At 43.8% G+C, this 240,514-nt stretch overlaps 4 protein-coding genes and 1 non-coding gene across 7 annotated transcripts; 3 read left to right on the top strand and 2 right to left on the bottom strand.

Moving 5' to 3' along the window:
- The first annotated feature begins 14,715 nt into the window (after nucleotides 1–14,715).
- On the top strand, nucleotides 14,716–14,792 carry trnat-ugu (transfer RNA threonine (anticodon UGU)). The gene has a single exon. It is a non-coding gene; the product is annotated as a tRNA-Thr (tRNA).
- A 3,559-nt stretch (nucleotides 14,793–18,351) lies between these two features.
- zgc:113223 (tetraspanin) lies at nucleotides 18,352–23,725 on the bottom strand. Its single transcript, XM_014149399.2, has 8 exons — nucleotides 23,556–23,725; nucleotides 23,169–23,226; nucleotides 22,806–22,930; nucleotides 22,512–22,586; nucleotides 22,244–22,339; nucleotides 21,847–21,975; nucleotides 21,184–21,345; nucleotides 18,352–18,689 (listed from the first exon to the last, which is right to left on the bottom strand). The coding sequence occupies exons 1-8, from the start codon at nucleotides 23,622–23,624 to the stop codon at nucleotides 18,534–18,536; spliced, it is 870 nt and encodes a 289-aa protein (XP_014004874.1). The 5' UTR covers nucleotides 23,625–23,725; the 3' UTR covers nucleotides 18,352–18,533.
- An 895-nt stretch (nucleotides 23,726–24,620) lies between these two features.
- On the top strand, nucleotides 24,621–36,770 carry LOC106573932 (receptor expression-enhancing protein 6). Of its 3 annotated transcripts, XM_014149396.2 has the most exons (7): nucleotides 24,629–25,092; nucleotides 27,324–27,417; nucleotides 27,965–28,103; nucleotides 28,484–28,652; nucleotides 33,956–34,035; nucleotides 35,365–35,408; nucleotides 35,870–36,770. In XM_014149396.2, exons 1-6 carry the CDS (start codon nucleotides 24,960–24,962, stop codon nucleotides 35,404–35,406), a joined length of 657 nt encoding a protein of 218 aa, XP_014004871.1. In that variant the 5' UTR covers nucleotides 24,629–24,959; the 3' UTR covers nucleotides 35,407–35,408; nucleotides 35,870–36,770. The 3 variants fall into 3 exon arrangements, with proteins under 3 accessions (XP_014004873.1, XP_014004872.1, XP_014004871.1); XM_014149397.2 differs by lacking the exon at nucleotides 35,365–35,408 and having other exon boundaries at nucleotides 24,627–25,092; XM_014149398.2 differs by lacking the exons at nucleotides 33,956–34,035; nucleotides 35,365–35,408 and having other exon boundaries at nucleotides 24,621–25,092.
- Nucleotides 36,771–39,210: 2,440 nt separating this feature from the next.
- LOC106573931 (adenomatous polyposis coli protein 2) lies at nucleotides 39,211–91,186 on the bottom strand. The gene is made up of 15 exons (XM_014149395.1): nucleotides 91,065–91,186; nucleotides 66,886–67,047; nucleotides 65,068–65,158; nucleotides 64,601–64,892; nucleotides 64,290–64,398; nucleotides 63,236–63,349; nucleotides 62,884–62,970; nucleotides 54,500–54,586; nucleotides 49,990–50,377; nucleotides 49,781–49,879; nucleotides 49,516–49,655; nucleotides 47,701–47,778; nucleotides 47,426–47,542; nucleotides 47,075–47,289; nucleotides 39,211–46,967 (listed from the first exon to the last, which is right to left on the bottom strand). Exons 2-15 carry the CDS (start codon nucleotides 67,024–67,026, stop codon nucleotides 41,438–41,440), a joined length of 7,488 nt encoding a protein of 2,495 aa, XP_014004870.1. The 5' UTR covers nucleotides 67,027–67,047; nucleotides 91,065–91,186; the 3' UTR covers nucleotides 39,211–41,437.
- Nucleotides 91,187–98,329: 7,143 nt separating this feature from the next.
- On the top strand, nucleotides 98,330–122,607 carry LOC106573976 (GTP-binding protein Di-Ras1). The gene is made up of 2 exons (XM_014149458.2): nucleotides 98,330–98,601; nucleotides 121,224–122,607. The coding sequence occupies exon 2, from the start codon at nucleotides 121,298–121,300 to the stop codon at nucleotides 121,892–121,894; it is 597 nt and encodes a 198-aa protein (XP_014004933.1). The 5' UTR covers nucleotides 98,330–98,601; nucleotides 121,224–121,297; the 3' UTR covers nucleotides 121,895–122,607.
- Nucleotides 122,608–240,514: the final 117,907 nt, after the last annotated feature.

The raw sequence follows: 240,514 nt of genomic DNA, 5'->3' as shown, positions 1-240,514 counted from the left end.
AACTTTTACTTTATAATTATAATCTTAACATATCTCTGCAGATTGAACACTGTCGAGCCACGTCAGAGAAACCATTGAGTATACACTACATGACCAAAAGTATGTGGACACCTGCTCGTCAAACCTCTCATTTGAAATCATGGGCATTAATATGGAGTTGGTCCCCCTTTGCTGCTATAACAGCCTCCACTCTTCTGGAAAGGCTTTACACTAGATGTTGGAACATTGCTGAGGGGACTTGCTTCCATTCAGCCACGAGTATTAGTGAGGTCGGGCACTGATGTTGGGAAATTAGGCCTTGCTCGCAGTCGGCGTTCCAATTCATCCCAAAGGTGTTTGATGGGGTTGAGGTCAGTGCTCTGTACAGGCCAGTCAAGTTCTTCCACACCGCTCTCGACAAACCATTTCTGTATGGACCTCGCTTTATACACAGGGGCATTGTCATGCTGAAACAGGAAAGGGCCTTCCCCAAACCGTTGCCACAATGTTGGAAGCACAGAATCGTCTAGAATGTTATTGTATGCTGTAGCTTTAAGATTTCCCTTCACTGGAACTAAGAGGACTAGCCCGAACCATGAAAAACAGCCCCAGACCATTATTCCTCCACTAAACGTTACAGTTGGCACTATGCATTGGGGAGGTAGCGTTCTATTGGCTTCCGCCAAACCCAGATTTGTCCATCGGACTGCCAGATGGTGAAGTGTGATTCATCACTCCAGACAACGCATTTCCACTGCTCCAGAGTCCAATGGTGGTGAGCTTAACACCACTCCAGCCGATGCTTGGCATTGCGCATGGTGTTCTTGGGCTTGTGTGTGGCTGCTCTGCCATGGAAACCCATTTCATGAAGCTCCCAACGAACCGTTATTGGGCTGGTGTTGCTTCCATAGGCAGTTTTGAACTCGGTAGTGAGCATTGTAACTGAGGACAGACTATTTTTTTGACGTGCTTCAGCACTCGACGCTCCCATTCTGTGAACTTGTGTGGCTTACCACTTTGTGGCTGAGCCGTTGTTGCTTCTATATGTTTCCACTTCACAATAACAGCACTTACAGTTGACCGGGGCAACTCTAGCATGGCAGAAGGTTGACAAACTGACTTGTTGGAAAGGTGGCATCCTATGACGGTGCCACGTTGAACGTCACTGAGCTCTTCAGTATGGGCCATTCTACTGCCAATCAAATCAAATAAAAAAAATTGTCACATGCGCCGGATATGACAGGTGTAGTGAAATGCTTACTTACGAGCCCCTAACCAACAATGCAGTTTAAAAAAAAAAGTGGATAAGAATAAGAGATAAAAGTAACAAGTGATTAAAGAGCAGCAGTAAAATAACAATAGCGAGACTATATACGGGGGGTACCGATACAGAGTCAATGTGCGGGGGCAGCGGTTAGTTGAGGTAGTATGTACATGTAGGTAGAGTTATTAAAGTGACTAGGCATAGATGACAACAGAGAGTAACAGTGGTGTAAGGGGGGGCACTGTAAGTAGTCTGGGTAGCCATTTGACTAGATGTTCAGGAGTCTTATGGCTTGGGGGTAGAAGCTGTTTAGAAGCTTCTTGGACCTAGACTTGGCGCCCCGGGTACCGCTTGCCGTGTGGTAGCAGAGAGAACAGTCTATGACTAGGGTGGCTGGAGTCTTTGACAATTTTTAGTTCCTTCCTCTGACACCGCCTGGTATAGAGGTCCTGGATGGCAGGAAGCTTGGCTCCAGTGATGTGTTGGGCTTTTCACACTACCCTCTCTAGTGCATTGCGGTCAGATGCCGAGCAGTTGCCATACCAGGCAGTGATGCAACCAGTCAGGATGCTCTCGATGTTGCAGCTGTAGAACTTTTTGAGGATCTGAGGACCCATGCCAAATCTTTTCAGTCTCCTGAGGGGGAATAGGTTTTGTTGTGCCCTCTTCACGACTGCCAATGTTTACCTGTGGAGATTGCATGGTTGTGTGCTCGATTTTACACACCTGTCAGCAACGAGTGTGGCTGAAATAGCCGAATCCACTAATTTGAAGGGGTGTCCACATACTTTTGTGTAGTGTGTTTAATTTAGAGACACTACGGCAGTCCTCGTGGTTGTATAGCAGTAGTACATCCCAAGTGAATTATAACCTCATGTTAAAGAGGTTGCAGTCACATATAAAGTTGAATTCGGAAGTTTTACATACGCCTTAGCCAAATACATTTAAACTCAGTTTTTAACAATTTCGGATATTTAATCCTAGTAAAAATTCCCTGTCTTAGGTCAGTTAGGATCACCACTTTATTTTAAGAATGTCAAATGTCAGGATAATAGTAGAGAGAAGTATTTATTTCAGCTTTTATTTCTTTCATCACATTCCCAGCGGGTCAGAAGTTTACATACACTCAATTAGTATTTGATAGCATTGCCTTGAAATTGTTTAACTTGGGTCAAATGATTCGGGTAGCCTTCCACAAGCTTCCCACAATAATTTGGGTGAATTTTGCCCCATTCCTCCTGACAGAGCTGGTGTAACTGAGTCAGGTTTGTAGGCCTCTTTGCTCGCACATGCATTTTCAGTTGTGCCCACAAATTTTCTATGGGATTGAGGTCAGGGCGTTGTTATGGCACCTCCAATACCTTGACTTTGTTGTCCTTAAGCCATTTTGCCACAACTTTTGAAGTATGCTTGGGGTCATTGTCCATTTGGAAGACCCATTTGCGACCAAGCTTTAACTTCTTGACTGATGTCTTGAGATGTTGCTTCATTATATCCACATTATTTTCCTACCTCATGATGCCATCTATTTTGTGAAGTGCACCAGTCCCTCCTGCAGCAAGCACCCCCACAACATGATGCAGCCACCCCCGTGCTTCATGGTTGGGATGGTGTTCTTCGGCTTGCAAGCCTCCCCCTTTTTCCTCCAAACATAACAATGGTCATTATGGCCAAACAGTTCTATTTTTGTTTCATCAGACCAGAGGACATGTCTCCATGTGCAGTTGCAAACCGTAGTCTGGCTTTTTTTATGCCGGTTTTGGAGCAGTGGCTTCTTTCTTGCTGAGCGGCCTTTCAGGTTATGTCGATATAGGACTCGTTTTACTGTGGATATAGATACTTTTGTACCTGTTTCCTCCAGCATCTTCACAAGGTCCTTTGCTGTTGTTCTGGGATTGATTTGCACTTTTGGCAGCAAAGTACTTTCATCTCTAGGAGACAGAACGCTTCTCCTTCCTGAGCGCTATGATGGCTGCGTGGTCCCGTGGTGTTTATACTTGCATACTATTGTTTGTACAGATGAACATGGTACCTTCAGGTGTTTGGAAATTGCTCCCAAGGATAAACCAGACTTGTGGAGGTCTACAATTTATTTTCTGAGGTCTTGGCTGATTTCTTCTGATTTTCCCATGATGTCAAGCAAAGAGGCGCTGAGTTTGAAGGTAGGCCTTGAAAGATCCTTGCGAGCAAGGATCCTACAAACCTGACTCAGTTACACCAGCTCTGTCAGGAGGAATGGGCCAAAATTCACCCAACTTATTGTGGAAGGCTGCCTGAAACGTTTGACCAAAGTTAAACAATTTAAAGGCAATGATACCGAAAAGTAATTGAGTGCATGTAAACTTCTGACCCACTGGGAATGTGATGAAATAAATAAAAGCTGAAATAAATCATTGTAATATACTCAGATTCCAGCCATGCCTCCTTGCCTGTCCAACATTTCCTCATCTCCCACCCCTTCTAATGCAACTATCCCTCATGCTTCTCCCTCTTTTTCCCCTGCCCCACTACAAAGTTTCTCCCTGCAGGCAGATCCGTTAGAAAATCCACCAACAGGTGTGACCAAGGCCGTTGTGGAACGGGTAAGGGATGTAGCTAACCTCTGGGCAGGTGTCTAGGAGCCTTACACTGGGCGCACACCGAGCAGGAGAAAACATAAACCCTCACGTCCCGAGCCAAGGTGGTCCACCAGTACTTCCCAGTCAGACAGCACATCGTCCGGACAGCACACCGTATGACCGATCCTCGGATTACCAGAGGGTGATGTGTGGGCCCAATAGATCAACTGCTCACGGACAGCAGACGGAACGTACTGACGCCCAACGGGACACTGGGGTGGAGCGGGCTCTGTACGCAACGCCTGCTCAATGTCAGCATCCAGCTCCCACACGACCGGTGCTACCAGGCAGGAGGCCGGGAGAATGGGAGTCTGATCCATGGGCCGCTCCTCTGTGTCATACAGCCGGGACAGTGCATCTGCCTTCACATTCTGGGAACCTGGTCTGTAGGACAGGGTAAACACAAAACGGGTAAAGAACATGGCCCACCTTGCCTGACGAGGATTCCATCTCCTAGCTGCCCGGATGTACTCCAGGTTGCGGTGGTCAGTCCAGATGAGGAAAGGGTGTTTAGCCCCCTCAAGCCAATGTCTCCACGCCTTCAAAGGCTTAACCACAGCCAACAGCTCCCGGAACCCCCACATCATAGTTCCGCTCCGCCGGGCTGAGCTTCTTCGAGAAGAAAGCACAGGGGCGGAGCTTCGGTGGCGTGCCCGAGCACTGAGAGAGCACGGCTCCGATCCCAGCCTCGGACGCATCCACCTCCACTATGAATGCCAAAGAGGGATCCGGATGGGCCAGCACGGGAGCCGAGGTAAACGGAGCTCTTAGGTGCCCAAAAGCCCTGTCCACCTCAGCTGACCACTGCAGACGTACAGGACCCCCCTTCAGCAGTGAGGTAATGGGAGCAGCCACCTGGCCAAAACCCCGGATAAATCTCTGGTGGTAATTGGCAAACCCTAAAAATGTGCTGCACCTCCTTTACCGTGGTGGGAGTCGGCCAATTACGCATGGCTGCTATGCGGTCACTCTCCATCTCCACCCCTGATGTGGAAATGCGATACCCTAGGAAGGAGACGGCCTGCTGAAAGAACAGGCATTTCTCAGCCTTGACGTACAGGTCATGCTCCAACAGTCGTCCAAGTACCTTGCGCACCAAGGACACATGCTCGGTGCGTGTAGCGGAGTATATCAGAATGTCATCGATATACACCACTACACCCTTCCCGTGCAGGTCACTGAAAATCTCGTCTACGAAGGATTGGAAGACTGATGGAGCATTCATCAACCCGTACAGCATGACGAGGTACTCATAATGCCCTGAGGTGGTACTAAACACCGTCTCCCACTCGTCTCCCTCCCGGATACGCACCCGATTGTACACACTCCTGAGATCCAGTTCAGTGAAGAAGTGCACCCCGTGCATTGACTCAATTGCCGTGGCGATAAAAAGTAGCAGGTAACTGTACCTCACCGTGATTTGATTGAGACCTCTATAGTTAATGCACGGGCGCAGACCTCCATCCTTCTTCTTCACAAAAAGAAACTCGAGGAGGCGGGTGAAGTGGAGGACCGAATGTACCCCTGACGCAAGGATTCGGAGACATTTGTCTCCATTGCCACCGTCTCTGCTTGCGACGGGATACACGTGACTCCTGGGAAGTGCAGCGTCTACCAGGAGATTTATCGCACAATCCCCCCGTCGATGGGGTGGTAATTGAGTCGCCTTTTTACAGAAGGCGAGAGCCAAATCGGCATATTTTGGGGGAATGCGCACGGTGGAGACCTGGTCTGGACTTTCCACTGTGGTAGCACCAATGGAAACCCCTACACACCTCCCCGAGCACTCTCGCGACCACCCCGTGAGAGCCCTCTGTTGCCAGGAAATGGTGGGGTTATGACGAGCCAACCAGGGAAGACCAAGTACCACGGGAAATGCAGGCGAGTCAATGAGAAAGAGACTGATTCTCTCCTCGTGACCTCCCTGTGTCTCCATGGCCAGGGAGATAGTGGCTTCCCTGATTAGCTCGAACCCTAATGGTCGACTGTCCAGAGCGTTAACCGGGAAAGGTCTATCCACAGGAAGAATGGGGATCCCTAAACTAAGAGCTAACGCTCTGTCGATAAAATTCCTAGCTGCACCTGAATGGACGAGCACCTTATGCTGGGAACTCAGAGAAACAAACAGGTACAAACAGGTGGACAACAGAGGACTCTGGATGAGAGTAGTGCAGACTCACCTGGGGTGACGCCAGAGTACCCTGCCTGCTGCCTCGACTCCCAGAAGGACTAACCCGGCACCGACTAGCAGTGTGCCCTCTGCGGCCACAGATGGTGCACGTGAAGGCCCCTTCTCCAGCCTCCCTATGCGCAGCCCCTCCCAACTCCATGGGCACCGGAGCGGGAGTCCTGGGAGATGGAACCGACAGAGCCCCCTCAGGACGTCCACGGATGACCAGCAGGTTATCCAACCGGATGGACAGATCCACCAGTTGGTCAAAGGTGATGGTGGCATCCCTGCAGGCCAACTCCCATCGGACGTCCTCACGCAGGCTGCATCAATAGTGGTCGATGAGAGGCCTGTGGTTCCATCCTGCTCCGGCGGTCAAGGTCCGGAACTCCAGCGCGAAATCCTGTGCTCTCCTCGTCCCCTGCCTCAAATGGAAGAGTCGTTCCTCGAAGTGGTCCAACGCTGCGTCTTCCTCTCCCCACACGGCTTTTGCCCACTCCAGAGCTCTCCCCGAGAGGCATGAGACGAGGGCGGATACTCTCTCCCTTCCTAAGGGAGCTGGGTGAACAGTGGCCAGGTATAGGTCCAGTTGTAAAAGGAACCCCTGGCACTGTGCGGACGTCCCATCATACTCCCTGGGAAGGGAGAGACGCATCCCACTGGAGCTGGATCCGGAGGGGACGGGTAGAGTTAACCCCGGTTGCGCTGGTCAAGGCGCTGGAAACTTCCTGTCTCTGTTCGTGTTCCTGGATGCGCTCCTCGACGACTCTGACCGGGGTACCTGCTCCTGCTGACTCCATGGTAGGTGAAAGATTCTGTCAGGTGTGTGCGTACTGGTAGCGAAGTCAGGTGCAGGAGAGCAGAGATTTGTGAACAGGCGCACACTTTATTGAGGCAAAAGTGCAAAACGCGCAAAACAGTCACAAGAATTATGTTTAACAATAAACATCTTCGTGAAAAAATACCGCGGAAAAAACAAACCAGTCTGGCGCGTCAACAATAAACACGTAACACAAACAACCTTTCACAAAGACATGATGGGGAACAGAGGAATAAATACATGTAGATTGATTGGGGAATGAAAACCAGGTGTGCAGGGAACAAGACAAAACAAATGGATACATGAAAAATGGAGCGGCGATGGCAAGAAAGCCGGTGACGTCAACCGCCGAACGCCGCCCGAACAAGGAGAGGAGCCGACTTCGGCGGAAGTCGTGACATTCGCATAATAATTTTGTATTTCATTTCATATTTGTTACATGTAATCTTTTGGTTCAACCTTAATGTATAATGAGCATCATCAACAGGGGGAACATATTAGGTGTACGCTAATAAGCTATTAAACGAATATATACATTTATAAGACTTGTTCATAAAGGAAACATTTGTTCATAAGAAGGGCCTGAGATCAAAGTCAATATTCAGACCACTAGGGGTCAATGTTTTAGATAGGATATCCAGTAAGCCTCCCTTTGTAGTAGTAGGATCTTGATGTTACCTCCTCTCCTTGGTAGAGCAACATGCTCAATGCCTGTGTATTTGAGAGAGGAGATTGGATGGTTAGCTTCAACAAAGTGAGCTGCTACTGGATAGTCAATGTTCTTACAGCTGATTGAGCTGCGGTGTTCAGCTATGCGTTGTTTTAATTGTCTTTTCGTTTTTCCTACGTAGGCTTTTCCACATGAACAGGTGATGAGATAGATTACTCCCTTGGTCTTGCATGAGATGATACCTCTAACAGGGATCTTTCGACCTGTATGTGGGTGTCTGAAGAAAGACATTTTTATAGTTCTATTGCACTGCGCATGAGCCACATTTGTAGTTCCCATTTGGGATAGGTGTCAAGGGTGTCGGAGTGGGCTCAGGGGACATGTCAGATCTCACCAAGCTATCTCGAATATTGCGACCACGCTTTTAGACCACCAGTGGGGGTTCCTTGAAGAGGTGTGCGACTATTATAATTTTTTGTCTGATTGCAGAATATGCCAGTGCTTTTTCAGGATTGCTTTCATTTTCTCCGAACCCTTGTAGTACTTAGTGCAAAAGACGGTTGCGTTGTTTTTTTTCTTTGGTTGAGTTTTTAGTAATTCCTCTCTTGGTTTTTGAGATATTTTCATCATTGCAACATCAAGAGTTTTGTCCTTGTAGCCTCTCATTTTGAATTTATCTGTCATTTTTTTAGCATTGCTGTCAATCTGACTGGTGGCCACAGATTTGTTTAATCTTGCATAACTGGCTATATGGTAGACCATTCTTGAGGGGAAGGGGATGCATACTATCAGCACATAGCAAGGTATTGCGATCTGTGGGCTTTGTGTATAAGTCTGTGTGTAATGCATCATTCTCTTTGATAATCCATAAATCCAGGTAGTTTATTTTTCTCTCATCAGTCTGCATGGTGAATTTGAGGTATTCAGAGCTCTCGTTTAGTAGAGTTTGGAATTAATTTAATTCCTGCTGACTTCCTTCCCCAAGCACAAAGACATCATCTATGTATCTCTTCCATATAAGTATTTTAGAAAGTAGGCGATGTGTCTCTGTTTTATAAAGGAGTGCTTCTTCAAATTGTCCCACATACAGGTTTGCATACTTGGGGGGGAAAGGGGATGGCTACACCCCAAATTTGAAGGAAAGAGTCTGACTCAAAGACAAAGTAGTTATGGGATAATACCAGTTCAGTAAGTTGTAAGATGCAATCATTGGATGGAGCAAGGGTGGAGTCTCTCTGCTGAAGGAAGTTTTGCAGCGCCTGCAAGCCTCCAGTGTGTGGGATGTTAGTGTGCAAGCTCTCCACATTAAAAGTGGCCAGCAGGGTGCCCTCTGGTAACCTTCCTAAGCCCTCTATCAATGAGATCATGTGACTGGTGTCTTTGACATAAGATGGGAGATTCTCAATCATCGGTTTAATGTGGTAATCCATACATTTAGAGATGTTCAATGTCACAGAGTCGATTGCTGCTACAATCGGTCTACCTGGAGGAGGAGACACTTGTTTGTGTAATTTAGTGACTGTATAGAAAGTTGGTATCTTGGAAAATTTCACACACAGAAATTCAACTTCTTTTTTAGTGATTTGTCCTGATTCCAAACAGCTTTCCACTGTGGATGAGGTATTATGCTGGAATTCCAGTGTAGGGTCACAATTCAGTTTACGATAGAAGTCACCTTTAGATAGTTGTCAGCAATATTCATTCACATAGTCACATTTCTTTTGTATACAAATTCTTCCTCCTTTGTCAAATTTTTTTATGATAATCGAAGGATCTGACATTAAGTCCTTATTAAGAGCCATTCTCTCGTCTCTACTCAGGTTATCATAGGATTTGTGTTTCTGTTTGTCTTTCAGTAAGTCAGCTACATCATTTTCAACAATCCTACAGAAGGTTTCTATGGACGCATTGCGTTTGGGGGAGGTACAAATTAACTTTTTGCTCTAAATGTTGTTCTCTCAGAGTTCTCAGGTACCTCAGCTGGTCCTTGACTCACGGTAGGACAGGTAAGTCTATTGATTAGCGTGGTAGACCTATGTATACATCTCACTGAGGATGACATTTCAAGTGGAGTCATGTAAGTTTCACTCTTATCAAAGAAATCATGCAATCTCAGATTACGGAAAAACTTGAATAGATCTATCTGGACATCAGTCATCAATGTATGCAGTGGGTACAAATGTTATCCCCTTATTGAGAACACTGAGGTGAGCGGATGTCAGGGTCTTACTTGATCAGTTGAAGACATTTAGCTCCTGTTGGACTGGGGGCCCGTCCTGGATCTCAATTGATAGGTGTCGCCGGGTGGTAGTGGATTTATTTTTTTACTTACCTATTGTTCCCATAATACCTTCTATTTTTTTTCCTTTAAAAAAAAAACGTAGTAATTGCACTGTTGGTTAGAGCCTGTAAGTAAGCATTTCACTGTAAGGTCGACACCTGTTGTATTCAGCATTTCACTGTAAGGTCGACACCTGTTGTATTCAGCATTTCACTGTAAGGTCGACACCTGTTGTATTCAGCATTTCACTGTAAGGTCGACACCTGTTGTATTCCGCATTTCACTGTAAGGTCGACACCTGTTGTATTCAGCATTTCACTGTAAGGTCGACACCTGTTGTATTCCGCATTTCACTGTAAGGTCGACACCTGTTGTATTCGGCGCACGTGACAAATAAACTTTGATTTGATTCAACTCCCTCCTCTCCTTTCCTTGCACTAAGGGACCTCCAGTCCCAGGAAGGCACCATTTGTAAACAGGCCCTGTTCTAATCCTTTGAAAATGCATCCTTCCTCCCACCCTTAATGCAATCACTGAGCTGACGGGGGAAAGATATTTAGAGAAATCTTGGCTTTCACCTACTAGTGTTAGATTAGTAATTACCTCAAGGAAGAGAGGAACATTCAGTTATGTAACTCCATCTAATTTTAGTTTGCAACATAAAGCAATTGGATTGGGAAAGTTGTACAACTGAAATGTGTCTTCCACATTTAACCCAACCCCTCTGAATCAGAGAGGTGCGAGGGAGCCTTAATCAACATCCACATCTTCTGTGCCCGGGGAGCAGTGGGTAAACTGGCTTGCTCAGGGGCATAACAGCAGATTTTTACCTTGTCTGCTCAGGGATTCAATCCAGCAACCTTTTGGTTACTGGCCCAATGCTCTAACCACTAGGCTACCTGCCACCCCATAGTAGTCATCTAAAAACTGTATAACAAGTATTTATTTTTAATTTTAATTTAACTAGGCAGGTCAGTTAAGAACAAATTCTTATTTACAATGATGGCCTACCCCGGCCAAACCCACATGACACTGGGCCAATTGTGCGCTGCCCTATGCGACTCCCAATCACGGCCGGATGTGATACAGCCTGGTATCACATAAGTACATGCCTACAGTCAGAGTAGCTAAGTCTGGTCAGAATGCATATCTGATTACCTCTGGGAGCTGAGAAATCAGTGTGTGTTATGAGATGAGAGGAAGGTTTTAGTCTGGGACAGTGATAGGTGGGGAGGACCACGGCATCACCAAGAGGAGCACTCAGTATGGAGGTGCTCAGAGGTCAGTCAACTGAAGGACTGGAGCTCAGGTCCAACGTGGTCCGAGTCTTCATCAGCTCCACATTTACAGGTAAGTGTATTTTCATAATGGTATGGGTTCAGTATTTTCATAATGGTGTGTGTTCAGTATTTTCATAATGGTATGGGTTCAGTATTTTCATAATGGTGTATGTGTTCAGTATTTTCATAATGGTGTGGGTTCAGTATTTTCATAATGCTGTATGTGTTCAGTATTTTCAAAATGGTATGGGGTCCCGTGTGACTCAGTTGTTAGAGCATGGTGTTTGCAACACCAGCGTTGTGGGTTCGATTCCCACGGGGGACCAGTACGGGGGAAAAAATGTATGAAATGTATGCATTCACTACTGTAAGTCGCTCTGGATAAGAGCGTCTGCTAAATGACTAAAATGTAAATGTATGGGTTCAGTATTTTCATTATAAAACAGACTCAGCCAGGCATTATAACACATAAGACGTATATATCAGAGATGTGATCTTTCTAATCTGGCAGATGTTATCTCATCAGTAAAGTAGCCTTCGTATCTGTTTTGAAACAATCATATCCCTAATTTGTCATCTTTCAGTGAATAGCCTTGCGTTAATTTTGAGGTAACCCTGCAAGTCTAGTGTGTTTTATGACCTGAAGTGAGTGTAGACGGGTTGGTTGTTTAGCAGATATGAGCAGTGAAAGGAATGCCTTATTGGACAAAGCCTATCCTGAACTTCAAACCTTTTGTCAGAGTCTGGGCTTAGTGTTTGAGGTGAGTAGCAGTGCAGTCGTGGCCAAAAGTTTTGAGAATGACACAAATATTAATTTCCAAAGTTTGCTGCTTCAGTGTCTTTAGATATTTTTGTCAGATGTTACTATGGAATACTGAAGTATAATTACAAGCATTTCATAAGTGTCAAAGGCTTTTATTGACAATTACATGAAGTTGATGCAAAGAGTCAATATTTGCAGTGTTGACCCTTTTTTTTCAAGACCTTGCATGCTGTCAATTAACTTCTGGGCCACATCCTGACTGATGGCAGCCCATTCTTGCATAATCAATGCTTGGAGTTTGTCAGAATTTGTGGGTTTTTGTTTGTCCACCCGCCTCTTGAGGATTGACCACAAGAACTCAATGGAATTAAGGTCTGGGGAGTTTCCTGGCCATGGACCCAAAATATCAAATACCAAAAAGCTTAAATTACCAGTAAAAAACAAAAAATAAAGTCTTCATACAACAGCATTAAACATGTTACAAGACCGAGCCACTTAGTTATCACTTTTGCCTTATGGCAAGGTGCTCTATCATGCTGGAAAAGGGCATTGTTCATCACCAAACTGTTCCTGGATGGTTGGGAGAAGTTGCTCTTGGAGGATATGTTGGTACCATTTTTTTATTGTTCTTAGGCAAAATTGTGAGTGAGCCCACTCCATTGGCTGAGAAGCAACCCCACACATGAATGGTCTCAGGATGCTTTACTGTTGGCATAACACAGGACTGATGGTAGCGCTCACCTTGTCTTCTCCGGACAAGCTTTTTTACGGATGCCCCAAACAATCGGAAAGGGGATTCATCAGAGAAAATGACTTTACCCCAGTCCTCAGCAGTCCAATCCCAGTACCTTTTCCAGAATATCAGTCTGTCCCTGATGTTTTTCCTGGAGAGAAGTGGTTTCTTTGCTTCCCTTCTTGACACCAGGCCATTCTCCAAAAGTCTTCGTCTCACTGTGCGTGCAGATGCACTCACACCTGCCTGCTGCCATTCCTGAGCAAGCTCTGTACTGGTGGTTCAGTTCGACCAATTGTCTCACGCCACCCACAGCCAGAACCTCACAGTAAATAAGGACTGAAACTAGCATGAAGCTAACCGGACATGTTTCCATAGTGAAAATGTTCCCATGGGATATTTGTGTGGTGTTGAATCATTAATATACACCTGTCTTCTCCAGGTGCCCCCTCAGCCCCTGTGTTTCGCTAAAGGAGTGGCTAATGTCAAGAATGTCCGTTTGAATTGTTGATGCCCTTACTGTGTATGATGAAGTCATTACAAAGTCTACCTTTAAGCTGAGACTCTTTTGCCCCACAGGCAGTAGTGAGTGGCTGTACCGTAAGTCTCTGACCTGTGGGGTGGCCAATGTCATTGTGGACCTGACCCTCTGCACCGAACTCATGGACTGTCCCCAAACTCAACTGATCCGAGACACTTTCATTCTCCTCAAGCCCACCCTGGACTTCCTAGATGGAGAGATGGGGCTGTCTCTATTTGGTCAGGGGCTGGCATCTTAGTCAAGTGTCACATGTTTGAATGTTCTGTTGGGTTTAAATCTGTCCTGTTTCTGATAAAGTAGATCACTATTTTACATATTTACAAGCCATGCTGTAGGATAGATTATTTGGTTATTGATGGATATGACTGCCTAATACATTCCTCTATGGCTTGGAATCAGAAACATTGACATTATACTTAGGATGGATGAGCTGGGTAGATGGATGGATGGGCTGGATGGATGATATCAGGAGAGCCTGCTCTTCACACTGTCTCACCAACCATCTCACTCCATTCTAATACTATGTTTCCTTTCCAAAGACCCCTCCCTTTTCTACATGGAGGTCTTGGCCAGGCTCCACTCTTTCGCTGAGATGTACCCTTCACTGATAGGACGACTCTGCAACCACTGTCACGACTGGCTCTTGTGCTGTCCCGACCCCATCCTCATCCCCAAGTGCACCTTCCTCCAGTCTCCAGGAGGAGCGCTAAAGACAACGCTCGTTGGTTTCCAGAAAGGTTGGTACACAGTACTGTAGGATTCGCTTATTTAATGCAAATGAGCCCAGGAGTATAGGATGATCTAAGTTCAGTCTGTATTTCACCTCTCCAATCGTTAAGGTTAGGATTTAGTATGGGTACGCTGTCAGGCATATTCAAATTCTGCTTATTCTTGCTCATTCTTTCTCTATGTGTGTGTGTGCGTGCATGCATTTCTAGGGAAAGATATTTGATTGTGTAATAATCTCCTTGCCAGAATCGCTGTCAGTCATATTCAAATTCTGCTTATTCCTGCTCATTCTTTCTCTCTATGTGTGTGCATGCATTCATTTCTTAGGAAAGGTATTTGATTGTGTAATAATCTCCTTGCCAGAATCGCTGTGAGGCATATCCAAATTCTGCTTTTTATTGTGTGTGTGTGTGTGTGTGTGTGTGTGTGTGTGTGTGTGTGTGTGTGTGTGTGTGTGTGTGTGTGTGTGTGTGTGTGTGTGTGTGTGCTCTACAGCTAAAGTGCTATCAATGAGAGTGATTGACAGTGGTGATCACTGTCTCTCATTGGCTGCTGACGGGACTCTGAGGAGGTGGAGCCTGTTGAGTGGCAGGCAGCTGTACTGTACCCTGGAGGCGGTGTCTAGTAACCCCTCGTCTTCCACCTCACACATCCACGTGTCTGAGGAGTGGGCCCTCGTCTTTACCCACTCTGGAGGCCATGTATGACATGGATGTGAAGGGGTTAATTGTCTTATATCAAATATATTTTTTTAATTATGAATTTTCCTTCAAATGCACCTTTTCAATCATTCTGTTTCTAGCTTTTTTTGATACGTACAGTCGGGACTCCCCAAATTATTATCATCAGCCCTTTAAAGGGTAGTTGGGTTCCCGTGTGGCTCAGTTGGTAGAGCATGGTGTTTGTAACGCCAGGGTTGTGGGTTCGATTCCCACGGGGGACCAGTATGGGAATAAAAAAAAAAAAATAACAAAAAAAAAAATTTAAAAAAAATCTATGAAATGTATGCATTCACTACTGTAAGTCGCTCTGGATAAGAGCGTCTGCTAAATAACTAAAATGTAAATGTCTTTAACACTTCTGCATGTGAAGGTATGGCATCTTAACACAGCAGACATACTCTTCCAAGTCAAAGATAACGGTATCTCCATAATTCTTGGAGTATTGAACAGAATGGTCGTCTCCCTCTCAGACGCAGCACATCTTCCCACCCATCCGCCGAGGCCAAGACAGTGCAGACCCGTTTGGAAAACTCTCCACATAGTTTGACCCTTACAACTACCCTTTCACTGCAAAACATGGCAGAGTTTTTATAGCATCCAAGGAGGGCTTTCTCGATCAGGTACAGATTACTGAAACATGTCGAAGTGCATTTATTCCTTGTGTTATTATTTTTCTATTATTTGGAAATGACAGTCCATCATTACTTTAAGACATGAAGGTCAGTCAATACGGAACATTTCAAGATCTTTGAAAGGTTCTTCAAGTGCAGTCGCAAAAACCATCAAGCGCTAGGATGAAACTGACTCTCATGAGGACCGCCACAGGAAAGGAAGACCCAGAGTTACCTCTGCTGCAGAGGATGAGTTCATTAGAGTTAACTGCACCTCAGTTTGCAGCCCAAATAAATGCTTCACTACCTAAGGACACCAATAAGAAGAGACTTGGTTGGGCCAAGAAACACGAGCAGTGGACATTAGACCGGTAGAAATCTGTCCTTTTGTCTGATGAGTCCACATTTGAGATGGTTTGGTTCCAACCGCCGTGTCTTTGTGAGACAGAGTAGGTGAATGGTTTCCACCGTGAAGGATGGAGGAGCAGGTGTGATGGTGCTTTGCTGGTGACACTATGTGATTTATTTAGAATTTTAGGCACACTTATTCTGCAGCGATATGCCATCCCATCTGATTTGCGCTTAGTGGGGATAAGAGAATTATCTAATAAAGGTAAATGAATCAATAATCCATTATTAATTAGTAACTAAAGGGTTTTAAGCATAAGTCTCATGAGATTGAATAGGATAGGAGAGGAATGGAGGTCTTTGTGTTTAAGTAAACATCGAGAACTGTTAAACTGTGGTTGACCTGACCTAGCTTGAACCCTCCAGGTTTCCCTAATCTCAGAGTACTGAAACTGTCAGCTGGGTAAGAATTTACGGTGTTGAGAGTTCTGGGGAAGAACAATTAACTCTCCTTAGTGTTAGTGTGTAATGTGTGTGCGTAAATGAGGAGCCTGGTATATAATAGATGTTTTGTGTATGAACTGGAGAACATTCTCTGAATAAACCGTACGAACCTTTTGCAGAAAGCTGAGTCCTTGCCTAATTATTAACCCATTGTCTTACAAACCTTGGGAATTAGTCAAGGAGTATTGATTGTTAGTTATTATCATTAGGATAGAAAATTATTTTGACAGTGGGACTATCATTTGTTTATCAACAGGACAATGACCCAACACACCTCCAAGCTGTGTAAGGGCTATTTGACCAAGGAGAGTGATGGAGTGCTGCATCAGATGACCTGGCCTCCAGAATCACCCGACCTCAACCCAATTGAGATGGTTTGGGATGAGTTGGATCACAGAGGGAAGGAAAAGCATCCAACAAGTGCTCAGCATAAGTGGGAACTCCTTCAAGACTGTTGGAAAAGCATTCCTCATTGAAGCTGGTTGAGAGAATGCCAAGAGTGTGCAAAGCTGTCATCAAAGCAAAGGGTGGCTACAGTGAAGAATCTAAAATATATTTTGATTTGTTTAAAACCTCTTGGGGCTAGGTGGGACGCTAGCGTGCCACCCGTGGTGCACTCCATCAACAGCAGGTGCATTTCAAGAGCGGCAAATTTGAATCCAAATAAATGTCAAAATTCAAATTTTTCAAAAATACAACTATGTTACACCATTTGAAAGATAAACATCTCCTTAATCTAACCACGTTTTACGATTTCAAAAAGGTTTTACGGCGAAAGCATAAATTTAGAGTATGTTAGGACAGTACATTTACAAGAGTTGTGTGTAATGTTTTGTCAAGTCAAAGACAGGGTCACCAAAACCATAAAACCAGCTAAAATGATGCACTAACCTTTTACAATCTCCATCAGATGACACTCCTAGGACATTATGTTAGACAATGCATGCATTTTTAGTTCTATCAAGTTCATATTTATATCCAAAAACAGCGTTTTACTATGGCATTGATGTTGAGGAAATCGTTTCCCTCCAATAACCGGCAGTCAAGTCAACACCACAAATTAAATAATTAAAATTAGAAAACATTGGTAAAATATTATATTGTCATTTAAAGAATTATAGATTTACATCTCTTGAACGCAATCAACTTGCCAGATTTAAAAATAACCTTACTGGGAAATCACACTTTGCAATAATCTGAGCACTGCGCCCAGAAAAATACGCGTTGCGATACAGACTAGACGTCATGTTGGGGAGATCTAAAATCGAAAATACTATGTAAATAATCCATTACCTTTGATTCTCTTCATCAGATGTCACTTCCAGGTATCACAGGTCCATAACGAATGTAGTTTTGTTCAAAAAAGCTCATCATTTATGTCCAAAAATCTCCGTCTCGTTAGCACATGATGTAAGCCAGCCGGACTTCTCGTCATGAACGAGGGGAAAAAAATATATTTCCGTTCGTTCAAACATGTCAAACGTTGTATAGCATAAATCATTAGGGCCTTTTTAACCAGAACATGAATAATATTCAAGGTGGACAAATGCATACTCTTTTATAACGTATTGGAACGAGGGTACCCAACATGAACTAGCGCGCCAGGTGTCTAATGGGCCATCATCGTTCCATGGCTCTTGTTCGGTCAGATCTCCCTCCAGAAGACTCAAAACACTTTGTAAAGGCTGGTGACATCTAGTGGAAGCAATAGGAAGTGCCAAAATATTCCTAAACCCCTGTGTTTTTCAATGGGATAGGTTTAAAGTCAATACAACACATCAGGTATCCACTTCCTGTCAGAAAATGTCTCAGGGTTTTGCCTGCCAAATGAGTTCTGTTATACTCACAGACACCATTCAAACAGTTTTGGAAACTTTAGAGTGTTTTCTATCCATATATAATAAGTATATGCATATTCTAGTTACTGGGTAGGATTAGTAACCAGATTAAATCGGGTACATTTTTTTTATCCAGACGTGCAAATGCTGCCCCCTAGACCCAACAGGTTAACACTTTGTTGGTTACTACATGATTCCATATGTGTTATTTCATAGTTTTGATGTCTTCACTATTATGCAAATTCTAGTGTATTCAAGGTTTAAAACGGCTTCTAAAGTTTGTCATTTTCATTCACATTTCCTGTTGCTACAGGATTATTTTCCTGATGTGAGAAACTGTTCAAATTAAGATTGAACATCCGTTTCAAAATAACGTTTCTTATATTGATCAAATAATCTGAGACATTTCCTGTGGTTGGAAATCATGTATTTAATAGTTAATGCCTTTGCTTTCCGGCTTGCAATGAAAACCCAGCGACGATCAGAATCACAGTTTTAATAACATACAAAAATCAAGGCCACATCTGTGCACAGTGGACCACACAGTGCTTTCTTGAACAACCTTTTGACATGAAAGTACATAGATTCACAGTGCGTACAGACTACTTCTGTTCAAAGCTGTTGCTCATGTACAACCCTAATGGACCAAGAGGAGGGCCCTTTCATTCCTTATTGAAGTCCCAGGAAGCAGGGTACCAAACATTGCTGTCTAGTCTTTCTCTAGTCAAGGAAGGGTGTTTTCCACCATCTTGTTTTGTCCTCTGTTGAACCGTCTTTATGCGAGACACCTGGCAAGATGCCAAAGTAATCATACACAGCTGCAAGAAAAACAAAAACAAAAAGTTGGTACATGATGAAAAAAGAATGGCCACAACAAACATGCCTACAATCACTCATATTTTCTCAAGTCCCTTTTGAAGCACTGTCTTTGTGTTGATTTAGAAATCACTGTCTTTCTGTTAATTTAGAAATCACTGTCTTTTTGTTTCTGTCTCTGTGACTTGTGTAGCTTTGTGTTTCGGCTTGTTTTCAACTAAACTGACACAGTACATCTTCAAATGTGATTAAACATGTTATTGGACTGGTAATCTGATTGTGGTTTTGTGGCCTCTTTGCGGCTGAGAATTCTCTACAAATATAAACTCAGCAAAAAAAAGAAATGTCCTCTCACTGTCAACTGTGTTTATTTTCAGCAAACTTAACATGTGTAAATATTTGTATGAACATAACAAGATTCAACAACTGAGACATAAACTGAACAAGTTCCACAGACATGTGACTAACAGAAATTGAATAATGTGTCCCTGAACAAAGGGGGGGGGGGGGGGGGTCAAAATAAAAAGTCAGTATCTGGTGTGGCCACCAGCTGGATTAAGTACTGCAGTGCATCTCCTCCTCCTGGACTGCACCAGATTTGCCAGTTCTTGCTGTGAGATGTTACCCCACTCTTCCACCAAGGCACCTGCAAGTTCCCGGACATTTCTGGGGGGAATGGCCCGAGCCCTCATCCTCCCATCCAACAGGTCCCAGACGCTCTTCACTGGCCATGGCAGAACACTGACATTCCTGTCTTGCAGGAAATCACACACAGAACGAGCAGTATGGCTGGTGGCATTGTCATGCTGGAGGGTCATGTCAGGAGGAGCCTGCAGGAAGGGTACCACATGAGGGAGGATGATGTCTTCCCTGTAACGCACAGCGTTGAGATTGCCTGCAATGACAACAAGCTCAGTCCGATGATGCTGTGACACACCGTCCCAGACCATGATGGACCCTCCACCTCCAAATCGATCCCGCTCCAAAGTACAGGCCTCGGTGTAATGCTCATTCCTTCGATGATAAACGCGAATCCGACCATCACCCCTGGTGAGACAAAACCGCGACTTGTCAGTGAAGAGCACCTTTTGCCAGTCCTGTCTGGTCCAGCGACGGTGGGTTTGTGCCCATAGGTGACGTTGTTGCCTTAATTGCCTACCGTCTGTAAGCTGTTACAGACACCTCACAAGTCCTCAACTGGCAGCTTCATTAAATAGTACCTGCAAAACACCAGTCTCAATGTCAACAGTGAAGAGGCGACTCCAGGATGCTGGCATTCTAGTGGGGGGAGGACTTGTGAGGCGTCTGTTTATTAAACTAGACACTCTAATGTACTTGTCCTCTTGCTCAGTTGTGCACCGGGGCCTCCCACTCCTCTTTCTATTCTGGTAAGAGCCAGTTTGCGCTGTTCTGTGAAGGGAGTAGTACACAGCACTGTACGAGATCTTAAGTTTCTTGGCAATTTCTTGCATAGAATAGACTGATGAGTTTCAGAAGGAAGTTCTTTGTTTCTGGCCATTTTGAGCCTGTAATCGAACCCATAAATGCTGATGCTCCAGATTTTTTTTTTTTTTTTTAATCTTTATTTTAACAGGGAAAACAGACTGAGACCTGGATCTCTTTTACGGCTGTGCCCTGTGTAAACATGTTGACATGTACAGTTTTAGGCATACAGACAAGAACATTTCAAACATACAAAACAAAGACACAATTCAACAGAAACAATCACAGACAACATCATATTGATCCTCCATAACATTTTTAAAATGGGCAAGGGACACCAGAGTGTCTAACTTAAGTTGGATCTGCAGTTTGTTCCATAAATAAGGCGCAAAGGAACTAAAGGCAGTCCTACCCAACTCTGTGGAGACCGCAGGAGTCTCTAATGTAATCCACATCTGTGATCTGGTTTTAAAATTTGTATATCTAGTGGAAATTAATGATGATATATATGGAGGTAGATACTCAACTAGTCTAAAGAAGGCCAGTTTTATTGCTTCTTTAATCAGAACAGTTTTCAGCTGTGCTAACATAATTGCAAAAGGGTATTCCAATGAACAATTAGCCTTTTAAAATGCTAAACTTGGATTAGCTAACACAACGTGCCATTGAAACACAGGAATGATGGTTGCTGATAATGGGCCTCTGTACGCCTATTTAGATATTCCATAAAAAAATCTGCCGTTTCCAGCTACAATGTCTACACTGTATTTCTGATCAATTTGATGTTATTTTTATGGACAAAACAATTTGCTTCTCTTTCAAAAACAAGAAAATGTCGAAGTGACCCCAAACTTTTGAACGCTAGTGTATATACATTGTATATTTGTTCATGCCATCTTCTTACTGGTTCTTCATACATTTGATTCCTAATGATTTGAAATAGATTTTTATTGCCAGGTAGATTTCCAGAGCAAGTAATGTACAAATGTACTTCAATTGTAACTGCTGAACTGCACTACATTGGAAAGGGGTTTGTACTGAGCCATGTCTTACCTCTAGGCAGAGCAGAGCCACAGTAATCCCCCCCACTAGGAAGAGGTTCTGCTTCCCCCACCACACAACCTTATCCAGGCAGCCGTTGGTGTACACACTCCTCCCTGCTGAACTCGGCTCCATACTCTGGACCTCATAGCCACACATGGTGTTGAAAACTGTCTGGGGGAATACAGTGGATATAACATTAGTAAGCATGAGTTTTGGGACAGACACTGAAGTCCAGGAATGGCCAACGCTCCTCCTGGAGAGCTACTGGGTGTGCAGGCTTTTGTTGCGGCACTGCTCTAAAACACCTGAATCTTCTGACACCAGGCAAACTGGTTGACTATAGTGAATAAACTTGATTTAAAAATGTTTTCCTGTGGTTTAGATTGAGTTGCTTCACTGCAGTTGCGTCATTCTATTCTAGGATAGTAGGTTGTGTTTCATTGCTCTTGCATGGATTCTGCTAACACAGGAAGTATTTCAGTCGAGTCAGCAGCCTGCTGTCCATTGTTCTGTCGGTATGCAGTGCATAGTGTTGTGGTCTACTTCTTCTCATTTCATAATCATAGCAAAGGTTGTTCCCAGAGGTCATTTATATACTGTAGTGCTTTAATAAAACTGAGTAAAGGAAATATATTATGAATGTGTTGTTTTGAGGTTATTTGTTTGTCTGACCTCATTGTGCAGTCGTAGGCAGCAGGAGAAAGGCACCCCACAGGCTTCCAGACTGGGGTTTTCCGCAGAGCACTGGAAGTAGACGTTATCGGACCAGTCCTCATAGGTGTGAACACCACAGCACTGGAACTGCAATAAGAACCGACAAGTGCATTAGTATCAATAAACCCCTGTACAGCAAAGTGAACAGTGCTGTACTTAAATAGATAATATATTAATAATATTTTCATTTATCAGATTATTTTATCCAAAGACACCAATACACAAATACTCGGTATATGTGATCTATAAAGAAATAAAACCCTAAATTCTAGTAATTCTATTTTAGGACCGGCACCATGCTTCATCCAACTGGACCATCGGAACCACGTTGACTGTGATTATCACTGTAATTCACCTTTTTCTGAACAAAGTCAATAACATTTTCCAAGTCCAAATCCTCCCGATAGCTAACAATTGCATTTCTCATTAACTTCTCCGTCCTCTCCAAAACCTGAAAGAACATCAGAAAGCATCTCATAAGTCAATAGTATCTAATACAACATCATTTGATCATGATGTAAACTTGTATTCTAAATGTTGGCATGCTGAGATTTGCATCCTTCTTGGCTATAAAGGGGATGGAATTCTCAGCATAAAACTGACTTCCTGGGTTCTCACATTACCTTGTCAGTGAACAGGAATCCAAGCACTGCAGCTGTAATCTGTAGGAGAAGGATTACCACCAATATCCCTGAAAACTGGCAACAGAAGGGACATTTCAACCTTGTAGTAGGCCAGGACAGTTGCATTAATTACTCTCTGTAATCATTATAATGATAAACAATGTTTAGATAATTACATGTCTACTATTCACCATCTATCTATGGCTTTCCAATGTACTTAAATCAATATGTTATGTGTGGCTAGCTCATCACAGTGATATTGTAAACTATTGTCTCAAGCAAGGAGCGACTCACTGTCTTCAGTAGGCAGGTTCCATTGCGCAATGCACCGAAGCACCCAAAGAAGGTGATCATAAACATTAGGGAGCCAATGACGATCAGCAAGAGAGCTGGGTCAGTCATCAAAGTGTCCACAACATCTGTGGAAACACACACACACACACACACACACACACACACACACACACACACACACACACACACACACACACACACACACACACACACACACACACACACACACACACACACACACACACACACACACACACACACACACACATCAGTGGCATGTATCGCATTAAATAGGCTATATGTGTCAGTTGAGTCTAGACAAGCACTTGCCATTGAAAATGTGTTTATGACATTTAGACTGACCTTTCTCTTTGGAAACTTTGGCGTAGATTCCTACTGCTATAAGAACAGCACTTGCTACCTGGAGAAAGGAATGTTGAACTAATTGTAATATAGCATGCAGTCGGATTTACAAACTTGTCATTTGTATTTCATAGTAGCCTTTCACTTTGAATATTCTGTGTAGGCAGGCTGTCATTAACTACAAGGAACAATCAATCACTGAACTTTAAAGTAAACACAGCAGGCTTTTTGTGATATTGTGACTGTTAACATCCACTTCTATCGGCAGTCTTATTTTTCTGATGAGAAAATAGATTAGCAGAGCATCCTTTGACAATATTAAAAGGAAAATATATACGGGCTACACAAGGCATGTCTCTGCTAATGATAGAGTTTTTGTTAACTTACCCAAAAAATGTAACAGCAGACGAATAAAGTGTATTTAATGGTTATGTATTTTTTAATTCCTTTCACCATTCTCCTTGTGTATTATGTGAGTTGAGAAGTCGGGTGTGGTGGTTTGAAATCGCCAGACTACAGCAAAGAGTTGTCTTCCCCTTTCCCCTCTCCTGTTTATACTCTCAAGATGTGTCTCAGCTTGTCTAGGGACTGGTTGCAACACTACAAGACGCATTCTTTACACCTGAGAGAGAACTTTGTCTACCTGATGTCGACCCCAAATACGTTCCTCATTATTTATAATGGTCAAGTTCACTTAAAACTGGAATCCTTTAATTGAAACAATAAAAAAGTGGTCACCACGCCTGTGTTTTGGTAAAAAGCTGTAACTACTCTCGAATTCAAAGAGAGACCTATGTATGCAGGACTCACCATCCATGATATCAAAAGTATAGTTTTAGCCATGTTTTAAGGCTATAAGGTGTTTTGTTTAAATGTATTTTGTTTACCAACATTGGAGTATAACAAGCTTATATGTAGGGTTCTGATGGAGTATAACAGTTGAACTAAGCTCATTAGGCATTTATAATACACTTCAAGAATCAATGCATTCATTTATAATACAAAAATGGATGTATCAACTAAGGAACAGGTGTCAACTCATGCCATGGAGGGCCAGTGTCTGTGGGTTTTCGCTCCACCCTTGAACTCCCCTCACCTGGTTGTCTAGGTCTTAATTGAAAGGAAAAACCAAAAACCGCAGACCTCGGTGGATTGAGTTTGACTCCCCTGAACTAAGGATTCTAGCTTTAAAGTTGAAGTTGCCCCATGGCACATATGCAGGATCAGCTTACCTTTCCAAAGGGCTAAACTTCAACATTAGTGTAAAAACGCAAAACTGACCTGAGGTCATTGTCTAGGCCAGGGCAACTTCATTCCAGTCCTGGCGGACCAGCCAGCGGAGGGCTCACAATGAATGCATACACTGACACCTGCTGGGTAACATAATACATTCCACACAGCAACAAATATTATTCCCGTTGGAAATAGAGACAAATTATAGGCACATACCCATGTAATTACAGGTTGTTGACCTGCTGAAATGAATACAGTGTAGTGGATACACCTGTTGGAATTTGGCACTGTACAACTTCAGATAATTATAACCTGCAGCCCATTCCTTCTGGGTTCCTTCTAGCCAGACGTGATCATTGACGATTCCCTCTCCACCGCAAAATGACGCACCCAGGGACTCTCCAGCAAAGCGGATTGAGGAGCCGAAACATGTCCCGTCAGCGGATTTGAACTGCACGGGACTCAGATCTCCACAGGGATTTTTTTTTAATGATATTATTTACATGTTTATTATTATAATTGACCCTTAAGAAACTCCGAAACGTGTAATCCTTCACCATGGGAATCTCAGAACTACTTGACAAACTTCGAGATCGCGCAGATACATTTCTAAATGAGAAAAACATAGTGACAGATTTCCTAGGGAAACTGGAGGAGAAAACGGGGATCAAGAAAAAATGTTTTGCCGTAGGTATGTCATTTCTGTGTAGCCTATTATGATGACACATGTTATGTGCATGAAAAGATGATAGCTGGATACCTAAATCGAAATATGTCTAATTATGTCTATGATGGCAACCTGTGAAGGCTATAATGCATTGTAAACCAATGTTCGTTGAATGCACAACACGTGTCGGTTAATCCTGGCTGTGAACACGAACTACAGCCAGCCAAATGGTAGACCTATACGTAAATTAGGCTGTCGCACACAGTTTGGTATTGACCAATTTACACACTCTCATCAGGGGAAACTCTATCAATGTAACTTGAAATAAATCGAACTACTTAATAATATGTTTTTATGTTTAGGTATGGCAATATTTTAATGGTGCATTATTATAATATAAAATGCTACTGCTATTACTATGTAAACAAAGACAACGCAACTTCATTCAAAGATTTCACTGTCAGAAATCCAACCACAGTGCCAATATCATGCCATGTCATTTATGGGCTCCCGAGTGGCGCAGCGTTCTAAGGCACTGCATCTCAGTGCTAGAGGCGTCACTACAGACCCTGGTTCAATTCCAGGCTGTATCATAACCGGCCGTGATTGGGAGTCCCATAGAGCGTTGCACAATTGGCCAAGCCTCATCTGGGTTAGGGTTTGGCCAGGGTAGCCCGTCATTGCAAATAAGAATGTATTCTTAACCGACTTGCCTAGTTAAATAAAAAATGTCTTTGTTGTTATGTCTATTGCGTCATTGTCAGCCCCCAGAGGACTTAGGCAAGGCATGGGACAGGTGTATTCATGCCAGTGGGTGGTACTGATCACTGGAGTCTGGAGGAGAGGAGGAGCTATAGGACGATGGGCTCATTGTAATGGCTTGAATGGAAGTCATGGAACGGAGTATAATGTGGTTTTCACATCTTTGATATGTTTGATTCCGTTCCATTATTACCATTCCAGCCATTGAGCCCGTTCTCCTATAGCTCCTCCCACCAGCCTCCACCGATACTGATACTGGTATTAGCCCTGGACAGCGCCACCATACTCAGAGCATTTCCTATTATTCTGTACATCAATCCATTGAGTATGATATGTTACGTTTGGTTTTTAGAAATTGTAACAAATGTATTAAAAATAAAAAACCTAAAGTATTTTCAGGTCACTCCAGAGATCTTCAATCAGGTTCAAGCCCGGACTCTGGCTGGGCCACTCAAGGACATTCAGAGACTTGTCCCGAAGCCACTCTTGCTTTGTCTTGGCTGTGTGCTTAGGGTCATTGTCCCGTTGGGAGGTGAACCTTCACCCCAGTCTGAGGTCATGAGCACTCTGGAGCAGGTTTTCATCAAGGATCTCTCTGTACTTTGCTTTGTTCATCTTTCCCTCAATCCTGACTAGTCTCCCTATCCCCCACTAAAAAACATCTCCACAGCATGATGCTGCCACCACCATGCTTCACCGTAGGGATAGTATGGGCCATGTGATGAGCGGTGACTGGTTTCCTCCAGACATGACGCTTGGGATTCAGGCCAAAGAGTTCAGTCTTGGTTTCATCAGACCAGAGGATCTTGTTTCTCATGGTCTGAGAGTCCTTTAGGTGCCTTTTGGCAAACTCCAAGCGTGCTTTCATGAGCCTTTTACTGAGGAGTGGCTTCTGTCTGGCCACTCTACCATAAAGGCCTGATTGGTGGAGTGCTGCAGAGATGGTTATCCTTCTGGAAGGTTCTCCTATCTCCACAGAGGAACTATGGAGCTCTGTCAGAGTGACCATCGGGTTCTTGGTCACCTCCCTGACCAAGGCCCTTCTACAACGATTGCTCAGTTTGGCCAAACGAACAACACTAGGAGGTGTCATGGTGGTTCCAAACTTCTCCATCATTCTTAAATGGAAGGACACTTTTGTTTTTGGGGACCTTCAATGCTGCAGAAATGGTTTTGGTACCCTTCCCCAGATCTGTGCCTCGACACAATCCTGTCTCAAAGCTTTACAGACAATTGCTTTAACCTCATGGCTTGGTATCTCTCTCTCTCTGTCTCTCTCGCTCTTCCTTAATTATGAAGACAGTTATGCATTTTGCGTGGCATTCTACAGTTCTGTAAATCATTTACCATAAGTCAATAACAGCGTTTGAGACTCTTTTCATAATTTCCGTAAGACTACTTATATTCTCATGAAGTAGCAGTGCAATTCTTGATTAAGATATTTGTGCAGTATAAAGTTTGACCTCTTGGTGTGTCTTTTCTGTTATCGACAGGTGCAGTGTCTCTGACAGGACTGTATTTGGTATACGGCTATGGCGCCTCCCTCCTCTGTAACATGATTGGTTTTGTGTATCCTGCATATTACTCGTAAGTACAGTAGCAAACTAGGTTTAAAGTTACATGTATTTAGCATTAACTTAAAACTGTATATCTTTATGTACTGTATATCTACTTCTAATGTACACTACAGCAACTACCTAGAATGATTATAAAGGAACATGTTCAATTGCATTCATGAGCTTTTTCTCTTAATGCCCTGAGTTTAAGACAAGGGTTTAGCAATCTTGGAATTAAGAACATTTCCAATAAATGTATTTTCAAGAGTCTAATTTCTTCTTAACTTGTTGCTTAAGGAGAAACATGAGAAATGGCGTAAGAAAATGTACAATAACCTTTTGGAGGAATAACAACTTTACTTAACTTTGTACTTAAGTCTATAGTTAAGGAAAACATACCAGTTAAGAAGAAATTTCTTCTTAAGAAGGTTTTGTGAATCTGGGCCCAGGACAGTATAAGGGCCTGATAGTATTATTTATTAGCCAGACCGTGTATGCATTGCCATTTTATGTTATGTAGTACCTTGCCTCAAGTAGGCTTATGTAATGCTGGTTACTTTTTCCACTCTTCTATGTAGAATCAAAGCCCTCGAGGGTAAAAACAAAGATGATGACACAAAATGGCTGACCTATTGGGTGGTCTACGGAATCTTCAGTGTGGGGGAATTCTTCTCCGACATCTTCCTTTATTGGTTTCCTTTCTACTATGCTTTCAAGGTAAGGAGAGCATTAGATGTGTATCACACAGAAAGACACTATCTGTGTGCCGTATGTTCTAAGCAAAAACTGATTCAACTCACTCATTGTGACCAACCACTGACCTTAGAATTACACTCTAATTCAAAATCACAATAGGCTACGGAATATGGTATATAACACATTAATAAACAAATAACAAGCCATTATAAGCTAGCTATACATACAATTCATACATTCATGTCAATAAATTCTGGGTATGCTGTGAAATACCTGTCGTCAAACATGTATTTATGGTTTATTATGCTGGAGGAGTCATGCTTTGCTTATGTCGTTCCTTTAGTATGTGCTGCCCTTCAACGTGTCACACTGTTCCTGTTTTTTCCCTCCCTCTTTCCCAGTGCTTGTTCTTGTTGTGGTGCATGGCCCCCGTTACATGGAACGGCTCTCAGATCCTGTACAACCGGGTGGTGCGACCCTTCTTCCTCAAGCACGAGGCCACTGTGGACAGCATGGTCAATGACCTCAGCGGGAAAGCCATGAACGCAGCCGAGTCCGTCACCAGAGAAGGTACAGAGAAACTGCAAGCTCCGAGCCCCATTGCATTTAATGTGTCTCAAAGTGATAGTTCACTCTGTTGAAGTATTAGCTTATTTTCAACTTCCCTAGGGCAAGGGTGTCAAACTAATTTAGTACTTTGTTGAAGCACCTTATGCAGTGATTACAGCTTTGAGTCTTCTTGGGTATGACGCTACAAGCTTGGCACACCTGTATTTGGGGAGTGTCTCCCATTCTTCTGAGAGTCTTTAGGTGCCTTTTGGCAAACTCCAAGCGGGCTGTCATGTGCCTTTTAGTGAGGAGTGGCTTCCGTCTGGTCATAAAGGCCTGATTGGTGGAGTTCTGCAGAGATGGTTGTCCTTCTGGAAGGTTCTCCCATCTCCACAGATAAACTCTGGAGCTCTGTCAGAGTGACTATCGGGTTCTTGGTCACCTCGCTGACCAAGGCCCTTCTCTCTCGATTGCTCAGTTTGGCTGGGCGGCCAGCTCTAGGAAGAGTCTTGGTGGTTCCAAACTTCTTCCATTTAAGAATGATGGAGGCCATTGAATCGTACTACACCGGGTCCAACACCCGTCGGATGCGGCAGGGTTGCAAACTATTGCAGACTACGAAGGGAAGCACATCGCGAGCTGCCAAGTGACACGAGCCTACCAGACGAGCTAAATTACTTCTATGCTCGCTTCGAGACAAGCAACACTGAAGCATGCATGAGACCATCAGCTGTTCGGGATGACTGTGTTATCACGCTCTCCGTAGCCGATGTGAGTAAAACCTTTAAACAGGTCAACATTCACAAGGCCGCAGGGCCAGACGGATTACCAGGACGTGTACTCCGAGCATGCGCTGACCAACTGGCAAGTGTCTTTACTGACATATTCAACCTGTCCCTGACTGAGTCTGTAATACCAACATGTTTCAAGCAGACCACCATAGTCCCTGAGCCCAAGAACACTAAGGTAGCCTGCCTAAATCACTACTGACCCGTAGCACTCACATCTGCCACGCTGATCCTCAACACGGGGGCCCTTCAGCGGTGCGTGCTCAGTCCCCTCCTGTACTCCCTGTTCACTCATGACTGCATGGCCAGGCATGGCTCCAACACCATCATTAAGTTTGCCGACGACACAACAGTGGTAGGCCTGATCACCGACAACGATGAGATAGCCTATAGGGAAGAGGTCAGAGACCTGGCCGTGTGGTGCCAGGATAACAACGTCTCCCTCAACATGATCAAGACAAAAGAGATGATTGTGGACTACAGGAAAAGGAGGACCGAGCACGCCCCCATTCTCGTCGACGGGGCTGTAGTAGAGCAGGTTGAGAGCTTCAAGTTCTTTGGTGTCCACATCACCAACAAACTATCATGGTCCAAACACACCAAGACAGTCGTGAAGAGGGCACGACAAAGCCTATTCCCCCTCAGGCGACAGAAAATATTTGGCATAGGTCCTCAGATCCTCAAAAAGTTCTACAGCTACACCATCAAGAGCATCCTGACTGGTTGCATCACTGCCTGGTATGGCAACTGCTTGGCCTCTGACCGCAAGTCACTACAGAGTGTAGTGCGTACAGCCCAGTACATCACTGGGGCTAAGCTTCCTGCCATCCAGGACCTCTGTACCAGGCGGTGTCAGAGGAAGGTCCTAAAAATTGTCAAAGACTCCAGCCACCAAAGTCATAGACTGTTCTCGCTGCTACCGCACAGCAAGCGGTACCGGAGCGCCAAGTCTAGGTCCAAAAGGCTTCTTAACAGCTTCTACCCCCAAGCCATAAGACTCCTGAACAGGTAATCAAATGGCAACCCAGACTATTTGCATTGCCCCCCCATTACGCTGATACTGCTCGCTGGTTATTATCTATGCATAGTCACTTTAACTCCACCTACATCTACATATTACCTCAATTACCTCGACTAACCGGTGCCCCCGCACATTGACTCTGTACCAGTAGCCCCTGTATATAGTCTCGCTACTGTTATTTTACTGCTGATCTTAAATTATTTTTATTTTTTACTCAAAACTTTTTTTTCTTAAAACTGCATTGTTGGTTAAGGGCTTGTAAGTAAGCATTTCACTGTAAGGTCTACTACACCTGTTGTATTCAGCGCATGTGTCACGGTTGTCGTTGGTAATGGAGGACCAAAACGCAGCAGGTATGTGTAAGCTCATCTTGACGTTTATTAACTTCCAAAATGAACACCAAAATAACAAAACAAGAGAACGAACGAACAACAAACAGTCTGGCAAGGCACAAGGCTAAACACAGAACAATCTCCCACAAATACACAGACAAATACACCCAACTAATATAGGACTTCCAATCAAAGGCAACACCACACAGCTGCCTTCAATTGGAAGTCCACCCCAATTAACTCAACATAGAAATAGATCAACCAGACTACACATAGAAATACATCAACATAGACCATAACTCAAAACCCGGAAATAATAAATCAAACGCCCTCCTAACTAACACACCACCCTGAACCACATAAAACAAATACCCTCTGCCACGTCCTGACCAAACTAAAATGACAATTAACCCTTATACTGGCCAGGACGTGACAGCATGTGACAAATTAAATGAAATGTGATTTGATTTGACTGTGTCCTTGGGGACCTTCAATGCTGTAGCAATGTTTTGATACCCTTCCTCAGATCTGTTACGCGACACAATTCCTTCGACCTCATGGCTTGGTTTTTGTGCTGACATGCACTGTCAACTGTAGGGCCTTATATAGACAGGTGTATGCCTTTCCAAATCATGTCCAATCAATTGAATTTACCACAGGGGACTCCAATCAAGTTGTAGAAACATCTCAAGGATGACCTATGGAAACAGGATGTACCTGAACTCAATTTCGAGTCTCATAGCAAAGGGTCTGAATACTTGTGAAAATAACGTATTTCTGTTTTTCATTTATTATAAATTCGCAAAAACTTCTAAAAGCATGTTTTCACTTTGTCATTATGGGGTATTGTGTGTAGATTGCTGAGGAATTAAAAATAATGTAATCCATTTTATAGAATAAGGCTGTAACGTAACAAAATGTGGAAAAAGTCAAGGGGTCTGAATACCTTCCGAAGGCACTGTACATTGAGTTCCTACCCCCACCAAAAATACATTTTCAAATTCAGTGGCGGCCGGTTTAAGACGGGGGAGGATGATTCTCTTTTTTAATGAGCATGGCCTAATTTCTATTACAGCATGTTGGATGACTGTCATTTATATTCTATTCACCCAGTTCAATGAAACATCAATAGGTTTAGGCTACTACATGATACCCAAATGTTCCCCGTACCCATCATGAGGGTGCTACAACCTAGTCTAGGAATTAAAGTTTACAAAGTAGGTGCACAGGTCGAGAGAATATTGAGTAATCAAGATGTCAGACAGTGACACATTCAATACCGCCTTGCACACTCTTCCTGCATCTAGCTGAACTAGGGTATAATCATTAGTCCAACAGTTGCAAATGAGAGTTTCTATTGGACAAATTCAGGTATGTTTATCCCCATTTCGTTCCGTTTCGTCCCGCTTAAGAAACGTTTTTCAACAGAATCGGCGGAATGAATACACCCTTGATCACACGCAAAAAGTTGACTTTCATAGGAGCCACATAAAAACAGCATGATCACTTTGCTCGTTGTATATACAATTCCTTCTCCAACTGTCTACGTGCTCTCCTCCTCTCACATTTTCCCTTTGCTTGTGGACTTCAGTGCACAACACATCAGCTGTCCATGACCAGGCGAAAAAAACTCTAACCCCTACATAGTTGTCACTTCATTGTCAACTAGAACTACTAGAACTAACGCGTTAGTAAACCCGCTACAATCATGCAATACAGTGTACAGTCAGAAAACAGTTTAGCAGTTACACCGGCAGGCCCCAATGACAATAAATGAATAAAACCAAACGCTTAGCTTGACTTGGAAGAGTTCCAGTGTTGGATAGCCATAGCCAGCTAGCTAACATAGCATCCCTCTCTGTTTGAGCCAGGTGTTTGAATAGACTAAACTAGCTAGCTGCATTTGCTAGCTAGTGAAAGTGAAAAAACATCAAACCAAATATACTGTAGCTAGCGCTCTCTCTCTGCTGCTTCTCCTTAATTTAGGATGACATTAATTTGTTCAAAACTGTTCAACTGTTGTCTTTCTATCTCTTTGAGGCAACTACTCACCATATTTTATGCACTGCAGTGCTAGTTAGCTGTAGTTTATGCTTTCAGTACTATATTAATTCTCTGATGCATTGATTGGTTGGAAAATATGCCAGTTCATGCTGCAAGAGCTCTGATAGGTTGAAGGAAGTCCTCCGGAAGTTTTTTACTGTGTAAGTCTATGGAAGTGTGTGAAAACCATGAACCTCCTAGGTTTTTGTATTGAAGTCAATGTTCCCAGAGGAGGACAGAAGCTAGCTGTCCTCCGGCTACACCGTGGTGCTACCCTACAGAGTGCTGCTAAGGCTTCTGTAGACCTTCATGGCAAAACAGTGTGTTTTAATAAATGATTTGGTGACATGAATATATTTAGTATAGTTTTATCTAAAAAGGATAACTTTTTGAATGTTTCACTATTTTTCTTTTCTTCTGAAATTCACTGAGGAGGATGGTCCTCACCCTTCCTCCTCTGAGGAGCCTCCATTGTTTCAATTATGCATGTTTGGAGAATGTAGCAATGCTAATGAAAACGTATTGTATCGGTTAGCGGTGCATTTAAAAGGATGCCCAACATATTGCACCAGATTCAGCTACATAGCTATTTTCTCTATGCAGTCCCTAAATTACTTGGTATTTCACAGTATAAATCCTATTAGAGACCTGCGTGTAAACAATGAGGATAGAATCAATGTGCTGTAGACTACTGAATGAGGTCACACCAGTGGTGGATTTCATAAACTGCCAAATGGTCTAGCAGGTATTAACATTGTCGGCTGAGGTCATAGACAGCTTACGACAGGTAGATGAAAGGATGGCAGGAACCAGGTCAGCTGATATAAATAGATCTAGAGGTAACCTGTTGAAAGAGGTAACCTGTTGAAAGAATGCATACTTGCTGTAAGAGTAATGCAAAGTATACGGAACAATCTAATTAGCCTAAATATTGAGATCCGTTTAATTTTCAGTAAAAACAGAGCTATTCTGTTGTGTGTGCATGCGTGTGCATGTCTGTGTGTGTTTCAGCCTTAATTATTTGTATACAATTTTTCCAATTACTTTTGCAATATCATGTGCATAGATTGCTTGTTTCTGAAGGAACCTTCATGTCTCTTTGTTTGCATGTCTCTTTCTCTCTTTCCTGTCTGGCCTCAGTCCTTCAAACACTGGTGAAAAACAAGACTATACAACAAGCATCAGAGACCAAAGGCTTACCCAGCACATCAGATTCACCTGTATGTAAAACAAACTGTTTATTTTTAAAAACTCCTTATTACTTTATTTCCTTGGTCCCTAGTTACTCCCTAACAACCCTCCAGCTCAGCTAACATAGTCCCACTATTAGTTAACTTGCACGTTAGCTGTGCCTGCGAGTTGTTTGCCTTAGATCATGAAAATGGCTTACCAAGAAAAACTTCCAAAAGGAAAAATTTGTGGCAGAAAGGAGTTGGAGCACTCAACAAGAGATTAATTTATTATTAGCTCACTTTACTCCATTGTTCAGAATGAGCATACAGATGACTGATCTCATCTTGAACAATGGTTCCTTTTCTCGGCTCATGACACTCCCATTGCTAATGTGAATTGATAAACTTATGTACATATTATGTAAATTGAAAAATCGTCCCAATATCTCCACTCCAAGTCTCTTCAATGAGAATAGGCCCTTAGTCCTTTAGGAAGTTTTTCTTGGCAAGCCCCCTTTTCATGATTTTTGTCATTTTGTTGTAACCTTATGCAAACCACTCCTTCATTCTAGCCGCTTGTCAGTCCCTTAATGAACATAGCCATAGAAAATCAACAATTGTATATCTAATTTTTTTGCTATTATTTGTAAAAAACAGAAGATGAAAACACTCGGTGGGATTGAAAGTCAAAACACTATTGAAAGTGCTTGTCATTGTATGGTGCAAGTGTCAAGCCTCTCAGTCACACGGTGGACCACTATTTTCTCCCCTTCAGCTGGTAAATGTTGTTGGTGTGTCCTGAGCGAGTCCTCTGTAGAGTCATGCTGAAGTTAATGGGGGTGCTAACAAACCAATCCCTCACCTCTGTGGACAATGGGTACTGATAACGCTGCCATGAGTAGCAAAGTTATTTTTCTCTTTCTGCAAGCCTTGAATGTGGGTCTATTGTACATTCAGTTTGTGAGTGCCTTGTTGAAGGAAATGTATTAAAAGTGCAGCCTCAACACAAGTGCAGCCTCAGCTTTCAAATATGGTTCGTCAAAGACTTTATCACAGCAACCACATGGTGAGGTCTGGATTTGAAGGCTGTTTTCTGAAGAAAGAATACAAGGATATAAATCAGCAAATCCCACTTGTGAGAAGAACACATGCCGGGACTAAAGCTTCTCCCAGGCTTCCCTCCTCAGGGTCAGCCATTACCTGAGCTGTGAAAAGAGGTAGTCGACTATCGGCCAATTAGCCTATATTTCCAGGATGCTAAACATATGCTTCCCACTGCTTTGTTTCCCTTTCATACTGTAACATGGTTGTGAAGCTCTTTTGAAAGTAATTCCTCCTCATTGTCTTGTCTGGTCCTATTCCATGTCTGTTCATAAGATGATTCATGAGTTGACCTACACTGAACCCAAAGTAGACTAATGGTAAGTGACACGCAGTGATACTGTGTGTACACAGGATTACTCACTGTATTCACCTGGTCAACCACAAGGGCAGTGGCTGGATCTGGTGGCATAGATAGATTACTAATTGCATTAAGCAAAATACCTAACTTCTTAAAAGCATCGTTCAAATCCAAAAGTTTGTCAGATGTTTTCAGACTTCCAAAGTTGTCTTATGTCGATATGAGTTTATGTCCCATGACATCATTGTGTAGACCCAGCTATGCCTCAATCGCAAATGAATAACAGAGATATAGACATGGTGTACTTTTGACATAAGACTTCCTTTGGGATTTGAAAGTATTTTTCAAAATTAGATTTTGTGAACTATGAGCAACTTTGAGGGAACAATGAGCAACTTTGAGTGAACTATGAGCAACTTTGAGAGAACAATGAGCAACTTTGAGTGAACTATGAGCAAGTGTCTTTCATTATATTTACAGATTCACAGGTAGAGGCATCGTCCCAGTGATGGTACTGAAAACAGCAAACCAAACCATGCCAGATTCACCGGAAGGACTTTGGTTTCCATGTTGACTTGCAAACTGCTGAACCACTTATACTTGATGTCCTATGGTGGGAAAACGATTAAACAAATCTGACAGAGATGGGATACCATTACACAGACAGATAACGGGACAGGAAAAAAACATAGCCAAGTTAAAATACTGCCGCTTCATATCGACCAAAACCATTGCAGCTGAAAATCACTTCACAGCCGCGTGGCCGTGTGTCTGGTCAGTTGAATGCTATGCAATGTCTGATATTTTGACCTTCTCATCACCTGATTAGAGTAACTGAAATTGTCTGATATGTCTTTGCTTTACAATCAATGTCCTTGTCTTCCGATAAGGGAGTGTGTGGGCTCAATGCTTCAACAATAGCCCACAGTGTTCTAGTCTTAGACTTCTTTGTTTTTGTTTTCACATACTTCATTGTGCTGAATGAAATATTTATTCATCGTTGTCTTTTGTTTCTTTTTTTTATTTGAACATGTTTTTTTCTCTTTTTGTCTTGTAAAATTGTATTATAGTCAGATCTAGGCTGTATTAAAATGAAATTGCCGCATACCTCTACTGTAAGTTAGATTTTAATGCAGTGGGTCTTGGAATCCTAGTGAGATCATCTCCCAATGGTAAATACTGCTACTACGTATTTAACCAATCATTTAAATGGAATGAGAAACGGAGTAAGTGCTACTTATTGTAATTGTGAGTTAGAAATGCAATAAGATATTTCAATAACATTCCATTATTATTATTATTATAAATGTTCATATGTTGTACTCTCAAAAGCACATAAAGTTGTACCAATTGTGTATTAATAAAAGTGTTCTCTTATTCAGTGTGTTTTTTACTGTACATGTTGCTTGTCAAGATGATCACAGATTCTTTGGCATGGAGCAACGGAGACAAAGCATTTTAGAGGAGAGTGCCCTCTATTGGTCGTCATCATCGTTGTCTCAACAGCAATGAAAAACGGCTTCTAAATTGCATGTTGGCAACAAAAACATACAATTTGATGTATTATTCAACAGATATATATATATAAAAAAAACATAAGATTAAAAACATAGTGAGGTTAACAAAGAATATAACAAATACGTGCGTAATGATGTGTCTGTCTCACACAAATTACGTCTCAACTTCAGGTCCACGCACGCGCACAATAATGATTTTTTTTGCATATTGATTTTGTTTAAGTTATGTTGTATGCACAGTTCTAAACGTTTGTAAGACAGCTTGGTGAAATTGCACCGTAGAAAGTCTTCAGCTAGCTACCAACAGAGAAGTGGAAAGTTTAGAAGACCCCGTAAAACCATGACTGTCTTACTTTGGAAATGTGACATGTGTAGACAGATACCAGTAGCAAGATAGGACTCTTAGCTATAATAGCTAATTGGACATATAAATTAGCTGGCTATCTAAGACATACTTCTCCACGGTGCCATTATTCCAGATAGTCCGTATTTTGGTTTTGCAGAATGAATATCAGCATTGGTGATAAAATAAGAAGCGAGTGGTGCTTCATAGTCGACCAGATCCGCCCACTGTGGATCACATTCTTGCGGACATCAGAATCTTTCCAAATGATCCAGTCTTCAGCGTCTTGGAGGATGCCAACCAAGGTATGCACCTAGCTACTGTACATCAGTCAAATAGACGACACTATTACTAAGTGAATTCAAGCAGACACCCTTCACTTTATTTTACATGTAATGTTATGAGGGAGAGCATCTAATTTTGAGCTTTCAACAAATTGTCTACTCGATTTGGTGGCCTGTGTTTTAGGAAACCTATTGAACTAAACTGGATTTCCCCCTTCCACAGATGCCAAGAGGGGGTCATCAGACAATGAAGTGGAGACAAAGTACCTTCAGAGCTGCAGGTACTTGGAGATGAATGAGTGGCTTCAAGAGGTCAGCGGTGAACTCATGCAGCAGAGGGAGGAACTGCGGACAGCTGGAGAGCAGTTGGGGATCAGTGTGTATTTCTAGAGCCCTCGAACCAGTCTTCATGAGGCATCACACCTCAGGGTTGGGAGAGCACCTTACCTCAGGGATTGGGGAGCACCTACCTCAGGGATTGGGGAGCACCTTACCTCAGAGCTGAGGGAGCACCTAACCTCAGGGCTGAGGGAGAACCTAACCTCAGGGCTGAGGGAGCACCTAACCTCAGGGCTGAGGGAGAACCTAACCTCAGGGCTGGGGGAGCACCTAACCTCAGGGCTGGGGGAGCACCTAACCTCAGGGCTGGGGGAGAACCTAACCTCAGGGCTGGGGGAGAACCTAAGCTCAGGGCTGGGGGAGAACCTAAGCTCAGGGCTGGGGGAGCACCTAACCTCAGGGCTGGGGGAGAACCTAACCACAGGGCTGGGGGAGAACCTAACCTCAGGGCTGAGGGAGAACCTTACCTCAGGGCTGGGGGAGCACCTAACCACAGGGCTGGGGGAGAACCTAACCTCAGGGCTGGGGGAGAACCTAACCACAGGGCTGGGGGAGAACCTAACCTCAGGGCTGGGGGAGCACCTAACCTCAGGGCTGGGGGAGCACCTTCCCTCAGGGCTGGGGAAGCACCTTACCTCAGCTTGAACAGATTCATCAGGAGAAAACTTGCCGTTCCTCGAGTCACACCATCTCAGTCTCACACAGTAGGGTCTCAGAAATGGAAATGGAACTCAACAGATTGATTGTACATTGTCAGTTGATTGTTGTTCCAAATAATTGTTGACATTAACATTGTCTCCATAAATTGGTGTGACTTTTCACAAATGGTCAAACAAATTAGTTATGTGTATTGTCTATATTTCTAGATTTTATAAAATGAATATGAATATAATATTGATTTGTGAATAAATATAACTTGGTTTTAATGGTCAACCACACTGACTTTATGTGCATGGATCCAGGGTCAGGCAGGAGTTAAGCTACATGGGTCATATGAATATCTAGCCATGTGATAATATCTAGCCATGTGATAATATCTAGCCATGTGATAATATCTAGTCATGTGATAATATCTAGCCATGTGATAATATCTAGTCATGTGATAATATCTAGCCATGTGATAATATCTAGCCATGTGATATTTTTTTTAACTTAAAGTTCATTATGAAATTAATGCCAGGATGAAATGTCAGTGTAGAAGTGCATTTGTTTATATCCCGATTAGCTCATAAAGCTGTCAGTATGTCCACATTTCATTGGCATGAGTGCATGCTAAGTTAATATAATTGAAAGCCCATTTTATTATTTTGATATATTCAAGAAAAATTCAAACGAAGGTTTAAGTCAGCCAGCTAAATGAAATGTGTCCACAATTTATTTGATGAGAACATTTATTATGATGACTTTCATTCCTTGGCCTATATCACATGGTACCATTTGCTGCCTATGGCTCTGTTCACACCTGGCATGAGATTTCTTGTCCCCCATATCTGATCTGTTATAATCCTCCTTCCCTTCACCCAGTGGTCCAACTTCATTTATTCTAGTTGTAGCAAAGTGGGTAATATCAAAATGACAGTTATCTTTATAGGAAACTGCTACAGTATTCCAGTTCCAAGTCATGCCCTATGCAAATCAGCTTTATATTCCAACTTTGAGGTGATTTCATTAGACTCGTTCACAACCAGTTTGCAAATCATTCTGGCGCTTCCAAGCACTGAATATAACTTTAAGTAATGTAATGCCAGGTGTAAACAAAGCATATGACATTCATGGTGGACGACCTTGGACATGTTAATCCGATTCGTAACATAGCATATACAACATTTCAGTTGTAAAGATCTTGACAAAACTTTCAAGAATAATGTCTTCGTCTTTGACAAAACTTTCCTACATACTGCACACTCACTATTTGTCTTTAAGGGCTGTTTATACGTTATCAATGGCCATTATGTGACAATGTTTGTGTGACAAAGAGACTTGGTTCATTGCATTACTGAAAACATGAGTAAAACATGGAAATGTTACTTGTTGACGCAATTCAACACTGCACATTTAATAAGAATAAACAGCCCTTAAATTTCATGGAGATCAAGCCAAATTCGTTTAATTTTTGTCAAGCACTTTTGTCTTGGTTACATCTCTCAGAGAACATATGACCAGAGAACATATGAACAGGTGATGTTACAACTACAGAGAATATACATTTTAATTTCTAATGCTCGAGTTCTTTGACCTATCACTACTGGCAGCAAGACGTTTAAGCAAATATTAACACATTTCTGTAAATAGTTATACAGAATAATTTCTGTAAGAGTACACTTCTGTAAAACCCAACAGTTGTTTCTCTCTTAGTGACCATCAGCCACCTTAACACCATTTTACCTGCCTGTGATTACTTTAAGTATAACTGATTCTAGAGGAAAACACAAATATGTTATAGCATTCAATAGACAAAGGCATTTACAGCTATTAAGTTGAAATACAGTCAAGTCATTCAGCCTGTTCATGTACAACGAGCATCAATGAGCATGACGTTTCCTCATTGCCACTTGATCCAGATTGCAGATGGACTAGAAATGCATGTTTACTGGTTCTTTTTTGTTGAACTTTTTAAATAATGAAGAATACCACTGAGAAGTTGATTTTAGTCCAACATCCACAATATTAAGAGGTGTAATACAGGTGTATTTAACATGCTGTAAGGAGCAACACAGAGTTGTTTTTGCTCACTGGGAAGCTTATAGTTCTACTGTATGCCTGCACGCATTTAAATACTACTTTAAAGACAGAATACAGATAACACAGAGTTCCAGCAGTGCTGATTGTTTAAGGTTAACTATTAGCAATAATAATTCCTGCAGTGGTTCAGAAGTGAAGGCTAACAGTGTTGTATCCTCAGTAGTGAGTAGTGTGGTGAAGGCGAAGCAGTAACATGTGAGTACATAAGAAATACTGTACATGAGATTATGTCCTTATTTTGATGTATTCCAATGGTCTTTTTCAAATTAGTTTGGAGACACAGTAGTACCTTTCCAAAAACACAAAGTCTTCCAGCCGGGTTTTCACTCAATAATTGCATATTGTTTTTCATCAATGGTACTTCCTTCATTTTGATGATGGTACTGTATGTCTTGAAATCCACATACAATTTTCTTTTTTTGTATGTTGTCATGTCCACACTACTTTTCTAACAGGCAATGATTTATATACAAATACAAAAAGTACAAAAATGTTATTTTGTATGAGAATAGGCTATTCCCCGTAACTCCTCTCTAAAGGATAGTGTTAGTCTATCCATTGAAGTCTTGTCTTATGCATACATCCAACTTGTATGAATGGCATGTGGGATCAGATGATTTGACATGACAAGTGTTCTTTTCTGAAGACACATTTCTGATGCAGTGAGGAAAAAAAAGGTTCAATACCCGAGGTAAAATGATTGATATTCACAACTAAGCCACCTGAGTGTTAGTATCAATCAGGAACACAGTAGGCTTTTATTCATCTCAAATGTACAGAAGTACATACGGTACTACGTAGTAGCTACTGTGCTTCAGATTTATCACGACTTCTCATTGATTGTTGTTTCTTGGCTCTGTGCGTCTTGCAGGCAGCAAGCCATGGGGCTGGGTATGTAGTTGAATGGGGTGACCCTAACCGCCATGCTGGGGGAGCTCTGACGGAAATGACCGACGCCACCTGTGTGAGTTTCCACAGAGTGTGAATTTCCAGTAGAGGCTGTGCTGTAGCTCTTTAGGGATCCATCAGAGCCTCCATCTTGGCCGGAGCCAATGCTGATCTTTCTAAGGAGGGCTAGTCTCGCTGCCTCCTCTGAGATGACTGGAGCTGTCTCAACAGTTGGAGAGGTGCTTGAGTTGGTCTTGTTGGACGAGAAATCCTCCGTTTGGACTGTGGCGTCGCTCGTCTTTCTTGACTTAAGTAATATGGTCGGCAGTTTCCCTGGCAGTGCTGGTGGTTTTGGTTTTGGCCCTTCAAGAACAGGCAACAGAGGCAGTGCAGTAGATGGCAGAGTGCTCTTCAAGATTTGAGGAACATCCTCATCCCGAATTCTCCTCCAGGTGACTCTGTCATTGAGACGTGATCCTGTTCTCTGCTGCTTCTTCTTTGTATCGTCCTCACTCTTGGCTCGCCCACTTGAGTCAGAGGACGAGGAACGGAGGGAGGAACGGCTGGTTACTCTGCTCAGTATGTTAATGCTGGGCGATGAGGAATGGCGCTTGATTGTGTCTTTTTCCTGCAGCTTGGTTGCAGAGACGTTCCTCTGAGGCAACCTGCAGGGACTCTCTGAGCTGGTTCTCCTGGCTGGATGCCTGGTTGAGAGGTCTCGGTCACTAGAGCAGGCTCTGGACAGAGTCACATTCTGCCTTTGTAGCCCCTGCCTTGACTCTTGCCTTTGCCCTGGCCCCCTTCCTTGCATCCTCCTTGGTCCCTGAGCAACTGCCTTTAGCTCTTGGCATCGAGATGAGCAGAGGAAGACTGCAGGAGCACCTGGGATTGCTTTTCTGGGCGATGCATGCTGCGAGGTAGGAACAGAGCGTGAGGACGGACTGTCACGTCTCATCATAGTCTTTGATTCCTTGATAAAGGTCAATTGCCTCAGGAACCCATTGCGGTCAGATTCGCTGCAGCTTGAATGGACAGATGTCATGCGATTGGCTGGAGGTATTCTTTTTCCTGCCACCTGACTGTTTTGCCTGCTGATACTTGTGGGTTGGTTGGTTACCAATGGCGATAGAGTTCTGGACTGTCTTGCTGCATTCTGCATGAAGGGTATTCGGACGGGTGACTTCTGTGTTTTGTGTGCTGGAGATTTTGGGGTCGGATTTGAAGGAACAGTGGAACGTCCCTTCCTTTCAGGTGGACTACTTGCTGGTGTGGTATCTTTTTTGGAAACAGATTGACTAGTTTGTGAGGGGAAGGTTATTTTCTTCGGTGACTGTCTCGATGGAGTAGAGCTTTGAGATGATCCAGATGATGAGCTCTTTGGTATCCTCGGAGGTGGGGTTGAGCTTCTTTTCGGCAAACACCACTGTGTGGAGTCATGGGGTTGTCCCAAACGGTGGAGACTCCTTGACCTCTGTTGAGCAAGGTTTGGATTCTTTGGAGCATCTGTCTTAGGTGACATTTTATTAGGAGGAGGTATTTGTGAGAGATTTATCTCTTTCTTAGGGGTGTATGTCACTGTTCTACCTCTGAAGACCACTGGCAGATTTGGAACTGGCTTACGTTGGTTAAAGTCCAGAGGTTTGTTAGCTTTTTTGTCCTTAAAGATCTTCTTTTCTTTAGGAGTAAAACTAGATCCAGACATAAAAGAGAGGACAGATTCAGTCTCTTCGGAGGACGGTTCTTGAGACTTTGATGCTTGTAGCCGTGTGACAACAGAATTAGCCCCTTCTTGTATTTCTCTCCATTCAACACTGTTGAGGTCTGAGTCTTTATCCGAAGCCATATCCTCACTGTCAAATTCTTGTTCTTTGTTCCATCCACTGGCCACATTCTGCATTACGTTTCTTTGTTTCTGCTTCTTCTCTGCTTTCTTTCTTGCAGAAAGCTTCTTCCTCTGCTTGGGCATTGCAGATGTTATGCATTTTTGCAGAAGATCATCCTCTGAATCCATACTGACTGAGCTTGGTGAGCTTTGTTCCTCATACTGATTGTGGATGTGCATTGGTCTTTTTTGTTGGACCTGGTTAGATATCTTGTTGTGTTTGTTTTTCACCCATATTTTCTGGGCTTTTGATTGGTGTTCCTCAAATTCTGCATCAATCAAAGAGCTAAGAGATCCACTAAGAGAGTAACATGGGGGCGTTTCGTCCATTATTAGTTTGTGCTTGATCCTATTAAAACCTTTGGGTCTTGTCTGGGAGTTGTCAATCCGACCAATATTAGTCATACTTCGGGAGAGAGTGTTCTTGCTGGACTCTCTCATCTGTTTTCTCCCTGCTCTTTTAATCACTCCCTCCTCTTTGTCTGTCTGTTCATTGTATAAGCAGTAAATGGCTTCCTCTGTAGGACAGCGGATGGACTGAAAATCCTTGTTCCCCTGGAGTGCTCTCTGATTTTGGTTCCCCTCGGTGTTTGGCTTTATGATAGGCAGATCCAGTTTCCTTGTCAGGACCTGTCCCTGCTTTTGTCTTTGTTGATTGGGTGATTGATCATGGTTTCTCTGGTTAGCCACTCTATCAGCCACCTCTTTGCTCTGCATCAGTACTCTTTGAGTGGGAATGACATGTTTGATTGACCTGTTCATTTGATTGACTTGTATGTCAGGCTGACTGGTCATTTTAGTGGTCTTGTGGAAGTGCGAGAAAACCCGAAGGTCTTCAATTCTCTTTGCCTCTTGATCCAACAATTCCTGTTTGTTCATATTTCTTACCCTCCAATCTTTTGCCCCCTTGTCCCTCACTGGGTACTGAAGTGTTTCGTCACTTAATGATGTCGTGCTGGAAAAGTTTACAGGAGTGCCCTCGGCAGAATCAGTATATGAGGAATCATCAAGATATAAGTCATTTTGTTGCATTACAATCCTTCTCCCTGAGCTCATTTGATTGGCATTGTTAGGAACCATCATATAAACAGGTATAGGTTTTCGGGTTTGTGAGTTTAGAACATGTGTGGGTAAGGTGGAGATCAGGGAGGGCCTTACTTTCCTGAACTTGGAGGGCATTGCTGAATTGATGCATTCTTTGAGAATTTCTATATCATCATCTGAATTGCCCTCACTATATCTTTCCCCTTGGTCCATAAAGGAAGGATGCTCATTGTCATCTGGCTCTCCCTTAGCCTGTGGGAATGTTGGATTGTTGTCCTTTTGCTGGAGTATGGGGGTCAATTTCAGTTCAACATCCTTCTGAATGAAGTGCTCATGAAGAGGTAAAGCACTCAAGCTAGAGGCACATGAAAAGTTCTCTGTCGGCTTTTCCACTGTAAAGTAGATCATGGTGTCTAAATCTGGAGGCAGGTTGAACCTTTCCTTAAAGTCTGCAATGTCCATGAACTTGCGCAAGCTGCTTTCCCACTGCCCTGCTGTCCCAGCGTTTTGGGTTTCTGGACCATGTGATTCAGCAAAGCATGGGGTTTTGCTTCGACTGGGGGGCATGGTTTGCCCTGGACTGTCAGGAAGATCACTTGGACTTATGGTCCCACTGATCATTTCGCTGCATGGATCACTTAGTATGGAGCTGGCAATTGAATGAGATTCAAAGCTACCCAGTGAGCTGACAGAGCTACAACGACTCATCACAAGTGGGGTCTCATGGATGTAGTTCTCTGACGAACTTGAAGGTGATCTGTCCTCAAGTATGCCTGGTGATACATCCCTCAGGAACACCTTTTCATGTTTGGTGGGGCAGGGAATTTCAATTGGATCAGTCCCAAGGCTTTGACAGGTTTTTGAATCAGTGATTAGCAGTTGGCTATCACTAAGATCCTCCAAGGTCTCATTCTCCTCCCTCTTTACCAGATCCTCATCTTCCACTTCAATGATCTCAAGTGATGAGTCACTCTCCAACTCATTTTCACTTTGACTCTGCCCGTCAAGAGCTTCATCACCAGAGGAGAGGGAGGACAGGGAACTGCAACGGGAGAAACAGATTGGTGTGTTCTCCACTGAATACTTCTGCAGTGTCTCCATTGGTCCAATGGTAGGACTTCTAGCAGAGCTCATTGGAGAAAATTTGGTTAAACTCCCCCCAGTCATCACAGTTGGGACCCAGGCTTGTCTCCTCATTGCTTGAGCTGCATGTACATTGATGGCAGTCTTTGCAACACCAAACTTAGCGACACTTTGAATTAGAGGGACATGTTGATAGGAAGGGGACAGCTTTATGGAAGTCATGCTGACATCAGAAGAGAATTTAGTTGATGCACTAGCTGGTGTTTGAGGGGGCAGCGCTTGGCTCTTCTCTGTTTCTGTGCTATTAAGATCAGGCAATTTCACATCTTTGCTGTCCACAGAATCTCTCTCTGGTACGTCGATCTGACTTGTCTCATTGAGGACATGAGCTCCGACATTAAGGTATTCTTGATGGGCCACCTTAAGATCAAGCTTGTTAGGCCGTCTCGCTGAGGGCCTAATCTGGTCCTTGCTACCACAATAGCCATCACTGGTGCTGCCACTATTCAGACTGTCAGTGGACAAACTTGCATGGGTAGTTTTGAGACGTAAGATAGCATGGGCTCTGTTTAGACGTTCTCTGTGTGCAAAGCTGCTGGTATCAGAGAGGCGGCAGGGGGAGCATGACTTGGCCCGGGCCTCATGGAGTTCATCTGATCCATAGGGCAGGTCTGCAAAATGGTCCTCTGAGCTAAGGCTAAAGCTGTCCTCCGAAGATGTATGCATGGTAATGTCCTCCACAAGCTTATCAATCTTAGCCACAGTGTTGGTGATCTTTTTTGCTAATTTTTCTGCTGCAACAGACACCTCATCTTCTAGAGGTGCTGGCTTCTTATCCTCTGTCTGTGGTGGCTCCACATCTCTCTCCGGTTCACTGTCCTTCTTGCGAGGCTGGTTTTGAAGAAAGTTGGAGTTGGTCAGGAACATGGAGAGCATGGAGAAACTCCCTGTGTCCAGACTACTGGAGACATTAGGGGCCTCATCATCATCAAAGCAGCCCGAGTCAGATGCATAATCTTTTGCCAGGCTCTCGATGTGCCGCAGTGGCTTGTTGATGCTTGGATGCTTGGCACAGTTTTTTTTTTCAATAGAATCAAATGTCTCCGCCAGGTGCTTTGCATCTAGCTCAGCCTCTAGTGCTTTCTGCTTCCTCATGTAGAGTGAGGGCATGCAGGAACCAGGGGATATGACCGCGGCATCCTTATACTTGAGGGGCCGGTTCGTGAGCAGGTTCCGTAGAGCTGCGGCACTTCCCATGGCTATCATTTTGTGCTTGGAGTGGATGAGGTTGCGCAGCATGCTGACCGCTCCCAGGTCCCACAGCAGTTCCTGGTCCTTGGGACTGCGAGCAGAGAGATTCCAGAGGGTCCCACAAGCGTTGCTCACAATTGTCAGGCTGTGGGAGCGCAGGTGCTGTAGCAGCGTTTGGAGGCAGTTGTGGTCCCTGAGGATTTGCCTGTGTTGAAAGAATGGGAACATACTAAGTATACAAGTATGTCAGAATGAAATGTGCAGAAATTGATGACAATAATCATTGAACAGTTGCACTGATGTAGGAAATACCTGTAATCATCCCTGGTGGCCACAAGACTGGACACATTACGCAGGATGCCACCTCCACTCTCAATGATTGCCAGTGAGTTGGTCTGACATCTGTAGGTGAGGGTGCTGACCAAGAAGCCCAGAGCCCCATCTACTGAGCAAATGGCCACCTTGTTCTCAGGACTGTGTGCTGACAGGTTCCACAGAGCGCTGAGGAGGCTCTTCAAGGTGGATTCCTAAAATGGGATTTTGCATTAACATTGCATTAGAGATTTTTTTATTTTTATTATATTTTGCAATTATTTCCTTTGATAATTGCTTTGGTTACAATTGACAACATGAATTAATCACATAGCCTAGGTGTGATTTTACCTTTGTAGCTTGAAGAGCACAGGTTATCAATCCTGTTACACTCCCCACGTCTCTAAGGACCCTCTTGCTGTTGATGTCTGCACGCCATGACAGATTTCTAAGAATACTCGACACTACCTGTGAGGGAACAATAGACATAACCTCTTCAGCCATGTGGTATTGAAAACATTTATTTGAAGCACTGAAACTAAAAAGAGTAATGCCTAGTGATCCTGAAAGGGTGACAGAATGAATACACTCTGGAAGTAGTTAGTATAGTAGTAACAACATCGTACCTGATGTAGTTCCTCACTATCAGATGCAAGTTGGGTGACAATGGCCTGCAGGCAGCTTTTCTTTGTGCAGAGAGTGGCCTGGTAAAAGAAAGGTCAGACATATAGTTGAAGTCGGAAGTTTACATACACTTAGGTTGGAGTCATTAAAACTCATTTTTCAACCACTCCACAAATTTCTTGTTAACCAACTATAGTTTTGGCAAGTCGGTTAGGACATCTACTTTGTGCATGACACAAGTAATTTTTCCAACAATTGTTTACAGACAGATTATTTCACTGTATCACAATTCCAGTGGGTCAGAAGTTGACATTCACTAAGTTGACTGTGCCTTAAAACAGCTTGGAAAATTCCAGAAAATTATGTCATGGCTTTAGAAGCTTCTGGTAGGCTAATTGACATCATTTGAGTCAATTGGAGGTGTGCCTGTGGATGTATTTCAAGGCCTACCTTCAAACTCAGTGCCTCTTTGCTTGACATCATGGGAAAATCAAAAGAAATCAGCCAAGACCTCAGAAAACAAATGGTAGACCTCCACAAGTCTGGTTAATCCTTGGGAGCATTTCCAAACGCCTGAAGGTACCACGTTCATCTGTACAAACAATAGCACGCAAGTATAAACACCATGGGACCACGCAGCCGTTATACCGCTCAGGAAAGAGACGCATTCTGTCTCCTAGAACTGAACGTACTTTGGTTCAAAAAGTGCAAATCAATCCCAGAACAACAGCAAAGGACCTTGTGAAGATCCTGAAGGAAACAGGTACAAAATTATCTATATCCACAGTAAAACGAGTCCTATATCGACATAACCTGAAAGGCCGCTCAGCAAGGAAGAAGCCACTGCTCCAAAACCGCCATAAAAAAGCCAGACTACGGTTTGCAACTGCACATGGGGACAAAGATTGTACTCTTTGGAGACATGTCCTCTGGTCTGATGAAACAAAAATAGAACTGTTTGGCCATAATGACCATCGTTATGTTCGGGGGGAAAAGGGGGAGGATTGCAAGCCGAAGAACACCATCCGAACCATGAAGCACGGGGGTGGCAGCATCTTGTTGTGGGGGTGCTTTGCTGCAGGAGGGACTGTGCACTTCACAAAATAGATGACATCATGCGGTAGGAAAATTATGTGAATATATTGAAGCAACATCTCAAAACATCAGTCAGGAAGTGAAAGCTTGGTCGCAAATGGGTCTTCCAAATGGACAATGACCCCAAGCAGACTTCCAAAGTTGTAGAAAAATGGCTTAAGGACAACACAGTCAAGGTATTGGAGTGGCCATCACAAAGCCCTGACCTCAAACCTAGAGAAAATTTGTGGGCAGAACTGAAAAAGCATGTGCGAGCAAGGAGGCCTATAAACCTGACTCAGTTACACCAGCTCTGTCAGGAAGAATGGGCCAAAGTTCACCCAATGTATTGTGGGAAGCTTGTGGAAGGCTACCCAAAACATTTGACCCAAGCTAAACAATTTAAAGGCAATGCTACCAAATACTAATTGAGTGTATGTAAACTTCTGACCCACTGGGAATGTGATGAAATAAATAAAAGCTGAAATAAATCATTCTCTCTACTATTATTCTGACATTTCACATTCTTAAAATAAAGTGGTGATCCTAACTGACCTAAGACAAGGAATTTTTACTAGGATTAAATGTCAGGAATTGTGAAAAACTGAGTTTAAATGTATTTGGTTAAGGTGTATGTAAACTTCAGACTTCAACTGTAAGTCATTTATCTTTATTGAAAAATGCCTTTACAAATCAGATAAATATGTATCCCTCTCAGTGGTTCGATGCTTTTCGGATGATACCTTGTTGACGACATCTCCGAAAGTAAGGTTTGTCAGTGCCATTCCCGCGTAGCGTCGAAGTGCCATATTGATGGGATCGTTCTGCATGCCGTACAGCTCCTGGTCCAAGTGCATCACCTCTGCAACCACCTGCAACCCTCCTAAACAGAAACACCCGCCATGCACATCACAAACTGAATAATAGATTAATTCACATATCATATTTTTCTTTATGGTTATGCTTTATCATCTGTGTATATTTCCCATTGACGTGTTGTTCACTAACCTAGTTCATTCATGGCTCTTCGGTACTCCTCCTCGAAGGAGAGCTTCATGATAGCACACATGGCCTGGCAGATCTGGGGCTCCACTGGCTCAGGGATGTCTGAACGGAACACGGACAAGTACATCTTGAATTACTCTCACATCACTATATAATCCACAGTCTGCTATAGAGATCACATTAATCTCCTAAAATAATCCTCCTCTACTAACCTGTGGTTGTAGTACCTCCAGGGGAGGGAGTACGCACGTGGCTCTCAATCCAGTCCCAGCCGCTGTCACAGTGCGAGCGGATCTGCTCCAGCACGTGCAGCACCCTCATCTCCCGCCGGGCCTGGCCCTCGTCGGGCTGGGAGTACACTATGTTATGCAGGGCAGTGCTGGCTCTGGACTGGGCCTCCCGGCTGCATGCTACACTCCTGGCCGACTCTCCGGCGCCCCCTGGGCCATCGTGCAGGATCTGCACAAGCAGGGGGACGCAGCCGGACTTGCGCATGGCGATGCAGCTGTCTTGGGAGCTGGACATGGCCAGCAGAGTGCGGGACATCTCCTCCCTGTCCCGGTTGGCCAGCATGGAGAGCAGCCAGAACACCATCTCCACCTAATCCAGGTGAAATACATGGCCGTGGAGAGTACATATTTTATTCATTCATTTATTTACCTTTATTTTGACAGATAAGTCGACTGAGAGATACCTCAATATTTTATAGCAATGATTATAAGCATAACTTGCATATTATGTGTAATACCTTTGTTAAAACCAAGCATAGAGGTTATTTGTTATAATTCATTGGTATTAGATTTAAAATGTGATTGAATTGCTCCTGATTTGTTATGTCGTTAATGCATTTCTTTTGAAGCAATGTTTCTTTAATGTACAAGTGAATAGGTTGGTTTACTGTTAAGTTTAAGTTTCCCATTTATCTGGTTAAGTTGTGACTAATGAAGTAGCTTGTTAAGATGTGGCCAATGGGAGAGTTGACCTGGTTAACAGGAGGCCTGGGTTTGAAAAAAAGAGAGAGGGGGACGTTGAAAAAAGAGAGAGGAGAGACGTTATTAGTGTTGGTGAAGAAAAATGACTAAAGGAGACTATAAGGAGGGAACAAAGACATACCTACAGAGATTTGAAGGGAAATATTGATTTTATTTTTACAAGAGAGTATTGTTATTTTGTTAAGAAAGACCTTTTGGAGACTGGAGCTGCCTTCGCATTGTGGATACATTCAACATCCTCAATGTTAGCCTAGCATCTTGCAAGGTCTGGAGAGAATTACTTGTGGACGATCGGCAAATTATGGTTTCCACGGGATGTCGGTTGCTGCTACGGAGTACTGGCTGCATTGAAAACGGTGTTTGCTGTGGATCTTGTGAGGACACCTGCACCAAACTGTTATACGTTGCTAAGGAAATATCTACGATTAGTCAGTAACTGTAAGGACCAACGCTAGAGTAGAGAAACAGGTACGGTGAGTCAAACATTTAATTAGGAACAGACATGAAACAAGACAGGTGTCACGGTCGTCGTTGGTAATGGAGGACCAAAACGCAGCAGGTATGTGTATGCTCATCTTGACATTTATTAACTCAGAATGAACACACCAAAACAACAAAACGAACTTACGAACAACGAAACAGTCTTGAAAGGCTCACTCGGCAAAACAAGAAACAATCTCCCACAAATACACAGACAAACACACCCAACTAATATAGGACTTCCAATCAAAGGCAACACCACACAGCTGCCTTCAATTGGAAGTCCACCCCAATTAACTCAACATAGAAATAGATTACCTAGACTAAACATAGAATTACATAAACAAGGAACAGTGCCCAAAAACCCCGGAATACATAAATCAAATGCCCTTTTTAGAAAAACCACCACCCCGAACCACATACACCAAATACCCTCTGCCACGTCCTGACCAAACTACAATAACAATTAACCCTTATACTGGCCGGGCAGTCTGGCATCGCCGGGCAGTCTGGCATCGCCGGGCAGTCTGGCATCTCCGGGCAGTCTGGCATCTCTGGCATCTCCGGGCAGTCTGGCCACTCTGGCATCTCCGGGCAGTCTGGCCACTCTGGCAGCTCCTGACTAGTGGGTGGCTCTGGCGACTCTTCACTGACGGGCGGCTCTGGCGATTCCTCACTGACGGGCGGCTCTGGCGATTCCTGACTGACGGGCAGTTCGGGCGACTCTTGACTGACGGGCAGTTCGGGCGACTCTTGATTGACGGGCAGTTCGGGCGACTCTTGACTGACGGGCAGTTCGGGCGACTCTTGACTGACGGGTAGTTCTGGCGACTCTTGACTGGGATGACGCACTTGAAGCCTGGGGCGTGGTGTTGGTACTGGACGTACCAGACTGGGAACACGCACCTCCAGGCTAGTGCGGGGAGCGGGAACAGGACAAGTCGGACTGGGCTGACGCACTTCCGGGTCCGCACGAGAGACAGGAGCTGGAAACCCAGGGCTATGGAGGCGCACAGGCGGTCTTGATCTTACCTCCTGCACAACCCGTCCTGGCTGGATGGAACTAGTAGCCCTGTACGAGCGGGGTGCTTGTACAGGGCGGACTGGGCTGTGCAGGGGCCTGATGGTAGCCGTGAGTAGAGCGGGAGTTGGGTAGCCTGGTCCTCTGAGGCGTACCGGCAACCAGATGCGCTGCGCAGGCATCCTCCTACCAGGCTGGATGCCCGCTCTAGCACGGCACCTGTGAGGGGCTGGAATAACGCGCACCGGACTGTGCGTGCGTATGGGTGAGATAGTGCGCTCCTCAGCGAAACATGGCACTCTCCACCTCATACGCTCCTCCATATAACCACGGGTAGCTGGCTTCCGGCTCTTCCTATGCCTAGCCAAACTACCCGTGTGCCCCCCCAAAAAATGTTATTGGGGGTGCCTCTCGTGCTTCAACGCCAGTCGTATTCCTCGGAAACGTTCCCGGTCCATACCAGCCTTTCGCCTTTCCTCTCTCTCTCTTACCACCTGTCCCCATGGAAGGCGATCTTTTCCTGATTGGATCTCCTCCCAAGTGTAGGAGCCTTCTCCTCCCAAGATCTCCTCCCAAGTCCATCTCTCACCATAGTCCAACTCAAAATCCCACTGCTCCTTCCTCTGCTGCTTGGTCCTGGTTTGGTGGGAGATTCTGTCACGGTCGTCGTTGGTAATGGAGGACCAAAACACAGCAGGTATGTGTACGCTCATCTTGACATTTATTAACTCAGAATGAACACACCAAAACAACAAAACGAAACGAACTTACGAACAACGAAACAGTCTTGAAAGGCTCACTCGGCAAAACAAGAAACAATCTCCCACAAATACACAGACAAACACACCCAACTAATATAGGACTTCCAATCAAAGGCAACACCACACAGCTGCCTTCAATTGGAAGTCCACCCCAATTAACTCAACATAGAAATAGATTACCTAGACTAAACATAGAATTACATAAACAAGGAACAGTGCCCAAAAACCCCGGAATACATAAATCAAATGCCCTTTTTAGAAAAACCACCACCCCGAACCACATAAACCAAATACCCTCTGCCACGTCCTGACCAAACTACAACAGGAACAGAGCGGGGGAACAGACAGATATAAGGAAGGTAATGACAGAGGTGATTGAGTCCAGGTGAGTCCAATAATCGATGATGTGCGTGACGGAGGAAGGCAGGTGTGCGTAATGATGGTGGCAGGAGTGCGTAATGCTGGGGAGCCTGGCGCCCTCGAGCGCCAGGGGGAAAGAGCGGGAGCAGGCGTGACAGTACCCCCCCCCCCAGGGGCACCACCCGGCGTCCCACCTGGGCGAGCCTGACGGGCCAGCCGAGGCACGGGCACTGGACAAGCCGGGCTGGGCGTGAAATCCCAATGAACCGGCAGAGGTGTGAGAGCCTGGCGAGCCGGCTGTGGCATAGGAGTCTGATGATCCGGTTGAGGCATGAAGGCCTGTGAATCCCGCTGAGGTGTGGGAGCCCGATGATCCGTCGGAGGCGTAGCAGCCTGACTAGCCGGCTGGGTGTAAAAACCTGACAATCTGGCTGAGGCTTGACGTGGGATGGCCGCCTTCCGAGCCAACCGGCGCAAGAAACCTCTCGAGACAGCAAGGGCGTGACAGCCTGACGAGCTGGCTTAGGCACACCCGGTTCTATCGGGGGCAGCCCCGGGACCCGACGTCACCACCAACCGGAAAGCCAGCACTTCCCGATGCTTCGTTTGTAAAGCCCTTTTTACATTAGCCGATGTCACAAAGTGCTGTACAGAAACCCAGCCTAAAACCCCAAACAGCAAGCAATGCATATGTAGAAGCACGGTGGCTAGGAAAAACTCCCTAGAAAGGTCAGAACCTAGGAAGAAACCTAATAATTTTACCTGAAGTTAATACCCTAGTTTGTAATCACCCTAGTGAGTTTACAATAGGGATTCTTATTGGTGATGTCCTTCTCACCTAATATCCCATGTTGTTCAGAAATCTAAGTAAGGTAATATTGTAAGAGTCAAATTTGAGCCTGGTGAGAGGGTTACATATGTAAAACCATCTAAATACCCCGTCGGAAAATGGTGGTTGAATATTATCATAAGCATGTAAGATCTACTTTCACTACACATGGCTCCATGGGATCTGATTATTGTCCACACACAAATAGTCATCTAAATAATGCAGAGCCACTAATGCAAACTCCATTCATTACTACTAAAGATGTGATGATGGCCTTACTTTGCTTCCATCTCCTTGTGCATCCAGAGCAGAAGCAGTCAACGCATGTTCAGTTTCGGGAATAGGCTGCTTTTCACAGCTTGAGATCTGCAAAGAAAGAGAGGGATCGTAAATGACATGGTTTCAAACTGCTTCATGTCAATAAGGGTCAAGTAACTGACATTACTAATTTCTCATTTTGTAGCATAAAAGTCAATTGCAGGCGGTTTGCTATGAACTTTCTATTAGGGCTGGGAATTGCCTCACAATACGATATTATCACAATACATCGCTGCTGATACGATATGCATTGCGATTGTCACGATTCTATATTTATTGCGATTCTATACTGTGATTCTATTGCAATTTCCCAAGCATATTGCTCACTATATGTCGGCTGCAGAGAGACGAGAGAGCATGAGAAAAATGTTGATCAGTCATGGAAATAAAAGTGCTGAAAAAATCTTGGCTCACAACTTAAAAAGAAAATGGAAAACAGGATGAAAAATACCAGAGTTTTGGTGCAGGTACAGCCGACTAGCGCTAGCTAATGCTATCTAGAAAAAAATCATAATACATATATATATATATGTATATATATATATATATATACAGTACCAGTCAAAAGTTACTCATTCCAGAGTTTTTCTTCATTTTTACTATTTTCTACATTGTAGAATAATAGTGACGACATCACAGAGAGAATGCCAAGAGTGTGCAAAGCTGTCATCAAGGCAAAGGGTGGCTATTTTTAAGAATCTAAAATATATTTTGATTTATTTAACACTTTTTTGGTTACTACATGATTCCATATGTGTTATTTCATAGTTTCGATGTCTTCACTATTATTCTACAATGTAGAAAATAGCAAAAATAAAAAACCCTGGAATGACTAGGTGTGTCCAAACTTTTGACTGTGCTTCTACACCTGCATTGCTTGCTGTTTGGGGTTTTAGGCTGGGTTCCTGTACAGCACTTTGAGATATCAGCTGATGTAAGAAGGGCTATATAAATACATTTGATTTGATTTACTGTATATATTATAAAAATTTTACAAATCGATACTTGGAGTCAAAGTACTGATATAATATCATCCAAAACAAATCAAGACTGACCTTCAAGTGCCCTTGAAAAAATGTATTATGTTATTAATTTCAGTCTAAATTATATTCAATACTGTATGTATACAAATTGGAGTTGGTTAAGTTTATTGGGTTTAACAAACTTATTTTGAAATAATTACATCTGAATGGAAAGATTATGAACATCTAATTTAAAATTATGTTTGTTAATATCCTATTAATTATCATGCAAATATAATTATACCCCATAAATAGGCCAGAATAAATAACAAATGTATCCAGCCTCTGGCATTAGTAGATAATTGGAAAAAATAAATGACCTAAATTTGCTGTCCAAACATAAAAAAGTATTTAGTAGTCAGCATCAGTATCTCCTGAAGTGAACACCAGAGTGAGATGTTATTGTCAGTAGACAACTAACCGATATCAATACATTTAATTTCACCTCCTGCATCTTAATATTGGCCCTGCAGACAGACATTCATGTCTTTTCTCATAAGGTATGAGTTGCACACTCCCAGAATACAGACACAATCCATTTGGATTGGCGCCAGCACAAATCTTCAGAGAGTCATCTATCAACTCTTTCATCCCCCCAGTCGATCACCATGGTAACCAGGCTTGTGCTGATCACACCGAAGACTAGCTTTCAGACAAAGGGGAAGGGCTATTAGACATGCTAGTCTGAATAGCTCCATCATGTTGTAAGTAATAAAGTGTGATCTCGCCGATAACAAGATAAACATGCTAAATGTGTCTGTGTTTGAATGGATTGAATCTGCCGTGGCTTTTACCCCTTCAATTGTCATAGCCACGCAGTTCAAATAAATAATCAAACGCTTACAATGGATTGCATAGGAACCTGCTGTGTGATGCAAGATGGTTGACAATAGCCCAGAAAAACATGGAACAATGTGTCTATTGTTGTCTCTTTTAATTCACATTCTTCCTGCATCCTGGTACTAGAGAACTCATTGCTATTCTCCTACAGAGCCCCAGAGGATAGATACACAGACACCTAAACGGGCCGGTCTGAGACCCACTCAACCGAAACACCCACTCCTGCTGTGCCAAGCTTGCAGTGCCCAAGCAACACTATATTCTTTGGGAGGAGCGACCAATTGGAGCCGAGCTAAAGAGGGGCAAAGCCTGTGTTCTGCATAGCAGCACGGCACCGATAGAGCACAAGGTAAGTGGGATGGAGAAAGAGACAGTGGGGAGATGGAGGGGGATAGAGAGAGATGGAGGGGGATAGAGAGAGCGAGAGAGAGACGGAGGGGGATAGAGAGAGATGGAGGGGGATGGAGAGAGAGGGGGATTGAGAGAGAGAGGGGGGATATAGAGAGACAGAGAAGGATAGAGAGAGAGGTGGGGATAGAGAGATGGATGGGGATAGAGAGAGAGAGCAAGAGAGAGGGGGATAGAGAGAGAGAGAGGGATATAGAAAAAAGAGAAAAGTGGGTTAACTGTATATTACAGGATAGCACAACATTCCACAACCTACAGTATTATAAACTCAGCAAAAAAAGAAACGTCCCTTTTTCAGGACCCTGTCTTTCAAAGATAATTCGTAAAAATCCAAATAATTTCACAGATCTTCATTGTGAAGGGTTTAAACACTGTTTCCCATGCTTGTTCAATGAACCATAAACAATTAATGAACATGCACTTGTGGAAGGGTCGTTAAGACACTAACAGCTTACAGACAGTAGGCAATTAAGGTCACAGTTATGAAAACTTAGGACACTAAAGAGGCCTTTCTACTGACTCTGAAAAACACCAAAAGAAAGATGCCCAGGGTCCCTGCTCATCTGCGTGAACATGCCTTAGGCATGCTGCAAGGAGGCATGAGGACTGCAGATGTGGCCAGGACAATAAATTGCAATGTCGTACTGTGAGACGCCTAAGACAGCGCTACAAGGAGACAGGACGGACAGCTGATCGTACTCACAGTGGCAGACCATGTGTAACAACACCTGCACAGGATCGGTACATCCGAACATAGCACCTGCGGGACTGGTACAAGATGGCAACAACAACAGCCAGAGTTACACCAGGAATGCACAATCCATCCATCAGTGCTCAGACTGTCCACAATAGGCTGAGAAAGGCTGGACTGAGGGCTTGTAGGCCTGTTGTAAGGCAGGTCCTAACCAGACATCACCAGCAACAAATCAAATCAAATTTTTATTTGTCACGTGCGCCGAATACAACAGGTGTAGACCTTACATTGAAATGCTTACTTACAGGCTCTAACCAATAGTGCAAAAAATGTATTAGGTGAACAACAGGTAAGTAAAGAAATAAAAACAACAGTAAAAAGACAGTGAAAAATAACAGTAGCGAGGCTATATACAGTAGCGAGGCTATAAAAGTAGCAAGGCTACATACAAAAACCGGTTAGTTGGGCTGATTGAGGTAGTATGTACATGTAGATATGGTTAAAGTGACTATGCATATATGATGACCAGAGAGTATCAGTAGCGTAAAGGAGGGGTTGGCGGGTGGTGGGTGGCGGGACACAATACAAATAGCCCGGTTAGCCAATGTGGGGGAGCACTGGTTGGTCGGGCCAATTGAGGTAGTATGTACATGACTGTATAGTTAAAGTGACTATGCATATATGATAAACAGAGAGTAGCAGCAGCGTAAAAGAGGGGTTGGGGGGGGTTGGGGGGGGGAGGGGGGGCACACTATGCAAATAGCCCGGGTAGCCGTTTGATTACCTGTTCAGGAGTATTATGGATTGGGGGTAAAAACTGTTGAGAAGCCTTTTTATCCTAGACTTGGCATTCCGGTACCGCTTGCCATGCGGTAGTAGAGAGAACAGTCTATGACTGGGGTGGCTGGGGTCTTTGGGCCTTCCTCTGACACCGCCTGGTGTGGAGGTCCTGGATGGCAGGCAGCGTAGCCCCAGTGATGTACTGGGCCGTACGCACTACCCTCTGTAGTGCCTTGCGGTCGGAGGCCAAGCAATTGCCGTACCAGGCAGTGATGCAACCAGTCAGGATGCTCTCGATGTTGCAGCTGTAAAACATTTTGAGGATCTCAGGACCCATGCCAAATCTTTTTACAATGTCACCTATGGGCACAAACCCACCATCGCTAGACCAGAGAGGACTGGCAAAAAGTGCTCTTCACTGACGAGTCTCGGTTTTGTCTCACCAGGGGTGATGGTTGGATTCGCGTTTATCGTCAAAGGAATGAGCGTTACACCAAGGCCTGTACTCTGGAGTGAGATCGATTTGGAGGTGGAGGGTCCGTCATGGTCTGGGGTGGTGTGTCACAGCATCATAGTACTGAGCTTGTTGTCATTGCAGGCAATCTCAACGCTGTGCGTTACAGGGAAGACATCCTCCTCCCTCATGTGGTACCCTTCCTGCCAGCTCATCCTGACATGACCTTCCAGCATGACAATGCCACCAGCCATACTGCTTGTTCTGTGCGTGATTTCCTGCAAGACAGGAATATCAGTGTTCTGCCATAGCCAGCGAAGAGCCCGGATCTCAATCCCATTGAGCACGTCTGGAACCTGTTGGATCGGAGGGTGAGGGCTAGGGCCATTACCCCCAGAAATGTCCGGGAACTTGGAGGTGCCTTGGTGGAAGAGTGGGGTAACATCTCACAGCAAGAACCGGCAAATCTGGTGCAGTCCATGAGGAGGAGATGCACTGCAGTACTTAATACAGCTGGTGACCACACCAGATACTGACTGTTACTTTTGATTTTGACCCCCACCTTTGTTTTGGGACACATTATTCAATTTCTGTTAGTCACATGTCTGTGGAACTTGTTCAGTTTGTGTCTCAGTTATTGAATCTTGTTATGTTCATACAAATATTTACACATGTTAAGTTTGCTGAAAATAAACGCAGTTGACAGTGAGAGGACATTTATTTTTTTGCTGAGTTTAGATCCTACTGTATGACTTACAGTTACAGTGCACTTTCCGTATAAGAATATACCCCTAATGGAAACCACAGGATGACGTAAATATTATATACAGTAAATAGCCTTCTAATTGAAATCTTCTACTCAGAAAAGGTAATTATACAAATTTTAGACTTGAACTGCATAATGATCAGCTGACTTGAAGGCGATGCATGGTCAATCCGACATCTGCATTGGCCGTGCAGCTTTTACGGTGATACAGCCTCTACAGAAGTCAGAACATTCATAATTCTTGCACTTCGCGGAGCAGCGCAAAGCTGTTAAGCAGAGCAGTTGTGAAGGAAGTTGTCAAGGAAGTGAGTTTGTGTTTATACAGGACCTCCCGCCCCAACCTACAAATTTATGCTTGATCTAAAAATGTGGTCGGAGGCTCCGTATGGAGGGTGTGACGCAATTGCGGAGCCTCCATAGGCACACAGAGGCCAAATTCAGCTCCATACCACATCGCCATGCGCCTCCCAAATGTTGTAACAATGCGGAGGGCTCCATATATTGCATCACACCCTCCATACGGAGCCTCTGACCACATTTTTGGATCAAGCATAAATTAGCTTTAAGAAACTAGTACTGTGGGCCAATCAAGATGTTGTTTGACTAATTAAAAAAAAAAAATCCAAATTTATTTCTGCTTTTCTAGCCCAAAGGTTTGCCCAAGTTCAATCTGACAAATTATCAAATGGCCTCAATCGAATTGTCCAAAATGATTTATTCAAGCTATACTGAACAAAAATATGAACACAACATGTAAAGTGTTGGTCTCATGTTTCATAAGCTGAAATAAAACATCGCAGAAATGTTCCATAAGCACAAAATGCTTAATTTGTTTACATCCCTGTTAGTGAGCATTTATATTTTGCCAAGATAATCCATCCACCTGACAGATGCGGCATATCAAGAATCTGATTAAACAGAACAGTCATTACACAGGTGCATCTTGTGCTGGAGACAAAAGGCCACTCCAAAATGTGAAGTTTTGTCACACAACACAATGCCATATATGTCTGAAGTTTTGAGGAAGCATGCAATTGGCATGCTGACTGCAGGAATGTCCACCAGAGCTGTTGCCAGAGAATTTAATGTTAATTTCTCTACCATAAGCCGCCTCCAACGTCATTTTAGAGAATTTGTCAGTACGTCCAACCGGCCTCACAACCACAGACCACGTGTAACCACGCCAGCCCAGGACCTCCACATCCGGCTTCTTCACCTGCGAGATGGTCTGAGATGAGCCACCCGTAAAGCTGATAAAACTGTGGGTTTGCACAACCAAATAATTTCTGCACAAACTGTCAGAAACCGTCTCAGGGAAGCTCATCTGCATGCTCATCGTCCTCACAAGGGGCTTGACCTGACTGGAGTTCGCCATAATAACTGGGGAAATGCTCACCTTCGATGGCCACTGGCATGCTGGAGAAGTGTGCTCTTCACAGATTAATCTTGGTTTCAAGTGTACCAGGCTGATGGCAGACGTATGGCGTCGTGTGGGCAAGTGGTTTGCTGATGTCAACGTTGTGAACAGAGTGCCCCATGGTGGCAGTGCGGTTATGGTATTGGCAGGCATAAGCTACAAACAATGAACACAATTGCATTTTATCAATGGCAATTTGAATGCACAGAGATACCGTGACGAGATCCTGAGGCCCATCGTCATGCCGTTCATCCGCCGCCATCACCTCATGTTTCAGCATAATGCTCAGCCTCATGTCGCAAGGATCTGTACACATTTCATGGAAGCTGAAAATGTCCCAGCTCTTCCATGGTCTGCATACTCACCAGACATGTCACCCATTGAGCATGTTTGGGATGCTCTGGATCAACGTGTACGACAGCGTGTTCCAGTTCCCGCCAATATCCAGAAACTTCACACAGCCATTGAAGAGAAGTGGGGCCTACCTTCCACAGGCCACAATCAACAGCCAGATCATCTCCATGTGATAGGAGATGTGTCCCGTTGCATGAGGCAAATTGTGATCATACCAGATACTGACTGGTTTTCTGATCCATGTCTTACCTTTTAAAAAAAAAAAGGTATCTGTGACCAACAGATGCAAATCTGTATTCCAAATCATGTGAAATTCATAGATTAGTGCTGAATGAATTTATTTAAACTGACTGATTTCCTTATATGAACCTTAACTCAATAAAATATTAGAAATTGTTTCATGTTGCGTTTATATTTTTGTTCAGTGTAGTTCATAACTCTAAGTGAACTCTAAGTGGAACCCCCTCAAGTAAAATTATGAATATCTTATGACTATATAAAAAAGGACCAATTGAAACATTTCCAAACCTGGTGTTAAATTCACAATTACTGAGTGTTCATTTTCAAATGAAAACAACATTCTAGTCTGTTTCTCATCCATATTAAATGAGCTGGAGAAGCTTGTGGTTTTCCAGGCATAGCATTTAATATGTATTGTAAATCCAATACAGTGGTGTGCCTGTGTGATCAGTAAATATACTTTAGAAGGCACATCAAACATCACAGATTCTGTCACACATGTGTCAGTGTACCACTACATTTTTTTTATTTGACCTTTATTTAACTAGGCAAGTCAGTTAAGAACAAATTCTTATTTTCAATGACGGCCTAGGAACGGGGGTTAACTGCCTTGTTCAGGGGCAGAACAACAGATTTTTACCTTGTCACCTCAGGGATTCAATCTTGCAACCTTTCGGTTACTTGTCCATTGCTCTAACCACTAGGCTACCTGCATCTGTTTGTGAACACCCCACCTAGTAATCACATAGCCTCAATATTTCAAAGTACAAATAAAACATTCAGTGCAGTGCTGACAAGACGCAGGAGAGGAAGTAGTGAGGACGAGGAAAATTGACAATATGATCTAAATTGACTGAAAGCTACTGAGACGGCGGACAATGTGAAATAAATAAATCACCTCTGAGAGAAAATAATCCTTGTCATCTTTCATTTTTACAGTACAAAATCATTTTGTGAAAACAGAACACAGGATTATCTGTCACTGTCACTTGCTTGTCTCAATCTCTGAATACAGTATGTTTACATGCAGACTAATCATTTGATATTAAACTGATTATGGCAGTAAGCCGAGTATGGCATTAGTCATGTAAAAACCTTACTCTGCTTATCTTAAATCGGCGTTAGGTCATAATCGAAGTAAGCATACGCCGATTAAAACACCTGGTTTTATGAGTGATCTTTCAAATTACAAGGACATGTAAACTTCTTAATCATACTTACTGCGGTGTATTTGATCTGCGCATGTGCCAGCAAGAGCAGGACGAGCTTCCTTCTTTTGCGCGACTGAGGTGGGTTCGGGAAAAACTGAAAATATGCATCTAGAAATAGTTTTCAAATACAAACTTTATATGTCCGAACTGTGTTCTCACCTCACACAGGCTCTTCTCCTGGGTGCCTCTGGACTCCTGGGCCTCCTGTAGTTCTTTCTCCAGCTGTTCCAGACGAGCCACACGGATCTGAGGGGAGACAGAGAGAGAGTCTTTAGTCACCACAGTCATTTTGTGGCATGACAAACATTGTCCAAACATTGTACAACACCCTCTGAGAGCAGTTTTAATTTCTTGGTTTTTCATGTAAAATGTGTGTGTTGCATCCAAAACATGTTTCAGAAAGAAGTTCCACACGCAATAATGTAAGTGAAGATATTGAGAACAGTTGCCAAATGTTACTGTGTGTGTTGCCATGACAGAGACAGACATGGCAGAGAGTGCCTCTCCTTACCTGTGTCCTCTGGACCATTTCATCGCTGGTTCCGAAGCGTTCCTCCATGACAGAACGCAACTGCTGTGCCTCGAACTCCAGCTGCTGGCGAATGAGGTCAATCTGTATGGAGAACTGTTAAGATAAGGAAAAAGAGATTAGTTTTGCGCACAACACAAGCCTCCATTTTGGGGCATTCTGAAACAAAATGGATGCTATCTTCTCTGCCAAAGAGTTTAACCAAATATTTAACCCAAGATAGACCAGAGTCTGTTGTTTCCAATGGGACCAAATTAATCATAGTGGGTAGAACCAAGCATGCGCTAGAGAGATCCTACTGGCGCAATCTAGCATTTATTTGCATATTTCTGTTATGGAACGCCTACTCTGTGAAGTGCGCGTGTGCAATAACTGAATTCACCCGTGCACTTCTTCGAAACAACAACAAAAAATGTGAAACTTTGGCAAAGGGTAAAGTCTTTAAGAAGCAGTCCACTCTGTTTGTTACAGATTATAGTTTTGGAAAGAGAAAACTGTATGGAGACCAAATGTTTCATTGATGAAAAAATGTGCAGAATGTCGGCCAAAATCCATCTCGCTCCATCTTCTCCCACCGCCGGCCGCTGGGCCTCCTCTCATCACCATATTTGGTAGTGAGTGGAAACACCAAGTGGATGCTTCACATTTATACATCCTGTGAAATATCTGGCTCATTGTTCTATTTGATGGTTTAACTCTCGCCTGTGCGCCTGTTAAAACAATAGTGAGTTGATTTCATTACAATGAACATGCAAGAAAGCAATGAGCAATAAGACATGTTGTGTCTGTCTATGAAATAATAAAGTAATGGTCTACTCATACTCTAAACTGTTTCCAAAGAGTCATTTTCAAACAAGCACACAATGAAATACGAGGGGGCGACAGTTAAAAAGAAAAGTGCCTACATTTCCTGCAACTGAATGCTGAGTACAAGTATACTTTGTACTGTACTGCTGTCTGTTATGGTCCACTGTGTCTGAGCACCGTGCAGGAGAGAATATTCTGGAGACTCAGTGGTGTTAAAAAGTGCTCTCACCGTGTCGATGCGTGGCAGTTGGTTCAGCCGCTGAGACAGTCCCTGGAGCTGGCTGTAGTACCAGCGACGCTCCCGCTCCTCCTTGTCTATCTCACTTAGCAGCATCGTTCTGGAACACACACAGCTACATTTAACACTTTGACTACCACCCACCACAACATCACTGGGGATTCATAGTACCTCACTTTTTTGTTGTTGAAGGGACTAGTGATTTATAGTGAATTATTATTTTTAAGGTATTATTTAAAAAATGTTTGATTTAGTATTACTAGTAATACATACATCTGATTGAACTATGGGAAAGCGCTAACCTCTCTTTGTAGAGGTCTTCCAGATGCTGGGCCGTGATGCGTCCGTCTCCCAGCATGGCTTTGGCCAAGGCTCCAGGGTGCACAGCTGTGCCCTCCCCAGACAGAGAGGAGCTCTGGTGGGATGAAGGCCGCAGGGGGCTCCTGGCTCTGGAGGAGGAGGGAGGCAAGCAGGCCAGACAATCGTCCATGTCACCCGACTGAGCTGCCAGACTGGCTAGACTGTCTGGGAGAATGTGCATGTTTTGCGGCTGGTACTTCAGCTCATAGTAGTTGGTCAAGTCCATGTGCAACTCTGAGAGAGAAATGTCATTAATATTTGGAAAAATAAATATGATTTTATTTTCTAAAAATGAACGATTGAAATGGCTGATATTGAATTAATTAATGAGTTGTGTACAATATCAGTCTAAACAGACATTAAATGGTGAGAAAATAGACAGAAAAGCACAGGGTTAAGGCACACATACCTTTGAGCTGGTCCAGCACATCAGTCCTCCCGGAGGAGGCCAAAGTGCCAGCCTCCAGCTCCAGTTTGCTTTGCAGCCCCTTCAGAACCCCCTAGAGAAGAGAAAGCAATTCACTATCTGTGTCCAACCAGAAACCCAGTCAAATGAAATTGTTGTGGCCACAGTGAAACCAAAAATGAGTCACAACCTGTTGGGATTACAATGTCCTCCTAGAGATGAAAAAAGCAAAGCAACGACAATCTACTGTATGCCTCCTATTCATGTCCTTTCTTTTTCCTCAGTATGCCGCCTGAAATCACAGCCAAGTCAATGTAAGATCCAAGCCTTTTCCTCAAATCAATCTTCTCCAAGGGATTGTTTTGAGGTTGGAAGGTTAGATCTGTTTGCCACCAGTGTCTGGCTTTGTGAGCTCCCTACAGAGCGTCCTGGTTGTCTACTGATAGCTCAAGCTGCCCTCAGGAATATAAAGGCTTTAGCTGGGGATAATCAGCTGTGTGCCAGAGGAGTGATAGGGTGGACCAGCATGAACTGGGGTTGGCACTTACAATTACATCTTAAAATGGTGACCTATCCAGACTATTATATGGTTGATGTTGCTGTCAATTCAGACTGAAATAATTTTTTATGAAAGAAGGACGAGTGGGACGCTTTTAATAACCAGATTATGATATGTGTTTTGACCTTTCTGCTCATGCCTCAGAATCAGGTAACCAGTGTTTCAGTGGTAGTCCACAGTACACAGCATTTAGGCTAAAGCCACATTAAAGCACATTGGAAACCCTGATTCCACCCCTCTTGGGATGGTCCCTAATTCTGCCAGTAATCCAAACTCCCCACAAGCTGTGATTCTGGCAACGTTTAATGCTAGCCTGGTACAAAACTGTGACCTAGGCTATAATATCACCACAGACCCTGACACAGATATCCTATTATGATGCATGTCTATAAAAGCCAAATGTTTTGTTGACAAACAGACAGATACCTAACAGTAAATCCTAATTGCACATGGTGTGACAGGGAGGAGTGTACAGAAATTTGAAGCAGGTTTAGCCACAGAGAAAAAAAGGACTATATCAAAGAAGAAATATCCTGTCAGACAAGCTGGGATTTCAAGCAGCAAAATAATCGATAATGAGAAAATGTCTTAGCAGGCTATAGGGTGTAATGGTTTCCTTCTTCCTCTGCAGCTTGTCTCAATCCCTGCTGGTATCATTACTGTAACGAGGACAACTGGTTAGATCAGTGCAGAAAGAGGAATGATTTTAAGGGTAGCCTAGTGCCTCATCTATCCAGGCCAGGAATTCTAGCCATGAAGCATTAGTGTCTTCAGTCACTCAGGAGAGAAACCGGGTCACTAGCGAAGGAGTTACATGAAGTCTACAGCGTCCTTCAGAATTGGGGCTGAACTCTGTCGATCTGAGGCAGAACTGAGTGCATTTTGAATGGGGAAATGTCCTATCTGTATCTAAGTCATACTATTAGCCATGGCTTGACAAAATGGAAGGAATGTAGACATAGAGAAAATCCTAAATTAAAAATGTGTCCTTTTAAAAAACAAACGACAATTGCTGCCATCTTTATGAGCTATCATCATAGCAACATATTGTCATCTGTGTCTTTCATATATATTTATATACTTTTTAAATCTTTAAGTCCAGATGCATAGAAATAATAAACATAACAAATGAAGAGGTCAAGGAAATCTGGAAATGCTTGAAAATACACCTTTCTAACCAATCATCAAATCAAAACCCCAATGTTATCCTCCTATTCTTATTTCTCCCTTAGCCCTGGGGTCGTCCCTCTAACCTCTCTCACCTTCATGTCGGTGGTATCGTTCTCCAGCTTGGACAGGTGGTTGGAGTTGTCCTCCAGCTCTCTCCGCAGATGGGAATTCTCCTGGCGGAGAGCTTCCACCTGGTAGACCAGCTGGTCATAGGAAGCCGTGGAGTTTGCCATCTTCAGACAATGTTGTGGTCCCTGCAAGGCAGAAGAACAAGTGGTGCCGGAGGTTAATGAGCGTTGGAGATAAGTTTCATGGCTAACTCCAGCACATTAAGCATTGCTTATTATAATTCCATTGTGTCTTTGCAGCAACAGTTATAGGAAAACAGGCAGTTTATTTCCTAATACAGCGCATTTGGAAAGTATTCAGACCCCTTCACTTTTTCCATATTTTGTTATATTACAGCCTTATTCTAAAATTGTCCTCATCAATCTACACACAATACCCCATAATGACAAAGCAAAAACAGGTTTTAATGTTGGTTTTTTTGTTTGTTTTTTACAAATATAGCATTTACATAAGTATTCAGACCCTTTCCTCAGTACTTTGTTGAAGCACCTTTGGCAGAAATTACAGCCTTGAGGTCTTCTTGGGTATGACGCTACAGGCTTGGCACACCTGTATTTGGGGAGTTTCTCCCATTCTTCTCTGCAGATCCTCTCAAGCTCTGTCAGGTTGGACGAGGAGCGTCGCTGCACAGCTATTTTCAGGTCTCTTCAGAGATGTTCGATCGGTTCAAGTCTGGGCTCTGGTTGGGCCACTCAAGGACATTCAGAGACTTGTCCCGAAGCCACTCCTGCGTTGTCTTGGCTGTGTGCTTAGGGTTGTTGTCCTGTTGGAAGGTGAACCTTTGACCCAGTCTGAGGTTCCGAGCGCTCTGGAGCAGGTGTTTTTGCAGGTTCTCTCTGTACTTTGCTCTGTGCGTTTTCCCTCAAGCCTGACTAATCTCCCAGTCCCTAAATACAAAATAGCTCACCCATCTAAAAACAATACCCCATAATGACAAAGTGAAAACATGTTTTTATAATTTTTTCACATTTAGTGAAAATAAAGTACATAAATATCTGCATAAGTATTCACACCCCTGAGTCAATACTTTGTAGAAGCACATTTGGCGGTGCTTACAGCTGAGAGTCTTTCTAGGTAAGTCTCAAAGAACTTTCCACATCTGGATTGTGCAACATCATCATTTTCATAATTATTCAAGCAACTTTTGCCCATTATTCTTTTATAAATACTTCAAGCTCTGTCATGTTGGTTGTTTATCTTTGCTAGTGTAACATCTGCTTCCAACTCACACTCTCAAACACGTAGATCCCCTGAACCCAGCTCACTTTCCAGCCGACTTTCCAGCTCACACTCTCAAACACATAGATCCCCTGAACGCAGCTCACTCTCCAGATCCCAATCACCTGAATTCTGATCACCTGTTCACACACTGGTGTGTCATTATCACACACTATTTAGTTCAGTTTGTTGCACCCCATTATTGTGAGGTATTGTTTGTTTTCTGACAGACTTCTATTCGGAGCTCTGTTTTTCCCATAATTTAATCCTCCCATGTATGATCGTTTTTGCCTGCCTCACTAACGACGCCTTTTTGCCTAATCCCTGCCTGTACTTTAGCCTATCAGATTTCCTGTTATCAACCTATTGCCTGATCTCCCAGACTACGTTACTAGCCTTTTCCCTGCCTGTACTGTTGTCTTTTTGGACCCCCTGTGTATGACCTTCTGCCTGCCCCTGGTCCCAGCTACCTGCCTCCTCCTGTGTATGACCTTCTGCCTGCCCCTGGACCCAGCTACCTGCCTCCTGCTGTGGTCCTTTACAAATAAACACCTGCTGTGCGCTGCGCTTGAAACCAGCTCTCTGTCTCCCAGCGTGTTCATTACAGCTAGAAAACCATTTTCAGGTCTTGTCATAGATTTTCACGTAGATGTACGTAAAAACTGTAACTCGGCCACTCAGGAACATTCACTGTCTTCTTGGTAAGCAACTCCAGTGTAGATTTAGTGTTTTAGTTATTGTGCTGCTAAAAGGTGAATTCATCTCCCAGTGTCTGGTGGAAAGTAGACTGAATTTTATTTTACACATTTTATTTTATTTCACCTTTATTTAACCAGGTAGGCTAGTTGAGAACAAGTTCTAATTTACAACTGCGACCTGACCAAGATAAATCAAAGCAGTGCGACACAAACAACAACACAGAATTACACATGGAATAAAAAACCAAAATAAGAAACCCCACCTCTTTAAGGAATACCTAGGATAGGATAAAGTAATCCTTCTAACCCCCCCCTTAAAGGATTTAGATGCACTATTGTAAAGTGGTTGTTCCACTGGATATCATAAGGTGAATGCACCAATTTGTAAGTCGCTCTGGATAAGAGCGTCTGCTAAATGACTTAAATGTAAATGTAATGTAAATGAATAAACAAACGTACAGTCAATAACACAATAGAAAAAGTCTATATACAGTGTGTGCAAATGACGTGAGGAGGTAAGGCAATAAATAGGCCATAGTAGCGAAGTAATTACAATTTAGCAAATTAATACTGGAGTGATAGATGTGCAGATGATGATGTGCAAGGAGAAATACTGGTGTGCAAAAGAGCAAAAAAGTTAATAAAAACAATATGGGGATGAGGCAGGTAGATTGGATGGGCTATTTACAGATGGGCTGGGTACAGATGCATCGATCGGTAAGCTGCTCAGATAGCTGATGCTTAAAGTTAGTGAGGGAGATATGTCTCCAACTTCAGCAATTTTTGCAATTCGTTCCAGTCATTGGCAGCAGAGAACTGTAAGGAAAGGCGGCCAAAGAGGTGTTGGCTTTGGGGATGACCAGTAAGAAATACCTGCTGGAGCGCGTGCTACGGGTGGGTGTTGTTATCGTGACCAGTGAGCTGAGATAAGGCAGAGGTTTACCTAGCAAAGACTTATAGATGACCTGGAGCCAGTGGGTCTGGCTACGAATATGTAGCGAGGGCCAGCCGACGAGAGCATACAGGTCGCAGTGGTGGGTGGTATATGGGGCTTTGGTGACAAAATGGATGGCACTGTGATAGACTGCATCCAGTTTTCTGAGTAGAGTGTTGGAGGCTATTTTGTAAATTACATTGCCGAAGTCGAGGATCGGTAGGATAGTTTTACAACGGTATGTTTTGCAACGGTATGTTTTGCAGCGTGAGTGAAGGAGGTTTTGTTGCGAAATAGGAAGCCGATTCTAGATTTCATTTTGGATTGGAGATGTTTAATATGAGTTTGGAAGGAGAGTTTACAGTCTAGCCAGACACCTAGGTATTTGTAGTTGTCCACATATTCTAAGTCAGAACCGTCCAGAGTAGTGATGCTAGTCGGGTGGGTGGGTGAGGGCAGCAATCGGTTGAAAAGCATGCATTTAATTTTACTAGCGTTTAAGAGCAGTTGGAGGCCATGGAATGAGTGTTATATGGCATTGAAGCTCATTTGGAGGTTTGTTAACACAGTGTCCAAAAAGGGCCAGATGTATACAGAATGGTGTCATCTGCGTAGAGGTAGATCAGGAAATCACCCGCAGCAAGAGCGACATCGTTGATATATACAGAAAAAAGAGTCGGCCCGAGAATTGAACCCTGTGGTACCCCGATAGAGACTGCCAGAGGTCCAGACAACAGGCCCTCCGATTTGACACACTGAACTCTATCTGAGAAGTATTTGGTGAACCAGGCGAGGCAGTCATTTGAGAAACCAAGGCAGTTGAGTCTGCCGATAAGAATACGGTGATTGACAAAGTCGAAAGCCTTGGCCAGGTCGATGAAGACGGCTGCACAGTACTGTCTTTTATCGATTGCGGTTATGATATCATTTAGTACCTTGGACGTGGCTGAGGTGAACCCGTGACCAGCTCGGAAACCGGATTGCACAGCGGAGAAGGTACGGTGGGATTCGAAATGGTCAGTGATCTGTTTGTTAACTTGGCTTTCGAAGACTTTAGAAAGGCAGGGCAGGATGGATATAGGTCTATAACAGTTTGGGTCTAGAGTGTTACCCCCTTTGAAGAGGGAGATGACCGCGGCACTTTCCAATCTTTAGGGATCTCGGACGATACGAAAGAGAGGTTGAACAGACTGGTAATAGGGGTTGCAACAATGGCGGTGGATAATTTTAGAAAGAGAAGGTCCAGATTGTCTAGCCCAGCTGATTTGTACGGGTCCAGGTTTTGCAGCTCTTTCAGAACATCTGCTATCTGCTATCAGAACATCTGCTATATTTGGGTGGAGAAGCTGGGGAGGCTGGGGCAAGTAGCTGCGGGGGGTGCAGAGCTGTTGGCCGGGGTTGGGGTAGCCAGGAAAAAAGCATGGCCAGCAGTAGAGAAATGCTTATTGAAATTCTCAATAATCGTAGATTTATCAGTGGTGACAGTGTTTCCTAGCCTCAGTGCAGTGGGCAGCTGGGAGGAGGTGCTCTTATTCTCCATGGACTTTACATTGTCCCAGAACTTTTTGGAGTTAAAGCTACAGGATGCCAATTTCTGTTTGAAAAAGCTAGCCTTTGCTTTCCTAACTGACTGCGTGTATTGGTTCCTGACTTCCCTGAACAGTTGCATATCGGGGGGACTATTCGATGCTAGTGCAATCTGCCACAGGATGTTTCTGTGCTGATAAAGGGCTGTCAGGTCTGGAGTGAAACAAGGGCTATATCTGTTCTTAGTTCTACATTTTTTGAAAGGGGCATGCTTATTTAAGATGGTGAGGAAATTACTTTTACAGAACAACCAGGCATCCTTTACTGACGGGATGAGGTCAATATCCTTCCAAGTCGATTAGAAATGCATTCTCGCAGAAATGTTTTAGGGAGCTTTTGACCGCGAACCCATAGCGGATGCAGGCAATGAGGCAATGATTGCTGAGATCCTGATTGAAAACAGCAGAGGTGTATTTGGAGGGCAAGTTGGTCAGGATAATATCTATGAGGGTGCCCATGTTTACAGATTTAGGGTTGTACCTGGTGGGTTCCTTGATAATTTGTGTGAGATTGGGGGCATCTAGCTTAGAGGGCATCTAGTAACAGAACGAACTCTGAAGATAGATGGGGGCAATCAATTCACATATGGTGTCCAGGGCACAGCTAGGAGCTGAGGGGGTTCTATAACAGTGAGAGACTTATTTCTGGAGAGATTCATTTTTTAAATTAGAAGGTCGAACTGTTTGGGCATAGACCTGGAAAAGTATGACAGAACTTTGCAGGCTATCTCTACAGTAGATTGCAACTCCTCCCGTTTTGGAAGTTATTTCTTGACGGAAAATGTTGTAGTTGGGGATGGAAATCTCAGAATATTTGGTGGCCTTCCTAAGCCAGGATTCAGACACGGCAAGGACATCAGGGTTGGTGGAGTGTGCTAAAGCAGTGAGTAAAACAAACTTAGGGAGGAGGCTTCTGATGTTAACATGCATGAAACCAAGGCTTTTACGGTTACAGAAGTCAACAAATGAGAGCGCCTGGAGACATGCCGGGCCTGGGATAACCTCCACATCACCCGAGGAGCAGAGGAGGAGTAGGATGAGGGTATGGCTAAAGGCTATCAAAACTGGTCTAGTGCGTTGGGGACAGAGAATAAAAGGAGCAGATTTCTAGGCGTGGTAGGATAGATTCAGGGCATAATGTACAGACAGGGGTATGGTTGGGTGCGGGTACAGTGGAGGTAAACCTAGGCATTGAGTGACGATAAGAGAGGCTGCATCTCTGGACGCACTAGTTATGCTGGGTGAGGTCACCACATGTGTGGGAGGTGGGACAAAGGAGGTATCTGAGGCATGTTGAGTGGGACTAGGGCCTCCGCAGTGAACTAAAACAATGATAATAATCCTAAACAACAGTATACAAGCGCTATTTGACATTAGTGAGAGTCATAAAGCGAGGCATAAAGCAATCACAGGTGTTGATTGGGAGAGCTAGCTAAGACAACAACGGGTAAGACAACAACAGCTAATCAGCTAAGACAACAACAACAGGTAAAATGGCGATGATTGGGCAGAGAGGGTCAGTTAACTACACACAGGGCCTGAGTTTGAGGCTGGGGCTGACAGATAAACAAAATAAACAAAATGGAGTACCGTGATTAATGAACAGTCCAGCAGGCATCACCTATGTAGCCAAGTGTTCATAGGGTCCAGTGAACAGCAATAGATTTAAAAAAAAAAAATTATTTCACCTTTATTTAACCAGGTAGGCTAGTTGAGAACAAGTTCTCATTTGCAACTGCGACCTTGCCAAGATAAAGCATAGCAATTCGACACATACAACAACACAGAGTTACACATGGAATAAACAAAACATACAGTCAATAATACAGTAGAACAAAAGAAAACAAAAAGTCTATATACAGTGAGGCAAATGAGGTAAGTTAATTACGGCAATAAATAGGCCATAGTGGCGAAGTAATTACAATATAGCAATTAAACACTGGAATGGTAGATGTGCAGACGATGAATGTGCAAGTAGACATACTGGGGTGCAAAGGAGCAAGATAAATAAATAAATACAGTATGGGGATGAGGTAGGTAGATAGATGGGCTGTTTACAGATGGGCTATGTACAGGTGCAGTAATCTGTGAGCTGCTCTGACAGCTGGTGCTTAAAGCTAGTGAGGAAGGTATGAGTCTCCAGCTTCAGAGATTTTTGCAGTTCGTTCCAGTCATTGGCAGCAGAGAACTGGAAGGAAAGATGAAACAGGGAAGCCGCTAGGTAGTCGTTACTACGTTAGCAAGCAGGAGACACGGCGTTCAAAAAAATTAGCAGGCCGGGGCTGTAGAAGTGTCTGCTCCGACGCTTGCAGCTAACTGGTGCTAGCTTCGGGACAAGGGCGTTAGCCACTATAGCCACTGGGTAGCAGCTAGCTAGCAGCGATGATCCGATGCAAAGGTCCAGAGCTAACGGCAGGAATCCGGTGGTGTAGTGGATTATAGTCGTGTTAGTGAAGAGTCCAGGAGGTATCAGCTGTGTACCGAGTGATTATAGGGTCCACTGAGCAGGCCGGGAGATGGGCCTGGCTCAAGGCTAGCTTCGGGGCTGGGCCACTCGGTGGCAGCAGGCTAGCTGCGATGATCTGGAGTAATGGTCCAGGGCTTACAGCAGAAATCCGGTGTTGTAGTGGAGAAAAACTGTCCGATATGCAGACTGGCAGGCTGGCAAGTATTATCCAGGCTAAAAGTGGCTGGTGTCTGTGCTAAAGGTAAAGGCCCCTAGCAGTGGCTAGCAATGACTAAATAGCTAGTAGCTAATTAGCTGGTTAGCTTCTGATTGCTAGCTTCTGATGAAGGTTCTGGCTATAAGGTCTAAAAATAGCAGATCCGTATCACATTGGGTGAGGCGGGTTGCCGGAAGGTATATTTAATTTAAAAAATCGAAAAAGAGATTGAAAATATATTGAAATATATACAAAAACACGAAAAATACAAAATGTACACGGGAGAACAACAAACAAAGTCTGCACTGCTACGCCATCTTGGAACCAGGTTTTCCTCTATACTTTTGCCGGTGCTTAGCTCCATTCTATTTATTTTTTATCCTGAAAAACAGAACGCCTCAGTCCTTAATGATTACAAGCATACCCATAACATGATGCAGTGACCACTATGCTTGAAAATATGAAGTGGTACTCAGTAACGCGTTGTATTGGATTTGTCCCAAACATAACACTTTGTATTCAGGACAAAAAGTTCATTGCTTTGCCACATTTTTTGCAGTATTACTTTAGTGCCTTTTTGCTAACAGGATGCATGTTTTGGAGTATGTTTATTCTGTACAGGCTTCCTCCTTTTCACTTTGTAAATTAGGTTATTATTGTGGAGTAACTACAATGTTGTTGATCCATCATTAGTTTTCTCCTACCACAGCCATTAAACTGTGTAACTGTTTTACAGTCAACATTGGCCTCATGGTGAAATCCCAGAACGGTTTCCTTCCTCTCCGGCAACTGGGTTAGGAAGGACGCCTGTATCTTTGTAGTGACTGGGTGTATTGATACAACATCCAAAGTGTAATTAATAACTTCACCATGCTCAAAGGGATTACATTTACATTTTAGTCATTTAGCAGACACTCTTATCCAGAGCATCTTACAGTAGTGAATGCATACATTTTCATACATTTCATTTCATGCATTTTTTTTTGTACTGGCCCCCCGTGGGAATCAAACCCACAACCCTGGCGTTGCACACACCATGCTGGCGTTGCAAACACCATGCTCTACCAACTGAGCCACAGGGAGCCTGCTTTTTAAAATGTGTACCCATCTACCAATAGGTGCCCTTCTTTGTGAGGCATTGGAAAACCTCCCTGGTATTCGTGGTTGAATCTGTGTTTGAAATTCACTGCTCGATTGAGGGACCTTACAGATAAGTGTGTTGGATACAGAGATGAGGTAATCATTCAAAAATAATGTTAAGCACTATTATTGCACACAGAGTGAGTCCATGCAACTTATTATGTGACTTGTTAAACACATTTTTACTCCTGAACTTATTTAGGCTTGCCATAACAAAAGGGTTGAATACTTTTTACATTTTTACATTTTAGTTTTTCATTTTTAATACATTTGTACAAATTTCGAAAAAACATATTTCCACTTTGACATCATTGAGTATTGTGTATATATAATTCCACTTTGAATCCATTTTCAATTCAGGCTGTAACACAACAAAATGTGGAAAAGGTCAAGGGGTGTGAATACTTTCTAAATGTACTATATAAACAACATAGACAGAAAGAGCGATGCTTGGGCTCTTCCATACATATAAACAACGGCCACATCGCTCCTCTCTGCAGTGTATGGTTGACAGCAGATGGTACACAGAGAAACGTATCATCTGTCAGATCAAGTTTAGCTCCATTTTGATCAATGTTTGTGCTTGGCCGAGCCTGTATTCACTCTGTGTGTGGCCATTCAATATGCTACAAAACACACAGACAGAGGACTAGAAGGCAGCGAGCGTCTATCCCGTTTTCAAGCCTCATGACACAGATGCTCTGTGTTTTGTTTAAGCATCTTGTTAAGAATCTGTTATTGGTATGGATATTGGATGATATTATGGTACGAGAATTTTTATTTAACCAGGCAAGTCAGTTAAGAACAAATTCTTATTTACAATGACAGCCTACTCTGGCCAAACACCGACAATGCTGGGCCATTTGTGCACCGCCCAATGGGACTCCCAATCACGGCCAGATGTGATACAGCCTGTATTCGAACCAGGTACTATAGTGATTCCTCTTGCACTGAGATGCAGTGCCTTAGACCGCTGCGGCACTCGGGAGCCTTGCTGGTTACATCAGTTGAATACCAAACCATATCAAATTGACATTACAGCATACTTATTATAGTTGCTCATCATTTTAAAACCTCTGTACCCATCAATTATGTATTCATCAAATTCATAGATTTTGTCTGGGCTATGTTCTTTGATGATTTGGACCTCTTTTTACAACATCAGAAATGCTGTCAGTGAGGGAATACATGGCAGCCATTTTGATAAATGACTGCGTGCAGGGAGCCATTGCTGCTTTGCTAATGAGATTTCAAGGATTTGAAAGTGTATCATAAATATATGACGCATGCAAAAAATCGAATATGACTCACTTCTGGTGGCTTTAATGCAATTATATAGAAACAAATCAAATTCACCCCCTAGTCACCTTGACATCAATGAAAACAAATGAAGCCAGTACGCATTTGTGCATAATGCCTGAAGCAGTCAGTCACTCTGCGTTTTATGGAGACTCAGACAACAGTGACAGATGTGCATTATTAACGCCTTCCTGCTCTTCATGACTGGTGATAACAGCACCTGCGACAGTGATTCTCCTGGGCCTGTAATTTCACACATAATTTTCAAGCATAAAGCTTGCATGGCAAGTAGTTTGAAAATGTAAACATTGTTGGCTTTTCAGAGAGAGCAAGCGCAACCGTCTGCCCTACTATTGTTCTGAAGGATCATGCCAGCCCACCTATTCCCTAATTACCTTCTGGCCAACTTTGTTTGGTTAGCATGTTTGTTATACTTTAAAACCTCTCTTGGGCAGGTGGGACGCTACCGTCCCACCCACGGTTCACACTATTCAACAGCCAGTGAAAAATCAGAGCGCCAAATTCAAAACAACAAAATGTCATAATTCAAAGTTCTCAAACATACGACTATTTTACACCATTTTAAAGATACACTTCTCCTTAATGTAACCACATTGTCTGATTTCAAAAAGGCTTTACGGCGAAAGCATAAAGTTAGATTATATTAGGACAGGGACAACACAAGAAAATCCACACAGCCATTTTCCAAGCAGGAGAGGGGTCACAAAAAAACAGAAATTCAGCTAAAATTAAGCACTAACCTTTGACGATCTTCATCAGATGACACTCCTAGGACTCAATGTTAGACAATACATGTATGTTTTGTTCGATAATGTTCATATTTATATCCAAAAACAGCATTTTACATTGGCGCGTGATGTTCAGAAAATATTTTGCCTCCAATACTGCCGGTGAATCAGCACAACAATTTAGAAAAATACTCATCATAAACATTGATAAAATATTAAACTGTTATTCAAAGAATTATAGACAAACATCTCCTTTATGCAACCGCTGTGACAGATTTCAAAAAAGCTTCACAGGGAAAGCACACTTTGCAATAATCTGAGTACGGCGCTCAGAAAAATACATCAGGCAATACAGATACCCGCCATTTTGGAGTCATCTAAAATCATAACTAGCATTATAAATATTCACTTACCTTTGATGGTCTTCATCAGAAGGCACTTCCAGGAATCCCAGGTCCACAATAAATGTTGTTTTGTTCGATAAAGTCCATAATTTATGTCCAAATACCTCGTTGTTGTTAGCGCGTTCAGTAAGCTACTCCAAATGTAGGAAGCACGCCCAAAATTTCACAACGAAAAGTCAAAAAAAGTTATATTTACATTCGTTGAAACATGTCAAACGTTGTATAGCAACACTCTTTAGGGCCTTTTTAACATAAAACTTCAATAATATTTGAACCGGACGATTCCAATGTCTTGAAAAACGTTATGGAACACAGCTACCTCATCACGTAAATGCGCGCCACAAAACTCATGTCATTTTCTGAGTCACCAACTCCCGGCCTTCTTGTTCGCTCTCTGTTCACTGCAAAAGCCTGAAACTAGGTTCTAAAGACTGTTGACATCTAGTGGAAGCCGTAGGAAGTGCAAAATGAACCCTAAGTCACTGTGTGTTAGATAGGCAATGACTTGAAAAGACTACAAGCATCAGATTTCCCACTTCCTGGTTGGATTTTTCTCAGGTTTTTGCCTGCCATATGAGTTTTGTTACTCACAGACATCATTCAAACAGTTTTAGAAACTTCAGAGTGTTATCTATCCAAATCTACTAATAATATGCATATTCTAGTTTCTGGGCCCGAGTAGTAGGCAGTTTAATTTGGGTACGTGTTTCATCTGGCCGTGAAAATACTGCCCCCTACCCAAAAGAGGTTAACATTTCTTCTTAGTTAAGGCACTTTGTCTTCTATGTTAATGTGTTGTATCTACCTTTCAGTGGAGGCTACTGAGGGGAGGACGGCTCAAAATAATGGCTGGAATGTATTTTGATATCATTCCACTGATTCTGCTCCAGCCACTACCACAAGCCCATAACTTGTATCACAAATTAACCTACCTGCTTTAGAAGCCATCAAATCTCCATCCTACTTCTCGTGTCCTTGTGCTGGGTTTAATTGTTAGTTAATAAATACCCTGAACTGGAAACCTTGTCTTCAACAATGATTCCTTCATTCTTACAGATGCACCATAGTGGCAACATCACTCCTTACCTAGCCTCCTTATACAGTCCACCCTAGTCATTTTCTTTAATTATGGACTTACAATGATTTCTATTTTTAACAAAGAAATTAAAGTTAATGCAGCATTCATTTTTGTAAATATTATCTGGAAGTATTTGTTTAAGAATTACTCCTATGAATACACACAGATACACAAAAAAAGGGCTATTATTCAATAGATTTTGACGACACATAATTTCATTTGAACAGACGTTCATTCCTGCACAGTGTAGCCATCTGAATTGCTAAAGGACCTCGGTCAGTTCTTTGTCAGCCTGAGTGATGAGATTTCCTCCCCGCAGCGGCAGTGTTGATGAGGGGGGAGGTGCTTTCCAGACATTGGAGGTATTTCTGCACACACCAGCAGAATTCAGGCCACTTCTATATTACTGGGGAGGGCATCTACGCCTTTGGCGGGTCACAAAGGTCAGGCTATGGACCACTGCTTTCGGGCAGGCAGGCAATGTCAGTGCGGCAAACCCTCCGCTGGAATAGCGCTGCATTTCATTACTGCGTGTCTGTCACCACTTAGGGAATTCACAGTGGAACAAAATAGAGATCAGGCTGATGTAGTATTGTACGTCTTTAAATGTTTTATATTTAAGCAATAAGGCCCGAGGGGGTTGTGGTATATGGCCAAGCTTCACCGTAGGGATGGTGCCAGGTTTCCTCCAGACATGACGCTTGGCATTCAGGCCATCTGGTTTCTTATGGTCTGAGATTCCTTTAGGTGCCTTTTGACAAACTTCAAGCGGTCTGTCAAGAGCCTTTACTGAGGAGTGGCTTCTGTCTGGCCACTCTACCATTTTTTTACATTTTAGTCATTTAGCAGATGCTCTTATCCAGAGCGACTTACAGTAGTGAATACATACATTTAATTTTAATTTCATGCATATTTTTTTTTTGTACTGGCCCCCCGTGGGAATCAAACCCACAACCCTGGCATTGCACACACCATGCTCTACCAACTGAGCCACAGGGAAGGCCAGAGGGTTGGAGCAATGAGAGGTGGTATTTTTCCTACTTTTTTCATCAGTGAGTCGCATTCCTTTACACATTAATCTGTATCCACATATAGAGATAAGCAAGGCAATATGTACTGAAAATAGGCAGGTGCAAGATAATATATGCATCCGGCCTGCACAAAGCAGCCTCAAAATGTCTAGCTAATGGCTGTGGACATATGGAGACACATCATTGCCCATGCCTTGAACACACCACTCTCTTTATCATTTCAAAGTGGGAGACATGAAACACATTTATTATTCTGCTGGACAGCTTTGAAGGCAGTGTGGCAGTGTGTTACTGAAGGCCAGCCACTGATAGTGAGTAGAGACTGAGAGGGGGCATGCTGAATGGTGGTCCTAAGGGAATTCAATACAGTCGGTTGATTTTGCCCATTAGGTTTCTTCCATCAAAGCAATATATTCATGAGCTGGCTTGCGGGCCAATGTTATCGCGACCTTCTTCCATCTTAATTGCTCCGGTGGCAAAAGCATTAATTGCAGTGACATTTGTCAGTTGATGACTATTTCTCTGGTGTTTTTTTCCCTCCCTTTCTCTTTCTTCCCCCCAACATGGCTCTTTATGTTGTGTCCTATTTGCTGCTGGTGGGGCCGCAATGCATGCTGGATAATCTGGAGGAGGAAATCGTCCCCAAGAGGAATATAATTCAGACGGAGCCGTGCGAGTGTTAGCGAGCCTGCCAATGGCGTCCTACAGTTCGAGGCAGTTTCTATGGCAACAGCCAATCCCCTTTTCACAATCAGAAAAGGTGGTAAAAGAGAGGATGAGATGAATAAAGGCGAACTAAGCAGAAGGGGTAATAGGAGGGTATAGGTAATCGATGTCATAGAGCAAAACAACGCCATATCATATCCTCTGTCCTGCAACCATGTTGGACATCACACCACTGCTGTGTGTGGTTAAGTGGGCAACTCATATAGTGTAAGGCTATTGATACCAGCCAAACGAATGCCATTGACATGATGTGCTGCCTACTTCACAACTGGTCTGTGCAGTTTCCATTCAGAACCGCAATCTGACAATGAATGACTGTTTATTTTGATCAGTGAGTGACTAATATATGCAGTAACCAGAGCTTACACAACCCATAACCTGGAAGAAGTCAGCCTTCAGCTGGCACTACTATCTCACCTACTGTGAGTAACACAGTACACACCAACTCTCTATGGAGCAGTGTGGCAAGATGAACCCGAATGGACTTAGTTTAGGATTTTGTAATCTAAACAATCTAAACCAACAAAGCGTAAAACAGAGCCTCATTCCACGCCTATAAGGTCAGACTGAACATCAACCATGCAAGAGCATAGATGCCCCACAGCAGCAGTGGGCTAGGGCCGAGCAGTGCTGTGATTAGCGAGTCAGCTCTGTACAGCAGGCTCTTTCTATCTCCAGTCATGCAAACACAATAGGAGCCAAAGGTCTGAGCCACATCCACTGGATGTAATTGGCGTTTCTGTAGCCAGCGAACCAAGTCAGGCGAAACAGAGGCTAATCAAGAGCACTGTCTCCTGACGGACGATGACTTAAACGCTGCGTGGACATAAAGGGGGATCTGAGTTTGAAAGAACAAGCACACTTGGTTTCTGAGTATTGTCTGTTGTGGTTAAGCAGTCAAGGGCTCAAGTCCAGGGGTCCATGAGTGTTAGTCAGAGCAAAACAAGCTGTTTGTTGCCTCTCCCATCTTGTTTTTCTAATTATGGTAATTTGTTTAAGTAATTAGCCACTAATAGCAGGTTTGTTGTCTGTCAATGGAAGCTTGAACAAAATAATTCATCCCCTAGTCGAATCCGTAAAAACATTCTTACCACAACTTATACTGTAGTAACAATACTGTTATTAGTAATGATTAATAAAAACTCATAATTATTTATAATAAAAATAGTCTACTAATTTTCTATCATTATTGAACTTCTGCATGTATTTCAGTCTTAAAAAAGATAACTAATAGATTTGCATTATCATGATTATCATAGCTATAGGTTTACTTTTATTACGCTATCACTGTTATTATAAAATAAATTACAGTGTGAGTCATATCGCTACAGTAAACGAAGGCCATGAATGTGAGGCCGGAACAAAGAACAGGAGTAGCATACATACTAGGATTCTCCCCCAACCAACAAGCCCGCCCACCACTGCTGCATTTCTTCCTCTATCACTCTTTCACTCAAGACTTTCTGATTACCACGGCAACGGCACCTGCCAGTGAATATGGCGAGCCTGAGAATCTCTCTCCTCAACCAGGCTGTCTTGTCCTTGTGCACTATTGAATGGAATCAATCTTATCATACTGTAGGTGTAGGTTAAGAATCAACAAGGCTCTCACAGTAGGGCAGTACCGCGGGTGCATTCAAGGTGTTGATGAATGTCTAAACCGCTATTAAGTATTTTGCTAGTATAAAATGCAATAGAATAATAGCTATAGGCTACGGATTAACAATGAGGCCGTGCTCAGGTTGTTGGATCCTACCTATTATTATGGTCAATTTGGTCCAAAACATATATAGTCAAACACAGGTGTTTAATGAAAACTAGTTCTTATACGTATGAAGCAGTATAAGGGACATTTTCCATCTTACAAGAAATGCACCACCACAGCCCCATTTTCCAATAATGGAGGAGCCCACTTCCATGGACTGAGCATGGGGTCAGACCAGCCCATACTGACAGAGATGGAGCTTTAGGGGTCAAAAGGCCAGGTAATATACTGTCATTCCAATACACTTCGATTGACCCAAGTAGGAGGAGCATTTACAATTTCATCCAAAATGAAACCCAGAACATGAATTATTCAGATATTGTGAACGGGGGAAGAAGTCCTGCAATCTGATCAAATGTTTATTCTCTAATGGTGAAGTTATGTGAGGTTTCCAGACACAGATGTTTTTCTTCTTTCAAAATGGTGACTGTCATGACAAGTGGACACATCCTAAGCTTACAGAAGGATTGTCCTCGCACGGGGAAATACCATAGAGCAGAGTGTTTTTTTTATTGAGCTAGCACATAGCTTACACAGCATTGCCAGCACATACAATAGCTAGCACAACATAGTTAGTAGGTCTTCTTAGCTAGAACATTGCTAATGTTACAGCTAATGCTAACAGCACAGATCTTTGCTAGCCTGGAACTGATTGGCCATCCCAGCTTAGGGAATGGACTGTAAAAGCTAGACGGTTTCTATCAGTTTGTCACAGCTGGGATTGACTCTTCTGTACATGCTCACTAAGTGAAGAATCAATACGGTGTTATCATCGGAGTTGACTGGAATTCACTTGCCAAAAAGCCTCTCAGCGACAGCCTTCAACTCTGTGCACAAGTTCTTAAATGACCCAGACCCAAAACGATCTATCTCTCTGGGGACACGTCCTTCAAAAGTGACCGCAACATTTTGTTTTCATCAATTACATGGACGTATTACATGTCAGATGTAAAGGGAGATATGCGCATGGTAAAGACAACTAAAGAAGATCGCATAATCTTAGTGACACGCCCTGGGCCTTTTGTTTATACAAGCCTACACCAAGAAGGGGAAGGCTTTTGCTAGCTATAGCTGTCTCTACAGATTCTAAAACCATACATGGGTCCCAATGACAGACATATGATCAAATCAAATGTTATTTGTCACATGCGCCGAATACAACAGGTGTAGACCTTACAGTGAAATGCTTACTTACAAGCCCTTAACCAACAATGCAGTATTAAGAAAATAAGAGACAAGAATAACAAATAATTAGTTAAAGAGCAGCAGTAAATAACAATAGCAGGGCTATATACAGGGGGTACCGGTACAGAGTCAATTTGCGGGGCCACCGGTGTCGAGGTAATTGAGGTAATATGTACATGTAGGTAGAGTTATTAAAGTGACTATGCATAGATAATAACAGAGAGTAGCAGCAGCGTAGAAGAGGGGCATAGCCAGTTGATTACCTGTTCAGGAGTCTTAAAGCTTGGCGGGTAGAAGCTGTTTAGAAGCCTCTTGGACCGAGACTTGGCGCTTCGGTACCGCTAGCCGTGCGGTAGCAGAAAGAACAGTCTATGACTAGGGTGGCTGGAGTCTTGAACAATTTTTAGGGCCTTCCTCTGACACCTCCTGGTATAGAGGTCCTGGATGGCGGGAAGCTTGGTGATGTACTGGGCCATACGCACTACCCTCTGTAGTGACTTGTGGTCGGAGGCCGAGCAGTTGCCATACCAGGCAATGATGCAACCTGTCAGGATGCTCTCGATAGTGCAGCTGTAAAACCTTTTGAGGATCTGAGGACCTATGCCAAATCTTTTCAGTCTCCTGAAGGGGAATAGGTTTGGTCGTGCCCTCTTCACGACTGTCTTGGTGTGCTTGGACCATGTTATTTTGTTGGTGACGCCAAGGAACTTGAAGCTCTCAACCTGCTCAACTACAGCCCCGTCGATGAGAATGGGGGCGTGCTCGGTCCTCCTTTTCCTGTAGTCCACAATCATCGCCTTTGTCTTGATCACGCTGAGGGAGAGGTTGTTGTCCTTGCACCACACGGTCAGGTTTCTACCCTATAGGCTGTCTCATCGTTGTCGGACAACTTAATGATGGTGTTGGAGTCATGCCTGGCCGTGCAGTCATGAGTGAACAGGGAGTACCGGACGGGACTGAGCACGCACCCCTGAGGGGCCCCCGTGTTGAGGATCAGCGTGGTGGATGTGTTGTTACCTACCCTTACCACCTGGGGGCATGCCCATCAGGAGGTCCAGGATTCAGTTGCAAAGGGAGGTGTTTAGTCCCAGGTTCCTTAGCTTAGTGATGAGCTTTGAGGGCACTATGGTGTTGAACGCTGAGCTGTAGTCAATTAATCGCATTCTCACATAGGTGTTCCTTTTGTCCAGGTGGGAAAGGGCAGTGTGGAGTACAATAGAGATTGCATCATCTGTGGATCTGTTGGGGCGGTATGCAAATTGGAGTGGGTCTAGGGTTTCTGGGATAATGGTGTTGATGTGAGCATGTCATGGCTACAGACGTGAGTGCTACGGGTTGGTTGTCATTTAGGCAGGTTACCTTAGTGTTCTTTGGCACAGGGACTATGGTGGTCTGCTTGAAACATTTTGGTATTACAGACGCAGACAGGGAGAGGTTGAAAATGTGAGTGAAGACACTTGCCAGTTGGTCAGCGCATGCTTGGAGTACACGTCCTGGTAATCCGTCTGGCCCTTGTGAATGTTGACCTGTTTAAAAGTCTTACTCACGGCTGCGGAGAGCGTGATCTCACTGTCATTTCATGCATGTTTCAGTGTTACTTGCCTCGAAGCGAGCATAGAAGTTATTTAGCTCATCTGGTTGGCTCGTATCACTTGGCAGCTCTCGGCTGTGCTTCCCTTTGTAGTCTGTAATAGTGTGCAAGCCCTGCCACATCTGACGTGCATCAGAGCCGGTGTAGTACGATTCAATCCTAGTCCTGTATTGACACTTTGCCTGTTTGATGGTTCGTCGGAGGGCATAGCGGGATTTCTTATAAGCTTCCGGGTTAGAGTCGCGCTCCTTGAAAACGGCAGCTCTACCCTTTAGCTCAGTGCGAATTTTGCCTGTAATCCATGGTTTCTGGTTGGGGTACGTACGTACAGTCAGTAGATAGACCAACCCTATGGTATATAATCGAAAGGGGGTCGCATAGCAACAACTACAGTAAGGATGAGTCAAAAGAGGAGGTTAGCATTACACCATCAACTGATGAATTTACAATAGAAAGAGGTGGTAGGCTTCCATAGGTAGAAGGGATGACATTTCCTATAGTTTAGGTGACAGAGGTCAACAATATCCCACTATAGCCTCTATGGATAAGAGATCTTCCATTGCATTCTGAATGACGTAAATTCATTGTGAGCAAGGCAAGCCTTTCTTCACATTGGCTAATTATGTCAATGACTTGGGCTCGGAGTTGAAAGGCACTGCCTCAGAGATCGTATCAGAAGCAGCGTCATCAGCAGCAACATTTCATCATCCATTACAGGAAAGAATGCGTTCAGTGATAATGGAAATAAGGCCCTTAACTGTAGGAGATTTGCGTTCCTTCCTACCAATGTTTGGGAATGTCAATTGCAGTAGGCTATATAGAGAGAAACTGGCAAACTGCTCAAATGTCTAGATGGTTGTTTCCTCAATTTAATAGGCATGCATCTGAGCTGAGGTTCAGTAACCAACTGCCAAAATATTAGGAAAATAGAAATGTATATGACTAGGCGATATACATTTATAATCTGAAGACATTGCTGAACTTGGATAATCCCTTGAGCATGTCTAGAAATACACATCATCCTTAGGAAAAACGAATATATCATAGCTACTGTACTGTAACAAATGCCTCCCTCAAGAACCATGTCTTACAAAGAAATATATAATACCAATTCTTCATACTGATTCTCTGGGTTTGGTTGACCATGTCATTAGACACTCATAAAGTGCTATATCCTACATTTGCTTCAAATATGATGTTAAATGCTTTGGACCATTCGGTAAAATTATGGGAGGCTAGCCAATTAATGGTCTCTTGGTGAGAAGCTAACCTAATTGATTCATCAACCTTGTTGAATCTTAATTCCAGACTTCTCGTTGTCCTTACAAAGAATAAACAGTCCACCACTTTCCAACCACATCAGGGTTCAGTTGTTTACCTTCAGAAAATCTGGCGTGTCAGTTACACTAATCAAATCAAATCAAATTTTGTTTGTCACATACATATGGTTAGCAGATGTTAATGCGAGTGTAGCGAAATGCTTGTGCTTCTAGTTCTGACCATGCAGTAATATCTAGCAAGTAATCTAACCTAACAATTTCACAACAACTACCTTATACAGACAAGTGTAAAGGAATGATTAAGAATATGTACATAAAAATATATGAATGAGCGATGGCCAAAAGGCATAGGCAAGATGCAGTAGATGGTATAGAGTACAGTATATACATATGGGATGAGTAATGTAGGGTATGTAAACATTATATAAAGTGGCATAGTTTAAAGTGGCTAGTGATACATTTATTACATCAATTTTTCATTATTAAAGTGGCTAGAGATGAGCCAGTATGTTGGCAGCAGCCACTCAATGTTAGTGATGGCTGTTTAACAATCTGATGGCCTTGCGATAGAAGCTGTTTTTCAGTCTCTTGGTCCCCGCTTTGCTGCGCCTGTACTGACCTCGCCTTCTGGATGATAGCGGGTTGAACAGGCAGTGGCTCGGGTGGTTGTTGTCCTTGATGATCTTTTTGGCCTTCCTGTGACATCGGGTGGTGTAGGTGTCCTGGAAGGCAGGTAGTTTGCCTCAGTGATGCGTTGTGCAGACCTCACCACCCTCTGGAGAGCCTTACGGTTGTGGGCGGAGCAGTTGCCGTACCAGGTGGTGATACAGCCCGACAGGATGCTCTCGATTGTGCATCTATAAAAGTTTGTGAGTGCCAGGTTTCCTCTAGACGCGATGCTTGGAATTCAGGCCAAAGAATTCAATCTTGGTTTCGTCAGAACAGAGAATCTTGTTTCTCATGGTCTGAAAGTCTTTAGGTGCCTTTTGGTGAACTCCAAGCGAGCTGTCATGCGCCTTTTACTGAGGAGTGCCTTCCGTCTGATTGGTGGAGTGCTGCAGAGATGGTTGTCCTCCTGGAAGGTTCTCCCATCTCCAGAGGAACTGGTTCCAAGCTTCTTCCATTTAAGAATGATGGAGGCCACTGTGTTCTTGGGAACCTTCAATGCTGCAAAATAAATGTGGTACCCTTCCCCAGATCTGTGCCGCGACACATTCCTGTCTTGGAGCTCTAGGGACAATTTCTTCGAACTCATGGCTTGGTTTCTACTCTGACATGGACTGTCAACCTTATATAGACAGGTGTATGCCTTTCCAAATAATGTCCAATCAATGGAATTTACCACAGGTGGACTCCAATCAAGTTGTAGAAACATCTCATGGATAATCAATGGAAACAGGATGGACCTGAGTTCAATTTCGAGTCTCATAGCAAAGGGTCTGAATACTTATGTAAATAAGGTATTTCTGTTGTTTATTTTTAATACATTTACAAAAACATTTAAAAACCTGTTTTCGCTTTGTCATTATGGGGTATTGATTGTAGATTGATGAGGAAAGAAAATTATTTAATCAATTTTAGAATAAGGCCGTAACGTAACAAAATTTGGAAAAGGTCAAGGGGTCTGAATACTTTCCGAATGCACTGTATATACATAAGTATGTGGACACCCCTTCAAATTAGTGTATTAGGCTATTTCAGCCACACCCATTGCTGACAGGTATATAAAATCGAGCACACAGCCATGCAATCTTCATTGACTAACATTGGTAGTAGAATGGCCTTACTGAGGAGCTCAGTGACTTTCAACGTGGCACCGTCATAGGATGCTACCTTTTCAACAAGTCAGTTAGTCAAATTTATGCCCTGCTAGAGCTGCCCCGGTCAACTGTAAGTGCTGTTATTGTGAAGTGGAAACGTCTAGGAGCAACTACTGCTCAGCCGCAAAGTGGTAGGCCACACAAGCTCACAGAACGGGACCGCCGAGTCCATAAGCGCGTAAAAATCGCCTTTCCTCAGTTGCAACACTCCAAACTGCCTCCAGAAGCAACATCAGCACAACAACTGTTCGTCGGGAGCTTAATGAAATGGGTTTCCATGGCCGAGCAGCGCACACAGCCTGAGATCACCATGCGCAATGCCAAACGTCGGCTGGAGTGGTGTAAAGCACTCATCCATTGGACTCTGGAGCAGTGGAAATACGTTCTCTGGAGTAATGAATCACGCTTCACCATTTGGCAGTCCGACAGACAAATCTGGGTTTAGTGGATGCCAGGAAAACATGACCTGCTCCAATGCATAGTGCTAACTGTAAAGTTTGGTGGGGTAGGAATAATGGTCTGGGGCTGTTTTCCAAGCTTCAGGCTAGGCCCCTTAATTCCAGTGAAGGGAAATCTTAACGCTACAGCACACAATGACATTCTTGATGATTCTGTGCTTCCAACTTTGTGGCAACAGTTTGTTAAAGGCCCTTTCCTGTTTCAGCATGGCAATGCCCCCGTGCACAAAGCAAGGTCCATACAGAAATGGTCTGTCGAGATCGGTGTGGAAGAACTTGACTGGCCTGCATAGAGCCCTGACCTCAACCCCATCAAACACCTTTGGGATGAAATGGAACGCCAACTGCGAGCCAGGCCTAATCGCTCATCATCAGTGCCCGACCTCACTAATGCTCTTGTGGCTGAATGGAAGCAAGTCCCCACATAAATGTTCCAACATCTAGTAGGAAGCCTTCCCAGAAGAGTGGAGGCTACTATAGCAGCAAAGGGGGGGAGGGACCAACTCCATATTAATGCTCATAATGGTGGAATGAGACGAGCAAGTGGTCATGTAGTGTAGTAGCCCATCCCTTCCCTAAAAAAATGATCACATTATATAACATTATGTAAGCGCCTTCCATGTTGAAGCCTTTTAAGGCCTGGCGATGGCTTAGTTTCCAGGCCTAAAGGGGCTATGAATCAATGGTCTGTTAAACCTGGCAGTTCTCTCGTGGTCAAGTTCAGTTCCCTAGGGCAGTTTGTGTCCAGACAGCTCAGAACATCATGGCATACAGTTTTGCCACTAGTTAACCAACTTCAGTGGGGAAGTAAAAACTGAGAAAATAAAATTGGATTCCTGGATGTTGTTGTGATGCTTGACATGAGACATATGTAAACGGTGTGAAATGCCTGGCTAGTTAGCGGTGCACACTAGTGGCATTTCAATCGGTGATGTCACTCGCTCTGAGACCTTGAAGTAGTTGTTTCCCTTGCTTTGGTGGAGTGATAGGTAACAACCCTTCATGGGAGGCAGTTGTTGATATGTGCAGAGAGTCCCTGTTTCAAGCCCGGGTTGGGGCAAGGACAGAGACAGAAGCAATACTGTTACACATACACAGATGGCAACAGAACTAACAGGGCACAGCCACACCCTATGATAGAAGCCACTCACAGGATAATCAAAGCCATGGCCACAGTGGGTGGCCAGTCCCTAAGAGACTCATTAGAGTAGGATCTGTACTGATTACCATTGATGTGTGTCTACAGTGAGATCAATGATGCTATAAACCTGATGTAAAAAATAGGTATTATATTTTCTTCTCTACTGCTGGGTTTACACATTATTATTCATGTAGTATTAAGCTGTATGTGGCTACTAATTTCCTTTGCATACAATATCTATTTTTCTAATGAGGTGTGATGTAATTTTACACAAATGTCACAATGTCACAAAAATTATATTTTACACTGATGAGGTTCCGGTAATTGATTCAAGCTGACAAAAATAACCTAATTTTATGATTTATTTTGTGTGTGCATGCATTCTAATGTAAATTCGATACATTTTGTAATCCATAGGCTACAAAATACGGACAGACACACACGCAGCCTCCTGCACATCAGCCAGTACAGCTCTAAATGTCTATCCACAATTCTCAATAATCAAGTGTAGGCCTTATATCTCTGGAATTTACCATATAGGCCTAATAAAAATGTAACTGCTTAACACAGCATGCATTGTTGTTAAACGTTATATTAAACGGCATATCCATATAGCCTTACATTGCTCAGCCAATCAACTTAATAAAAACAACTGCAAATAGGAGTCCATCAATCACACAACAGCGATGGTCTACTGTTTTCTTCCATTGGCGACGTCAAATAGGCCACCACGTAGCTACAAAAATACACGAATCGATTTCAATGCAAAATATGTCCAAATATGTCAATTTTGCATTGAAATCGATTCGTGTATTTTTGTAGCTACGTGGTGGCCTATTTGACGTCGCCAATGGAAGAAAACTGTAGACCATCGCTGTTGTGTGATTGATGGACTCCTATTTGCAGTTGTTTTTATTAAGTTTGACGTCGAGTGGAGAGATGATCAGTTAGAGAAATAGCCTGCACATTGTACCGTTTCGAAACCATCACATTAGGTTACCTGGACAAGCCTTCCTATTTCAATCGACCTTGCAATACAGTTTAAGTACCTGCCTATACATTGGACAATCTGGGCTACAATTACATTTTTGCTGTGAAGATTGAACATAAAATGCATTCAAGGCTAAAAGCGTCATGTGTATCTTGAAAAAAACCACTTCCATGCATCCGCCTGTTTAACATTCTATTCGCATCAGGAATATTCTCCCTCTGCTCTGCTCAGCTCGCAACGTAACCAACCCGACCTCCATTTTCATGCAGCATCGTAAGAAACCGATAAAACAAACAATTCGTAGCTTTTAAATCTACGTTTGGTGATGCATTCGTTGCTGGCATGTAAAATAATTATAAGACATACAATTGTGCTTTATTCTTACCTCATTTCCCGAGCTGTGTTGATTTCAATAGGGTGTGGAATGAGACCTCGGGAATCTGTGGGAGTGATACTGAATTCGCCACTAGCTGCTGCGTGTTACTGTTGTGATGCTAGTCTGTCACACACCACAACCTCTCTCCCTCTCTCGCTCTCTCTCTCTCTCTCTCGCTGTCTCTCAATTTCACTAAAAACGCTATTTATTTTTCTTGGTAGGAAATTTTGAATATAGAAAGTATTATAAATATTTCACTCATATTTGGTTTTACCTTCATCTAGACTCGAAATGTATACACTTATTGTACTAAATATTAAGGACACCTGCTCTTTCCATCCAGGTGCTCTGATCCCTTATTGATGTCACTTGATAAATCCACTTCAATCAGTGTACATGAAGGGGAGGAGACAGGTTAAAGAATTATGTTTTGAGATAATTGAGCTATGGATTGTGTATGTGTGCCATTCAGAAGGTGAATGGGCAAGACTAAATATTTAAGTGCCTTGATTGGGGTATGGTAGTAGGTACCAGGCTAAACGGTTTGTGTCAATAACTGCAACACTGCTGGGGTTTTCGTGCTCCACAGTTTCCCGTGTGTATCAAGAATGGTCCACCACCCAAAGGACATCCAGCCAACTTGACACAACTGTGGGAAGCATTGGAGTCAATTTGGGCAACTATCCCTGTGGAACGCTTTCGACACCTTGTAGAGTCCATGCCCAGATGAATTGAGGCTGTTTTGAGGACAAAATTATTTGCCTTCGGATTTGCTTCATACGTTCGGCGTAAAGACTGGTTAGCAAAATCTAAGCCTAAACTTAAACGTGTATATGGAATTGCAGGAAAGCACACAGATGTCAGATTTTGTTCCCACCTATAATGTGTGCATCTGTGAATCATAATACTGTGCACACTTTGGTCGTATCAAGGCTTAGTTTTGACATGTTCTGCTCAAAGCTTGCCAGGGATTGCTGTCCATGGTGCTGAAAAGGTGAATGGGGCCGCTGCCTTGCCAGGGGTTGCTGTCCATGGAGCTGAACTGGTGAATGACACCGCTGCCTTGCCAGGGGTTGCTGTCCATGGTGCTGAACAGGTGAATGGTGCTGCTGCCTTGCCAGGGGTTGCTGTCCATGGTGCTGAACAGGTGAATGGTGCTGCTGCCTTGCCAGGGGTTGCTGTCCATGGTGCTGAACAGGTGAATGGTGCCGCTGCCTTGACAGAGGTTCCTGACCAGCGCAGTGGGGTGCTGAACGGACAGATCCCCTGAGTACTTTGCCTATCCAGGTATTATTTAGTTATTCATTCACCTGACCCAACTCGTTGATAAATAATGAAGAAAGGCACATGACCCCATTCATAATTGGTTAACCATGCGCCATTGTTTTTGAGGTGGGCGTTGCCTCTTATTCTTGTAATTTCTCAATTTACCACTGGAGGGAGATGATACCTAATCTTTAGTGTCAGCTGCACCAAGAAAGGCTGTCTGGGAAAATCTACAGACATCTCCCTCACATCAGTGATGTTTTCTCAGTACATCGCAGTCAATGGGAAAATATGAGTGTCACAGGGTTGACGTTTTTCTTGTTCATCTCATGTCTGTCTATCTCTCCCTCCACCTTTTTATCCCCACTCCTTTTCTTCTCTCTCCTCCCATTTCTTTCACCCCGCTCCCACCCTCTCTGTCTCTCTCTCCCCTCTCTACCCCTCCCTCACTCTCCCCTTTTCGCTCTCTCCCTCCTCCTTCTTCCATTCTCTCTCCCTCCTCTCTCTCCCATCCCTGCTTCACCCTCTACCTCTCTCTCTCCCCTTCCCTCACTCTCTCCTTTCTCTCTCCCTCCTCCCCCTCCATTCACTCTCCCTCGTTCTTTCCCTGCCTCTCCCTCCTCTCGTCTCTCTCTCCATCGTCTCTCTCCCTCCCCTCTCCTACCTCTGTCTGTTGACTGACTCTCTCTCCCCTCCCTCCTCTTTCCCGCCCTCCCTCCCTCCTTCACCCCGCCCTCTCTCTCTCGCACCCTCCTCCTCCATTCGCTCTCCCTCCTTCTTTCCCTCCTCCCCCTTCTCTAATCTCTCTCTCCTCTCTCTCCCATCTCTCCTTTACCCTCTCCCTCTCTCTCCCCCTTTTCTCTCTCCCTTCGCCCCTCCATTCTCTCTCCTTCTTTCTTTCCCTGCCTTCCTCTCATCTCTCTCTCTCTCCCTCTCCCTACTCTCTCTCCCACCTCTTTCCCACCTCTGTTTGTCTAATGACTCCCTCTCTCCTCCCGTCTCTTTCCCCCCTCTCTCTTCATCTCTCCCCCTCGCTCACTCTCCCCCTCCTCTCTCTCTCTCTCCCTCATCCTCCTCCTCGTCCACTAAGGCTCTTAGTTTCTAGAACGGCAAGACCATTGTTGTCAATGGAGATAAAAAATGCTTTTTGGTTGATTGACTACAAATTTGATGGTCCCCTGGTCCCATAAATGTAACATTTGGAAAGATTAAACCTTTTTAACCATTTGAAACCGCCCATATGACCCCCAATTAAGTCACTTCCTGAAATACAATGTACGGCCTCCTGCCCCGAGTTCCAAGTCTTTACGCTAAGAATTGACCGTTCTACAGAGGATGGAAGACAGTGTTTTTGAGTAACTGCAGGGAGAGAATGAATGACCATATTGAGGATGAATTAAGACACTTCCTGTTGCCACAGGAAGCTGAACCTCAACTCAGGGCAAACTTAGAAGGTCACGACTGGCTGTACGCAAGGACGGTTAGCTAGCTCAATCGCAGTTACTGGGGTTATGGTTATGTGAGGGCTGTAGGTAATGCTTTTCTATGGAAGCCTTGTTCTCTGTGGGACCAAGTTTTCACTGTGAAGAGTTCATTTCACATGGTCAGATGCTGGATTGCGTTCATCGGAAGCGTCTGTTGAACGATCCCATGTGTGAATTTTCTTTCTAGCCTCAACCTTTCTGCCGATGTCACTCAAAAGCACATTAATTCTAGGTCAGTGAGGCCTACCTTTTAGTCGGGGAATTCATCGTTAATTGTATTGTTAGGGTTGAGGCCTGAAGCTTAGCTTCATGTCCACTCCCACCAATAGAGAGAGAAAGAGAGAGAGAGAGCGAGAGAGAGCGAGAGACAGCGAGAGACAGCGAGAGAGAGCGAGAGAGAGAGAAAGAGAGAGAGAGAGAAACCTGGGTGATGTTCCTTCTGCACCATGCCACTCTGGAGCCACTATGCTATTTAACAGGCAGCTAACGGCATCCACTCACTGACACAAATTATGTGGCTTAAAGAACCCCATCTAATCAAATATAATCATACACTAGATACACAGAAGTATGTGGACACCCCTTCAAATTAGTGGATTTGGCTATTTCAGCCACACCCGTTGCTGACAGGTGTATAAAATCGAGCACACAGCCATGCAATCTCCATAGACAAACATTGGCAGTAGAATGGCCTTACTGAAGAGCTCAGTGATTTTCAACGTGGCACCGTCATAGGATACCACCTTTCCAACAAGTCCATTTGTCAAATTTCTGCCCTGCTAGAGCTTTAAAAGTAAGTTCTGTTTTGAAGTGGAAACACAAGCTCACAGAACGGGACCGACGAGTGCTGAAGCGAGTAGTGTCTAAAAATAATCTGTCCTCAGTTGCAACACTCAATACTGAGTTCCAAACTGCTTCTGGAAGCAACGTCAGAACAAGAACTGTTTGTCGGGAGCTTCATGGAATGGTTTGTAATGGAAATTGTCTCTGTGTGTATCAGATCGTATGTTTAGCACAATGCTGCTTTGTAATAACCTGTCTTGGTTGGGTTCATGCGAGTGAGGTTGACTGCACAAAGGAGTAAACCACACTATCACTAATAAGCAATTTGGCAGTATGTGTAAAACATTATCTTGGGACTAGAAGAGTTGTAAAATGTCTGTTTCAAGGTTATATGACTTGTTTGTGTAGCAGTATAAAGGGACTGAAAGGGAACGGCCTTTTTCAGAGTTTCATCAGACTTGTATTGAGTTTGTGAAACTCTCTGTGCGTTAATAAACATTACTTAATTTAGTTTGACTTTGAGTCCTTAGTGGTGAATTTCCACAACAGGGTTTCCATGACCGAGCAGCCGCACACAAGCCTAACTAAGATCACTATGCGCAATGCCAAGCGTCGGCTGGAGTGGTGTAAAGGTCGTCGCCATTGGACTCTGGGTTTGGCGGATGCCAGGAGAACGCTACGTGCCCCAATGCATAGTGCCAATTCTAAAGTTTGGTTGAGGAGGAATAATGGTCTGGGGCTGTTTTTCATGGTTCGGGCTAGGCCCCTTAGTTCCAGTCCTATAGGCAGAAACTCAAACAGGATGTACCCGTGATTAGAACTACTCAACGCTGGTCTGACCAATCGTAATCCACGCTTCAAGATTGTTTTGATCACGCGGACTGGGAAATGTTCCGGGAAGCCTCAGAGAATAACAGTGATTTATATGCTGATTTGGTGAGTGAGTTTATAATGAAGTGCATTGGAGATGTTGTACCCACTGTGACTATTAAAACCTACCCTAACCAGAGACCGTGGATGGATGGCGGCATTAACACAAAACTGAAAGCACGAACCATTGCATTTAACCATGGAAAGATGACTGGGAATATGGCCGAATATAAACAGTGTATTTATTCCTTTCGCAAGGCAGTCAAACAAGCGAAATGTCGGTATAGGGACAAAGTGGAGTCGCAATTCAATGGCTCAGACACGAGGTGTATGTGGCAGGGTCTACAGCCAATTATGGACTACAAAAAGAAAACCAGCCATGTCATGGACACCGACATCTTGCTTCCAGACAAACGAAACACCTCCTTTGCCTGCTTTGAGGATAATACAGGTCCACCAACGCTGCCCTCTACCAAGGACTGCGGGCCCCCCCTCTCCTTCTCCGTGGCCGACGTGAGCAAGACATTTAAACGTGTTAACCCTCGCAGGGCTGCCAGCCCAGAAGGCCTCACTAGCCGCGTCCTCAGAGCATGCGTAGACCAGCTGGCTGGTGTTTTTACGGACATATTCAATCTCTCCATATCCCAGTCTGCTGTCCCCACATGCTTCAAGATGGCCACCATTGTTCCTGTACCCAATAAGGCAAAAACAACAGAACTAAATGACTATTGCCCCATAGCAATCCCTTCTGTCATCATGAAGTGCCTTGAGAGACTAGTCAAGGATCATATCACCTCCACCTTACCTGCCACCCTAGACCCACTTCAATTTACATACCGCCCCAATAGGTCCACAGACGATGCAATCGCCACACTGCCCTATCCCATCTGGACAAAAGGAATACCTATGTAAGAATGCTATTCATCGACTACAGCTCAGCATTCAACACCATAGTACCCTCCAAGCTCATCATTAAGCTTGAGGCCCTGGGTCTCAATCAATTGGGTTTGCAATTGGGTCCTGGATTTTCTGACGGGCCGCCCCCAGGTGGTGAAGGTAGGAAACAACATCTGGGGCCCCACAAAGGTGCGTGCTCAGCCCCCTCCTGTACTCCCTGTTCACCCATGACTGTGTGGCCATGCACGCCTCCAACTCAATCATCAAGTTTGCAGATGACACAACAGTAGTGGGCTTGATTACCAAAAACAACGAGACAGCCTACAGGGAGGAGGTGAGTGCACTCGGAGTGTGGTGTCAGGAAAACAACCTCTCACTCAACATCAACAAAACAAAGGAGGTGATTGTGGACTTCAGGAAACAGCAGAGGGAGCACCCCCCTACTACATCGACGGGACAGCAGTGGAGAAGGTGGAAAGTTTTAAGTTCCTCAGCGTACACATCACGGACAAACTGAAATCATCCACCCACACAGACAGCGTGGTGAAGAAGGCGCAACAGCAACAGCGCCTCTTCAACCTCAGAAGGCTGAAGAAATTTAGCTTGTCACCTAAAACCCTCACAAACTTTTACAGAATCACAATTGAGAGCATCCTGTCGGGCTGTATCACCGCCTGATACGGCAACTGCACCACCCACAACCACAAGGCTCTCCAGAGGGTGGTGTGGTCTGCACAACGCATCACCGGGGGCACTCTACCTGCCCTCCAGGACACCTACAGCACCTGATGTCACAGGAAGGCCAACAAAGATCACCAAGGACAACAACCACCTGAGCCACTGCCTGTTCACCCCGCTATCATCCAGAAGGCGAGGTCAATACAGGTGCATCAAAGCTGGGACCGAGAGACTGAAAAATAGCTTCTATCAAGGCCATCAGACTGTTAAACAGTCACCACTAACACAGAGAGGCTGCTGCCTACATACAGACTCGAAATCATTGGCCACTTTAATAAATGGATCACTAGCCACTTTAATAATGCCGCTGTAATAATGTTTACATATCTTGCATTACTCATCTCATATGTATATATTGTGTTCTATACCATCTATTGCATGTTGCCTGTGCTGCTCGGTCATCGCTCTTCCATATATTTATATGTACATATTCTTATTCCATCCCTTCACTTAGATTTGTGTGTATTAGGTAGTTGTGGGATTGTTCGATTATTTGTTAGATATTACTGCACTGTTGGAACTAGAAGCACAAGCATTTCGCTACAGCTACACTCACATTAACATCTGCTAACCATGTGTATGTGACCAATAACATTTGATTTGAAGGGAAATCTTAGCACTTCAGCATACAATGACATTCTAGACGATTCTGTGCAGTTTGGGCAAGGCCCGTGCACAAAGCAAGGTCCATACAGAAATGGTTTGTCGAGATCGGTGAGGAAGAACTTGAGTGGCCTGCACAGATCCCTGACCTCAACCCCATCGAACACCTTTGGGATGAATGAACGCTGACTGCCCAACCTCACTAATGCTCTTGTGGCTGAATGGAAGCAAGTCCCTGCAGCAATGTTCCAGCATCTAATGGAAAGCCTTCCCAGAAGAGTGGAGGCTGTTATAACAGCAAAGGGGGACCAACTCCATATTAATGGCCATGATTTTGGAATGAGATGTTCGACGAGCAGGTGTCCACATACTTTTGGTCATGTAGTGTATATTGATGTCAGATTGACATTATGCTATTCCAGCTTCTCTAAAAAAATAAACCATTGAGGTTTCACGAATAATAGTCTATAACCTAAAAATAATTATAAAGATTGAATCAGGTAACCATATTAGATATTGAAAAGAAGAAAGACAAAGACAGAGTGGAATGAGAGACATATCTCAGACGCTTAGCTGAATGATGGAGCTTACATCTTCAGCAAAAGCAGGAAGGAGTGTCAAGAGCGCAAGATTGCTGGAATTGATCTGCCCATTCGCTTGCGTCAGTATTCGATGAGAGACGAAATAGAAAGTAAAGCACCTCCTATCTTTGGCATCAGGGGGTTTAAATCAGAAAGAGAGAGAGCGAGAGATGCAGTAAAAAGAGGAGGACCTGGCTAAAGAGCACATCACGCATACTGTAAAATGCTATTAGCCCACTATACAAGGATTCTAGCATCAATGTATTTACTTACAAGTGTTACATGCGGGCATATTTAAATCGGATCTGGGAAAGTAAGCTTAAGGTAAGTTCGATTAATTTCAACTCAACACGTACGTCCATCCATCCATTCACTCACTCTCCATTCCCCCACTAATCTAGCCTACTGACTCATTCAACATTCTAATCTCCATTGTTCAGTATCTGGTGGACATTTTTAATTTGCGTTTGGCTACATGTTACAGTGGTACCATGAGACCAATCCTTTGTTTTCCGTGTGATAATGATACCTGGCCATAGGATGAGACACTGTCGCGGCGTTTTCAAGACAAGTTTATGAATGAAATCAGATGCGTCTGACGGACCGACAACCACCGTTGTGTTCAAATAAGTTTGTGTTATGTAGAGCTCGAAACCCTACATTTCTCTCTCAAAGTTAACCCCACAATAAACTGCTAATATAAGCCTTTTGTCTTAATATGATTTGAATATATATCTAATTTCTGACTTCCCATAGTTTACCATAGGATTCACTGTTATATAGGGCTATCGTAGCTGCTATAATATCATATGGACATGCATATGGAATGTGCTACAATGCGGAGTGTGTGTTTGTGTAGCATAAAAGCGTGTGATGGAGGGCTATCAACGTGTCTTACATTCAACCCACAATGGGGAGGTAGCCGCCAAACATTATGCCATGAATGAGTGATTGATGCTTGGATTTAGTGTAGTTAAATCAGTAGTTTGGCCCGTTAAGTCAAATACCTGGATGATTATCCAAGACGCGTGGTTGAAATTATATCATACATTTCTATGGGGTTTAGGTCACGTCTCAAACACAAGGCCCGCGGGCCGAATCCAGCCCGTGATTTTGGCCCACTTCCATGCAGCCCGCAACGCGCTGCACTACAAGTCACAGCAAGCACTGTCAAAGTGCTGCAAGCCAAACGGCATTGCCTCACACCCACCAACACACGAGCCAGCCTGCGCTCTGTATCATATCATCACTAATGGCACTGGTCTAGTCTTTTACCCGACCTGAAGTTGTAGACGAAATGGCCATGCCAAGTTGCAGTTCCAACGGGTCAATGCTGTAGCCTACAGAAAATGTCATGTTGGTTGTCAAACAGTTACAAGATATAGGATTCACACGCGGGTATAAATTACTACTAATGGGCAATAGCCTAGGCTGGCTACTCAACTACAAAACATTTCGAGTGCACCATATAGCAATGCTGCATTCAACCACACCAATGATCCATGCAGTGCAAAAAAAAATGAAACACTTTTACTTTTAAATGTCACAACAACCTATAGGTACGTTTTTGTTATTTGGAGTAATTAAATACTTTTTTGATTAGGGTCACAGCATATTATGCACATCTGCAAGCATAGCAGAAAGGCTGGAAAAATATTATGTATCTCTTCTTTTGTTTTAATATGTTGAAATGCTATATACAGCATCCTATGTACATAAGAGGATATTATAAAGGGCCATAGTAGTAAATCCTATGTACATAAGAGGATATTATAAAGGGCCATAGTAGTAAATCCTATGTACATAAGAGGATATTATAAAGGGCCATAGTAGTAAATCCTATGTACATAAGAGGATATTATAAAGGGCCATAGTAGTAAAACAATTGCCAGTTTGGGCCAGTTGTATTCCCTTTTTTTCTGTTGTTGAAAAACAAACATAATAGGCTGTTTGTCCCGTGCCCTGATTGAGTTTGACACCCCTGGTTTAGGTTACCTGAGCAAATCCATGCACATAACACAGAGGAAAGAAATACAGCAGGGAGACTGAGGAATGCAACAGTTGTGAAAAATACTAAAGGTCCGATCTGGGGGGGACCATGTAGAATGGACACTAACTAGTAGAGAGCTATTAGGTGCCAATGGATAGATTTCAGCCACCACAGGTCTGTCCGGCAAGAACAAGTCTCGATGTCTTCAGAACAAGTTTATTAGATATTGGGTTCAACCACACCACACAGTCCTCTGTATTGACAGCTCACAGACGTGAAAGTCTATAAGAAGAGGTTCTATGGAGAAAGAATAGAAAGGAATAACCATGAGTACTGGCTTACATTCAATATACACTGAGTATACCAAACATTAGGAACACCTTCCTAATATTGAGTTGCGCCCCCCTTTGCCCTCAGAACAGCCCAAAAAAATTCAGGGCATGGACTCTACAAGGTGTCGAAAGTGTTCCACAGGGATGCTCGCCGATGTTGACTCCATTGCTTCCCACAGTTGTGTCCAGTTGGCTGGATGTCCTTTGGGTGATGGACCGCTCTTGATACACATGGGAAATTGTTGAGGATGAAAAACTCAGCAGCATTGTAGATCTTGACACAAACCGGTGTGCCAGGCACCTACTACCTTACCCTGTTCAAAGGCACTTGCATTATTTGTTTTGCCCATTCACCCTCTGAATGGCACACATACACTACCTGTCAAAAGCTTTAGAACACCTACTCACTCAAGGGTTTTTCTTTATTTTTACTATTTTCTACAGTGTACAATAATAGTGAAGACATCAAAACTATGAAATAACACATATGGAATAATATGGTAACCAAAAAAGTGTTAAACAAATCAAAATATATTTTATATTTGAGATTCTTCAAATAGCCACCATTTCCCTTGATGACAGCTTTGCACACTCTTGGCATTCGCTCAACCAGCATCACCTGGAATGCTTTTCCAACAGTCTTGAAGGAGTTCCCTCAAATGCTGAGCACTTGTTGGCTGATTTTCCTTCACTCTGCGGTCCGACTCCTCCGAAAACAATCTCAATTTGGTTGAGGTCGGGGGATTGTGGAGGCCAGGTCATCTGATGCAGCACTCCATCACTCTCCTTCTTGGTAAAATAGCCCTTACACAGCCTGGAGGTGTGTTGACAATAAGGCTGACATTTTACGTGTCCCCAACCAATTGTGTTTTTTGTTTGTTTATTTGCGTTGTCTGTAACTTACTTTGTAACTTATGTTGTACATAATGCTGCCGCTACCGTCTCTTATGACCGAAAATAACTTCTGGACATCAGGACTGCGATTACTCAACACGGACTGGCAGAATCCTTTTTTTCCTTTAACGAGTCTGACGAGCCCGACGTGAATAATATACTGCTTTCTCGGGAACAGGCCCAGATCCCCGTGATTTGCGTGAAGAGGAGGCAGAGAAAAAGGGGCCAGAGGGCGGGCTGCCTTCTGAGAATTCGTAGGTGATCGAAAAAACCTTCCTTCCATTCTGCTAGCAAACGTGCAATCTTTGAACAATAAAATAGATGACCTAAGCGGGAGACTGAACTACCAACGGGACATTCAAAACTGTAATATCTTATGCTTCACAGAGTCGTGGCTGTACGACAACACTGCCAATATACAGCTGGCTGGTTATACGCTGTACCGGCAGGATAGAACAGCGGCGTATGGTAATACAAGGGGTTGCGGACTATGTATTTTTGTAAATAATAGCTGGTGCACGATATCTAAGGAAGTCTAAAGCTATTGCTCGCCCGAGGTAGAGTATCTCATTATAAGCTGTAGACCACACTAACTACCTAGAGAGTTTTCATCCGTATTTTTCGTAGCTGTTTACATACCACCACAGACTGAGGCTGGCACTAAGACAGCATTGAATGAGCTGTATTCCGCCATAAGCAAACAAGAAAACGCTCACCCAGAGGCGGCACTCTTAGTAGCTGGGGACTTTAATGCAGGGAAACTTAAATCTGTTTTACCAAATTTCTATCAGCATGTTAAATGTGCAACCAGAGGGAAAAAAACTCGGGACCACCTTTACTCCACACACAGAGATGCATACAAAGCTCCCTCTCGCCCTCCATTTGGCAAATCTGACCATAATTCTATCCTTCTGATTCCTGCTTACAAGCAGGTAGCACCTGTGACTAGATCAATAAAAAAGTGGTCAGATGAAGCAGATGCTAAGCTACAGGACTGTTTTGCTAGCACAGACTAGAATAAGTTCCGGGATTCCTCCGATGGCATTGAGGAGTACATCACATCAGTCATTGGCTTCATCAATAAGTGCATCGATGACGTAGTCCCTACAGTGACTGTATGTACATACCCCAACCAGAAACCATGGATTACAGGCAACATCCACACTGAGCTAAAGGCTAGAGCTGCCGCTTTCAAGGAGCGCGACTCTAACCCAGAAGCTTATAAGAAATCCCGCTATGCTCTCCGACGAACCATCAAACAGGCAAAGTGTCAATACAGGGCTAAGATTGACTCGTACTACACCAGCTCTGATGCTCATCTGATGTGGCAGGGCTTACAAACCATTACAAACTACAAAGGGAAGCACAGCCGAGAGCTGCCAAGTGACACGAGCCTACCAGATGAGCTAAACTACTTCTATGCTCACTTCGAGGCAAATAACACTGAAACATGCATGAGAGCACCAGTTGTTCCAGAAGACTGTGTGAACACGTTCTCCGCAGCCGATGTGAGTAAGACCTTTAAACAGGTCAACATTCACAAGGCCGTGGGGCCAGATTACCAGGATGTGTACTGCTAGCATGCTCTGACCAAATGGCAAGTGTCTTCACTGACATTTACAACCTCTCCCTGTCTGAGTGTGTAATACCAACATGTTTTAAGCAGACCACCATAGTCCCTGTGCCCAAGAAAACTAAGGTAACCTGCCTAAATGACTACCGACCCGTAGCACTCACGTCTGTACACTATTATCCCAGAAACACTAGACTCACTCCAATTTGCATTCCGCCCCAACAGATTGACAGATGATGCAATCTCTATTACACTCCACACTGCCATTTTCCACCTGAACAAAAGGAACACCTACGTGAGAATGCTATTCATTGACTGGTGTCCTTTAGTAGTGGTTTCTTTGCAGCAATTCGACCATGATGGCCTGATTCACAAAGATGTCTGTTACTTGAACTCTGTGAAGCATTTATTTGGGCTGCAATTTCTGAGGCTCGTAACTCTAATGAACTTATACTCTGCAGCAGAGGTAACTCTGGGTCTTCCATTCCTATGGCAGTCCTCATGAGAGCCAGTTTCATCATACTGCTTGATGGTTTTTGCGACTGCACTTGAAGAAACTTTCAAAGTGCTTGAAATGTTCAGTTTTGACTGAGCTTCATGTCTTAAAGTAATGATGGACTGTCATTTCTCTTTGCTTATTTATTTATTTTATTTTATTTCACCTTTATTTAGTGTGACAAAAACATTGTGACAAAAACAACACAGAGTTACACATGGGATAAGCAAACATACAGTCAATAACACAATAGAAAAATCTGTATACAGTGTGTGCAAATGAAGTAAGGAGGTAAGGCAATAAATAGGCCAATAGTGGCGAAGTAATTACAATTTAGCAATTTACACTGGAGTGATATATGTGCAGATGAGAATGTGCAAGTAGAAATACTGGTGTGCAAAAGAGCAGAAAAACAAAAACAAATATGGGAATGAGGTAGGTCGTTGGTTGGATGGGCTATTTACAGATGGGCTGTGTACAGCAGCAGCGATCGGTAAGCTGCTCTGACAGCTAACGCTTTAAGTTAGTGAGGGAGATATACGTCTCCAACTTCAGCGATTTTTGCAATTTGTTCCAGTCATTGGCAGCAGAGAACTGGAAGGGAAGGCAGCCAAAGGAGGTGTTGGCTTTGGGGATGACCAGTGAAATATACCTGCTGGAGTGTGTGCTACGGGTGGGTGTTGCTATGGTGACCTGTCAGCTGAGATAAGGCGGAGCTTTACCTAGCAAAGACTTCTAGATGACCTGGAGCCAGTGGGTTTGGTGACGAATATGTAGCAAGGACCAGCCAACAAGAGCATACAGGTCGCAGTGGTGGGTAGTATATGGGGCTTTGGTGACGAAACGGATGGCACTGTGATATATTGCATCCAATTTGCTGAGTGGAGTGTTGGAGGCTATTTTGTAAATTACATCGCCGAAGTCGAGGATCGGTAGAATGGTCAGTTTTACGAGGGTATGTTTGGCAGCATGAGTGAAGGAGGCTTTGTTGCGAAATAGGAAGCCAATTCTAGATTTAGCTTTGGATAGGAGATGCTTAATATGAGTCTGGAAGGAGAGGAGAGCTGTTTGATCTGTTCTTGCAATAATATGGACTTGGTCTTTTACAAAATAGGGTTATCTTCTGTATACCCCCCTACCTTGTCACAACATAACTGATTGGCTCAAACGCATTAAGAAGGAAAGACATTCCACAAATTAACTTTTAACAAGGCACACCTGTTAATTGAAATGCATTCCAGGTGACCACCTCAGGAAGCTGGTTGAGAGAATGCCAAGTGTGCAAAGCTGTCATCAAGGGAAAGGGTGGCAATTTGAAGAATCTCAAATATAAAATATATTTTGATTTGTTTAACACTTTTTTGGTTACTACATGATTCCATATGTGTTATTTCATAGTTTTGATGTCTTCACTGTTATTATACAATGTAGAAAATAGTAAAAATAAAGAAAAACCTTTGAATGAGTAGGTATGTCCAAACTTTTGACCGGTAGTGTACCCAACCCATGTCTCAATTGTCTCAAGGCTTAAAAATCCTTCTTTAACCTGTCTCCTCCCCTTCATCTACACTGATTGAAATGGATTTAACAAGTGACATCAATAAGGGATCCTAGCTTTCCCTTGCATTCACCTGGTCAGTTTATGTCACGGAAAGAGCATAATGTTTTGTACACTCAGTGTATGCAGGCCCATAGTGTAGCCTGTGGAAGTACAGTATACATGCTGCTATCTAGAATACACATCATGACATAGTATACACACTCTCTATACTGCTATGACATGATATATTACATAAGGGACCAAATCAAATACACAGGCTAATACAAAAACACTTGAGGAAACAGTCCAACAAGTCCATTCTCTTCTGACCGCAATCTCACTCTGACGGCAGGAGCGGGGTTGAGTGAGGTGCACGGGGAAAGGCGAAATGTGATTGGCCAATACAAGTGGGGTGACTTGCAGGTACGACTAATAAGAAAATAAGGGGTGTCGGGCAAGTACAACTAACTAATAGTTAAGTGGTGCTGAACCTGCTAAATCAGAGCTGGCCTTTTTATCAGCCACCCCCACATTTACTGTGTAAATGTGAACTCTAAACAAAAGGCTCTATCATAAGATCACTCGTGTGTGTTCATCCACCTGGACAGGGAGGCAGGGCTGTGAAGGAGCCAGACAAGGGAAAGTCCAGTCCTTGAGTGTGTCTGGCTACCCCATCAGAAACATCATAGAGCGTAGGCATTTGGTCAAGCAGGAATAGTTTTTTGGTGCATCTGGCCACCCCTGCAGGTAGGTGCTTGAGGTCACCAAACCTGGCTGTTTGACGAGGCCGATATTAGTGCAGGCTGTGCAGCAGTTGTGGAAGCGGAGCGCCAACCTCTGTCCAGAAACAGGCAACAGAAGGACCTTGGCAGTGAGGGCAGGTGAGGCCCCCAGTGGAGGAACAGGAGTCATCTTGACCCACAGCATGGTGTCAGCTGAGGGCACTTGGACTGGAGACCTCAAGGCCGCAGCGACAGAGCTCAACAAGGAATCTGAGACTGGATACTTGGGTGGCTGGACCCACGGAGCGGCAACGGGCGGTGGCCACCGGACAGGCCAGACCCAGGCTGAGGAACCAGGCGAAGGCCCATCGGATCAGGAGACCAGGGCAAAGTAGAGTGACCAGACGAAGGCCCCGGGTTGTGATGCTAGGCCGCAGCAGGAGAGCTCCGCTGGTCCTCTACTGCGACGACAGGTGAGGGGGCTATAGACTGAGGACCTAGTAGGGCAGAGGGTGAGGTGTCTTTTATGACAGGACACTGAACACCTCAGACAGGAGGGTCCCCCACTTGGACATCAGGAGGGTCCCCCACTGGAACGTCAGGAGGGTCCCCCCCACTATTGTTATCAAATAAATGTCTGCCTCCAATTTTTGTCTGAACCGCACCCTATTCCTGCTGTGTAGACAGTGGTAGATTTTGTGGCAGGATGTCTCATGTGAAGTGCGTGGTCTATTGGCAGCCCGCTGTCTAACTCAACAAGATTATGGTGCGGTTCAGATAAATGTTAGATTCAGACGTTTATTTGATAGCGAGGGTCTCTTTACATTTCACTTTACGTCTGGTAAGTAGAGTTTCTAGAGATTAGAATGCCTTTGTTGAAAGGAAATGTGTTTTCCGACGCCAGCCACCAGAACGAAGCACAGCTCACGGAGTCCAACCAATACACAGACTTCCGATGTTGTGTCCCAAAGCTACTTGAAAGAATGTGAATGCTCGGTTAGATACAGTCTGTAGAGGTGCTATCTTTATCAGCATCATAGAAGCTGATAGCATTTCAGCCACATAAAATATGCATCAAAGCCGAACTGAAATCTTATCAGAAACATGTTGGGTCATTTTCACAGCTTTCTATTTCCTTACAACTGGTCAAACAGATGGACATTTTTTCAGTTTTTGCTTTTTATTATTGCATTTTCTCCCCGGTCCCTAAATGTCTTTGCGCCGTGAAAGAAACAGAGATGATGGAGAACTTTACAGATGTCAACTAGAGTGAAGCATTCATTCTATCGAATGATGACATTATTCTGGTGACCAAGGGTTTATTTAGTCTTCTAGGTCAACATATAATGACAGAAGAGAAGTTGCATGTGTCTAATTATAGACAAGTTGACTAATAAATAGCCTGTGTGTTGGAAATTATAAGCAGAAACATATCTAAATCAGGCCAAAAAAATCATGCACCAGGTGTCAAAAAAATCGTCCTGCAATTTCTGACTATAGACTACAGGGCATGTTCTATAGCAGGTTAGGGTCGGTTGCGGGCCTCAGATTTTCACTTTATCACATATAGTCGGGCGGTTGAGGATGGGTTATAAGCAATGTCAGCTGGTGTAGGAGTAGGGTGCTCTCTCAGGGTGAGCTCTGGCAGCTTCTCCATCCCTGGAGAAGGCTCTGGAACCACTGTGACGGACGCCACAACAGGGGTCAGCTGGAGCATAGTGGTATGGCGCACCCCCAGGGTGAGCTCAAGTTGCTCCTCTGTCCCTGGAGAAGGCTGTAACACCACTGTGAGGGAAACAGTGGTGGTAGGATGCTTCCCCCAGGGTGAACTATGATACAGTAGCTCCAACATCCCAGAAGAAGGCTCTGTGGTCACTGTGTTAGACTCCACAGCAGGTGTTGGTTGGAGCACAGTGGTGGGGTGCTCCTCCACGGTGAGCTCTGGTAGCTCATCTGACCCTGGAGAAGGATGAGGCTCCATGGAGGGAGCGGGTGTAGGAGGTCCCACTACTAACTTGAGCTGCATGGTAGGAGCAGGCTGGATCTGCATGGCTGGGGTCGGCTGAAGCACAGTGGTGGGTTGCTCCCCCCGGGTGAGCTCTGTTAGCGCCTCTGGCCCTGAAGAAGGCTGTAGCACCACTGTGAGGCACTCCACAGCAGGGGTCGGAGCTGAGACTGGGGCTGATGGCGATGCTGATGGTGAGGGTGTCATCAAAGGCTCATGCTGATGGAGGCACTGATGAGCAGCTTTAGTGTGGCGTTAGCTGCAGGGCGTAAATCTGCAGCATCAGATTTACTATGAGCCACAGCAGCTGGCAGTGAACGAGAAGGTGCCTGAGAAAGGGGACGTGAGGACTGGTCAGCCTCCACTTGGTCAGGATGGGCATCCCTTTTGGTGACCAATGGTTGTGATCATCCTTGTCCTGCATCTTCTCACTGGCCCTCCGTGGTGTGCTGGTACGAGCCTGTGGCACTGGAGGTTCAGTTGCTGTAGGCGTGGCTTGGCTAGTGTAGCCATGAGCTGCTCCATCTGTTTGAGCTCCTGCTTGGCCTTTAGTAGCATCAGGTCTGAGATGAGAGGACATAGTGTAGCCTGTGGAGGTACACATGCTGCTATCTAGATACACATCATGACAGTATACACAATCTCTATGCTCCTATGACATGATATAACGTAATGGACAAAACCAAATACACAGGCTAATACAAAAACACTTGAGGAAACAGTCCAACGAGTCCATTCTCTTCTGACCGCAATCTCACTCTGACGGCGGGAGCGGGGTTTAGTGAGGTGCATGGGGAATAACAAACTGTGATTGGCTGATACAAGTGGGGTGACTTGCAGGTACCACTAATAAGAAAGTAAGGAGTGTTGGGCAAGTACAACTAACTAATAGTTCAAGGGTGCTGAAACTGCTAAATCAGAGCTTTTTTCTGCAGAGGACACCTGTGTTGCATTGGGACAGAACACATGCTAGCAAATCAAAAGGTTTCTTCTAAGTATTACTATAATTTGTTATTCTAATTCAAAGAAAGTAACCCAGGTACTGTAGGTCATTTTCTTTGCTTATTAATAGTTTTGAAGCACTGGTAAGGTCTTGTTATTACAGCGTTGGCAAGGTACACTCTTAGAACAAAAAAATTATCTTGAGTTCTTCAAGGGTTCAGCAGGGAAGCTTTTTCATTTGAGAACATTCAGAAGACAGTGTTCTAAAAGGGTTCTTTGTTAAGTGAAAAGGTTCTTACCCAGAACCAAGGGCTCTTCTGCAGGGACAAGCTGAATAACCATTTATGATTCTACACAGAACCTTTTTTTGTTAGAGTGAATATAGGCTACAGCATTATGAAGCACTCCATAAACCTAGCCATGCTGCTAACTACAATCAATTATTTTCAGCATTTGTCCAACTTGTATACCGCAATTAGTTTATTGTGAGAAACGGAAGTGGATTTTCAAGGAAACCATTTCTACATTGCAAGTAGCAATAGTGGCATGGGAGATGTTGTCACGTCTACTTCCGCTCCCGCTCTCTGGCGCTCGAGGTCGCCATGCTGCTTATCTTTACGCACACCTGTCACCATCGTTACATGGATCAGCGCTTCATCGGACTCACCTCGACTCCATCACGTTATTAATTACCTCCCCTATATCTGTCACTTCCTCAGTTTATTTTCTGAGTCAGCATTAATGTCGTTATCCAGACACTGTTCGTGTTTTGTTTCCTGTCTGTTTATTCATTAAATAATCACTCCTTGTACATTTCCTTCTCGTCTCCCAGCGTGTGTCCTTACAGAATGCTGACTCCACAATTAGAAGGATCAGTTTTTTGTTTTTGTTGGTGGCGTCGGGTCTGGGTGCCACTGCCGAAGCAACCGGGGATGCCTCAGTTGGCTCGTCAGGCTCCCACGCCATGCCTCAGCCGGCTCCACGGGCTCCCGCGCCTCGGCCGGCTCATCGGGCTCCCTCGCCTTGGCCGGCTCGTCGGGCTCCCTCCCATCGGCCGGCTCGTCGGGCTCCTTCCCCTCGGACGGCTCGTCGGGCTCCCTCCCCTCGGACGGCTCGTCGGGCTCCCTTGGCCGGCTTGTCGGGCTCCCATGCTTTGGCCGGCTCGTCGGGCTCCCACGCCTCGGCGGACCGTCGGGCATCCCCAGGTGGGATGCCAGGTGACGCCCCTAGAGGGGGGGGTCCTGTCTCGTCTGCTCCCGCTCCCCCTCACTGACGCTCGAGGTCACCAGGCTGCTTATCATTACGCACACCTGTCACCATCGTTACGCGCATCAGCGCTTCATCGGACTCACCTGGACTCATCACGTTAATAGTTACCTCCCTTATATCTGTCACCTCCTCAGTTTCTTTCCCGAGTCGGGATTAATGTCGTAATGTGTCCCTTGTCCAGACGCTGTTCGTGTTTTGTTTCTTGTCTGTTTATTCATTAAATATTCACTCGCTGTACTTGCTTCTCGTCTCCCAGCGTCTGTCCTTACAGATGTATGAAAGATGCATTGTAGGGGTGAGACCCTGATAAATAATAATAATAATAAAAATGTAAATTAGGGGGTGCTTATATAGTCCTTTACTCTGTATGTACAAGTGGGTAGTCTCTACAGGTGTGAAATGGAAATGTGTTTTTTGCATATCTCACTTCCCCTGAGACACCCTCGAAGAGTGGTGTCACAGCCAGGGGATCAGCCATTATTGACTGCGACCCTGGAGCAATTAGGGTTAACTGCCATGCTCAAGGGCGGAACAGATTTTTATATTGTTACTGGCCCAACGCTCCTAACAGCCAGGTTACCTGCCACCCCTGACTCTATAACCACTAACTGTAGCATGTGTTAAGAAAGTAGTGGGGCAGTCATCACAGCTTCATCACTATAGGGAATCATTAATAATTTTACCACCACCAGTCAAACCAGAACGTTATTTCCCAATTGTCATGACATCGAAATCCCTCTCTCTTGACATACTGTTGTGGTCTGTCTACTACCTCCCCCACGCCATTCTGGCAATACTGGTCTGGATGGCACTTAATGTCTATTATAGATTGCTCTCTCTCTGTGTGTGTGTGTGTGTGTGTGTGTGTGGTTTGTGTGTGTGTTGGTAGATAGCTCATCCCCAGGATAGGCTATACACTTAATCACGTGTGGCACCTTGGACTGTTGCAGGCATCAGCACGTTTCGCTCAAACACACATTCTCAGGACAGCGTGCTGCATTCTCCAGGGTGTCGTCCATACAAAGCCCAAGACTACACAGGGGGAGGCAGGCAGGGAAGAGAGGCACTAGGCTGGGCCTAAGGGAGATGGCAGAACAAGGCTACTCCCTTTATCTGGGCTGTTACATGCCTGCCACAGACAATGGCACCATTCATTAGGTGTGTGTGAGGGAGCCATGTTGTTCACTGGACGATTCTCTGGATGAGTTCTCCATCTTGGCTGTTGTTGATGTTGGTGGTGGAGCGATGAGATATGTAGCTTTGGCATTCTTACAATGTGGTGGTTTGTGATTTTAGATAGTTATTACTGTAATATGAAATGCTGGTGTGAATATGGTTACTATAGTAGGTAGGCATCTATGCAGATGGCTAGGCTCTACACAGATAGGATATGAGTTGTATGGAAATGCATGGATGAAACAGACATAGAGAATTTAAATTAGCTTTAGTAAGCCCTAAGATTCTGAAGATTGTCAGGGATTTTGTGCTATCAAATGTGCCAAATGTTTGAATGGTCTTATGGGAGTAACCAGCATAGTGCATATGAATTCAAACTTCAACTTTATTCAAGCCTTCCAGTATAGATACATTCAAACAGAGATGAGGCTTAATGGAGCCCCACATTGGAGGTGTTATAATACCCATAAAACCTAGTGGTCAAACAGGGAAATGGTTCCAATCATTTTTACACCATTCATTTTTCCCATAGGGAATTTTAGAAACACTTAAAATAAGGGCTGTGTTTTGTGTAGGCTTACCCTGGCGTGACATTTTGATAACCGTGTAAATCTTTCTTGTAGTTCTTTATGATAGCCACGTTAGCAGCCAATTAGCCTTTCAATTTTGGGGGGTAAATACAGGCAAATATACTGATAAAAGTGACCTTGTCCTAGAGAGATTTACACAGTTATCAAAACTTCACGCCAGGGTAAGCCTACACAAGATACAGCCTTTATTTTAAGTGTGTCTATAATCCCCCATGGGAAAAATGAATGGTAGAAAAACGATTGGAACCATTTCCCTATTTGACCTCTAGGTTTTATGGGTATTACGGTTCAAACTGTGGTACTCTATATGGCTAGCAAGTTGTCAATTCTCAGTAATGATCAAAACATTTGACAAGGATAGGAATTGCCATACTGTCAATGTCAGAAAGCTACGAGTCTGGGAAAATTTGACGTCAATCCCTGACATTCTCTTGTTGTGTTGTTGACCTCTCTGAAAAAGGATATGGCATAAAAGCGTGTGGGCAGGTAACCATGGCAACCGAGTGATGATAGGGGCGATGACATGTTTATAACCTGTCCCAAAATGTACAAGTCATCACCCCTCTGCTATCTTTGTCTATCTCCTTTTACACACACACACACACACACACACACACACACACACACACACACACACACACACACACACACACACACACACACACACACACACACACACACACACACACACACACACACACACCCTCTCTTCCTCTGTCATAGATTTTCCTCTGGGCCTTGTTACCACAGTAACCAGAGAACTCCCAGAGATCTGTAGAAAACAATACACACAATGGAGAAATACCAGAGCTGCAGAGGGAGGGAACACACACACACACACACACACACACACACACACACACACACACACACACACACACACACACACACACACACACACACACACACACACACACACACACACACACACACACACACACACACACACACAGTTGTTTACGGTTGTCACTGAGGGCGAGCATACATGAACCAAATCATGGGAGTAGATTGATTACCAGACCTTCAAGTCATTCTTCTAAATCTGTCTGTCACTGTGGGTAGAGGATTGACGTCAAACACGAGCGACTAAACAAGCTCCTTCTGGAGATGCCACTGTGTGAAATTACTTATAAACTTTTCATCTTTAAGCTCTGTTCATATGGTAAAAATATAGCGTTAACTATATGTAGAATCACAAACACTCTCCCTTTAAGACCAGAGAGATTGAATTGATTTATTTGTAAGTTATTTATAAAACAAAAACATGAAGCACATGTCATGAAACAATATTAGCTGTCTATTCCACATTTTGTTGTGTCAAGCCTGAATGTAAAATTGATTACATTTATATTTTGTGTCACTGGCTTACACACAATGCCCCATAATGTCAAAGTGGAATTGTGTTTTAAGAAATGTTTACAAATGAATAGAAAATGAAAAGCTGAAATGTCTTAAAGTCAATAAGTATTCAACCCCTTTGTTATGGCAAGCATAAAAAGTTCAGGAGTAAATATTTGCTTACAAGTCACATAATAAGTTGCATGGACTCTGTGTGCAATAATAGTGTTTAACAGGATTTTTGAATGACTACCTCATCTCTGTATCCCACACATACAATTATCTGTAAGATTCCTTAGTTGAGCAGTGCATTTCAAACGGAGATTCAACCACAAAGACCAGGGAGGTTTTCAATTGCCTTGCAAAAAACACACCTAATGGTAGATGGGTAAAAAAAAGCAGATATTGAATATCCCTTTGAGCATGAAGTTATTAATTACACTTTGGATGGTGTATCAATACACCCAGTCACTACAAAGATACAGGTGTCATTCCTAACTCAGTTGCCGGAGAGGAAGGAAACTGCTCGGGGATTTCACCATGAGGCCAATAGTGACTTAAAATCAATTACAGAGTTTAATGTTTGCGATAGGATAACTGAGAATAGATCAACAACATTGTAGTTACTCCACAATACTAACCTAAATGACAGAGTGAAAAGAAGGAAGCCTGTACAGAATAAAAATATTCCAAAACATGTATCTTGTTTGCAATAAGGCACTAAAGTAAAACAGCAAAGAATGTGGCAAAGAAATTAACTTTATGTCCTGAATACAACGCGTTATGTTTGGGGCAAATCCAACACAACACATCACTTTGTACCACTCTACATATTTTTAAGCATGGTGGTAGTTGCATCATGTTATGGGTATGCTTGTCATCTGCAAGGATTAGGGAGTTTTTTGGATAAAAAGAAATGGAATAGAGTTATGCACAGGCAAAATCCTAGAGGAAAACATGGCTCAGTCTGCTTTCCAACAGGTACTGGGAGACAAATTCACCTTTCAGCATGACAATAACCTAAAACACAAGGCCAAATATACACTGGAGTTGCTTACTAAGACAACATTGAATGTTCCCGAGTGGCCTAGTTACAGTTTTGACTTAAATCGGCTTGAATATCTATGGCAAGACTTGAAAATGTCTGTCTAGCAATGATCAACAACCAACTTGATAGATCTTGAAGAATTTTAAAAGAATAATGTTCAAATATTGTACAATCCAGGTGTGCAAAGCTCTTAGAGACTTACCCAGAAAGATTCACAGCTGCCAACGGTGATTCTAACATGTAATGACTCAAGTTTGGACACACGTACTCATTTAAGGGTTTTTCTTTATTTTGACTATTTTCTACATTGTAGAATAATAGTGAAGACATCAAAACTATGAAATTACACATATGGAATCATGTAGGAACCAAAAAAGTGTTAAACAAATCAAAATATATTATATATTTGAGATTCTTCAAAGTAGCCACTGTTTGCCTTGATGACAGCTTTGCACACTCTTGACATTCTCTCAACGAGCTTCATGAGGTAGTCACCTGGAATGCATTTCAATTAACAGGTGTGCCTTGTTAAAAGTTTATTTGTGGAATTTTTTCCTTCTTAATGCATTTGAGTTCAACTAAGCAAAGAGAAACGACAGTCCATCTTACTTTAAGAAATAAAGGTCAGTCAATCTGGAAAATGTCAAGAACTTTGAAAGGTTCTTCAAGTGCAGTCACAAAAACCATCAAGCGCTATGATGGAACTGTCTCTCATGAGGACCGCTACACAAAAGGAAGACCCAGAGTTACCTCTGCTGCAGAGGATACGTTCATAGAGTTACCAGCCTCAGAAATTGTAGCCCAAATAAAAACTTCACAGAGTTCAAGTAACAGACACATCTCAACATCAACTGTTCAGAGGAGACTGCGTGAATCAGGCCTTCGTAGTCGAATTGCTGCAAAGAGTACCACTAAGCGTGGTTTATAATTTGTTTTTCAACAGGACAATGACCCAACACACCTCCAGGCTGTGTAAGGGCTATTTGACCAAGAAGAAGAGTGATGGAGTGCTGCGTCAGATGACCTGGCCTCCACAATCACCCGACCTCAACCCAATCGAGAGGTTTTGGGATGAGTTGGACCACAGAGTGAAGCAAAATCAGCCAACAAGTGCACAGCATATGTGGGAACTCCTTCAAGACTGTTGGAAAAGCATTCCAGGTGAAGCTGGTTTAGAGAATGCCGAGAGTGTGCAAAGCTGTCATCAAGGCAAAGGATGGCTACTTTGAAGAATTGAAAATATAAAATATATTTTGATTTGTTTAACACTTTTATGGTTACTTCACGATTCCATATGTGTTTTTTCATAGTTTTGATGTCTTCACTATTATTCTACAATGTAGAAAATAGTAAAACTAAAGAAAAACCCTTGAGTGAGTAGGTGTGTCCAAACTTTTGACTGGTACTGTAAGTAATTAAGATATATTAGTGTTTTATTTTTCATTTGAGTTTTTTCAAATGTTAGAATTTTTCTTACACTTTGACATATTTTGTGTAGATCGTTGACCAAAAAATGTCAATTAAATCCATTTTGATCATCCCTTGTAACACAACAAAATTAGGAGAAAGTCAAGGAGTGTGAATACTTTCTGAAGGCAATGTAAATCATGGAACAAATGACAATGTAACCGTAGCCGGGAGAGAATTTCCCTGGCTATGGCCTCTTGGTCTAACAGTGACCTCTTGGGCTATATGGTCTGGCCACCAGACATGCAGGCCAGGGGGAGCCCAGAACAGCAGTGTGCAGGCTGTCACTACGCATTGCTATCACAGGCAGATAGATGGGGGTGGAAGTATGGAAACGTCTCTGGCGGGGGACCCTATCTCTCCACTGGTCCACAGAGCCTTCATTACCAACCCAGCAATCTCTCTGGGTGGACACTACAGAACAGCAGGCACTGACAGAGACAGAGCAGTGACTTAAACCCCAGGAGTGACACATCACCATTTCAATATGTAGAAATATGAACAAACCTGACATAAACTAAATCAGAGTTGTTTTTTAAGTTCATCATACAGGATATTAATGTTGTGCTATAAGCAACAACATTAACATTGTGCTGTAAGCAACAACCAGTTATTTTCACTGTTTACTAGCATAAGGACAACCTTGTATGCATTAATCAAAGTCCAGCTATAAGATGTAAATTACATCAGAGGAGACTGGTGGGAGGAGCTATAGGACAACAGGCTCATTGTAATGAGTGGGATGTACTACAAACAGTACTACAAACAGATTACTATGCATGGAGCCGCACAGGAGCCTTCATCCGCAGACGAATGGCGGAGGTCCATCTAGCATCTGTCTGGTCCATGGGAATCATTTGGCAGTAACATACAAGGCTCAGATACCCACACAGGGAAATATGTCTCCTACTGTTCGTTGAGCTGAAAGTATTGAATAGGTAGGAGCAACATTGTGTAGTCTTATAGTACAGTACATTCGAATGATAGTTTGCTTGAAAAATCCAAGTTGCTCAGCTGTTTTCAGACATCAGATGTGGTCCAATGTCGAGATGAGTCTATGATCCACACCTTGTGAGGCTAGAGTGGACTATCCCTTTAACGTACACGATCATGGGTGTGATGATATTGCTTCTACCTGCCCAGGTTTAATGATAAATACTCACAAGACAAGCAAGGCATAGAGGTGGAGTATGCTACCTATTATGTAACCCTTTAACTCTCCATTCACAGTGATTGACTTGTGGCTGTTGATTTGTGACACCTAGATCCTCCATTATCCGAATCCCAATCCTGTCAGTGTCTCTGTACTCAAGCACTCTCCTGCCGTAGACATTAATGGCTGGGGGTATTTCCACCACTGCTCTACTTACTGAAGGAACTCCATTCTTGATCTTAGAGGAATTCTTGGAATCTTGTGTTTTTTGAAAGTCAACAACTAGCAGGTGGAGATGATCGCTGATAGCAGATCCAATATAACGTTTTGTCTCCCCTATGGTCTCTGAGTGGGCATACCATTCGGTTTAAAAAATGCTCCAGCAACCTTCAGAGACCCATGAATCAAGTCCTGGTAGACTGTCTTGTAGATGAGTGTTGTCTTGTCCTATGTACCTTGATATTCCATTTTGATGGTCACCTGGATGGCCTTGGTAAGGCTTTTGATTGCCTGGAATAGTCTGGGTTGACACTCAAACTGCAGTAATATAGTTGAAGTGATATTTTGAGTGTTTTTTATGTCACATAGATAGAGTACATAGATAGAACTGATAGTGATCACTTGATTAACCGACAGAAAGCTGGCAAAACGCTCTTTTTACCATGTCCTTATGTTTGAGCAAATCCCCCAACCAAAACCTTGAATTAGTCATTCTTATCAGGATAAGGTAAGACCCAGATGCAGACCATGTCGAAGTAACAATGTTTATTACAGCAACAGAGGCAAAGGTACAGGACGGCAGGAAGGCTCAGGGTCAGGTCAGGCAGAGGTCTGAAATCCAGAAAGGGGCAAAGGTACAGAACGGCAGGCAGGCTCAGGGTCAGGGGCAGGCAGAGTGGTCAGGCGGCGGGTTCAGGGTCAGGACAGGGAAGGCAAGGGTCAAAAACCAGGAGGGCGAGAAAAAGAGAGGCTAGAAAAAAACAGGAGCTGACAGGACAAACGCTGGTAAGCTTGACAAACAAGACAAACTGGCAACAGACAAACAGAGAACACAGGTACAAATACACAGGGGCTAACGGGGAAGAAGGGCGACACCCGGAGGGGGGTGGAGACAATAACAAAGACAGGTGAAACAGATCAAGGCATGACACATTCTGACGCTAGATCCGGACTGTTCTTCCTCTTAGTCTCTCACTCAGTCATCTTCCCACTCAGAGTGGCAATCTGTCAGCCCTTCCCAAGCTTGGCCCCTTTCCATTCCACCTTGTTTCTCCACCTACACACCCAAAGACTGATAGCCCACTGCTCAGCCACAGCAAGATGAATGACTTCCTAATACACCCTGACTATAGTGCTGATGGCAGCAAACACACAATCTTTCACACACATGCCTGCGCACAGACACATACCTTAACACTCCCACGTGTGTACTTATTTGCATGTCTGAACCTGTGCTCATGTGACTGATTGGGTATTGAACCTGGGTTGTCTCTCACCTCAGGGTTGTGTTAGCCCACTGAGCTAAAGCCTGGGCAAGGTTATTCAAAATGCAAGCATAGCTTACTGAACCACCTCCTTTACACTTATTGTCATGCACATGAGCTCGCATCTGAAAATGCAATAGGCCTACATAACACTCCAACTACGGAGCTACAGTATCGCATTTCCTAACATCCATTTTTATCCATTACCAACTAATGAACATTATGATCAATGATACAGTACAAATAATTATTTTTCAATTACTATTTGGATCACTATTTTGTGTTGATGTTTTCCATACCTTTCTATTCTTTGGCATTATTGCAATGCAGCCCCCATGTAACATTGGATCGCACAAGCACTTGCCTAGTCCGAGATATGTTTTTCAGTCTTGCCAACTCCTATGGTAATTGTCATTCCAAAAACTGTTGGCGTGACAATTCCAAGCAATCTCCATAGGAGGTGGCAAGACAGCACAAACAGATCTGGGATCTGGGATCAAACACACGTTTGATGACAATGTGCTTGGCATCTTCTGCCCATTGTGCTGTGGATAGATCTGAGAACTCATTGATTGGCATAATCTATGAAGACAAGCCTGGCTTTAAAGGGAAAAACCAGCTTATCTCACTGTTTATCTCAGTTCAGGGTCGCTGATATATTGTTCAAGTGCACAACAAGATCTGTGTAAGCGAGGATGCTATTTAGATAAAAACTAGTTTTATGCCATGATTAAGATATTGTGTTGGGTATGGTCTCCAGGACCCATTTTTATGTATACACTACCTACCGTTCAAAAGTTTGGGGTCCCTTAGAAATATTCTTGTTTTTGAAAGAAAAGCAAGTTTTTTGTCCATTAAAATAACATCAAATTGATCAGAAATACAGTGTAGACATTGTTAATGTTGTAAATGACTATTGTAGCTGGAAAAGGCTGATTTTGAATGGAATATCTACATAGGGGTACAGAGGCCCATTATCAGCATCCATCACTCCTGTGTTCCAATGGCACGTTGTGTTAGCTAATCCAAGTTTATCATTTGAAAAGGCTAATTGATCATTAGAAAACCCTTTTGCAATTATGTTAGCACAGCTGAAAACTGTAGTTCTGATTAAAGAAGCAATAAAACTGGCCATCTTTAGACTAGTTGAGTATCTGGAGCATCAGCATTTGTGGGTTTGATTACGGGCTCAAAATGGCCAGAAACAAAGGACTTTCTTCTGAAACTTGTCAGTCTATTCTTATTCTAAGAAATGAAGGCTATTCCATGCTAGAAATTGCCAAGAAACTGAAGCTCTGGTACAACGCTGTGTACTACTCCCTTTACAGAACAGGCCTGAGTAGGTGAACGGATGATCTCCGCATGTATGGTTCCCCCCGTGAAGCATGGAGGAGGTGTGATGGTGCTTTGCTGGTGACACTGTCTGTGATTTATTTAGAATTCAAGGCACACTGAACCAGCATGGCTACCACAGCATTCTGCAGCGATACGCCATCCCATCTGGTTTGGGCTTAGTGGGACTATCATTTGTTTTTCAACAGGATAATGACCCAACACACCTCCAGGCTGTGTAAGGGCTATTTGACCAAGGACAGTGGAGTGCTGCATCAGATGACCTGGCCTCCACAATCACCTGACCTCAAACCCATTTGAGATGGTTTGGGATGAGTTAGACTGCAGATTGAAGAAAAAGCATCCAACAAGTGCACAGCATATGTGGGAACTCCTTCAAGACTGTTGGAAAATCAGTCCTCATGAAGCTGGTTGAGAGAATGCCGAGAGTGTACAAAGCTGTCATCGAGGCAAAGGGTGGCTACTTTGAAAAATCTAAAATATTTTTGGATTTGTTTAACACTTTTTTGGTTACTAAATGATTCCATATGTGTTATTTCATAGTATGATGTCTTCACTATTATTCTACAATATAGAAAATAATAAAAAATAAAGAAAAACCTTTGAATGAGTAGGTGTGTCCAAACTTTTGATTGGTACTGTGTATATATATAACTCAATCGGGGTCTCAACTTAGTGAGTAAGTATAGTGGAATACACCCGGTGCAATTTCGAAATGTGGTTATGCATCAGCAGTTTCTCTCTCAATTAGCATTGTCAGCTAAACATTTTCATGTTGGTACTTTGTCTAGCCAGCTAACCTCCAGGGGGCTCCCATTGATTTTGTTACTAATTCTCACTCAGATATGCTATTAATATGGCATGTCATTACAAAATGTGTAGAATGGCGTAACATTTGCTTTAAACCTGCAAACATTTCTCTCCACCCCATGACAAAGTGGGTAGAATGTCAGGAAATTTGCTTTAAAACTGCTAAAATATTCTCTCTGTCCTATGGCAAAATTTGTAGACTTGCATGAAATATGTTATTAAATTGCAACTTTTTCTTTCTGCACCATGGCAAAATGTGTGTAATTGCAGAAAACTTGTTTTAAAACAGCAACATTTTCTCTACGTCCCATGGTCAAATAATAAAATTGCAGGAAATTAACTTCAAGCTTAAAGTGTTCTCTCCACCATCAAGAGGGGGGCTACTAAAAAGTTTTGCCGAAAGGTGGGGGGCCCCACAACCAAATCTCGCTTTGGGCCCCCAAAAGGCTAAAGCCTGACCAGATGTAATTGTTATGTTGTTGTTGTCCCAACTGGCCAAAGTGGTTCAAATGAAATAATTGGACATCATTTCAATCACTGGAGTAGCTTCAACAACAAGAAAAATAACAATCCCTCCTACAAGCATTTCGCTACACCCACAAGTATTTCGCTTCACCGCAACAACATCTGCTAAACATGTATATGTCACCAATAAAATTAGATTTGATTTGAATCAACATAGAATGGCATACATGTTTTTCCTGATACTGCTTCTGATCCCCTCCATTGATGACCTGATCTTCTCTTTCTTCTCTCTTCCTTAGGTCTTAGGAAACAGGTCTTAGGAAACCTTAGGTCTTAGGAAACAGGTCTTAGGAAACCCCCCAAGAGGCCCAACATGCCGGAGCAGAGCAACGACTACCGTGTGGTGGTGTTTGGGGCCGGCGGCGTGGGCAAGAGCTCCCTGGTTCTCCGCTTCGTCAAGGGCACCTTCCGGGACACCTACATCCCCACTGTGGAGGACACCTACCGCCAGGTGATCAGCTGTGACAAGAGCGTGTGCACCCTCCAGATCACCGACACCACGGGCAGCCACCAGTTTCCCGCCATGCAGCGCCTGTCCATCTCCAAGGGCCACGCCTTCATCCTGGTCTACTCCGTCACCAGCCGCCAGTCCCTGGAGGAGCTCAAGCCCATCTACCAGCAGGTGCTTGCCATCAAGGGCACCGTGGACGCCATCCCTGTCATGCTGGTAGGCAACAAGAGTGACGAAACCCAGCGTGAGGTGGAGACCACGGAGGGTGAGGCGCAGGCGGCAGCATGGAAGTGTGCCTTCATGGAAACCTCTGCCAAGATGAACTACAACGTCAAAGAGCTCTTCCAGGAGCTGCTTACCCTGGAAAAGAAGAGGAACATGAGTCTGAGCATTGATGGCAAGCGCTCTGGCAAGCAGAAGCGTGCCGACAAGCTCAAGGGCAAGTGTAGCATCATGTAGGGAGGGAGAGTTGATGCCTGACCCCTAGAAGGAAAGACTGGGGTTGGGGAGGGTGGTGGTGGTGGTGCAAAGTGTAGATGTTCTTGAAGAGAGTCACTTCGAGGAATGGAGGGAAGGCAGGGGTGGGACGGGGCTCGTCTGAGAGGGGTTATTTTATCCTGAAAGAGATGACCCCCCCTCCCACAAAGAGGCTATTCAAGTTCAAAGAGAAGAGAAGATCAAGCCTTGATGCAATTCTACTCTAATGGGAAAAATGAAAGAATATAGAGCCCTGACAATTGATATCCTCTCAAGTTCAGGGCATTATTACAAACTCAGAGCCCATTTCAATATTATTCACCCCATGTTCGCCCTCTTCTCTTATAGCTGTCTCTCTCCTGCTAATATGAGACACACTGCAAACAATAATGGAATTGTTAAGACGTCCCCAGGACATCACAAAATGGTCGCCTAAAGTCGTCAGGATGTTGTGTCATGGTCCCCTGGAGGTTTTGTCTAGTTCCCGGTTTGTTCCGAGGATGTTTTTAGGACGTTCTTGGGACGTTGTGCCATAGTCCCATGGAGACATCCATAGAAAGAAAAGCACATTTTTTGTCCATTAAAATAACATCAAATTGATCAGAAATACAGTGTAGACATTGTTAATGTTGTAAATGACTATTGTAGCTGGAAACGGCAGATTTTTTTATGGAATATCTACAGCTTCAAGTCCTCAACTGGCAGCTTCATTAAATAGTACCGCCCAAAACACCAGTCTCAACATCAACAGTGAAGGGGCGACTCCGGGATGCTGGCCTTCTAGGCAGAGTTGCAAAGAAAAAGCCATATCTCAGACTGGCCAATAAAAAGAAAAGATTAAGATGGACAAAATAACACAGACACTGGACAGAGGAACTCTGCCTAGAAGGCCAGCATCCCAGAGTTGCCTCTTCACTGTTGACGTTGAGACAGTGTTTTTGGCGGTACTATTTAATGAAGCTGCCAGTTGAGGACTTGTGAGGCGTCTGTTTCTCAAACTCAACACTCTAATGTACTTGTCCTCTTGCTCAGTTGTGCACCAGGGCCTCCCACTCCTCTTTCTATTCTGGTTAGAGCCAGTTTGCGCTGTTCTGTGATGGGAGTAGTACACAGCGCTGTACCAGATCTTCAGTTTCTTGGCAATTTCTTGCATGGAATTCATTTCTCAGAACAAGAATAGACTGACAAGTTTCAGAAGAAAGTCCTTTGTTTCTGGCCATGTTGAGCCTGTAATCGAACCCACAAATGCTGATGCTCCAGATACTCAACTAGTCTAAAGAAGGACAGTTTTATTGCTTCTTTAATCAGAACTACATTTTTCAGCTGTGCTAACATAATGTGCTAACATAATTGCAAAATGGTTTTCTAATGATCAATTAGCCTTTTAAAATGATAAACTTGAATTAGCTAACACAACGTGCCACTGGAACACAGGAGTGATGGTTGCTGATAATGGGCCTCTGTACGCCTATGTAGATATTCCATTCAAAATCAGCCGTTTCCAGTTACAATAGTATTTTACAACATTAACAATGTCTACACTGTATTTCTGATCAATTTGATATTTTTTTAATGGACAAAACATTTGCTTTTCTTTCAAAAACAAGAACATTTCTAAGTGACCACAAACTTTTGAACGGTAGTGTACACTCATGAAAATGATTATATTTATCATAGTGATTCAGGAGTAACATTAATAAAACAGAAAAATATGCCCCACCAAAATTAGACAACTATACTGAAAATCCATACTCAAATTGCTGAAATAGGTAATTGAAATAAATGAGGCAATAGTCAGATTAACTCAGTGACGTCCTGGGAACGTCCAGGGAACTAGACAAAGGTCCCCAGAGAATGTTCCCTTGAGACCATCATGCAATGTTCTTAGAAAGTTCTCAGAACGTCACAAGGATAACGTCAAGCTGAAACCCTTAAGGGACCTAAAGGAACGTCACTGAATGTCCTCAGGATGTCCCCTGTTTGCTGGGCACCACTTGACTCCTATGATTGGATAGGTAATAGGGTGGATTTGCAGGAGATGAGAGCGGTATCAAGTTTAATGTTAGAGTAATGGAAACACGACTTTCATCAATTCAAATGGACGTCCGTAAGTACAAGTTGGGTTTTCGCCTTCAGTATCTCCGTGTCTACCTGTAACCTGGTGAATGGATGGGATTTGAGAACGAGGTATTGCAATCATTAAAGTTGTTCATTGAAAGTTATTAACACATTATACAATATATTATAGGTACAGATTAGGCCTATCAAAGGTTGCTAATTATTGCTAATTAACAGTAGCATGCGACTGTGAGTGTAGATAATTAAAAGATGGAAAAGATAGCTGCAATTGGTTTCTGCATTTTGCTGTACATTTGAAATGCCTTTCCTACCAGTTGACTTGACATTTTGCATAATTTCATAATCAAAGTGAGCTTTAGCTGAACAAAGCACAACCAGAACAAAAGCAACAAGCAGACAAAGCACGTTTGAAATGTAAATGTGTTTGAATACATTTATTTAATATCTATTAGCACAAATGTCTAGACCCTCATACCATCAATTTAGGTGTCTACATCAACGTTGATTTTACCTTCGATAAAAATCTTTGATGGATTTTTTATTTTATTTTTACAATCCACTGTTATTTATATATTGTATGCTTTGTAAATAATATATTTTTACGCTCCAAATGCTCGTAATGCCCCCCATTGAATATTTTTTCCAATCCCAAAATCATACACCGCTGCTTTAGCAATATGACATGACAGCACTTTGAGGATTTGGAGCACAGTGACATTTGATCTTTTGGTAAACCCTTTGATGTTCTCTGGTTGCGTCACACATTCTCCTATCTTATACGTGAACACTTTCACTTGAATCATGTGAAGGAACTGCTAAATAAAGACAACTAAATGTACATATAATTAATTGGTCATTGGTTAATTCACATATTTCTAAAGTATGAGTCGCTGTCTCTAGTGGCAAAATGTATTTCGAGTGAGCATGAACCTGCGGGAGTAGGCTGCATGATAATTGTATTCAGATGTATTATTTACATTTACATTTAAGTCATTTAGCAGACGCTCTTATCCAGAGCGACTTACAAATTGGTGCATTCACCTTATGATATCCAGTGGAACAACCACTTTACAATAGTGCATCTAAATCTTTTAAGGGGGGGGTTAGAAGGATTACTTTATCCTATCCTAGGTATTCCTTAAAGAGGTGGGGTTTCAGGTGTCTCCGGAAGGTGGTGATTGACTCCGCTGTCCTGGCGTCGTGAGGGAGCTTGTTCCACCATTGGGGTGCCAGAGCAGCGAACAGTTTTGACTGGGCTGAGCGGGAACTGTGCTTCCTCAGAGGTAGGGGGGCCAGCAGGCCAGAGGTGGATGAACGCAGTGCCCTTGTTTGGGTGTAGGGCCTGATCAGAGCCTGAAGGTATTATACATGTATAGAAAAAAGACTTGTTCTCAGGTGTGTTATACATGAGAAGGAAGTATTATATGAATTCATATTCAATTCGTGGGGGGCTGGAAGGAGCAGGCTAAAATCAATGGCAGGATTTTCTCAGAGGGATTGAACAGGCCGCAGGCAGACAGTGTTTGATCACCGCTGAGAACGAGCACGAGCTGCCGTCGGGATGCTTAATAAGTAGAAGGCAGGAGGGAGGGAGAGGGAGAGAGATAGAGGTACACTTATTTGTAGTGGGCCAACAGACTGCCATAAGGGGGTTACACAGGGTCACTGGGCCACAGTTGTAGCCTAGCCAGGGGACCAATGTACACTACAGAATACAGGGTTACAGAGTGTCACTGTTTGACTGACAGAAACAGATTCAAGGCTGTTATATCTCATAATTGGCAACACATGACTGACCCCAATGTGCTCTGACTGACTGGGGAAGGGTCAAGAATAATTGTTCCCCATGACAGTTTAAAGTTTCACTTTATATTAATACCATCATCCAGAGATATGTTACCTCCATATCATGCAATTATGAACAACACCTAAATGTAGACAACTCTGTATTTGTTTTGATTTGAGGGTCAAGGGTCAACTTCAATTACCCTAAAACCTGTTTTACTGGGTGGAACTAGACAAAAGTCCCACGCTTGAATCAATGTCATTGTTTCGACGTCATGCCATCAACCTAAATCAAGAGGTATATTTAAATAAAATTAGAAGCCACCATCCTACGATTCCTGCCTGAACAGTGACTTCTACTGATATACACTGAGTGTAAAAAACATTAAGAACACCTGCCCATTACATAGACTGACCAGGTGAATCCAGGAGAAAGCTATGATCCCTTATTGATGTCACTTGTTAAATCCGCTTCAATCAGTGTAGATGAAGGGGAGGAGACAGGTTAAATAAATATTTTTATGCCTTGACAGAATTGAGACATGGATTGTGTATGTTTGCCATTCAGAGGGTGAATGGGCAAGACAAAAGATTTAAGTGCCTTTGAACAAGGATGGGAGAAGGTGCTAGGCGCGCCGGTTTGTGTCAAGAACTGCACCTCTGCTGGGTTTTTCACAGTCAACGGTTTCCCGTGTGTATCAAGAATGGTCAACCACCCAAAGGACATCCGGCCAACATGACAACTGTGGGAAGCATTGGAGTCAACATTGGCCAGCATCCTTGTGGAATGCTTTCGACACCTTGTAGAGTCCATGCCCCGATGAACTGAGGCTGTTCAGAGGGCAAAAAGAGGAGGGTCCATGCCTCATTTGAATAGTTGAAAGTTGAAATGAGATGAAAACAGTACTGGTTGATGACTTTTTGCAAATCCAAAAGTGTTTGCCACATAGATTCACGATAGGTTTAAAAATGTGTGTGCCCAGTAGGAAGTGATGATTTTCTATTTTTTTTTTAATATTCTTGACAGAATTACTGTAATATTCTTCTTCTGATAAAGTTTGCCTGTTATAAATAAAACAATGTTGTAATGTGTACAGTAGGCTACACCAGGTGATTTTAAACAGTTACCTTGAGGCTTTTCCCATAGTTCATGATTTTACCATAGAAATATTGGTCCTGCTTTAAATGACGTTCAGCTTATAAAGCCTTAATAATGCCTTCATGAGCACTACATAAATGTGTTACAAAGCATCTATAACCGAATGTCAGGCTTTATACAGTGTTCATAAAGGTGGAAGGTCTGGTGGACCAATGCATCAAACTTGGCCTTCATTAGTTAGGGTTAGGTTTAAGATCTAATTTCAAGAAGATAAATTGTGCAAATGAGCAGGATTTCGCCATAATTATGACTTTGTGATTGTGTTAACTAGTGACGAGCAGGGCGAATGATGACAAATACTTTACTTCGTAAGGTCACTACCATAGAATTCTATGATCACTCTCACTAAAGCCAACTTTCAATGGTTGATATCCCAGGCTTATATGTGCTGTGTGTGCAATAGCCTGGGGACATTACACCAAGAAACTCTTACCTTGATGAAAGCCCCCAACATAAGGAAATTGAAAGTGGCTTTCTTCTGGAACCAAGTTGCATGTTCCTCACTACACAAACACCTACACAACAATATAACGAACCTTACCATGCGGGGCTGGGACCAGTCAGGTCTTTGACCCATTCACCCACTCCCCAGCTGAAAGATCAGCCAAAATGTTGGAACCATTGTAACAGGTTGTAATCACTCCCTGGTCTCCATGGGAACAGAAGAGGAATACCTGGTGAAGTAGTCTCAGGTTGAATTACTCCAAATCATCTTGGCTCTGACACACACACACACACACACACACACACACACACACACACACACACACACACACACACACACACACACACACACACAAACACACACACACCCAAACACAAGCTTTGCAGGTCTATCAACCAATTTAAGTAGCTCTCATACTCTACAGTAACCTTCGGCTCATGAGAGAACCTTCATATATCAGCAGAACTGTCACCTGTGCTCCCTCTCCGGCCTCTAGGTCACCAGGCTGCTCGTTATGGCGCACACCTGTCACCATCATCAGACTCACCTGGACTCCATCACCTCCTTGATTACCTATATGTCACTCCCTTTGGTTCCTTCCCCAGGCGTCATTGTTTCTGTTTCAGTTCTGTGGGTTGTTCGTGTTTTGTATTATGTTTTCATTTATTTATTAACTGATTCACTCCCTGAACTTGCTCCCCGGCTCCCTTGTAACGTTATTAACTGATTAATTGACACTTTATGTAATGTCCTTACTTTAAAGTCAGACACCTTTAGTAATTTATAACACATACACAAATGCCTTGTATCATATGATGCTGTACTTACCATAAAGTGAAACATCTTTGGTCATCCATAACACATACTTAAAGGCTTAATGATGTAACACAAATGTATTAATACTTAGGGAATTATCACTAACAGTTAAAACAAATAAACATTAAAGACATGTTTAAACCATACATTTCTTAACATTTTTTTAAACAATACACATACATTAAGTTTAAAAAAGTCCAGCAATGTAAATACATTGAACATTATTACACAGGGCTGTGTACAATGTACAGTGAACAGTGTGAACAGTGTAGCTTGTTCCTGAGCTGGTGGATGAATGGTTCTTGCCTCTGCCTGCTGGAGGTACTGCATATTGGTTCCCACCTTAAAGTAACAACAAATCAAGTTAGCAGGTATGTAAGGAAATGCCTTTGTCACACCATCTGGATAAGGGCATTTCTTTGCTGGGCCAGAAATACTCCAAAAGGGGAGATGGGAACCTCCATTCTTATTTTTGTATTCCTCTTTTATTTACACGTCTCATGACATGGCAATGAGACGTGGCAGTATCTCAAGGGATTTAGGTGATCCTGCTAGCTAGCTAAATTTCATTAGCTAGCTAGGTAGCAATTGCTGTGAAGTCACTGAAATTATTTGAAATAACTATTGAGGCAGCTATGTAATCTAACGCAACACTTACCTACTACAAGCCAATTTAAATTACAATAAATAAAAGTTTACTTACTATTTTTTAGCTGTCCAGTGGCATCACAAGTGGGCATTTGATTTGCAAACTCATCACATGCCCTCCATGTAACTTACATAAACACTGCTAACCAAACAACACTGCAGGGCATGTTTACTGAAATAAAGGGAAACTACAATAAAAATCGAAGTTTCTATTTAAAAAAAAACAGACCTCAAAAGTAATCTCCTGATGTGGATTAAGCGAATTGATTGCCCCTCATCTATCTTCAGAGTTTGTTCTGTTAGGTGACCTAAACTGGGATATGCTTAACACCCAGGCAGTCCTACAAGCTAAGCTTGATGCCGACAATCTCACACAAATCATCAGGGAACCCACCAGGTAAAACTCTACATCCGTAAACCTGGGCACCCTCATAGATATTATCCTGACCAACTTGCCCTCCAAATACACCTTTGCTGTTTTCAATCAGGATCTCAGCAATCACTGCCTCATTGCCTGCATCCGCTATGGGGCCGCGGTCAAATGACCACCCCTCATCACTGTCAAACGCTCCCTAAAACACTTCTGCGAGCAGGCCTTTCTAATCGACCTGGCATGGGTATCCTGGAAGGATATTGGCCTAATCCCTTCAGTCGAGGATGCCTGGTCGTTCTTTAAAAGTAATTTCCTCACCCTATTAAATAAGCATGCCCCTTTCAAAAAATGTAGAACTAAGAACAGATATAGCCCTTGGTTCACTTCAGACCTGACTGCCCTTGACCAGCACAAAAACATCCTGTGGCGGACTGCAATAGCATCGAAAAGTCCCCGCAATATGCAACTGTTCAGGGATGTCAGGACCCAATATACGCAGTCAGTCAGGAAAGCAAAGGCTAGCTTTTTCAAACAGAAATTTGCATCCTGTAGCTCTAACTCCAAAAAGTTTGGGACACTGTAAAGTCCATGGAGAACAAGAGCACCTCCTCCCAGCTGCCCACTGCTCTGAGACTAGGTAACACAGTCACCACCGATAAATCCATGATAATCGAAAATTTCAATAAGCATTTCTCTATGGCTGGCTATGCTTTCCTCCTGGCTACCCCAAACCCGGTCAACAGCTCCCCCCCCCGCAGCTACTTGCCCAAGCCTCCCAGCTTCTCCTTCACCCAAATCCAGATAGCAGATGTTCTGAAAGAGCTGCAAATCCTGGACCCGTACAAATCAGCTGGGCTAGACAATCTGGACCCTTTCTTTCTAAAACTATCCACCATTGTTGCAACCCCTATTACCAGTCTGTTCAACCTCTCTTTCGTATCGTCCGAGATCCCTAAAGATTGGAAAGCTGCCGCGGTCATCCCCCTCTTCAAAGGAGGTGACACCCTAGACCCAAACTGTTATAGACCTATATCCATCCTGCCCTGCCTCTCTAAAGTGTTCGAAAGCCAAGTTAATAAACAGATCACTGACCATTTTGAATCCCACCATACCTTCTCCGATGTGCAATCCGGTTTCCCAGCTGGTCACGGGTGCACCTCAGCCACGCTCAAGGTACAAAACGATATCATAACCGCCATTGATAAAAGACAGTACTGTGCAGCCATCTTCATCGACCTGGCCAAGGCTTTCGACTCTGTCAATCACCATATTCTTATCGGCAGACTCAACAGCCTTGGTTTCTCAAATCACTGCCTCGCCTGGTTCACCAACTACTTCGCAGACAGAGTTCAGTGTGTCAAATCGGAGGGCCTGTTGTCCGGACCACTGGCAGTCTCTATGGGGGTACCACAGGGTTCAATTCTCGGGCCGACTCTTTTCTCTGTATATTTCAATGATGTCGCTTTTGCTGCGGGTGATTCCCTGATCCACCTCTACGCAGACCACACCATTCTGAATACTTCTGGCCCTTCTTTGGAAACTGTCTTACATCTAGATGTTCCGCTAGCGGAACACCGCTCCAATATCCAATGATAGGGCGTGGCGCGAATTACAAACACCTAAAAAATCCCAAAACTTCAATTTTTCAAACATATGACTATTTTACACCATTTTAAAGACAAGACTGTCCTTTATCTAACCACATTGTCCGATTTCAAAAAGGCTTTACACCGAAAGCAAAACATTAGATTATGTCAGGAGAGTACCCAGCCAGAAATAATCACACACCCATTTTTCAAGCTAACATATAATGTCACAAAAACCAAAACCACAGCTAAATGCAGCACTAACCTTTGATGATCTTCATCAGATGACACTCCTAGGATATTATGTTATACAATACATGCATGTTTTGTTCAATCAAGTTCATATTTATATCAAAAACCAGCTTTTTACATTAGCATGTGACGTTCAGAACTAGCATACCCACCGAAACTTCCGGTGAATTTACTAAATTACTCACGATAAACGTTCACAAAAAACATAACAATTATTTTAAGAATTATAGATACAGCACTCCTTTATGCAATGCGGTGTCAGATTTGAAAATAGCTTTTCGGTGAAAGCACATTTTGCAATATTCTGAGTAGATAGCCCGGCCATCATGGCTAGCTATTTTGACACCCACCAAGTTTGGCACTCACCAAACTCAGATTTACTATAAGAAAAATTGGATTACCTTTGCTGTTCTTTGTCAGAATGCACTCCCAGGACTTCTAGTTTACACCCAATGTTGTTTTGGTTCCAAATAATCCATAGTTATATCCAAATAGCGGCGTTTTGGTCTTGCGTTCAAGACACTATCCGAAGGGTGACGCGCCGGCGCATATCGTGACAAAAAAATTCAAAATATTCCATTACAATACTTCGAAGCATGTCAAACGCTGTTTAAAATCAATTTTTATGCGATTTTTCTCGTAAAATAGCGATAATATTCCGACCAGGAGACGTCGTTTTCGTTCAAGACTGAAAATGTAAAATGGACTCTTCACGTGCACGCGCGCACCCGTTTCATTGTTCTCAGATCGACCACTATCCAAAGGCGCTACTGTTTTTCGCCCAGGGACTGCAGAGTCATCATTCCCCATTCTGGCGCCTTCTGAGAGCCTATGGGAGCCTTAGAAAATGTCACGTTACAGCAGAGATCCTCTATTTTCCATAAAGAGGCTATAGAAGGCCAAGAAATGGTCAGAGAGGGCACTTCCTGTATGCAATCTTCTCAGGTTTTGGCCTGCCATATGAGTTCTGTTATACTCACAGACACCATTCAAACAGTTTTAGAAACTTTAGGGTGTTTTCTATCCAAATCAAACAATTATATGCATATTCTAGTTTCTGGGCAGGAGTAATAACCAGATTAAATCGGGTACCTTTTTTATCCGGCCGTGAAAATACTTCCCCCTATCCTAAACAGGTTAACTAACCTCCAAACGAGCTTCAATGCCATACAACACTCCTTCCTTGGCCTCTAACTGCTTTTAAATGCTAGTAAAACCAAATGCATGCTTTTCAACCGATCTCTGCCCACACCCACCCGCCCAACTAGCATCACTACCCTGGACGGTTCCGACCTAGAATATGTGGACAACTACTAATACCTAGGTGTCTGGCTAGACTAAACTCTCCTTCCAGACTCATATTAAACATCTCCAATCCAAAATCAAATCTAGAATCGGTTTTCTATTTCTCAACAAAGCCTCCTTCACTCACGCCGCCAAACTTTCCCTAGTAAAACTGACTATCCTACCAATCCTCGACTTCGGCAATGTCATCTACAAAATAGCTTCCAATACTCTACTCAGCAAACTGGATGCAGTCTATCACCTTGCCATACGTTTTGTTACCAAAGCCCCTTATACCACCCAACACTGCGACCTGTGTTCTCTAGTCGGCTGGCCCTCGCTACATATTCGTTGCCAGACCCACTGGCTCCAGGTCATCTATAAGTCTATGCTAGGTAAACCTCTGCCTTATCTCAGCTCACTGGTCACGATAACAACACCCACCCGTAGCACGCGCTCCAGCAGGTATATCTCACTGGTCATCCCCAAAGCCAACACCTCTTTTGGCCGCCTTTCCTTCCAGTTCTCTGCTGCCAGTGACTGGAACGAATTACAAAAATTGCTGAAGCTGGAGACTTATATTTCCCCCACTAACTTTAAACATCAGCTATCTGAGCAGCTAACCAATCGCTGCAGCTGTACATAGTCCATCTGTAAATAGCCCACCCAATCTACCTACCTCATCCCCATATTGGTTTTATTTACTTTTCTGCTCTTTTGCACACCAGTATCTCTACTTGCCCATCATCATCTGCTCATTTATAACTCCAGTGTTAATCTGCTAAATTGTAATTATTTCGCTACTATGGCCTATTTAGTGCCTACCTCCTCACGCCATTTGCACACACTGTATATAGACTTTCTTTTTTTCTTTTGTGTTTTTGACTGTACACTTGTTTATTCCATGTGTTACTCTGTGTTGTTGTTTGTGTCGCACTGCTTTGCTTTAACTTGGGCAGGTCGCAGTTGTAAATGAGTACTTGTTCTCAACTAGCTTACCTGGTTAAATAAAGGGGAAATAAAATAAATATATATAAAAATGCATTGTCGTGAACACAGAAAATCAAATTGAGTTGTTTTTCTTTTTAAAAAAGCATGAAAAACTGGGGGGAAACCAGAAAAAATTGGGGAAATCCGAAACCTGGAAAAACAAAACAGAGAAAACGGAATTTGGGGAAAAAACATACACCTCATCTGGTTTTTGCTTAGTGGGACTATCATTTGTTTTTCAACAGGACAATGACCCAAAACACCTCCAGGCTGTGTAAGGGCTATTTGACCAAGTAGGAGAGTGATGGAGTGCTGCGTCAGATGACCTGGCCTCCACAATCACCTGACCTCAGCCCAATTGAGATGGTTTAGGATGAGTTGGACCACAGAGTGAAGGAAAAGCACCCAACAAGTGCTCAGCATATGTGGGAATTCCTTCAAGACCGTTGAAAAAGCATTCCTCATGAAGCTGGTTGAGAGAATACCAAGAGTGTGCAAAGCTGTCATCAAGTCAAAGGGTAGCTACTTTGAAGAATCTAAAATCAAAAATATATTTTGATTTGTTTAACACTTTTTTGGTTACTACGTGATTCCATATGTGATATTTCATAGTTTTGATGTATTCACTATTATTCTACAATGTAGAAAATAGTAAAAATAAAGAAAAACCCTTGAATGAGTAGGTGTGTCCAAACTATTGACTGGTACTGTACATGTTGAGTGTGATCAAAGGTCATGAATCAATTATCTACAGTTGTTCTTCACCAACTTCATCCTGCAGCCACTGGAGGCACTTCAAAGAAAGAAGGGGCGGATCATCCTCTTCAGTGAATTTCATAAAAATGTAAATAGTAAAACATTAAAAAAGTTAACCCTTTTAGATAAAACTATACTAAATATATTCTCGTCATCAAATAATTGATTAAAACACACTGTTTTGCCATGAAGGTCTACAGTAGCCTTAACAGTAGGGTAGCACCATGGTGTAGTCGGAGGACAGCTAGCTTTCGTCCTCCTCTGGGTACATTGACGTCAATACAAAACCTAGGCAGCTCATTGTTGTCACCCCCTTCAATAGACTTACACAGTAATTATGACAACTTCCGGAGGACGTCCTCCAACCTATCACAGCTCTTGCAGCATGCACTGAAATGTTGTCCACCCAATCAAAGGAGCAGAGAATGAATCTAGAACTGAAAGCATACGCTACAGCTAGCTAGCACAGCAGTATCAAATGCAGCTAGCTAGCTGGCTATGAGTATTCAACACAACACTGGAACTCTTCCAATTCAAGGTAAGCTTTTGGTTTTACAAATGTATTGCCCGCTGGTGTAACTGCTAAACTGCTTACTGACTGTGCACGGCAACATTACCGCATGATTGTAGCGGGTTTACTAACGTATTCGTTCTATAAACTATCTTGACTATGATGTTCCTCTAGTTAATATGGTGACAACGATGTAGAGTCTGTGTAGTTGCTCTGTTATGGTTTGGCTCAAAAGTTTTTTTTGCCTGGTCACTTACAGCTGATGTGTTATGTATTGAAGTCCATAAGCGAAGGGAAAAGGTGAGAGGAGGAGAGCGCATAGATTTTTTATTTCACCTTTATTTAACCAGGTAGGCCAGTTGAGAACAAGTTCTCATTTACAACTGCGACCTAACCAAGATAAAGCAAAGCAGTGCAACAAAAACAACAACACAGAGTTACACATAAACAAACATACAGTCAATAACACAATTGAAAAATCTATGTACAGTGTGTGCAAATATAGAAGATTAGGGAGGTAAGGCAATAAATAGGCCATAGAGGTGAAATAATGACAATTTAGCATTAACAATGGAGTGATAGATGAGCAGATGATGATGTGCAAGTAGAGATACTGGGGTGCAAAAGAGCAAGAAGATAAATAACAATATGGGGATGAGGTAGTTGGGTGTGCTATTTACAGATTGGCTGTGTACAGGTACAGTGATCGGTAAGCTGCTCTGACAGAGGGAGATGTAAGTCTCCAGCTTCAGTGATTTTTGTAATTCGTTCCAGTCACTGGCAGCAGAGAACTGGAAGGAAAGGCGGCCAAAGGAAGTGTTGGCTTTGGGGATGACCAGTGAAATATACCTGCTGGAGCGCGTGCTACGGGTGGGTGTTGCTATGGTGACTAGTGAGCTGAGATAAGGTGGGACTTTACCTAGCAAAGACTTATAGATGACCTGGAGCCAGTGGGTTTGGCGACGAATATTTAGCGAGGGCCAGCCAACGAGAGAATACAGGTCTCAGTGGTGGGTAGTATATGGGGCCTTGGTGACAAAATAGATGGCACTGTGATAGACTACATCCAGTTTGATGAGTAGAGTGTTGGAGGCTATTTTGTAAATGACATCGCCGAAGTCAAGGATCGGTAGGCTAGTCAGTTTTACGAGGGTATGTTTGGCAGCATGCGTGAAGGAGGCTTTGCTGCGAAATAGGAAGCCGATTCTGGATTTAATTTTGGATTGGAGATGCTTAATATGAGTCTGGAAGCAGAGTTTAAAGTCCAACCAGACACCTAGGTATTTGTAGTTGTCCACATATTCTAAGTCCAGAGTAGTGATGCTAGTCGGGCGGGCGGGTGCGGGCATCGATCGGTTGAAGAAGATGCGAGAAGGAATGCAACGTGGCTGCTATGAAAGTGAACTGTGTTTACATGTGATCAGGGGTGTATTCATTCTGTTGAATCTGTTAGAAGGAAGCAAATGGAACGGAAGCAAACATACCTGAATTTGTCCAATAGAAACTCTTGTTTGCAACTGTTGGACACATGATTCCACTCTAGATCAGCCTGATGAGGGCAAGAGCCTGATGAGGGCGATATTGAATGTGTCACTATTGGTCCATGTGTCACTGTCTGTCTGTCACCTAAAACATTTCTCTCAACCTGTGTGCACCTGCGTTGTAAACTTTCATTCATAGGCTAGGTTGTAGCAACCTCATGATGGGTGGTAGAGACAATTTTAGTATTATGTATACCTATCATGTAAGCCTAAACCTATCTATGTTACATTGAACTTGGTGAATGGAAAATGAATGACAGTCGTCCAATCTGCTGTAATAGAAATAAGGCCATCCTCATGAAAAAAATTCATTGTCCTCCCTCATCTTAAAAACGTCTTCAGGATTGGTGTTCTGTCCACGGGACGGTTGAGCTAATGTAAGCTAATGCGATTAGCAAGAGGTTGTAAGTAACAAGAACATTTCCCAGGACATAGACATATCTGATATTGGCAGAAAGCTTAAATTCTTGTTAATCTAACTGCACTGTCCAATTTACAGTAGCTATTACTGTGAAAGAATACCATGCTATTGTTTGAGGAGAGTGCACAGTTTTGAATTTGAAAAGTAATTAATAAACCAATTAGGCACATTTGGGCAGTCTTGATACCAAATTTTGAACAGAAATACAATGGTTCATTGGATCAGTCTAAAACTTTGCACTTACACTGGTGCCATCTAGTGGCCAAAATCGCAAATTGCACCTGAGCTGGAATAATACATTATGGCCTTTCTCTTGCATTTCAAAGATGATGGTGCAAAAAAAAAAAAAAAAAACGGTTGGTTTTTTTCTTTGTATTATCTTTTACCAGATCTAATGTGTTATATTCTCCTACACTCCTTTCACATTTCCACAAACTTCAAAGTGTTTCCTTTCCAATGGTATCAAGAATATGCATATCCTTGCTTCAGGTCCTGAGCTACAGGCTCAGATTTGGATACGTCATTTTAGGCGAAAAAGGAAAAAAAGTGGCGGATCCTTATGAGGTTTAAGTGTGCCTTGAATTCTAAATAAATCATTGACAGTTTCACCAGCAAACCACCCCCACACTATCACACCTCCTCCTCCATGCTTCATGGTGGGAACCACACATGCAGAGATCATCCGTTCACCTACCCTGCATCTCAGAAAGAGGCGGTGGTTGGAACGAAAAATCTCAAATTTGGACTCATCAGACCAAAGGACAGATTTAAAAGCCATATCTCAGACTGGCCAATAAAAAGAAAATATTAAGATGGGCAAAAGAACACAGACACTGGACAGAGGAACTCTGCCTAGAAGGCCAGCATCCCGGAGTTGCCTCTTCACTGTTGACATTGAGACTGGTGTTTTGCGGGTACTATTTAATGAAGCTGCCAGTTGAGGACTTGTGAGGCGTCTGTTTCTCAAACTAGACACTCTAAGTTGACTGGGAGGCCTCCAGTGAGTAGACCTGAAGAGAGAGAGACCGAGAGGGTGAGTTTTAGTAAGGTTAGATTTCTTGCATTTTTAGCCATGGGGCAGAAATCACAGAAAATTGATGTGGTACTGTAGTTACAGCAGGAGAGAAATATTTGGGTGTGAGAGATTTTTGAGAGAGAAAGGTTTCCATCCCCCCAGAATAATTTAGGGCCAAAGTAGTAGGATGGGGGGTGGGTTTATTGAGATAGTCAGTGTATAAGTGCAGGGTAAATATTTTCCCCATTCCTCATTTCCATTTTATTTCGGTGACCAAAATGTGCAATCTGTACTCCGACCTGCAAAAGGCAGCAATACGCAACACAGCATCTAGTCTGCAGGAAAGCCTCACAAAGAAGAAGTTGACATGGTGCACTGTGTTGCATTGGATCCAGTTGAAAAAATAGCGATGTTCCAGATGTGCTCCTGCTGCTAACCTAGTCCTGCTTAAGTGTGTGCGTTGCAGTTTTTTTATGTGGGGATAGACAACTGGCAAGGGACTACTGTAGTTTGATCTATGAATATCTCTGGCTTCAAAGAATCGACAGGGCTTTTTTCTGTTCAGCTTTGTTTTTCCATCAGGCTTGTTGATGAGGTTACTGTTTCTCTCCTAAATTCTACCAGGACCCTTTGTAGTAGTAATTGCTGATAGACTTGCTCGGAGCACTAATTGTTAGTATCAATCACTTTGCTTAAGACAGAGTAGCTTTAAGTACATCTGCAGCTTTTATAGCTACTTGTGGGCCATGTTAAATGCATGGGAGCTAAGCTAGGCTATCTCAGTGTAGTATGCAGGACCATAATAAGGTAAAATAGGCTGATATGTTCTAATGACATGCCAGATTGGCTGCTTGTTAGCTCTTTCAATGCAGGTTCAATTCCTCAACACTAACAGCAACTTACTTTACGGCAGCATTTTTCTATGGACCAACTTACATTTACATTTACATTTAAGTCATTTAGCAGACGCTCTTATCCAGAGCGACTTACAAAATGGTGCATTCACCTTATGATATCCAGTGGAACAACCACTTTACAATAGTGCATCTAAATCTTTTAAGGGGGGGGTTAGAAGGATTACTTTATCCTATCCTAGGTATTCCTTAAAGAGGTGGGGTTTCAGGTGTCTCCGGAAGGTGGTGATTGACTCCGCTGTCCTGGCGTCGTGAGGGAGCTTGTTCCACCATTGGGGTGCCAGAGCAGCGAACAGTTTTGACTGGGCTGAGCGGGAACTGTGCTTCCTCAGAGGTAGGGGGGCCAGCAGGCCAGTGGTGGATGAACGCAGTGCCCTTGTTTGGGTGTAGGGCCTGATCAGAGCCTGAAGGTATGGAGGTGCCGTTCCCTTCACAGCTCCGTAGGCAATCACCATGGTCTTGTAGCGGATGCGAGCTTCAACTGGAAGCCAGTGGAGAGAGCGGAGGAGCGGGGTGACGTGAGAGAACTTGGGAAGGTTGAACACCAGACGGGCTGCGGCGTTCTGGATGAGTTGTAGGGGTTTAATGGCACAGGCAGGGAGCCCAGCCAACAGCGAGTTGCAGTAATCCAGACGGGAGATGACAAGTGCCTGGATTAGGACCTGCGCCGCTTCCTGTGTGAGGCAGGGTCGTACTCTGCAAATGTTGTAGAGCATGAACCTACAGGATCGGGTCACCGCCTTGATGTTAGTGGAGAACGACTGGGTGTTGTCCAGGATCACGCCAAGGTTCTTAGCACTCTGGGAGGAGGACACAAGGGAGTTGTCAACCGTGATGGCGAGATCATGGAACGGGCAGTCCTTCCCCGGGAGGAAGAGCAGCTCCGTCTTGCCGAGGTTCAGCTTGAGCTGGTGATCCGTCATCCACACTGATATGTCTGACAGACATGCAGAGATGCGATTCGCCGCCTGGTTATCAGAAGGGGGAAAGGAGAAGATTAATTGTGTGTCGTCTGCAAGGCAATGATAGGAGAGACCATGTGAGGATATGACAGAGCCAAGTGACTTGGTGTATAGCGAGAATAGGAGAGGGCCTAGAACAGAGCCCTGGGGGACACCAGTGGTGAGAGCGCATGGTGCGGAGACAGATTCTCGCCACGCCACCTGGTAGGAGCGACCTGTCAGGTAGGACGCAATCCAAGCGTGGGCCGCGCCGGAGATGCCCAACTCGGAGAGGGTGGAGAGGAGGATCTGATGGTTCACAGTATCAAAGGCAGCAGATAGGTCTAGAAGGATGAGAGCAGAGGAGAGAGAGTTAGCTTTAGCAGTGCGGAGAGCCTCCGTGACACAGAGAAGAGCAGTCTCAGTTGAATGCCCAGTCTTGAAACCTGACTGATTAGGATCAAGAAGGTCATTCTGAGAGAGATAGCAAGAGAGCTGGCCAAGGACGGCACGTTCAAGAGTTTTGGAGAGAAAAGAAAGAAGGGATACTGGTCTGTAGTTGTTGACATCGGAGGGATCGAGTGTAGGTTTTTTCAGAAGGGGTGCAACTCTCGCTCTCTTGAAGACGGAAGGGACGTAGCCAGCGGTCAAGGATGAGTTGATGAGCGAGGTGAGGAAGGGGAGAAGGTCTCCGGAAATGGTCTGGAGAAGAGAGGAGGGGATAGGGTCAAGTGGGCAGGTTGTTGGGCGGCCGGCCGTCACAAGACGCGAGATTTCATCTGGAGAGAGAGGGGAGAAAGAGGTCAAAGCACAGGGTAGGGCAGTGTGAGCAGGACCAGCGGTGTCGTTTGACTTAGCAAACGAGGATCGGATATCGTCAACCTTCTTTTCAAAATGGTTGACGAAGTCATCCGCAGAGAGGGAGGAGGGGGGGAGGGGAGGAGGATTCAGGAGGGAGGAGAAGGTAGCAAAGAGCTTCCTAGGGTTAGAGGCAGATGCTTGGAATTTAGAGTGGTAGAAAGTGGCTTTAGCAGCAGAGACAGAAGAGGAGAATGTAGAGAGGAGTGAGTGAAAGGATGCCAGGTCCGCAGGGAGGCGAGTTTTCCTCCATTTCCGCTCGGCTGCCCGGAGCCTTGTTCTGTGAGCTCGTAGCTCGTAACTTCTTAGGTTTGTATTTGATACGTCACCTATTCTTCAATCATACTTCAAACATGTGGTTGGTTGTATAGAAGCATACTTTAAATTGGATTAAAGATATTGGGAAGGGAACAATTGCATACCAATAAGCAGGGATGCTTATTTCAGGTTAGGAGTCCCATGACTTTTCACATGCTTCTCAATACTGTTTGATCTAGCACCAGGATCCAACATGTTAGTGTGCCATGCCATCTAACCTATATCAGAGCAAAATAACTCAGAATAAGAATAACACTATGTAGATATCATGGTTTAGTTTTGGTTATATGTCATAACAGGTTGGAGCCATCACACTGTCACGATTACCTTGAGTAGCCAGAATACTGTATTGTAGTGATTAGGCGCCACCTGGTGGAAATATCTTCACATTTCCAATCACAGTACTGTGCTGTTTGATGTCTGGATTTGTGGTACTTACCTTATAATACTTGTCATTATGTTGTGATACTTGCCCAGCTAGGCCTGTACTTTATTAGTACAGAATGGTACTAACAAGCATCATTCTTTGGAGTTGAGAGGTTATTTCTGAATCTGAAATGAAGATTTGATCCCTGAACATAAACCAGTGGAGAGTTTAGTCTACCTTGAAAGGGAGTGTTTAATTAATACAACTTTTCATTACTAATATGGTCCTCCAAATCTTCCTCTGTGCTTGTGCCTTTAGGAGAGTGCATGAAGAAGATGTTCACTACATTTTACACTCTCTTACACTGACTCTATGCACACTCACTGGACTCTACCCACACACACACACATGCTGCTGCTATGTGACAAATAACATTTTATTTTAGTAGATGCTCTTATCCAGAGCATCAACAAATTATTCACCTAGTCTGCTCGGGATTCAAACCAGCGGCCTTTAGGTTACTGGCCCAACACTCTTAAATGCTAGGCTACCTGCCGTACAGAGTCAGACTCACCCCTGTCTTGATATCAACTACTCAAGCAAGAGGGCACTCCCTCAGTTGGTGAAAACTAGCTCTGTCAGGTGGCAAATTGCTGACGGAACATGTACCCTTGCCCTTGTGTTGTCTATATAAGTGAACAAAATTCTTGCATGATACAACTGCAAAATCAGTGAGCTCCCCTTTAGGACAGAGACTAAGTAGGGCTTGTTTTATGTTTATGGACTCCCGAGTGGCGCAGCGGCTCTTGAGTTGTCTATATAAGTGAACAAAATGATTGCGCGATACAACTGCAAAATCAGTGAGCTCCCCTTTAGGACAGAGACTAAGCAGGGCTTGTTTTATGTTAATGGAATCCCTAATGGCACAGCGGTCTAAGGCACTGCATATCAGTGATGGGATCCCTAATGGCACAGCGGTCTAAGGCACTGCATATCAGTGATGGGATCCCTAATGGCACAGCGGTCTAAGGCACTGCATATCAGTGATGGGATCCCTAATGGCACAGCGGTTTAAGGCACTGCATATCAGTGATGGGATCCCTAATGGCGCAGCGGTCTAAGGCACTGCATATCAGTGATGGGATCCCTAATGGCGCAGCGGTCTAAGGCACTCCATATCAGTGATGGGATCCCTAATGGCGCATTTGTCTAAGGCACTGCATATCAGTGATGGGATCCCTAATGGCGCAGCGGTCTAAGGCACTGCATATCAGTGATGGGATCCCTAATGGCACAGCGGTCTAAGGCACTGCATATCAGTGATGGGATCCCTAATGGCACAGCGGTCTAAGGCACTGCATATCAGTGATGGGATCCCTAATGGCACAGCGGTCTAAGGCACTGCATATCAGTGATGGGATCCCTAATGGCACAGCGGTCTAAGGCACTGCATATCAGTGATTCCAGGATGTATCACAACTGGCCGTGATTGGGAGTCCCATAGGGCGGTGCACAATTGGCCCAGCGTAGTCCTGGTTAGGGTTTAGCCGGCGTAGGCAGTCATTATAAATAAGAATTTGTTCTTAACTGACTTGCCTAGTTAAATAAAATAAAATAAATACAATATCCCATTGGATCTCACCCTGTCGCCACTACAGAAGACACACTTGTGTTCAGAGCTCCTTCAAAACAACACGGACATCCGGACGGATATCTCTGAGTTAGCGCCCCGCGCCAAATGCTAGGCTAAGTTGCTAACCAGCTAACACCCATCTCAGGCCCAGGGCTGTTGCACAAAGGCTTCCATGTACTGTACAGCTGACCCATCCCACAACGCATGGTATCATGGTACAGGTGGGCAACAAAGGTCCAGTGGCTTCAGGAAAAGAGGGGTAATTCCCTAACTCACACACACTTGAGATCTTTATTTTGTGTGTGTGTTAGAGTATGTGTGCGTATGTGTGTGTTTCTCTTCACAGTCCACGTTGTGCCATGAGGGGTTGTTTTATCTGTTTTTTAAATCTGATTTTACTGCTCACTTGAGTTACCTGACGTAGAATTGAGTTCCATGTAGTCATGGCTCTATGTGGTACTGTGCATTTCCCAGAGTTCTGGACTGTGAAAAGACCCCTGGTGGCATGTCTTGTGGGGTATGTATGGGTTGTCTGAGCTGTGTGTTAGCTGTTTAAACTGACAGTTTGGTGCTTTCAACACATCACTACCTTTCCTGCACCAACGAATTGAGGTTGTGCTAAGGGCAAAAGGGGTGCAACTTAATATTAGGAAGTTGTTCCTAATGTTTTGAACACTCAGTGTAGATCCTAGCCGCAGGCCTGGGCAATTCCAGTCCTCGGGGCCCTGAATGGTGTCACTTTTCCCACCATGCCTAGCAAACACACCTGATTTAAACAAATTGCATTTTTAACTGAAGATCATGATTAGTTGATTATTGGAGTCAGGTGTGTTAGCTGGGGCTGGGGAAAAAGTGTGACACCAATCAGGCACCCAATGACTGGAGTTTCCCAGGCCTTGGGTTAACTTACAAATAGATGCCTAATAGTCTAGAGGCCTAGAAGCCTAGGAAATGAGAACATATCATACCACCGTTCTCTGATGGACAGGATACAGGATAAGAGAGAGAACAATAGACCTTCATTCCATTTATACCAGATCTGAATTGTTTGTATTCAAAATTAATTGTTGACCAATCCACAGACCAAACCAAAGGTAATAAAACTAAGATATCCAATCATATCAAACCAGCCATCATCCTGTAGGAAGGGGGTAATTTCTATGCGTGATGGCCTGAGGGTGTGGGCTGTGTAGGACCATTGCGTACAGTGTCGTCAGAATTCTCTCTGAACAACTACAAGGAACCACAGAGATCATACATCTATATATATGACATCAGAGTCCCCTTCAGGGAAGAAGTTTCACATAGATACCAAACATGAATACTAGAGTATTATTCCATCACACATTCAATAGTCAGTCCTCTGGATACTGTTGCAGACATTCAATAGTCAGTCCTCTGGATACTGTACCAGACATTCAATAGTCAGTCCTCTGGATACTGTACCAGACATTCAATAGTCAGTCCTCTGGATACTGTACCAGACATTCAATAGTCAGTTCTCTGGAAACTGTACCAGACATTCAATAGTCAGTCCTCTGGATACTGTTGCAGACATTCAATAGTCAGTCCTCTGGATACTGTACCAGACATTCAATAGTCAGTCCTCTGGATACTGTACCAGACATTCAATAGTCAGTCCTCTGGATACTGTTGCAGACATTCAATAGTCAGTTCTCTGGATACTGTACCAGACATTCAATAGTCAGTTCTCTGGATACTGTATGGATAGATTTACATTTTGGCCCCTCAGTGGGGGAAAGGCGATCTGACCCTTAAAACCTGTTGGGGATAGGGGGCAGTATTTGCACGGCCGGATAAAAACGTACCCAATTTAATCTGGTTACTACTCCTGCCCAGTAACTAGAATATGCATACAATTAGTAGATTTGGATAGAAAACACTCTAAAGTTTCTAAAACTGTTTGAATGGTGTCTGTGAGTATAACAGAACTCATATGGCAGTCAAAACCCTGAGACAAATCCTAACAGGAAGTGGAAATCTGATGTGTGGAATCACTTTCAAGCCTTTGACATTGAAACACACAGGGACTTATTAATCAATTAGCACTTCCTAAGGCTTCCACTAGATGTCAACAGTCTTTACAAAGTGGTTTGAGTCTTCTATGGTAGAAACTGACCCAAAGAGAGGCTTGGAAAGTTGGTCATAGAGGGAGGGCCATTACTACTATGATGCGGGCGCCCATGGGAACCCTTTTGTTCCGAAACGTTTAGTAAGACAATGCAATCGTCCGCCTTGAATATTATTGAAGCTCTGGTTGAAAAAGGCCCTAAAGATTTATGTTATACAACGTTTGACATGTTTGAACAAACGTAAATATTTTTTTTTGCACATTCGTGACGACAAGTCCAGCGCGCCTTGTACATTATGAGTAGCCTTCGGAACGCGCTAACAAGAAGGAACTATTGGGACATAAATTATTAACTTTTTCAAACAAAACTACATTTGTTGTGGACCTGGGATTCCTGGAAGTGCCTTCTGATGAAGATAATCAAAGGTAAGGGAATATTTACAATAGTATATTTGATTTTAGATGGTTCCAAGATGGCGCTAACATGTATCGCCTAGCCTATTTTTCTGAGCATACCACGTAGTTTATTGCAAAGTGTGATTTCCCAGTAAAGTTATTTTTAAATCTGGCAATGTGGTTGCATTCACGAGATGTTAATCTGTAATTCTTTGAATGACAATATTACATTTTAACAATGTTTTCGAATAGTAATTTTGTAAATTGTAGCGCTGATTCACCGGAAGCATTTGAGGGAAAATATTTTCTGAACGTCACGCGCCGATGTAAAATGCTGTTTTGATATATAAATATGAACTTTATCGAACAAAAAATGCATGTATTGTGTAACATGATGTCCTAGGATTGTCATCTGGTGAAGATTGTCAAAGGTTAGTGCTGCATTTAGATGTGTTTTGGGTATTTGTGATGCATGCTAGTTGCTTTGAAAATGGCAGTGTGCTTTTTTTTGGCAGGGTACTCTCCTAACATAATCTAATGTTTTGCTTTTGCTGTAAAACCTTTTTGAAATCGGACGACGTGGTTCGATTCAGGAGAGGTGTATCTATAAAATGGTGTAAAATAGTCATGTTTGAGAAATTGAAGTTATAGCATTTATGAGGTATTTGTATTTCGCGCGACGCGATTCCACTGGCTGTTGACTAGGGTGGCAAGCGTCCCACGTTCCCAGACAGGTTAAGCACTGTCTTGGGCCATGACAGAGAGCACATAAATTAGGGTCGAGCCTACAGTAGCCTCTTCTCTCCTGTTGTGTTAAAGGAGTATTTCATCTCCATGATAAAGATGAAGAGCTCCAGTGTGTGTGTGTGTGTGTGTGTTGATGGTGCTAGACGGTGAGGTTCAAGGGGATACAGTGACTCCAGCTCTTTCAGAGGGGTGTATGTGCACGTGTGTGGACTGGTTTATAGGTAATGAACACTTACGCACATGGGCTTTGCTCATGGAAGATCTGCAACTGCATACGGTTTCAGCTCACATCTTAATGGTCTCCCCCCCTCTGCTTACAAACAACAGAGCCACGTAGACATGCTGTTGTGTTTTATCTCTTAGGCTACGTACTGTTCGGGCTGATTGAGCGAGAGCTCAAGGTTTGGACTCCTGGGAATTGGGTTTATGGTGCAAAAGAAACAGCAAGCGGTAAATGCAAGCACCGCCCAGGGAAATGCTCTCTATCCACAGAGAAGTCCTGTTTACTGTAAATGCTGAACTAAGGCATTGGTGTTAGTTGCCCGTACATCACAAGTGCGTTGAGGCTATGATTGGAAATACAAGAAGAGAGAGGGACTCATTAACAACAGTTTTGCATCATTGACAGTTTTAACTTTGTGGTCGGTTTTTGTTTCTGTTTACTTTGTCATGTGTTGCAATGAATAACTGTATGACATTAGGGGACGTCAATATCGTTTCAGGGTTGTATTGTTACTATACTTCAGTGTTGAATATAGTGCCTCATTAGTACAGAAACTCTAGTAGAGCCAAATTCATTACTCATAACCACTACAAGCCCGATACAACTGGATTGACCTAATCAGTATCCTTCTCCTGCACATACACTTCTGTCATCAAAACCCTCATTATCCTCATCATCATCACCATAATAATCATCATCATCATCATTATCACATCACCATCATCATCATTATCATCATCATCACCACCACCACCATCATCATCAACACCATAATCATTATCATCATCACCATCACCACCATTATCATCAACACCATAATCATTATCATCATCATCATCACCATCACCATCATCGTTATCATTACCATCATCATCATCACTATCATCACCATCACCATAATCATCACCACAATCATCATCACCATAATCGGTATCCTTCCCCTGCACATACTGTATGTAGTAGCTAGTTGTGAACAAGACAAACCACGAGGAATGAATGAAGTGCTTACAATCATTGTTTTAGCATCAGGACCCAGGCGTAAGTCTACAGTAAGTGCTCTTGCACTGGCCCTACTTTCTATACCATACGAGCCTCCCACCACTCGGACTGTACAGAAGCAGATTGAGATATATGTTTGTTTACCGCCCTGTCAAGTTCATTACATAAAGCATAAAAACGTGGCTCCAGTCCACAGCCGGTTCCTAGGGAAAGTAGAGTTGGAGTCAATATGAAGGCTTCAAGGACACGTCACACAGGCAAGGCTGGGCTCTGGGTGTTCCATCGGAGGTCACAACAACAAGTGCCTAATCCCACTTCTGTACAGATGCTCACTATCTATCACACAGACTGGAAAACATACCACATACGCAGGCCTTGAACATTCTCAAGGAGTGCAGCTACTGAACTCAATGTTTCTGGAACATGGATTGGGTAATTATGCATAAAATAAACTATTGTCAATGTTTTCAGCATACAAGTGGATAAATGCCTGGGCATGATGCCACTGTCTGGGTCTACGTGTCTGTCTTGGAATCTATAGCATAGGCTTTTTCCACACCAGGAGGACTTTGCATTGTGGGAGTCTGGGAGACACATCTGCATCAGAACAGTGCAACAAAGAAAAATCAATGACCCATAATTGTTTCTCCACTTGTGAGAGCAGGCTTTGTGTGTCAGCAGGCTCTGTGTGTCAGCAGGTTCTGTGTGTCAGCAGGCTCTGTGTGTCAGCAGGCTCTGTGTGAGAGCAGGCTCTGTGTGTCAGCAGGCTCTGTGTGTCAGCAGGCTCTGTGTGTCAGCAGGCTCTGTGTGTCAGCAGGCTCTGTGTGTCAGTAGGCTCTGTGTGTCAGCAGGCTCTGTGTGTCAGCAGGCTCTGTGTGTCAGTAGGCTCTGTGTGTCAGCAGGCTCTGTGTGTCAGCAGGCTCTGTGTGTCAGTAGGCTCTGTGTGTCAGCAGGCTCTGTGTGTCAGTAGGCTCTGTGTGTCAGCAGGCTCTGTGTGTCAGCAGGCTCTGTGTGTCAGCAGGCTCTGTGTGAGAGCAGGCTCTGTGTGTCAGTAGGCTCTGTGTGTCAGCAGGGTCTGTGTGTCAGCAGGCTCTGTGTGTCAGCAGGCTCTGTGTGTCAGCAGGCTCTCTGTGTGTCAGCAGGCTCTGTGTGTCAGCAGGCTCTGTGTGTCAGCAGGCTCTGTGTGTCAGTAGGCGGTGGCCAGATGATAAAGGAGCTGCCCTCTGCGTCATCCATACAGTCTTGCATTGTGTGTCCCCCCTGTTTTTGGAGTTGGTGATTACCCACATCTCTGAGCCATCAGGGACCAGACACATGGGTGTGTGTGTATATCAAAGTGTGTGGGTGGGCGTGCACACTCCCATGTGTGTATGCTTGCATGACAAATTATGTCTATGTCTCTGCATGGATGAGATTACCTCACTTTTGATTAGCATTAACTAGTGTTTGGTACTGGCGTAAGGTGGAGTCGGAGACAATTATGGCCTCATGGGTTTCAGTCCCACTGAGATTGAGGGTTAGGCTGTGTTCCAAACTCTCTGAACAGGCCTCTTCTCCTCTCCTGTCATCAGTGGGTTTCAAAGGGCTAGGTAGGTGAAGGCAACTCCTTTCTCTGGCAATGCTCCTATGGAGAACTCTACAGGAAATTAGATGAAAAGAGGAAGCAAAAGTATTCAAATGTTTAGGATGGAGACATGGCCGTGGGAAGATGTTTTGGGGTGGGGTTGCTGAGAATTTCTGAGCAAATTTCTTTCTCTACGCGCTGTTGGCGACTATTTTTGTCTGCTTATACAGGAGTAATATACAGTTGAAGTTGGAAGTTTATATACACCTTAGCCAAATACATTTAAACTCCATTTTTCACAATTCCTGATATTTAATCCTAGTAAACATTCCCTGTCTCAGGTCTGTTAGGATCAGCACTTTTTTCTGAGGTCTTGGCTGATTTCTTTTGATTTTCCCATGATGTCAAGCAAAGAGAGTTTGAAGGTAGGCCTTGAAATACATCCACAGGTACACCTCCAATTGACTCAAATTATGTCAATTAGCCTATCAGAAGCTTCTAAAGCCATGACATCATTTTCTGGAATTTTCCAAGCTGTTTAATGGCACAGTCAACTTAGTGTTTGTAAACTGACCCACTGGAATTGTGATACAGTGAATTATAAGTGAAATAATATGTCTGTAAACAATTGTTGGAAAAATGACTTGTGTCATGCACAAAGTAGATGTCCTAACCGACTTGCCAAAACTATAGTTTGTTAACATGAAATATGTGGAGTGGTTGAAAAACGAGTTTTAATGACTCCAACCTAAGTGTATGTAAACTTCCAACATAAACTGTATATATATATTTTTTAATTAAACCTTTTTTTAACTAGGCAACTCAGTGAAGAATAAATTCTTATTTACAATACTACTGGGGAACAGTGGGTTAACTGCCTTGCTCAGGGGCAGAATGACATATTTTTGCCTTGTCAGCTCAGGGAGTTGATCCAGCAACCTTTCGTTTACTGGCCCAACGCTCTAACCACTAGGCGACTCGCCACCCCAATAATAAAGGCCCCCTACTTCCTGAGGCTATGGGTGGAGATGCACATTAAGGATCCAAGCTTTAAAGTGGACTTTGAGTTGTCTCTTAGCCTTCCCTATATAAAACAGTGTTTCTAACCCTAACCCTTTTCTGTAATGGAGAACAACAAGCTACAGCAGGAGTATCCCACCCTCCTCTCGGACAGCAACCCAGTGTGCAGACTTTTGTTCCATCCCTGTTCTAAACACACCTGATTCTACTAATCAACCATTAATCAGCACCTCAACAAGCTAAATCAGTTACACATCCAGTAGTTCTCTGTAACACATTTTGATGAAGATGACTTACGTAACTGGTGAGAAGGCCTAGTCAGTCGAGTTGAGTTGTTGTTGAGCACATGTTGGTCATCACTCAGTGGGAGGGAACCATGGTTCTGGAACATGCCAGACACTCTAGTTCTTCCTTGTTCTATACAAACATGTACACACAAACATAAACACTCCCTCTCAGAGGCTCCCATACAGCAATAACACTGTAGCCTGTCTAATAGTTCATTTTGATCAATTTTGATGGAGCACAAGGTCAATCTTTATTGGAGTGATTAAACATTTTCCTATAACAACTGGGTCCTAAATGATACAGTAACAGGGAGCTGCTTGTCCTCAGAAGAAATGATCATTATGGTACATTATCTGTTGTTCCATTTCCTCCTTGACCTGGACCCACGTCAGTACGGCTGCTGCTGCCTGACCGGATAACTGTGAAAACAATCACACACACACACACACACACACACACACACACACACACACACACACACACACACACACACACACACACACACACACACACACACACACACACACACACACACACACACACACACACACACACACACACACACACACACACAGCCTAGAAGCCTCAGGGTCACAACACACACTGTCGCCGGCCAGAAGTCTCATCAGGGCGTTGACTGACAACGACACGGGCTAAGAGATGAGACACACTCTAACGAGGGGCAGATATGAGTGTGACACACCCGTCCGTCCTGTTTTAACAGCCTCCTTCCTTCCTCCCATTGCCCAGACAAACCACTCATCCCATTTAGCTGGCGCTCTGATGGGGTGTTCCACTATTCCAAGAACCTGACTTGGGGGTTCTCCCAAAAAACAGGCTTTTGCTGAGAAAAAGTATAGCATTTCTGGTCATGATAGGAATATATGGCTTTCCCCTGACTATGCAGGTCAGTTTTACTGTGCTCAACATGAGTTATACCACCAGCCTCTGTACTTATCTCTTGTGGAGGCCAGTGTGAAGGATTTTTTGGGGGGTCATTTTGGGAGACCACTGCAATCCCTGTGAGTGAGTTTGTTGTAGCTTTCACCACCATGGGAGCCCCAACGTGTGGCAAGGATTTCTGTCAGACAAACGGTTTATTGTGTGTTTTTCCCCAAAAAAATGTTTGTTGGAGGTTCTGCGGTTAAGCCAACGTTGTAGGCTACTGTATGTTGGTGCCCCTTTTTTAAAATGGCTGCCTCTGTGTTAGTGTGGCTGTGGTATCATGGCAACAGAGTTTAGTTCCAGGCTAGTGTCAGACATAGCACCTCTGTCTTGGCATAAGTCGTGTATACCGCGCTTTGAACCAGCAGACTGTTCAAAACCCACATGCTATGTGACACTATCAGAGACTGGTCCAGAAAAGCAGCTGAATGAATACAATTTTCATTCTCCTCTCAATCCACAGTTATGTTGTATGACTTCTGTATTGATAATGCATTCCATTGCTATAAACATTGAACATTGATTAATGTCAAATAAAATATTGCAACTCACTTGTCCCCAACAATAAGGTCATATAAATGTTAGGAACAATTCACAGTAGGTTCTACTGCAGAATGCTATTTAGAACATTCCACATTCTGAATGCACCTATGGTAGCCCATGATGAGACTCAAAAACAACAAAGGGGTGGGGATGAAACAACCTCATATACACACCCCATCCCTTCTCCTCTCTATACACTCGCCCTCTTCCTCGCTGGTCCTCTTCCTCTCTGGCTCTCTGCCTCTCTGGCCCTCTCACACAGAGGAAGTGCTCTCCTGCCCTGTGTGAGAGAGAAGACAGCCTCTCCTGAGTGAGTGAGAGAGAGAGAGGACAGCCTCTCCTGTAAGAGAGAGAGGACAGCATCTTCTGTGAGAGAGAGAGGACAGCCTATCCTGTGAGAGAGAGAGGACAGCAGGCATTGTGTGGTCAGGGGTGGAGAGGCTATTTACCAGGCTCTCCTGTTGGGAGCCTCACCTGGAAAAGGCAAGCCTTTGATTCAGCTTTGATCTAAACTTTATTAAACGAGCACCATTCTGAGAAGTGACGGTGTGTCGCTCCTGCAGAACTACATTACACCACTGTAGCAGCAGCCTATGTGTCAGTCTGCAAAATAGACTCCAAGAAGCTCCTCATTAAATATATTTGTAATCTTTACTTACAAGGTTTTGGCTGCACTACCCTTCTCAACATACTATCACAATAAATGTCATTCTACATTTCAAAGTAAAAAACTACACTACCGTTCAAAAGTTTGGGATCACTTAGAAATGTCCTTGTTTTTGAAAGAAAAGCAGATTTTTTATCCATTAAAATAACATTAAATTGATCAGAAATACAGTGTAGACATTGTTAATGTTGTAAATGACTATTGTAGCTGGAAACGGCAGATTTTTCATAGAATATCTACATAGGCTTACAGAGGCCCATTATCGATAACCATCACTCCTGTTTAGCGAGGTGCTGATTAATGATTGACTAGTAGAATCAGGTGTCTTTAATCTTTATTTACAAGGTTTTGGCTGCACTTCCTTTTGAAAAACCCTATTACAATAAATGTAATTCTACATTTGGAAAAAACTATATTTTCACCTGGGATTCTAACTAGCTATTACAGTAAATAAAAGTCCCCCTTTACCAAACAAGCCCACAGAGGAAAGCACTACTATGCAAAGCAATGGGCTGGAATTCAGAAAGAGTTGGTCAGAAACTGAGGTCAAACTGAGGTCAGAAAGAATAGTCCACGGCTCACAAAATTGGGTTGGTGACAAATTCGGAAATTATCCAACAATTGTTTGGGGAAAATCCTCATGAATAAACAAATGTACTTTTAAACAGCAACTGCCTTTAAAAACCAACTTCTAATTCCTTCTACTGTCAAACGGCGAAAATTACCCGGTGCCAGGCTCGATACACTGTGAGCTATTAGTCCAGTGTGGAAAAATATGTGATGTGAAATTGCTGCTGCTTGTCCCCCTCAGAGATCGTTTCTTTGTGTTGGTTTTCATTGCACATGGGTTTCATCAGTTTGATCAAAATACTTCCTAAACTCGCTGCGTTTGTGCCTGAAACAGCCCTCCCACAGCCAATCAGAAGCACTTGCCATCAAATATTTGACATACACTACCATTCAAAAGTTTGGGGTCACTTAGAAATGTCCTTGTTTTTGAAAGAAAAGCAAAAAAATGGTCAAATAAATTGATCAGAAATACAGTGTAGACATTGTTAATGTTGTAAATGACTATTGAGTATCTACATAGGCGTACAGAGGCCCATTATCAGCAACCATCATTCCTGTGTTCCAATGGCACAATAGCTAATCCAAGTTTATCATTTTAAAATGCTAATTGATCATTAAAAAAACCTTTTGCAATTATGTTAGAACAGCTGAAAACTTTTGTCCTGATTAAAGAAGCAATAAAACTGGCCTTCTTTAAACTAGTTCAGTATCTGGAGCATCAGCATTTGTGGGTTCGATTACAGGCTCAAAATGGCCAGAAACAAATAACTTTCTTCTGAACCTCGCCAGTCTATTCTTGTTCTGAGAAATTAAGGCTATTCCATGCAAGAAATTGCCAAGAAACTGAAGATCTCGTACAACACTGTGTACTACTCCCTTCACAGAACAGCGCAAACTGGCTCTAACCAGAATAGAAAGAGGAGTGGGAGGCCCTGGTGCACAACTGAGCAAGAGGACAAGTACATTAGAGTGTCTAGTTTGAGAAACAGACACGTCACAAGTCCTCAACTGGCAGCTTCATTAAATAGTACCCGCAGTTTTTGTCACGATGCTCCTATACAGCCCGCGTCTGAGTGATGGAAACGAGGAGAACAGGCCATGGCTCAGGTGTCTGGGGTTCCTGATTATTTTCTTTGCCTTCCTGCGACACCCAGTGTTGTAGTTGTCCTGGAGGGCAGGCATTGTGCACCCAGTGGTGTGTTCGTCTGAGCGTACAACCCTCTGTAGCGCCTTACGGTCCGCGGCGGTGGAGTTGCCATACCAGGCTGTGATGCAGCCCGACAGTATGCTCTCGATGGTGCTCCTGTAGAACACTGTGGGCCCTGGGATCAGGCTGAAGCTCTTTAGCATCCTGAGGTTGACGAGTCGCTGTCGACCTTCTTCACCACGGTGTCCGTGTGGTTTGACCATTTCAGCTCCTTCGAGAGGTGTACGCCGAGGAACTTGAATCTCAATGGAGGCCCCTTTGATGAGGATGGGGGCGTCCCCAGCCTGGTTCCTCCTGAAGTCCACAATCAGTTCTGTTGATTTACTGACGTTGAGGGAGAGGTTGTTTTCCAAGCACCACGTCATCAGAGAGCCTACCTCCTCCCTGTAGGCCGTCTCATAGTTGTTGGTTATCAGACCTACTATGGTCGTGTTGACAGCAAACTTGATGATGGTTTTGGAACTACTGTGTGAGGCTATGCAGTCAGGGGTATACAGCGAGTACAAGAGGAGACTGAGTTCGCACCCTTGTGAGGCCCCTGTGTTGACAATCAGTGCTGAGGAGGTAATGTTGCCTACCTTCACCACCTGGGGGCGGCCCATCAGGTGTGCAGGCTTTTGTTCCATCCCTACTCTAACACACCTGGTGTGAGCCAGGTGTCCTGTGATGTATTTAAGAACAAGAAGAAGAAACTTTTTTGGGCCAAGAAACACGAGACATGGACATTAGGCTGGTGGAAATTTGTCCTTTGGTCTGATGAGCCCTAATTTGTGATTTTTGGTTCCAACCGCCGTGTTTTTGTGCGCGTAAGCATGAATCTGGCGATGTCTTCCGAACAGAAGAGAAACATAGTTGTGTTTTTATGTATAATAACTGTAGCTTTTTCTAACTTGGTGATTAATGTTGGGTTGACTCAAATTATTTATGGAGTTCTCAGGAACATCAATGGACTGCTTTGCTGGTGACACTGTCTGTGATTTATTTACAATTCAAGGCACGCTTAACCACCATGGCTGCCACAGTATTCTGCAGCAATACGCCATCCCATCTGGTTTGCGCTTTGTGGGACTATCATCTGTTTTTCAACAAGACAATGACCCAACACACCTCAAGGCTGTGTAAGGGCTATTTGACCAAGCTGGAGAGTGATGGAGTGCTGCAGCCGATGACCTGGCATCCACAATCACCCAACCTCAACCCAATTAAGATGATTTGGGATGAGTTGGACCGCAGAGTGAAGGAAAAGCAGCCAACAAGTGCTCAGCATATGTGGGAACTCCTTCAAGACTGTTGGAAAAGCATTCCAGGTGAAGCAGGTTGAGAGAATGACTAGTGTGTGCAAAGCTATCATCAAGGCAAAGGGTGGCTACTTTGAAGAATCTAAAATCTAAAATATATTTTGATTTGTTCAAGACTTTTTTGGTTACTACATGGTTATTTCATAGGGTTTGATGTCTTCACTATTATTCTACCATGAAGAAAATAGTAAAAATAAAGAAAAAGCCTTGAATGAGTAGGTGTGTCCAAACTTTTGACTGGTACTGTATTTAATGGAGATGTTTGTGGACGATGCACCATGCTGCCTTGACAACATGAATGAGTGGCGCAGAGTACTGTTCCATTATAGAAGGGTGCTCCTCCTTCACCGCTTTTGCCTGTTTCACGTCACTGACCATAGACCCCGCACCTCAGCGCTCTCTCTCTCTCTCTCTCTCTCTCTCTCTCTCTCTCTCTCTCTCTCTCTCTCTCTCTCTCTCTCTCTCTCTCTCTCTCTCTCTCTCGTTAACCTGTTTAGGATAGGGGGCAGTATTTTCACGGCCGGATAAAAAAACGTACCCGATTTAATCTGGTTATTACTCCTGCCCAGAAACTAGAATATGCATATAATTATTTGATTTGGATAGAAAACACCCTAAAGTTTATAAAACTGTTTGAATGGTGTATGTGAGTATAACAGAACTCATATGGCAGGCCACAACCTGAGAAGATTCTATTTGGGAAGTGCCCTGTCTGACCATTTCTTGGCCTTCTGTAGCCTCTTTATCGAAAATAGAGCATCTCTGCTGTAACGTGACATTTTCTAAGGCTCCCATAGGCTCTCAGAAGGCGCCAGAATGAGGAACGATAACTCTGCAGTCCCTGGGCGAAAAACAGTAGGGGTTTTGGAAAGTGGTCGTTCTGAGAACAATGACACTGGCGTGCGCGTGCATGTGAAGACTCCATTTTCTATTTTCAGTGTTTGAACAAAAACAAGGTCTCCCGGTTGGAATATTATTGCTATTTTATAAGAAAAATTGCATAAAAATTTATTTTAAACAGCGTTTGACATGCTTCGAAATACGGTAATGAAATATTTTACATTTTTTTGTCACGATACGCACCGGCGCGTCACCCTTCGGATAGTGTCTTGAACGCAAGAACAAAACGCAGCTATTTGGTTATAACTATGGATTATTTAGAACCAAAACAACATTGGGTGTTGAAGTAGAAGTCCTGGGAGTGCATTCTGACGAAGAACAGCAAAGGTAATCCAATTTTTCTTATATTAAATCTGAGTTTGGTGAGTGCCAAACTTGGTGGGTGTCAAAATAGCTAGCCATGATGGCTGGGCTATCTACTCAGAATATTGCAAAATGTGCTTTCACCGAAAAGCTATTTTAAAATCGTATACCGCGATTGCATAAAGGAGTTCTGTATCTATAATTCTTAAAATAATTGTTATGTTTTTTGTGAACGTTTATCGTGAGTAATTTAGTAAATTCACCGGAAGTTTTCGGTGGGTATGCTAGTTCTGAACGTCACATGCTAATGTAAAAAGCTGGTTTTTGATATAAATATGAACTTGATTGAACAAAACATGCATGTATTGTATAACATAATGTCCTAGGAGTGTCATCTGATGAAGATCATCAAAGGTTAGTGCTGCATTTAGCTGTGGTTTTGGTTTTTGTGACATTATATGCTAGCTTGAAAAATGGCTGTGTGATTATAATCTAATGTTTTGCTTTCGTTGTAAAGCCTTTTTGAAATTGGACAATGTGGTTAGATAAAGGAGAGTCTTGTCTTTAAAATGGTGTAAAATAGTCATATGTTTGAAAAATTTAAATTTTGGCATTTTTGAGGTGTTTGTAATTCGCGCCACGCTCTATCATTGGATATTGGTGAGGCGTTCCGCTAGCGGAACATCTAGATGTAAGAGGTTTTAAGTATGAATCAGCTGCTGCTCAGTCTTTAGTTAGGCAGGCAGGCACACACACAATGCTTTATACTGCATGTATGCATGCATGTTTGCACGCTTGTGCAGGTGTGCTTTCTGTGCATCTGTTTGTTTGTGTTGATTGGCTTTAGTGTAAGTGATTTAAGCTGCTTTTATGGAATCTTCCTGCTCTGATGTGTGTGATTAGGTAATATTCTCTGGCTGTGAATAGCCTGGGGTAGAAGACTACAGTCAGTGTAATCCTCTGCCCTACTTTTCTTTTGTCCTTGTCTGTCTGAAATAGGTAATGTGACTAAAGAGAAACCTTTACGTATATGTATCCTCCCACTCAACACAGGTAAACCCATTCATCTCATTACGGACCACTCTGTCAACACACACGCACAAACACACACGCACAAACACACACGCACACGCCAAAGCTAGAATAATCCAGGGGTTACTCACAGTAAAACCAATCACGACAAACAATAAACAAACATCTACAAAAGACACACAAACATAACACTCCCTCTCAGAGGCTCTTATACAGCAATAACACTGTAGCCCGTCTAATAGTTTATTTTGATCCATTTTGATGGAGCACAAGGTCAATCTTTATTGGAGTGATTAAACATTTTCCTATAACAACTGGGTCCTAAATGATACAGTAACAGTAACTTGTCCTCAGAAGAAATGATCATTATGGTACATTATCTGTTGTTCCATTTCCTCCTTGACCTGGACCCACGTCAGTACGGCTGCTGCTGCCTGACCGGATAACTGTGAAAACAATCACACACGCACGCATGCACACACTCACACACACACACACACACACACACACACACCAGTGGCGGTCTGTGCCGTTTAGGGAGGATGATTATGTGTTTGTATGAGCATGGCCTTATTTCTATTACAGCATATTGGATGACTGTCATTTATATTCCATTCAACCTATCGATAGGTTTAGGGTATTACATGATGCTCTAATTTTCCCTGTACCCATCATGAGGTTGCTACAGCCTAGCCTATGAATGTAAGGTTACAATGTAGTGACACATTCAATACTGCCTTGCACACTCTTGACTGCATCTAGCTGATCTCGGGTGTAATCATTAGTCCAACAGTTGCAAATGAAAATTTCTATTGTACAAATGCAGGTATGTTTATCCCTGTTCAGTTCTGTTTGCTTCCGATTGCAAACTGTTTTTTTTCAACAGAATCTGCAGAATGAATACACCTGTGATCATACGCAAACAGTTGTCTGTGACCAGGCAAAAAAAACTTTACAAGCTAAACCTTCATTTCATGATCTCTAACCGCTACACACAGCCTACATAGTTGTCACGTGTTGGTCAACATAGCTATTAGAACTAACACGTTAGTAAACAAGCTACAATCATGCAGTGCAGTGTACAGTCAGAAAGCAGTTTAGGATGTTACACCATCATTCCATATGTGTTATTTTATCATTTTGATGTCTTCACTATTATTCTACAATGTAGAACATTAAAAAAATTAAGAAAAACCCTTGAATCAGTAGGTATGTCCAAACTTTCGGCTGGTACTGTATATATATATACACATACGCGCCTAGATTCCTCTGGGTCACAACACACGTTGCGACTGACAATAACACGCGCTAAGAGACGAGACACATTCTAACGAGGGGCAGATATGAGTGTGACACACACGTCCATCCTGTTTTAACATCCTCCTTCCTTCCTCCCATTGCCCAGACAAACCACTCATCCCATTTAGCTGGTGCTCAGGTGGGGTGTTCCACTATCCCAAGAAATTGACTTAAAAAAATAGGCTTTTGCTGAGGAATTTTTTTTGCAATTCTGGTCATGATAGGAATATATGGCTTTCCCCTGACTATGCAGGTCAGTTTTACTGGAGGAATAATGTAAAAGGATTTATTGTAACTGTTTTATGACAACATAACTTGTCCCCAACACTAAGGTTGTATAAATGTTAGGAAGAATTTACAGTAGGTTATACTGCAGAACATTACACATTCTGAATGCACCTATGGTATTTTATTTTTTAATTTTTTAATTTTTTATTTCATCTTTATATAACCAGGTAGGCTAGTTGAGAACAAGTTCTCATTTGCAACTGCGACCTGGCCAAGATAAAGCATAGCAATTCGACACATACAATAACACAGAGTTATACATGGAATAAACAAAACATACAGTCAATAATACAGTAGAACAAAAGAAAACAAAAAGTCTATATACAGTGAGTGCAAATGAGGTAAGTTAATTACGGCAATAAATAGGCCATGGTGGCGAAGTAATTACAATATAGCAATTAAACACTGGAATGGTAGATGTGCAGAAGATGAATGTGCAAGTAGACATACTGGGGTGCAAAGGAGCAAGATAAATAAATAAATACAGTATGGGGATGAGGTAGGTAGATAGATGGGCTGTTTACAGATGGGCTATGTACAGGTGCAGTGATCTGTGAGCTGCTCTGACAGCTGGTGCTTAAAGCTAGTGAGGGAGATATGAGTCTCCAGCTTCAGAGATTTTTGCAGTTCGTTCCAGTCATTGTCAGCAGAGAACTGGAAGGAAAGATGACCAAAGGAGGAATTGGCTTTGGGGGTGACCAGTGAGATATACCTGCTGGAGCGCGTGCTACGAGTGGGTGCTGCTATGGTGACCAGTGAGCTGAGATAAGGCGGGGCTTTACCTAGCAGACTTGTAGATCACCTGTAGCCAGTGGGTTTGGCAGTGTATGGGGCTTTGGTGACAAAACGGATGGCACTGTGATAGACTGCATCCAGTTTATTGAGTAGAGTGTTGGAGGCTATTTTATAGATGACATCACTGAAGTCGAGGATCGGTAGGATGGTCAGTTTCACGAGGGTATGTTTGGCAGCATGAGTGAAGGATGCTTTGTTGCGATATAGGAAGCCGATTCTAGATTTAAGTTTGGATTGGAGATGCTTAATGTGAGTCTGGAAGGAGAGTTTACAGTCTAACCAGACACCTAGGTATTTGTAGTTGTCCACGTATTCTAAGTCAGAGCCGTCCAGAGTAGTGATGCTGGATGGGCGAGCAGGTGCGGGCAGTGATCGATTGAATAGCATGCATTTAGTTTTACTTGCGTTTAAGAGCAGTTGGAGGCCACGGAAGGAGAGTTGTATGGCATTGAAGCTCGTTTGGAGGTTAGTTAACAGTGTCCAAAGAGGGGCCAGAAGTATACAGAATGGTGTCATCTGCGTAGAGGTGGATCAGAGAATCACCAGCAGCAAGAACAACATCATTGATGTATACAGAGAAAAGAGTCGGCCCGAGAATTGAACCCTGTGGCACACCTATAGAGACTGCCAGAGGTCTGGACAACAGGCCCTCCGATTTGACACACTGAACTCTATCAGAGAAGTAGTTGGTGAACCAGGCGAGGAAATCATTTGAGAAACCAAGGCTGTCGAGTCTGCCAATAAGAATGTTGTGATTGACAGAGTCGAAAGCCTTGGCCAGGTCGATGAATACGGCTGCACAGTAATGTCTCTTATCAATGGCGGTTATGATGTCGTTTAGGACCTTGAGCCGACAGAGTTCTGCATTACTATCCAAGTCTGTACCCAAACAATTCGAGCTTCTACTTCTAAAAATGCACCTTTCCAGAAACAAGTCTCTCACCGTTGCCGCTTGCTATAGACCTCCCTCTGCCCCCAGCTGTGCCCTCGATACCATATGTGAATTGATTGCCCCATCTATCTTCTGAGCTCCTGCTACTAGGTGACCTAAACTGGGACATGCTTAACACCCCGGCCATCCTACAATCTAAGCTTGATGCCCTCAATCTCACACAAATTATCAATGAACCTACCAGGTACAACCCCAAATCCGTAAACACGGGCACCCTCATAGATGTCATCCTAATTATCTCGCCCTCCAAATACACCTTTGCTGTCTTCAATCAAGATCTCAGCGATCACTGCCTCATTGCCTGCATCCGTAATGGGTCTGCAACCAAATGACCACCCCTCATCACTGTCAAACGCTCCCTAAAACACTTTCCGTCGAGCAGGCCTTTCTAATCGACCTGGCCGGGGTATCCTGGATTGACATTGACCTCATCCCATCAGTAGATGATGCCTGGCTATTCTTTAAAAGTGCCTTCCTCACCATCTTAAATAAGCATGCCCCACTCAAAAAAGAACTAGGAATAGATATAGTCCTTGGTTCACTCCAGACCTGACTGCCCTTGACCAGCACAAAAACATCCTGTGGCGTTCTGCATTAGCATCGAATAGCCCCCGTGATATGCAACTTTTCACGGAAGTTAGGAACAAATATACACAGGCAGTTAGAAAAGCTAAGGCTAGTTTTTTCAAACAGAAATTTGCATCCTGTAGTACTAACTCAAAAAGGTTCTGGGACACAGTAAATTCCATGGAGAATAAGAGCACCTCCTCCCAGCTGCCCGCTGCTCTGAGGCTAGGAAACACTGTTACCACCGATAAATACACTATAATTGAAAATTTCAATAAGCATTTCTCTACGGCTGGCCATGCTTTCCACCTGGCTACCCCTACCCCGGTCAACTACCCGGCACCCTCCACAGCAACCCGCCAATGCCCTCACCATTTCTCCATCACCCAAATCCAGATAGCTGATGTTCTGAAAAAGCAGCAAAATTAGGACTGATACAAATCAGCCGGGCTAGACAATCTAGACCCTCTCTTTCTAAAATTATCTACCGAAATTGTTGCAACCCCTATTACTAGCCTGTTCAACCTCTCTTTCGTATTGTCTGAGATTCCCAAAGATTGGAAAGCTGCCGCGGTCATCCCCCTCTTCAAAGGGGTTGACACTCTAGTCCCAAACTGCTACAGACCTGTATCTATCCTACCCTGTCTTTCTAAGGTCTTCGAAAGCCAAGTTAACAAACAGATTACTGACCATTTCGAATCCCACCGTACCTTCTCCGCTATGCAATCTGGTTTCAGAGCTCATTCCGTATTTTATCGAACGGATGGCAACCCTAAGTCTAAATATTGCTGTTACATTGCACAACCTTCAATGTTATGTCATAATTATGTAAAATTCAGGCAAATTAATTACGGTCACACAGTTCGCAACGAGCCAGGCGGCCCAAACGGTTGCATATACCCTGACTCTGCTTGCACTGAACGGAAGAGAAGTGACACAATTTCCCTAATATTGCCTGCTAACATGAATTTCTTTTAACTAAATATGCAGGTTTAAAAAATATACTTCTGTGTACTGAATTTAAGAAAGGCATTGATGTTAAGTGTTAGGTACATATGTGCAACGATTGTGCTTTTTTCGCGAATGCGCTTTTGTTAAATCATCACCCGTTTGGCAAAGTTGTGGTAGGCTGTGATTCAATGATAAATTAACAGGCACCGGATTGATTATATGCAATGCAGGACAAGCTAGTTAACCTAGTAATATCATTAACCATGTGTAGTTAACTAGTGATTATGTGAAGATTGATTGTTTTTTATAAGATAAGTTTAATGCTAGCTAGCAACTTACTTTGGCTCCTTACAGCCACAAGGTCCTTTTGACGCTGCACTCACGTAACAGGTGGTCAGCCTGCCACGCAGTTTCCTCGTGGAGTGCAATGTAATCGGCCATAATCGGAGTCCAAAAAGGCAGATTACCGATTGTTATGAAAACTAGAAATCGGCCCTAATTAATCGGCCATGCCGGTCGACCTCTACTCTGAACTGGTACCCCCTGTATATAGTTATTTACTGCTGCTCCTTTTTAATTACTGGTTTTTCGTATCTCTTATTTTGTTTGTTGTTATTTTCTTAAAACTGCATTGTTGGTTAAGTGCTTGTAAGTAAGCATTTCACTGTAAGGTCTACACCTGTATTCAGCGCATGTGACAAATACAATTTGATTTGAACTCAATTTCCATCCAACTGTCTCAGGTCAATTTTCCTATGCATCGTGCTGTTGGCATTAGGCCTATGCATTGACCAAAACATTTTGAGGAGTGATGATGATCATGTTTGTTTATTTGTTTGTAACCTTGGTTGAGGTCAATTTAATTTAAATTAAACTATTTCTATCATTTAAAAGTGCATTTATTTATCCATGATGATTTCCCCCCTAATTTCCAGATTTGACACCCACCCAAGTTTATGAGCCGTGGACTATTCTTTCTGTCCTTAGTTTTGGCTGCACTACCCTTCTCAACACACTATCACAATAAATGTCATTCTACATTTCAAAGTAAAAAACTACACTACCATTCACTCCTCTTTCTATTCTGGTTAGAGCCAGTTTGTGCTGTTCTGTGAAGGGAGTAGTACACAGCGTTGTACGAGATCTTCAGTTTCTTGGCAATTTCTAGGGTTTTCTAATGATCAATTAGCCTTTTAAAATGATAAACTTGGATTAGCTAACACAACGTGCCATTGGAACACAGGAGTGATGGTTGCTGATAATGGGCCTCTGTACGCCTATGTAGATATTCCATTAAAAAATCAGCTGTTTCCAGCTACAATAGTCATTTACAACATGAACAATGTCTACACTGTATTTCTGATCAATTTGATGTTATTTTAATGGACAGAAAATGTGCTTTTCTTTCAAAAACAAGGACATTTCTAAGTGTCAACAAACTTTTGAACGGTAGTGTATATCTCACCTGGGATTCAAACTTGCCACAAACAATGAAAATTACTAGGAGTCAAGCTGTCTATGCTGTCAGCTATTAGTCCAGTATACATGTTGTGCTTGTTTTAGTAAATTTGAATAGGATATTGTGCCATCTGACTTCTTTTTAAGGACATTTTCATTAAAAAGTGTTCGATCACGTCCACCTTCGTCAATATTTGTTATTGGCTAATGAGGAGTCTGTTATAAACCCCAGGAAGAGTAGCTGCTGCTTCAGCAACAGCTAATGGGGATCCTAATAAAATACTAAAATACTCATACTGTTACTGGAAATAATCATGACTAGCTGGTCAGGTTAGCATAGGGCTAAGGCTGCCAGGTTACGTCGATGATTTTAATTAGCGGATGTGCATTGTGAGGGGGTGAAAAAGTTTACACTTTTTCGAATGTTTCGCAAGTATGGACCCACAGTGTTTTTTCAGTAACTGCTAAGTGACATCAATAACCAGAACACTCCTCACATCTCGGCACCCTCCCCATTTTTATCCTATAGCTGCTCTCTGATTGGCTGTGCATTGCAAAACTCGTCACAGGGATTGACCAGCCACAAGATGGGCCCATCCTATCACTGTGTGTTGGTGATGCAGTATTTGATTGCCGGGAAGAACCTGATGAAATCCCGGCATCGTAACCCTCCCTTCTCCCTCTCCCAACAGCTCTGAGCTTCCGGGAAGTGTGTGTGTGTGTGTGTACTGTACATGTGGGTGTGGGTTATCAATCTTTCAGTAGGCTGTTAGGGAGGAGGGTTAGCTGGAAGGTGTTAATGAAAGCATTACCTGGAAACGCTCTCTCTGCAGTAAGAGCTCTGTTCCAGTCAGCTGCTGCAGGATAATGGTCACAATGACTCATCAGAATGCACAGTTACTGACATTTACTGACTGGCTCTAGTGTGCAAACTCTACCTTTTTAAAGGTCTTTCGAAACAATTAAGGTGCGATGGAGCAGAGGGTAGTACAGTATATTGTGTGTTTTGACTAGAAAGGCAAATGCTACGATAAATACTGTCAAATATGCTAAACCAAAATGGGGCTATTGTTTATAGTTGTATATCTATGTGTATTTATATAGTATGGATCTGTGTCCTTATGATTGATAGTTGCGATTTGACTGTATGAGTAATCTACCTGTTTTTGCAAGAATTTCAGTCATATAAAGAAATACACCTGGTAGCCACAGGATGGCGATATGAGACCACAAAATGGCCGCCGCTTGACCTGGCTTGTTTTCCAGAATGTTGTTTTCCACCTCAGGCTGAGGGAGCGGGTCAGGCTGTCTAGACTGGTGGTGGCTGGGCCAGATTCCTGCCCCATTACATCAGTTCACCCCTAGACTGTGACTCAACAGGGGCAACTCACAGACGGTTTGGGGTCCTGTCTAGAATCCCACCACAGTAAACAATCACCACAGAGAGAGAGAGAGAGAGAGAGAGAGAGAGAGAGATAGAGGTGCCTGGCTCGTGATGAGGCTCTAGCTACCGTTTAGATCCCTTACATGATGTATATTGTTTTTCCCTTCACTTGACTTGAACCACACATACTACTGCGGCTGGCTGGCTGAAAGCGAGAGTGTTTTATATCAGATCTAGACAATCAGTCTGTGTGGGTTCCTGAGGAGTTGTTTTGTCAGTCCGTGTGAGACTGAACTTGTTGAGGGGCTGCGACAGGTTGCATGCAAGGTGTTCAGTGTGTACATGTGAGGGGTATCCATGAACTTTGAACTTGCTGCCTCCAAAGTGGCCATGAGAGCATTGACAAAGGATGCCATGGCTGCGCTATTGTGTAGCATTGTAGTATTATAGGCTAAATGCTCAACCAAAATGGTACACTTATGCTTTGAAAATGTATTTTGGCTTCTATTCTTACCAGACAAGTCTAATTATTTTTCCAGACATCAATATATCTACTGGAATATTCTGTCCTGAACTCTGTGTTCAAATCAATGGCAGATGTCCAGAACTAGGCTATATCACATGGGGTACTGTGTAAGACATTGTGCACACGGGCAGATTAACTCAAATCATTTCCATCCATTTCCCAGCTGCGAATGACTCGGATTTGCCGAGTCATTGAAACACAGGACCAATCACGTTGTTGACTTCCTCCATGACTCAGCAGCTCGTTGCTGCCCGGGCTCGCTCACTACTCTCTGCCCTCTGTTGTGCCGTAGGCCACTTTCTTACGGGAAGAGCGTTGTGTTTCAACACCGCTCATCATTACATTGCACTTCAACCTAATTCATGTCGAAGCTCTACTACATCATCAAAACGAAAGGTTGAAAATGCATTTTGCTGCTTCACCCTCTCATTTTGTTTCCAGAATTATTATTATCTACATATGTTCCTGTGCCAACAACACCGTCCTCTTTCCCTAAGGTAATTTCTGTATTAGGTCATGTTGGGATGAACCGGAACTGAGTGGAATGGTGTTGTGGTGTGTTGCCATAGGGGCTAGTTGTTCTGAGGGCAAGCGAGCTGCACAAGGTGTAATACCCCATATTGCTCTTACTTGGAAACACATTTCCCCTGGAGAGAGGGAGAGACAGATTTTGAACAGCTGTCTTTTAAACCACTCAGCCAGGTTAAACAAACACACATTTAAAGGTAAAGCAGCAGTTACAGAGAGAGAAAAAGAGAGAGGGTGGGGAATTAAAAAAGGACAAAACCAAAGGCAGCAGTTACTACGCTGCGCGGTCACTTCACTAAAGAGAGAGAGAGTAGGTTCTCCCGCTTTCTCTCTGTCAAGGGGAAAACCCATTGCTCTCTCCTGGGGGGTTCAGTGAGAATCCCTTTAATCGCTAGCTGTTGCTCAGGGCCAATTCTGGTGCATTGCACTTGAGTTGCCTCAAAGTCAGGGTAAAGGCGGTATAACCTCCCTCCCTCCCCACCTGGTGAGGAGATGACGCCACAGAACATTCTACATGGTTATGGCGCCAGCATTTTCCCACATCATCACAAACAAAATCAATCAAGGTCTTCATTTTTATTCCCCATGCAGGCATGCCTTCCTCCTTCACCTTGTCTTATAATGGGGAAGATTAATACAGGAAATAAATTAATACAGGATGCTGCAGCAGATATTGTCTCCTCTTCCCTCCTACTCTCCTCCTTTCCAGCGCCCTGCTATTCCTACTCTCTACCTGTCATTCTTTCCAGTACCCTACTACTCCTACTGGTCATTCTCTACAGCACCCTGCTACTCCTACTCTCCACCTGTCTTTCTCTCAAGTGCCCTACTACTCCTACTGGTCATTCTCTACAGCACCCTGCTACTCCTACTCTCCACCTGTCATTCTCTCCAGCGCCCTGCTACTCATACTTCTACCGGTCATTCTCTACAGCACCCTGCTACTCCTACTCTCCACCTGTCATTCTCTCAAGTGCCCTACTACTCATACTGGTCATTCTCTACAGCACCCTGCTACTTCTACACCCCACCTGTCGTTCTATCCAGCGCCCTGCTACTCCTACTTCTACCGGTCATTCTCTACAGCGCCCTGCTACTCCTACTCTTTACCTGTCATTCTCTCTCCAGCACCCTGCTACTCATACTCTCTTCTTGTCATTCTCTACAGTGCCTTGCTACTCCTACTCTCTACCTCTCATCTCTACAGTGCCCTGCTACTCCTACTCTCTATCTCTCATCTCTACACTGCCCTGCTACTCCTACTCTCTACCTGTCATTCTCTCCAGCGCCCTGCTTCTCCTACTCTCTACCTCTCATCTCGTCAGTGCACTGCTACTCCTACTCTTACCTGTCATTCTCTATACATCGCCCTGCCACACCTACTCTCTACTTGTCATTCTCTACACAGCCCTGCTACTCCTAATCTCTACCTGCCATTCTCTACACAGTGCCCTGCTACTCCTACTCTCTACCTGTCATTCTATATACAGTGCCCTTCTACTCCTACTCTCTACCTGTCATTCTATATACAGTGCCCTGCTACTCCTACTCTCTACCTGTCATTCTATATACAGTGCCTTGCTATTCCTACTCTTTACCTGTCATTCTCTCTCCAGCGCCCTGCTACTCCTACTCTCTACCTGTCATTCTATTGATAGCGCACTGCTACTCTTACTCTCTACCTGTCATTCTCTATACATCACCCTGCTATTCTTACTCTCTACCTGTCATTCTCTACATTGCCCTGCTACTCCTACTCTCCACCTGTCATTCTCTATACAGTGCCCTGCTATTCTTACTCTCTACCTGTCATTCTCTACAGCACCCTGCTACTCCTACTCTCAGCCTGTGATTCTCTACAGTGCCCTGCTACTCCTACCCTCTCCTTGTCATTCTCTACAGTGCCTTGCTACTCCTACTCTCTACCTCTCATCTCTACAGTGCCCTGCTACTCCTACTCTCTAACATTTGTACAGGTCTCTCTGTTCTGTTCTTGCACTCCCACACTTACACCGACATGTGTGTTTGAGAGAGACAGGCAATGTGTGTGGTCTAACCTTTTGTGTTTGAAATCGATGCCACACACGCTCACACACACCCGCATACTCACACACCCCTACACGCGTTCTCACGCGTTCTCACGCACACTTACACATCCACACACACTCTGCCTTCGGAAGATGGTAGTAGAGGCTGCATGATTATTCATCTGACCTTTGCATATCGACAAGGAGAGAGTCATACGTCTTTGATACTGCTGAGCCAAGGGATACACACACACACATAGCCATACACTGTCACCATGGTTAACACCACGTGTCAAACACAAGGCCCTCAGGCCGAATCAGGTTCGTAACACATTTCTATCCGGCCCCCACAATGATTTGGTTTGTCAATAATTTTTGTGCCGCTTCCATACAGCCCGCACTACAGTCACAGGAACCACTGCCAAGGTGCTGCTTTACTACCTCTCATCTCTACAGTGCCCTGCTACTCCTACTCTCTACCTGTCATTCTCTACTGTGCCCTGCTACTCCTACTCTCTACCTGTCATTCTCTCCAGTGCCCTCCTACTCCTACTCTCTACCTCTCATCTCTACTGTGCCCTGCTACTCCTACTCTCTACCTGTCATTCTCTACTGTGCCCTTCTACTCCTACTCTCTACCTGTCATTCTCTACTGTGCCCTTCTACTCCTACTCTCTACCTGTCATCTCTTCAGCGCCCTGCTACTTCCAGTCTCTACCTCTCATCTCTACAGCACCCTGCTACTCCTACTCTCTACTAGAGGGCGACCAATTATGATTTGTCAACGCTAATACCGATACCGGTTATTGGAAGACCCCAAAAAAAAGCGATACCGATTAATCGGACGATTTTTATATATATATTTGTAATAATGACAATTACAACAATACTGAATGAACACTTATTTTAACTTAATATAATATCAATCAATCAATCAAATTTATTTTTATATAGCCCTTCGTACATCAGCTGATATCTCAAAGTGCTGTACAGAAACCCAGCCTAAAACCCCAAACAGCAAGCAAAGCATGTGAAAGAAGCACGGTGGCTAGGAAAAACTCCCTAGGAAAAACTCCCTAGAAAGGCCAAAAACCTAGGAAGAAACCTAGAGAGGAACCAGGCTATGAGGGGTGGCCAGTCCTCTTCTGGCTGTGCAGGGTGGATATTATAACAGAACATGGTCAAGATGTTAAAATGTTAAAATGTTCATAAATGACCAGCATGGTCAAATAATAATAATCATAGTAGTTGTCGAGGGTGCAACAAGCACGTCCGGTGAACAGGTCAGGGTTCCATAGCCGCAGGCAGAACAGTTGAAACTGGAGCAGCAGCACGGCCAGGTGGACTGGGGACAGCAAGGAGTCATCATACCAGGTAGTCCTGAGGCATGGTCCTAGGGCTCAGGTCCTCCGAGAGAAAGACAGAAAGAGAGAAAGAGAGAAAGAGAGAATTAGAGAGAGCAGGACACCGGATAAGACAAGAGAAATACTCCAGATGTAACAGACTGACCCTAGCCCCCCGACACATAAACTACTGCAGCATAAATACTGGAGGCTGAGACAGGAGGGATCAGAAGACACTGTGGCCCCATCCGATGATACCCCCGTACAGGGCCAAACATCAATAAAATCATCAATAAAATCAATTTAGTCTCAAATAAATAATGAAACATGTTCAATTTGGTTTAAATAATGCAAAAACAAAGTGTTGGAGAAGAAAGTAAAAGTGCAATATGTGCCATGTAAAAAAGCTAACGTTTAAGTTCCTTGCTCAGAACATATGAAAGCTGGTGGTTCCTTTTAACATGAGTCTTCAATATAAGAAGTTTTAGGTTTGTAACGGCCATCGTCTGTAGAAGAAGGGGACCAAAGCGCAGCGTGGTGAGTGTTCATATGAATGATTTAATAATAAGAAACACTTCAAACAAAACAAGAAAGTGAACTACAGCCAACAGTCCTGTCAGGTCACAAAATGTACAAAACAGAAAATAACTACCCACAAACCCCAAAGGAAAACAGGCTGCCTAAGTATGACTCCCAATCAGCGACAACGATGTACAGCTGTCCCTGATTGAGAGCCATACCAGGCCAAAACAAGGAAATACAAAGCATAGAAAAAAGGACATAGAATGCCCACCCAAATCACACCCTGACCGAACCTAAATAGAGACATAAAAAAGGCTCTCTCAGGTCAGGGCGTGACAAGGTTGTAGTTATTATAGGACTATTTCTCTTTATACCATTTGTATTTCATATACCTTTGACTATTGGATGTTCTAATAGGTACTTTAGTATTGCCAGCCTAATCTCGGGAGTTGATATGCTTGAAGTCATAAACAGCGCAATGCTTGAAGCACAGCGAAGAGCTGCTGGCAAATGCAGGAAAGTGCTGTTTGAATGAATGCTTACGAGCCTGCTGCTGCCTACCACCGCTCAATCAGACTACTCTATCAAATCATAGACTTAATTATAATATAAAAACACACAGAAATACGAGCCTTAGGTCATTAATATGGTCAAATCCGGAAACAAAACGTTTATTCTTTCAGTGAAATACGGAACCGTTCCACAAGAGAAGTGACACAATTTCCCTAATTAAAAGAAATTCATGTTAGCAGGCAATTTTAAGTAAATATGCAGGTTTAAATATATATACTTGTGTATTGATTTTAAGAAAGCTATTGATGTTTAGGTACACATTGGTGCAACAACAGTGCTTTTTTCGCGAATGAGCTTGTTAAATCACCCGTTTGGCGAAGTAGGCTGTGATTCAATGATAAATTAACAGGTACTGCAGCAATTATATGCAACGCAGGACCAGCTAGATAAACTAGTAATATCATCAACCATGTGTAGTTAACTAGTGATTATGTTAAGATTGATTGGTTTTTATAAGATAAGTTTAATGTTAGCTAGCACCTTACCTTGGCTCCTTGCTGCACTCGCATAACAGGTAGTCAGCCTGCCATGCAGTCTCCTCGTGGAGTGCAATGTATTCGGCCATAATCGGTGTCCAAAAATGCCGATTACCAATTGTTATGAAAACTTGAAATCGGCCCTAATTAATCAGCCATTCCGATTAATCGGTCGACCTCTACTCTCTACCTGTCATTCTCTCCCGCGCCCTGCTCCTCCTACTCTCTACCTGTCATTCTCTCCCGCGCCCTGCTACTCATACTCTCTACCTGTCATTCTCTCCAGCGCACTGCTTCTCCTACTCTCTACCTGTCATTCTTTATACAGATGGAGACTGGAGTTTACATACAGACCACCTGGCAAACACACAGAGCCTCCACATTCCCTCTCCCTGCCAACTGGGCATTAGTGGGAATACCTCTCATTTCACCAGCCACAGCGAATGGCTGATTCTATTAGTAGTGGTCTCTCCCCATGTTACTGCTACCACCCACGTGGTATTATTGCCCATATGGCGGTCCAATATGAATCATGAATAAATCAATGTAATCCTATGCAAAACTCGTCTTCTCCATACAAGAAACTGTAGAACAGGGACACACACACACACAAGCACGTACACACACGCACACACTTGTGGTTGTCTCACCTAAGATGAATGCACTAACTGTAAGTCGCTCTGGATAAGAGTGTCTGCTAAATGACTCAAATGTAAATGTAACACTTGTAACACTTGAGACATTAGAGAGTAATACACCTAACCACTATGAATATGTCACAAGGTGACAGATTCTTGGTCTGGCTTGATCAGGCAGAGGGAAGCAGAGGCAGACAAAGAAGGGATCGTTTTTAACATTTATTAAGACATGGTTTTCCATATTTCCTTTTCAAACATTCCAGTTTTTCATTTCCATTCAATTGCTTTGTTTCCATAAATATCATTCATTTCACGTTAACACCATGCTAGAAATCTCTTGAGACATGACCCTATAAATAATTGGCATGCATGCCAGCCATCATGCCAGCCATCAATGCTAAGTGCATCAGGAACATCACAATGTGTTCCTACTCCAGGCATTTAGATGGTGCCATGGCGATGGTTTCTAATGAAGCGTGTGTGTTGACAACCCCTGGGTCCACACAGGCAGTACTGTGCATTCCTAGTATTCCATTGTGCGTGAATGTGAGGGTGTCAGGCAGGCTGCATTCATATCCTCTCCCCAGCCCCATCCAGCTACACTTGTTTCTCTCTCGCTCTCACTCTTTCCTCACATGCCATGGGTGGAGCTGGATTCTGATGTTGCTTACCTGGCACCCATGAAAGGAAAGGGCAGGTTGAACTTGTCTGGGCATGCCTCTCATATGTACACTGCCCCCTTGGTAGCCTGGTGGTTGGAGCATTCAGACAGTAACCAAAGGTTGCTTGTTCAAATCCAAGAGCCAGCAAGGTGGAATAATCTGCTGTTCTGCCCTTGAGCAAGGCAGTTAACCCCGAAAACAATTGGGTGCAGATGACGTTGATTAAGCTCAATGCATTGCTTGAGTGCCGTGATGGTGAGAAGTAGCCTGAGAACACATTAGATTGTTCTGCTGCTCTGTCGTTTACTATTGCAGAGAAGAATTCCATTTCAATTCAAAGGCCTTTATTGGCATGGGAAATGTATGTTTACATTGCCAAAGCAAGTGAAATAGACAGGAAATGAACAGTAAACATCACAGTCATATATATATTTTTAAATATATACATTTAACATTTTATATTATTGGCTATGTACAGTGTTGTCACAATGTGCAAATAGTTGAAGTATGAAAGAGAAAATAAATAAATAGGTAAATATAGGTTGTATTTACATTGGTGTTTGTGCTCCACTGGTTGCCCTTTTCATGTGACAACAGGTCACACATCTTGCTGCTGTGGTGACACAGTGTGGTATTTCACCTAATGTATATGAGTTCATCAAGATTGGATTTGTTTTCAAATACTTTGTGGTTCTGTGTAATCTGAGGGAAATATGTGTCTCTGATATGGTCATACAGTTGGCAGGAGGTTAGGAAGTGCAGTTCAATCAATCAATCAATCAATCAATCAAATGTATTTATAAAGCCCTTCTTACATCAGCTGATGTCACAAAGTGCACTACAGAAACCCAGCCTAAAACCCCAAACAGCAAGCAATGCAGGTGTAGAAGCACGGTGGCTAGGAAAAACTCCCTAGAAAGGCCAGAACCTAGGAAGAAACCTAGAGAGGAACCAGGTTATGAGGGGTGGCCAGTCCTCTTCTGGCTTTGCCAGGTGGAGATTATAACAGAGCATGGCCAAGATGTTCAAATGTTCATAGATGACCAGCAGGGTCAAATAATAATAATCACAGTGGTTGTCGAGGGTGCAACAGGTCAGCACCTCAGGAGTAAATGTTAGTTGGCTTTTCATAGCCGATCATTCAGAGTATCTCTACCGCTCCTGCTGTCAGTTCGGTTTCCACCTCATTTTGTCGGCAGTGGTGACATAGCCTGTCTTCTCTTGAGAGCCAGGTCTGCCGATGGCGGCATCTCTCAAAATCAAGGCTATGCTCACTGAGTCTGTACATAGTCAAGGATTTCTTAATTTTGGGTCAGTCACAGTGGTCAGGTATTCTGCTACTGTGTACTCTGTTTAGGGCCAAATAACATTCCAGTTTGTTCCGTTTTTTTTGTTAATTCTTCCCAATGTGTCAAGAAATTGATTTGGTTGGGTCTAATTGTGTTGCTGTCCTGGGGCTCTTATGGGTCTGTTTGTGTTTGTGAGCAGAGACCCCGTACCAGCTGGCAGATGAGACTCTTTTCCAGGTTAATCTCTCTGTAGGTGGGGGCTTTGTTAAGGAAGGTTTGAGAATCACTTATTTTTAGGTGGTTGTAGAATTTAATTGCTCTTTCTGTATTTTGATAATTAGCGGGAATCATTCTAATTCTGCTCTGCATGCATTGTTTGGGGTTTTACATTGTATACAGAGTATGTTTTTTGCAGAATTCTGCAAGCAGAGTCTCAATTAGGTATTTGTCCCATTTTGTTAATTATTTGTTGGTGAGTGAAACCGAGACCTCACAAACATAAAGGGCAATGGATCTTGATAACTGATTCAAGTATTTTAAGCCAGATCCTAATTACGATGTAAAATGTTATGTTCCTTTTGATGACGTAGAAGGCTCTTCTTGCCTTTTCTCTCAGATCCTTCACAGCTTTGTGGAAGTTACCTGTGGTGCTGATGTTTAGGCCGAGGTATCTGTAGTTTTTTGTGTGCTCTCGGGCAACAGTGTCTAGGTGGAATTTATGGTCCTGGCAACTGGACCTTTTTTGGAACACCATTATTTTTGTCAGGGCCCAAGTCTGACATAATCTTTGCAGAATGTCTATGTGCTGCTGTAGGCCCTCCTTGGTTTGGGAAAAAAGAACCAGATCATCTGCAAACAGTAAACATTTGACTTCAGAGTCTAGTAGGGTGAGGCCGGGTGCTGCAGACTGTTCTAATGCCCTCTCCAATTCATCGCTATTCAGTAAATGTTGAAGAGGGTGGGGCCCAAGCTGCATCCCTGTCTCACACCTCGGCCCAGAGAAAAGAAATCTGTGTGTTTTTTGCCAATTATAACCGATTTCATGGATTTTGTAATGTCTTATGCTTTTCCCCCAAAACCACTTTCCATCAATGCATATAGAAGACCCTCATGCCAAATTGAGTGAAAAGCTTTTTTGAAATCAACAAAGCATGAGAAGAAGTTTCCTTTGTTTTGTTTTGTTTATTTGTCAATAAGGGTTTTCAGGGTGAATACCTGGTTTGTCGTACGGTAATTTGGTAAAGAGACAATTTGACATTTGCTCAGGATATTGTTTTCACTGAGCAAATGTAGGAGTCTACTGTTAATGATAACGCACAGGATTTTCCCAAGGTTGGTGTTGGAGCATATCCCACGGTAGCTGTTGGGATCGAATGTGTCTCCACCTTTGTGGATTGGGTTGATCAGTCTTTGGTTCCAAATATTGGGGAAGATGCCAGAGCTGAGAATGATATTAAAGAGTTTATGTATAGTGAAATGGAATTTGTGGTCTGTATATTTGATCATTTCATTTAGGATACCATGAACACAACAGGCACTTTCTGGGTTGAAGGGTTTGTATTTTGTCCTCTAATTCATTCAGTTTGGGTTGTGGTAGTCTTTTATAGCTGACTCTAAGATTTTTATTTCATCATGTATATGTGTTTGCTCTTTGTTCTTGCTTATAGAGCCAAAAATATCTCAATTTGGATAGATAGCTCTTCATGTTGTTGTTTGTTTAGTGTGTTCAACTTTTTTCCAGAAATGGTTAGATTCTATGGATTCTTCAATCACATTGAGCTGATTTCTGACATGCTGTTCTTAATTTTTTCTTAGTGTATTTCTTTACTGTTTTAGTGTTTCGCCATGGTGAAGGCCGAAGCTCAGGTTTTCTGAGTTTCTGTGTTTTTGGTTGGAAAGGTTCCTCAATTGCTTTTTTAGGTTTTTGCATTCTTCATCAAACCATTTGTTATTGTTGTTCATTTTCTTACGTTGTCTGGTTGAACTTTTTTGATTTGATATACGAAGCTGAGAGGTCAAATATACTATTTAGGCTTTGTACTGCCAAGTGTACACCTCCCCTATTGCAGTGAAACATTTTGTCCGGGAAGTTGTCTAAAAGGTATTTAATTTGTTGTTGGCTAATTGTTTTCTGGTAAGTTTCTACACTACTTTCCTTCCATCTATAGCATTTCTTAATAGTATGCAGTTTGTTGGTCATTGATGCCTCATGATTGAGTATTACTCTGTTCGTAGGCTGGGATCTGGGATCTGAAAGGAGCATCAGTGGGCTGACTTTGAACGCTCAGAATGTGAACCCTCTCTAGTGGGGCATATTGGGGAGGAAATGCTATCACGTCTAAGTATGTGTTTGTCCCCCTGTGTGCTATGGTTGTTTCATTACTGGCCGTGATCGGGATCCCCATAGGATGGCACACTATTGTCTGGGTTAGGGGAGGGTTTGGCCGGGGGTGCTTTACTTGGCTCATCGCGCTCCAGCAACTCCTTGTAGCGGGCCGGGCACCTGCAGGCTGACTTCGGTCATCAGTTGAACAGTGTTTCCTCCGACACATTAGTGCAGCTGGCTTCCGGGTTAAGCGAGCGGGTGTTAAGAAGCGCAGTTTGGCAGGTCAGAGAATGCATGACTCGACCTTCGCTTCTCCGAGCTCGTTGGGGAGTTGCAACAATGAGACAAGATCGTAATCATGAAAAAGTGGGTAGAAATTACACACAAAAAAGAAACTGACTGCTCTTTTGGTCTTGTGATAAAAAGAGTGCAGATTGACAATACATGGCCTTCTGAAAGTAATACCAAGTGAAACCCCTATTTGACTGTATGATGATGCAGAAATTCTAGTATAGAAAATGTGTGTCAGTTACTGATAGTGGTGATCGCAATCCCCTGTGCAGAAGACAAAGGTCTTGTGGTATGTGCCTTATATACAGTTATATACAGATGAAGTCGGAAGTTTACAGCCAAATTAATTTAAACTCAGTTTTCACAATTCCTGACATTTAATCCTAATAAAAAATCCTTGTTTTAGGTCAGTTAGGATCACCACTTTATTTTAAGTATGTGTAATGTCAGAATAATAGTAGAGAGAATGATTTATTTCAGCTTTTATTTCTTTCATCACATTCCCAATGGGTCAGAAGTTTATTTGTGGAGTGGTTGAAAAATTAGTTTTAATGACTCTAACATAAGTGTATGTAAACTTCCGACTTCAACTGTATATGTATAGGGGCGGCAGGTAGCCTAGTGGTTAGAGTGTTGGGCCAGTAACCGAAAGGTTGCTAGATTGAATCCCCTAACCCTAACCCACATTTTGTTACGTTACAGCCTTATTCTAAAATTAATTAAATTATTATTTTTTTCTCATCAATCTACACACAATACCCCATAATGACAAAGTGATTATTTGGGGGGGAAATGTTGGCCAATTTACAAAAGTATTCAGACCATTTGCTATGAGACTCAAAATTGAGCTCAGGTGCAACCTGTTTCCATTGATCATCCTTGAAATGTTTCTACAACTTGATTGGAGTCCACCTGTATTATATAACATTTATTGGACATGATTTGGAAAGGCACACACCTGTCTATATAAGGTCCCACAGTTGACAGTGCATGTCAGAGCAAAAACCAAGCCATGAGATCGAAGGAATTGTCCATAGAGCTCCGAGACAGGATTGTGTCGAGGCACACATCTGGGGAAGGGTACCATAAACACTCTGCAGCATTGAAGGTCCCCAAGAACACCGTCGATTCCATCATTCTTAAATGGAAGAAGTTTGGAACCACCAAGACTCTTCCTAGAGCTGGCTTCCCGGCCAAACTGAGCAATCGGGGGAGAAGGGCCTTGGTCAGGGAGGTGACCAATAACCCGATGGTCACACTGACAGAGCCCCAGAGTTCCTCTGCGGAGATGGGAGAACCTTCCAGAATCACAACCATCTCTGCAGCACTCTACCAATCATGCCTTTATGGTAGAGTAGCCAGACGAAAGCCACTCCTCAGTAAAAGGCACATGACAGTCCACTTGGAGTTGGCCAAAAGGCACCTAAACAAGAATCTCGGCTCTGATGAAACCAAGACTGAAACCTTGCACCATCCCTACGGTGAAGCATGGTGGTGGCAGCATCATGCTGTGGAGACGTTTTTCAGCGACAGGCACTGGGATACTAGTCAGGATCGAGGGAAAGATGAGTGGGGCAAAGTACGGAGAAATCCTTGATGAAATCCTGCTCCAGAGTGCTCAGGACCTCAGACTGAGGCAAAGGTCCAACAGGACAACGACCCTAAGCACACAGCCAAGACAACGCAGGAATGGCTTCGGGACAAGTCTCTGAATGTCCTTGAGTGGCCCAGCCAGATGCCATACTTGAACCCGATCGAACATCTCCGGAGAGAATAGAAAATTGCTGTGCTGCGACGCTCCCCATCCAACTTGACAGAGCTTGAGAGGATCTGCAGAGAAGAATGGGAGAAACTTCCCAAATACAGGTGTGCCAAGCTTGTAGCCACATACCCAAGAAGACTCGAGGCTGTAATCGCTGCCAAAGTTGCTTCAACAAAGTACTGAGTAAAGGGTCTGAATACTTATGTAAATGTGATATTTCAGTTTTTTATTTTTAATACATTTGCAAAAATGTCTAAAAACCTGTTTTTGCTTTGTCATTATATGGTATTGTCTGTAGATTGATGAGGGGAAAAAACTATTACATCAATTTTAGAATAAGGCTGTAACGTAGCAAAATGTGGAAAAATTCAAGAGGTCTGAATTCTTTCCGAATGCACCGTACATTAGAGGTGGAGACTTACAGCAAATGTACCCTTCTTTATCCTCTCTCTCTCTCTCTCTCTCTCTCTCTCTCTCTCTCTCTCTCTCTCTCTCTCTCTCTCTCTCTCACACACACACACCCAGTGTGTATCTCAGGAATGCATTCATCTAGTCCTGACAGTTAAAGTTTAACCAGGAGGAATGTACAGCGCCTCTCCACACTTGGGTCCTTGTGTCCTCTCCTCTCCCCTCCAGTCAGTTATTCCTGTCTCATTGCAAACGAACGTTCAGCCGGCAATAGAAACTGCCAACCACGTGAGTGGTTAGAGATGGCCAGGAAACTGGCTACTAGAGCAGCAGGAGCAGGAAAACTGCCAGAGAGGGCAAGGTCTGCTGGGACTGGGCATGCAGAGAGAGAGAAAGGGGGGAGACAGGTGGCGGGAGGAACAGAGAACTTAGAACAAAAGAGAAAGTGTAAGAGGGAGGGAGTGTGAATTGTGAAAGGGAGGGGTTGGAGGAGCGGGAGAGGAGGTAAAGTGAGTGGGAGAGAGAGAGAGAAGAAAAGGTGGGTTAAAGGATGTTGTGTCGGTTAGAGGGTGGTATCAACTGGTAAATCTACTCCCTGACCCATAGGGAGTGTCAGTGTGAGAAGTATTCCAGTAGTTTTCCTTCATCTTTCTTTCTTTCTTTCTTTCTTTCTTTCTTTCTTTCTTTCTTTCTTTCTTTCTTTCTTTCTTTCTTTCTTTCTTTCTTTCTTTCTTTCTTTCTTTCTTTCTTTCTTTCTTTCTCATATCAGGTGTCTGCCCTATCTGGGAGCCTTCCTTAGAACATTCTGTACAGTATGTGTGTGTGTGTGCATGTGTGTTGGAATGTTTGCCCAACCTCTATCCTGTCACATACTCTGCCTCAGTTTTACTGCTTTGCATTCCTGCCCGCTTCCAGCCAAAAACCAGGGAGGGGTCCTTACCATGCAGTCAAGCCTGTCCAGCCCTGCCTGCTCATAAATATGGCTACCACTAATAGCCCCTATCAGCTAAATCAACAATGAGCCGTGTCTCTTCTCAGGCCTCTACGTCAAGCTTCACCCCCCGCGAAAGGGGCAGGGGTACTGGTTCCCACACTTCTCCACCCCTTCCCCCCATGGGGTGCCTGACCCTTTTCTCCCATCATTAGCAGACCTCCATCCCCTGCAACCCTCTCCTCCTCCATCCTCCTTCCATATCTACCCCTACCCTCCCTCCATCATTCCCTCCTTGGCACCCACTTGTTCCTTATTATTTATCTCCATAGGGAGTGTAAACTACAACTCCACTATGTCTGATTCAGGTCAGGTTAGTGCACTTCATTTCTCCCCCAGTCTGGCCCTGGTTAGTTCCTGGGATCAAGGTGGTCTGTGTAGTTCCCCTGGCTTTCCCATGACCCAGAGCTGGAGGTGTGAAACCCTGAGGGGTCTGCTCCCTGGAGGTGCCATGTAAGGGCCTGCTGGCTGGTTAAGGCTCTCTTGGTTTTGGAATCCTCTGGTCAGGGTCCAGGCACTTTTCCAAGGGCTGACCTCAAGGCAGACATCCCATTCCCCATGTTGAACTTTGGGTGAGCTGACCTTACCTGCTGAAAACATGGTTCCCTGCGAACCAAGTGGCATGTGTGTGTGTGTGTGTGTGTGTGTGTGTGTGTGTGTGTGTGTGTGTGTGTGTGTGTGTGTGTGTGTGTGTGTGTGTGTGTGTGTGTGTGTGTGTGTGTGTGTGTGTGTGTGTGTGTGTGTGTGTGTGTGTGTGTGTGTGTGTGTGTCTGATATTGATGACAACAAGAACTCTGTGTCCTCAAGTTTCAGTTCATTCAGCTTTTTTCTTGTCTCTACCAACATAACTCAATCCACTTTGGTGGCCCTGATCAGTGTAGTTATAGTGTAGTAGTGTTGTTAACTTCCTTCATGTTTGTTTACATGCTAGATATTCCGGGCAGCAGTCATGTCCCCAACAGTCAACAATGAAACAGAACAGTTTGTCCCCAAGTGTTGACTACACTCCTGACACCTTAGCTACCCGTGTTCTCTGCCCATATTTACACATAATCACTCTCTTCCCCATACACAAACACATATTTACCGCTCCCCTGTGGCATGGGTACATGCACAAGCACACGACCCTGCACATACACACATACACACAGACCACACACACTAGTCCATCCACTAGTGGGTAGGTGTGGGTAACTGTGCCTGAGTCAGGGTGACTTTGAGGGTGGTCAGGGCCAGCAGGACAGGGCACAGGTCAGAGAGGTGTGACAACCTAGGGGAGAGAGAGAGAGAGTTTGTGGCACTGCCTGCTCCAAACCCTGATTAAACAGGAGTGAAAGAGGGGAGGGTCACCTCAGGCCAATTCACACCAAAATGTTTACAGTTAGATAAAAGTCCAGCTACCACTACAATGCCTGAGGTTTCAGACCGTGCCCTGAAACATTCAGCATAGCTCTCTGTTCCAGCTCACAGCTGGAAACTGGCAGAGCGAAGGTCACTTAGGCGCACACGGTCCCAAGTCTGTACGCCTCGTCAGTAGCCTGGCGTGTATGTGTGTGTGAAAATATAGTGCAGCACTTGACGACTGCCTGCCTGACTGTGGTTGTCTTTGGGGCTAGCCCATAATACTGTTGTTTGTGCATCACTGTCCTGTGGGCCCCAGAGTTTCCAGCCAGACTGGTCTTTTGTACAGTGGAGTCTCCAGGGGCTTTGCTCTGCTATTTGAAGCTATGGGCCTTTCATGGCCTCCCATTAGGTGCTGGGTGTATAGATTCATATTTTTGGAACTTCTTCTTCTCGAAATGGCACTTTTATGTTATCCAAAGACCAGGGCGTGTTCTCAAAGCATGCTCAGACCAGCTGGCAAGTGTCTTTATAGACATTTTAAATCTCTCCTTGTCCCGGTCTGTAATCCCAACATGTTTCAAACTGACCACCATTGTACCTGTTCCCAAGAGCTTAAGGTAATTTGTCTAAATGACTATCGCCCTGTAGCACTCACATCTGTAATTATGAAGTGCTTTGAAAGGCTGGTCTTGACAGACTTCAACACCATCATCCCAGACACCCTAGACCCACTCCAATTCCCATACCGCCCCAACATATCCAAAGATGACGTAATCTCAATTGCACTTCACACTGCCATAGGGGTAATAACTATGTGACAATGCTGTTCAAAGACACCAGCTCAGCGTTCAACACCATAGTCTAGGGACCCTGGGACTCTGCAACTGGATCCTCGACCCCTCCCTCTGCAACTGGATCCTCGACTTGCTGACAGGCCGGCCCCAGGTGGTGAGGGTAGACAACAACACCTCCGCCACACTGACCGTCAACACAGGGGCCCCTCAGGGATGTGTGCTTAGTCCCCTCCTGTACTCCCTGTTCACCCACGACTGTGTGGCCACGCACAACTCCAGCACCATCATCAAGTTTGCTTACGACACAATGGTGGTATGCCTGATCACAGAGTGCGATGAGTCAGAGTCTTAGCAGTGTGGTGGCACGACAATAATCTCTCCCTCAATGTCAGTAAGACCAAGGAGCTGATCATGGACAATACGAGAAAGAGGGGGCATCGACTAGACTGTTTTGGAGTCAGTCGAGAGCTTCAAGTTCCTTGGCATCCACATCACTAAAGACTTAACATAGTCCACACACACCAGCACAGTCATGAAGTGGGAATAGCAGTGCCTCTTCCCCTTCAGAAGGCTGAAAAGATTTGGCATGGGCCCTCAGATCCTCAAGAAGTGATACAGCTGCACAATCGAGAGCATCTTGACTGGCTGCATCACCGCTTGAAATTGCAAATGTTTTTTTGTACTTCTTACCCCTTTTTCTCCACAATTTTGTGATATCCAATTGGTAGTTACAGTCTTGTCTCATTGCTGCAACTCCCGTATGGATTCAGGAGAGGCGAGGGTCGAGACCCACGCATCCTCCCAAACACGACCCTGCCAAGCCGCACTGCTTCTTGACACACTGCTCGCTTAACCTGGAAGCCAGCCGCACCAACGTGTCGGAGGAAACTCTGTACACCTGGCGACTTAACTCAGCGTTCATGCCCCCAGCCCGCCACAGGAATCGCTAGAGCGCGATGGGACAAGTACATCCCGGGCCGGCCAAACTCTTCCCTAACCCGGATAGTTACCCAACTATCTGCACTGACTCTATCTTGCACTGACCCTACAGACACTCACTAGACTATATATTCAAACCATATATACACTCACTCACACTGCATTGACTCTCCCACACAAAACCCACACACATTCACATACACTACATCCGCACAAACACATAACAAACACACGCATACCGACACAATACAAACACACATACATACACATTACACTCACACACTTTTACACTCACACTACCTAGAAGGCAATCATCCCGGAGTCGCCTCTTCACTGTTGACGTTGAGACTGGTGTTTTGCGTGTACTATTTAATGAAGCTGCCAGTTGAGGACTTGTGAGGCGTCTGTTTCTCAAACTAGACACTCTAATGTACTTGTCCTCTTGCTCAGTTGTGCACCGGGGCCTCCCACTCCTCTTTCTATTCTGGTTACAGCCAATTTGCACTGTTCTGTGAAGGGAGAAGTACACAGCGTTGTACGAGATCTTCAGTTTCTTGGCAATTTCTCGCATGGAATAGAATAGACTGACGAGTTTCAGAAGAAAGTTCCTGGCTTTGTTTCTGGCCATTTTGAGCCTGTAATCGAACCCACAAATGCTGATGCTCCAGATACTCAACTAGTGTAAAGAAGGACAGTTTTATTGCTTCTTTAATCAGGACAACAGTTTTCAGCTGTGCTAACATAATTGCAAAATGGTTTTCTAATGATCAATTAGCCTTTTAAAATGATAAACTTGGATTAGCTAACACAACGTGCCATTGGAACACAGGAATGATGGTTGCTGATAATGGGCCTCTACGCCTATGTAGATATTCCATAATAAAATCAGCTGTTTCCAGCTATAATAGTCATTTACAACATTAACAATGTCTACACTGTATTTCTGATCAATTTGATGTTATTTTAATGGACCAAAAAATAGCTTTTCTTTCTAAGTGACCCCAAACTTTTGAACCGTAGTGTACGTTATCAGTGAGGAATTCAACAGAAATGGTCAAGTACTGAGCTTGCTGCTGGGAGTCGATGTGACATTTGCTTGGAGGTTGTTACTCATTAGCTGTCATTGTGTAGACATCAGAGTAGCCGTGTCTGATGGTTGACATATTAGCTGCTCACCTACTAACCTCTGACCTCATCTTTTTCTTTCTCTAGCTGACTGTTCTCTGTGTAAGTCTTTACGTGCCCCTTATCTAATAAGAAAATTATCATCTCGCCAAACAAATTCTTTGATAGTTGATTCAATACACATGTAGTCCCTTAGCTTTTTTTTGCTATTGCATAGCTCATGGTTTTCTAATTATTAGGTGTCATATGGTTGTTGTTGGTGTCAAGTCTGACGTAGATGGATGGAGGGTCAATGCATAAGAATAATGATCATGTCTGTCTGATGACATTGGTATTTTATACCTTGGTGCGGTGTGTAGTAGTGTATTGTGTTGTTAAATGCTCAAACTGACTTTGAGGTAGTATTCAGTGTCAACCCCTTAATTAGCGAAGAGGTGTTAATACTAACTGCATAGCTTTAGGATTTTTACATAGTGAGAAATCTTACACAACACAATGACCCCCCCAGAACAGAATGACTGCTTGGGCTGCTTTCCTCACTTTTCCTCACAGTGTTCCAGCTTAAGATGTGCAAACGGCATGTTAGCTAACACCTGGGCCTTGTTCTGTTGCAAGCGTAGCATCTTCAGGGCTTTGTTGTATTTGTATTTTGTTGTGCCTTAGTGGATTCAAGGGTGTCAGAGTCATCTATATAGCATCACCTAATGAGAATGTTAATGCTAATGCTAATTAGTTGTTTCCTCCAAACTAATCCACATATATGCCACCGCCCGGCCAGACTAATATGGATGCCCAATGTTGAATTTACTCCTTGTGTTGAACACTTTTTAGCCTTGAGGTATATAGCCTTTGCTTTTTGGTCTCCCGAGTGGTGCTGCTTCTCAGTGATAGAGACGTCACTACAGACCATGGTTTGATTCCAGTCTGTATCACAACCGCCTGTGATTGGGAGTCCCATAGAGCGGCGCACAATTGGCCCAGTGCCGTCCGGGTTTTGCCAGGGTAGGCCGTCATTGTAAATAAGAATTTGTTCTTAACTGACTTGCCAAGTTAAATAAAAGTTAAATAAAATAAAATAAATAAATACCAGCAGACCTGTTTTCATACGTACTGAATGATCGCTGCAGAAGAGCCACTGCTGAAAGTCTAACACTACAAAATGTAAGTAGGCTCTGATTATTTCAGTAAAAGTCACTTTTCTTTCAAGTTGTTTTCAAGATGTTGTCTTAGAAGTTATATATTGTTTTTCCTGTGTAAGTGCAGTTAAAGTAGGGTTGAGTTTTCCCAGGCAGAGTAAAGCCTCCCCTTGTATGAGAGGGGGTAAATTCTTCAGCAAAGGAAGAGGTGCAAAACTGTCACACCTGGGCAGCTGCCAGCGAGGTCAGAGTAGGGGGTCGGGGTGACATTAAGAGACCCAAAAAGGGGGTTGGATGTGGTGTGTGAATGGGTGTATTGCCCCTGTTCCAGGCCAGAGGTGTAAAATCCCCTTAAATTATGTTTAATAAACTTCTAAAAGTGTAAAATGCTGGTCTGTCTTGATGGGAGTTGCAGACTCTCCTGTTGAAAAGCCCTATGCTGTCTTCTGAGAGACTTCTGTCTGGTGGTAAGGAGTGTCCAACTGAATGGTGATGCTCATTTTGTAATGGTAATGATAATGTTGCTAATTTTCTAAAAGTGCAGCGAATAATTCATTAATCTAATTAAGTTGTGTTTGCCAGTCCTATTTATATAATCAATAAGATTTCACTCTCTCTTCCTTATATAGAGTGGTGAGGAGGAGGAGTCTACCGTGTCCTGAAGCAACTTCACCATTCATTTTCTGGATTCAGGTTCACTGAACTTTGTTTTACTATTGACAGTTACAGCTGATTTCGGGGGTTGTATATCGATTCACTCTCCTTAAATATTTTTTCATCTGATGTATTTGTTTCAGTCTCTGAATTGTTTAATAATCAAACTTTTCGCCACCAGCTCCTGATATGAGGGCATAAATCTACAATCTGTGTCCTGAATTAGCCTAGAGCGCATGTGCACCCAGCTATATCCTGTTCCGAGCTTGTTTTCCCTGACTAAGCACCCAGCTATATCCTGTCCCGAGCTTGTTTTCCCTGGCTAAGCGCCCAGCTATATCCTGTCCCGAGCTTGTTTTCCCTGGCTAAGCGCCCAGCTATATCCTGTCCCGAGCTTGTTTTCCCTGGCTAAGCGCCCAGCTATATCCTGTCCCGAGCTTGTTTTCCCTGGCTAAGCGCCCAGCTATATCCTGTCCCGAGCTTGTTTTCCCTGGCTAAGCGCCCAGCTATATCCTGTTCCGAGCTTGTTTTCCCTGTCTAAGCGCCCAGCTATATCCTGTCCCGAGCATGTTTTCCCTAGCTAAGCACCCAGCTATATCCTGTCCCGAGCTTGTTTTCCCTGGCTAAGCGCCCAGCAATATCCTGTCCCGAGCTTGTTTTACCTGGCTAAATGCCCAGCTATATCCTGTCCCGAGCTTGTTTTCCCTGGCTAAACACCCAGCTATATCCTGTCCCGAGCTTGTTTTCCCTGGCTAAGCAACCAGCTATATCCTGTCCCGAGCTTGTTTTCCCTGGCTAAACGCCCAGCTATATCCTGTCCCGAGCTTGTTTTCCCTGGCTAAACGCCCAGCTATATCCTGTCCCGAGCTTGTTTTCCCTGGATAAACCACTGGGCTAAACTATGCTAAGTTACTTCCGGACGGCGCTCCATCTCTTCCTTACCACTCCATACATGATTAAGCCAAAGCACTCAAAGCATCTGCAATTCACCACGGACACTGGTTAGTTTGACAATGTTTTCTCTTTTCCAAACAAGCTATCATCCCCCAGTTTCCCTTTGTCTGGTTTATCTAATTTCTAATTTGCCTTTAATAAAATGATAATTAGCATGTAACACAATCTCCTGTGATAGGCTACCGAGGGCAAACAAACCAGGATGTAGAATGGTACTGCCTTGTGTATAGCTTCATTCTTGTATATTTTATTGTTCTTGTTACAATTTTTTTTGCTTGTTATTTTTAATTCTGCATTGTTGGGAAGGTCTCATAAATAAGCATTTCACGGTAAAGTCTACACCAGTTGTATTTGGTGCATGTGACAAATAAAATGTAATTTGACTTTAGAGTGAAGTCATCACCCCCATTATGTGACTATTATCATTATCAGAATATGAAGTACAAGTCAAACAATCCCACCCTTGGCATTAGGTAACCTCTCCAAGTGTTGACCTCCCTGAAAGATCACAATACACACCCCTATGCAATAGGAAATATAATTAGTTATCTCAAAGTCTCTCAAATGTTTAAAGGTCCAATGCAGCTGTTTTATCTCAATATAAAATCATTTCTGGGTAACAATTAAGTACCTTACTGTGACTGTTTCAATTAAAATAGTAAAAAAGAAACAAAAATAGCTTCTTAGCAAAAAGCAATTTCTCAAGAATTTAGCTAGGACTTTCTGGGAGTGGTTTGTGAGGGACCTAATTGGAGGAGCCTAATAGGAGGGATATGTAACTTGAAAACTAGCTGTTATTGGCAGAGAGGTTTGAAACTCTCTTTGTTATTGTTCTATTAACTAATACCGCTTGGTGATGTCGCCAGGCAGGCCAAAACTCCACCCATGCTAAACGAGCTGAAACAAGCTTTTCAAACAGCTCTTACACTAACACTTTTAAGTTGTAATATATATAAAGCACAGGATAATCACATTGTTGACTGTACTGCCCCTTTAAAAATGGTGTGCCTTTGTAGTGAACTTTGGATGGTTCCTCCCTTACAATGTAAAGTTCTTACAGAATTGTGTTAGATTGATGCAACCCATTAATATTTTACTAACCCTAACCCTAACGCTCCCCGACCCATACTATATTCATCATCATTGATTGATAAGGTTCCCTGAAATGGACTTGAATGATGAAGTCTATTAGCTTTAGGACGTGAGAATTCTCCACCTGAATGATCCTCCATCTACATGAGTTCAAAGGTCACAGGCCACCGATCACTTCCTCACCTCTGACCCTTAATTAGTGCCGAAGTTTCAGTGTTGTTGAAACAATATTTACCCAATCATCGTTCACATGCAGCGATTGAAGGTGGGAACTAGAAAGTTCAAGAGGCCTTTTTTTAAAGGTGCAATCCAGTGTTTCCGCAGCGGTCATTTAGCTGTGGTGCTGCGCCACGGCAAAATCATTGCTGCCACGCCAAATAAATATGGAACATGAAAAACTTTCTGCCAAGGTGCACTTTGAAGACGCTACAGCAATCCACATTTACTTTTCCTCTGCAAACAAAATGAGTAATGAATAGAAAAACCAGACAACCCCATAGTTGTCACGTCCTGACCATAGAGAGCTCTTATTTTCTATGGTAGAGTAGGTCAGGGCGTGACTGGGGGGGTTTATTCGAGTTTTATTTTTCTATGTTGTTTGGTTCGAGTTTCTGTTTTTCTATGTTGGGTTTTTTGGATGATCCCCAATTAGAGGCAGCTGGTCATCATTGTCTCTAATTGGGGATCATATTTAAGTAGTTGTTTTTCCCACCTTTGTTTGTGGGAGATTATTTTGAGTTAGTGCATGTAGCACCTCTTCGTCATGGTTTGTTGTTTTGTTTAAGGTTTATTGTATGTCTTGCATAGTTTCACATTATAATAAAATATGTGGAACGATATTCACGCTGCGCCTTGGTCCGTTCATACACACAGCCGTGACAGAATGTCCCACCACTAGAAGACCAAGCAGCGTGGTCAAGAGGAATGGACCTGGGAGGAAATCTTGGATGGGAAAGGACCCTGGAGGCAGGAAGGGGAGTATCGCCGTCCGAAGGAGGAGATAGAGGCAGCGAGAGCAGAACGGCAATGCTACGAGGAATTAGCACGGCAACAACGGAAGCCCGAGAGGCAGCTCCCCAACAAATTTGGAGGGGGGTGCACACGGAGTGGTCGGCGGAGCTGAGGGGTGAACCAGAGCCAGTCAGGGAGTCGAGTGAGGAACTCGACGAAATATTCTGGAGAGAGGTGTTGGCGTTGAGAGCGCTGCAGAGCGGGCGTGCTTACCGTGGGGAGCGTGTGACCAGTCAGGCACCGTGTTATGCGGTGATGCGCACTGTATCTCCAGTGCGCATTCATAGCCCGGTGCGCACTGTGCCTGCGCCCAGCATTTGCCGGGCTAAAGTGAGCATTCAGCCAGGACGGGTTGTGCCGGCTCAGTGCTCCTGGTCTCCAGAACGCCTCCTCGGTCCAGGATATCCTGCGCCAGCTCTACGCAGTGTCGCCAGTGCGCATTCACAGCCCAGTTCGTCCTGTGCCAGCGCCTCGCATTTGCGGGCTAAAGTGAGCGTTCAGCCAGGACGGGTTGTGCCAGCTCTACACTCCAGACCTCCAGTGCGCCTCCACGGTCCAGTATATCCTGCACCGGTTCTACGCACCAGGTCTCCAGTGCGCCTCCACAGCCCAGTACGTCCTGTGCCTCCTCCTCGCACTCTCCCTGGAGTGCGTGTCCTCAGTCAGGTACGTCCTGTGCCTTCTCCTCGCACTCGCCCTGAAGTGCGTGTCACCAGTCTGGTGCCACCTGTCCCGGCTCCACGCACTAGGCCTCCAGTGCGCCTTCCCGTTCCAGAGCTTCCAGTGACAGTTCCCAGTCCAGAGCTTCCGGCGACAGTTCCCAGTCCAGAGCTTCCGGCGACAGTTCCCAGTCCGGAGCCTCCTGAGACGGCCTACAGTCCGGAGCCTCCTGAGATGGCCCACGGTCCGGAGCCTCCAGCGACGGCCCGGGGTCCGGAGTCTCCAGCGACGGCCCGCAGTCTGGAGTCTCCAGCGGCGGTCCAGAGTCTCCAGCGACGGTCCGCTGTCCGGAGTCTCCAGCGACGGTCCGCTGTCCGGAGTCTCCAGCGACGGTCCGCTGTCCGGAGTCTCCAGCGACGGTCTGCTGTCCGGAGTCTCCAGCGACGGTCCGGAGTCTCCAGCGACGGTCCGGAGTGTCCAGCGACGGTCTGCGGTTCGGAGTCTCCAGCGACAATCTACGGTTCGGAGCCTCCAGCGACGATCTGTGGTTCAGAGCCTCCAGCAACGGTCGGCAGTCCAGAGCCTCCACCGATGCTGGTGGGTTTGCAGGATGAAAGGGTTCTTCGTCCTGCACCAGAGCCGCCTCCTATGCTGGCGGAACCTCAGGATGAGAGGGTTCTTCGTCCCGCACCAGAACCGCCTCCGATGCGGGAGGATCCGCGGGATGAGAAGGTTCTTCGTACTGCACCAGAACCGCCACCAACACTAGAAATCCCCCCTAACCCTCCCTTTTGGTTTCAGGTTTTGCGGCCGGAGTCCGCACCTTTGGGGGGGTACTGTCACGTCCTGACCATAGAGAGCTCTTATTTTCTATGATAGAGTAGGTCAGGGCGTGACTGGGGGGGTTTATTCGAGTTTTATTTTTCTATGTTTGGTTCGAGTTTCTGTTTTTCTATGTTGGGGTTTTTGGATGATCCCCAATTAGAGGCAGCCGGTCATCGTTTTCTCTAATTGGGGATCATATTTAAGTAGTTGTTTTTCCCACCTTTGTTTGTGGGAGATTATTTTGAGTTAGTGCATGTAGCACCTATTCGTCACGGTTTGTTGTTTTGTTTATGGTTTATTGTATGTCTTGCATAGTTTCACATTATAATAAAATATGTGGAACGATATTCACGCTGCACCTTGGTCCGTTCCTACACACAGCCGTGACAATAGTAGAATAGTGTATCTATTTACCTAGTCAGCTTGTTGTTGTGTGTTCTATGTGAGAGAAATATTCCTCTCAAGGCGCATTCAACTTGCAAGTTTGTGGGAGGGAAACATGCATTCTGACAAGCAATCAATTCACAACAATTCATAATGCAATCACAGAGAAAACAGCAGTTTTAATGGCCTTAGTTAAAAAAGAGGGGCATCCCAGCTTTCAATTCCCACTTTATTTACTTCTCAACTCCTAAATATGCATGAACTGCATCATTTTAAACCCAGAGTTTTTAGCAGCGCATGTTACTTCTCCGCAATTTGCTTTGATTATACAGTGGGAGAAAAAAGTATTTGATCCCCTGCTGATTTTGTACGTTTGCCCACTGACAAAGAAAGGATCAGTCTATAATTTGAATGGTAGGTTTATTTGAACAGTGAGAGACAGAATAAAAACAAAAATATCCAGAAAAGCGCATTTCAAAAATGTTATAAATTGATTTGCATTTTAATGAGGGAAATAAGTATTTGACCCCCTCTCAATCAAAAAGATTTCTGGCTCCCAGGTGTCTTTTATACAGGTTACGATCTGAGATTAGGAGCACACTCTTAAAGGGAGTGCTCCTGATCTCAGCTTGTTACCTGTATAAAAGACACCTGTCCACAGAAGCAATCATTCAATCAGATTCCAAACTCTCCACCATGGCCAAGACCAAAGAGCTCTCCAAGGATGTCAGGGACATGATTGTAGACCTACACAAGGCTGGAATGGGCTACAAGACCATCGCCAAGCAGCTTGGTGAGAAGGTGACAACATTTGGTGCGATTATTCGCAAATGGAAGAAACACAAAAGAACTGTCAATCTCCCTCGGCCTGGGGCTCCATGCAAGATCTCACCTCGTGGAGTTGCAATGATCATGAGAACGGTGAGGAATCAGCCCAGAACTACACGGGAGGATCTTGTCAATGATCTCAAGGCAGCTGGGACCATAGTCACCAAGAAGGACTGAAATCCTGCAGCGCCCGCAAGGTCTCCCTGCTCAAGAATACATATACATGCCCATCTGAAGTTTGCCAATGAACATCTGAATGACTCAGAGGACAACTGGGTGAAAGTGTCGTGGTCAGATGAGACCAAAATGGAGCTCTTTGGCATCAACTCAACTCGCCGTGTTTGGAGGAGGAGGAATGCTGCCTATGACCCCAAGAACACCATCTCCACCGTCAAACATGGAGGTGGAAACAATATGCTTTGGGGGTGTTTTTCTGCTAAGGGGACAGGACAACTTCACCGCATCAAAGGGACGATGGACGGGGCCATGTACCGTCAAATCTTGGGTGAGAACCTCCTTCCCTCAGCCAGGGCATTGAAAATGGGTCGTGGATGGGTATTCCAACATGACAATGACCCAAAACACACGGCCAAGGCGACAAAGGAGTGGCTCAAGAAGAAGCACATTAAGGTCCTGGAGTGGCCTAGCCAGTCTCCAGACCTTAATCCCATAGAAAATCTGTGGAGGGAGCTGAAGGTTCGAGTTGCCAAACGTCCGCCTTGAAACCTTAATGACTTGGAGACGATCTGCAAAGAGGAGTGGGACAAAATCTCTCCCTCATGTAAAAAATGCAAATCATTTTATAACATTTTTTACATGAGTTTTTCTGGATTTTTTTGGTTGTTATTCTGTCTCTCACTGTTCAAATAAACCTACCATTAAAATTATAGACTGATCATTTCTTTGTAAGTGGGCAAATGTACAAAATCAGCAGGGGATCAAATACTTTTTTCCCTCACTGTATAGGGGAGAGGGGGGCTGAATGTAATACAGGTAACTTATAGGGTAACTTGGGGGGGAAAAACTCAAGTGGTTTGTTTGAGAAGTATAGGCAGGAGGCGTATACCCCGGGTGGCGTTTTACCACATGTTAACCTAACAGTTAGGCCTACATTTTATTCACTGTGTTTATGCAAGTTATTTGGGACATAAAATAAAAAAAACATGATGCTAACTAGTTAAAAGATCACATTTGAGATCTATAACAAAAATATAAATATTTTCAATGATTTTACTTAGTTACAGTTCACATAAGGATATCAGTCAATTTAAATAAATTCATTAGGCCCTAATCTATACATTTCACATGACTGGGCAGGGGCGCAGTCACTCAGAATGAATATTTCCCCACAAAAGGGCTTTATTACAGACAGAAAGACACCTCGGTTTCATCAGCTGTCTGGCTGGTCTCAGACGATCCCGCAGGTGAAGAAGCTGGATGTGGAGGTCCTGGGCTGCCGTGGTCTGCGGTTGTGAGGCCGGTTGGACATACTGCCAAACTCTCTAAAAAGACATTGGAGGCGGCTTATGGTAGAGAAATGAACATTCAGTTATCTGGCAACAGCTCTGGTGGCTCAGCATGCCAATTGCACCCTCCCTCAAAACTTGAGACATGTGTGGCATTGTGTTATGTGACAAAACTGCACATTTGGAGTGGCCTTTTATTGTCCCCAGGTGCACCTGTCTAATGATCATGCTGTTTATTCAGCTTCTTGATATGCCACACCTGTCAGGTGGATGGATTATCTTGGCAAAGGAGAAATGCTCACTAACAGGGATGTAAAACCAATTTGTGCACAAAATTGGAGAGAAATCAGATTTTTGTACGTATGGAACATTTCTATGATCTTTTATTTTAGCTCATAAAACATGGGACCAACACTTTTTCCCTATTGCGTTTATATTTTCGTTCATTATAGCTAATGATTAGCTCAATAGTGGGATCTAGCTAATGATTAGCTATCTCCCACTTAGGCAATTATATTTTAGATGGTGTCAGTATAATTTGTATTTTCATTAAGTTTGGAGTAAAATGTCCTTTTAAAAAGTCATCAGAACTGAGCTCCCCCTTTCCAAAGTTTCTAATATCAGATAGTGTAGTTTGGGGGTTAATCTAGTGTTACAAGTGTATTGCTATTCTGTGCATTAGGGTGTAATTCAATATCTTGCTACCAGGCAAGACACATTGAACCATGCATGAAAGCACCAGCTGTTCCAGACGACTGTCTCGCTCTCCGTGGCCGATGTGTGTAAGACGTAATTGACAAATAACAACATTTAATGAACATGAAATTGATTGCAATATGTTTGAAATATATAGGCCTATGTAGCCTGTACTGTATTTATAATTTTAATGCAGTTATCTCTGTTTTTATTTGAAGCATCTTTTTATCCATCGCTTGTTTGTAACAATTGCAGAAACATTGGCAACTTTGTATTTGTAGTCAATTTTGTTTTGAAGTTATCAGCATTCACATAGAGACAGATGAACATCTATATTGTGTGTTTAGTGGAGATTTTTAGTGGAGGACTTAAAAGCATCTAACACCACACTTAACTGTTGTTTTTAAGTGCAACTTCATTATCAATGGGGGAACCAGCTCTGAGATTGAACAATATAATGATGAATTTAGCATTAAGATGTTTTTGGGAAACCAGGCCCATGACCTTTTGCAGTTTGCTTCGGTAGAAAAAGATAACATTTGTTCTAATTTCCTCTCTTTTGTAACGGCGTCAAATGATTTTCTAGTCTCGTGTTACCAGACTGATTAGCGCTCTGCTATCAATCTCGCCAGCTCGAATGATTGTACGAGGTTAATGATTTCCTACTTCACTAATTTCTTTCTTCTATCTTCAAAGCTCTTTTTGATCACTGAGTTGGAAGGGAATGACCTATAGATTAAGATTAAGATCACTTTCTTTGTCAAATGCAACCGAAATTTGACTTTCGCTACCCCAACTCCTTCGAAAGACACACACACACAGTCTTGTTTAACCTCTCTGGTATCATTGGGATGCTAGCGTCCCACGTCGACAACAGCCAGTGAAATTGCAGGGTGCCAAATTCAAACAACAGAAATCCTATAATAAAAATTCCTCAAACATACAAGTATTATACACCATTTTAAAGATAAACTTCTTGTTAATCCAACCACAGTGTCCGATTTCAAAAAGGCTTTACGGTGAAAGCACACCATGCGATTATGTTAGGACATGTTAGGACAGCGCCTAGCCACAAGAAACCATACAGACATTTTCCAGCCAAGGAGAGGACTCACAAAAATCAGAAATAGCGATTAAATGAATTACTAACCTTTGATGATCTTCATCTGGTGGCACTCCAAGGACTCCATGTTACACAATAAATGTTTGTTTTGTTCAATAAAGTCCCTTTTTATGTCCAAAAACCTCAGTTTAAATTGGCGCGTTATGTTCAGTAATGCATTGTCTCAAATAACATCTGGTGAAATTGCAGAGAGCCAAATCAAATGACAGAAATACTCATCATAAACATTGATGAAAGATACAAGTGTTATGCATAGGATTAAAGATAAACGTTTTGTTAATCCAGCCACTGTGTCAGATTTCAAAAAGGCTTTACGGCGAAAGCACACCGTGTGATTATGTTAGGACAGCGCCTAGCCACAAAACACCATACAGACATTTTCCAGCCAAGGAGAGGACTCACAAAAGTCATAAATAGCGATTAAATTAATCACATACTTTTGATGATCTTCATCTGGTGGCCCTCCCAGGACTCCATGATACATTCGGTTTTGTTGGTGCGTTTAGTTCAGTAATCCAAAGGCACAAAGCGCGCTCTCAACATCCAGACGAAAAGTCAAAAAAGTACATTAAAAGTTTGTAGAAACATGTCAAATGATGTTTAAAATCAATCCTCAGGTTGTTTTGTCATAAATAATCAATAATATTTCAATTGGACAAAAGCTTCGTCAATAGAAAAGGAGAAACAAGAAAGGCGCGCTCCCGATCACGCGCTGGACTCACGTCTGGAAATTTCCACTGTCCACTCATTGAAAGTGCTTTATCTCCCTCATTTTTCATAGTAAAAGCCTGAAACTATGCCTAAAGACTTGCCACATGTAGAAGAAGCCATAGAGATTGTGAACTGGGTCCTAAGTCTTTGTATGGTGGATAGGCTTTCAATGGAAAAACAGCCTTTCAAAATAATAGTATTTCCTGGATGGATTTTCTTCAGGTTTTCACCTGCCATATCAGTTCTGTTATACTCACAGACATTATTTTAACAGTTTTGGAAACTTTAGAGTGTTTTCTATACAAATATGCATATCCTAGATTTTGGTCCTGAGTAGCAGGCAGCTTAATTTGGGCACGCTTTTCATCCAAAATTCCGAATGCTGCCCCCTAACCTAGTGAAGATAACTAACCTTGTGGGGACACACAAGTCAGTCCCATTCAAAATCCTATTTTTCCTAACTCCTAACCGTAACCTAACCTAACCCCAAAACCTAAATTTAACTCTAACCCGAACACTAATTCTAACCTTAACTCTAAACCTCTAGAAATAGCATTTGACCTTGTGGGGACTAACAAAATGTCCCTACACTGGGTGCTGTTGTTGTGCACCTTGCTTGAGCACAACAGCAGGCAACAGCATCTAGGATTCGATACGAACAACCCTGCGTTTGCCAGCTCTTTTCCCACGCAATTGTTCCCGTCAGATAGAGAATTCAAACTCAGAAAGGGGGATACCTTGTCAGTTGTACAACAGAATGCATTCAATTGAAATGTGTCTTCTGCATTTAACCCAACCCCTCTGAATCAGAGAGGTGCAGCGGGCTGCCATAATCAACCTCCACAGCACCCAGGGAACAGTGGGTTAACTGCCTTGCTCAGCGGCAGAACATCAGATTTTTATCTTGTCAGCTCGGGGATTCGATCCAGCAACCTTTAATGCTACTGGCCCAACACTCTAACCACTAGGCTACCTGGTTGCTGGCTTGCCTCTCTAACTGCCAGGCTACCTGCCAACCCTATATACTGCAGATGCTGGGCAAAGCAAGTGACTGAAGCATTTCTCATCAAGTACTTCACCTTGTTGACAGGCTTGGGCCTTGATGTTTGAGGGACCTTAGATCAAATGGCTCATTCAGTTTGCTAACGTTGTCATCCTACTTCCTCACCACCCCATTTTGTAGAGCCTCTTGTCATTGAATAATTGAATTAATACAATCTCTGTGAAGCCAAAGTGGAATCTGCATTCATCACTTTCATTGTCGTAATGTTACATTGAGCTGTGTGACGACTAAGGGCATTTTACATCCTTTTGTGTTTGCGTAGCACAAATAAGTCCGAAGTCGCAGTTCCTTTTGTGCCAAACAGGGTCATATTAATATTTCAAATTAAGAATGTGAGTGGAGTTATTTGCACAGCATTTCCTTATGTCAAAGTGTAGGCCTAGAGTATGAGAGGTCTTGAGAAATGTGTACAGTGCATTGTGATGTAACACTGCATATATTTACAGTGTTGTAAAGATGTCCTTTCTGGTTTGAGAGGCGATTCCAGTAAATGGCATGGGGACTTAAGTACTTCTCCCCTTTTGACTCAAACCCTAGAGATTAAACATCTGTCCAGTTCTACTCACCCTCCTTTTCAAGTAAACACCTTGCACCTTAAGGGGATTTTTGTTGTCTGTCAGCAGGAAATCACACTGTCTTGATCTGACAGTAACCAAAAGCATGGTTTCTGTCTGAAAATGTGATGAGGATTGTTTATTCTCTGTGTGCACTGAATCAATATGAAAGAATACTTTCAATCAATTCATCTAGCACGATATACAATTTACCTGAACTCAAAATATACAATTAAACTCAACTCAAAGTGTGATGGAGAAAGTGTTGAGTCTTTAGACAGCTCCTCCTTACCCTCTCTGTCTCTCTGGCTGTCTAGAGAGACAGTCCTGGGCATGGTAACATAAAACATTGTGATATGGTGGCAATGGGCCAGTTAGAGTTAATATATACCATTATGGAAATCCTATCAATAGTATGAAACAGACGAGAACGAGAGACATTACCAACCCCACCTAGTGCCCCAAATACACTGACTGTACAGAACATTAGGAACACCTGCTCTTTCCATGACATAGAATTACCAGGTGAATCCAGGTAAAAGCTTTGATCCCTTATTGATATCACTTGTTTAATCCACTTCAATCAGTGTAGATGAAGGGGAGGAGACAGGTTAAAGAAAGATCTGTAAGCCTTGAGACAATTGATACAGATGTATGCCATTCAGAGGGAAAATGGGCAAGACAAAAAATGTAAGCGCCTTTGAACGGTGTATTGTAGTAGGTGCCAGGCGCACCTGTTTGAGTGTGTAAAGAACTGCAACGCTGTTGGGTTTTTCACGCTCTACAGTTTCCCGTGTGTATCAAGAATAGTCCACCCCCCAAAGGACATCCAACCAACTTGACACAACTGTGGGAAGCATTGGAGTCAACATGAGACAGCATCCCTGTGGAACGCTTTCAACACCTTGTAGAGTCCATGCCCTGATGAATTGAGGGTGTTCTCAGGAAAAAAGGGTGTGCAACTCAATATTAGGAAGGTGTTCCTAATGATTTGTACACTCAGCGTATACTATAGGGCAGTCTACTGTGGTAGAGTGTAAAACAAATAGAAAGTAAGACTCCTGTTGGGGAAACTTTGACCTTAGTGTCTTGTTTTGCCCTCTTATCAGTAGTTGCTATGCTCAAGGAGGGAGAGGATCCGGTCTCCAAGTACCTCAGAATATTGTTGTTAAAGGGTAACTACCCATTTGGCTCAGTCTCCCTCTCCCTCTCCCGCTCTCTCTCTCTCTTTCTCTCTCTCCCTCTCCCTTCTTCTTTCTCTCTCTCTCTTTATTTCTTCCCGCCAGCTCAGAGCGGTAGAAAACAAACCATACACACACTTCAACCTTTTCCCTCCACTGCCCTCCCTCCCTTTCTCTTTCTGTTTCCCTCCCTCCCCCTCTTAAGTGCTCAAGCTCTTATTACTAATGCGTGTCAATACGGTCCCATCCCTCTGATCGTTACAAGTCAATATCACTGCCTCAGTACCTCCTCTCAAGCCTAAAGACACACTCCAAATCTCCACTGTGTCAGTTGTATTGCTGTTGAATCATTCTGTGCCCACGATGTGGTGGTACAGAGGTCTCCTCGCACCTCACTCCAATGCAGTAGTACTATTGGTGATTCAGGGCCACAATGTTGCCAATAGGAAATTACTCGCAGCCACAACTGATGTCTTTTCGCACTCAAGTGCATAATGATTCAACGAAGAGAACGCCTTAAAGGTCCCAGCTGACCAGGAATGAGCCATAGTATTACTGTATTATAGCGTTGTTCATTATATTCAAAATATTTATATATATATATATATATATATATATATATATATATATATATATATATATATATATATATATATATATATATACAGTACCTGTCAAAAGATTGGACACATCGACTCATTCAAGGGTTTTCCTTTATTTTTACTATTTTCTACATTGTAGAATCAGTGAAGACATCAAAACTATGAAATAACACATATGAAATCATGTAGTAACCAAAAAAGTGATAAACAAATCTAAATATATTTTATATTGGAGATTCTTCCAAGTAGCCACCCTTTGCCTTGATGACAGCTTTGCACACTCTTGGCATTCTCTCAACCAGCTGCATCAGATGACCTAGCCTCCACAATCACCCGGCCTCAACCCAATTGAGATGGTTTGGGATAAGTTGGACCGCAGAGTGAAGGAAAAGCAGCCAACAAGTGTTCAGCATATGTGGGAACTTCTTCAAGAATGTTAGAAAAGCATTCCTCATGAAACTGGTCGAGACAATGCCAAGAGTGTGCAAAGCTGTCATCAAGGCAAAGGGTGGCTACTTTTTTTACAATGTAGAAAATAGTAACATAAAGAAAGTCCAAACTTTTGACTGGTACTGTGTATATATATATGTCTTCATATATGTCTTCACTATATATATATACTGCTCAAAAAAATAAAGGGAACACTTAAACAACACAATGTAACTCCAAGTCAATCACACTTCTGTGAAATCAAACTGTCCACTTAGGAAGCAACACTGATTGACAATACATTTCACATGCTGTTGTGCAAATGGAATAGACAACAGGTGGAAATTATAGGCAATAAGCAAGACACCCCCAATAAAGGAGTGGTTCAGCAGGTGGTGACCACAGACCACTTCTCAGTTCCTATGCTTCCTGGCTGATGTTTTGGTCACTTTTGAATGCTGGCGGTGCTTTCACTCTAGTGGTAGCATGAGACGGAGTCTACAACCCACACAAGTGGCTCAGGTAGTGCAGCTCATCCAGGATGGCACATCAATGCGAGCTGTGGCAAGAAGGTTTGCTGTGTCTGTCAGCGTAGTGTCCAGAGCATGGAGGTGCTACCAGGAGACAGGCCAGTACATCAGGAGACGTGGAGGGGGCCGTAGGAGGGCAACAACCCAGCAGCAGGACCACTACCTTCGCCTTTGTGCAAGGAGGAGCAGGAGGAGCACTGCCAGAGCCCTGCAAAATGACCTCCAGCAGGCCACAAATGTGCATGTGTCTGCTCAAACGGTCAGAAACAGACTCCATGAGGGTGGTATGAGGGCCGACGTCCACAGGTGGGGGTTGTGCTTACAGCCCAACACCGTGCAGGACGTTTGGCATTTGTCAGAGAACACCAAGATTGGCAAATTCCCCACTGGCGCCATGTGCTCTTCACAGATGAAAGCAGGTTCACACTGAGCACGTGACAGACGTGACAGAGTCTGGAGACGCCGTGGAGAACGTTCTGCTGCCTGCAACATCCGCCAGCATGACCGGTTTGGCGGTGGGTCAGTCATGGTGTGGGGTGGCATTTCTTTGGGGGGCTGCACAGCCCTCCATGTGCTCGCCAGAGGTAGCCTGACTGCCATTAGGTACCGAGATGAGATCCTCAGACCCCTTGTGAGACCATATGCTGGTGCAGTTGGCCCTGGGTTCCTCCTAATGCAAGACAATGCTAGACCTCATGTGGCTGGAGTGTGTCAGCAGTTCCTGCAAGAGGAAGGCATTGATGCTATGGACTGGCCCGCCCGTTCCCCAGACCTGAATCCAACTGAGCACATCTGGGACATCATGTCTCGCTGCATCCACCAACGCCACGTTGCACCACAGACTGTCCAGGAGTTGGCGGATGCTTTAGTCCAGGTCTGGGAGGAGATCCCTCAGGAGACCATCTGCCACCTCATCAGGAGCATGCCCAGGCGTTGTAGGGAGGTCATACAGGCACGTGGAGGCCACACACACACTACTGAGCCTCATTTTGACTTGTTTTAAGGACATTACATCAAAGTTGGATCAGCCTGTAGTGTGGTTTTCCACTTTAATTTTGAGTGTGACTCCAAATCCAGACCCCCATGGGTTGATAAATTGGATTTCCATTGATTATTTTTGTGTGATTTTGTTGTCAGCACATTCAACTATGTAAAGAAAAAAGTATTTAATAAGATTATTTCTTTCATTCAGATCTCGGATGTGTTGTTTAAGTGTTCCCTTTATTTTTTTGAGCAGTGTATATATATATATATATATAAAATCTGGTTTCAGATGGCTCTTTTAGGCTCATTCAGTCATGAATGGTAGTTACTATGCCATAATGAAATTCTGAACAGTTTATTCATAGATTGTTTCCTGTTATGTCTAATATAATTCTACCAGGTTGCATAATTAGTTGCTAGTGGAATTTCCCATGTATCATATCATTTCAAAAGTTTTCCTTGAAAATACAAAACAAAATTGCTGTCAGTATTTTCATGAAACTCACATTCATACGAGTTTCATTCTGTCAAGAGCATCACACAAAATAATTATTTGTCTATGTGGAAATGGCTGAAATCAATAAAGCATGCTTCACTATTTCACAGCATGCTTCCTTACATCGTACTGTATGTTCACTATTTCACAGAACTTGACTAGGCGAAGTGAATGTCTGTGCCTCGCATTCTCCCTTAACAGACCTTCACTTGAAAAACAACAGTAGTACTATTTGTCCCTCTTGAGATGTCGTTGCCAGTGTACGCTTCCTCAAAATGGTCTGAATGAATCTAAGATAACTCAAGATACCTGTAATAAATGTTGACGTTTTTGCCAAGGTCTTATTCACAAAATGTTACATGTTTGGTGCAATATTTCTCAAGTGAAAAAACATGCATGAAAACGAGTCCTCTCTTGTTGAATGACAACAAACACTTCCTTGAAGAATCCCTACTATTGACCAGTCACTGACGAAGGGCGCAGACTTGGGCTACGAAACTTTAGCTTGCCTCCCCCAAAAAATTGCATGCACGAGCAGCCGAAAAAAACCTTTCTGAAGACCAAAACTAACAAAGACGTTGTCATAATATATGCACAAACTATTTTGGATGTGGACGCCTTTACAGGTAGAGTAAGATGGAGATGCAGGTCGGATGGAGAGATAAAAAAAAAAGAGAATGGTAGAGAGAGAAAGAGGGAGTGTGAGAGAGTGAAGATGCCAAGTATCTCTAGGCCATGTGGGTCTTCTACTGCTACCACTAGTTCAAATCACCCTTGACCTCTGTGCCCTGCTGGGTTCAGACTGATCTGAGGTCAGTATGTATGCGCAGCCATTGTTAACCTATAAGTCTACCAGCTCCTATGCACCAGAAAAAAAAAAGGATATGTACTGTATGAATGGTAGACTGAGCCTCAATTTGAATTCAATTAGGGGCTTTGATCACTCCACTACACCAGAGAAATAGTGTTCTGTGCAGCTTAGAGTTGTTACCCTGACAACAAACCTCTCTGCCTAGCCAATGAATTTCCGTATGTTAATTTGCAAGGCACATGGGGAGTGTGTGGAAGTAGGTGCTCTGTCAACATATCACACATGAAAGACCACACGCCACCACACACACACACACACACACACACACACACACACACACACACACACACACACACACACACACACACACACACACACACACACACACACACACACACACACACACACACACACACTCACACACACACACCAGCCCCGAGTCTGCCTCTGTTGGGCTTTCCCTCTCTCTCTTCCGGTGGATGTTGTTCTAAGGCGAGAGCCGCTGTATGCTGAGATGTGTATGTTTCGTCCTTCTTCATTGCTCATGTTACAATCCAAGGGGAGAACCCTTGCTAGAAACAGCATTTGGCACCTGGGCATATTTCCACACTGGCATTTGGCTGACATTGTCATCTTAGCTCCGGTTCTCTGGAGCTGTCCCCAGGTGGCCTCAAGGTTAGAGCGTTGGGCCAGTAACCGAAAAGGTTGCTTATATTATTAAAACATTTTCTGGATGATGTATGTATTGTTTGTTTTACTGCTAGGCGTTTAAAAAATAAATAATGTATTTCACTTTTATTTAACCAGGTAGGCTAGTTAAGAACAAGTTCTCATTTACAACTGCGACCTGTCCAAGATAATGCAAAGCAGTGCGGCACAAACAACAACACAGAGTTACACATGGAATAAACAAGCGTACAGTCAATAACACAATAGAGAAAAAGAAAGTCTATATACAGTGTGTGCAAATGGCGTGAGGAGGTAGGCAATAAATAGACCATAGTAGCGAAGTAATTACAATTTAGCAGATTAGCACTGGAGTGAAAAATGAGCAGATGATGATGTGCAAGTAGAGATACTGGTGTGCAAAAGAGCAGAAAAGTAATAAAACCAATATTGGGATGAGGTTGGTAGATTGGGTGGGTTATTTACAGATGGACTATGTACAGCTGCAGCGATCGGTTAGCTGCTCAGATAGTTAATGTTTAAAGTTAGTGAGGGAAATATAAGTCTCCAGCTTCAGCGATTTTTGTAATTCGTTCCAGTCACTGGCAGCAGAAACTGGAAGGAAAGGCGGCCAAAGAGGTGTTGGCTTTGGGGATGACCAGTGAGAAATACCTGCTGGAGCGCGTGCTATGGGTTGGTGTTGTTATCGTGACCAGTGAGCTGAGATAAGGCAGAGCTTTACCTAGCATAGATTTATAGATGACCTGGAGCCAGTGGGTCTGGCGACGAATATGTAGCGAGAGCCAGCCAACCAGAGCATACAGGTCACAGTGGTGGGTGGTATAAGGGGCTTTGGTAACAAAACGGAAGGCACTGTGATAGACTGCATCCAGTTTGCTGAGTAGAGTATTGGAAGCTATTTTGTAGATGACATCGCCGAAGTCGAGGATCGGTAGCATAGTCAGTTTTACTAGGGTGGTTGGCAGCGTGAGTGAAGGAGGCTTTGTTGCGAAATAGAAAGCCGATTCTATATTTCATTTTGGATTGGAGATGATAATATGAGTCTGGAAGGAGAGTTTACAGTCTAGCCAGACACCTAGGTATTTGTAGTTGTCCACATATTCTAGGTCAGAACTGTCTAGGGTAGTGATGCTAGTCAGGCGGGCGGGTGCCAGCAGCGAATGGCTGAAAAGCATGCATTTGGTTTTACTGTTAGATATGCGTAACTGGCTGTAAGGGAGTCAGGTGCAGGAGAGCAGAATTTGGGTAGCAAACGGAGCCTTTTATTTTGGCGAACAAAAACACACGGCACTAAGAACATTAAACACAATACGGGTTTACATAACCCAGCGCAAACCAGTCTAACGTGCACATACACGAAACAACAAACAATTCCACAGACAGACATGGGGGGGAACAGAGGGTTAAATACACGTCATATCATGAGGGAATGTAAACCTGGTGTGTGGGAAAACAAGACAAAACAAATGGAAAAATGAAAGATGGATTGGCGATGGCTAGAAGACCGGTGACGTCGACCGCCGAACGCCACCCGAACAAGGAGAGGAACCGACTTCCGCGGAATTCGTGACAGTACCCCCCTTGACGCGCAGCTCCAGCAGCGCGCCTGCCGACACCGGCCTCGGGGATGACCCGGAGGGCGAGGTGCAGTGCGATCCGGACGGATACGGTGGAACTCCCGTAGTATTGAAGGGTCCAACACGTCCTCCACCGGAACCCAGCATCTCTCCTCCGGACCGTACCCCTCCCACTCCACGAGGTACTGAAGGCCCCTCGCCCGACGCCTCGAATCCAGTATGGAACGAACGGAGTACGCCGGGGCCCCCTCAATGTCCAGAGGGGGCGGAGTAACCTCCTGCACCTCAGACTCCTGGAGCGGACGAGGCACCACCGGCCTGAGGAGAGACACATGGAACGAGGGGTTAATACGGCAATCAGGGGAAAGCTGTAACCTGTAACACACCTCGTTCAGTCTCCTCAGGACTTTGAACGGCCCCACAAACCGTGGACCCAGCTTCCGGCAGGGCAGGTGGAGGGGCAGGTTTCGGGTCGAGAGCCAGACCCGGTCCCCCGGTGTGAACACCGGGGCCTCACTGCGGTGACGGTCTGTGCTGGCTTTCTGGTGAACATGGGCGGCGTCCCATGTCTCCTCCGCGCGCCGGAACCAGTCGTCCACCGCAGGAGCCTCGGTCTGACTCTGATGCCAAGGAGCCAGAACCTGCTGGTACCTCAGTACGCACTGGAAGGGGGAGAGTTTCGTAGAGGAGTGGCGAAGCAAGTTCTGGGCCATCTCTGCCCAGGGCACGAACGCCGCCCACTCCCCCGGCCGGTCCTGGCAATAAGACCTCAGAAACCTACCAACATCATGGTTCACTCTCTCCAGCTGCCCATTAATCTCGAGGTGAAAACCCGAGGTAAGGCTTATCAAGACCCCCAGACGTTCCATGAACAGCCTCCAGACCCTCGAAGTGAACTGGGGACCCCGATCAGACATTATATCCTCAAGCACCCCGTAGTGCCGGAAGACTTGTGTAAACAAGGCCTCCAAAGTCTGTAGGGCCATAGGGAGACCGGGCAGGGGGAGGAGACAGCAGGACTTAGAAAAACGGTCCACAACGACCAGGATCGTGGTGTTACCCTGTGAGGGAGGAAGATCGGTAAGGAAATCCACCGACAGGTGTGACCAAGGCCGTTGTGAAACGGGTAAGGGGTGTAGCTTACCTCTGGGCAGGTGCCTACAGGAACCTTGCACTGGGTAAACACAGAGCAGGAGGAAACATAAACACTCACGTTCTTAGCCAAAGTGGGCCACCAGTACTTCCCACTCAGGCAGCTCACCGTCCGACCGATGCCTGGATGACCAGAGGAGGGTGATGTGTGGGCCCAATAGATCAGCCGGTCACGGACAACAGATGGAACGTACAGATGCCCAGCGGGACACTGGAGGGGAGTGGGCTCTGCACGTAGCGCCTGCTCAATGTCCGCGTCCAGCTCCCACACTACCGGCGCCACCAGGCAGTAGGCCGGGAGTATGGGGGTGGGATCCATGGGCCGCTCCTCTGTGTCATACAGCCAGGACAGTGCGTCTGTCATCACGTTCTGGGAACCTGATCTGTAAGAAAGGGTGAAAACAAAACGGGTGAAAAACATGGTCCACCTTGCCTGGCGAGGGTTCAGTCTCCTCGCTGCACGGATGTACTCCAGATTGCGGTGGTCAGTCCAGATGAGAAAAGGGTGTTTAGCCCCCTTAATCCAATGTCAACACGCCTTCAAAGCCTTGACAACAGCCAACAACTCCCGGTCCCCCACGTCATAGTTTTGCTCCGCCGGGCTGAGCTTCCTCGAGAAGAAGGCACAGGGGCGGAGCTTCGGTGGCGTACTCGAGTGCTGAGAAAGCACGGCTCCTATCCCAGCCTCGGACGCGTCCACCTCCACTATGAATGCCAAAGAGGGATCCGGATGGGCCAGCACGGGAGCCGAGGTAAACAGAGCCCTCAGGTGACCAAAAGCCCTGTCCGCCTCAGCCGACCACTGCAAACGTACCGGTCCCCCCTTCAGCAGTGAGGTAATGCGAGCAACTACCTGACCAAAACCCTGGATAAACCTCCAGTAGTAATTGGCAATCCCTAGAAACCGCTGCACCTCCTTTACCGTGGTGGGAGTCGACCAATTATGCACGGCTGAAATGTGGTCACTCTCCATCTCCACCCCTGAGGTGGAAATGCGGTACCCTAGGAAGGAGACCGACTGTTGGAAGAACAGGCATTTCTCAGCCTTGACGTACAGGTCATGCTCCAACAGTAGACCAAGCACCCTGCGCACCAGGGACACATGCTCGGCGTGTGTAGCGGAGAATATCAGAATGTCATCAATATACACCACTACACCCTGCCCATGCAGGTCCCTGAAAATCTCGTCTACAAAGGCTTGGAAGACTGATGGCACATTCATCAACCCATACGGCATGACGAGGTACTCATAATGCCCTGATGTAGTACTGAACGCCATCTTCCACTCGTCTCCCTCCCGGATACACAACAGGTTGTAACCGCTCCTGAGATCTAGTTTGGTGAAGAAACGCGCCCCGTGCATTGACTCAATTGCTGGGGCTATAAGAGGTAGCGGGTAACTGTACCTCACAGTGATCTGGTTTAGACCTCGATAGTCAATACACGGGCGCAGACCTCCCTCCTTCTTCACAAAAATAAACTCGAGGAGGCAGGTGAAGTAGAGGACCGAATGTACCCCTGACACGGGGATTCGGAGACATGTTTCCATAGCCGCCGTCTCCGCCTGTGACAGGGGATACACGTGACTCCTGGGAAGTGCGGCATCTACCAGGAGATTTATCGCACAATCTCCCCGTCGATGGGGTGGTAATTGAGTCGCCTTCTTTTTGGAGAAGGCGAGAGCCAAATCGGCATGTTCAGGGGGAATGCGCACGGTGGAGACTTGGTCTGGACTTTCCACCATAGTAGCACCAACGGAAACCCCTAAACACCTTCCCGAGCACTCTCGCGACCACCCCGTGAGAGCCCTCCGTTGCCATGAAACAGTGGGGTCATGACAGGCTAACCAGGGTAGGCCTAGCACCACGGGAAACGCAGGAGAGTCAATGAGGAAGAGACTGATTCTCTCCTTGTGACCCCCCTGCGTCACCATGCCCAGAGGAGTGGCCTCCCTAATCAACCCTGACTCTAATGGTCGACTGTCTAAGGCGTGAACTGGGAAGGGTCCATGGTGGCGCCGAGATGGTGAATCAACGCTGTGTGCTCCTGGACGCGCTCCTCGACTCTGCTACCATAGGTACCTGATCCTGCTGACTCCATACTTGGGTGTGGAATTCTGTTAGGTATGCGTAACTGGCTGTAAGGGAGTCAGGCGCAGGAGAGCAGAATTTGGGTAGGAAACGGAGCCTTTTATTTCGGCGAACAAAAACACACGGCACTAAGAACACTAAACACAATACGGGTTGACATAACCCAGCGCAACCCAGTCTAACGTGCACATACACAAAACGACAAACAATTCCACACACAGACATGGGGGGAGGCAGACAGACATGGGGGGAACAGAGGGTTAAATACACATCAAATCATGAGGGAATGTAAACCAGGTGTGTGGGAAAACAAGACAAAACAAATGGAAAAATGAAAGATGGATCGGCGATGGCTAGAAGACCGGTGACGTCGACCGCCGAACGCCGCCCAAACAAGGAGAGGATCCGACTTTGGTGGAATTCGTGACATTTACTAGCGTTTAAGAGCAGTTGGAGGCCACGGAAGAGTGTTGTATGGCATTGAAGCTCATTTGGAGGTCTGTTAACACAGTGTCCAAAGAAGGGCCAGATGTATACAGAATGGTGTCGTCTGCGTAGAGGTGGATCAGGGAATCACCCGCAGCAAAAGCGACATCATTGATATATACAGAGAAAAGAGTCAGCCTGAGAATTGAACCCTGTGGTACCCCCATAGAGACTGCCAGAGGTCCGGACAACAGGCCCTCCGATTGACACACTGAACTCTATCAGAGAAGTAGTTGGTAAACCAGGTGAGGCAGTCATTTGAGAAACCAAGGCTATTGAGTCTGCCGATAAGAATACGGTGATTGACAGAGTCGAAAGCATTGGCCAGGTCGATGCACAGTACTGTCTTTTATCGATGGCGGTTATGATATCATTTAGTACTGTCACGGTTGACGTTGGTGAAGGAGGACCAAAATGCAGCAGGACTGTGTTTGTTCATCTTGAACATTTATTCAACTCAAAATTAACACCAAACAACAAAACAAACTCACGATCACCGAACAGTCTTCTCAGGCTCATACACGCTAGACAAGAAACAATCTCCCACAAAAACCTACACCAAACAATTACCCATATATAGGACTCTCAATCAGAGGCAACGAGGAAGCACCTGCCTCCAATTGAGAGTCCCAAACCCCAATCAACCTAACATAGAAATACATTAACCAGACTACACATAGAAATACATAAACATAGACCATAAACCAAAAACCCGGAAATAATAAATCAAACGCCCTTTTACCAACACAGCACCCCGAACCACATAAAACAAATACCCTCTGCCACGTCCTGACCAAACTACAATAACAATTAACCCTTATACTGGCCAGGACGTGACAAGTACCTTGAGCGTGGCTGATGTGCACCCGTGACCAGCTCGGAAACCGGATTGCACAGCGGAGAAGGTACGGTGGGATTTGAAATGGTCAGTGATCTGTTTATTAACTTGGCTTTCAAAGACTTTAGAAAGGCAGGGCAGGATGGATATAGGTCTATAACAGTTTGGGTCTAGAGTGTCACCCCCTTTGAAGAGGAGGATGACCGCGGCAGCTTTCCAATCTTTAGGGATCTCGGACGATACGAAAGAGAGGTTGAACAGACTGGTAATAGGGGTTGCAACAATGGCGGCGTATAGTTTTAGAAATAGAGTGTCCAGATTGTCTAGCCCAGCTGATTTGTACGGGTCCAGGTTTTGCAGCTCTTTCAGAACATCTGCAATCTGGATTTGGGTGAAGGAGAAGCTGGGAAGGCTCGGGCAAGTAGCTGCGGGGGGGGGGACGGTGGCAGAGCTGTTGGCTGGGGTTGGGGTAGCCAGGAGGAAAGCATGGCCAGCCGTGAAGAAATGCTTATTGAAATGTTCTATTATCATGGATTTATCAGTGGTGACCGTGTTACCTAGCCTCAGTGCAGTGGGCATCATGGATTTATCAGTGGTGACCGTGTTACCTAGCCTCAGTGCAGTGGGCAGCTGGGAGGAGGTGTTCTTGTTCTCCGTGGACTTTACAGTGTCTCAAAACTTTTTGGAGTTAGAGCTACAGGATGCAAATTTCTGTTTGAAAAAGCTAGCCTTTGCTTTCCTGACTGACTGCGTGTATTGGTTCCTGACTTCCCTGAACAGTTGCATATTGTGGGGACTATTCGATGCTATTGCAGTCCGCCACAGGATGTTTTTGTGCTGGTAAAGGGCAGTCAGGTCTGGAGTGAAACAAGGGCTATATCTGTTCTTAGTTCTACATTTTTTGAAAGGGGCATGCTTATTTAAGTGAGGAAGTTACTTTTAAAGACGACCAGGCATCCTCGACTGACGGGATGAGGTCAATATCCTTCCAGGATACCCAGGCCAGGTCGATTAGAAAGGCCTGCTCGCAGAAGTGTTTTAGGGAGCATTTGACAGTGATGAGGGGTGGTCGTTTGACCGCGGAACCATAGCGGATGCAGGCAATGAGGCAGTGATTGCTGAGATCCTGATTGAAAACAGTAGGGGTGTATTTGGAGGGCAAGTTGGTCAGGATAATATCTATGAGGGTGCCCATGTTTACAGATTTAGGGTTGTACCAGGTGGGTTCCTTTATGATTTGTGTGAGATTGAGGGCATCTAGCTTAGATTGTAGGACTGCTGGGGTGTTAAGAATATCCCAGTTTAGGTCACCTAACAGAACAAACTTTGAAGATAGAGGAGGGGCAATCAATTCACATATGGTGTCCAGGGCACAGCTGGGAGCTGAGGGGGGTCTATAACAGGCGACAACAGTGAGAGACTTATTTCTGGAGAGATTCCTTTTTAAAATTAGAAATGACTGCACGTTTGGAGCTAGAAACACAAGCATTTTGCTGCACCTGCAATAACATCTGCAAATCTGTGTACGTGACCAATGAACTTTGATTCGATTTGGTTCGAATACCGGAGCAGACAAGGTGAAAAATCTATCGCTGTGCCCTTGAGCAAGGCACTTAACCCCAATTGCCCCGGGGCACTGGACAATGGTGTTTCTGGCCGTGACTCCACTCCCTGCGGGTGTCTTAGGCGGAGTTGGGATATGCAAGAAATACATTTGCATCACACAATTGTGTAAAAAGACAAATATAAGCACCCCCTAAATGATTATTGTTGTAATCAATGGACTTCATAAATTGTGACCGTGTGTATTTGTTGTCACTGTGTTCTAAAAACACTTTATTAATAATTGCCCGGCTCCAATATATCCACGTATCTTCCCTCTTTTATGGCAGTAATATTGCTGTGTAGTGTCGCATTTTCTGTAGAAACCTATACCATGATACGTCAGTATTTATCTCTGTGCCTACACTGTCAAATACTAGGCTATTCTATACTGCGTTTTGCAGTTTTTACAGTACAAAATAACTCAGTACAGTACACTTTTATTGTACAGTAATTCCTGATCTGTTCTATTCAGTCATGTATATTGTATATACTTTGGCGGTATACTATTGTATGTGTGTAGGATTGAGTATTCTGTCTATTCTATTGTGTTCATATGGCCATGTTGTTTTATTTATACAGTTGTCACAGTATGTCTATATGTGTCTTAATTAATATACATTCCACCAGTCAGACGCAGTCAGGGCCCTTGTTAGCGACGCACAGGAAGTAGCCTATGCCTAGGCTGTGGTTACCTGAAACTTTCTGGCCTGCTGGAAGGTGACACAGGTTACGCTGGAGAGCCAGGGACAGGGAAAGAGAGCGGGAGTGACAGCATGATGAGCTAGGACAAAAAAGGAGCCCGATCAGAGTGTCTTGAGTTCAACCCTTGATTCAGTCAGCCATTGAGAGCTGAAGACAACTAAGCTGAGTAATTTTTCATATATTTATTTATTTTTTGGAACCGTGCACAACTTGTAGCTGCACAATATTTAGCTGTCAAGCTAATAAGCATTTGTGATCTCTGGGTATGAATGGGATGTGGACTGAGCTCTTAGATTGGTAATGTATAACACCTGCACTCTGCACTGCACCGAAAAACATCAGCTGTTTAGGTTGACCTCTGCAGCTGTTAATAAATTAATCAAATATTTCTACTACTTTTTAGTTCTAGTGCAAGAATCACATGTGCAGTATTATAATGCACACAGTAGACAGTTCCATAGATGGTTCATTGCTTTATTTCTGCGCTATACTGAGTAAAATACTAAGCCTGTGGCATGTTCTCAGCTGATGGCTGAGAACAGAAGCAGTATGGCACTAGAATTTCACATTGAAAAAACAACACATTAGTCTGTGTGTGTCATCCTCACAGACCGCCTGTGTGCGTAAAGGGAGGGGCGGGGGTGGGAGTGTGAAGGGGGGGTGTATATGTCAAAAGTGACGCAGCCCGCTGGGCTGCAGAGGGGGATTGCCTTGTGCGTGGGCGACTGAGAGCGCAAAGAGATAGAGAAAGACTGTGTGTGAGCGGTTAACTGCCGTTGCACCGTAGAGGAAGATTAAAGCGTGGTCTGTGAGTGACGCTGTGAGTGGGATTTGCCTGTCGGCTCGACTCTCTGAATATGACCTCAAATGTGATGATATTTCACCCAGAGAGCAGAGACAAAGGGATTCCATGAGGTTGTTGATGCTTTCGATTGTGACTCGACTTGAGGTTGACCAGCGTACATTATTTACATTAAAAAGTCACCTTTTCTGGAGGGTGATGTTCTTTCTGTCTGCTTTACTTACAGTGATGCTGGCAAACCAACCACACACACACCATGTATATACACACATACACCTAGACACACTATCCATATACGCACACACACCTACACAAACACAACAGAACACATACCACCTTGCAGAAATGTACTGACAAGGTGCCCTATTTAATAAATTAAAGAGGGAGAAGCATGTGATCATGGTTGAATGCCTTCGGAAAAAAATCTGACTCTTTTTCCACATTTTGTTACATTACAGCCTTATTCTAAAATTGATTGAAAAAAAATCCCTCATCAATCTACACAAAATACCCCATAACAACAAATCAAAATACAGGTTTTGAAATATCACATTTATAAACGTTTTCAGACCATGAAGCAGCTTTGGCAGCGATTACAGCCTTGAGTCTTCTTGGGTATGACGCTACAAGCTTGACACACCTGTATTTGGGGCGTTTCTCCCATTGTTCTCTGCAGATCCTCTCAAGCTCTGTCAGGTTGGATGGGGAATGTTGCTGCACAGCTATTTTCAGGTCTCTCCAGAGATGTTAGATCGGGTTCAAGTCCGGGCGTTGGCTGGACCACTCAAGGACATTCAGAGACTTGTCCCGAAGCCACTCCTGCATTGTCTTGGCTGTGTGCTTAGGGTCATTGTCTTGTTGGAAGGTGAACCTTCGCCCCAGTCTGAGGTCCTGAGCGCTCTGGAGCAGGTTTTCACAAAGGATCTCTCTGTACTTTGCTCTATTCATCTTTGCCTCGATCCTGACTTGTTTCCCAGTCCCTGCTGCTGAAAAACATTCCCACAGCATGATGCTGTGACCACCATGCTTCACCATAGGGATGGTGACAGGTTTCCTCCAGACATGATGCTTGGCATTCAGACCAAAGAGTTCAATCTTGGTTTCAACAGTCCAGAGAATCGTGTTTCTAATGGTCTGAGAGTCTTTAGGTGCCTTTTCGCAAACTCCAAGAGGGCTGTCATGTGCCTTTTACTGAGGAGTGGCTTCCGTCTGGCCACTCTACCATAAAGGCCTGATTGGTGGAGTGCTGCAGAGATGGTTGTCCTTCTGGAAGGTTCTCCTATCTCCACAGAGGAACACTAGAGTTCTGTCAGAGTGACCATCGGGGTCTTGGTCACCTCCTTGACCAAGGCCCTTCTCCCACGATTGCACTGTTTCGCCGGGACGGCCAGCTCTAGGAAGAGTCTTGGTGATTCCAAACTTCTTCCATTTAAGAATGATGGAGGCCAGTATGTTCTTGGGGATCTTCAATGCTGCAGAAATATTTTTGGTACCCATCCCCAGTTCTGTGCCTCGGCACAATCCTGTCTCAGAGCTCTACAGACAATTCCTTTGATCTCATGGCTTGGTTTTTGCTCTGACATGCACTGTCAACCATGGGACCTTATATAGACAGGTGTGGGCCTTTCCAAATCATGTCCAATCAATTGAATTTAGAACAGGTGGACTCCAATCAAGTTTTAGAAACATCTCAAGGATGATCAATGGAAACAGGATGCACATGAGCTCAATTTCGAGTCTCATAGTAAAGGGTCTGAATACTCTCTTTGTCATTATCGGTATTGTGTGTAGATTGCTGAGGATTTTTATTTATTTAATACATTTGATAATAAGGCTGTAACGTAAGAAAATGTGGGAAAAAATCAAGGGGTCTGAATACTTTCCGAAGGCGCTGTAAATGATGTTGTGCCAATATAGTTTTGTTGATTGTCGTACATCCAAATGTAGGCCTTTATTCTCATAGCATGATAAGAATGCTCTGTATTCCTCAGTCACACAGCCAGCCATCCAGCCAGCAGCCAGCCATCCAGCCAGCAGCCAGCCAGCCTCCCTTCTGAGGAACAAACTGTGGCGTACACAATCCTGATTCCTGGCATATTTACTGTAACACTCAGCAGCACAGACATTTCCCCTTTTCTTTAGAAACATATCACATTTCCAATGGTCATGCACTCGCACTCGCACTCGCGCACACACACGCACACACGCACGCACGCACGCACGCACGCACGCACGCACGCACACACACACACACACACACACACACACACACACACACACACACACACACACACACTGTCAATATTCATTCAAATCTACTGTGTCCCAGTTCTCATGACAACCCTAGGTAGTTCTAGAGTAGTGGTAAGTGGTAGGTTTTGCTTCATTCACTACCACTCTGTCATTAAGGGAATGAATGAAAGGGAAATTCAATGCACCAATTGAAAAAATACCTATTTGAAAAACATGGTGAACCTTTCTGCAGAATACAGATAATGACCCACAATTCACCCCATGTTGAATTCATTCTAAATTCTTTGCATGAATTGTTGTGATTGGAACTATGCCTAACCTTGGATGAAGGGTCGTATCTGATTGAATGACAGCCAGCCCAGAACTATAGTCCTTGTGATAAGAGCAACTCATTAGACAAGGAGCATATACTGGACTGGTAGTGTCCCCACCCTGGGCCATTTAGTAATGTCTGTCTGTCTGTCTGTCTGTCTGTCTGTCTGTCTGTCTGTCTGTCTGTCTGTCTGTCTGTCTGTCTGTCTGTCTGTCTGTCTGTCTGTCTGTCTGTCTGTCTGTCTGTCTGTCTGTCTGTCTGTCTGTCTGTCTGTCTGTCTGTCTGTCTGTCTGTCTGTCTGTCTGTCTGTCTGTCTGTCTGTCTGTCTGTCTGTCTGTCTGGAGCCAGCGCTGAAGCTGGGGCAGGCGGGGTGGCTGGATGCACTGCTGTGGTGCGTTGATTCTGGGGTTGGAGACGTCAGCGGCTGCCTTGACTGGTGGCGGCTCTGTGTCATCTCTGTACGCACGAGAGCTCTGTAGAGCTCAGCCCAGCCATGCTGGCCCCCTGCTATGTTCCAGCCAGACCAAGGACAGACCAAGCCAGGCATGCAGTACATGTCTGGCTCAGTATATATATATATATATATATATATATATATATATATATATATATATATATATATATATATATATATATCTACACAGAGTGTACAAACATTAGGAACGCCTGCTCTTTCCATGACATAGACTGACCAGGTGAATCCAGGTGAAAGCTATGATCCCTTATTGATGTCACTTGTTAAATCCACTTCAATCAGTGTAGATGAAGGGGGGCAGACAGGTTAAAGAATGATTTTCAAACCTTGAGACAATTGAGATACGGATTGTGTATGATTGCCATTCAGAGGGTGAATGGGCAAAACAAAGATTCAAATGCCTTTGAACGGGGTATGGTACTAGGTGCCAGGTGCACCGGTTTGAGTGTGTCAAGAACTGCAACGCTGCTGGGTTTTTCATGCTCAAGAATGGTCCACCACCCAAAGGACATCCAGCCAACTTGACACAACTGTGGGAAGCATTGGAGTCAACATGGGCCAGCATCCCTGTGGAATGCTTTCGACACCTTGTAGAGTCCATTCCCAGACAAATTGAGGCTGTTCTGAGGGGGGTTCAACGCAATATTAGGAAGGTGTTCCTAATGATTTGTACACTCAGCGTATACTATAGGGCAGTCTACTGTGGTAGAGTGTAAAACAAATAGAAAGTAAGACTCCTGTTGGGGAAACTTTGACCTTAGTGTCTTGTTTTGCCCTCTTATCAGTAGTTGCTATGCTCAAGGAGGGAGAGGATCCGGTCTCCAAGTACCTCAGAATATTGTTGTTAAAGGGTAACTACCCATTTGGCTCAGTCTCCCTCTCCCTCTCCCACTCTCTCTCTCTCTTTCTCTCTCTCCCTCTTTCTCTCTCTCTCCCCCTCTCTCTCTCTATCGCTTCCGACACCTTATAGAGCCAGTCCATGCCCCGACAACTCAATATTAAGAAGTTATTCCTAATGGTTTGTACACTCAGTATATGTGCGCACAGACATTCACATACAATATGCACACAGGCAGGGCAGGCACGCACGCGTGCACACACACATCAGGCTATGAGCACTACCGTTATTGTGGACGTTGAACATCATGTCCGAACAGTTAAGATTCCAACACAGTGCTTAATGTCATTATTGGAAAGGCACTAATTATCCTGAATGATTTCCCAAACAGTTGTCCAAGAGAGAGGGTGAGAAACACCACACCTGGCTTGCCTAATTTCCCCACTGTCTTGTTCTTCAGATGAGATGCTGTATTGTTTACAATTTACTTTTGTACAATCATTTTATTGGCTGTCTAGAGCTATTTGTGTTGTTCAAATGCAGTGATTTGCTCTGTCTGTCTGTATCAGTGGGAGCATCAGAATACAGGAAACCATATGGCTCCCCACATGCAGGACTCTCCACTTCCTGGTCTAGTTTCCTCCTCGGTCCTTATATGGTTGCACCGGTCTCTGGGTTGCATGCTTCAACTGACATTGGTGCTGCAGAGTGGAGTGAATGTGGTTCGTCACTTCATTTCTCTCTCTCTCTCTCTCTCTCTCTCTCTCTCTCTCTCTCACTCTCTCTTTCTCCCTCCCCACTCTTTCTCTCAATTTCGTTTCTCTCTCTCTCTCTCTCTCTCTCTCTCACACACACCCACGCACGCACGCACGCACGCACGCACGCACGCACGCACGCACGCACGCACACACACACACACACACACACACACACACACACACACACTGTTTAGCTACTCTAGGGCACTTGGCAGAACATTGACACTCAATCACGAAGCCAATAATATACTGTAAAAATAAAACTAGATGTCCTGTTCTCTTCTGTTTTTGTTATTTGTTCTTAAAGGTTTTCACATGCAAAGGTTTCCCAATCTTAACCTATAATCATATATGACCTATAAAATACAGATGTGGGGTCATGCAGAATGTCATGCAGATGCATATAGAAATCATATGCACGACATAATGTTTTCTTTATTGGCAAAAACATCTTAACAAATCAGGACTTGTTCACAAAGAAACAGAGACTACTGAAATTCATGAAATGATTTGTCTGCATTCAACTGGTAAGGAATGACATTTTCTGTATTTCGGAAAGCATGTCCTATTTTCACCCCAGAACCAGTTTGAGCAGTCCTGTGTGTTGCATCAGAGGTATGCAGTTAGATCTGTGTTAGTTAAATCTACTCAGATCCCCCTCTCCCTCCTCCTCCTTCTTCTCTCTCCCTCCTAAAACATGCCCTGACCTCCCTCCAGTCTACACACACACACACACACACACACACGCACACACGCACGCACACGCATGCACGCATGCACACACGCGCACACGCACGCGCACGCACACGCACACGCACGCACACACGCACACACACACACGTATACACACGTATACACACGTAAACACACGGTTATCAAAGCCGGCCTCTCTGTGCCCAGGTCAAAAGTATTGCACTATAAAGGGAATGGAGTGCCATTTGGGTACTTACTCTGTCTTGGTTTTATCTGTCTTGGTTTTATCTGTCTGCACGTGCAATTGGAACTGCATGCATATCTTAAAAAAAAAAAAAATGTTGAAATTGTATAAAATACAACAAATATGGGAAAGTGGATACCTAGTCAGGTGCACAACTGAATGCATTCAACCAAAATCTGGCTTCTGCATTTAACCCAACCCCTCTGAATCAGAGAGGTGTGGGGGGCTGCCTTAATTGACGTCCACATCATTAGTGCCTGGGGAGCAGTTGTTGTTGGGGGTTAACTGCCTTGCTCAATCGGCAGACCAGCAGATTTTTCCAGCTTGCTAGCTCGGGGATTCGAACCTTTCGGTTACTGGCCCAACGATCTAGGCTACCTACTACCAATATTGATATAATATTGTAATATGAGAAGGTGTTTGCACACTATTTGACCTTTAGGAGTATTACAAGTGTACATTGTGCAAGCACCCTCTTATTCTGTTACAGTGCAGCTTATTTGAATGCGCCACGGATAATAGTGGTCTTTGCTGTGCGCTTCCTCTGTTGCAAAATCACTAACCTTGCTCCACACCAATGTGCTTAATAATCCTTCTCCTCCTCCTCCTCCTCCTCCTCCTCCTCCTCCTCCGTGTGTGGGTGAGAGCAGTAGCCAGTGTTAACCAGTAAACGGATGCTTCCAGTATGTTCGGTGCTTTGTACTGCTGGTGTGGAGGAGAGAAGGGATTCAATGAGCCTACACTCCACTCCAGTCCCCTCCTTGACCTTCTCACTGCCATCATGTGTCTCTTGTCCATGGTCATTTATACAAGATTTGGAGAACCAATTACTAATGAGGTTCTTTGTAGTTTTAATGTCACCTGAGTAATGTTCATCAGTGAGAAGTCATAGCTGAAGCACATGGACAGGAACTAGAATGCATATCTAACTAGAAGGCATCCAATATCCGACAGGAACAATGTGTGTTATTCTCCTAGTCATTTATAATGGAGAGGATGGGAAATTGTTCGTTTTTTCATGAGGTTTTCCATGCAACTCATTGATATGTGATTAGATAGTGAATGTTGTTCACTAGGTAAGGAGAATAACTAACATTGTGTCTCTTTTGAAGGATTCTCCCTGGGACAGAATGATAAGTTATGGATGTTGACACATGTGGGGGTGCTATTTTGTATTTGTACAGTGAAACGTGAGCAGTTCTTATGCAGATACTGTGAGGACACTGAGAAATTTTTAAGAACTTAAAGGTTCAATTATAGCGAAGACAATTTCAGGTCTTAGCTTTGCTTTTATATTGTATGCTGTGTTTGATTTCTGACAGATGCCAGTATCTTAATGCTAAATTAAGGTGCTAGGTGGCAAATGGATGTATTTACACTTTGTTGTTGACTCTTTGTGTCTTTACAGGAACTGTTTGAGACACCGATATAGAAAGATAGTGAACTTTGTCGTTATCTTGCAATGTGCGTCAGCGTGCCTTGCTTTGTGCGTGTGTATGTGCATGTGGTAGCCTGCTCATATGTGTGTGTCTGTGCTAATGTAAACAGTGTTTCTCTTTATGTTTCGGCTGAGTTGGGAAAACGTAGCCGTCGCATCGTAGCTCTATAAAGTGAGCAAACAGAGTAAGGACTGGCATGCATTGAGAACGCTTCAGCAGCAAGCTAAGGACCGGCATGCATTGAGAACACCTCAGCAGCAAGGTAAGGACCGGCATGCATTGAGAACGCCTCAGCAGCAAGGTAAAGACTGGCATGCATTGAGAACACCTCAGCAGCAAGCTAAGGACCGGCATGCATTGAGAACGACTCAGCAGCAAGGTAAGGACCGGCATGCATTGAGAATGCCTCAGCAGCAAGATAAGGACCGGCATTCATTGAGAACGCCTCAGCAGCAAGGCCTAGAGAGAGGCTAGGTGTCTCCACCTGTGTACTTTAACTGGATCTCCTAGGCAACTAGACAAAGACGCGGGACGATGTTTGTCAGCGTGGATGGTCAGGGGGTCAATTATAATTGACCCCAAAATAGATTGTATTTGAAAATAATAATTTCTTACCTTGATTACATTGAGACACATTTACATATATCTCTTTTTTTATTTGTGGGAATCCTTGGGAACAGTTTTCCTAAATTAAACTGGTGATTTTACAGTCTTTTTGACCAAAACTAAAATCCAACAAATATTATAATAATTACATTTTTTCCGAAAAACTTTGGGGGGGCCCAAAGAATCACTGTCCTATGCAAAAGCAAGCCCTATTCAGAGCATACTTACACACCCTACAGAATACATCCTGGGGCCAAGACACACACAGGCACCAAGCACCTGTACCTGTATGCAAATACATCTACCTCCTCCAGGAGATGATTGTACTCCTTTTTGTTCCCCCAAGGCCAACCCAATAAAAACCACTTCATTTGCATTTTCAATGCAATGCTACGTGTGCAGGTACGAACAGTTTAAAAAATAATTACAGGCATGCCATTCCTTTGGATAATCATTTATGACCTTTACCTAAGACTTATGTGGGAAGGAATTCTCTGTGACATCAAGCTCAAAGGATGATACTTTGGTACCACATTACATTTACATTTTAGTAATTTAGCAGACGCTCTTATCCAGAGCAACTTACAGTAGTGAATGCATACATTTCATACATTTTTTTTCCCATACTGGTCCCCCGTGGGAATCGAACCCACAACCCTGGCGTTGCAAACACCATGCTCTACCAACTGAGCCACACGGGACAGGGCTACACATAGTCTTTTGTGCATTCTTTGAAGGTAACAATGGCTGGGTAAAGAATTTGCCCTGGACTCGATACTGAGCCATGGGGTATACACACCACACAACACATCCTGTCGCTTATTGTCTTGTCTGAAGACTTGGTTGTGGGAGATAAGCTTTCCAGAGCTCCCTCGTTTGTCCTTTATGGGAGAAGGCCCACAGTTGTAGCCCAAGGCTGAGGCTACTCTCTTAACTCTCTCTTTCTCGTTCTTTCTATCTCTCTCTGCTCGTGATCTTCCCTCTCTCGATCTGTGCAGGTGTACTGTCTCTCTTGGTCTGTCCAGCTGTACCTGTCTCTCTTGGTCTGTCCAGCTGTACCTGTCTCTCTCTGTCTGTCCAGCTGTACCTGTCTCTCTCGGTCTGTCCAGCTGTACCTGTCTCTCTTGGTCTGTATAGCTGTACCTGTCTCTCTCGGTCTGTCCAGCTGTACTTGGAATCTGTCCATCTGTACCTGTCTCTCTTGGTCTATCCTGCTAGACCTGTCTCTCTTGTTCTGTCTCTCTCTAGATGTCTCTCTCGGTCTGTCTTGCTGTACCTGTCTCTATGTGTCTCTCTCGGTCTGTCTTGCTGTACCTGTCTCTCTTTCTCTACCTGTCTCTCTCTACATGTCTCTCTTGGTCTTTCTTGCTGTACTTGTCTCTCTTTCTCTACCTGTCTCTCTCTACCTGTCTCTCTCTACTTGTCTCTCTTGGTCTGTCATGATGTACATGTCTCTCTCTCTACCTGTCTCTCTCTACATGTCTCTCTTGGTCTGTCCTGCTGTACCTGTCTCACTCTCTCTACATGTCTCTCTTTCTCTGCCTGTCTCTCTCTACCTGTCTCTCTCTGTCCTCACCAGGTTCAACAGGTTTCTGCTCCCAATCATATTTCCACTGGGAAGGAGTATTACCCCTCCCTCTGTCTCTCCCTCCCTCTTTTCTTCCTTCCCTCTCTCTTTTTCTGCTCCGGTTCCCTGCAAGAGACGTGGGAAAATACTCTTTACCTCTCTTGCCCCCTACTTCTCTGATGGTAAAGTAACTTGTGGTGACTTCGAAAACACTTATATTTTATGTACGATATGGTAACTGGATAATTCGAAGCACTTTCATGTGGTCAGACTATAATTTCTTAAATCTTTATTGAACAGCGAAGTTTCCTGAGATCAATTTCAAAGAGAGAACTTGAAAATACAATACTACTGTATATGTTGTTAGCATTACATTTCACACAAAGATAGCTCATTCACTGTGATACTACTAAACACTAAATGTTCTGTACTTCATGTTGTCCATCAAGGTCTTGGTCTATTTCTCGTTTTAACCTCTTGTTCAAGGCTATGCCCTGTTAACATTTCTCCTCCCCTTCCTGTCCTTTTATCTCCATGGTCTGTGCCCACATGGCTCTGGTGTGGTCTCCTTCTCATTGAGGGGTAATGACTACTAGACCACTGTAACACTCATTGAGCTTTAATGTAACAAAAAGGTTATCAAGAACGCTACGCATTGCTAATTGCGGTGGCGGGGAGTAACTCACACGTGCCACACACACACACACACACACACACACACACACACACACACACACACACACACACACACACACACACACACACACACACACACACACACACACACACTGGATAAGAAAGAGGGAGTGTTGATAAGTCCAATAGGGAGGATGTGGTTTTTGCCAAGGCGGCAGCACATACAAGCCAGACCAATTTCAACAGAACCATGAAGAGAGGGGAGGAGGGAGTTAGTGTCCCTCGCCCACCTCTTTCACTGTGCTTAATGCGAGCCAGATTGCCACTGTGTGTGTGTGACTGTGTGTGTGACCGGCCTGTTCCCTCAGCTGTTTGGACACGTTTTGTGCTTCCTGCTACACACACACACACACACACACACACACACACACACACACACACACACACACACACACACACACACACACACACACACACACACACACACACACACACACACACACACACTCAGATCCCTGTTTCCTTCTGCCTCCGTGCCTATGTGTGTCTCCGGACTTCTCTCTGTTCTCTGATTCCCAGAAATATACATTTACATTTACGTCATTTAGCAGACGCTCTTATCCAGAGCGACTTACAAATTGACAGGTCAGAGTGCAGGAAGCACGTCAAGAGGGTGTGTGTGTGCGTGCAGCCAGGTCACTCAAGATCCAAGACGAAATTCGACATCCGTCCAGGTACCCAGGATTTCGGGAGATGACTTAACCGTCCGTTAAGGGTAACGGTGAGCACTATTACAATCAACTAGTTTTGCGGTTTGCTAGTCAGTTGTGGACGGGGATGGTGGATGGGAGTAAGCCACGAGCTCCGGCTCTGAGGATAGCGTGTTCAATCACAGTGCTAGGTTTCTATCTCAAACCTTAACCCTTACCTTAACCATTTGGAATGAATGCCTAAACGTAACTGCCGAGCTCTTTCTTTTGTAACTATAACCCTATCCCAAACTTAGCAGTCAAAATTTGACATTTGGAGAAACGTGGTCAAACATCGGAATCTGAATTACAATTTGTAAAACAGTGAGATCAAGTTGCAACATACAGAACTCCAATGCAGATTGATTTGAACACGCTCTCACTCTCCATCATACAATTAAATTAATTTCAAAAATATGAGAAAGGAAATCAGCTTTCCCCAATTCAAAACATTAGCAGCCTTGACTCTAGCTTTGACCTTTCTAGTGGGGATTCCACACAGGGTGTCAAGTCAGTCATGCAAAACAAGTCCTTCTAATGTTATTAGGAGGAAACTCCATTGCTGGCTATGACGGGAAAACAAATAGTCATATCTCGTGAGAGAAAGATTCTCTCTATTTCCTAACTGTCGATGTTGAAACAACATTCCTTTCAGTCTTATGGGATTCCATTCCCGAGTCTCCCAAAAACAGCCTTTAGGAGGGTGTGTGTGTGTGTGGGGGGGGGGGCTTGGAGCAGGCAGGGTGCCCAGTATCACATGACTATGAGTTGTGAGAAAACGATGAGGAGAGAGAGAAAAGGGAGTCAGTCAGGGAGAGGCCTGGGAAAGTGGCGGCCCAATACCAAGCCTGTTTACACGGGAGTCGCCCCCGTGTTAAATAACGGAGGTATTATCTCAGGCATCTGATGGGACGCCAAAGAATCACTGAGATTTTGCACCGGTCAACACTTCTGGCTGCAACTCGATTTGTTTTGTGTTGTTGGTAGTAAAGTTAGTCTTTGAATTGATGAGCTTGTTTTGCTATTCAGCAGTTCACATCAGGGTCGTTCCAACTCAAATAGCACAAGGAAGAGGATTTGTAGCATTCCTGAAACTATTTTTTTTTTTAAATATATACATCATTTGATCTCTGACAAATGAAGCTAATTGATTGCACCCAAATTGGTCATTTTAATTTATAGGATTTATCTAAACTTCAAATATATATAACAATGAGTCAGACATAAGGAATAAAAAAAAAAGATCAACCCCCCCCCCCACACACACACACACACACACACACACACACACACACACACACACACACACACACACACACACCCCACGCCAATCCCACCCTAACAACCAGTATACAGTATCGGTTCTCTATGTCTGACAAGTAGTATGCAGCTGCTGCTTGGATTATTGCTTCTTCATACTATGTACAGATCAGCGATCTTAATTTGATCACTCTATTGTCGCAGAGAATTTTCCTGCACAGCAGGACATGCATATTCTTTATATAATCCACATAACAATTCCTGTTGCTGCAGGATTATATTAACTTTAATGTAATATACGGCGGTAATGTTTTCCCTGTGAATATGATTGTTTTTTGTTTCCCTGTTCATAGAAATTAGCCATTGAAGTCGCTTTAAGAACAATCTGAGATGGTGGGTGTCATGGCTTGCTGAAATGAAATGACCCATATTGGAGACACAGGCCTATAGCTTTTGAAAGTATGCTTAAAAAGCAAACAGTTGCCTAATTGAATTGAACAGTCATGGCTTGTTGAAATGTTGTGGCATGACTCATTATCTAATCATGTCACGCCCTGACCTGAGAGAGGCGGTTTATTTCTCTATTTTGTTAGGTCAGGGTGTGGGGTGGGCATTCTATGGTTTATATTTCTATGTTTTGGCCAGGTATGGTTTTCAATCAGAGGCAGCCTATCGTTGTCTCTGATTGGGAACCATACTTAGGCAGCCCTTTTCCCTCCTTGAGTTGTGGGATCTTATTTTTGTACTGCTTTGTAAAGCCTGCAGGACGTGACGGTTGTTTTTCTATTGTTTATTATTTTATTTAAGTGTTCAGATTTAAAATAAATATCAAGATGAACACATACCACGCTGCACCTTATTCTACTCCTTTTGACGATCGTTACAGAAGATCCCACCACCAAAGGACCAAGCAGTGTGGGCCGGATGACTGGACCTGGGAGGAAATCCTGGATGGGGCAGGACCCTGGACAAGGCCTGGGGAGTATTGCCGTCCGCAAGAGGAGATAGAGGCAGCGATACTGGGAGGAACAGGCAAGGAAACAACGGAAGCCCGAGAGGCAGTGCAGGGATATTGGTGAAGTCGGGGTTGAGACCTGAGCCAACTCCCCGTGCTTACCGTGGGGAGCGAGTGACCGAGCAAGCTTCGTGTTATGCGGTGATGCGCACTGTGTCGCCAGTGCGCACTCACAGCCCGGTGCGCTTGGTGCAAGCTCCTCACCGTTGCCGTGCTAGAGTTGGCCGTCAGCCAGGAAGAAGCGTTCCTGGTCTCCAGTGCATCTCTTCGGCCCAGGTTATTTACATTTACATTATTTTTTTTTTTTTACATTTTAGTCATTTAGCAGACGCTCTTATCCAGAGCGACTTACAGTAGTGAATGCATACATTTCATAAATCTTTTCCCGTACTGGTCCCCCGTGGGAATCGAACCCACAACCCAGGCGTTGCAAGCACCATGCTCTACCAACTGAGCCACACGGGATCGTTATCCAGCACTAGCTCTACGCACGGTACCCCTCATTCACCAGCACAAACCAGTTCGTCCTGTGCCAGCGCTCCGCCCTTGCTGGGCTAAAATAACCATCCATCCAGGACGGGGTGTGCCAGCCCTAAGCTCCAGACCTCCAGTGCGCCTCCACGGCCCAGTACACCCTGTGCCCGGAGCCTGTAGGGATGATCCATGGCACGAAGCCTCCAGTGATAATCCATGGCCCGGAGCCTCCAGTGATGATTCATGGCACAAAGCCTCCAGTGATGATCCAATGTGTGGAACCTGTAGTGATGATCCATGTCACGGAGCCTGCAGCGACGGTCCCCAGTCAGGAACCTACAGCGACGCTCTCCAGTCCGGAGCCTTCAGCGACGCTCCCCAGTCCGGAGCCTCCAGCGACGCTCCCCAGTCTGGAGCCTCCAGTGATGCTCCCCAGTCCGGAGCCTCCAGCGACGCTCCCCAGTCCAGAGCCTCCAGCGACGCTCCTCAGTCCGGAGCCTCCAGCGACGCTCCCCAGTCCGGAGCCTCCTGAGACGGCTTGCAGCCCGGAGTCTTCAGCGACGGCCTGCAGCCCGGAGTCTTCAGCGACGGTCTGCAGCCCCGAGTCTTCAGCGACGGTCTGCAGCCCCGAGTCTTCAGCGACGGTCTGCAGCCCCGAGTCTTCAGCGACGGTCTGCAGCCCCGAGTCTTCAGCGGCGGTCTGCAGCCCAGAGTCTTCAGCGGCGGTCTGCAGCCCAGAGTCTTCAACGGCGGTCTGCAGCCCAGAGTCTTCAGCTGCGGTCTGCAGCCCAGAGTCTTCAACGGCGGTCTGCAGCCCAGAGTCTTCGGCTGCGGTCTGCAGCCCAGAGTCTTCGGCGGTGGTCTGTAGCCCAGAGTCTTCAGCGGCGGTCTGCAGCCCAGAGTCGTCAGCGGCGGTCTGCAGCCCAGAGTCTTCAGCGGCGGCCTGCAGCCCAGAGTCTTCAGTGGCGGTCGGCAGTTCAGAGCCTCCGGCGCTGATCCACGGTCTGGTTCCTCCAGCGACACAGAAGCGGGGGGATCAGCGGGCGATGTGGGGGCTACGCCCCGAACCAGAGCCGCCACCAAGTATAGATGCCCACCCGGACCCTCCCCTATAGGTTCAGGTTTGCGGCCGGCAGTCCGCACCTTTGGGGGGGTACTGTCACGCCCTGACCTGAGGGAGACGGTTTATTTCTCTATTTTGTTAGGTCAGGGTGTGGGGTGGGCATTCTATGGTTTATATTTCTATGTTTTGGCCAGGTATGGTTTCCAATCAGAGGCAGCTGCCTATTGTTGTCTCTGATTGGGAACCATACTTAGGCAGCTCTTTTCCCTCCTTGAGTTGTGGGATCTTATTTTGTACTGCTCGTATTTAGCCTGCAAGACGTGACGGTCGTTTATCATTGTTTATTATTTTGTTTAAGTGCTCTGATTTAAAATAAATTCAAGATGAACACTTACAATGCTGCACCTTGGTCCCCTCATTGCAACGGTTGTTACAAATCAGTGAAGAAAGTATGATATTGTTGATTTCTGTGGTTACCACATTCAGTTTTTCTCCTGTAGCCTGAGAATGTCTGCGCAAATCAAATTGTTCTTCTCCTAGCTTTGTGTGCCAGTACAATATGACCCTACCAGCTCCGCTTTTCAATGGGGAAGAAAAATGTCCTTTCTGCAAAGTGCAAATGCTGCTTGAAATATTGTTCGCTCACGTAAGGAGCACTGACTGTCTATTCCATGTTGAAATATTGACCAGTAAGGCCCGAATACCAACTTGAGATTTAGGTGCATGTAACTCAGATTTTAAATGCATATTTCATATAGTTCGCTGGGAGAAATATTTTGGGAAAAGTTGCATATCAAGTTAACATTCATCCCTCTAGGTGGTTTTAATGGGTTTTGTTGAATTCATTCCTTCCCTTTAGCCTGGTTTCAGATCTGTTTGTGCTGCATTGCGGATCTTGGACCAGGCTATCTTCTCTTACCCTAGAGCTTGTGTCAAACTCATTCCACGGAGGGCAGAGTGTCTGCTGGGTTTTGCTCCTCCCTTGTACATGATTGATGAATTAAGGTCACTGATTAGTAAGGAACTCCCCCCACCTGTTTGTATTGCGCTTAATGAAAGAAAAACCTAACACCAGCAGACACTACACTCTTAGATAAAGAAGGAGCTATCTAGAACCTAAAATTGTTATTTAGCTGTCCCCATAGGAGAACACTTTGAAGAACTATTTTTGACTTTTGGTTGCAGGTATAACCGTTTTGGGTTTCATGTAAAATCCTTTTCTCAGTTTTTGACTATAGAATAGGAGTTGAACAAGACAATTCCTCTGATCATTGGAAGGCTATAGGATGTCGTCTGTCTGCCACTTTAGATCTTAGCATCTCCCTGAGAGGAAGTGAAATCAGTTGTTTGGTTTGCTATGTCTGAAAGGTGCTTATTATTGTGGTAGGGACTAGGGAGACATTTACCCCTCAGGCCTTAGCCTACTATTAAAATCTATAGTTGACTTCTGAAAAACTCAAAAGGAGGTAAAAACAAGTGGAAAGAGGAACTGCTAACAGGGGATCCACCAAAAGGATGTGTCTTGGATGTGTTTTTTTGTAGTGGAGGAGTCAGTGGGACACTGCTCTTTTGTTGGTAAACTGTATCTTTACTGTAGCCTACCTCTGTTTCCGTGACGACCTGGCTATGGTTATGAGGAAGTGTTCAAGGCTAAAAAACAGCTAACATATAACCCCTCTTCCCTTCCTCAAAAAACCCAACTCATTCCCTGTCTGGATTCAAATGAATTGAGCCCTGTGATGTTGTTGATGTCATGTCTTTAGATCTTTAGGATTTGGTCCATATCGTCTTTCCTAGTCGCTATATTGGCAGAACGATCCTAGACAGTAGCGAAGTCCAGCCAGCGACTGGGAATTGGCCGTTCTTTTCCAATCATCTGCATAGACCGTGGTGTTCCTTGGCCACTTTTCCTCCTCTCTTTTTCCCTCTCTCGAACTCTTTCTTTCCTTATTTGTTTCTGTATGTCTCTCTCTAGCCGTCTAGACACAACACTAAATGGAACACTTCGCAAGTCTTTGGAAGCAAATCAGCAAGTTTGCCTTTTGAAGTCAAAGGTACTTTCATGTGTGTCCCTCTCTGTCTGTCTGTCTGTCTGTCTGTCTGTCTGTCTGTCTGTCTGTCTGTCTGTCTGTCTGTCTGTCTGTCTGTCTGTCTGTCTGTCTGTCTGTCTGTCTGTCTGTCTGTCTGTCTGTCTGTATGAGTCTGTCTGTCTGTCTGTCTGTCTGTCTGTCTGTCTGTCTGTCTGTCTGTCTGTCCATAAGTATGTCTGTATGAGTGTGTGTCTGTGTGTGTGTGCTTCTCCAGTGCCCTGGCTCAACCTAACCTGCCCCAGTGTGTCAGACAGAAATGCAAAGCTCCTTACCACAGGCCAACCCAACAGTCTGGCTATTCATAAAAGCTTTCATAAGTCTCTCTCCTTCATGGTCACTCAACATAGAACATTCAGCCTCAAAATAAGTCTTACTTAACGTCACAAAGAAACCATTGCAGTCATTCTACAAAACTATCAAATCTCCCTGCACTGTAAAAAAAAGATTCTGAGGTGAATTCTGTATTTATATATATATATACTGTATATACTTATTAAAAATGGGTTCAAGTCATTTCAATGATTTGTCATTTTTTTATATTTATGAAAATTACAGAAGAGAAAATGTAGTGATTTAACATTTTATCATTTTAAGTTCTTGCAACAACTTGCTAATTTTTTGAGGATGGTTTGTAATTATATATATTTTTTAACTTTATGATTATTTTACACAATGTTGTATGCATGTTTGAAGAAATACAATTATCTTTCCATGTTAGTATTACAGTAAGCAGCTTGCTGTGCCATGATGTGTAATGGATCATGATGAACGGATATCAAAACCGTCAGGCAAATGTATGTTCAATGATCAGATCACCCATTCCCACCATCACCAATCTTCATGACAGAGGCAAATGCATTATTATTCATTCCATGGACTTTATTTGTGTTCAAGTTTTTTTTCGAAAAACATGTAGAAAGTTACATCTACTAATAATATTGTCTTCTTCAAATGAGAAGAAAGTAGCCTCAATTATCTGTCTCAACATGTGACATGAAAGACCTTGTATTACTCATAGTCATCATAGTCCCAGGATAATAACAAGTAGCCATGGGGAAGATCTCAATTGCACACTCCTTGATTCCTCTACCCCTTTCCTTGTCTATTTCTCAAAAACCATCAGATGATATAGCCAGAGGTCCCTCCCCTCTGACCTTCTCCTCCAATGGGTTTTTGAGAAGGAGACGAGGAGAGAGGATGCGAGGAGTATGCACTTGAGATTTTCCCATGGTCAAATCAGCTGGGATGATGTCATCAGATGAGATGATGACATGGGGGTCCATCTTTTAGTCATCCATACTGTCGTGTCACCAGCAGGCTCTGGTTTCACAATCTAACACAATTAACATTTATTGATGACTGACTCAGATTCTGTTATTAAATCAATGACGTGATGTATCAGATTGTTCTACCTTGTTGTTGATGATAAATTATAGTAGAGCTTTGAGTCATAAGCACTAGCAGTTCTGGGGAGGTGGGGGGGGGGGGGGGGCAGTGCCCCTGTGACAACAATTTTGGACCCCCTTGTTGCCCCCCTAAATGTGGAGTATGAAATCATTTTTACATAACAAATTTTTGCTATCGTTCTTTTTTTACATCCGTTATTAGACAGTGGCAACGATGATGATTATGAACATGGTCTTTTGCCTGCTAATGCCTGCAATGCAGTGAAGAAAGCGATATGACAACAATAACGTCTAATGTAACTGGCCCCTCTAACAGTACAACTGGCCCCAGCTTGGCCCCCCCAGTTGAAATGGTCTAGAACTGCCACTGGTCATAAGACCCCATGGCTTTCCCTGAATCATACAGGTGTAGGATCTTAATTTGAGCCAGTTTGCTACAGCAGGAAAATAATCCTGCAGCAACAGAACATGTGAATTATTATGTGGTTTATAATTAATGGATATTTCTTGTAGGGGTTGATACGTTTTTCGTAAGGGAAAATCAAGTCTGAAATTTCAAAGTGGAAATTACAAACAGAAGCCTTTTTAAACCTCATATACACTACACATTTTACATTTCCTGCATTGCAGGAAAGTTCTCCTGTAACAAGGAAATCAAATTAAGATCCTACATCTGTACTGAGTCAGCAAACTAGAGGGAGTTGTACTACAACTAATGTCATGGAGATAACAGTATCACTGAGTGGTTTAGACACTACATGTAATGTAGAGGGTTTGAATAGCCACTCCCCTCCCTTCTATTGTTTTCTCTCCATCTCCCATAGCCAGTGTCCTAGCAGCTACACAGCCTTTATTTGTCTCTGTATGACAGCTTGTTGTAGCCACTATGCCATGACCCTGTTGTGTCAACACCTGTGAGACAGAGGGAGGCTTTGATTGACAGCTCTAACGGAAGGCTGTGCATCAGGTGGTTTCTCACTGATCTTGTGCTGATTTTCCCCCTCCCTCCAAGAGGTAACAGACAACCACGAGGAGCTTCGAGAGTGACCACACCGTCATGATGCATGGATGACCCCATCACCCACTCTCCTACCCTTCCCCTTCCTCATTCTCACTCCACCCACTTTGTCTTCCTCCCATTGGACTATTCAGCCCGGCACACTCCCTGCTTAATCCAATGGCAGCGTTCAGCCAGGCACTTGGGTGAGCTCATGCACACAGTCACCGATCACATGAGATCATTGATTTAACATGAATTCCCCTAACCTTCCTTCCTTCTCTCCCTCCCTCAACTCCCTCTCTCTCTACTTCCCTCCCTCTGCTCTCACTGACCCTTCCTCTTCTGTCTCCGTTTCCAACATGTGCCGCCAGAGCTTCCCGGAAAAAGCTCAGCTGACAGAGCGAGAGAGAGAGAGAGAGAGAGAGAGAAAGGGAGAGAGAGAGAGAGGCAGAGAGTGAGAGAGAGAGAGAGTAGAACAGCGGGAGAGGAGGAGGACTGTTTAAGGTGTAGACGGCAGGCGCACGCATGTATGAGCTCATTGTCAGAGTGTCCTGCTGAGGTCAGACTATATTTCTTAGCGCTGAGCTCAGCGAGTGAGAGAGAGAACGAATCAACTATTAAAGAATACCGGAACCCACTGGATTCTCCAATTACATTGAATGAACTACAGGACAAAATACAAACCCTCCAACCCAAAAAGGCCTGTGGTGTTGATGGTATCCTCAATGAAATGATCAAATATACAGACCACAAATTCCAACTGGCTATACTTAAACTCTTTAACATCATCCTTAGCTCTGGCATCTTCCCTAATATTTGGAACCAAGGACTGATTACCCCAATCCACAAAGTGGAGACAAACTTGACCCCAATAACTACCATGGGATGTGTGTCAACAGCAACCTTGGGAAAATCCTCTGCATTATCATTAACAACAGACTCCTACATTTCCTCAGTGAAAACAATGTACTGAGCAAATTTCATATTGGCTTTTTATCAAATTACCATACGACAGACCACGTATTCACCCTGCACACCCTAATTGACAAGCAAATATACCAAAACAAAGGCAAAGTCTTCTCATGCTTTGCTGATTTCAAAAAGCATTTGACTTAATTTGGCATGGGGTTCTGCTATACAAATTGTGGTGTTGGGGGAAAAACATACAACATTATAAAATCCATGTACACAAATAACAAGTGTGTGGTTAAAATTGGGGGAAAAACACCCCCATTTCTTTCCACAGGGCCATGGGGTGAGACAGGGATGCAGCTTAAGACCCCAGTGCCTTCAACATATATATCAATTAATTGGCGAGGGCACTAGAACCGCCTGCAGCACCCGGCCTCACCCTACTAGAATCTGAAGTCAAATGTCTACTGTTTGCTGATGATCTGGTGCTTCTGTCCACAACCAAGGAGGGGCTACAGCAGCACCTAGATCTTCTGCACAGATTCTGTCAGACCTGGGCTCTGACAGTAAATCTCAGTAAATGTCAACTAAGAATTCACAAAGTGGGACAAACACCAAATTGAGACTCTGCATTTAGAATTCAGCAAAAATAAAATCTGTTTACAACGTAACACACCAAATAATGCATGCATAGCAGAATTAGGCCTAATATGACCATATTAGAGATACATATTTCCCTCAGATTACACAGACCCACAATGAATTCGAAAAACAAATCCAATTTTGATAAACTCACATATCTATTGGGTGAAATACCACAGTGTGCCATCACAGCAGCAGGATTTGTGACCTGTTCCAATAAGAAAAAGGCAACCAGTGAGGAACAAACACCATTGTAAATATAACCCATATCCCTTTTGTACTTTAACTCTTTGCACATCGTTACAACACTGTATATTGCCATAATATCACATTTGAAATGTCTCTATTCCTTTTGAACTTTTTCGATTGTAATGTTTACTGTTAATTTTTTATTGTTTATTTCACTTTTGTTTATTATCTATTTGACTTGCTTTGGCAACGTAAACATGTTTCCCATGCCAATAAAACCCTTTGAAGAGAGAGAGAGAGAGAGAGAGAACAGTTTCAGCAATGAGAGTCAATGAGCAGTGAGTGGATTGGTGAGTGTGAGTTGGAGGGACTTTCCCCATAAAAATAGGGTCTTATTAACAATTAATGGGAGAAATGACTCAGAAAAACACATGAAATAACAATTAGGAAAACAAGCATGCCCCTGGAGAGGACACGGATGTGATGTGGAGGGGGCAGGTTCCAGTCATGGGGGCTAGTTTCTTGGTGGTGAGTGGTGAACGAAGCTGTCAGCTGCTTTCTCACACACACACACACACACACACACACACACACACACACACACACACACACACACACAGAGAGAGATAGAGCAAGAAACAGAAAAGTGCTGTTTTTGTTCTTTTGACGAACGTTGTTGACTCTGGGCCACTGAGTTGCTGTAAGCCTCCATCCAGCCCAGTTCGTCACACACACAGAGCTGCAAACATCATTGGCCAGAAAACTCCCACTACAGCGCAAAACAGCCCTGACTCATGGAGTTTATCTGGCATGGGAATGGTCGTTTTCCACCAGAAACAGTTTGGCCTTGGACAAGGCTCCCTAGTGTAGTAGCAAAGTCCAAGTGGGATAAATTAAACAGAACTGAATGGGCTTGAAATTGAGCCTTTTCAGCATTCTAGATCCTTGGGTTCTTGGAGCGCAACAGATCAATTCAATAAAGTAGTGTTAATGCTTTAATGCATGTTATGTGTTTATTTGGCTCTCTTGCTTTTGTCACTGACATGATGCATTCCCTCTCTTTTTCTCTCTGATTCAGATTTTCTTCTCATGGAGTTGCGTTAGTAGAACATTTGTTTCTCTGCTGTTTCTTTTGCACTTTTTTGCACATTGCACCATATCATTTGAAAAATAATAGATATGTGTATTTTGGCAGTGTGCAGACTAGACCCCATCTCCTTGTTTCATGTTTAAACCAGCCATGTCATCATGACAACACCTAGAACCATAAAACATGTTTTATCTGAACATAGAGAGGTGCTTGTTCTTTTGTTTTCAAAGAAAGCCTGTATTTTTCCTCTTTCCTTGAGATAGCACGTGCCATCTGCCACTTCTCTCTTTCATTTTCTGTTTCTACAAACTGAGAGGGCAGATCCATGGAAATGCACATGTGATCACTGTCTCTCACAGACACACACACACACACACACACACACACACACGATTACTGTCTCTCTCACAGATAGGCTGACAGACACACACACACACCATTCCCCTGATGACATTAAGCATGACATTGTCACAAGACACACACACTCGCTGGTCAGGGTGACTTTGCAGCTTCCACAGCAATAATGATGCCAATAATCAACCTTCTCTCTCTCTCTCTCTCTCTCTCTCTCTCTCTCTCTCTCTCTCTCTCTCTCTCTCTCTCTCTCTCTCTCTCTCTCTCTCTCTCTCTCTCTCTCTCTCTCTCTCGCTCACATGCCTCTCCTATAGGCATTCAAAACTATAAAACAAGCAGCATGTTTCCTACATTTTTTGGGGGGAGATTGCATTGTTTAGTATTGTAAGAAGGTTTTCAAATGAGGCCCCCCTGCCTCCCACTAGTAAATGACGCCCTGTGATTAGCATTGCAATGCAAAATCATGGGGCCGAGTTATTATGTTTTTCCCAATATGATACCTTCAAGTAGACAGCAGTGATATATCATTGGCAGCATAGTATCTATGCTCTGTGTGTTCATAGCTGACCCAACATAGACAGTGTCTGCACCCGACCACTGCATTCCTCAGTGTTTACTAGTAGGATAAGGGGAACCCTACCAAGACAGAGTCTGCTCACTGTCAGCCCCACATACTAATACCAATAGGGAATGCATGGCACCTGTACACTAAAGGACCCTCTATTTAGATTCTATTATGTTTGTGGGCCATAGGCTCCAGCAGTGAGGCTCTGTTACAGTTTTTTGTATCCCTTTGGTACTATTTTCACAAGTATGTGGTGAATTTTCAAAACTTTTAATACAAAACTCCAAACTGGTCACATTTGTAACGCATCCAGTATTACATCCAAAACCTTTCATTGTGCATAAATGTTGTTAGACATCGTTCACCACACAACCATTGATCCAAAATATACAGTACCAGTCAAAAGTTGGGACACACCTACTCATTGCAGGGTTTTTCTTTATTTTTAGTATTTTCTAGATTGTAGAATAATAGTGAAGATATCAAACCTATGAAATAACCATGTACAATAGCAACCAAAAAAGTCTTAAACAAATTAAAATATATTTTATATTTGAGATTCTTCAAAGTAGCCACCCTTTGCCTTGATGACAGCTTTGCACACTCTTGGCATTCTCTCAACCAGCTTCACCTGGAATGCTACCCATTAAAATTTCCATAATTTCTATCTCATGTGTGATCAGAGGTATAATCATTGAAGACATCTTTCAAAATGTAATCAAATTAATGAAATGAAAGAAACATAATGTTTAGCTGGCACTAGTTTGCATCAAGCCTGTCTTCAGCATTTGGCCATAGGTTCTCATCGAATTCGCAGTAAATATCTTCATTGTTCATGCACCTGGGGAAAAACCTTTTGGCATGGAGAATCCAAGCCTGACATAGGTCTGGATTGAAATCATTGTATGCCTCATCCATGGCCTGAAAGAGGATGGTACGCTCATGGGGATGGCAATCATACATCTTCCACCTGTATTGTAATCATGTATTGTATTTTACAGAATTGTATTGTAGTGGTATTGTTCGTGGCTCAGTTTATAAAAGCATGTCATTAGCAACACCAGATTCCCACTCACATCACAAAATGTGTGGACTGTTGTCAATTTGGATAAAAGTCTCTGCTACGTAAATGGCATATATTACAGTATTACAGTACTGTATTGGCATATATTATGGTATTACAGTACTGTGTTGGCATATATTACACTATTACAGTACTGTATTGGCATATATTGCAGTATTACAGTACTGTATTGGCATATATTACGGTATTACAGTACTGTATTGGCATATATTACGGTATTACAGTACTGTGTTGGCATGTATTACAGTACTGTGTTGGCATGTATCACAGTAATACAGTACTGTGTTGGCATATATTACGGTATTACAGTACTGTGTTGGCATGTATTACAATACTGTGTTGGCATATATTACAGTACTATGTTGGCATGTATTACAGTACTGTATTGACATGTATTACAGTAATACAGTACTGTGTTGGCATATATTACGGTATTACAGAACTGTGTTGGCATGTATTACAGTATCATTCTGGCATATATTACAGTACTGTGTTGGTCAATTACATTTTGGTAAGTGTGACAGTTTACAGACTCTTCTACTTTAGACAACTTCATTTTCATTATGTCATTGTCTAAATCTATAGTAGACAAACCAGTTTACAGGTCAAGTCTATAGGTTTACCAAAGCAGTTTACATGTCAAGTCTATAGGTTTACCAAACCAGTTTACATGTAAAGTCTATAGGTTTACCAAAGCAGTTTACAGGTCAAGTCTATAGGTTTACCAAACCAGTTTACATGTCAAGTCTATAGGTTTACCAAACCAGTTTACATGTAATGTCTATAGGTTTACCAAAGCAGTTTACAGGTCAAGTCTATAGGTATACCAAAGCAGTTTACATGTCAAGTCTATAGGTTTACCAAAGCAGTTTACATGTCAAGTCTATAGGTTTACCAAACCAGTTTACATGTCAAGTCTATAGGTTTACCAAACCAGTTTACATGTCAAGTCTATAGGTTTACCAAACCAGTTTACATGTAAAGTCTATAGGTTTACCAAACCAGTTTACAGGTCAAGTCTATAGGTTTACCAAACCAGTTTACATGTCAAGTCTATAGGTTTACCAAAGCAGTTTACATGTCAAGTCTATAGGTTTACCAAACCAGTTTACATGTCAAGTCTATAGGTTTACCAAACGGTTAAGTGATCATCAATTCAGAGCAGTCGGACTAAGTATTAGGTAAATGTATTTTAAGAAAAGATAATCATATTAAAAGTAATGTGAGCATTGAATTGTGAAAGGCAATTACTTATATGGACATGTGTTGCAATGTGAAACATGGATTTCTAGATGAAACACTGATTAAGTTTGGTGAGAAAATCGCTATGATCTTGTGTGTACTTTAGTCAATTGAAAATGTGCTTAGCGTTTTGAAACAACTGCCTTTTTTTATGATCTGTTTTGAGTTTTGTACTAAAGAGTTGTGAAAATGTACCACTTACTTGTGAAAACTGCACCAAGGCAATAAAAAACAAAGTAAAGTAGGGAGGGGAGGATACATGCTTCCTAGTCTGGTTTTAAATCACTCTGAAGTGGACTGTGAAGTGCTGTGGAGTGGGGTGGACGAAGGAACCTGTGTGTGTGTGTGTGTGTGTGTGTGTGTGCGTGTGTGTCTATGTGTGTATGTGTGTGTGTGTCTGTGTTCATGCGTGCGTGCATTTGTTTATGCTCACAAGGTCGTGTGAGCGTGATACGCGTGTGTGTTTGTGTAAGAGCTAATTGCAGGAAATCCCTATCTTTTCCAAAGGGCCCAAATTCCACTCGCTGCTAAAGGGGGATGCCTGTTCCACAGACTGGCTCCACACAGCCTCACCACATCCTGTAACAGTATAGTATGGTGCCACACAGATTTAGCAGTTTAAACAGGGAGGAGGGTAGGTGTGTCAATGTTCACAGTGAGGGTAACTACAATACATAAAACAGTGTAACCCACCTCTTCCCTCCCTACACACACACACACACACACACACACACACACACACACACACACACACACACACACACACACACACACACACACACACACACACACACACACACACACACACACCTTCCTCCCACTCTTCAACTGGAAATGGTAGGGGAGGGAGAGAGAGAGAGAGAGAGAGAGTGTGTGTGTGTGTGTGTGTGTGTGTGTGTGTGTGTGTGTGTGTGTGTGTGTGTGTGTGTGTGTTGACTACCGAAAATACAAAATAAAAAATGAAATAAACAATAAAAAATGAACAGTAAACATTACAATCACAAAAGTTCCATAGGAATAGAGACATTTCAAATGTGATATTATGGCTATATACAGTGTTGTAACAATGTGCAAATTGTTAAAGTACAAAAGGGAAAATAAATAAACATAAATATGGGTTGTATTTACAATGGTGTTTTGTTCTTCACTGGTTGCCCTTTTCTTGTGGCAACAGGTCACAAATATTGTTGCTGTGATGGCACACTGTGGTATTTCACCTAATAGATACGGGAGTTTATCAAAATTGGATTTGTTTTCAAATTCTTTGTGGGTCTATGTAATCTGAGGGAAATATATGTCTCTAATATGGTCATACATTTGGCAGGAGGTTAGGGAGTGCATAGCCTGTCTTCTCTTGTCTGCCTACGGCGGCCTCTCTCAATAGCAAGGCTATGCTCACTGAGTCTGTACATAGTCTCTCTATCTCTCCCTCTCTCCCTTTTTCTCTTTGTCTCTCCTCCACACAGTGGCACACAAAGAGCAGAGTGTCCCTTGCCCATGAACCATTCATGCTCCGGTTGTTTTTTAAACCAGGAGCAGAGGCACTTTGATTAAAGCTGAAACAGACAAGAGAGTGCTTGATTCTGAGTTTGGAATACAGTTGATCTGACTAGATGATACAAATATTGCTAATATCAGCACAGACAGAAAATATGTCACCGTTTTTCTCTCACACCAATACTCTCAGATTACACATGGAACTAAACATCCTGACCTGGAAATGTTGGTTGCCTTTTCACTTTGAAATACATAACAACGGTTGTTTTCCACATGACTTTTTTCCGTCAGGACTTGTCTTATCATTGCCTCCTATTGATTAGCGACATGTTTCCATAAATTAGCCTCCGTCACACCCCACCCTACCCTCCCTAGGCCTGTCAAAGATAAACTCAAGGACATGAAGGGAGGGGACCTCCCCGTGTCGGTCCTGAAAGCCCCCAGTCTCCTTATTATCCCTTGACGTGGATGGAAACTGCCGCTCCCCGTGTGCTATCCTCTCCTTATTTGTGGTGCATGTTTGACACCTACCAGGTACATTTCTTGCCCAGAATAGAAGCTTTTTCTCTCTTATCTTATCTCAGAATGCCTTCCGCTGTGGAATGCAATCTTTTTTTTCCTTTCTAGTCTTGGCACAGGTGGCAAGTTTGTTGTCTCTCTCAATTCAATTCAATTCAAGTTATTTTATTGGCATTGGAAACATGTGTTTACAATGCCAAAGGGGGTGAAATAGATAATAAACAAAAGTGAAATAAACAATAAAACATTAACATTAAACATTATACAAAAGTTTCAAAAGAATGAAGACATTTCAAATGTCATATTATGTCTCCATATAGTGTTGTAAGGATGTGCAAATAGTTCAACTACAAACGGGAAAATAAATATGGGTTGTATTTATGATGGTGTTTGTTCTTCACTGGTTGCCCTTTTCTTGTGGCAACAGGTCACAAGATTGCACACTGTGGTATTTCACCCAATAGATATGGGAGTTTATCAAAATTGGATTTGTTTTTTAATTCTTTGTGGGTCTGTGTAATCTGAGGGAAATATGTGTATCTAATATGGTCATACATTTAGCAGGAGGTTAGGATGTGCAGCTCAGTTTCCACCTCATTTTGTGGGTAGTGTGCACATAGCCTGTCTTCTCGTTCCTTAATTTTGGGTCAGTCACAGTGATCAGGTATTCTGCCACTGTGTACTCTCTGTTTAGGGCCAAATAACATTCAAGTTTGCGCTGTTTTTTGGTTAATTCTTTCCAATGTGTCAAGTAATTAACTTTTTGTTTTCTCGTGATTTGGTTGGGTCTAATTGTGTTGCTGTCCTGGGGCTCTGTGGGGTCTGTTTGTGTTTGTGAACAGAGCCCCATCACCAGGGGACTCTTCTCCAGGTTAATCACTTCCTTTTAGGTAGTCGTAGAATTTAACAGCTTTTGTTAATTATTGGGTATAGGCCTAATTCTGCTCTGCATACATTATTTGGTGTTGTACATAGAGGGTATTTTTGCAGAATTCTGTATGCAGAGTCTCAATTTGGTGTTTTTCCCATTTTGTGAATTCTTGGATGGTGAGTGGACCCCAGACCTCACACACATAAAGTGCAATGGGTTCTGTAACTGATTCAAGTAATTTTATGTCCTTTTTGATGGCATAGAAGACCCTTCTTGCCTTGTCTCTCAGATCGTTCACAGCTTTGTGGAAGTTAACTGTGGCGCTGATGTTTAGGCCGAGGTATGTATAGTTTTTTGTGTACTCTATGGCAACGGTGTCTGGATAGAATTGATATTTGTTGTCCTGGCTACTGGACCGTTTTTGGAACACCATTATTTGTGTCTTACTGAGATCCACTGTCAGGGCCCAAGTCTGACAGAATCTGTGCAGACGATCTAGGTTTTGCTGTAGGCCCTCCTTGGTTGGGGACAGAAGCACCAGATCATCTGTGAACAGCAGCCATTTGATTTCAGTAGGGTGAGGCCAGGTGCTGCATACTGTTCTAGTGCCTTGCCAATTCATTTATATAAATATTGAAGAGGGTGGGGCTCAAGCTGCATCCCTGTCTCACCCAACAGCCCTGAGGAAGGAAATCTATGTGTTTATTTCCAATTTTAACTGCACACTTGTTGTTTGTGTACATTGATTATATAATGTCATACGTTTTTCCCCAACACTGCTTTCCATCAATTTGTATAGCAGACCCTCTTGCCAAATTGAGTCAAAAGCCTTTTTGAAATCAACAAACCATAGAAAACTTTTGTTTTGTTTTGTTTGTTTGTCAA

This window comes from Salmo salar, chromosome ssa16 (assembly GCF_905237065.1).
Source record: "Salmo salar chromosome ssa16, Ssal_v3.1, whole genome shotgun sequence".
NCBI lineage: Eukaryota > Metazoa > Chordata > Actinopteri > Salmoniformes > Salmonidae > Salmo > Salmo salar.
The sequence above is the reverse complement of the archived record's forward strand: the minus strand, read 5'-3'. Positions and strand labels throughout refer to the sequence as shown.

What these genes read in the sequence shown, in the direction of transcription:
- LOC106573932 (XM_014149396.2), top strand. Translation starts at nt 24,960, where the DNA reads ATGGGAATCTCAGAACTACTTGACAAACTTCGAGATCGCGCAGATACA. An exon ending in GAAAAAATGTTTTGCCGTAG is followed by an intron (nt 25,093 to 27,323) that starts GTATGTCATTTC and finishes TGTTATCGACAG; the next exon opens with GTGCAGTGTCTCTGACAGGA. An exon ending in CTTTCTACTATGCTTTCAAG is followed by an intron (nt 28,104 to 28,483) that starts GTAAGGAGAGCA and finishes CCTCTTTCCCAG; the next exon opens with TGCTTGTTCTTGTTGTGGTG.
- LOC106573976 (XM_014149458.2), top strand. Translation starts at nt 121,298, where the DNA reads ATGCCGGAGCAGAGCAACGACTACCGTGTGGTGGTGTTTGGGGCCGGC.
- zgc:113223 (XM_014149399.2), bottom strand. Translation starts at nt 23,624, where the DNA reads ATGGTGAAAGGAATTAAAAAATACATAACCATTAAATACACTTTATTC. An exon ending in GATTCCTGTTCACTGACAAG is followed by an intron (nt 22,340 to 22,511) that starts GTAATGTGAGAA and finishes ATGTTCTTTCAG; the next exon opens with GTTTTGGAGAGGACGGAGAA. An exon ending in GCCTACGACTGCACAATGAG is followed by an intron (nt 21,346 to 21,846) that starts GTCAGACAAACA and finishes GTATTCCCCCAG; the next exon opens with ACAGTTTTCAACACCATGTG.
- LOC106573931 (XM_014149395.1), bottom strand. Translation starts at nt 67,026, where the DNA reads ATGGCAAACTCCACGGCTTCCTATGACCAGCTGGTCTACCAGGTGGAA. An exon ending in GAAGACCTCTACAAAGAGAG is followed by an intron (nt 64,399 to 64,600) that starts GTTAGCGCTTTC and finishes TGTGTGTTCCAG; the next exon opens with AACGATGCTGCTAAGTGAGA. An exon ending in GCCACCAGGGATGATTACAG is followed by an intron (nt 46,968 to 47,074) that starts GTATTTCCTACA and finishes CTTTCAACACAG; the next exon opens with GCAAATCCTCAGGGACCACA.